This window comes from Sciurus vulgaris (genome assembly GCF_902686455.1).
Source record: "Sciurus vulgaris genome assembly, chromosome: 14".
NCBI classification, from domain to species: domain Eukaryota; kingdom Metazoa; phylum Chordata; class Mammalia; order Rodentia; family Sciuridae; genus Sciurus; species Sciurus vulgaris.
In genome coordinates, this window is record NC_136475.1 from 6980471 (window position 1) to 7184621 (window position 204151).

General features: G+C 49.3%; 3 protein-coding genes across 4 annotated transcripts; all 3 read right to left on the bottom strand.

Moving 5' to 3' along the window:
- Positions 1–7094: 7094 nt before the first annotated feature.
- On the bottom strand, positions 7095–54557 carry TMEM87B (transmembrane protein 87B). Of its 2 annotated transcripts, none has more exons than XM_079110666.1 (19): positions 54205–54557; positions 52272–52332; positions 49414–49505; positions 46517–46642; positions 45501–45551; positions 44017–44107; positions 41891–41952; positions 41474–41657; positions 37891–37990; positions 34638–34731; positions 30768–30841; positions 29190–29296; positions 29043–29101; positions 27781–27884; positions 25750–25823; positions 17083–17156; positions 14648–14700; positions 8145–8175; positions 7095–7668 (listed from the first exon to the last, which is right to left on the bottom strand). In XM_079110666.1, the coding sequence occupies exons 1-19, from the start codon at positions 54328–54330 to the stop codon at positions 7609–7611; spliced, it is 1623 nt and encodes a 540-aa protein (XP_078966792.1). In that variant the 5' UTR covers positions 54331–54557; the 3' UTR covers positions 7095–7608. The 2 variants fall into 2 exon arrangements, with proteins under 2 accessions (XP_078966792.1, XP_078966791.1); XM_079110665.1 differs by lacking the exon at positions 30768–30841 and adding an exon at positions 33113–33186 and having other exon boundaries at positions 54205–54556.
- Positions 54558–68051: 13494 nt separating this feature from the next.
- On the bottom strand, positions 68052–148563 carry MERTK (MER proto-oncogene, tyrosine kinase). The gene is made up of 19 exons (XM_079110649.1): positions 148528–148563; positions 147640–148042; positions 138686–138786; positions 136529–136702; positions 121642–121728; positions 116644–116759; positions 111680–111863; positions 105980–106131; positions 97394–97547; positions 94414–94567; positions 90413–90498; positions 86167–86262; positions 85261–85341; positions 84575–84667; positions 83221–83339; positions 77620–77729; positions 75874–76033; positions 75133–75269; positions 68052–69121 (listed from the first exon to the last, which is right to left on the bottom strand). Exons 2-19 carry the CDS (start codon positions 147924–147926, stop codon positions 68614–68616), a joined length of 2799 nt encoding a protein of 932 aa, XP_078966775.1. The 5' UTR covers positions 147927–148042; positions 148528–148563; the 3' UTR covers positions 68052–68613.
- Positions 148564–161937: 13374 nt separating this feature from the next.
- LOC306644109 (tyrosine-protein kinase Mer-like) lies at positions 161938–194675 on the bottom strand. The gene is made up of 4 exons (XM_079110685.1): positions 194340–194675; positions 173055–173457; positions 164081–164181; positions 161938–162104 (listed from the first exon to the last, which is right to left on the bottom strand). The coding sequence occupies exons 1-4, from the start codon at positions 194401–194403 to the stop codon at positions 162016–162018; spliced, it is 657 nt and encodes a 218-aa protein (XP_078966811.1). The 5' UTR covers positions 194404–194675; the 3' UTR covers positions 161938–162015.
- Positions 194676–204151: the final 9476 nt, after the last annotated feature.

Genomic DNA, 204151 nt, shown 5'->3' on the forward strand with positions numbered 1-204151 from the left:
GGGTTTGCTGCAGTTGCTACTTATTGTAGTAGTTGTTTGGGGACTTCGCTGAACTGTTTCGTGGTCTGTCGTTTCTGTAACATGTGCTCACTGAATTCTCTACTCAGTTATCCAGGGTCTGCCAACTAGGAACTCAGAGTTCTTCAAAAACTCTTGGGACCATTAAGTCTCCCAGTGTTTGCCAAGACGCTGTGTGTGGGGTGGAGCACACCTTCAGGATACATCCAGTTGGTGTGCAACTCGGCCTTGCCTTCGCTTCCTGCCTGTGGCCTTTGAGCATGCACAAACTGTGCACACACACGTGACCTTCAGAGTCCCAGAAACATGCTGGAACTTTGTGCACTTATTTCTTCAATGTGTCTGTGGTCATCTCATTTGAAATTTTTTCCTTAAAAGGTTTTTGAACCGTCTGTGGTTTGCTTTGTTATTTATTGCTTTAGGCACTTTGAAAACATGTGCCTATTAGTGTTTTTAACAAGTGTCCCCTGGAAAGAGGCTTTGGGCCCCCAAAAAGCTCTGACTTGGATCAAATAAAGGGGGTCTTCTAGAAAGTCATCAGACAAGTCAATCACAGATCACACATCCCTGATTCTCAAAGCTAAAATTCACAATATTCCAAATTCAGAACTTCTCGAGTGCCAACATGCTACAAGCAGGAAGTTCTACAATGAACCTCATGTGACAGGTTGCTGTCAAAACACAAATAAAAACAAGTGTACTAAAAATACTCTATGAAATTGCCTCAGTCTGTGTACAAGGTGTACATGAAACCTCAATGAACTGTTTTTAGACTTGGATCCTATCCCTGATAGATACATATGTAATGCAAATATTCCAACATAAAAAAATCCAAAATCTGGAACACTTCTGGTCCTGAGTGTTTTGAACATGGGATACACAAACTATAATGACAGTTCTTTAGGAATGAAGCTTTGAAAAATCTCCAGTTCCACTCAGACATAACAGAATACCACAGGGTTTGCTCTTCTTACTGAGATTTGGTCATTTTTCTTGAGTAAATGCTCTTTGGATTGCTATTAGATTGGTTAATTTCTAGTTTCGAAGAAGTTGATTTTGAAAGTTTTCCTTTTTTTTTTTTTTTGGTCCTGGGGATGACTAAACTCAGGGGCCCTTAACCACTGACCCACATCCCTGGCCTTTTAAAAACTATATTTAGGGCCAGGGCCTCATCAAGTTGTCGAGGCTGGCTCTGAACTCACAATCCTCCTCCCTTGGCCTTCAGAGCTGCTGGGATTACAGGCGTGTACCACCTCACGCGGCTACCAGTCCTTATTCTTATTAAATTTTGAGACAGGGTCTTGCTAAGCTTTTTTTGTTTTGTTTGAACGAAGGGGCAAACTTTCAGGTCTTTCTTTATTCTGCCATTTTCTCTGGTGTCTTCCCCACATTCTTGTTTAGTAGGCAATTTACTTGGTTGGATCAAGGTCCAATTTGGTTTCCTGTGGTGTGAACAGAACTCCTGGTTCCACCTGCCAGCCTGAGGTGGATGCAGCCCTCCCCACACGCACAGCTGAGGGAGACCGGGGACTTGGCGGATTCTATGTGCAGAGTCTGATGCTTACACCCTGAGTCTCTTTGGCTCAGGGTTAGTCCAGTGTGGACGGCTCTAACAAAACTACCACAGCCTGGCGGCGGGGCTGGGCGTCTTCAACAACAGACACACCTTTCTTGCAGTTCTGGAGGCCAGGAAGTTTGAGGTCAAGGTGTCTGGCTCAGGCCCGTTTTCTCCACGTGTCCTCATGTGGCAGAAGAAACAGGGAGTTTAGGAGCATCTCTTGAGGGCCCCGGCCTCACCTCCTGAGCACCGTTCACAGGCCCTGCATCCCGATGCCATCGCCGGAAGAGGGTTTCAACAGTGAGTTGTGGGGACGGCTAGCACCAGCCCAGTGTCCTTCTTCAGGAATTCCTCTTCTGCTCTCCAGCCGCTGTGCCACTTCCGATCTCTCCTCCAACTAGTGAAAGTGGGTTTTACGTCTGGGTTTAATCTCCTTGCAAACGGGCCTGTGCATGCATGCATCGTGCGCTCTCCAGGTGCCCTGGGTCTGGTCTGTCAAATGATCTCCAGTAGCTGTTACTCTGACTTTGTCTAGAGCAGTCATCGGTGGGAAGAGTTCGTCCAACAGAAAGTATCCTCCGTTACCAGAGACTGAAATCTGCAACTGCATTTTATAAAACTTTAAACTGTTTCAAAAGCAAGCATACAGTTAGTGAAAAAGGCAACCGGGGGCTAGGTTGTGGCTGGGGGCAGAGCGCCTGCCTGGCCTGTGTGAGGCCTGGTGGGTCCTCTGCACCACAAACGTCAAATAAAGGTACTGTGCCCTCCTACAACATATATATATATATATATATATAAATAAAACAGGCAACCTGTTATTTCCCTCTTGATATAAATATCTAACATAATTCCTTGGGTGCAAACACACAATGTCTTTATTTTTTTAAAAGATACCAAAATTTGTGGAATAGAATATTTCTACTTTCAGTATTTTCAGTAAGGATGCTAAAAAACAGAGGCTGTTGCTAGCTCTCTGGACTCCACTCTACGTCAAGAAGATCCCTACTTACTGAATCAAGAAGTAGAGCATCAGCATTATGACCACTTGCCTAGAGACAAGAGTCTGGAGGCTCGTGACAATGGAATCACATGAAATGACGCAGCAAGGGGAACCAGAGCACATATTGTACCTGTCTCAATGGTGCAGTTCAACTGCTCTATGGCACAGTTTCAAACTTCTTTTCTCGTGATGCTAGGGATTCAACCAGGACCTTCATGCGTAGCCAGACAAGAGTTCTACCACTGAGCTACACCCTCAGACCCTACCCATATTTTGTTTAACATTTTAAAAGTTATGTTTTTAAGATTTATTTTTTAAATCCCCAAATTTGTTTAATGGCATTTGATAAGAAAAAGTACATTTCTATTTTTTTAAATAAGGCAAGAATCAAGGACAAAATAGTTGAGATTAGGAATTCTAGAAGACATTACTTTGGCACCCCCTGCTGGACGGCTTCTGAATTTTTTCCCATATATAAACTAGTTCCTTCTCTGAAATAATTTTAAGGAAATATTGCCCAAATTATTTACATCTGAGTTATCAGGTCAGCCTATATTATACAGCCGAGATATTTGGCTGTCAGCCCTCTATCACTTACGGGAGCCTGTTCTGGGCCACCTGAGTAGATGCACCTTAGGACGCATCTGAACTTCATTCCGTTTGTCTCACTTGCATCTTCCATGTTCACTTCAGCTGGCTTAGCAGGGCCCGTGCCCCAGGTCCCTCAGAAATGGAACTCCCCCTTCCCTCAAGGCTTTGAAGGCAATCCTTTAAGGAGGATTCCTGCTGGGACTAGGCCACTCTTGCCACTGTCCCAGAAGGGTTACTCGGCCTCTCCTTGGGGGACAGTGGCTAAGCCTGGTGCTTTACAGTGTTCCCCACACACCCTGACTGCCTTGAGTTATTCCATGGCCTTTGCCTTCCTCCAGGGCTGCCCATCTTGGCCCCCCCAACACCAGGCTGGGAGAATGTCCCTGAAGAAATGTCCCCATGTTGCATCAGGTCACAGCAGGGTGGGGCTTGTTAACGGACTGAGCTGTGACCCGAAACCACACTGGCCTTTACCCTATAGCTGAGGTGAAGCACCATGTTTTACACCTTATCTTAGGAAGTCAGGAAAGCTCAAAGGCAGGAGAGAAGGTCTCAGGCCTGCTGCAGTCCACTGCTCCAAAACGAGGCGGTAGGGGCATTAATCCCACCTTCTGAGGAGGCAGGCAGGCTGCGGACACTACCCAGCTTGCTGGCAGTCTGATGTGGCCGTGCGACCAGGTTTTTCCAAGGGACATGGTCAGAAGCAATACTTACCACCTCCCGCTCCAGCCCCAGAACCTTCCATGCTCTCCTTCTGTGTTCTGCTGGCTGGGTGCAAATGGCGGCCTCTGGAGGGGTCGTGTGGGGTCGTGTGGAGGGCCCGCCTCCCACCTCTGCACCACCTGGGCTGGGATGTGAAGAAGGGATGGCTTCTTTTCACCTCAGTCTCCTGAAGGGCTGGGGCCACGTGGTGACCACTAGGGGCTGAACCTCAACAGCACTGACCACAAATGTCACTTTGGTGCATCACTGTTCAATCCTTTGTCTTTACATAGGTAACATGTATTTTTCTGTTATTATAAATTCTTTGCAATAATCTGATGACTGCACAGTGTCCCAAAAGGAGCCAATTAAACCATAGTTCAATAATTATACTATTATTCACACTTAAATTTGTCTCGTTTCATCCTGAATGCTACAGAAAAGACACTTGTGCAGAAGCCTTACGCTGCACTTCGAGTCATCCTTTAAACGTCACCGGAACTGGTGCTATCCAAACTTCGTGAAAAACTTCTCACAAAGACTGGACCAACTACCCTACCATCACCAGTGAGTGTGCACAGTTCCCCAGACTCTGATAGCGAAGGGATTTGACACATGTCTATAAAGAACAAACTTAGGGGCTGGGTGGTGGCTCAGTGGTAGAGCACTTGCCTTGCATGTGTGAGGCATGGGTTTGATTCTCAGCACCGCATATAAATAGATAAAATGAACATTGACAACTAAAAGAAAATTAAAAAAAAAAAAAAAAAAAAAAAAGAACATAGATTTAGGTTAATTTTTAGAAATTTCCCCAACTTTTTGTTTTGCATTTCTTTATCACTTGTGAGGTTCAACAGTTTTTCATGTTTAATCAAATATACCTCCTCTTTGAAGAATTTCATGTCCTGCCATCTACTCAGTCTGTATTTCCTGTAGATCATATAATCTACCACTCAGATATCATAAATAATCAATCATCCAAAACTTCAGAAAGCATTTTATTAAAAGAACCAATATTAAGGCACAAAAATACATCATTATTTCAAACAAAACTTTCAAATTATATCCTATATTCAAAGAAACGTCTTTCAAGTTATAGAATAATTTAAGTTTTTTAAATAAAAATACAACTTTTTAAACCCCAAACTTCCTCTCCAAATATATGAATAAAACTCTTTCCTAGTTCTAAAGAAGTTTCTTAATGCAGTATCAAGTTCCTGTGGTATAACATACACTTCCTTAAAAATCTAGTTTGTCACTTATATACATTGATATGTTCAGAACTTTGACTGTGTCCAGCTGCTGTCTTGTAGGCGTGATGCTGGGTATTGCTAACTGCATGCTGTTGCCATGAAACCCAAGTTCTGGAGAGACCTCAATCTAGCCTACCAGCTCTCGACTAGTTGCTACAGCCAGGGTGGCAGGCCCAGGCTGCTTTCAAAAAGAAGACATAAAAATCAAACGTATATGTACATTGTTGTACTTTCAGTCTTGATGTTACAGTAGTGCAAATCTAATGTACTGTAATACAGAAGGGACAGTACTCTCTACAGGATATGAAAGATTAGAAAAATTATTTTCTTTACAAGCAAAGTAAGGAAAATTATCTAGGCATAAAATGATCAACTACTTTTCCTTAGTTTTTGAAATAAGCTGACTACCCTTTAAAGGGGATATTTAATCTACTTCACACCATGCAAATTTCCTCTTGGGCACATTTCACATATCGTATCCAAGTGGGCCCTTGCCCTCAGACCTCGCCATTCACCAGGACAGTGCCCAAGCCTTTCTGGAAGTTAATCTCCAGCCTGGAGCCAGGAGGGAGGAATTGCGCAGCCCGGGGACACTCCTGTCGTCCTCCAGGTGCCCGGCGGCCCCTCCTGCCTCCCAGGAGTACAGACGACACCATCATGGCCAGGAGGGACAGACTTGTGCGTGCCCTTCAGCAGCAGCTGGCCCGAGGGCACCTGCCTTCTGGGGTGAGCGCAGAGGCTGCCTTCACCCCAGCCGGGCTGCGCAGCAGGCTCTTCTTCCCAGCAGGAGAAGTGTCCTTCAGAACAGCAGCGAGGCCAGGGGAGGCGGTTCCCCAGTGTCACCAGCCCGATTCCCACCCTCCTGCTCGCGGTGCCTCCTGGCTGCCAGACCAGGACTCTCCACTGCCGCCTGCTGAGCTGGGGTTGACCCATGGCACACCGTGGGTACCTTCAGTCTGAACCAACCGGCCAAGCGCGGAGTGCACCCCACCAGGGCAGACACACGTGCGGGGACACTCAGCGGGCAGCAACTCCAGGGGAAATGGAACCTGGAGTGGTTCCACGGCCCTCCCCTCAGGAAGGTGCCGGGGCAGGGCCTGGGACACCTGCCTCTACAGCAGTGCTCTCCTCCAGTCCCACCATGCACCGCAAACACCTTTCCAGGGACACTGCTCCCTGAGACAGACCCTTACCAATGCCTCCAAATGTGTAAACAAGAAACAGTTCAGAAAGCAGGCTTCTGAAAGGAAAATAAAAAGTTCTGTGGCTTCACAGTGAAAAAAAAATGAGAAGTTGTCTTAAGAGTTAGATTTTCAGGTTTTCTCCATGGGATTCTCTGAAGTCGCGCTCAGCTCCCAAGGCTAGACCTCGAGAAGAGGCAAGACGCCACCCTTCCACACGCACGCCAGCCCTGCGTCTTTGGTCACGTGGACAGCGGGACTTGCACAGTTTCATCACACTACATTCAGCGGCCTATCAGGTTAGAACACTCTAGTTTAAATAAAGACCTGAAAACAAAAGCTGCCAACCCGCACGTCAACAACAAGCCCAACAAAATAAGCAGAAAACATGGCCGAAGGTCCATGAATCCTTTACAAGACTAGCAGTGACGCACTCTGCAGTTAATGCGTCTTATCACGAAGCAGAGAACGCCAAGACTATGTGAGAGACAGATCTGGCTTCCACAAGTCTCAGCAGCAAAGGATCTCCCAGCCTGCTGGGCGGGAAGTGCTTTGGGGGCCCCAGGCGGCCAGGTGTCCACCACCTCCCCAGCAGATCCAGCAGCAGTACATGTACCCGTGGTGGAGGAGGGGGCAGTGGCCGAGTGAATCTTTGCAAGTGACTCTTAAGACTTTTCTCTTTGGGCACTTGTGTCCCCTGAGCTCAGAGAAGACCTAACTCCATGATCTGATGCTCACGGGGGCTATTTATATAAACGAGGGCACTGTGCAGACTAAAAAAAAAGGTAAAGTGAGACATAAAAACACGCCTATATTCCAACATTAAATCACTGCAGTATGAAAGTAAAAAAAAAAAAAAAAAAAAAATCATCACTGCATCTAGTAATTACAAATCCAAAAGATGGGGATAGGCTATGCTTCAGAAGAATCACATTATCTACCTCGAAGGTGAGCAGAAATGAGCAGAAAGAACAGGAGGAGAGTCCATCTAATTTAAAGATATCTGGAATTACCCTCCTTTCCAGAGAAGAGAAAGAGAACCAAGTCCACACAACTGGCACCGCCGCCAACGGGCGTCTGCACACACGTCTTCACTGAGCACTTCTCTCAGGTGCCTTCCAAACCCAGGCCACCCGCACCCCCTGGCATGGACGCGGAGCCCTCCACCACCCGGGGTCCTCGCTCTGACACACTGACTTCCAGGACAGCACGGCAAGCGCCTCTTAAGTCACACCATAACGAGGCTCTTCGCCCCTCTGTCAGAGTCCTTTACCGTTAACCGTGTTTTATTTACACACGTTCTGATCACATGATCTTTTCTGAAGAGAACATTTTTTCAGCTATTTCAGATCTGGTCATAATTTCCTAGAAGGAAAAGAAAAATTATGTGTCAAAATGCTGCTTCTAAAACCATAACAAAAGTTTTTAATCTTTTAAAAATCACAATTTAAGTTGTCAAGTTTGGGAAAGAATCAGATAGAGAAAGTAAAGGTATAATCCAGACACACTAATAATGCACCAATGACCTGTTGAAAGGTGGGAAAACCTCACCTCCCTGCCACCTAGAAACACGACAGCCCAGACGCTCCGGGAGGCAAGCGCGGCTCGTGCAGGGTTGTTGAGACCTGTGTCCTTCTTTCATGCCAACAAGCACTTATTCAGCTTCTGTTTGAAATGAGGACTTCACCCACAAGTCCTTTACGCCTTACCACACACCAATCTGCGGTGTCTGCTCAACTGATACCTATTTTAAAAGGTAACTTTCACGATTTCTTTCTGAAATACATTTCTATTTTGTGACAATAACAGCTCTAAGGAAATAAGCAAAAAACATATTTTACCTCATCTGAATCCACCAACACTGGAAGTGCTCTAAAATAGAAGAAAAAAAAGTGACGTTATTAAGAGTAGGCCAATGAATCTAGGAAAATAACAAGAACAGCCCGAGGTCCACAATTCCCACTCCAGACAGGCTCAGCCAAGACTGGGGAACACGCAGGTTCACTAGTGGACATGGAGAAGGATTTTCCGAACAGCACTGTTCTCAACAGCCCCAAGCTGGAAGCGGCCCACACGGATAAACTGGGGCACATTCAAACAAAGGAACGCCACGCCGCCAAGCAGATGCGGGAGCCGCTGAGGGATAAGCTTCAAAGATGGACAGACCCTACGGTGACAGACATCGGGACCACGGGACCTGCGGGACAGTGGGCTCCCTGGGTGGGAAGTCATGCTCCACTTTGCCCTCTGGATGCGGATTAGCAAATGTACATGAGTAAATGATTACAAATTTAGAGGGTGATAGCTTACTTTGGATAAAGCCCTTTTCAGAATGTGTGCTCCTTTAAGAACTGCTTTGTCAAAAGTCAACTGAATCATTTGAATACCCTAACTTCAGAAAGGAAACCCATACAAGATAAGAAATCCTGGAGCAATGTGGTGGAGGAGTATCAACAGCTAAAAACACACAAGTGGATCCTCCCCAGCAGGACTGACACCCAAACGTGGATTCACTTTTCACTTCTGTGCTGTTTTGCTCTCTGACTAGTTGGGTAGGCGTCAGAGTGGTGACCTGCCATCTGATGAGAAAACCCACATCGCGGGTGTCAGTGAGCTCTTAAGAGCCAAGAGTGAACACGCCAGGAAAGGCGGCAGAAGGGAGCCCTCCACACCTGCAGTGCGCAGGAGTCGCTGCCCTCACCGCGACCCAGCAGACATGCCAAGCCAATCAGAAGAGACAAAGCCACACCACACTGGCAAGAAAACCCGAGAGTGAGTAGCCTCAAAAGTGGGTGCGCCTCATTACATAAAACAGACACTACTCAAATTAAGGCCTCCATGAAACCCCAGCACATAATCCTGGGTGACTTCAACACACCTCTCGCTGTTAGATAGGTCATCCAGACAGAAACTCAGTAAAGACTCTAAGGATCTAAAAAATACTCTGCGTAAAATGCACTCACTTCACAGACATCCAGACTATTTCATCCAACAACAGTGTAAATCACTTTCCTTCTCAGGGGTTCATGGAAAATTCTCTAAAACAGACCATATTTTAGGCCACAAAGTAACTCTTAGCAAATACAAAAAACCTGATATAATTCCTTACATCTTATCTGATGATAACAGAATGAAATTAGAAATCAACTCCAAAAGAACCATATGGAAACTACATAAACACACAGATTGAATGATACACTTTTGAATGATGAAATTGGAGGAAAAAAAGTAAAAATTCTTGGACTCAAATGAGAACAGTGATAGAACATACCAGAATCTCTGGGACACTATGAAGGCAGTTCTAATAGGAAAGTCTGTGAGTGCCCACATAAGAAAATCAGAAAGCGCCCAAATAAATAACCTAAAGATGCATCTCAAAGTCCTTGAAAGGAAGAAGAAACCAATTCCAAAACCAGTAGAGGGAAGGAAATAAGATCAGAGCTGAAATCAATGAAATTGAGAATAAAAATGCAAAGGATCAATGAAACAAAGATAAACAAGAGTGTTAAGTTCTTAGCCAAACTAAGCAAAACAAGAAAAAAAGCACACACAAAAACAAACCCAAATTAATAAAATCAGAGATGAGGAAGAAATTGCTGCAGACATCACAGAAATTCGGCAGATCTTTAGAGACTCTTTTGAAAACTTTTACTCCAATAAATTTTAAAACCTAGAAGAAATGGATATATTTCTAGACACATGTGACCTGCCAAAATTCAATCAAGAGAACACATTGGACCAATCACAAGCAATGAGACAGAAAAAGTCTTCTAACAAATTAAAGCCGAGGACCACGGGGATTCTCAGTTGAATTCTACCAGGACTTTGAGGAAGAACTAATGCCGATCCTCCTCGAATTATTCCATAAAATGGAAAGGGATGAACACTTCCAAATCCACTGCGTGAAGCCAGGATCACCCTCATACCGAAACCAGGCAAGGGCACATCAAGGAAGGAGAGCCACAGGCCAACTTCCCTCGAGAACTGGAGGCAAAGACCCTTTGGAGCAGGCAGCGAATCCTGCCCCAGGGCCACGAAGGCCGCGGATCGCCACCCCGCCGTCTCCCGGGCGCGGAGTCTAACACACCAGGTCCACGAGCCGACTCACCGCGCACTCAGGAGTGAGGACTAAGAACTCGGTCAGCTCGACAGGGGCCGAGAAGCGACAGCCTTCCTCCCCACCCGAGACGAGGCCTGGCCGGAACTGGGCTGGAAGGGACCGGCCTCGGCCTCAGGGGCCGCAGCACGGCCCGCGCCGGCCGGGCCTGGGGGGAGCGGGCCGCGCCGTCCATGCTCCACGCGGAGCGGGCCGGGAGGCCCGGCGTCTCCAGAAGCCGACCGAGGCTAAGGCGGCCGCCCTGCCCAGCGCGAGGCCCGGCCAGGCGGCGAGGCCGGCTTCCCCGCAGGACCAACCCGCCGCCCAGGGGGCCGCTGCGGCAGCGCCCGGCTCACCCTGAGGGGTCGCACAAGGAGCCACCAATAATGACCTGGCTTTTAAAAATGAAGAAACAGAATAAAAATCGATGGCTTCCCTATACACCGATAATGACTCTGCTGAGGAGGACATCAGGAAAACGGTCCCAGCACCCGGAAAAACGAGATCCTAGGAATGAATCTCACCAAGGAGATGAAAGACTTCCACATGGAGAGTATCACTAATTAGCCCTCAGGACAGAAGGGCTCCGTGCTCACAGAATTGATGCTGCCAAAATGGCCACACCGCCAAAAATAAGAAGCAGAGTCAATACAATGCCACCAAAATACCAGTTTTCTTCACAGAACTAGACAAAAGCCCTAAAATTGGGCTGGAGAGATAGCTCAGCTGGTAGAGTGCTTGCCTCGAAAGCACAAGGCCCTGGGTTCCATCCCCAGTACCGAAAAAAAAAAAAAAAAAAAAAAAAAAAAAAAGTCCTAAAATTAATTTGGAAGAGTAAGAGACGGAATAGCCAAAGCAATTCTAAGCCAAAAAGCAACGCTAGAAGAAACAAAATACCTGACTTCAAATTATACTACAGAGCTATGGTGACAAAAACCGCATGGTATGGGCATCAAAACAGTCACAGACCAACAGTACAGACAGAGAAACCCACACAGAAACAATCATATGATTCTTGACAAAGGCGCCAAAAACACACTGCAGAAAAGACAGCCTTTTTTTTTTTTTTAAACAACAGGTGCTGGGAAAACTGATTATCCACATGTGGAAGAATGAGCCTAGCTCATTATCACACACCCTGCACATAATGGACCTAGGACTGGATGAGAAACTATACAACTCCTAGAAGAAAATGTAGGGTCAGCACTGACAGGTAGGCACAGGCAATGACTCAACAGGACCCCTAAAGCTCAGGAAATAATGCTGAGTTAATAAGTGGGGTGGCATCCAATTAAAAAGTTTCTACATGGCAAAGGAAACAAAGTGAAGAACCTACAGAGTGGGAGAAAGACTTTGCCAGCTGTTCTTCTGACAGGGGATTAATATCCAGAATATATAAAGGATTCAAAACATTTAACACCCCCCCAAATAACCTAATTAATAAATGGGCAAATGAACTAAATAGACACTTCTCAAAGGAAGAAATACAAATGGATGACAAAAATATGAAAAAATGTTCAACACCATTATCAATTAGGGAAATGCAAATCAAAACTACACTGAAATTTCATCTAACTCTATCAAGAACACAAAATATAAATGCTGGAAAGGATGTGGAGAAACAGGGACACTTATACACTGTTGATGGGACTATGAGTAATACAACCACTATAAAACCAGTATGACGGTTCCTCATAAGACTGGGAACGGAGCACTGCAGGACCCAGCCACACCGTTCCTCAGTACTTATTCTAAAGAATTAGTCTTCATACGGCAATATATGCACACCCATGTGTACAGTAGCACAATGCACAATAGCCAAGCTACAGAACCTGCCTAGGTGTCACTCAATGGATGAGTGGATAAAGAAAATGTAGTGTATATACACGATGGAGTTTTACTCAGCCAAAATTAAAGATGAAGTATGTCATCTGCTGGAAAATGGATAGAACTTGAGAATGTTAAGCAACGGAAGCCAAATCAGTCAAGGGTAGTTTGTTTTCTCTCATATGCGGAAACTAAAGGGGAAAAGGAAACATAAAGGTGCAAGGGATCTCATGAAACCTGAAGGAAGATCAATAAAGAAATGGGACCAGGGGAAGGAGGAGGAGAGGAAAGGGGACACACTGCAGAATAATACTGGCCAAATTATATTGTTCTATTGTGTGCATGCATGAATATGTAACAACGAACCCCATCATTATGTATTATAATGTGTCAATAAAAAGTATGGAAAAATAAAAGACCTATTGCTTTGCTTAGGAGAAACAGGATAGGTAAGAAGAAAAGACATGTATAAAAATGTTCCAGGGCTGGGGCTGGGGCTCAGTGGCAGAGCACTCGCCTAGCATGTGTGAGGCCCAGGGTTCGATGATCAGCACCACATAAAAATAAAATAAAGGTATTGTGTCCACCTACAACTAAAACAAAAATATTAAAAACAAAAAAAAGTTCCATCAGCTTAATCAAGCCTTGATGGTGGTAGAGCTTTGAGAACCAGAAGGAAGTCAACATGCTAAAGTTACAATGTGAAAGTCCTGAAGGGTGTGAAGAGCTCAAAAGGTCAACCAAGGTTTCTACAGTCAGCAAATCTACTCTTGGGAAAGGAAGGCAAACAATACGTTTTCACATAAATAAAACAGGATGTCTGCCAGCAAACCCATACTGTAAGAAATAAAAAAGACCCTCAGGAGAGGGCTCTGAGCTCATGTTTCATATGTTAGGAAGAAATACTAAATACATGGGTAAACATAAAAGAATATATACATGTTTTCTGTTAAAAAAAAAAAAGCATAACAGTGCATCGTTAGTTTTAGTTCCTATTTCGCACATGCGTCAATTTCAGTTACCACAGTTTAAATAACAGCAGTCCCTTCAAAGCAAAATGAGATGCCATTTCATAGCCATGAAAAGACAACATAAAAAGATGGACAATAACAAGTGCTGGCAAGGACAAAGACAAACTGTGACCCTCATATATTACTAAAAGGAATGTAAAATAATAGCAGCTTTGGAAAACAGCTTGCCATTTTCTCAAAATGTTAAACACTACATTATCATGATCCATCAATTTCACTTTAAGGCATCTGGCCAAAACAAATGAAAAAGGATGTACACACACACACACACACACACACACACATACACACACACACACACACAGAGTCATCATATTCTGAGTGATGTACACTGAAGAGAAAGTCTTAAAACTAGCAGAACAAAACCAAAAACTGAAACCACCACACAAAACCCATAAGACATATGGAGGAACAAGGAAAAGAATCAAAGGAGACTTTTTTCTGAAACTCTGAAACCCAGAAGAAATGCACGTGACAAAATTTGAAGTGTTGCAAGAAAAACACTATCAACCAAGAATTCTATACCTAGCAAAAATACTGTTAAGAAACAGTGAAACAAAGATTTATTCACACAGATTCATTTCCAGCACAGTGCATTGCAAGAAATAGGACATTCTTAGGTGAAAGGAGTATCAGACCAGACAGAACTGTTTAAGAGAGAGAGCTGGGACAGGGAGGTCAGAGCAGTATGAGGAGATGTTCCCAGGCTGGGTGCCTCTGTCTTTCCCGTGATAACTATGTGGAATTCATGTGCTGAACAGGACAAGGACAGAGAGGGACCTCAACAGCTCCAGGTTCCCCAGAGAGATCCTATGAATTCTATTTTTCCCATGCTCATTTTCCTCCAAAATATGATGCATGGTATTGTGGGTCATATGTGTTTATAAAAAGTTTTTATATGTTTGAACTTTTCCATAACAAAAAATTATATCAAAATAAAATGACGCTGACAACTGTAGATTAGAAAAAGCTGGAGTTTGTCCCAGGTCATTAGTATTACACATTCTGTTAAGTGAAAAAAGAGGGAGAGAGAGAGACTAAGTCAGGGCTTTGCTTTTGTTGATTTTTCTTAAGAAATAAACCAGTCAGATGGGCACAGTGGCTCAGGCCTGTAATTCCAGCAACTTGGCAGACTGAGGCTGAGGCAGGAGGATGAGAATTCAAACCCAGCCTCAGCAACTTAGTGAGGCCCTAAGCAACTGAGATTCTGTCTCTAAAAAAAAAAAAAAAAAAAAAATCAAAAACCTAAAAAACCAAAAAGTCAAAACAAACAAAACAACAGCCCTTCCCTGGCAACAGAAACATGGAGCTGAGGCCGAAAAAGCAAGTGCCAGCATGAGACCAGCCTGTTACACTGCAGCTGAAGTTGGGACTTTAACAGAATACTTACACATCTGTGAATGAAGAGGGAATATTTTCTTCCACCCACTTCAAATCTTCATCCTGTAGAAACAAATATTTATATTTAGCACTTGCTTAATATCATTTGAAAGAATTTTTTAGAAGAATATAAGTATTTAAGTTCGAATCCATGACATTCTTTTAGTTGCTATCTGTCCCAAGAAGTTGGTACATATGCCACACAGAAATTATGAGTGTGTTTATAAACAGGCAAATAAAATGCTGATTTCAGTTTTTTTTCACTTTTTGGATTCTGTCAGATGCATACATGTTATTTTTTGTCCTGAGAAACAACAATTGACACAGAAGATAGAAAACAGTTTCTTGAACACTGATTTGCACTGTTTGTGCTTCTCCACACTTCCTAATTTGTTGAAATTCTTATGAATTAGCTAGGTGCTGTGGTGCACATCTGTAATCCCAGCAACTAGGGAGGCTGAGATGGTATGACCTCAAGTATGAGGCCAGCCTCAGAAACACAGTGAGACCCTCAGCAACTTAGTGAGACCCTGTCTCAAAAAATAAAAAGGGCTGGGGATGTAACTCAGTGGCAGGGCACCTCTGGGTTAGAGCCTCAGTACTCCCCCCACAAAAAAGTTATGACAAGTTAATAATTTTTCAAGAGGAAAGGAGGATGTGCCAAATAATCTACCTTAGCAAAGCCAGGTGTCACTGTGCAGCGCTCACATCCCTAGAGGGACAAGAAAAGGAGCAGGAAGGCCAGCTGGGCTATCTACAACTTTTGTTCCCCAACAGGAACTTGCTCATAATCATTTCAGAGAAAAGGTATACTGAATATCTTGTTTTATAATATAAAACAAATCAAAGTTTTCTTTATTGTCTACCTGGCTACACAGAATGCTCTAGTTCTAGTATGAACTACACTTTGCTTACCAACAGAGACAAAGCAACTGAGCCAGGGTTAATAGGAATCCTGATCTCTGAGCAGGTCTTGAGTAGAGACAGATCAATGAGGGTAAAGTCCCCAGTCTCTGATCAAGACCTAACTGCACCTAACTTAAGAGAAATGAAAAACTATTTTCTTAACACATTTGCAAAGACTTCTTTTTCTTTTTGGTACTGGGGACTGAACCCAGGGGCACTCTACCATTGAACTAGCCCCAGCCCTTTCTAAATTTTATTTTGAGACAGCATCTCACTAAGTTGCCCATGCTGGTCTCAAACGTGTGTTCCTTCTGCCTCAGCCTCCCAACTTGCTGAGATTACAGGTGTGCACTACGGGGACTGGCTATATTTGCAAATGATGAATTTTAAAATACCCTGAGATACGTACTAGAATAGGGGAAAAACTAAGAAATTAAAATTGTAATACAGGTTGAGTATCCCTATCCAAAATGGTTGAGACTAAACATGTTTCAGACTTCAGACTTTTTCAGATTTTGTAATATTTGCATATGCATGATGAGACAGCTTAGGGTTGGGACCCAAGTCCAAACACAAGATTCATTTATGATTTGTATGCACTTTATGCACACAGCCCTAAAGTAACTTCACACAATATTTGTAACAATTTTGAGCATGAAATAAAGTTTCATGGTGTGAACTTTTCCATCTGTGTCAGAGTGGCTTTGGAGTATTTTGGATTTTGAATGTTTGATTACTGATGTTCAACCTATAGTTCTAACATCAGATAAAGGAAACTATAATATTTTTTGAATGCTTAAATTGCTATGAAACAAATAACACATTTTAAAGGATTATTACCAAATATGAAAATTAGAGAATTTACCAAATACAATATTTTCATACATCATCTGTCCTATTAGAACTTATATGCATATACAATTTTTTACATAGTATTATTTGTAGCATATAAAATTCTAGACAGCAGAGTAGAAGCTCAACAAGACATTTCCATTTTTCTTTATCTTCAGAATAATCACTTTTATGCACAAAATGTCCATATTCTATATCATACCATTTTATTCAAGCTTCCATAGTTCATTAAAAAAAAATCTATTGATTTTGGTAACTGTGGATAACACAAAGTCCTTTTCCCAATAGGTAACACATGCGATTAAAATGGATTCACGAATCAATTTAATATGCTGAAAACACAAGCTATAATTATAAAAAGCTTCTCTTTAATGCACATAATCAATCACTCATGGAATCTTATTGGAAAACAGATTCAGAATTGCAGGTCTGGGGTAGGCCTGAGAGTCTGCATTTCTAATAGCTCCAGGTGACACTCATGCTGCTGGCCCAAGGACACCACTTTTGAGAAGAATCCAAAACAGGGATATTATAGTTATGGGACTGAACTAGTATTGCCATATGGTAACAATTATTTTTATATCAAAAACCATGGTTGAAACTGTCCTGCCAATCAATGAATAACAGACTCTTACCAGTTCTGAAGTATTAATGACTGAGATTCTATTAAATACATACTATACTCACAAAATTATCTGAAGTAGCAGGTTTAGCTGTTCCATTGGAAACAGTTTTTGAGGCTCTTAATTTTATTCCTTCAGCTATGAAGAGAAACATAGAAATATGTAAATTATAAAATTCCTCACATTCATCACATTTAATAACCCATTAAGGAAAAGGACTTTTTTTTCCCTAAAGGAGATTTAATAGCGGAAACTCTGGGCAGAGCGCTAGCTTTACTATGCCATTTAAAGACCTAGACAGAGGTATGGAAAAGTCGTATTAAAATTGATATAATTGCATGTGTTCACGGGCTGCTCAGACACGTCAACACATGTACACAAGGTGCATGATCGGTCAGGTGACCAGCACGTTCATGCCCTCAGACAGCGACCGCAGCTTTGTGCTGGAAACACGTGTCCTCTCTTCTAGCGACTCTGAAACACACGGCCCTGGAGGCCAACTGCAGCCCCCTGGCGCTCCCCTGGCCGCCTGTGCTCTGCACCTATTGGCGGCCCTGCCTGCTCCCGCTCCCTCCCCTGCAGCCCCTGCAGCCGTTGGCCACTGGCCACCATGGAAGACCAGCATTTCTAGCTTGCTCCTATGGGCGAGGCCGCACGTCTTTGCGGATTTCTGTTCATTGTCCCCCAGGCAGAGGTTCTGACAACTGTTCATCAAAACAACCAGGTTTCCAAGCTGCTAGTTTGACACCGAGCTTCAGAGCTCAAACGAGCATACCGACATGTAATTCCTCAGCTTCAACTCATTTCAGTTCAAGGACTTTGAAATCTACAGGATTTACATCATCATATTCAAGATTAAAACATATATTTGGGTTATTTTTTACTTTGCTGATATATGAGTAAGGAAAGAGATATGGAATGTGCTTATGGTAGAAATAAGGAAGAAAAAGATTCTGTTCCTATTTGACAGAAGCTCTTCTTTGAGTCAGCAGTTTCAGGGTGGCAGGAGTCTAGAGCGTGGGTCCTAAACTAAACCGCCTCACTGGGAATCTGGTGCTTCTCATACAACCTTGGCCCAGCAATGACTCAGCATTCCCAACTCTAAAATGGGGGTTACACTGTCTCTGTCATAGAATTCTGGGGAGCATTAAACCACTTAGCACATAAAAAGTGCCTGACACAAAATCTATGCCCAGTAAGTATTCACATTTGTCATTACAATAATTTACAAATATTGCTTCTCCATAAACTAGGATAATTGGTACATCATCATGGGATCAACAGCATAAAATGATATAATAAACCAAGATGAAGTCCTGGAATCTAAAAATGCTCTATGGGACACTGGAAATCACAGTATTTCTCTAAGAGGTGCAATACACTCATTCCTAAAAACTGAAGTACAGTTCTGTAACAACACACAGATTTCAAGTGTACAGGCTAGAGGTTTGACGAACACATACCCTTGTGTAACTAGCATCCCAATCAAGAGCTTTAACACTCCCACATCATGGAAGGTCCTTCACCTTCCCTTTCAATCAATCCCATCCCATCAGAAGCAACCCTGTTGAGGCGATCACATGGCTTGCTTAGCCTCTCCTAGGATTCCACGTATGGACTACCATCTGAGGACCCTACGCTCTTTTGGATTTGGGTATGTCAAGAAACACAAAGTTCTTAGATTCACTCCTGTTGAGGACGCTGGGTACTTTCTGTTAGTGGACAGTATTGAACTTCTTCATCCGCTCACCTGCTGATGGACATCTGTTATTCCCAGTTTAGGGTGATGAGAGTACAGTGGCTGTCAAGGGTCTGTCCTGTGGACACCTGCTTCACTTCCTCTTGGCGTGGAACGGCTGGGCTGCCTGACAGCTCTGAGTCTGGCTTTGTGAGCAACGGCGGAGCTGCTTCTGAGCGCTCTTCTGGCCTGCTGTTTCTTTCAGAGGTGTGCAAGACGCCCAGCTGCCGGGTCTCTCCAGCAGACGGCGCGGGTCTGGTGTTTTCAGCCCTCTAAGGGATGTGTGGTGGCATCTCATTATGGCCTGAGCTGCTTCCCTGTGACAAGGACGTGCAGCACCTGTGACCATGCGTTTTGTCACTGCTGTCTTCTCTGGTGAAATGTCCATTCGAGTCTCCTGTCCCTGTTAATAGTGTGGGTTATCTCTACTGATCTGGAGGAATTCTTACATTACACCTGAAGTCCTCTGTCAGATACGTGTACTGAGAGAATTTTATCCCACACTATGGGTAGTCTTTCCATTTTCTTAAGTTTCTACTGATGAGCATAAAATTTTAATGTTTGATGAAGCCTATTTTACTGATTTTTAAAAATTTTATGGCTACTGTTTTTTGTGTACTAAGAAATTACCTCATCCAAGGTCATGGAGAGAGCTCTAGTTTTTATCTGGAAGAGTTACAATTTAAGGTTTTAGCCTTAAGTCTGTGCTCCACCTTGAATTAATTACAGGGAGATGTGTGCTAGCAATCTAGGTGGCTTTCCCATATGTTCAGACAGTTGTTCCAGAACCTTCTGTGGAAAAGACTACCCCTCTGGTACCCTCATCCAGTCAGCTGACCACCATGTGGGCTGACTTCTATCACTGGTTTCTTTCACTTAATGAGTTTTCAAGGTGTGTCCACGTCATGACTCAAGCAAGGTTTAAGCTCCTCCGGGCTTTTTGCTTTTCCATATGCATTTAAAATCAGCTTAACCTTTGTGTCTATTTTTTTGTCAGCTAGAATTATGACTCAGATTGTCCTCAACCTACTTCTTGGTTTGGGGAACTGACAGTTTAATATTGGGAGTTCCAATTCATAGATGTATATCTCTGTATTTCCTTTTTCTAAAATTTCTTTCTGCATTATTTTGTGGTCTTCATTGCAGAGATTCTTTACATTTTTTCAATAAACTTGTTCCTAAATATTTTACTTTTGAAGGATTACAATCTCCAATTTAACTTTCCTACTTTTAGTTAGTATACTGAAAAACACCTGGTGAGGTTCTGTCGTGGTCACTACTGTTCCACCCACCTTCTGCAGATAATGTAGGGTGTTCCACACGTACAAGCTCGTGGTCTGGACCTACGGAGTCCCCACGCCGCACACCTTTTAGGCTTGCGGGGCTGCTGACTGCTCTGCCCCTGTGCTGCGGGGCCCCCACGCGCACTGAACCATTCAGTCGTGGGAGGAAGGTACTCGCTCTTTCACCACCGAGTGTGACTGTGGCTGTGGTCTTTTCACGCCATCCCAAAAGTAATTTGTGAAGTTGGTTTTTATCAACGCTGCACCTAGTGAGCTACTTACATCATTTTCTTTCTTTTCTGGTGCTGGGGACTGAACCCAGAGGCACTTTATCACTGAGCTACATCCTGTGCTCATTTATTACTTTTTTATTTTGAGACAGGGTCTCACTAAGTTTGCTGAGGCCAGCCTTAAACTTGGCAACAATCCTCCTGCCTCGCCTCCTGAGGAGCTGGGATTACAGGTGAGCACCACCGTGCTTGGCTTCTCCGATCTTTTAATATGATGAATTACACAAAGTGGTTTTCAAAATGTTACAACAGGCTAATGACTCTGGGATAAAATTCCCTGATGACGACTGCCTTTCCATGCTTTGCTGGATTTTATTCATTAATACTTATAAAGGATTTTAATGTCTCCACTCACTGATATTGGTCTGTTATATTTTTTCTTTGTATGTCTTTGTTAGATTTTGGCATCTCAGTTGTGCTGGCTTTATGAAACAAATTGGAACGTATTCTCATCTCCTCTACATCCTACAGTTTGCATTAGATGGAAATATTTCTTCCTCAATGAACTATTTGAAAGATTCACTAGGGAAGCCACTTGGACCTGGTACTTTTTAGGAAGATTTTAAATTACAAATCAAATTTCTTTAATAGATAAGGGCTCTTTGAACTTAGTGGTGCAAGTTTAGGACTAAGATCAGGGCAGTTTTGGTGTGTGTACTTTTTCAAGGACTGTCTCCTTGGTCCAAGGTGCCCACCTGACCACCATGGAGCCGTTTGTGACACCACCATGCAGTCCCGACTGCTGGAGTCCCTCTCTGCACTGGGAGTTATGGTCCTCATCTCTCCTTCAGACTAGTCTGCAGTGAATTCCCTTCTGCTAAGCCCTTTGAGGACAATGATGGCTCTGTCGATTTTCTCTGCTTCTCTCACAACACAGGCACTTAACACCTCGTAATTCCCTTCCTTTTGATGAATTACTCCAGGTTTAATTTGTTCTTTTTTTCAGTTTTTAGACACATAAAGCACTACTTTTACACGATTCTTTTCTTTAGTAATAACTGCCATTAAAGCTACACATTCTCCTCTAGGGACTGTGCTAGTCCCACAAAGTTTGATGTGCTATTTTTATCAATTAATATGAAACATTCTATACTACCCCTGCAATTTCTTCTATCCGTTAGTTACTTAGGAACGTGCTACCAACTTCCCAATGTTTATTCTTTCTGGGTATTTACTGTCATTACTGCCTAATTTAACTCCATGGTGGTCACAGTTCACTCTCTACATGACAGTAATCTTTGAACTTTTTGTTTCTGCAGTACTGGGGATTGAATCCAGGTCCTCACACATGCTCGGCAAGCACTCTACTGCTGAATTAATCACCAGCCCTTCTGGAAATATTTTCAAGACTTTTAAAGTCATATGCATGGTCTATCTTGTTCGATGTGGACTTGAACAGGTCACTCAAGGTTGATGGCTTTGTGGCTTTGCTCAACTCATGTGCATCAGTACCGATATGTCCACCTGTGTTATTAGGACTGAAAATGGAATGTTCAAATAGCTAACTATGACCCGATCTGTCCATGCAGCTTCAAAATTCAGGAAGTAAAATTGATAGCACTGTTATGAGGTGTACATATATTTATGGCTTCTTGGTAAATTCAATGTTTTATTGTTAAGAAATGCTTTTGCAACAAAAACCCAGAAGAGCAGATGGCAACATCAAGTAAAAAGCTTCCATTCTAAAGACCCTCTTCATCACCCCTTTTCAGCAGGAAGCAGTTTTGAGATGTCGCTGCCCACTTTCCATAGAAATGGAAGCCAGAAATTAACAGTGGGAAAATGTAACAGGGGTTCACTTGATGCCTTGACTACATCCCTTGTCACTTTGAAACTGTATGTTTTTTTCTTTTTCCCAACCTTCTTTTCCCTAACTTTCTCCTCCCTGTTCTTCTCCCTCCTGATCTTTCCTCCGTAATCTCATTTTCTCGGAATCCCTCTTTAAAATGCTCCTGTCCCTCCTGACAGGCAGAATCACAGGCCCGGGGACAGGAGTCCCCTGTGTTTCTCCTTTGCTAGCAAAGCAGTAAAACATTTTCCTTTTTCTATAAAAAAAAAGAAAGAAAGAAGGAAAGAAAGAAATTATGCTTTTAGACTTTTATTTATTTAGATACTAGGGATTGAACCCAGGAGCACTAAGTGTCATCCCTAGTACTTATTTTGAGACAGGGCCTCACTAAGTTGCTGAGGATGCCCTCAAACTTGCACTACCTCTGCTTCAGCCTCCTGAGTTTACAGGAGTACACCACCATGCCCAGCTGAAAAGATCTTTTAAAAATCCTGGTGAAGACTGGGATTATGGCTCAGTGGTAGAGCGCATGCCTAGCATGCATGAGGCACTGAGTTTGATTCTCAGCACCACATATAAATCAACCTATCAATAAAATAAAGGCCCATCAGCAACTAAAAAAAAAAAAAATATATATATATATATATATATATTAAAAAAAAAAATCCTGGGGCTGGGGAGAGAGCTCAGTTGGTAAAGTGCTTGCCTTGTAAGCACAAGGCCCTGGGTTCGATCCCCAGCACCCAAAAAAAAGAAAAAAAAAAAAAAAGAAAAAAAAAAAAAAAAAAAATCCTGGTGATTCTGTCTTGCAGTTTACATCATCAAAACACAACCACACTAACTTTCTCAGGCCTGGTGTTTTCATGGTCTAGCTTTTTCCATCCTTTCCTTCCAACCATATATGTAATTTTTAAAGTATCTCCTATAGACATCATATAAGCTGAATTTCCCTTTTTTAAAAAGAACAGTTTAACAATCTCTGAACCTGAATATTCAGTCTACCTGCATTTAATGCAATTATTAAAACAGGTTTATATCAACCATACTGTAATTTGTTGTATGCTGGTCCATCTGTCTTTCCCTTCCCATCTCCTTTTGGGTTATGTTCTAATATTCTGTTCTACCTCTTCTGTTGGCTTCTTAGCTGTATCTCCATGTGCTTTTTTTGGGGGGGTGGGGGTGGGTACCAGGGATTAAACCACTTGACCACTGAGCCACATCCCCAGCTATATTCTTTATTTTATTTGGAGACAGGGTCTCACTGAGTTGCCTCACTTTTGCTGAGGTTGGCTTTGAGCTCGCGATCCTCCTGCCTCAGCCTCCCAAGCTACTGGATTTACAGGTGTGTGCCACCAAGTCGAGCTCTCTATGCTTTTTAACTAGGTGCTTTGATGATTCCAAAATGTTCCATTCTTGTCACAATCTACCCTGAACACAGAGCTGTGTAACACACTGTTGATTTCACTCACACCTGTAGTCCTTTATGCTACAGTCATACCTTTCACTTCCATATACCTTACAAACCCCACAATACTCCTTCACTATTTTTGCTACAAAAGGTCAACTGACTTTTTCTGTTTCTTTTACAGCTGGATTTCAAACTGATGGTGTTTCTCTTCAATCTAAAGAATTTCCTTTAGCATTTTTCTTAAGCCAGATCTGCTAATGAACAATTCTCGGAGCTTTAAATTACCTGAAAATACTCTCATCTCACTTTCATTTTTGAAAAATATTTTTGTGGATACAGAATTCTGGGTTGGCAATCTTTTTCTTTAACTATTTTAAAAATGTCAGTCCACTGTTTTCAAGACTTCCAGTCTGCTACCACTGGTCTCTTGGGTCTGACATGACTTCTTCCACGGGCTTCTTCGAAAAGCTACCTGTCTTGGTTTTCAGCAGTCTGACTCTGAGGTCCCTGAACACTAGTCTGAATCTCTTGTTAGAGCTTTGCTGATCCATGGGCTGATGTTATCAATCAATTCTGGAAATCATTTGGCCAATATTTTTACCCCCACCCCCTCTTCTGGACTTGCTGTGCGTATGCAGAATGTTCAAGAAGGCCATAGGTCACCGAAGCTACCTTCACTTTGTTTCTAGTCTTTTGCTCTGATTTTCAGTTTATAAGATGTCTTTTGATCTGTCTCCAAACGTTCACTCTTATTCTGTGTATCCAATCCAATGAGTTCACGTTACTGATTTTCAGTCGTAGGACTCGGGTCTTCCTTCTCCTCTGGCTGCCTCTGTCTTTCTCCCAGTTTCCATCTCTCTCCTGAACTCCCCTGGATCACTGACTAGGTGGCTTTACTTCAGCTCTGCTTCAGTTCTAGGTGAATCCCAGTGGTCCTGGATGTGGCCCTTCCAGGGATTTCCAGGGCGTCCAAGGTGTCCTTCTAGGCCCTTTCACTTGCTGAGACAGTGGGCAGCCCCTTATCTCTGCTCTGCTCCCCAGGCCTTCCTCTCGCCACTGGCGTCCTGCGGTCTTGCTCTGCACAGGCCAGTGCAAGCGTCAAAAGACTGTGTGTTCTGAGCTCCCAGCGGGGGCTGCTCCTTGGCAGATCTCTCCCCACGGTCTCCAGGCTCAGACAGCCCCACACTCCCCTCCCCACCCAGCTCAGCTCACTGAGCCCCACCACTGCAGCCTCGCGGAGGCCATGCACTAGGGCAAGAGCTCTGCAGAGTGCCCACCCCCGTTACCGAGTTTCTGCCTCCTCTTTTGTTGCTCTCCAGTGCTTTCAAGTACTTCCTTTGCTCATGCTTCGTCTGGAGCTTATTAGTTCAACAACAACACAAGTGTTTGTCCAGCAGTCTGCCTCATCATGACCGGAAGCTGGAACTTCAAGCACTGACTTTTAAGACCTTAATGGTGAATAAGCTTTCCAGGTTTCTGAATTTTCTTCACAGAAGGATCAAAAAAACATGAAAGAACTGTTTGCAAGTGACAGTAAGATAAGACAAGGTAAGGAAGGGGGACACGGGAGGCCTGTTGATTACACTATGATTGTTGCTGACTGGGTAGACGGTACATTTTCAAAGAATTTTAGACAATGAGAAAATCAAAATAAATTATGAAAAAGAATGTCACTTAGAAGAGAAACTAAAGTAAGAAGAAAGCAAAAGGAACAGATAAAATTACCCTCAGCAACTGAATTATATACTGATGCTGCCTTAACAAATGTTTTTAATTAGAGTAGTATGGTAAAATAAACCAGATTACAAAATGTGACATAGAAGTCAACAGAAAAATGAAAATGGTATTCAAACCATAATTAGAAAAGGTTTGGGCATAACTGGGAAATCACAGGTATGTGTGCCTTTCAAAGAGCAGAGGAGACGACCCACAGAAACTCAGCAACCACCGCAGGACCAGCAGCATTCAGGCCCTGAGCACAACATGCCCAGACGCCAGCGAGACCCACGGGCCCACCTCACGAGACCGACAGCTCCCCCCGGAACTCACTCGCTGACTTCTCCTCCTCTAGGGTTTCCCATCATACGGGTTCCTCTAGGTAACGTTTTACAAGCATTTTATAGAGGAATTTTAAACGATGCCTGTGGCCCTGCATCACATCAGGTAAAGATCTGATCCATCGCAATAAGTACAATGGTCGCTTAAAAAGAAAACATCACTCACTTAAATTTTCAGATGTTACCATGAATTCTTCAACTTCATCATCAGAATCATCTATTAAGGGCATGAATGCATATCTGTATTAAAAAGAAGGGATAGTTGACTACTGTGATCAAACCTGTTCAAGTTTCAGATTATATCTAAAAGTCATTACATATAAAAACCTACATTTTAAAAGTTTCTTTAATAGAAAATAAAAAATTAAATCATCATATTCTCGAGTCAGCAAGAACTACTGTGAAGCCCTGCTGGTGAAAGCAGAAGTGGCAGCCTTTCTGGAAAGCAGTTCTGCATCTATAAGCCTATGTGCTCAGGCAAGGGTATGTCCTGCTGTGCTGCTTTCTCCACCTGAGTTCTCTTCCTGCCCGTGATGTTCCAGCTTGTCCCCTGAGGAAGAGAAGGTCTGACTGGTGAAAATAAAGCCCCGGTGGATCCAAACACCCTGCTGATGGAGTGTTAATCGAGACTACCTTCCTCGAAGACCTTCTGGCAATTTAGTCCCATCTGCCTTTCATTCCACTAACGAGTTTATCAAGACAGATGTCCAACAGCACATTGAGAGTACTGTTGATAACGGCAAGAGTCTAGAAACAAACTGAGAACTGCTTATATAAACTGCTATATTCATACTCAGGAATGCCACAAAGCCTTTAAAAATAATGTGGTGAGCTGGGCATGGTGGTGCAGGCCTGTAATCCCAGTGGCTGGGGAGGTTGAGGCAGGAAGATCACAAGTTCAAGGCCAGCCTCAGGAACTCGGCAAGGCCCTAAGCAACTTAGAGAGACCCCGTCTCAAAAAGTAAAAAAGGCCAGGTGTGGTGGCACACACCTGTAATCCCAGTGGCTCGGGAGGCTGAGGCAGGAGGATTGTCAGTTCAAAGCCAGCCTCAGTAATTTAGTGAGGCCCTAAACAACTTAAAAAAAACCCTGTTTCTAAATAAAATATACAAAGGACTGGGGATGTGTTTCAGTGGCTAGGAACCTTTGGGTTTAATCCCCAGTACCAAAAAAAATTTTTTTTTAAAGTAGTGGGTCTACACATGACAACATGGAAAGATGAAACAGGAAGGTGTGCAACAGTGCCATGCATGTCTGACTACCATTTCTAGAAGGGAGAGAAACACACAGACCGGCACAAGCTTCTTCATTTTTTCCTTGAAGGACAGACAAGAATTCTAACAGTTCTTTCCTCAGCTCAAGGGTGGGCAGCAAGGTGGGCTTGCCATCACTACAGGCCAAGGCACGAGTTTCTGAATGTGGCACAGCCCTGCACTACCCTGGTCTGCCCTTCCTTTCCAGCTTTACTCCCCTACGAGGCAAGCACAGGTGGAGCACCCCAATCCAGCAATCTGAAAATGTTCTGAGCATCTTGTCAGTGCTCCAGAAAGCTTTGGATTTTGGAGCATTTTGGATTTCAGATATTCAGGTTAGGGATGTTCAACCAGTAAAGTTTATGCAAATGTTTAATAATTGAAAAAAATCCAAAATCTGAAATAATTATGTCCCGAGCATGTTGGATAAGAGACACTCAACCTTCCATCTGGGGCTGCAGCTCAGTGGTAGAGCACTTGCCTAGCACACATGAGGGCCTGAGTTCAAGCCCAAGCACCACCGTGTTAAAGAGAGAGAGAGAGAGAGAGAGAGAGAGAGAAGGGGGGGGGAGGGAGAGGGAGGGCGTGGGGGGGTTGTGCATGTGCGGGGAGACTGACTCTCAACCTCAGTTCTGACCTAACTGCCCAGTGCGCCTTCCACCACCCAGAAGATGCCCTCTTTCCCCAGCTCAGTCCTCCCCGCTGCTCCTTCCCAGGGCGCACCAGCAAGCCTCCGCCCAGGGTAGCCCTGGGCCTTCTCCCTGTGTGGTCTACGCACCTCTCACGTCACAGTCCTGCACTCGCCATGGTTGCTGCCCTACTTGACTGACTATACGCTGTTTAAAAGGCAAAGACTACCCACCCCCCCCAGTTTCTCTAAGTGTTTCTGACTCTAAAAGGTGGTCAGCAAATGCCTGCCAACTTAAACTCTGTATGCTAGGTACCTCTGATTATTTGCTGATGGTCTCCACAAAAACATTATTACAATAAGGATAAGTGAGAAAAGGAAGCTCCAAAATGCCTCATCCACCCAGAGTTCCATCCAATCCTACAATAAGAGCAATTCAAACATGAAAAGTTAATTTTCTGATAAACATACACATTTCCCATCCAAACAGTGCACCGTGACAGGGATTAATGACATCTCTCCAACAAGTCAGTCTTCCAAATAAATGAGGGCCTATTTTTTTAAGCCACCTATATTGTCTGAAATGTTTCTAAAGGGCTACTTATTCTTACGAACATGCCCTTCAATAAAATTTTAGGGTGAACCGAAAGATTTAGAAAATAAAAATCTAGGGCTGGGGAAGTAGCTCATTTGGTAGAATGCTTGCCTCGCATGCACAAGGCCTTGGGTTCAATTCCCAGCGCCATAAAAAAAGAAAGAAAAATCCTAAAAATACACTTAGAACTCTGAGTAGAAAGTACTGAGGGGAGGAGGAAGAGCTCCAGAAGCTCCGAGCTCTTTCTTCATTAAACTGTCCTCAAGCAGCAGCAGCTCAGGACTCGAGGGGCACTGTGTGATGATTTATGCAGAACTAGAGACTAGCTCCCCATCTCAAGAGACCCCCTAAAAGAGGGGCTTCCACGTTGCAAGTCAGACACCCAGATACCCCAAGGGAGCGGCTCCTGCAGTCACACTGGGCGTAGAGCACGGACACCGCCAAGCTTACGGAACCCAGTCCCACCAAGACACAAAGCGGGCTGGCGTGTAACTCCGTGCAGTGTGGGCTGAGCACGTGCCCCGCCCTGGGTTCCATCCCAGTACCACAAGGGAAAAAAGAAAAAAAGGTGAAGCCCACCCAACTGGTGGTATACAAGGAGAAAGTTCTCCTGCCTTTCTATTTATTTATTACTTTCTGTGCTTGGATTGAACCCACATGCTAGCAAACACTACCACTGAGCTACAGCTATAGCCCTTTCCTATTATTTTAAACTATACAGGAAGGGAATTTTTTCGAAATATATAAAAGGTTTAGAAAAAGGCATGATTGAAAAAGAAGATTTAGGAGAAACTTTTTTAAAACCTCTTTTAAAGTTTAAAAGAGGCAAAGTTTTGATAATTCTATACAATATAGGTCAAAGTAAGAGGAAATTTTCCATTAAAATTACCTCTATTTGTAAACAAACTAAATTCTTCATATTTCCACAAAATAAAATAGTATAATTAAAATTAATGGCTGTTTAACTAGGAAGGTTTACTTACTGACTGGCATTTTGCAATTCTAAATGTCTTGGTTGTCCACACCATAAACACTATAGAAGCTGAAACATACATTAAAAAGTCACCTTTGGAGCAAGGAACAGGAATGTTGAAATGCTTTATCATAATAAGAGAAAGTTAGTCACTCACCCAGCACAGCAAATATGAGCGTGTTTGTAAAGTGCCTGTATAAGGAGAACTTCACTGTGTTCTTCCTTAGCCTCAGGGTCTTCATCGTTTGTGCCAGACTTATAAAAATGTGACAAAAGTTAAGGGAAAACATCTTAAATAGTAATAAATACCTAAGAACCACAGTAAGAATCCTATACATTTCCAAAGTTAATACTGCTAACACCATTCCTAAATTGAAGCTTATAAAAACAGAAAATGTGATCACAGCCAACACTATATAATCCTGACACGTTACACAGAATCTGCTTTATAATTCCCCCCATCTGAGATGAATGAACACATTCAAGAGAAACCCGCTGGCAGGGAGACCTGGCTGGTGCAGCCCAAGTGGACCCTGCGCGCACTAGACCCGGGCAGACACGCCACACAAGGCCCCTGGGTGTGTCATCTGGCTCAAGTAGGTCTGCTCACTTCTTTCCTATTTGTTTTTCTAGTCTATTCTCCTTTGATTCTTTGCATAACCATAATTAGGATGTTGGGTCATCTACCAATTTCACTCCATAAATTAAAAACCATATGCAGAATGGATCAGAACTTGGGTAGGTGGAGACCTTCCTGGACATGGCTGCAGGGGGCGGGCCACTGTACAGAAGGACAAGGACATGCATCTGTGAGAGTCACAACGGTCAGGCAGAGGATGGTGAGGCCAGGAAGGAGGACCAGGAGTGGGGGCGGGGCTGGACATGGACCAGGGCTCTCCTTGAGGTCAGAGGTGAGAGAAGGCCCTTCTGGAGGGCTGTGCTGGCTCAGGCTACGGGTCAAAGTTCAGGGCCTTGGGAAGGAGAAGTTTAAAGTGTGGTCCAGACAGGATTTGGTGTAGACTGGCCAGTGGATACCCAGAGGTCTGCTAGTCACTCACGAGGCACAGAAAGGGCACCTGGAGGGTGGTGTGTGGCCTCCTGCAGGTAGGCATGCATCCTGGGTGGAGGGGCCTCTCTGCAGCAGACTCTTCCCAGAACACAAGAGATAAGGATTTCTGAGCCTGGCTCAGGTGACACTGCCTTTCTGAAGCAGGGCTTCCAGCCAGATCTCTATCTGGCTCGCTGGTTCTCTCCAGAGCAGTCCAACCAGAACGGCTGGTGAACTCAACACCACCAGGGGCAGAGCCGAGGAGGATGAGGCAAGTTTTGCTTTTATGCCTATTTTAAATTCTAAATAGTTTGGCAATCAAAAACTGACTTTTCATGAGAAAATGAGTTTGTAAAACTGCAAAACTGCTCTTCAGTCTTCCTGAAGGACGAGTGAGTACAGAGTAACACAGCCAGTCCATGGGGGCAGCGTCACAACTCACACAAATGCTTTTAGTCCTTAAATAACAAGATGAAAAGCCTGGCATTGTTTAATCATTTGGAAATGTTTTTTAAAAGCCAAGGAATAAAAACATCTAAAGCAAGCAGGAAGCTGCCTAGCCTTCACTTACCAACACACTGCTGTTCTGGGTACAGTTTAAGTCACTCCTCCCGGGATGGGGAAGCAGCAGCGAGAGCCACCGGGCCCGACCCCCAGTGAGGGTCCCGGCCTGCGCTAGGAAAGGATATCCACCAGCACAAGCCCGAGTCGAGAAGGGAGAGAGGCAGGCTGGCCAGAAGGACAAGGTCAGAATCACTCGCCTGCAGCAAAACAGCAAAACATAGCAGAGCAGAGAGCGGGAGCGCGCGTGAGAAAAGCGGTGGCTCTGGAGTCCGATTCTTACAGGAGGAGCTGCAGCAAGCCCCACAGATGCAGAGGAGCAAGGTCTCTGGTCACAGCACTCATGCTGCACCCACCACGTCCTGCCTCTCCCTTTCATCTGTGACTACTGGGGACACACGCTGGGTTAGTTTTCCCTTTTTTGTACACACAGCAGACTTCCTGCTTTAGTATTGGGAACCGCCAAACAGCAATCTGAAAGCACACTTCACGAACTGAGGACCCTGCAGAAAGGGACACTAGATTCTCTTTCTCCCATCATGCTACACTGACGCCAAGGTGATTCTGATTTCTGGACATCTTGTTTTCTTCCTCCTGGGACCAGGGATGGAGCCCGTGAGCACTCTTCTGCTACATCCCAGGTTTTTACTTCGACACGGCTTGAGGCAGAGACTGAGAAAGGCCTCAGTTAAGTGCCAGGCTGGCCTGGAACTTGTGATACTCCTGTCTCAGCCTCCCGAGCAGCATGCCTCCAAGCCCAGAGGGCGTTATTTCTGAACGAGGCCCCTCAGACTCTGCGGAGTCCGTGGACATAACTAATACAGGAGGCCTGCAACAGCCCTGCGCGGGCTCCACAGGGGGAGGCCATCTCCGATCCCAGTACTCAGATACGTTAAGAACCACCGGTGTGAAGAGTAGGGATAATAAGTTCCAAGTCTGTAGTTGTTCTTCCAACTTGGAAGTACACCGAGAATTCACAAAGAGGGAACTTGCAGACTAGACTGGCCAGGCTTAGAAATCACGCCATTAGGGGCTGAGATGCCTCGGGCAGGGCTAGCTCTGCCAGCACACCTGCAGAGGGGGGGCCTTTCCTGTGGAGAAGAGGCTCCGGCAAGGTCAAGCCCTCTGGCCCTTCCTGTGAGAAACACAGATGAGAAAACGAAAAGAATTCAAGGGAAACAATCAAAGGAAATTCAGTGGCAAACGGTGAAGGTATTAAGGAGTGGAAACAAGAAGACATGTGAGTAGGAAAGCCACAGATGAGGAGAGGGTCGCAGGATGAAGGGGAAGAAAGACCATGTCCCGGGTGTGCACAACCTGTGCTCTGCTCCACCAGCTCATGTTTTCTCCAGAATGCCTCCCATCCCCCAGCCTCTCCGCCCCCAGCCTGGGACTCAGGTCCCCGGAGGGCCACCCACTCCTGGCTTCCCTGGCCTGTGTGTTCTCCTTGGGTCGCGTCACGGCGTGACTTCGGATGTGACCTTCTGCTACCCACGGCTGTGATCTTTCACCCGTATCTGTGGCAGTGCTGGGGTGGAACTCAGGGCTTCCTGCCGCGAGGCCAGCGCTCCTCCAGGGCTGCCGACAGTCCGGGCTGGCATTCCCGACCCTGTTTTCCCACGAATGCCCTGGGCAGCCCACACCTCCTTCACTTTGGCTCCTCCTCCGAGCTCACCACCTGGAGAACGCGACACGGGCCCGGTGGTCCCAAGCACACACTGGTCTCTTTAGAACCGGTTTCTAGCAGCACGACTGCTGGACTCCGTCCCCTTCTGACCCGCGATGTGCCTTCCTGAGGACTGCAAGTGACTCCTGACTGGGCCTGTCTCCTCCTGGCCGCCTTGTGGCATCCCTGAGTCTTGCTGGTGGCTCATCGTGACGCCCCTGCCCTCCACTGCAGCTGCCCGAGGTGACTTGTGGCCCCACGCACCACGCCGCCCTTCCCTCTGCCCCACCTGTGTGCTTCCCACACGGGTCCTCAGCAGCGAGTCTCATGCTCTCAACCATCTGTCCCCCTCATTTCTCCTGGAAAGCCTTTCCCAGTTCTCCTCCTGCCAAGCCCCCGCTGGTCCTGCCAGTCTCAATTTAAACGCTACCGTCCCTGCCAAAGGCTTCCTTGGTCTTTATGCCAGAAATAATTTCTCTCCTCCCTGTTCACTCTAAAAGGGCCATGGCTGTTGCTCTGTTGCTGCTAGTTACACGTCTGTCCCCTCTTCAGGCTGTGAATTCTCTAAATGCAGGGAGTCTTCTTCACCCATGCAAGGCTCCTACGAAGCACTTACACACTGGCTGAACTAAATGGGAAATACGAAGACAGTCCTTATTTGGGGAGTTATTACTTCTTCACCTTCAACTAAACTTATATTGAGAGAACGATTCGTGGCTATACTTCATTCTATGATTATTACAAATTAAAAGTAATCTGATTTTAATGATACAACAAACTGTTTTAGAAGGACACAGTAAAGGATATGAACCACACAAAAATGGAGTCAATAACTGCTAAAATAATGTCACCCAAGACAACAGCTAAGTGGTTAGAACCCTAGAAGACAAAAACGGGGAAACCTGAGGGTAAGTTTCATTTCAGTGCAATTATCCTCTGATGGAGGAACATTCGGCTTATTTTATCACTGTACTATGTCACATAAAAGATTATCTCTCTTAAGAGAACTGTGTTTAGCATGTGGAAATTGTCTATTTGGAAGTAACGAATGTCAACTGATCATCAGCTCATTTGAAAACAGCAATGTAAAACTATCATGGGCTGGCAAACAAAAAGCGCGAAGTCCCAAGTCTCCTGGAGCCAGCTCTTTCAACCTCCTCCCTCACAACAAACCTACGGCCAGGGTGCTAACGAATCGAGCTCCTGACTCTCCTGACCCACTGTGAAGGAACAGAGAGGTAAAACAAGGAGGACGTGTTGCAGGCATGGACCAACTGAGACCACACCCTGACCAGTGGTATCTAGGACAGTCACTAAGATGTTATGAACGTGTTTAAGGAAATACAATGTATACACTCCATTTAGATGTGGAATATATACCTTCTCTTTTCTTCCTAGCAAAGAAAAATTTTCTGTGATTTATATAAATATAAATGTGGAGCTCATTATATGAAAAAATAAAAATAAATCCAGAAGAATAAAAGAGCAGGTGTATTTAACAGAGGTGGGTGTGTCACACATGACAGAAAGAGAAATGAGGTTTTGACATTTACTGGACATTTCCTGCTCCTGGGGTCAGCTCGTAGAGGTAAGCTTCGTGGTGACACACACTCACGCCTCTGTGCATGATGGTCTGACTCACACATCTAACCCAAAGGTCACTCTGGGTGGAATGACAAGGTAGGTACAGTCACCCTAATCACTTGGTCTAATCACTTGTCAAGGAAGGCCAAAGCTAGACACCTAGAGGTCTCACAGATGAAAGTGTGAACACGTCCCCGTCAGCAGCCCTGCTGTCCATGTCACCAGAGTCCTTTCTACGAACACTACCACTTCCTGGGTCCAACCTGGGGTCTGCTGAAACCCCAACAGCCACAAGACAGAGAAAACTCAAACCAATCAAACCAGTGAGACTCAGGAGACTGATGAAAGGTCACGTCTATGTGCCTGGCGGGGGTCATGAGCTTTCTGTTCACTTGACACATTTTAAAATCCAGAATGAAGGAAGACATGGATGTGTACAGACTGAATAATGACAGACAAACGTTCTTCATGGAGAATAACTGAATGATTCAGAGATGGAGCTAATTCTGGGGAGGACATTAGCTGGGATTGCTACAACCCACCATTTCATTTTAACAAGGACTCTTGTCTTCTTCAGGAAGTACCGAAAAGGGAAATATCTCATAGGAAAAAAGCTCTGCTGGGGTCTTTTTTTTTAGTTTTAAATAAATTCTGTCTTTAAATTAAAAAAAAAAAAATCATCTCAGGAGCTAAAACAAATTTCACAGCAACAATAAAAGGGGTGGCGGGAATCACACAGCTCTTACCCCGACGACCCGCATCACGCCCTCAACAGCAGCGAAGATGAAGTAAAGCAGGCCCAGTCCGATCACCCGGTGCATGACGGTTCCGAGACGAGGCCTGGAGCGAGGAGGAGGCAGGAGGAGGCAGGTGAGAGAGCACACACGCAGCAACCACACCCTCTAATCAACTCAGCCGGCTCTGGCTCCAGAGGCCCGGCTGACGCCCGGCAGAAACAGGCCTGGGCAATACAGTCCCTTCCTCTAGGACCCAAGACTGCACAGATGCCGGGGAAGCAACAGTTTGAGGCCACAAGAGGATTCTGTGCAAGTTGATGCAACACAGTAACTGTAATTGGGCACTATTTCTGCTGAGTGGACCACAAGGTTGGGGAAGTCTGGAAGGTAAGTGCCCACGTCCAACAGCCACTGGGAGAACTCTTTCTCCTACTGACACGGCTTACAAACCGTGGTGAGGAAGGTCCACCCGGAGGCAGTTCACAGACCTTCTGACTTGAGCAGAGCAAGAATGGAGCGGAGAGGGAGCACCAGGGCTTCCCCCGACCTCTGCCTCCTCCACTCGTAACAAGAGTGCTAACAGAATCTAGTTTGCGTTCTTCACACTGAAGAGTTAAAAATAATATTTCTGACTTGTAAAACATAAATGAACTGCAGAAATGCAAAGATGTGGAGTGTGTATCTTCTCAATAATATGAAAATAAAGAAAATTTCATGACATTTACAAATCAGCATTGATCGCAGCACATACATTTCAGAATACACAAAAACCCTCGAGTCTACTAGAAAAACTGATTTTGAAAAAAATAAGGTACTCATTTTAAAACAAAATCTAAATAAAGATTAAAGTCCATAGTTGATCTACAAAATTATTTACCTAATCTAGTTATAACCAGCTAACCAGAACACCCAAACCACTAGAACTCGTACTGCTCCGACTCTAGAGTTCAAGGGAACAATCCAACAGTGGAGGGACTTGTTCAGAAAGGGCCTGTGCCCCAACCCAACCCATGCTCCAGCTCCTTCTGCAGCAACAGCACACCTGTGTACCTGAGGTTCACAACCAGACCTACGCTGCACAGACGGCTCCCCCCTACGAGGGTGCTGTGCTGTTCCAGGTTGTCTACGTGCGGACCACAAAGCGGCCTCTTTGTTGAGAAGAAATCTCGATGAAGTCCAGTGGAGAACCTTTTTAACTCAAACCCTAGCTCACATGCACATGCAGGCCTTCAGTGCAGGTCACTGGGCACCTGCTAAGGCCTGCATGGGGGCTGAGTCAAGGACCCAAACCAGCAAAGCTCCTACTCCATGGAAGCCACCAGAGCGTGAGGGGACAGGCAATACATACTAAGTATGCACTGGGTAGCTCTGTAAAGAAGACGTGGGACAGGGACACACAGCATGCACTGGCAGTGGAGCAGAGGCCTGGGGGGAGCACTCGTGAGGCCAGCCAGGGTGCCCAGCTCTTGGGCCTGGCACAGATGGGAAGCTGGACCTATCGAGGCTGGGATGTTGTCAAGAAGGCCGCCCAAGGAGAAGTCAGGGGAACCTGGGGAGCCCGGGGTCTGAAGTCCAAACGCGGGCACGCCAAGGCAGTGCTCGAAGAGGGGTGAGGAAGGACCTGCCGCGATGGAGGCAGAACGCACGCTGCGCTCCTGGAGAGAGCGCAAAGGCAGGGCTTGCGCCCCAGGCTACCGGCTGCACACCCGACTGGCACTGACCAGGGCCACACAAACAGGCAGGGGAGGTCATGGTGACCTGACAAGAGAAGGCTGAGAGGAGCAGTGGGGCAGAACCTCGCCGGGGACGTTCAAGAGAACACAGGAGGCTGAGGTGGCACCTGCGACCAGGGATGAGGCAGAAGCAGGGGCCTGGGGGCTTGTAGGCCTTGCTTTGAAGAAGGGCACAATCAGTGGCAGGCTGACAGTGACCCGCCAGGGAGGAACGCTGAGAGGCAGGGGAGATGGGAGCTGCCACTGGGGCGGTCTGATGGCTGTGTGGGCACAGGGCAGGGACAGCCCGGGAGGAGGCCAGGACCTGAGGGCGACCACGCAGAGGCTCTCTCAGCGAGGAAGGAGCCCAGGGCAGTGTGAGGGAAGGCATGGTGGAGACTAGAAAGGGGGGAGGAGCCATTCTGCCAGGGGTTTGGGAGAACTGCCCCTGCAGTACAGAAAGTCACCAGGAAATGAGGGCCAGAGCTGTTCCCGGGCAGATGCTCACGCCTGTGAGCCTGATGCAGACGGAAAGCTGGGCCTTCCATGGTTTGGCTGCGAGGCGGTCAAGAAGGCCCTCCAGGACAATTGGGGGCAGCAGGGGGCCAGAACCAGGAACAAAGTGAGGACACCACAGGGGAAGGGTGCTAGGGCCGAAAGGTCAGAGGGCACGCAGGGGACAGAGAGTGAACAGGAGACAGGGGACAACAGTTGGAAAGGTGTTGCTCAAACTGAGCTCACAAACAGGGTGCAGTTGACCACCACAGGAAACCAGTGGCTGTAACAAGAGTAGCCAAGGGCAGGAGAGGCAGGCGTGAGCCCGGATCAGCGAGGGGACTAGCGGAAGTGCAGGAACTCCAGCTGGGGAGGCTTGGAGGAGGAAGAGAGCCTGCTTGCAAGACGGAGGGCGGGAGTCTGCAGTTCAGTCTCCAAGGAAGCCGGCGGGAGGCTGAAGATGAGCTTCTGGGAAGGAGAAAGTTTAGGGAAGCAAGAACAGGGGTCTGAAAAAGCAAGAGGGTGAAGAGGACAAGTTCTCCCACACTCACGGACCTGCGAGGACAGGCCTGCTGGGAGGGTCCTCAGGGGACACACGGGCTTCGTCAGTCATCCTGCTGACACGGTGTCTAACCAACTCTACAACACTCAAACGTGACTGCAAAAGCTTTGCTGTACTGGCTAGAAAACAAAATGGCTGGACCTATAAGAGACACTTTAGATTTTCCATTGTCCTTCGAGTTAACACTTGGTGAGCCTAACTATAAAGTTATTACAATTCAAATTCAGAATATTTATTTGGCAATAACATAAAGTACCTATTCCCGCAACCTTTTTATTTTTTGGCTGGGTATGGAACCTAAGACCCTGCCCATGCTAGGCAAAGGCTCTGCCAGAGTTCCAGCCACAGCCCAGGAAGTCTCTTAAAACCATTTTCTTGCAGATTTTCCCCTGGTGATTTGCATAAAGCCACTGAGGAGTTGCCAGTTCCACCAAGGTCATGATGCACCCGAGTCACCAGGTGAGAGACAAGGTGTTCCACCCCCAGTACTTACTTCACAATACCATAACCCAGGCTCACAATGATCACCAGGAGGCGGGCCAACGTCCTCTTAATGGCAGATATCAACTCCGCAAATATCAATAAACCTTGGGCTGCGGGGGAAAAAGAAAGTACTTCACCGTGTGCACATCTGAAGGCCTTCCACCCAAGACTCTAGGCGTGTGCTATGGACCACTACAGTCTGAGCAGAGCCACTAGCCAGATTTGGTTTGAAAGTTCTCTAAGCCACCTGATGTCTGAAACCCTCAGGGGTGGAGAGTTCACAGCCTCCTGAGGAAGCCGTCCAGATCTGATGGGCTCTGCTGGACAGCACTCTTCTGTCTCCCGAGCTGCCCTGGGGATACCCAGCTCCTTCCCGCTTCTTGTCCTGTGACTGAGCCATAACACGCCTGCAGCTTCTCTCTGGAGGATGCCTCCACCACTAGCTGTAACAGTGTATGTGTCGGCTAGCACAGTGAGGCCCTGGCTTCGGTCCCCAGCATCGTCACACACACCATTATGCTCCCACTGGGTGGCTGTGATATTGAAAGACACACCTTGGTCCCCACCTGCATGGGACTTGTACCCTGTCCAAGTAAAGAGACAGAGTTCAGCCTGTTTTCCGAATGCTGGATGTGACGCAGTAGCCCTGAGACTAGAGGAAGCCCAACCTAATCCACACTCAGGGGAGGCAGAAGTGGGCCCAGAAAAGCTCAGATAACAGTGATGAAGTGACATCTACAACAGGACTTGCAAGGTCAGGGACAGCATGTGGGAAAGGAAAGGGCAGAGCAGAGATAATGGCGTGCGCCCCGTGAGCAGCCTCCAGCAGGGCAAGGAACACGGAGGTTGAGGAGAGCCTGGCCACTAATCAGTGACCACCGTGTAGGTTCTGGGGCCTGTCAGGAGTCTGGACCTTGGCCGTGGTGGTGAACATGGGAGTAAGAGGGACGACCTCCACCCAAGGGCCGAGTCGGCCCTCGTCTGGTTTGGTAAACAAAGTTCTGCTGGAAGACTTGCTTGCATGTTTCTGTGGCAGAGCTGAGGAGCTCAAACACTCAGGCTGCAAAGCCCCAGGGATTCGCTTCTATGGCCACTCGGAAGCAATGGGCAGACTGCTGCAGCAAGAGGGCGGGTGCTGCCACCACGGCGGGGGACGAGTGGACTGTGGGCAAGGAAAGTGCTCCAGAGGCCATGCCAGACCCCTGGGGGAGAGGCGAGGGGGTCCTGGCGGTGAGGACGGAGAAGAGCGGGCAGACGTTTGCAAAGCAGCCAGCCGGGGCTCACGCCAGTCACGAAGCCACCGGATGCTTTCTGCTCTTGTGATCTCCAGCTGCCTTTCTGCACAAAGCCACAGGAGACCCTATCCAACATCTTAGGTAGCTCAGGAACCAGAGGGAGGAAGGAGGCAAGGAGGCCTGCTGGCAGCGAGAGAAAAACCTGGAAGAGCAGTGGGTTTGGGATCAGACGAGGCAGGTGCAAGGGCGGAAGGCACGCACTTCATCTCTGTAGAGACGAGAAGCCAGCAAGGCACTCAGGTGTGGGCAGGTGACGTGCTGCTCTATAGCTTGGGGATAGAGGTCCTGACGAGAGAGAAAGCTTTAGAAGAAACCAGGGAGGAGACCTCAGGAGAGACCAGAACGTGGGGAGAGGGTAAGGCACAAATGTGTGGAGACGGGTGCCTTCCAGCCCACCACAGCTGCTCCTTTTGAAGGAGTGCAAATACACCTTTCTGGAAAAGTCTGACCTGCAAGGCAGGTTCTCAGTCCCGACTCCGCGATGGCTCCTGCACCGATCTAAGGTTGCGGGAGCCCGTGGGGGGCAACCGCTCTCGCTGCCTGTGCTGTTTGCTTTTCATCAGCCTCGATCCTCAAATCCTTTTAAAAACCATGCACCTGTGTTTCTGCAATCTGTACTTCGATCCCACGTTCAAGATCTTACCCATTGAATTCCACTTTCCCATTCAGGATGTCATCTCTCTGCATCCCATCATTTATCTTCAGGTGAGTGATTACACTCCTGCAAGCCTCACATCATCACAAAATTGAACAGAATGTGACAAAACTGAACAGAATTGACTGATAGGCTACTGTCAGTCAATAAATAGACTAATAGGCGACTGTCTGCCTGACCTCTTCTGGTAACTCTTCTGGCAACCAGTTTTCAGCTCATGCTCCTGTCTTGTCTGTAAGAAATCACAAGAGACCCCCCCCCCCCAAATACCCTGGAGAAATCTAGCTATCTTAAGTTTATGACATTTTCTTAACTGCCAATCTAATTGCCCAGAAGAAAGAAATCAGCCTGACAGAACCCATTCTCGGAGGACCTGTGTTGGGCTCTAACAGCCACTGCTTCCTACCCCCTTAGTGGTTTTGCTAAATCGGTCCTTCCAGGATCAAGGTGAGCCGGACAGCTTACTTACAGAATTCCCTCCTGGGAACATCAGAAAGGATGCCAGCCCAGGCCTGATTTTCAGGCACCTCTGCTATGGGACAGGACTCGTGGAAGATGCTGACAGCAGAACAGGGCTTCTCTTCCAAGCCCCCTGGTGCCATGTCACAAGAGGACCTGCCATTCCCAAGGATCTCTTCCTAGATCTCTGCCTTCTGCTGCTCCTCACCCAGGTGCAGACCGCATAACAGCAAGGAGCTGAACTGCGTTCAGCAAAGCTTCACCGTAGGCAGCAGACCCACCCCCTCCTCATCACTGATCTAGAGCACACGTGCACACAACATGTGTGCACACAACGTGCGTGCACACCACTGACCCAGAAACGCTTCTACAGCAGCTATACTCCACCATGCACCCTGCATGCTTGCCCTTTCTTTATTCTTTTCTACAAGACCTTTGAAACTCCTTATTTTGGCAAATTTCAAATATTCCCCAACAGGGATTAAATCAGTAAGCAAGTTTCCACGAACCCATAGCTGAGCTTCGACACTTATCAATGTTACCACGAATGTTTCACCTGTGCTCCAACCCTCTTCTCCTGGAGCATACTTGATAAACAGCAGACATAACAATGTCCCTTGAAACTCTACCAGGATCACTTGTAGGTATCACTCGGAAGTACCTTTTAGAGCACAGGGTGCGGGTGGGGGGGGGCACCTAACACAAGCTGTCCCTGCCTTACACATCCCACTGTGTATGCGGTGACGGGCCACCAGAATCACGAGGCTCCTGCAGGAGTGAAGAGGTGGGAAGGCCTGGCACCTTGAGGCTGCTGACTCCACTCCCTATGGTCACACTGCCTTTGCTCTTTCTTTAGAGAAGGGAAAAGACTGATGGGAAAAGGGGGTCATGTTAAAAGGTGGGCCTCTTCTCAAGTCCTCCTGCCCAGAACTTGGTTGTTTTAATCTAAGCTGAACCTTAGGGAAAAGGAATCTTCCTTTTTCCAGGAGGGAAAGTTATCAAGAAGGAAAACAGAAAATGAAGAGGTGCGCTGGCCCAGACCAGGCACCACAGCGACCTCCTCTTCTTGGCTTCCCTCCTCTTTCCTCCTCCCAAGCCCCACACAGAGGGGGCTCCCACAACTCCGCTCACAGGTGTGGGGCAACGCTACATCGTATTAGAGGCACGAGACCCTCAAGACTTACTTGACAGTCCAGTGCTGTTGATGTTTTGGTATTCCGAATAAAAAACTGCTTTTTCCAGCATTCCTAGGAAAATCACAGCGGCTATCCAGAACTGGATTCTTAATATATCTTTCCAGTAACAGGCAGACCATGTCAGCCAGAGTATACCATACAATATATAAACAATACACATCACCATGTAAAACTGTAGGAAGAGAAACAATTTCAGTCAGTTAAACCTTCTGATGATGTGGAAGTTGACATTTCTACATTTGAGTATCCAATCATTCACCTTCTAGTCCCTTTGGAACCAAAAAAGAGGGTATGACAAAGCATTAGCTACCAATGATTGTTAATCCCCACACTCTTAAAATTTTTGTTTCCCAATGAGCACACAAAATTCATTTTTCAAAAGGAAAAAAGATGAAAAATACTCACGATCATTAGAGGCCAATCTGATGCAGAGATATATCCATGAGGCCCCATCATTGAAAGAGAAACTAGAGATGGTGACAGTAGGGACAGAGAAGAAATAAAAGAATTAGTTAGCATTCTTAAGTCTTAAAATATAATCAGGCACCAATTATAAAAATAGAAAATAATGGGGCTGGGGATATAGCTTAGTTGGTAGAGTGCTTGCCTTGCAAGCACAAGGCCCTGGGTTCAATCCCCAGTACCACAAAAAAAAAGAAAAGAAAAGAAAAATAGCCGGGCACAGTGATGCATGACTGTATCCCAGCGACTCAGGAGGCTGAGGCAAGAGGATCGAGAGTTCAAAGCCAGCCTCAGCAACTTAGCGAGGTCCTAAGCAACTCAGCAAGACCCTGTCGCTAAATAAAATATTTAAAAAGTGCTGCGGATATGGCTCTATGGGTAAATGCTCCTGGGTTCAATCCCCAGTACCAATCAATCAACCAATCAATCAACAAATAAACAAACATAAGCTCAGTTCCAAAAAGGCTTGGAGAACACAAACCATGCCAACGACTGCTCAATTTCACCTATACACACCTATACACACCGGATGCATGGATAATCAGTTAACTGTTTGATTATGTAATATCATCAAGCAAGACACCTCTAACTTGTACTAATCTGATCCCACACAGAAAGCAAGATCCCAAACCAGTCCCAAACCAGACCTGCGACTGGCTCCTCACAACGGCCGAACTCACTGAGGCCCGACCCCCTGAATGCAGCAGGGATGAGCAGCTGAACTCAAGCCACTCAAGCCGCTGGGCTGAATTCCGAAAGGAGATGAGCACAGTGCCATGCGCAGGGCGAGACACACAGGCTGGGCACGGTCCTGCTCCCAGCTGCAGGCCCAACACTGCCCACTGCTGCCCGGGAGAAGGCACGACACCCAGGAAGAGGTGAAGGGCTGGTGACATTCACTCCCCGCCATGTGACATTAAGATGGGGTGGTGGGCTGGGATGTGCCTCACAGCAAGGCCCTGGAGTCAGTGGAGTCCCCGGGCCGTCAAGGGCTGTTGGTACCGCTGCGATCCAGCAGACGCCACCTTGGAAGAGGACAGCCAAGGTGATTCCAGACCGTGAAAGCATTTGTTCCTGGAGAACAGCTCACTGTGAGCTTGCTCTTGTGGGGAACCAGCTGAGGAGGCCCTGCGGGTGGGGGCAGAGGCGGTGTCACAGACCGCAGAGGCCACAGCAGGCGGACATGTTACTTCTACTCCTAGGCTATGGACAGATCCTCTATTTATGTGTTTATATTTGGCAGTACTGGGCATTGAACCAGGGCCTCACGCAGGCTAGGAAAGCACTCTACCACTGAGCTACATCCCCCGCCTGGTTTGGGTTTTGACATGGGGTGTCACTAAGTTGCCCAGGCTGGGCTTGAACCCACAATTCTGCCTCAGCCTCCACGTTGGTGGGATTACACGTGTGTGCCACCATATCTCGCAAACAGATCCTTTAAAATAAAAGTGTTCAAATAAGAAACACTTAAAACCCCTGACAACTGTTAACGGTTGCATACCCATTTCCATGTTGAGATTTTTCTGATCTGACAGGATGGAAAAATTTATATTACACTATGAAGTTTGAATTTTTAAAATTTATCTGAAATAGCCAGGTGCAGTGGCTCATGCCTGTAATCCCAGTGGCTTGGGAGGCTGAAGCAGGAGGATCGTGAGTTCAAAGCCAGCTTCAGCAACTTAGCAAGGTCGTAAGCAAATCAGCAAGACACTGTCTCTAAATAAAATATAAAAAGGGGGCTGGGGATGTGGCTCAGTGGTGAGCATCCCGGATTCAATCCCCAATGCCACCAAAACAAAACAAAACAAAACACTGAAATATATACAATTATTTGTCAATTAAAGAAAAACTCATTTTATAAAAAGTATCTTCAGTTAACAATAAAATTTTCAATCCATTAAAAAATGTGCATTAAGATAAGCATAAAATTTTAAATCCTAAAAACGTATGACAAAAGACATCCCATTCCGAAATAAATATTTTAACAGGGAATGCAGATTTAGATCAGAGATTCCAAAGACCACAGAGAAGACAGACAGTGAAGAGGCACACATGCAGTTTAACGATACCATTCAAGTTCCAGCTGGCATCTGCTTTCTCCGTTTTAATAGAAACAATAAAGATGTGAAACCCATCTCTCTGTGTTCTGGCCACCACATCCTGAAATAGGGAACAAGACCCCTGATGTCACTCTTAACAAGCTACCGTGTAAGACAGGGCTGAACGATTGCTCAGCACACTTCAAAACACTTTCTGGTAACTGAATTGGGTCGCTTTTTAAAACACAGATACAATAGAGAAGGCTAGGCTGCCGGAGACTTTTTTTTTTTTTTTTTTTTTTTAAACCATGATACTCCCAGACTTAAAGGGGCGGGGGAAGAAAAAGGAAGATTTTATTCTAATATTATCAAGTATTGTTTGAATTAAATGTGTTCTTTAAAAATTGAGTTGAGGAAGGAGGAAGTCAGATAACATTGTCCGAAATGAGTCAGGCCAGGTACTGTCATCCCTCAGTGTCCACAGGACTGGTTCAGGACCCCCAACCAAGGGACACAAAATTCCATGGGACTATATGGCCCTTATAAAAAATGGCATGGTGTTTGCATATAATCTACGCATCTCCCTGTATGCTTAAAAATCACCTCTATGTTATTTGCAATACCTAATATAATGTAATGTATAATATAATGTAAGTGCTATGCAAATAGTTGTTCTGTATTGTTTAGGAAAAATGTCAAGAAAAAAGTCTGTCAGTGTTCGATACAGAATTCCTTTTTACAAATAGTTCTGATATGCCCTTGCTGTGAGGATCGACCATACCTAGACTAACGGATTCCAAGTTAAGCAGCCCCACAAGGAACAGCACCGCCCACTGTAGTAACTAGGGCCCTCCCGACGGCCCCACACAAGCGGACACCGTCCACCTTCCCAAGCAGTTCCCATCTCCTCCTACTGTGCTACACAAGGCAGTCTGTGTTGTCTGTCCTGCCCTCCGGAGCGACCGCCTCTTCCTGAGCAGGCTTCACTTCAGGATGGTTAAACGTGGAGTCAGGACTAAGCACACGGCTCTCCTAACTCCAACCTCAGTCTCCACCCCTAACTCGAGCTCGCCCTCTTGACTCCTTCCCGTCTGCAGATGTCTAGCAATTCCCCAGAACACCACCCCCACCAGGCTGCATTCACCGTCTCTCCGACTCTCCTCCTGGGAATCAGACTCAGGCCTTGCGCCGGCCGGGTGTGCACCCACCACTGAGCCACACGCCCAGCCCGGACATCTGAGCTTCCTGTCTCTAGGGCCTTAGTGGGGCAGTCTTGTACGATCACGAGTGGGATTTTACTTTTCAAGAAAAGAAAGGCTGCACAGAAGTTGACCTTAAATTACAACAGTAAAGAGATTTTTAGACAAAGATAGAGCAGCATGTGCTGATCACGCAGGCGCTTTCTTCTGATTTCAATAACACTGTCATTCTCCAACTGACTGTCCGTCACGTTTTCTGCTCGATCTCACTATGACTTGTACACATCTGATTTAAAGACAAGTAAGATGGCTCACCACTGATCCTTCCTGATTTGAAACATTTCTGACACCTGTTAGTTCTTTGTTCTGGAAAAAAGGAAAAAGAAGTAAAATGATCCCATTATATATTACTGCATGTCTACAGGGAAAAGTAATTTTAATAAATAAGGAAAATGTGTTAGAATAAAGATTTGAAAACCGAACATCAGAGAACAAACATCCTCGGAAAATGAGTAACAAAATTCTGCTTTTTACAAATCCTTCCTTAATGGTGTGGTTACTGCTTGATAGTGGTTACCACTGGGGGGTACTGGTTCAGGACCCTCACCGTCCACCCAGTGAACACCAAAATCCACGGCTGTGTGTGCCTTCGTATAAATGGCATGGTGCTTGCATGTAACCTACACACAAAAAGGGGGGTTCTGCAGACTAAAATACTGTGCTCTTGATCTGGGTATACAAAGGTGTGTTCAGCTCTTGAAAATTCACCCAGGTGTGTACTTATGTGAACTTCTATTTATTAAGCTCTTACATGCATTTCAAAAAGAAATTACTGCTTCCTTCAAAGATTTACTGCTCATCTTCACTTTGGAATTTCCAGAACAAAAACGCCCCGCCACCTCCTGGTCCAGGAAGACTACCATCGACATTTTGCCCTCTGACGCCCTGCGGGAGCGGGGCCTGAGGAGGAGCGGCGTTGTCCTGAAGGCTGCGGACAGGAGTGACTGGGCCTCAGTGCACCACTGATGTGATAGTGCGGAGGTCACTGGGGACCGTGATGGGGCTCCTCTCACAGAAGGACAGGGCAACAGACCGAGGACCGTGGAAAGAACGGGAGATAAGTTTCAAATGGCGGATCATAGCGGACTCTGGCAAGGATGTCGCTGCAAGGGCTGCAGAGCAATGACAACACCTTACTCTGTGAGACCACACACGATCCAAAACCAAGAATCAAGTACCCTCGTCACAATACTGACAGGACTTCGAGTTGATATTTGTATTTACTACAAATAAAGCAGACTCTGCTTTAACATAGCCAGACTGCCACTCACATTCAACGCAGGAAACACCTGTAAATCACTGCTGCAATCTAAGTTTTCATTTTTTGTTGTCCAGCAGTTGATGTTCTTCAAATAAGCACAAAAGTTTTCTTCCAGTTCGTGTTTCTGGGACATCTCCTACACAAGGTAAAATTCCATGTTATAATTTATTTCCATATTTCTTTTCCTGGAAGATAAATAACACTTAATATCTAAATACTACCAAGAGTTTATTCAGTTTGGAATACTTGGAAATATGCAGTAAAATAAAATGCCAAAGAGATGGAAATTTTGAACATAATTCTAAGTATAACTGAGATCCCTCATGACATTTTAGTCATTCCAATGTGTTCAGATACAACAGTACATGACATAAATGTAATCTGTTTCTGTACATAAGTACTGGGATTGAACCCGCAGCCCTGCATCTCAGGTGTTCTACTATTGAGCTATACCACCAGCCCTTTGTATTTTATTTTGAGACAGAGTCTTGCTAAATTGCCCAAGCTTGAACTTGCAACCCCCCTGCCTCCATCTCCTAAGTAGCTGGGATTATAGGTGCATGACACTGCACAGAACTATAATCATAATTTTTATTAGTACATTACAGTTGTACATATCAATGGAATTTTTTGTATAATAATAAGCTTGTAAGAAAAGTGATTAAGATACCACCACAAAGAAACAGTTCATAGAAAACTGGAGCATACTTTGTCCTGGGCCTCCTTCTACTTTATCCTATGTGTAAGAGACTTTACAAAGAAAACAGTATTAAATTACAAAGAAAGATAAACCAAACAGCTACTGAAGCAAAAGTATAACCCAAATGAACACACAGGAGATGCTTACACATCAACAGCCTGACTTCCCTGCATCCTGGAACAGATGCATCAATCAAGCTCCTGATAGCAGCTCCCAGTCATCAAAATCCTGGCCCTCACCTGGCACGGTGATACTCGCCTAAAATCCCAGGACTTGAGAGAGTGAGGCAGAAGCATTCAAAATATGAGGCCAGTCTCAAAAATTTAGTGAGCCCCTTAGCAACTTATCAAGACCTGTCTCAAATTAAAAAAAACATAAAAGGTCTGGGAATGTAGCTCAGTGGAAAACACTCCTGGGTTCAATCCCCAGTACCCAAAAAAAAAAAAAAAAAAAAAAAAGCTCTCAGAGACCAAGTATAGGCTCATTTGAGCAAATAAATTAAAGTAGTAACAGATTATAACCTATGACAGTGAAATTTAGTATGCACATTCTGATGACTGAGTTACTGACAGAAAAAGAGAGTAAAGGGAAGAGCTCATCTGTACAGAATGATAAAAATGTAGAAGAAAATACAAAATCAGAAAATCATGACTTAGCAATCATACAGTAATAACTGATTCATCAGGCAAGAATCTTGAAAAGATGCTCAAGTAAATGATAAATGTTTGATGAAAAGACAGGGTATTTACAGTGTCAAAATTATTTTCCCAGTCAGGTGCTTTGGTATATGCCTGTAATTCCAGTCACTTGTGAGGCTGAGACAGGAGGATCACAAGTTTGAAGTCAGCCTGGGAGGGGACCCTGTCTCAAAATCAAATTTAAAAAAGGGCTGGGAGAGTAGCTCAGTAGTAAAGCACCCCAGAACCACCAAACGAAAAATATATCCCTATAAATTGTTAATAACAAAGAGAAAGATAGTAACTTTACAGTGGAGAAGCCTGGCAGGTATGTCCTTAATCAACTGACCAAATAACAACATCAAAAGTGGACAAAGGATTCTGTGGCATTCTTGGCACAAGTATACAACCTGAATCTGGTAAAGTAGTAACAGAAATACGCAAACTGAGGGATATTTTGTAATTAAATACATTCATATGCTTCAAAAATAAAATGTCATTCTAGATTATCAGCAATTAAAAAACAAGGAAGGATGGTCACTGTGATCCTGGACTCAGCTTGTCCCTGCCTCTCCCCAATCCATCAAAGACAATCAATGACAGGAGTGAAATGCAAATAAGGTCTAATGCTACGTTAAGTGGCTCTGCATCCAAGTTACCTCTCCAAACTCAATCATCACACTGCGTGATCTGCATGAACACCTGTTCTAAGAAACTTACTCAAGAGTTTACTGGGAAGGGATAAAACATTTGGGGATAAAGTAAAAAAGGCAGTATTTGAGGAAAAGGACATTTTTTATTCCAAATGAAAAGAGACTACAAATAAACCATGGAAACCCATGCATTACCCAGGACAGAAGTCAATCAGACAAGGAAAACGAAAATGAAGCTGAAATGAAATGACTCTAGGCGACCATTGGGAGAGCCACTCAGGAGCCCTCCTCAGGGAGACCCAGGGCCCAGTACCCTCAGAGGGACAGCCGGGCATGGCGGCCTTCCTGAGCCGGCCTCTTCCTGCCCTGCCTCCCTCCCTCCGGCCTTCCCCACTTCCTTCCTCCTCCTCGCCTTCCTCCGGGATCGACTTGAACTCACTAAGCCCACTTTTCTCACAAAAGCTCTACGTTCCCTACAGGTAGTATTTTAAATGAAGCAGAACTTAAAATTTCTTTCTCAAATGTCGGCTGATTCTCATTTGTATGCAACCCACAGTCCCTCTACCAATGGCCCCGACGAGTCTAACTTCAGCTTTCGCTGACGGAAACCGGAGGTGTAGAATCACCTCAGAAAGCACACTCTGACCCGCTGCTTGAGCCCGACATTACCCTGGGGCACTTCTGAAATCACCCTCTCTTTCTGGCCTCGCTCTGATAAGCTAATAAATCTTTACACTTAAAATGTTTCCTTCATAGCTTTTTTGGAGATGCAAGCTTATTTAGGACGCAGAGACGCGTTTCAGGGGGAACGTGGGCCACCGCAGAGGGGCAGGACCTCCCAGCTCCCAGCTCTGCTTGCGGGGACAGCCCCACTTACCTCCAGCTCAGGGTACTCGCTGTGGCAGGTGTGGTACTTCAAAGTCCACTCTACAGTGAACTTCACGGGCTTCAGACACCTGAACGACTTAACTGTTTAGAAAAAGAGAGGTTCATTTTATATTAATAACACAGTCTTCCAGCCTTTGAGAATGCAATCTAAAATGGGCTACTTTAGAATAACAATGAGTGAGACATTACTTTCCCCAGGAAGTCACTGTGAAGTCACAGGCACATTCACTGGATTATCACAGCTAACAGAAAGCTGCTACCTCACTATCACTGCAACCACAGATGGAAGCTCCAAGGAAGAGTGCAGGACACGGCACAGCGAAGCCCCTGGTGCTCTGGTGGAGGGCGGCTTGCTCATGCCCAGGGAGACGCCCGCAGTTCTCAGAGCTGGGAACATGTGAGTTCCCGCCAACCACAGAGAGGCCTCGTTAAACACATCAAGAGTCAGGACAGGCACAGCAAGACCACACCTTACAAGTGACGCGAAGCCAGCTGTGGAGTAAAGGCTACTCCAGGTGCACCCTAAAGAAGCTTTAAACTGGAAAGGATTAAACGAACCCACAAGAAATTGAACAAAGGTGTTACAGGACTACGACCTCATGCAGCTCTCAAGAGTACAATGCACAGCACCCGCCACCTACATGAAGACCAGACATACAGTGCAGCATGGATGAGTCAGTCCTCAGGACAAAGACGAGGGACAAGCGAAGAAGCACATGACAGTGTTTCACAAGCTCGAGGTCAAGGACAGCATGGGCTGTTGAGGGGGGACGAGACAGAAAGGAACCCAGTGTACTGGAGGAAAGCAAAAGAATACTCAAACCCAAGCACCCAATGGAGAGATCTAGCGTGTGCGGAAACCCTGGCGGGAGAGATGGGTGTGGAGTCCGAAGAGCTGCGCGGCCTTCCCACACGGATGTCCGCCTGCTTCCGCAGCAGCGGTTAACCAGACGCCCTTTCTCCTAGGAATGACCCTGCGCCTTGGTGAACAACTCGCGTGTGGGCTGCTTCTGGGCTCTCCAGTCTGTTTCACTGCTCCACCTACATGGCTACTCCTCGTCCAGAACCACACTATGTGCCTACGGTTTTATGTAAGTTCTGAAATCGGATAATAAAAGTCCTTCAACCTTGTTCTTTTACAAAACTGTGCTGGCCATCCCAGGTCTTCTGTATTCTTATATAACTTTTAGAAACAGTTGCTTCCCGTAGAAGAGCCTCCATGGAATCTGGGATTAAACTGAGGGTATCATGCTAGCTAAGGCTTCTCATAGATGCCCTTCACCAGGCTGAAGAAGCTTCCTTCCAGCTCTTGTTTTCTGAGGACTTTCATCATGAATGGGTGTTGAATCTTTTCCTTCTTGTGGGGGCGGGTACTGGGGATTGAACTCAGGGGTACTTGACCACTGAGCCACACCCCAGCCCTATTTTGTATTTTATTTAGAGACAGGGTCTGAGTTGCGTAGGACCTCACTTTTGCTGAGGCTAGCTTTGAACTCGTGACCCTCCTGCGTCAGCCTCCCGGACACTGGGATTACAGGTGTGTGCCACAGTGCCTGACAAATTTTTCAAATGCTTTTTCTACATCTAAGGTAGACAGATGGTAAACTACATGGAGATATGTTCAACGCATGCTCCACATGACTGCATCTTGACCAGGGTAGCAGAAGAGGGGTCACCTGAGAGAGCCAGATGTCTGATATCCATACCAGCAAGAACACATCTAAGAGCGAAGACCATGCCGAGCTCTGCAGGTACTAAAACTGGGTCCTGTGAGAACACAGAACTGCCTACCATCCCTTCCCACACTCCTGGTGTCAGTGCATGAGCTAGACTGCCCACTGCGCACCTGTAACAAGGACCAGCTGCAGAGGGACGTGCGCTGAGGGCTCACTCCTTCCTGACATGCAGTGGTTGCAGAGGTTGCCTGAGCATGGCACTGGACAGGTGGAGGCTTCCTCCACATGGACCAGCCGCCTCACAGCAAGTCGTGGCCCAGGAGGGCCTCTCTCCCAGCAGTGCTGCTGGACGCAGCCACTGGGTGCCTGCTGAACCCCAGCAGTGTCCCCTCTGTCCTGCCCTTCAATTTCCTCCTCACATGCTATTGTCACCAGGATGACTATGAAACCAGAACTTCTCTAAACCACCTCTGCTCCCTGTCTGCTGGCTGGCCTCGATTCCCCAGGGAGAGATCCCAAGTTGTAGACTCGCCCCTAACACATGACCGAGGAAAGGGGCCTGGCTTCAGTTCCTGGAGAGGCCAGTCTGCTTTACTCTAAAAATATGCTTTGTCCCGACTCTAACTCTGGTACCGAACTCTCCTAGAATTAGACCACAGTGAATAGAATCTAATTTTACCCATTAAAAGTATCAAACACTGTTGGTACATCAGTATTTACACAGAAAACACAACACTTACTTAAGTCATAGAACCCTAATTGAAATGTCAGTGTCCAATAATTCCTATTTCACACTATATCATGTACACTTAAAAATTTCAGAACATTAAAAGCTTATCACAAGCACATTTCACATATTCACAAAAGGAATTTTATATCTTTTAAAATCTGGAACTCAGTCATGTATCCAGAAAACAAATATCTTTTTTGCTGAAGCCTACTTTATTAGCCCTTAATTACAATTTTAAAAGAATGATTCTTATTACATTTTCTGAAGGATTAGAAAAATTCACTCAGTAAATAATCAAGTCCTGACTGAAACAAAACTCTAAAATGTTATCATCACTAAAAACAATTGCTTAGCTTCCTATATTTACATTAGTTTACATTAAATCAATGAATTAATAATATAGATGATGTTTATATTAGTATATTATTTAATTATGCTTACCAGAAAACTTGATCTCAGTGGAATTAAACATAGTTTTCCTAAATATCAAAGGTCCTGATTTCTAAAATAAAAAACAAACATAAAAAGATCGGGTCACAATTTTTTTCTCTATTGTTTAGGTTCTCTGATCCTTGAACTCCTCTGACCAGAGAGAATCTCCCTTAAAATATAAGTCTGCTCACATCACTCACTTGCTTAAAATCCTGTCCAGAATATCTATTCTGCACTTGCCATGGGTAAAGATCAGAAGTGTCCAACTGGGGTGGGCCAGGGCATGACAGGTTGGCAGAGGGGGCACTGCACAGTTAGTGCTCCTGGGACACGCCGTGAAGGGCCTCTGCAACTGCACACTGCTGGCTTGGTTTCAAAGTGAATGTAGTTTTGATAAACCACCTCCCTCCCAGATGCTAGGTTTTTCACTGTGAAAAACCTAGAACTCCATCCATCTCTGCACCATCAGGGCCTGCTCACAGTGCTACTGCTTTGCTCCCCGCCTTTGCTGACCAAGGAAATACCTACTCATCCTTTGAGACTGGACAGGCATCTCGTCCAGAAAAAGGGGCTGGGTCAGTTCCCTCTCTGCTCCCATCCCAGCTGTGCTGCCATGTACATAATTATCCACTCATGAATCAGTTGTCCCTACGACTGCATGAGCTTAAGAGATGGGGCTGTGTCTAAAATTCATTTTTGCAATAGCAATGACCAGTCTAGTGCAAGGCACACTGTGGTGCTCACTTAAGCTATTTGCTAAACTTAATCAAAAGAACCATTTCTTGATGGATTTGCAGTACAAATCAAAGAAAGTCCCTCTCTTCCTGTTCTGAAGGGAGAGTTCTGACCATCTGAAATGGGGGGGGGAATCAGCCCACTTTTTGCAAAGATGGCTCTTAAAGGCCATTACTAGCCAGTAACACAAGAATAAAGTTAGCCTGACTAAGTTATGTGGCAGCCAAGAAACAAAACTTCTCTTCATGAACCCAAGTCACGATTCCCCTGTGGCCTTTGGATTCTCACCATCCAACACACAGGCAAATATCTTTACAGATATGCTCAAGCAGACCAACAGTGCGTGCAGTTGATTTGCTTCAGTTTATGACACTTAATTGCATTCACTATAGAAACAGCAAAAAAACATAAGTGTGTTTCACTAAATTTTGTTTCTTACTGTTCAGAGAAATTAAAAAGTGCAGATTACATAGAGCTGCCCGATATGGCATCAACTCAGAACCCTGGAAGAAATTTAGCTGCACTGGGTCTGAAAGAAACAGAAAAATACCCCTATTTGTTCCTCTGTGTAGCTTCTGTACATTTTTTTGCGGGGGGTGAGGAAATGAAAATGTAAATTTCATCTTTAGCGGGACGTCATTTCAATGCATGTGGAAAATACTCGTCACCAACAGCTGGATGAGTCACTGGACCCTAGAGAAGATAATGCTTCCTCCCGACTTCCTGTCTCTTTTGCAAGATTTTCCATGATTCCACCCCTGCTTTCCTCCCACATCATCTCCTCTAACTACATGCCAATTTCTCACAAAGCGTGTCCGGGTCGGGAAGCGCTTCCACCCACCCTTCCTAAGACCGCGTTCCCAGCCCGCCACTCCCGGCCCGCCCCGCCTCGGCCGCTCAGTCCCGGAACTGACAGCACTGCTGGGGAGACGCGCCACGGCGGCGGCGAACGGAGCGGCTGGGACGCCCCGCAGCAGCCTCTGCCGGGAGGGGTCGAGCCGCCACGGGGCGCGGGGGCGCGGGACCCCGGGCTCGGGTCTGAAGAACCCAGAACGCGGTGCTGCCGCAGCGCGGGCCCGCAGGTCCTCGCGGCCAGCGGGGGCGCTGGGCAGGGACGGCCGCCAGCACGGCCAGCCTGCCCTTCCCGAGCCCGGGCCGGGCGGCACGGGGCGGGCGCAGGCCGCGGGGGCCCCCACAGCCCACTTACGTCGTCGACCGTCTGGGTCCAGAGCCCGAGCTCCGGGACGGCGCGCACCGCCGCCGGGGCGCAGCACAGCAGGCAGAGGGCGGCGCGCAGCAGCGGGGCCGCGGCGGGAGGGCGGCGGGCGGCCATCTTGGCGCGGGGGCGCACCTGGCGCCCGGGACGCCCGCCACGCCCCGCGCCCGCACCTGCCGCAGCTCCGCCCCCGGCGGGCGGGCCCGCGGCGGGGAAGCGGGGCTCGGGCCGGGACGCGGGGAAGCGCGGTGCGAGCCCGGGGAGCGAGGCCCGGCCAGCGCGAGGACCGGGGCAGCTCGGAAGAGCGGGGAGGCGGGCTCAGGCCGGCCGGAGCGCACGGGCGGGGCGGGAGGCGGGCCGCAGCGCGGGGGCGGGAGGCGGCGTGGATGAGGCGTGGGGCGGGGCGGGAGCGTGGTGTGGGCGGGGCCGGGCGGGAGGAGGGCCGAAATGTGGGGGCGGGGCGGGGCCAGGCGGTGCAGCAGCGTGGAAGAGGCGAGGTGTGGGGCGGGGCGGGAGGAGGGCCGAAGTCTGGGGGCGGGGACCCGCGTGCGGGGTGGGGCGTGGGGTGTGGATAGGTGTGCTGGCGAGGCGCATTGGCGGGAACGGTCGTGGGGGCGCGGACAGGGCCGGAGCTTGGAGGCGGAGCCCAGCCTGGAGGCGGAGCCCTCCGGGGACTGCCCGCGGAGGACGGCTGTAGGCTGAAGCTCCGCTCCGTGGCTCAGTTTTTTGCACCCTGTACCCTGAACCCCTGCCTCTACGCCGACTCTCAGCTCTAGGCAAACAAACCCTTGTGGAAATTTCTATAGGAAGTACCGGCAAGTTGCTTTGAGGCCGGGGCCGGTTGCACACGAGGCAGTGTGTTGCGAGCACTGGTGTGGATAGCACAATCAGTAATTTTCAGAACAAAGTTGCAGGGTAGGGCTCACAGTACTGCCTTATTGTGCACCTTGCCTGGCATTTCTGTGAAAACGGAATACTTGCCTTGGCGTCAGTGAGAACTAGCTCATACATTACCAGATGTAAGTAATATCGTGCGGGATGATAGAATCCTGGACTACTATTGTCGTTTCCGTGAAGTGGCATCTGTTTGTTGTCAAGAAGCACTGACTGCCTTACGAGTCACCCAAATCCTTCTCAGTAATTTTGAGATTCAGAGTCATGCTCAGTAACTACCTGCCAAAAGACCTGAGCAAACTCAAGGCCCTTAAAGCATGACAGGGTGAGGCTGGAGAACGCGTTCAGCTCAGCAGTTCATGAACGTTCAGGAAAACTAGTTTCACATAAGGTAAGCAATAGTAAAGTTATACATAGAAAATTACTGTAAAAAATAATTTGGAGCAGAATACATCCCTTCAGAAAAATGAAAGCATGTCCAACCTTGCCCACCAAAGAACTGAAAACTATGACCTAATATGAGTTGAAAGACATTAAGAACATGATAGTGGTTGTGAGTAAGCAACAAAAATTAAGAGGTGAAAACTCGGGGAGAAAGGTGGCAGAACTCAGGAAAGCTATGCATTCGATTTTTAAATTTGTCTTCGTTGTCGATGGACCTTTATTTTATTCATTTACTTATGTGCAGTGCTGAGGGTGGAACCCAGAGCCGCAGCACATGTGAGGTAAACCATCTACCACCCAGCCACAACCCCAGTCCTATACATTTGACTTTGACTTTTACTATTTTGCTTTAATTTAGATTTAGGAGAAATTTTGAAAGATTATTACATAAAGCACCATTTAAATACTTCATTTAACTTTTTTCCTCTACATCAAAAATCTCTGATTTTAGTTTAGGCTTAAGACATACATGTATAGACCTGAAGACTGTATTTCTGATATTTCCTGTTCTTGCATAGCTTATAATAACATCCGTAAATATTTTCCTATTGTGTCAATCTTTTATTTATGATATCCTCATACAGAGAGCAATTATCTAAATTCCCCAGCACTGAAATTGTTTCTAGAACAATAGCCAATTCTCACCAGGAGGTGGCACTAGCAGATTGATGTAATTTTGTATAAAGTTGTATTTTCCCCCTTTAAATTTAGTTTTCAACTGCTAACTTCAAGTGGGGTTGCTATATGCATCTCTTATTTATTTATTTATTTTTAAAATTAATAAATTTTATTTCTCAAGCACTTTTAGGTTTAAAGCAAAATTGAGGGAAATGTACAGAGTTCTCATATCCTCTTTGTCCCTGCCCACCTCCTTCCCCCATTATCAATATCCCACACTACAGTGAAAACCTCTACTTTAAGCCATTAAAACACTAATTTATTTGAGCTGGTTGCAGGTTCAAAGCTAGCCTAAGCAACTTAGCAAGGCCCTAAGCAACTCAGTGAGACCCTGTCTTGAAATAAAATATAAAAAGACCTGGGGATGTGGCTTAGTGGTTCAGTGGGTTCAATCCCCAGTACCAAAAATAAAGAAATAAAACAATTTACTTGGAAAATCTTGTGCACCTTACTGGTGCTAGGTATTGCATGATTGCATAGATTGCTGGTAATAGACTCAGCAGGGATTTTACAATATTGAAGAGCAATGACTTTGTCATTTAGATTTATGTCTATTCTATAACTTCATTTCTGAGGAAGATTAGAACTAACACTATTTCAACAAATCAAGCAGCATTTGATATCTACTACATCCAGGGCATTGCTCAGGTAAGAGGATTCTGCCATGACTGGGGGGCGGGGGGACACACAGGACAGAGTTCATGTACACGGCGGGAAGAGTAAAGTGATCCAATGTGGATATTAGTGTTCTAGAAGCAATTTGGATATTTTTCTTAATCCTAATTTTTTAGAGACTTCCTTCATCAGAAGCAGCCCCTGAAATAAGGACTGGAGTGGAAGTAGTTTATTTGGAAGTGTAGAAAACACCAGAAGGGGGCTATGGGTGGGATGGTGTCCTCTCCCTGCCCCCCACATTCATGTGTTGACATCCTAATCCCCAGTACTTTCAAACAAGACTATTTGGAAATAAGTGCATTAAAGACTTGTGGTAGATGAAGTAATAGGGACCACGTTTACCCTCCTGACTAAAAGAACAACAATGAACCAGACCAAATACAAAAAAATAATAGTGTTCAGTCCCTGGACTTCAGGTAATGAAAGATGGTTATCCATCAGGAGGGAGAAATTCTTTATGAGTCCTATGAGTGCCCTGGCTTACTGGATTGAGAGAATTTCAGACCACAGCACAGGAAGAAGAATCCAGAGCCTTGAAGACTCTGAGAAGACAGAGCTGAGAGTTCAAGATGATTGCAAATTCCAGGTCAGCCTCAGCAATTTAGAGAGACCTTGTCTCAAAATAAATAATAAAAAGGACTGGGGATGTAGCTCAGTGGTAAGGGGCCCCTGGGTTCAATCTCCAGTTAAAAAATAAAGAAAGAGAGAGAGAGAGACAGAGAGAGAGAGAGAGAGAGAGAGAGAGAGAAGAAACTAACCAAAATCTTGGGGGAAAAAAATTAACACTTTTTTTTTTTAACACTCTCATCAAGTATTCAGGTAGTCTAAAACATATAATTGCATCCACAGAAGAGTGGAGTGATAAAAATACTTGAAGAATGGTTGAAATGTTCCCAAACTTACTGAAAAGTATAAAAACATAGATCCAAGATCAGTTGAAGTCAAATAAAGTAAACATGAATAAAACATTAAGGAACGTGATAAGCACATTGCACAAATCAGCAAAAAAATAAATGTTTAGGGATGGGAGGAAAGAACGTGTTAGGTACAAAGAAAACATAAAAACTAAGAATGACACCAATTTATTCTCTGAAATAATGTAAACGAGAAGACAGTGGCTGGGGTTGGGGGCGTGGATCTTTAAAGCGCTGACGGAAGCATGTCTTTCAGCCTCCAATTCTGTACCCAGAAGGATTATCTTTCAAAGCCAGAGGAGGCAGTGATGTCAGCAAGCTGCAGACCAGGATGCTCCAAGGTCTTGCTCCCCCACAGAACACTGAGCAGGACTGTCTGAGCCAGGTACTCTACAAAGTGTCAAAAGGTCACAGAAACCAAGAAACTGCTCACCCAGGGAACAGGCACCTTTAACATGGTTGGGGCTCTGGCTCTGTAATGATGTCCCTGGCCCTGCCCAGCCCCTGCCCTGGGGCGGCGGCAGTCTGTGTTTTTAAACTGCAGAAGTTGGGTGCTCAGTTCCTTCCCCCAAACCAGCAGGCGTGGAGCAGACCTTACATATGCCACCGGGTATGTGGGTCCTAGTCTGGCTGGGGTGCCTTAGGGACTATCATAGGTGCTCTTGTTTTTCCTAACTCAGGCAAAAAACTTCACGGTGATTGCAGACCCACACACCTGGGACAGAGGCACACGGACACTGTCAAAGGTCTGAGTGAGAAGCGATGTGATTCTTTGGGAAATTAGGACACCCAGAAGCAGCAGAGTAGGAGGAACCTAGAAAGCCTTGCACACATCCAGGGAAAATGCACTCTTAGGAAAGACTGAGGCCTTAAGCTTCTGGTCGCGCCTGGTCTCAGAGGGAGCCCCAGAGCCCCTGTCCAAGACTGAGGGAGGTGGTTGAGTTTCGTTTTTGCATTTTCTTTTTTCTTTCTTTTTTTTTTTTGCGACCAACATCAAGAGGGGAAGGTAAGAGGGGAAGGGGAAGGGGAAAATAAAGATTCACAGACACAGGTCTTGAAGATTAAGCCGAGTTCAGGTGGAGCTCTGCCATCTGATGGAGATGCAGATCTAAAGAGGTGTGCCCAGCCATCTTCATTTATATATGTCTCATTATCAGGTTAAAGACTATGCAACCATTATTCTTTGTGTCCAGGAACTTTACAGAAACTAGGACATCAATGTAGCTTTTCATAGTTGCAATTCACAGTTGCAAAGTGTAATATGAGGAGCTTTGTGTAGCTCTCAAGAAAGTCCATTGTTTAAAGTTACACTAAGGCGGGCAGGAACCACGGAGCTGGTGAGCCATGCGGCTGTCTAGCAGAAGAGTTCCTTCCTTCCCGGGAGCTGTGTGCCTGAGCTCAAGGTCGGAGCTGATAGGACTCCTGCACAGCCTCTTCATGCAGGGCACTGCCACAGCAGCTGAGCGTCCTGTGCCCTTGCACAGGAACATTCCCAGGCACAGGGCACGCCACAGCCATGAGGTCACCAGAGACCCCCAATCTCAGTCTCTGCTCTCCCATCCTCTGTCATCACTCTCCACACTTTTTGTTGTTGTTTATTTTCAGTTTTGTTTGTTTCTTTCCATCTCCTGGTATTCAAGGAAATCACTATCAAACAAGCACACCTAGTTTTCTGAGCGTTTTGTCACGAATGTTTGATTTCTGCCATTTTTTTCTGTATCTACTGAGATCCTCTCAGGCTTTCCCTTTGTGCTGTTAGTACATTGTAGTTAAGCCATTTGGATGATGAATGAAGATATAATTCACATACCGTAACGCTCATCCTTTCTTATGTGGCATAATACGCCCAACATAAAAATTACCCTTTTGGCCATTTTTAAGGGCATGGTTATGTGGCGTTAAGGATTCACACATTGTGTCACCACCATCACCACTGTCCTCCCCAGGACCTTTTCATCTTCCCTGATCAAAACTCAGGACCCACTAAACACTAGGTCCCCATTCCCCGCAGCTCCAGTCCCTGGCAACCATTCTGCTCTCTATGAATCTGATTGCTCTAGGAACTTCAAGTGAGTGGAATCATAGAGTGTTTATCCTGCTGTGAGTGGCTTCTTTCATTCAGCCTAATATCTTCAAGCTGCATCCATGTTGTAGCATATGTCAGAATTTCCTTCCTTTTTAAGGCTGAATAATATTCCAGTGTGTGTGTGTGTGTGTGTGTGTGTGTGTATCACTTTTTTTTTATTCAAACAAACGATAACTTCTTTCCACCTTTCAGCTTTTGGGAATAGTGCTGGTAGGAACATGGGTGTACGAGTTTCTGTTTTTAGCACAGTTTTTTATTTTTTTGGATACATATCTATAAGTGAATTGCTGAGTCCTGTAGTAACTTGGTTTAACTTTTTTTAAACATTTTTTTAGATGTTGATAGACCTTTATTTCATTCATTTATTTTTATGTGGTGCTGAGAATCCAACCGAGTACCTCGCACATGCGGGGCAAGCGCTCTACCACTGAGCCGCAACCCAAGCCCTGGTTTACCTTTTTGAGGAACTGCCAGACCATTTTACAAACCTGCCGCATCTTACAATCCCATCAGCAATCCTATTGATCTGCCATGGCTGCCATAACAAAATACCTTAGACCGGAGTTTAAACCACAGAATTTTGTTTTCTCCAAGTTCTGAGGGATGAAGGTCCCGGATCAATGTGGGAGCAAGGTTGGTGTCTGGTGAGGGCTGTGTGCTTGGGTTGCAGATGGCCACTTTCCCCTGAATGCTCACATGGCTTCCTCATGCACTCCTGGAGGAGAGCAAAGGGGAGCTCTCTGGTGTCTCTTCTTATAAAGACACTAATTAGACTGGGGCCCCAGCTATGATCTCATTTAACCTTAATTCCTTAAAGGGCCCCATCTAATAAATACAGCTGGGGGTTAGGCTTCAACGTATGGTGTCGGGGGCGACACGTTCAGTCCATAATGCCAGTGCATGAGGGGTCCAGTTACTCCATATTCTGGCCAACACTTCTTATTGCTTGACTCATAGAGCATATCACTTCTGCTGGGTGTTTCATTTGGTTTCGACTTGAATTTCCCCAATGACTAATGACACTGAGCATATTTCCATGTGCTTATTGGCCATTTGTATTCCCTCCTAGGAGATGTCTAGTCGAAAGATTTGCTCAGTTTTAAATTGGGTCATTACCCATATTGGGGCAGGGTGGTTGGGAAGAATGAAGGAGCTGTGGACTGTGCAGAGGGGCGTGAGCGGGAGGGAGGAGGGTGGAATGAGAAGGATGGTGGAATGAGACAGACATTATTACTCTATATGCACGACTGGTGTGACTGCACCATGTACAGCCAGAGGAATGGGAAGCTGTGCTCCATTTGTGTACAATGTGTCCACGTGCATTCTGCTGTCAGGTATAAATAACTAGAACAATTAAAAAATAAAAATACATTGGGTCATTACACCAAGAATTTTGGCACATGCCTGTAATCCCAGCAACTTGGGAGACGGAAGCAGGAGAAGTCTAACTTTGAGGTCAGCCTGGGCAGCTCAGCAAGACCCTGCCCCCAAAATAAAAGGGTTGGGATGTAGCCAAGTAGTAGAGCACCACTGGGTTCAGTCCTCAGTACCAAAAAAAAGTTTATTTGTCCTTTTATCAAATTGTAAGAGCTCTTTATATATTCAGGCAACACATCTCTCTCTTTTAAAACCTAGATTGATAGTCTCTGTCTTTTGATTGGTATGATTAATATTTTCACATTTAGTGGGTAAACAAGAAATTTAGTGAATATGGGGCTAATTTGTAAACTCTCTAACCTTGGAAAATAATCTGCAATCCACAAACAGATTGGGCAAAATCTGGAACTCTTGCTACCTCGAAATGCTTAAGCACAATGACCAACTAATCATTGTCTTTAATACTAAGCCTTGCTAAGTCAAAGCTGCCTTGTTGACAGTCAGATAAAAGCAATTGGAATTTTTCAAAAACAGAGACATCAGTACACTGCAGAAAAAAGTGCAGTCTCCAGAATAATCAAGGCTACTCACTAAACAAACAGCAATAACAACCACCTCTGGGAGAAGGGAGCATTAGAATCCAGAATGTCTGTAATATGTGATCAGAAACATCCAATTGCAACAAAGATATATGAAAAAATATAAGTAAACAAGAAAAGGCATTTTAAAAACCCCAGAAACTGTCTATGCAGTGGCCTAGCTGTTGGATTTAGCAAATAAATTATTATGAAAACACATCTATTTATAGAGAAAACCAAAACTTTTAGTTTTTTGTTTTTGTTTTTTTCTCAAATGGGGGATTGAACCCAGGGGCGCTGAACCACTGAGCCACATCCCCAGTCCTTTTTCATATTTTATTTAGAGACAGGGTCTCACTGAGTTGCTTAGAGTCTTGTTAAGTTGCTGAGGCTGCTTTGAATTCACAGTCCTCCTGCCTCAGCCTCCCAAACTGCTGGCATTCCAGGCATGAGCCACTTCGCCTGGAAAGACTTTTAGTTTTTAATAAAGGATAGCAACAAAGAAATAGAAGTTGTTAGAATAACCGGATAACCGGATGGAACTTCCAAAGTTGAAGAGGTACAGTAACTGAGATGGAAAACTCTCCAGGGGGGTTCAACAACAGACGTGAACCAGCAGAAGAAAATAATGGGCAAACCTGAAGTCAGATCACTGGAGACCATCTCATCTCAAGTGTAGAGTGAAAAAGAACTGGAGAGCCACACATTTTTATGTAAGTGAGAAGCAGCTTGCTTGTGGAAACGAGCCATCAGTAACAGTGGGTGTAGAGCAGAAGCTGGTCTTCCTGTAACTGCTCAGATGGTCACTGGTGTGGTTCAATTTGGTTTCCAAACCCCAAGTCTCATGGCCTGTTAATCGTGAGAGCTAAGAGGCAGGGTTTGCCAGCTCGCTTCAGGGAAGGCGGGCGATTCCTAGTGCTGAGGATTCTTAGAGTCCAAATGCCATCTGCAGGCCTGGCTGATCTGCTTCACTGTGGCATTGACAGACCTCAACAAAATGTGTCAGTCAGAGCATTATGAAGAACGCTCTAAGAAAATGACTCATTTGAAGCCATCTGTTCCCTCCTCTGCACTATCATCTAAGATAGCAAAGCCTATCTTGCCATTGTTTGCAAGGTCCCAATGCCTAGCACAGAGCTTTCCCCTCTGTGAACATTTATGAATGACTGATTTGATTGTATGTGACCTCATATGACTGTTGCTCAGAAACACTTTTTTTGTTAGAATTTATAATTGTGCAGTCCCAACAATTTAATTAAAAACGATCGTGTCCTTGCCTGTAATCCCAGTGACTCGGGAGACTGAGGCAGGAGAATCGCAGGTTCGAAACCAGCCTCAGCAACATAGTGAGGCCCTGAGCACCTTAGCAAGATGCTGGCTCAAAATGAAAAATAAAAAGGGCTGGGGATGTGGCTCAGTGGTTAAGCACCCCTGGGATGAATTCCTAGCATCGAAAACAAAAACAAAATCTACCATGTCCTTAAGGGTAGGAAAGGTTAATATGCATAATTCTCAAGTTTTTCTTTCATATATCTATACATGAAACTCCATTTTCATAAAGGATATTATGCATGAAAATATTCTAAAGTAGTGACCTGTGGGTTTTAGTTTCTTGATATAAGTGTTCCATTTAAATACCAATAAAGTAATTAGACACGCTTTCTTAAGGGAAACAGCATGGGTGTTTTGCTGCTGTTCTTACTTAGAGCTTTAAAGGCAAGAAAATAAAATCTAATTATATGAACATCTAACTGTGTGAGCATCACCAATGCCCTTAAAAGAAAACGACACTTCCTGTCTTCCCACTTATCACCTAAAGTAACTGAAGGTCTTTTGAGAAGTGAAGTTGCTGCTGCAGCTGGTTTATTCTGGGGCCACTTGTTTTCCCATGGACTCAGCAGAGTTCCACTCGTTTGAGCGTGGGCAAGGAGAAGTGACGGCTGTCTTGCTGGTTCATGAATGAGGACTGGTCTGGCCAGAGTCAGTCTGATCTGTTGGACGAGAGGCTGTGGTCTGGCCCACTTCCTGTGTGGGAACTTCTGCTTGGTTGGAGGTCATGGCGGCAAGGAAGCTCCCCTTGCTGGAGGACAGACACTCTGACCTACCTCATGGCCCCATATGCCATAGCCCACAGGGGAGGCAGGCACCTGGGCTCACATTGTCAGTCCCTAAACCCTGGAGGAGATGGCTGGTGAGGAAGGGCGTGGCCTGGGCCTGAGCCCAGCAGCTGTCAGGCGAGGGATGAGGACCAGCTCCTGCATTCTGAACTTCCCCAGCCGTGCGCATCACTGGCTAAGGCGACATTGTCCCTCTTTCTCTTTAAATTATCTATTTATGTTTGGTGCTGGGGATTCAACCCAGGACCTCACACATGCTCTGCCACTGAGCTACCTCAGCTCCTTTGGTTCTATTTTTGAGTGTGTTAGTGTTACTCTGGAGGGAGCTGGTGATACAATCAGGGAGGATATTTGTAAGTGACAAATGTTGGTGGGTGTGCAGGGCGTAAGGTGTGAGGCCCCCAAGACCTCCCCAGCAGGTGTGAAACTCCCGCTCCCAGCACAGGGCGAGGCAGGGCTGCTATTTTCTTTGGCGCATGCGTCAGAAAGCCTGGGCCCAAGGAAAGTCCAGTGAGCTGCCCAAGACCATTCAAGGAGACCTGGCAGGACTCGCACAGGGCCCAGCAAGGAAAGAAAAACGCCAGGTGTGGTGGTGCACACCTGTAATCCCAGCTACTTGGGAGGTTGAGGCAGGAGGAGGCAAGTTTGAGGCCAGCCTCAGCAACTTAGCAAGACCCTGTCTCATACTGCATAAAAAATGAAAAGGACCAAGGATGGAGCTCAGTCGTAAAGCACCCCAAGTTCAATCCCTAGTGCCAAATAAATTAAAAAATAATATTTTTTAAAAGAAAAAGAAAAAAAGAAGGAAAAAAGGAAGGAACATAGGAAAAGTTCTTCGCAGGAGTCCCAACCTATAGGTCACAAGTATTTCTGGCAAGTATTTCCTGGTCCTCTTGACCTCCCAGCCTCAGTCCCTGCTCAGCTGAAGACAATGTCCCAACTTGGTTCTTCCTGTTTCTTTCCTACTTTTTGCCCATAAGAGCCACTTATGAAAGTAATTTGAGTTTATACAACACAGACTGTAAAAGGCTATTTTCAGTTTATGCCCAGAAGGTAGTGCAAGGGTTGGCTGATGACCATGACCCAGGGAGCAGGGAACAGGTGCAGGGACAGCTCCTGCCCGCAGCTTGCGGGCCAGGACCTGCTCACCCACTACAGGCATGCTGATTGGACCAAGTGACCAGACACCTAGTCCTCCAGGTGCCACTCTCCAGCATGCCCCAGCTGGTTTCCTGCACAGGAGCAGCAAAAAAGACTTCTGACCCACCTTCACCTTTTCCCTCATTAAGGCTGACTACCATATTACTTAGCTGCATAATTAGATGGTAATGAAGCTGAGCAGGGTTCCATGAGGGGCCTCTTAATTCCAGAGCACCTCATGCATATTCAACCCCTGGTTATGACTATTCACCCCCAAAACAGGCAGGTGTGTCTCTACCTTTGAACTTGCCAGCACTCAGGTCCTGCTTTTACGGTGAACTTCCTGTGCTACTGAAATTGCTCATCCTGAATTTCTGTTCTGGGAAATGGTCAAGAACCAGAAAGGCTCAAGTAGAGTCTCCTTGGCTCTAGAGACCTCCTAGACTCCTGATCTGTGACAAATGGGTGGTTTGAAAATTCCTGCTTTCCAAATTTTCAAGCACTCAAGTGTGGCTAAGAACACTGTAGACCCCAGATTGCCAGTGAGATTTCAGAATGCCAAGCCGTGGGCCTCAGCGTCTTCCTCGCTCACCACACCACTTTCAACCAGTGCCCTGGCGCACTGCTGGGTGCTGGGCGAAGTGAATCTCTGTGCCATGTTCGTTGATGTCTCAGAGAAGAGGAAGAAAGAGGAAGAGGAGGAGGAGGAGGAAGAGGAGGAAGAAGAGGGGGAGGAAGAGGAGGAGGAGGAGGAGGGGAGGAGGAGGAGGAGGAGGAGAAGCAGTAGCAGCAGTTGGGCGCAGTGGTGCACACCTGTAATCCCAGTGGCTCAGGAGGCTGAGGCAGGAGGATCATGAGTTCAAAGCCAGCCTCGGCAAAAGTGAGGTGCTAAGCAACTCGGGGATGTGGCTCAGTGGTTGAGTGCTCCAGGGTTCCATCCCCAGTACAGAAAACAGCGACAGCCTCTTCCACTCTCACACTCTGGTACAGCAGAACTGGCCAGGCTCTCAGCCCCTCAGGTCACATGGAAAAACAGTCGACTGGACAGGGCTCGGGGGTGTTGTAGGGGGGGCAGGACATTTGAGGAACTATTCACTCAATATTTTTATATTATAAAACTAAAATTAGAAGTATAAAATACAAAGCATAATCATTCTGATATTAAATTTATGTGAAACTCCCAAATAATTTTTCCCCAAATTTTATCATTCTTTAGCTCACAGATGTGAACATTCCTTTCTCCATTAGGGTTTTGGGTTTAAACTAGTCACCCTGAATTCCTGACAAAGGCTTTAATGGAAAGTCCTTCAAATCCCTGCTAACACCAACAAAAAACTTTGCACAAGCATGTTTTATTTTAATTGATTTTTAATCTTTTTTTTTTTTTTTTTTGTGGTGCTAGTGTTCAAACCTGATGTTTTATTGATTTTTAAAATTACCGTTCAAGCTGGGCACAGTGGACAGGCCTGTGATCCTAGCCACACGGGAGGCTGAGGCAGAAGGATCACAAGTTCAAGGACAGCCTCAGCAATTTAGTGAGGCCCTAAGCAACTTAGTGGGACCCTGTCTCAAAATAAAAAAATAAAAAGGACTTGGGATGTGGCACAGTGGTAAAGCACCTCTGGGTTCAATCCCTGGTACCCCCAAAATAAAATAAATAAAATGACCATCGAAGTCTTCCACAGCATAAATCAGCTTTGTGGGACCTTGCTGTCTATCCCCCAGCTTCGCTGATAAAATGTGAGGCTGGCATTTCTTATGACAATGCAGATTGTTTTCAACCCCTTTGGAACGTTTCGTGGTCACAGAGGAGCAGAGTGGGAGCCAGGACGGGGGCTGCGGCAGCTGTACCCCTGGCCTGTGCAGACACCGGTCCCCAGGCGGCAGAGGGCCTGAGTGAGCCCGCTCAGGAGCAGGGAGCGGACAGTCCTGAGGCTGCCTGAGGGCACCTGATGGGTCCACTGCCTGATAGCGAGTTGGCCTCTTTTAGCCCCAGCCTGCCCGTCTGGGGCCACACTGACCAGCTGGGGTTATGATGGGGATTCGGTGACGGCTGCACTTGCCTGGCACACGGTAAGACGTCTACGTTTATTAAATAAATCTAAAAGGCCAGAGGCTCGGGAGTAACCCCCGCTCTGCCCCCAAAGCTCCATGTGTTAAGTCGTGTCCCCAGGCCTCCCGCAGGAGGCCATGGAACCTGTGTGAGATGGGCCTTAGGTCATGGGGCAGTGTCCCCAGAGGGGCCTGGGGGACCCCGAGCTGTCTCCCTGTCTGCCTCCTGGCTCACGGTGTGTGCTCCCACCATGGCCTCTACCACCCTCATCAGAGGCCCGACCAGTGCACAGCCCCACCTTGAATCTGAATCTGCAGCTCATGAGCTAAACAAAACCTTTTCTCTAAGTGAATTGCCTCAGGCATTTAGTAAGGTGCAGCTGCCTCAGATCCTAGAGTCAGGTGTTTTAAATTCTAGCTCCGCCACTCTCTAGACAGGGGCTCAAAGCAGGTCACTGAATCCCTCCAGGCCTTTGTACTCACAGGAAGTGCTTGAAACACGACAAGAGCTCGGCAAACAGTGGCTCTCGCCAAGTAGCAGTGGCAGGACAGGAAGTGGGGTGTGCTGAGCTCTAGAACCAGCCCTGTCCCCGGCAGGAAGTCATATCTCCCAGAGGAATGCCTCCTTACCTGTTGGGTTCCCTTCTTGTTTATTTAAAATCTTTCCAATCAGGTTGTTTTTTAACCCTTTATTATTCTGTGGACTCTTGGGGTGGATTTTCCAAGTCTCTCAGGTGCAATGTCAAGAACAGTCAGAGCGACTGCTGGGAGGCCAGCCATTAAGGAGACTCCTTCACAGAGGCACAGAGGCTGCTGGGGTCAGTGTCCCAACACATCCCTCCTCATTCATGTTTGATTAGGATGGTCTTATCAGAAGTTAATCAGTTATCAAACTTTATTAAATGCATCACTTGTATCAATTCACAGAGGCAATCCGATTTCTCACGAAGAACGGAAGCGAAGTCAAATATGGCATCTCATTTTACAGACATATTTACACTTAATAGTCATGAAAAGAACTTTAAAAAACAACTGACTCTGTACAAGTGTTATCATCAAGGACTAGCAGGGGGCTGAACTTTAAAGAGCTGCAAGATAAGTTGAAATAAGTCATCTTTTATTAAAATATAACATTCTCTCTTTTCACCATATACATATATATTTTTTCTCATTTAAATAAATATATATTATGTATTTTTATTTTGGGGGGTGCTGGGGACGGAACCCAGGGTCTCACCCATGCTAAGCACGCGCTTTGCCCCGGGGCCACATCCCCGACCCTGTTATGGACTTGGAGTGGAGATTTACTTGACGACATTCGTGTGGTGCTCTGGGGCCCTGGAGTTCACTGGGTAAAGGAAACGAATTGGAAAGGCCCTGGGCATCACTGGGTCCCTGATGTGGGACTGTCCCTTTGGTTCCGGCCCATCTCCACTCGGCTCGCTTCACATCAGGATTTCCGAGTCTCTCGAGGAGTCATCTGCGAACAACAGTTCATCTGGCGGTGGGCCCCCCAGGGGCAGCGTGCTACAGTGGGCCCAGGGGACCCCATTCCTTACGAGTCTGTCCTCCGGTGAGACACCATTCTTTCCTGCTGAGTCTGTGGCAGGGGGAGCGGAAGCCAGCTCATCCCAGTCCTCACTGCCCCCGTTCAGGATGTACCTTTCTTCCTGAGGGTTGTTCTCATGAACTTCTGCAGTGACCACACTGACGGCAGAGGCGCAGGAAGCGAAGATGGAGGCGGGATCGATGTGCATGTCCAGCTGAGCGAGAGGCGGTCCCTCGGCCACCGCCTCGCAGCCCTCCAGCAGCTGGGTGTTGATGTAGATGACATCTGCTTTGTCCTGCGCCTCCGGCAAACTCTCTAAGAGCTTCTCCAGCTGCAGCCTCAGCACTGAGAAGGTGGGTCGGTCCAGGGGGTCAGCGCTCCAGCAGGAGTACATTATTTCATACCTGAAGCAGTGGAACAGAGAATCATCTCCTGGCACAGCACCCAGACCCCTTGTGCCACTCCCCCACCGTCTTCATCAAACCCTCACCACATTTCGATCAGCATTCATTCTACTTTTTGTGGAAATTATTGAGATTCTACTTTTGGTGGCCTAATGTTTATTCAACTTTTGTAAATGTTCTATGGGTATCTGACAAGAAAGTGATTGTCTCCATGGATAAAGGATAAATGTGGCAATTACATATACCTTGCAAATAAGGGGCACTTAGGGTCCTTTTCTTTATCCAGGTGTTGGCCAACCAGGACTCCTGGACCAAATCTGGCCCACTGTCTGCTTTGTAAATAAAGTTTTATTGGAACTCAGCTGTGCACATTTGTTTGCCTGTAGTCTGACTACTTTTGCTACAAGGATAGAGTGGAGAGTGCACTCGAAAGGGCCCACAAAGCCAAAAACAGTTACTATTTGGCACTTTGCACAAAAAGCTTGCAGACCTTTGTGTGATACCATCAAACTGGGCTGTTGCCAAGAGAGCCCGGTGAGGTGGGGCCCTGGAGTGGCTAGAGCTAAAGCAGGAGTCAGGGAGGCACGTGAGGGGCACGTGAGGTGTGTGGCGGGCACCACTCCATCGAATCCTCCCAACAGCCTGGTCACCGTCCCTTTGAAAAAGAGAAGAGTAGACTCAGGGATGTTACTAAAGTGCCACGGCCATGTGGTGGCAGGGGACCAAATTCAGACTGCATAATGCTTACACCGAAGGGCTGTTCATGGCCCTTTCTGCTAAATCCTAAAGGGGATGGCCCTTTCTTGGGTCATTTCTTCATTCCCAGTGCCCAACAGTTACAACGAAGGGACATTTAAAGGAGCCCAGCAAAACAGAAAAATAACAACGCGGAATCACCAGGCTGAGAAAAAGCAGGCTCTACCATGATTTCATTCTGATCCTTTCCTGTTGTGAGAAATTGATATCAACATCAAGGGATAAGAAAATGTAACTCATCGGATGCAGGTGGGGGAGTAGAGGGACAGGAACGTTCAACTCCACCCTGTCCATCCCCGCCAACAGGTCCTCCTGCCTGTGGGCCACACAGCTCACCAACGGAGACTCCTGACAACCTCTTCTCACCTGTCTGCCTTCTGAGCCTTTATCAATGCTAGCACGTGCTTCCAGAAGGTAGAGACTCACAAAGCAGCGCCCACAGTGGGCCCTGAGCCCGGATGCAACGCACTGAGATAACCCCACGCACTTTCCCCACCCAGTCCCCATCCTCACGTTAGGCTCAGCAGTTCTTTACAGTCTCCCTGTTTTGCCCTCAGTGGATAGTCATTTAGACTTGGCAAACAATTTCTATTTGTGTTTTTGAGGTTTTCATGGTACAAATCAATGTGCACGCCTCTGGTTTTCCACAGAGCCTTTCCTGTTTGCAGCCTGAGATGAGCTTTGAGAAACTTGGTCCTCGGGCACAGAATGTCCTTTTCATTACTACAGCAGGGGCTGCTGCTGTTCATTCACTTTCAGTGATTCCATGTTTTAGGAGAAAGTGTCTAATCTATCGTCTCCCCCCACCTGGAAGAGCAGCGATATCATTTGAAACTTATTTTCCTTTTCTATTCAATACTCAATGAAACGTATAAAAACATAAATATGACTGTACAGACACAGTGAGCACGTGTGCAATCTCACTGTCCCCATAAAAGGGAGATTTCAGAGTGTGGACCAGGTGACGGACAGGATGACCAGCGCCCGTGAGTAAGAGGAGGCTGGGATGCTCAGTGATCTAGATTTTATGGACGGAAAAAGAAATGTTGGGTCATTGCCACTGGAAGTGGCTGTTTTTGTTCTTCTATTCACACTTTATAAGAGACGTGGCCACGTTGGTGGCCACATGCAGGTTGGCCAGTGGGTACAGAGTTCCAGCTGTGCAGGGGGAAGAGTGCCCAGGAGGTGGGAAACCCTGGGTCACCTGCAGCAGGAACATACTCCACGCCTGAGACATACGCTATGTGCTCAAGATGGACCCTGAGACGCATGTTTTGCTACAATTTTGAAGATGCCATCAGACTAATCTGCTAAACGCATGCATTTCTGAATGGACTCGTGTTTATTCAGGCTCTGAGGATGACTCTGGGCAGCGCTGGGAACCCGCCTTCCCTTTGCTCAGCCGGGCCCAGTACTGGCTCTGTGGCTCGGGCCCTGGAGACTCTCGGCCCTTTTCTCTTCTGGGCCTGGACTGTGTCAGTGGAAGTGGAGGGACAGGTGGGTCAGCAGGAGGAGGGCTTCTGGGAGGGCAGGTGGTGAGCGCTGGGTCCTTGGTACAGACGGGCAGCAGAGACCCTGGGTGCCTGGAGGTCAGCCGTGGGGATGGGCAGGCATGTGAGGAACTCAGTGACGGTGGCTGGGGAGCCTGGGGGGACCCTGATGGTGAGCCACCCTTTGAGGCAGAGCCAGCACTGCGGGGCGTGATGGCCTAGGGGCTGGGGCGACTCAGCCTTGACACCTCCCAGCTGCCCCACGGCGGGGACATGCCAAAGGGCAGCTGGGGCCTGCAGAGGAGAGTCTGGCTGAGGTTCCACCGACGTGGCCGCGCCCAGCCCCTGGGACACCAGCTGCCTGCTCCTACCACCGACCTTTCCTTTGTGTTGACAGCTCGAGTCCTTGGGCCACACATATCCGTGGACACAGCTTGCTCCCTGTTGGAGGCCGCTGCCCTGTAGGGCCCGCAGTGGTGGCTGGCCTCGCCCTAAGATGGCGCCGAGAAGCCCAGCTGCAAGTGCTTTCTATTGGCTGACTGATCTCCTCCGCGTCCGTGCTTAGCTCGTGATCAGTACATGTCCTCATTACCCACCATTAAGTCTCCACGAGCCAAACGCCTGACCCGTTAAGGTGATTGGCTGTTACATCCCATAAAGCTGCGTACTTTGCGCGGCCGAGAGAGCAAGCAAGGCAAGGAGGGCAGGCAGCAGCTGCGGGACGAGAAAAGAGGAGAGGTGGCCGCGGCGCGACGAGAGAGGAAGAAGAGAGAAGTGGCAGCTGCACGAGAGAAAAGGAGGAGAGAGAAAGCTGCTCGACAAGAGAAGAAAAAGAAGGCGGTGGCGGTGGAGGAGGAGGAAGAACCAGGCATTCGGCTCAGAAGCTCTCCCATAAAAATAAAGACCTTAAAACTTCATTTGAGAGCCGAGTCTTCATTGCACTCGCTGGACGAGACACTCCCTCAGCCAGCTATCCGCCACACAGGTACACGACCCCACTTAAAGGAAGAACCGGACAGGGTGAGGCTGTGCCCCAGGACCAGGGTGGAGCCGCCGCTCAGATCAAGAGGTGCCGGGTGCCAAGCCCAGCTTCCTAACCACCTGCCCGACACGGGTCAGATCCTGACAACTTGAGGTGACCCCGAAGGCAGTGGGGAACGTGGAAAGGTTAGGTCTAGAAGCATTCCGTGACCAGACCACAGATTCTCTACCTCTTTATTTATGGTGGGGGATCGAATCCAGGGCCCATGCATGGGAATCTAGAGATGTACCACTGAGCAGCTCCCCAGCCTCAGTTTAATTTTACAGTGGTCACTCTGGTTGCCGGCCAGCAATGTGTCGGGAGCCGGGGGTGAGGAGGAGGGAAAAGGGATGTGTACCACGTGCTCTCATCCTCTCATTTCTGCCAGGACGCCATCGTGATGCAGGACGGGAGCGGATGAGCTTAGGCCTTGTCCAGGCCTGGGTTCTATGGACAGTATCGGTGATGGGCACAGAGGAGGAGGGGTCTCTGAAGGACATCTGCAGGCTGACAGGATCCAGCAGGGCTCCCAAGTGTCATGCGGGAGGGAGTGGGACCAGTACCAATGCCATACCCCACAGTGCCAATGAGCCTGTGGGCGGGTCCTGAGGGCCACGGTGGGTCATGGCCAGCTCAGCTGGGGAGACGCCCCCAGAAGTCCAAGGAGGCATCCTAGAGCAGCGTCCTGGGAGTGGGGAGCAGGGCCTGCAGGACGTGGGGAGGGGTGGTCCCCTGAAGGGCAGGACTTGGGAGCAGTGTGATTGACAGCTCTGTGACGGACATCACTGTTTCAGAGTTGACTTAAAAAACCAAAGAGCAACTAACCACCAGAGCGAGTTCATCCTGCTGCACCCAGACGGTGATCCTGGATGAGAGGCTAGGATGCTCCCTCGGCTTTCAAAGGAAATGCCCCTGAAGGAAGTGCCCGCCTGGCTCCCCAGCCACACCGCGGTGCCGACCCTGCCACCCAAGGGCGGTGACGCGGCGGTCCCCTGAAGGAAGCGCCCGCCTGGCTCCCCAGCCACACCGCGGTGCCGACTCTGCCACCCAAGGGCGGTGACGCGGCGGTCCCACATCCTGGGCCTGCATGAGACGTCTCAAAGCCACGGTGTGGCCGCTCAGACCTTGCGAAGCCCCAGGCGAAGCACCCAAAGGTCAACTGCTTTGGGGAAGTGAAGACGGAAACCTGGGCAAAGCTCCTCAGTCAATGCCGCGCCCCTGACGGTGGCTGGTTTCCAGAAGCAAATATCTCATGACCATGAAACGCTGGAACGAATTCATCAGGACTTCGGGGTTTCCTAGGAGACTTCCAGTGTTCCTTTCTGTTCGGGGTTAGCTTTGACCACAGGGAGAACCACCATGCCCGCCAGCAGGGTTGGGGCTCCGATGGAAAGGTTCCTTCCCTTTGCCGGGACAGGCCTGGCAGGCTGCCTGCACATTCGCCTGGGCTCTCTGCCTCCATCCTGAGCAGCAGGGCCCGAGCTGGGGGCAGCTCCGGAGGCTGCAGGTGCTCTCTGCACCAGCACCCACCATGGTGTCCCACGGCAGAGACAGCACAGGGCCAGGCTGCTGACCTGCTAACTACAGAGAGAACGTCCCTCTCCAAGCCCACAGCTCTCACTGCCCAGGGCAGGCTCACTGCCATGAAGGTTCAAGTCACACAGGCAGCACTACAGGTCTTTATTTTGGACAGGGCAGCAAGGTGCTTGGGGGGACTGATCTGCAACGATGCCATTGAAACTGGCATTATGTGAGCGCTTCCTCCGTGCGCCTCCCACAAGGTGAACATTGCATGTGCTTCTTTTTTTCTGGTTGGGGGCTGGGCCATCAGGGGTGCTTTGCCCCTGAGTTACATCCCCAGCCCTTTTTATTTATTTTGAGAAGGGGTCTTGCTAAGTTGCTGAGGCTGGCCTTGAATTTGCCATCCTCCTGCCTCAGCCTCCCCTTACTGGGCCGTTACAACAGCTCTCTGAGGATCATCTAGCTAATGGTTCTTGTGGCTGATACAATGAGGCACAGAGAGGTTAATTCAGTTGCCATGGTCACACACATGGCTAGTTAGGAGGTAGCCCAGCCTGTCCTGGCCCAGGGCCAGGGTTTCTCCCTCAAAGGGCCTCCCCTTGAAACCAGACAGGGGCCTGTTGGGATGGGACAATGCACCGTGGCAGGAGCTGGGAGCACTCACACAGTGTCCGAGAGCACTCTGAAACACACATTTCTAGTCCTAGTTTGTACCAACAGCATCGCAATCTCCAGCCTAAGAAACTGCATTGTCAGAACATCCCCAAGCCATTCTGATGACCGGCCCCATCTCAAAGTCACTGGCTCAGATTTCTAAGTTTACTGACAAAGGATATGAAGGTAATGGGTGTGTCTGGCACGCTGTGTAGAAAGAGAAGGGTATCTGGCCCCGGGGAGTCCATCCAGAACCCCACGCGCTATGAAGGAAGCCTGTTTATAGATGGGATATATTTCTTGGAGGTGCCTTAGGAGTTTGGGGACACGTGCTGTTGCCCTGTTTGGACAGCGTCCGTCGGTTGAGGCTGAGACCTTCTGGAAGAGTGACCGCATCGCTGAGGATGCGCATGGACTACTTCCACCCCAGGAACAGCCACTGGCCGGGGAGGCCTGCAGCCGCCATGCCCTGCATGCCCACCTGCTAACAGCAGCCCCCACCGCTGTGTCCCCCCAGGCCTTTGCAGTCAGGTGGCCGCCCCTGCGGGATGCCACGGAGACCCACTCACAGCTCGTCCAGGCAGTCCTCGGGCTGCTTCAGCCGGTGGCCGTGGAGAAGATAGTCATACATCTCGTGGTTCTGGACACCAGGGTAGGGAGTCATTCCCCGTGTGGCTATTTCCCACATGGTCACGCCGAATGCCCACTGTGAACAAAGGGACAACAAGTCAGGACACGGAGTCCCCCCACAAAGGCTGAATGGACTTTTTCATCGGGAAAGGTCATTTCCTTAAAGCTCTGAGGATGGAGCACAAGGCCGGCAATTATGCCTGAGGCCCACGGTCTCCTGACCCTGCAAAATTGTGGGCTCGGAGTGACACAGCTCCTTGGCTTTATGAAAGCTGTGCTCGGACTCTACCATGGCAGACCGGCCTCGGCTCCCTTCTCCACCGCTCAGCGCTCTGCCCACCGTGGCTGTGGGCTGGTCTTTTCCCAGCCTTGCGTGCAGGGCATGATCACGTGGCACACTGGTTCCAAAGGGCCCCGCAGGAGCTCATTCCAGCTAATGTGAATATGAAATGTCTCCGCTGCAGGGAGGAAGTCGCTCTTTATAACAAAGCAGAGTGGGAATCAGTGAAGGTCCCACGCAAAGCACAGGCCACCAGACTCTACTGTTCTTCCTAAATTAAAGGAGCTGGCAAGAAATAAAGGGGAGGTCCCAGGGCGCTCCCAATCCTGCTTGTCAAGGGGAAAACACCGGCGACGTGTCCTCGTCTCTGCACGGGGCCTCGTCAAAGCTGTGCACCTACCACGTCACTTTTGCTCGTGTAGACTCGGTCAGCTAGGCTCTCCATGGCGATCCACTTCACGGGCATCTTGGCGATGCGGCCTTGGCGGTAGTAATCGCCACTGTAAATCTTCTTGGAGAGGCCAAAGTCCGCCACGCAGACTGTCATGTCATCTCGCAACCTGCAGAGAGCAAGGCCATGTCCTCAGCAACCTGGGAAGCAGAGCCTTTCACCCCAGCTCGACATCATAGGCTGTGAAAATCATCGTAAGTGACCAAAGAAGACACGGTGCCCCACGAGCCTGCTTGGGCCAAAGCAGAGCAAGAGAGGGACCAGAAACCTTACCATCTGACGTCACTCTGGCCTGTGTGGAGACAGGCCCAGCAAGGATACCTGTGCCCAGTGGCTGGAGACGCTGGAGGGGATAGGGCTCACAGCCTGGGCCCTGTGGTGGACTAGTTGTCCTGCCTGGTGTCCCCAAGCAGTGCTGGCCTGTGAGCTAAGCCAGCACGGGAGTTGGGGAAGTAAACCAAGTAAGAGATGCTGGACTGTTTTTGTTTGTTCGTTTGTTTTGGGTACTCTGGATTAAACCCAGGGGCGCTTAACCACAGAGCCACATTCCCAGTCCTTCTTATTTTTTATTTTGAGGCAGGGCCTTGGTAAGTTGCTGAGGCTGGCCTTGAACTTGCGATTCTCCTGCCTCAGCCTCCCCGGTCACTGGGACGACAGGAGTGTGCCACTGCACCTGGCTCCAGATGCCAGCCTTCTTGCTGAGATACTCAGGGGCGTGCTTGAGGGATTAGCTTGAGAAATTAAAGGGAAATGATTGCATTTATCACCCAAGCTATTAAAATGGGTCCTAGGGAAAAAGGAGGAGGAGGAGGAGGAGGAGGAGGCAGAGGGAAAGCGGGAACATGGGGAGCTGGGGAATGGGAGGAGGTGACTGGCTTGTCCCTGTTTGCCTGACACTGATTTTAAGATGGGACGTCCCACGTCCTGGAACAGCGCTCAGTCCAGGGCCAATGGGACAGCAGGGCACTCTAGCTGGTAGGAACATGAAGGACGTATTAAGAGAAAAACGAATTTCCACCATTCTCCCTTTATGGTAGGTAAGTGTTTAAACTGGATTTATGTATGACATGTCATAACTGCATCCTACTGTCACGTATAGCTGCTTAGAACAAATAAAAGAAAGTATTTGAATAAAAGACGGTGACAAAACCAACAGCGATCGTGTGGTCTGTGACCATCACTTGCAGAGGACGTCTGTCAGGCTGAAGCGAAGGGGTGACCCAAGGCCAAGTTCCTGCACAGAGCACCCCGTCCACTGTGAAGGCAAAGCTCCCGGGCTCGCGGTACGGACTTCCCCAGGAAGCAGCGGGACCCCGGGGATCCGACCTCTGTGACCCCTCACTGTCATTACGTCTCCTAAGTCGTGTGTCATCGTCGCAGTGTCACCTAAGTCAGGTGACTCACACGGGGCTCGGGTCCAAGGCTGGCTGATGACTGTGGGAAGGACTGGCCAGGTGACAGGGTGGAACAAACAGTGAACACAGGAGAAAGCTCTGGGGGCCAACAGACCTGGGAGCAGACGGTGAGACCCCCGGGAAAAACCCCGCCACAATGGGGGCCATCGAGATCCCACCCAGAGCAGGCCACTCCGTCCCTCCCAATCTCGCTCCTCCTGGGCAGCAGTAGGCCACTCCCCCCACCCTCAAGACCAAAGGCCGGAAGTCCAGGGCCCTCGGGACGACCCAGGACACTCACATGCAGTTTCGAGCAGCTAAATCCCGATGGAGAAAATTCTTGTTGCTCAGGTACTCCATCCCCAGGGCGATGTCCACCATGAACTTCAACAGGGTCTGCAGAGGAATGTGCTGCGGGCAGAGAAGACTGTCCTTTAGGAGGAAAACGGGGCACCCCAAAACCTTTTGGCAAATACCACATTCTCTTCTCTCTGGGTTTAGAGCTGTTTCTTTTCACAAGTTCTGAGGCCAGAGGCCACTCTCGGTACCCTAAGAGGCCAGGCAGACGACCTGGGAGGCAGGGTCTGGCCCCGGGGAGGACAGGTGTGTGTGTTGGTGGCCAGTCTAACGTTCTGGAGGCAAGAAGCCCTCTCAGAGGGGGCTGTTTCCAACTGTGTGCCCAGCCCTTCCGCCACCATTTGGCGTTGCTGGGTTTTGAGGGACACTTCTCTTCCTCTAGACAGCAGTGAGGCCGGTTGTCCCCGCTTGTCACGGACCAAAGTTCAAATACACATGCAGGAATTTTCACTTTGCTTCCCTAGCCCTGTTTTATGAAACTCAGACTAGATCGCGGCGTCAGGAAACCTGCCCCGGCAGCACTGGTTACAAGCATGGCGACCAACGAAGACATGCGTGCACTAATCAAATGTTCTCCTGCGGTCACTGCCCTCAAGGAAAGGGCACCCACACCTCCCGGATCCGCGAATGCTCCGTGCACGGTGTGCCCTCCCCAGGGCGGGGACGTGTCACGGCGGGCTCTCCTCGGAACGAGGATTTTCCACAGTGACACTCACAAAGGCTCTGAGCTTGCAATGACTCCCCGTTCCCAACCAAGCCTCACGTCAATTACACACTGCACACAAAACCTGCATTATTCCTGCCCTCGAGTAACGCAGTCATTAAAAAGTGCACACGAATCAGGCATGAAAGCTTTAGGCCTCTGCTCTGTATACTTGGGGCATCTGGTTTTCTGGATGCTGATTTAGAAGCAGACTTGGCTCCTAAGAAATATCAAATTCTGCTGTGATTCATGACAGGGTAACAAGTATTGATTTGTACCAATAATGATGATGCTATTCGTGGAGACCGTGACTGAAGTCATTCAGAGAATGCTTGCGCAGCACAATCAATAACTGAGTTCAGTAAGATTGCAGGTCCCGAGATATACAAAAATCAATCGTATTTTTATACCCTAGCACTGGATGATCTGAAATGAAATTAAGAAAATTTTACTTATAATAGAATCAGAATAAAGTATTTAGACATAACTTTTTAAAAGATGTATGAACTTCCATTCTGAAAACCACAACATGTTGAAAGAAATCAAAGATCTAAATTCACGGGCAGATACCCTGCATTCATAGATCATTCATAGATCAGAAGACATCATTGTGACAATGGTAATACTCCCAGTTGAGCTATCGATTTAGCATAAGCCCTGCCAGATACCAGTTGGCTTCTTTCTAGAAATTAACAAGCTGATCCTTAAGTTCATATGGAAACTCATGGAACCCAGAACAGCCAAAACCAGCCTGCATGAGAACCAAGTTAGAGGACTCACACATACTGACTTCAAACTTACTGCAAAGCAGCTATAACTGAGACAGCATGGTACGGGGACAAGGACAGAGGTATAGACCAATGGACTGGACTGGAGAGTCCAGGAACCACCAGACAGCTTTTACAAAGGACATCAAGGCCACGGACCCAGGGAAAGAACAAACAGTTCTGAGAATACTGAAGAGTCACATGCAAAAGAATGAAACTGGAGCTCTATTCCAAATCACACACAAAAATCAACTCCAATTATCAAAGATGGATCGGGGGCACAGTGGTGCACGCCTGTAATCTCAGTGGTTCTAGAGGCTGAGGCAGGAGGATCACAAGTCCAAAGCCAACCTAAGCAACTTAGCAAGACCTGGTCTCAAAATCAAACGTAAGAAAGGGCTGGGGATGTTGCTTAGTGGTTAAGCACCCCTGAGTTCAATGCCCAGTACCAAAAAAAAAAAAAAAAAAAGAAATCAACAGGAAGTGTCAGTAAGGATGTGGAGAAACTTGGAACCCTCCTTCATTGTTGGGCAGAGTGTGAACCGGGGCTGCCACTTTAAAAGAAAGCAATCTTGCAGTTTCTCAAAAAGTTAAACATTGAGTTTTACCTTTGACCTAATAATTCTACAGATAAGTATATACCTAAGAGAATTTAAAATATGTCAATACAAAAATTTGTACATAATTATTCTTAGAGTATTATTCATAAGGCCAAAGGGTGAACAGCTTGAATGTCTATCAGTAGATGAGCAGACAGAAATGTGGTGTGTCCATACAGTAGAATATTACTGGGCCATGAAAAGGAATGCAGTACAGGGAGATATGTGCTGCAACATGGAGGAACCTTGAAAACAGTATGTTAAGTGAAAGCAGCCAAGCACAAAAGCCTACTGCTTTATACAATCCCATCCACAGGCAACGTTCAAAACGTGCAAATAGACATAAAGCAGGTTAGTGGTGGCTTAGGCAGTGAGTGGGCCGGGGGGGAAGGCTGGAGGCCACAGCTAGAGTGGGGTGGTGTTTTTTTTTTTAAGATGATGAAAATGGTTTAAAGTTGGGTGTTTACTGTGAATATATTAATACATTATTCAACTCTGGTGACTATATTAAAAACCATGGAATTGAGAAAATTGTCCAGTATTTGAATTATATGTAAAGCTGTTAAACAAAACAAAACAAAATAAAACAAAACAAAAACAGCCCTGTTCCAGGAAAAGAGAGAGGAAGTGGGAGAGGAGAGGGGAGAAAAGAAGGGGTGGGCAGAGGGAGGGCTTCTCTCCTTTGTCTCTGGAGGCTGGAGGTGAGGATGAAACGTCTGGAGGAGTCGCTGCCGTCTTGTCACCACGAGAGCCAGCCACAGAGGAGAGGGAAAAAGGTGGAGCCGCTCCAGATGCGTGATGTCGAGGACAGAGGGGGGCGACCTCTCGAGAACCCCTATGGCCTTTATCGACGTCTTCTTGAGCTGCTGGTCATCCTCCCTGCTGCAGACCCAGTCACCCCAGCTGTCTTCCCTGCTTCGTGGCCCCTGCCCGCCCTCCCGCCGCTCTGCTCCTGCCTGGAGGGACAACCTGCTTTTCCCAGGGCACACGTGTGTCCTCGGCTCCCTCATTCTGCTCTCGCCTTGGGCTTCTCTTAGGTCTCCATTTACTCCTTCTGCTGCTGGCGGCTGAGTCATGCTTCATTCAGGGAAGGGTCCCTGAAGCTCGGGCGGGCCTCTCACCTCTCTTCCGGCTGCTGCCTTTGTAATGTCAGCCTCTCTGAGAACTGGGGACACCTCGTCATCCACCCATTGACCCTGAACAAACCGTCCGGGAGAGAGTGACCCGGAGGCCCAGCGCCAGGCCCTCTGGAGAAGCAGTTGACATGCCCCGAGACCCGGACTCGGGCCCCTCTAGCAGGAACAAAAGGTCTTTATTCCCAGGAAGCTGGCTGGGCAGGCTGAAGAGGAGAACCGAGCACAAGCTTGGTTTCCAGGCAGCCGTGAGCCACGTCTCGCTTCTTTATCAGCAGCTCCTTTGACAGTCACAGCACTTGCGGGCGACTCTGCGTCCTTGAAGATGTGGTTGCATGTTTGCAAAGACAAACTCTTCACGAGTCAGTAAAATGCTGGGCCCTTGCTTCCCCCACTTGTCCAGAAGAACAGAGGCCCCAGCAGAACTGCTGGCAGGCACGGGCCTGACGCTTCCGTGGGGGGGTCATGAAACTAGAACGGCTGAAACAACTCGGAAGAAGTAGAGAAACGGAGGAGGTGCGTCCTGCGATCTTCAGACTTAGAACGAAGCTACGGTAATTGACCAGTGGCTGGGACAAAGGAGGACAGAGAGTCTAAGGAGCAGACAGAGAACTCAGAGGGCGGCCAGCCCACCTTGACAAAGGCGCAGGAGCAGTTCAGTGGGTTAAGGACCCCGTCTGTTCACAGATGACGACCTTCACGAAAAACCCGCAGACCCTGAACTCAATCTCACACCTCACGAAAAACAGGTCACACCCTGAAATATGCCACGGAGACCACCAGATGTTTTAGAAGGAAACAGAGGAATCGGGCATGGTGGCCACGCTCATCATCCCAGCGGCCTGGGAGGCTGAGGCAGGAGGATCACGTGTTCAAAGCCAGCCTCAGCAGCTCAGCGAGACCCTGTCTCTAAATGAAATACAACACAGGGCTGGGGTTGTGGCTCAGGGGTCGAGTGCCCCCTCAAAAGAAGAAAACATAGGAGAAAATTTTCTTTTTTTAACCAGAGGTTTTTAGGCAGAATTCTTGGACTTGACAGCAAACACATGGAAAGTGGAAACAGGTGTTTCGAGCTGCACCCAGCAGGGTCCCGCTATCGATGACAGCCGAGGGACCAAGGGGCATTGCTGGAGAAAGCCCAGGTGCAGACTGCAAGGTGCTGGTCCCCCAGGGCCTGCAGTTATTGAGGGCAACACCAGCCCGAGCAACTGCTGTCCTCGTATAGGCTGGCTGCAGACAGAGGCCACTCCATGCTGTCCTTGCAGGCCTGCCCTGACCAGAACCAGGCAAGATGGCCGTCTTCTCTAATAGACAGAGAAGGCAAGCGAGGGAAGCAGGGGTGGAGGCTCAGCCACACAAAGAGTGTGACACACCGCAGACCTCCTGCTCACAGACACCGCTCTGTCCACAAGAAGCACCACAGTGGGTTTCCATTTCCCACCAGGAGGCCCAGACGCCATGTCTCTATCAGCTGATTCCCAAAGTCTACAACACTAAAAACAGGCCCTGAAGAGGCCAGCCTCTAGTCTGTGGCCTCTCTTCCTCAGGATCTATACTTGCTTCTACAGCCACATCCAGGATTGCCAGGGCTTCTCAGCCCTGATGGCTGGCAGGCAGATGCAGGGAATAAAATATCACAGATGTGCTTGGCGCTTGCAGCTGTTATGCTGTGCCCTGGACTCGCCAAATCTGAACGCTCCCTTTGAGTGTGTGGAGATGGCGTCTGAAGCCAGGGCCTCCCACATACTAGGCAAGTGCTCTGCCACTGAGTTACACCCCTGTTCCTTTTTAGATTTCTTTATTTTGACGTAGTCTCTTGCTAAGTTGCCCTGACTGGCCTCAAACTTTCCATCCTCCTGCCTCAGCCTCCCGAGCAGCTGGGATGACAGGTGTGAGCCACTACACTTGTGGACTGTCACTCATTTTAATAGATTAAGATGATCATAAAAGTGAGTTCACTAGGCACATGTCTCAGGCTGAAATGGTGACATCGAGAATGGCCCGGTAAGTTTATTTTAGGAGAGCTGTCTTCCATGGCCTTCCCAACATCAGCGATCTCTGCCGAGTGTACAGCCAGGGTGCAGGCTGGGAGCCAGACCCTCAGGGATCCAGAGTCAGCAAGAATGCGGCCCCCACTGCACCCAGCCAGCCTGCTCAGACGCTACCCGAGAGCAGGTCTGCCCTCGGGATGGACGCCACCGTCCAACCCCTGGGCTCCCACGGACCACTGAACAAAGGTCAAGGTCAAAGTCCTTTCATTTGTGCTTCTCATCATTTCTGGAACCTGAGGCTAGGGCTTTCCTGGCTCTGTCACAAAGGCGGGGTGACCCAAGCTGACCGTACCTTGGGTCCTGTTTCCAGACGGGAATACAGCAAGTAGGTGTGCAGATCGCCGTACTTCATGAAGGGCAGAATCACCATGGGCTTTGGGATGCCTTGAGAGCTCATTTCTATACACACACCTGAAATTTCAAACAGAAACAGAAGAGCCCTCATCACATGTGATCGAATCAGCCTTAGAGGGCCACCGGCCAGGAAACCATGTGCCACCAAGTTAGCAGTTAAAACCCAAAGCACCTAACTCTGGCTGTATTCTAGAGTCTGGGGCACACACAGGCTCTGCAGCTTTGAATTTTTTGTTTCTGATTAGGGTCACTGTTTGTGTTTCTGCTGGACTCCATCTAAGAGGTTAAGAGGCCGTGACCTCATTAGAGTCTGATGCTAAAACCAGTTTCATGGAATAGTGAGCTGATCATGTGAAGAAGTCCACGGAAATTCCATGCTTAAAACTATTCCAAGAATTTTGAGGGCCTGTAGTTCAAACACACATTCCTAAACTTTAATAGTTAAGGGAGAAGCTACAGCACCATTTAACCTGGAATTCTAGAACCAGAGCCAGTCACCTGAGCTTCCACTGCTGAAGCTCTTTGCCCCTGGTCTGGCAATCACAAAGTACAATTGTTCTCACAGTCTGGCTGCCAATAAACAACAACTGTTTCTTTGACCACATAATGTATCCAAGAGTTCCTGTATCTCTCTGCAGTGTCAACAGGATAAGACTCTGAAAGATCCCCCGAGAAGCTATCACGTGTGAAGTCAAAGAGAGAAAGAAGAGAGGGGATCGGGAGAGCCCACTATTTCCTGGTTGCCGCGCTCTCTCAGAAAGGTGTCGCATGGCGTACTTCATTCTGTCTTTTGCACTTTTTATCTACTGAGCTACAAAACCCGATGATGATAAACCACCTTCCATGGGAGTGCCAATGTACCATGATCATGAAGCAGTACTTCCAAACAGGTTCATAAACTCATTCTCAAAGATGATTTATGGAATTCACCTCCCTTATGGCTTTTCCTCATGGCATCTGATTCATGGATAACATTAGACCAATAAAGATTATGACATGACCAGCTTTGGTGTCTTGCCTTTGAGTAGCTGGGGGCTGTTCTGATCCAGTCTTCTGGAATTCTGTGGACACCCTTACCATCCCTGAGCCCCTCAGCGTCAAGAAACACTAGCCCATTTTCACAATTGGCCTCGGAACACAGAACCATACGGGGAAATCTTCTGGACTAAAAAGCCCGGCATTGTCCACCCCTCTGGGTCTGCAAAGTGCAAACCACAGCACCAGAGGACCTGCTCCTCAGTGCAGGATGGACCGGCCCGCCCAGCCCCCAGCCCCACGTCTCCTGGAAGTACCTAGAAGCCGGATGACGTTGGGGTGGTCAAAGTCCTTCATGCAGGCAGCCTCGCTGAGAAACTCCTCGATCTCCCGCTGAGAAAAGTTGTCCACTGCAGAAACAGAGGGGACGTCAGGCAGGGCGCATTGACCCAGGGAGGGAAGGGTGGGCGGTCGCAATTTGGTTCTCAAAAACTCAAACCAGGAAAAGACTGAAGTGTGGAGACAGTGAGCAGGTGAGCGGTTGCCAGGGGCCGCAGGGTTGAGGGGAGAGGGGAGTCACCCAGAGAAGCACGGGGCGTTTCAGAGCCAGAAACCACCCTGCACCATGCTGTCGTGGAGAACATGCATCCTTCACGCTCTGGTCAAAATCCACAGCCCTGTACAGCACCAAGTGTGGACCCTCTCGTGAACTTGGGACCTTAGTCCAGTTAGGCCACCAGATCACCACTGCCTCAGAAATTCATGCCTCAGCTTGACTGGATGAGGCAGAGGGGGCAGGAGGATTCCAGAGATGGCAAAAGGAACAAGTGCTGTTGCTTTGAGGGTAAAGACCACGTAATGCACGCATGCATGAAGAGCTCACTCCCTCGTGGTGACCAGAGTCCTATACTGCCCTACTGGCCCACTGTCTCTGCCCTGGGGAGCATCCCAGGTTGAAGTGACCGCCTGCCCCGAGGAGGGGGTCTAACCCTTGAAAACTCACGCTTCATGGTCTTCACTGCCACCTTCCGAGAGGCCCCGTCCGGCTGCTTCAGGCTGCCTTCCACCACAGACCCAAACTCTCCTGTAAAGCAAAGCAGTCCGCGTGGATGCCGCGTGAGACCTGTCCTGACCACGGAAAGGCCACACTGCTGACCTGCTGCTTTCACGTGGGGTGAGTGTGACGCATCCGCAGGCAGCAGGCACAGCCAGCCAGGGATGGATGCTGGACTGGTCATCCTGCTGCGGCCTGGGTGGCTTAGGCTTGGCTTAGATCATCCCTTCGCTGGGCATTATAACTGACCCAAGACGCTTATGGGAGAACATGGCCAGTGTTACTGAAGCTCACGAAGCACAGACTTTATTTTTGGTGCCAGGGAGGAAGCCAGGGCCTCACACATGCTAGGCAAGTGCTCGAGCCCCGAGCTGCACCTCCAGCCCAAAGCACAGGCTCTTCCTCTCATTAGCATCATCCTGAGAACCACTTAGCAAATTGAATATGTATTTCCACCTGTGTTTCTGTTCGGAAGGGGCCAAGAAGACCAGAGGAATAAAGCTGAAGCACATGGACACTGACCAATGATTTTCAACAAGAGGAGGGAATTCACAGTTTTCAAGCTCTGATGAATTCTAGAGCCTATGGGAGCCTTTTCATGTGCTAAAAAGCCACTATTTCCATTTTGAATTATAAAGTAGATCTATTTGTATTACAACTCAAAGTTACACAACATCTTGTTATTTGGCAGTGCCGGGAATTGAACCTCACACATCTTGGCAGGTGGTCGACTACTGAACTGCATGCCCACCCCTAAAAATGTCAACCTCTTTAACACACACACACTAAATAGAATTCCCCCAACTACTTACCTTCTTAACCCACGTTCTAAGAGAATTGCCTTAAACTGCTTACCTTCTCCCAGAATTTTCCCAAGGATCAGGAGATTCCTGTCAATCACAACATCCTCCAGTTTGTTCTGCAGCTCCTCGCTGACGCCCAAGCTGTGCACTGCAAGGGGAACAGGGAACGTGGGAGCGGCTTCCCTGTGCTTTCTCTCACTTACGTGTGATTAGCATTCTGTGTAAAGTCCTGTCTAGCAGTTACACATTTGTCATTTTGTATCCATTATTTCTTTTCCAAAAATTCCAGCAGTGAAACATCACACTTGGCTCCATGGTGATTAAAATGTGTAAGATGAATCCTTCAGGTGGGATTAATTATGACCAACTACACACAGATGAGCCCTGTTTCTCTGGCTTACACCTGTCATCCCTGAAGCTCGGGAGGCTGAGGCAGCCTCAGGATCCCAAGTTCAAAGATAGTCTTAGCAACTTAGAAACACCCCCAAGCAACTCAGTGAGCCCATCTTTAAAAAAATAAATAAAAAGGGCTGTGGGTGTGGCTCAGGGGTTAAGCCCTCTGGGCTCAATCCCTAGCACAAAAAAACAAAAAAAAAGAAAAGAAAAGAAAAAAGGAGGAGGACAAGGAGGAGGAGGAGGAGGAGGAGGAGGAGGACGAAGAGGAGGAGGAGGAGGACGAGGAGGAGGATGAAGAGGAGGACGAGGAGGAGGAGGACGAAGAGGAGGACGAGGAGGAGGAGGGCGAGGAGGAGGACGAGGAGGAGGATGAAGAGGAGGAGGAGGAGGAGGAGGACGAGGAGGAGGAGGACGAGGAGGAGGACGAGGAGGAGGAGGAGGACGAGGAGGAGGACGACGAGGAGGAGGAGGACTAGGAGGAGGAGGGCGAGGAGGAGGACGAAGAGGAGGATGAGGAGGAGGAGGACGAGGAGGAGGAGGAGGACGACGAGGAGGAGGAGGACGAGGAGGAGGATGAAGAGGAGGATGAGGAGGAGGAGGACGAGGAGGACAAGGAGGAGGACGACGAGGAGGAGGAGGACGAGGAGGAGGATGAAGAGGAGGATGAGGAGGAGGAGGACGAGGAGGAGGACGAGGAGGACGAGGAGGAGGACGAGGAGGACGAGGAGGAGGAGGAGGAGGAGGACGAGGACGAAGAGGAGGACGAGGAGGAGGAGGGCGAGGAGGAGGACGACGAGGAGGAGGAGGAGGAGGAGGAGGACGACGAGGAGGAGGAGGACGAGGAGGAGGAGGGCGAGGAGGAGGACGAGGAGGAGGATGAAGAGGAGGATGAGGAGGAGGAGGACGAGGAGGAGGACGAGGAGGACGAGGAGGAGGAGGAGGACGACGAGGAGGAGGAGGACGAGGAGTAGGAGGGCGAGGAGGAGGACGAGGAGGAGGATGAAGAGGAGGATGAGGAGGAGGAGGACGAGGAGGAGGACGAGGAGGACGAGGAGGAGGAGGGCGAGGAGGAGGACGAGGAGGAGGATGAAGAGGAGGAGGACGAGGAGGAGGAGGAGGAGGAGGACGACGACGAGGAGGAGGAGGACGAGGAGGAGGAGGGCGAGGAGGAGGACGAGGAGGAGGATGAAGAGGAGGATGAGGAGGAGGAGGACGAGGAGGAGGAGGAGGAGGACGACGAGGAGGAGGAGGACGAGGAGGAGGAGGGCGAGGAGGAGGACGAGGAGGAGGATGAAGAGGAGGATGAGGAGGAGGAGGACGAGGAGGAGGACGAGGAGGACGAGGAGGAGGAGGGCGAGGAGGAGGACGAGGAGGAGGATGAAGAGGAGGAGGACGAGGAGGAGGACGAGGAGGACGAGGAGGAGGACGACGAGGAGGAGGAGGACGAAGAGGAGGACGAGGAGGAGGAGGGCGAGGAGGAGGACGACGAGGAGGAGGAGGACGAGGAGGAGGATGAAGAGGAGGATGAGGAGGAGGAGGACGAGGAGGAGGACGACGAGGAGGAGGAGGACGAGGAGGAGGATGAAGAGGAGGATGAGGAGGAGGAGGACGAGGAGGAGGACGAGGAGGACAAGGAGGAGGACGACGAGGAGGAGGAGGACGAGGAGGAGGATGAAGAGGAGGATGAGGAGGAGGAGGACGAGGAGGAGGACGAGGAGGACGAGGAGGAGGACGAGGAGGACGAGGAGGAGGAGGAGGAGGAGGACGAGGACGAAGAGGAGGACGAGGAGGAGGAGGGCGAGGAGGAGGACGACGAGGAGGAGGAGGACGAGGAGGAGGATGAAGAGGAGGACGAGGAGGAGGACGAAGAGGAGGAGGAGGAGGAGGAGGACGAGGAGGAGGACGACGAGGAGGAGGAGGACGAGGAGGAGGAGGACGAGGAGGAGGAGGACGAGGAGGAGGACGACAACGAGGAGGAGGACGAGGAGGAGGAGGACGAGGACGAGGAGGAGGAGGAGGAGGAGGACAAGGAGGACGAGGAGGAGGACGAAGAGGAGGAGGAGGAGGATGAGGAGGAGGAGGAGGACGAGGAGGAGGAGGAGGAGGACGACAACGAGGAGGAGGACGAGGAGGAGGAGGAGGATGATGAGGAGGAGGAGGACGAGGAGGAGGAGGAGGAGGACGACAACGAGGAGGAGGACGAGGAGGAGGAGGAGGATGAGGAGGAGGAGGAGGACGAGGACGAGGAGGAGGAGGACAAGGAGGAGGAGGAGGAGGAGGATGAGGACGAGGAGGAGGAGGAGGAGGATGAGGACGAGGAGGAGGAGGAGGAGGACGAGGAGGACGAGGAGGAGGAGTAAGCCCTGTTTCTCTCCCCTCAAGCAGCAGTGGCGGCAGTCAGGAATCAGATCCGTGGAGAAGGTGCGCTCTTGACTTCAAAGAGTAAGGAAATGAGTCAACAGGTACTTGCTGGAGAATTGTTTATTATTATATCCCTAACGAGGCGTTTAAAAGAACCATAAGGAAATCCCTGCCACCCCCCATGCCACGGAAGGAGGCACACCAACCACAGGAGACGTCCTGAGAGTTGGCTACCGTCCCACACGTGGCCTCTGGGGCCTCAGGAGGGGACCGAGGAAGTGCTGACCCAAGTACTTTGGGGAAGGGCCGGGTGAGGGTGCTGCAGTCAGGTGTGCAACACCACGAGGTCCCCGGAACGGGCTTGTAGCGCTGAGTGTTGGGCAGGAGAGGAAAGGACCAGAAAAAGAAGCATCAATCGTTATTTGGCCAAGGGTCCAGTCTGAGCCACAGAGAAGGCAGAAGCAAGTCTTGAAAAAATAGATATGAATAATTAGGACACGTTAGCTCTTAGGAAAAAAGTTTACCCCAAGAGCTCTCCAAGGAAGGAAGATGAGGTTTTTAAAAATGCAAGGGTTGATACGTCTAAATAGAAGGCATACAGATCAGAAAAGTGAAGGGGTCACTAAGGCCCCCGTCACGCGGGCTGTAACTTCAGAGCGCGGCCTGGCTCCGTCTTTCTTACAAATCCTCTCTGGTTTGGTTGGGTTTGGGCAAACATCCAGAAGAACGAACTGGATAATATTTGCACATACTTTCTCTGCTGTGTCTGAAATTTTTCAAGAGCACAGTTATCTGTTTGTCCCCCTCTTCAAACCAGAGGCCCCACACTCTGATTCAGCAAAAGAGAGACCAGAGTTGCTACAGAGCATGTTGGCAAATCGTGCTGAGCTGGTTGCCAGGAAAACAGGAAATGAGGCTCAAGATTAGGTCCATTGCTCTGCTGTTCCCTTTAAATCCCTGACCTGTACCCCATCTCCACGATCCAGGAAGTTCCTCTTTCTGTGTCTCGTGGCATTATGAATCTTTTGCCCTGGTTTCTTTCTTTTCTTTTTTTGCACCAGGAATTGAACCCAGGGGTGATCTACCACTAAGCCACATTCCCGGCCCTTTTTATTTTGTATTTTGAGGCAGGGTCTTGCTAAGTCGCTGAGGCTGGCTTTGAACTCAAGATCCTCCTGCCTCAGCCTCCTGAGCTGCTGGGATTATAGGCGTGTGCTACTGCACCCGGCAAACCTTGTTTCTTTCGTTTCTTTTTCTTTTTTTTTTGCGGTGCTGGGGATTGAACCCAGGGCCTTATGCATACGAGGCAAGCACTCTACCAACTGAGCCATATCCCCAGCCCTAAACCTGGTTTCTTAACTGCAGCTTCAACCCCAGATTTCCAGCAAGATGTGCCCCACACTGCCTGACTGCATTTCCTACATTAAAAGTACCTGCTCTTCACCTTTTTTGGCTTTGGTTAGAATATGTCTGTTCGTCCTTCTTTCCTGCCTCTCCACTATTTTACCTTTTGCCAAAAAGGGAAGTGAAAGTCAACTTACAGGTGAGTTCGATGGCTCGTCGGCAGAAGGACTTCTTTGCTATGTAATTCACGACCAGTTCAGAATCCTCCTCTGTGAATGCGCTCCTGGAGGATGAAAACGAGGGCATTGCACGTAAAAACAGGGCTGCAGAGCCACGTGCTGAGTCCACAGGGAGGCCCTGAAGCCACCACCGGCCAGCGACAAAGCATTTCCCACTAGGAGAAGTGGGTTTCTCTCCTTAGATCCGTTTTAGGCTTACTTGGCATTATCATAATGACTGTCCAGGCGCCGCCAAGTGTGGAGAATGACTAGATTGCCAATTGCTAGACAATCCGAGCAACAAAATAAAATAGCACAGGATGACAAGCATAAGGTGAGTCTCTGCAAGTCCCTGCAGAGGACAGTAGGATTGACTGACCAAATGACCCAGGGGAGGAGATGAATCTCCTGGAAAGAACTCCAAGTATTTTTTGAACTCTGCACCCTTTGGGAAGCCAATTCCTCATCTAGTTAACTGAAGGCCGTGTGTAGTGACCTGCTTCCAAAGAACAGCGGAGGAAGAGAGCGAGAGGACTTTCACAGCAGACATACCTAGCAAACCCGACCGAGCAAACCCGACCTCAGCCAGGCAGGTGGACACGGACAGTGAGCAGCGGTTGAGGGTCCCCCTGGTCTGGTGTAAGGAAGATGGCACTTCACCCCTCCACACCCCATGGCCCCAGGCTAATCACGAGCAAACAAATCCCAAAGGGGGCACTCCACGAAACACCTGGCCAGTGTCCCCAAAAGCTGTTGAGATCTTCAAAGACTAGGAAATGGAGAAACTGCCCCAGCCCAGGGGAGCTGAGAGAGATGTGATAACTAAATGTCACGTGGGATCCCAGGACAGAAGAGGGACTAAAAACTGAGGAAATCTGAATACTACTAATAATACATTATTATTAGTTAATAATGATGCAGCAATACTGGATTATCAGTTATATTGAATGCACTTTGCTAACCTAAGCATTAATAACAGGTAAAATTAGACTAGGCGGGGGCATAGGAAGACCTCTGTAGGTCTTCTTCGTTTTTCTGTAAATTCAAAACTGTTCTAAGAAGTAAAGTCTATTAGGCTGGGGGATGGCCCCGTGGTAGAGGGCTTTGCCTGGCCTGCGTGAGGTCCTCAGTTGTATCTCCAGCACCGGGGGAAAAAAAAAAGTCTATTTAAAAAATCCACTTAGTCCATTTAAGACTAATCAGTAGGAAAGTATTATGAATTAATTAGTTTAAATTATAGAATGGCCAGGCACAGTGGTGCACATCTGTAATCTCAGTAAGTTGGGAGGTTGAAGCAGGAGAATCACAAATTTGAGGCCAGTCTAGGCAACTAAATGATACCCTGACTTAAAAAATAAAAAGGGCTGGGGACGGAGCTCAGTGACAGAGCACCCTGGGTTCAATCCACAGTATCGATCGATCAATAGATTGACAGGCTTAATTTCATCCTACCTCAGGCACATAAATCATTTTTAAAGAGGCAACACAGTTTTGAAAATAATACATGTTAATAAGATTCATATACACAGGAAAAGCAAGGCAACTGGAAGGAGATATGTCAAAATAGCAACTACAACCTGTGTGAGACCCGAGTCACAGATGGATGGGTTTCACTCTACTTCTGATTATTTTATACCGTCTGATTTTTTAAAAACTATAAGAATATTGATTTTATAAGAAGAAAAAAAAAGATGCTTTCATTAAAACAGGTACAGAAAAGTGCCTGTACAAAATGAACAAATGAATAGATTTCATGGGGAGGACTCGCGGGAATTGACTTTAGTAAACATAAAAATAACCTGTTATTAGCTTTTGCTGAGCTTAATGGTTCTTGGAAATAATTTGATTCCTAAATATTACAATAGCTTTGTAATCTTGGTAACGTACTTGCTGAATTTAGCAGCCCCAATTTTTTTGGTAAATTCTGTAACTTTCAACCCTAAACTTTCCTAGGTTATTGCAACCAAAGTTCAATCAGCTGATATCTAACATCCATTTTGGTGCTAGATTTAGGAGTCGGTGGAGGCCGAGTTGATAGGAACATTTCCAAATGAGCCTCCTTCTGCATTTCTCAGTTCTAGGACTACAAGCTGACTGAATAGAAAAGTCTCAATTCAAAATCATGGCAATTATAAGTGGAAATGGCCTTGGAGACCACTCAGAGACAGAAAACACCAAGGAAGCCTAGAAGAGGTAAAGGGCTTTTTTAAGTGACAGAATTAATCCTGGAACTCAGGTGTGATAACTTCAATCCAATGCTCTCCCCTGTATGCCAGGCTCCCACGTACCACAGGATCTTTGCATATGCTGCTCTTTCTGGCTGGAATGCTCTTCCTTTTCCCTCACCTAATGAATCCCTGTTCTTTCTTCAGATCTTGGGTAAGCTGCCAGTCACCTCTCCAGAGAGGCCTCGCCTGACTTTCTTAATGCAAATTCTCCTGGTAACATAGTCTTACTCTTTTATATATAATTCACTCCATCACATTTTGTATTTATTTGCCTGCCTGCTTGACCATGCCTGACTCCCTATAACCTGTGAGTGCCTGGGGCAGGGGCCTGTTCACCACTGGATCCTGCTCTACCACAGTGCCCAGTGCCTTGGGACAATTCAGGACATATTCCTGAGCAGGGGTGCTCTGTACTCGGTCACGATGAGTCTGGATGCCACACCAAGACCCTGTGATGTATTTTAGTTGGCTATCTGTGCAGGATTTCCATGCAATTTTGTCCACTTCTTTAAAACAGCCATTCTTAGAAACTGTATATCCGACTCCTAGGACTGGGGTCCCCATAAGAGAAGGAAGTCTTCAGCCCCTTCCCAAGTCCTTGGGAAGTCCCGGAGTGACTGGGATATTTAGCAGCACTCTGAAGGTGGAGCATCCAGAGAGGGACCACGGGTCCCCTCCAAATGTAGCCCCCGAACCCTCCCTCGCTCTGTCCCGACCCAAGCCACCAACAACTCTCCTCATACAGAACGCTTCCTCCTGACCTGACGGATAAACTGGATTTCACGGAACTCCAAATTCACTGCAGAACCCTGGAGAGGAAGACGGAGTTCCGGAAACAACACTCTCCACACCGCCCTCTTTTCAGAGGTTGCGTCAACACAGATTCTCATTTTTGTTGATATTAAACCAGTGTTTGTTATAAAAGCAAGATGAACAGAAAAGAAGAAAAAGCATCCGATGGTTAAAATATGAAAATTTCCTCTACTAGAAAAACAACTAATTGCTAAAGAAAATGTGCGAAATACAGCAAAAGAAGAAAAAAAGAAAGGAAAAGAAAGAAAGAATGAAGCCCTGCCACCCACAATGATACCAGCCGGGTCTGCCAGGCTTTGGTGAATCCCCCGTATACCTTTATCTACTTACACAAGTTTTGCATCCCTTATCTGAAATGACCAACTGGGACCAGAAGTGTTACAAATTTCAGATTTTTTTTCAGGTTTAGAATATTTACTATACATAATGAGGTATCCTGGGAATGGGACCCAGTTACAAACAGGAAACTCATTAATATTTCCTACACACCTTATACACATAGCCTGAAAATAATATATTTATGATAATTCTGTGCATGACAGAGTGCACAGAGTGGCATCAATTTGGGTGCTTGGAAGGTTCTGGATTTGGGAGCATTTCAGATTTTGGACTTGCAGAGCATGGATGCTCATTTTTAAAGAATCGGAGTCATTTTTAAGGGTACGGGGCAGGTCCTCATTTAACACTACCTAGCCCAAGAGGTGAAGGCCTTCCAGGGTGTCCTCTGTTCAGCCTTCTCCAGGCCGGCTCTGCTGCTGGCTCTGCTGCCGGCTGCCACAGTAGGAACCAGCCTCGGTGAGGAAGCACCTGCTCCAGGCCATGTAAGACAGAGCACCCACCCTGGGCAGCCTGAGGAGCAGGGCGGGCGGGACAGCTCTGTGACCTGGCCAACAACCTCATTAATACCACTGAGTCAAAGATCTCCACTGGGAAACTTACCCAAACTTTGTCTCCTGGAGTCTTTTTCTGACAGCCATAGAAATATACAAAAGCAGCCCAATCAATATAAATCCACAGAAGCAGCCGAGGACAAGGAGCAGGGGCTCAGTGTTGCCAGGCGCCGGAGTGGACGAGGGGGCATAATCCACTCCACCTGGAAAAACACCAGAAAGGTCAAGGCACCTAAGAAGTGTGGCCTGTGATCGGGAAGGACAAACAGTAAGAGCTTTCAGGAGGAGTCCGTCCTCGGTCTCCCGTGATCTACAGATGCAGGCAGCCCTCGCTTGTGCAGGCTGAGACCACACGGGGTGGTTTTTGTTTTTTGTTTTTGTTTTTGGTACTGGGGATTGAACCCAGGGGCGCTCAATCCAGCCACATCCCCAGCTCTTTCTGTATTTTATTTTGAGACAGGGTCTTGCCAAGTTGCTTGCTAACCTAGCCTTGCTAGGTTGCTGAGGCTGGCTTCCCACACGTGATCCTCCTGCCTCAGCCTCCCATCACTGGGATTACAGGTGTGCGCCACTGTGCAGGGCTGGGAGAGTCTCAGTTATCATCAGCACTAGCTACCTAATCATTCCACGGTGTATACATGTGTCAAGACATCACTGTGCACTCCATAAATGTAAACAATTTTTCACTTGTCAACTTAAAAAATAATAACCAATGGGAAACTCTTCATGTTGGCAGTAAGTGTACAGGAAAATGAAAAAATCAGTACAACTAGTATTTACTTGGTGTGCTATAATTTAAAACATTAAGAACCAAAGCATTGTTTCTTTGCAAAAAACAAAAACAAAAAAACCTGTGAGAAGCTAGGAGCCAGGCACAGGTGCACGCCTAATCCCAGCCACTCAGGAAGCTGAGGCAGGAGAATCACAAGTTCAAGGCCAGCCTTGATAGCTTAGAAAGACCCTGTCTTAAAATAAAAGGGTTGAAGGCTGGGATGTAGCTCAGTGGCAAAGCATCTGCCTTGCATACCCAAAGCCCTGGGTTCCTCCCCCAGTTCCAAAAAAGACAAAAAAAAATACATTTTGCATCTTGTGGAGAATTGTCATACCCCTTTCCAAGTTTGGATCAACTTCCAATGTTTTATTTTTTGTGCTTTCAGTGACACTAGGTCACTTTGAGAATTCTTACAATGCGAAGGTTTCTTTTCCCGCCCCGCCCCCGTGGAACCGCCCGGCCGTGCGCTGGACAAGTGCTCTGCCACTGGGCTGCACCCCCAGGCCCGAACGAAGGGTTTTTTGTTTGTTGGTCCGTTTTTGCTGGTGTCACTTTCTCTGGGATATGTTATCCTTTCCTCACAGCCACTGCATTATGTTCATAAGCTGACCTTCGCTGCTTTCCCTGGGCTGCTCGACAGGCGTCCACCGACCACCGCAGCATGGACACTCCTCGCTCTGCTGACACTCAGTTCAAATTTCTCCCCAACGCTTCCCTTCTCATTTCTGGGCTGTACTTTCACCTCTGTCCACCGGTTGCTTCCTTGCAGTCCTCTAGTTTTGTAAAATCATGCGTGCCTGTCACTGGGAGGCAGGAGGCAGCACAGCCACCGCCTTTGCAGGACACGCGGGAGCCCAACAGTGGATGGGGGTGGGGGGCAATTAGCAACTGCACTTGAAAGGAGCCATGTGATTGGTCAGGATCATCCCGCATGTCTGTTATGTACACGATGATTGGTGGACTGAAGTTCATGCCTTACGCAATTTCAGTTCAAACACGAGGGCAGCTACCCACGGGCACTGGTGGGCCCATGGTGCTATTTAGGCTGTGACAGTGACATTTCTGCGAGCTGGAGCTGCGCAGTGAGGACCACCCACCTGGCATGATGCAGTTGGAGGTGGAAATTCTGTGGCCTTAGGCGACGGTGTTGTAACCTGCGCTTTTAGAATGAGAATTTCCTTGTCTTTGAAACGTGGGCGGGAGACCCACCTCGTTTTCCCATCACCGCTGAGGTTCCCAGGTATTGAGGCTACTGGCTTCAGGAATGTGATAGGGTTCAATTCATCACTGAAAGGTGGGGCATGTTTGAGGGTCGCTGGGAACAGACAGGAACTCAATTACTGTGCTCTCCAGTCCTGCCACTGGGTACAAAGGGCGCGCTTGTCAAGAACTTGTAAATCTGTAAGCCATACAGATACGGACGCCTGAGCACGGATTTTATGACCATGGTTTACCATCAGGCAACCCAGGGCAGTCAGAGTCAGAACAGAGGTGGCTCCGCTGGTCTGTGGAAACCAGCACAGCACTTGGACTGCTTGGGCACCACTGTGGCACCTTGCCAAGGAATATTCCAGCAACCGGCAAAAGCCAGCACGCGTGGTTGGGCATTTAGCTCAGTCAGCCCAGGGCAGTGTGAGGACAGCTTCTGCAGACAGAGGTGGTGTTCTGTGCAGAGCAAACCCCATGCACATTACCCAAGGGCTGAGTGGGTAAAAAGAGGGCAGAGAACCGCTTACAACAGCAACGCCAAATAGCAGGAAGGATCAGCCCATGCAGCTCAGCCACGGACACCTCTCCTAGATGGCATTCAAGTCAACCAGATTTGGTGTTCCAAAGGGACAAACCACCTCATAAATTATCACTGCTGGTGGAAATGGCAGGAGGCCCCGGCGGAGTGGGGATTCTGTGAAGCATGTCCCCAGATTGAGGACCTCTATCTTTGCACATAAAATTTTTTGGGTACCAGGGATTGAGCCCAGGGGCGCTTAACTGCTGAGTCACATCCCCAGGCCTTTTATTGTTTATTTTGAGACAGGGTCTCACTAAGTTGCTGAGGCTGGCCTTAAACTTGTGATCCTCCTGCCTCAGCCTCCCGAGCTGTCTGGATTACAGGCACGCACCACTACACCTGACACAAACATGCTTTTTGGTCCTCGTCTTGGGTCTTTAACCAGCTGCCATCCCACGGGTTACTCTAGCAGTGCGTTTACCACCAGGACGGATACGGCCCATCAGGCAAGAAGGGCCCTGCTCTCACCGTGCACAGGGACAAATATTTTCACCGGGTCACTGAAAGGCCCAACTCCCCCTTTCGTGACGGCTGCGATCCTCACGGTGCAGGTGGCGTTGTGGACTTGAACGGAGATCTGAGCCCAGCTGCCATTCTGGCCGACTTCTTCAGTGAGTTCTTTCTGGGGACAGAGAAGAAAAAGGAAATGAAATTCAGAGGCAGCAGGGGCTCAGGGCTCTTTCTGTGGGAGGTCATCCCACCCACATCCTGGGGACAGTGGCCGTGTCTCCACTGGGCTCCTTCCTCGCTGGGGCCCTAGTGGTGGAGGGAACCAAACTGCAGGTAGGGCTGGGGGGGCAGCAAGCCCAGATGTAGGCAAACTAGGGTCACCAGGGTGCAGCACTTCAGGTGGTCCCTAAAGAAGCTTCCGGAAAGTATGAGCAGTGCCTCCAGGTGGCAAGAGCAAGGCTAAGTCATTGAGACCCCCCTGCCGGACCCCCACAGCACACTGCCCAGAGTCACACGGTCCCTTGACACTGCCCACCTGGTAACTGCCCTCGAGTCAGCACAAGCAGACTTCAGAGTTTTGAAACTGTAAGACTCTGGACTAAAATCTACAGACAAGAGGACACCAGTGCTACTTTTTTGTGTGTCTCAGTGTGACACATGCAAGTTTTGCTTAATTTTCAAAACTTTGGCTTTAGTTTTATTCATGTTGTTTTAAAGTCAGTGTCATGTGACCCTGGGCTATTAAAACACAGGGACAAAGTATGTCTACACGACCCTTTCCTCTGTTTCCCAGCCTCCAAGATCAGGACGTTCTCTGATGCAGGAAGACAGTTCTGCGAGGGGCTGCTTCTTCGAATGAAAACCCAAGGGTTGCGAAGGCCGAGAGGAAACTCTGGAACACATCTTAATCTCTGAGTTTTGGAAATTTGAGTTTGGAAAGAGAAGGAGAGAAATATCTGTTCATGTTGGGCACAGGTACTCCATCATCAATGAACAGCAGAGGCAGGGTTTGGAAGGAACTTTACTCCTGGTCAGTTGGTCTCATGCCCATCACTTCTAGAGATGGTGCAGGACAAAGTCAGCTCATCCCTTACAGATAGGCTGTGACCAAGCAGCCCTTGGGTCACCATCGGAGACCATTTCTCAATCTAAACAGGAAGTGACCATCGGAGTTTAGAAATGCTTCAACCAGCCAGGCATGGTGGTGCACACTTGTAATCCCAGGGACTTTGGAGGCTGGGACAGGAGGATCCCAAGTTTGAGGCCAGCCTCAGCAATTTAGGGAGACCCAAAGCAAGTTAGCAAGACCCTGTCTCAGAATAAAAATTAAAAAAAAAAAAAAAAAAGGTGCTGAGCATGTAGCTCAGTGGTAAAGCATCCCTGGATTAAATCCCCAGTACCCCCCGGGCCCCCCAAAAAAAGAAAAGAAAAAAATGCCTCTCTCATGAGAACCTGGCTGAGAGAAGAAAATATGATCTTCAAAAATGTGGGTTTTTCTATCGCTCTTGAGCGGGAACCTGCAAGATTGGCCGTACTTCTTGTTGTTGTTAATTAAGTCAACAAAATAATAATTAACAATTAGGAGATATATTCTGGCAATATCTTTTTTAGAAACAAAGCTTTTTTTCTGGCAAACCCAGTTTTGATGATGGGCTACTTTGCCCTTCTGTATTTAATTTGGGGGTAGGTGGACAGAAAATCACCAGCTAGAGAAACTCCAGGCCCACGCCCTGGAGCCTGCTGTGACTCAGGTCTGCCATGGACAAACAAATAGCACGTCTACGCCACAGTTATTGTCTAATAGCTCCTCAGGGCTCAAGATGGATGAGGAGCATGGGGTCTGCTCTGGCTATGTTGTTTTTTCCTATAAAGACTCAAATACAATACAAGGCCCGAGGAATTCTCTCAAAATAAGAGGAAATGCACAGTTGGGAAAAAACTAAATGCCCAGAATAGAAGTGGTAACAAAAACCCAATCATCCTTTTGGAAATATGCATAAATTCACATCCTTTGTGTCCATAAGGGGAGTTCTAGATCCCCGCCGCCCCCACCCGTATGTAAATGGATGTAATTTATCCATACTGGGTTTTTTATTTTGTTCCATTTTGGTACCAGGGATTGAACCCAGGGGTGCCACCACTGAGCCACATCCCCAGCCCTTTTTTATAGTTTATTTAGACACAAGGTCTCGGTAAGTTGCTGAGGCTGGCTTCAAACTCGCAATCCTCCTGCCTCAGCCTCCCAAGCCCTTGGGTGTGTGTGACTGTTTTGATGCCAAGTATGTAAAGAAAGATGTGTCCGTATCCATATCCCCAAATATTTATTTTAATTCTGGTTTTTGAAAGTTGTCAGAGAAATCCATTTCAGACCAGATCATGAAGGAACGAACATCTCAGCACCAACAGGGTGCAGAGCACATAACGTGAGGCCTTTCAGCTGACACAGGGGTCTGGTCACGGGGCACATTCTGTGGGCCAACTGTATATTTCTCGCTTAAGAGTTTCCATTTTTCACCAACCTAAGGATCATATTCCCAAGGCTGAGAGACTGAGGGCGTTTTCAGGTGTTGGAACTGGATTCATGACACGACCATAAAGTGAAGAGAAGTCATGATGAACTTTGCCAGTCGGTAAAGCGATCGCAGACCTTTGACAAGACAACTTCTTTTCTCTTGTGTGTGGCATTAAAGTTAGGCAGGGTGACCGCAGTGATTTACAGTTATCAGAAGGCTTTACTATCCCCAGGCTCCCTAAGAGTTCAAGGCCCCGTGACTCATAACTGGGTTTAAGAATATGGCCCATTTTATAGCCTCAAAGAACAGTAATGCTTAACACGGAAATTACCACCAGATTCTAAAAGTTACTGTCACCCAACGATCGCCAAGGTGACGTGTTCAAAGGGCTTCAGGCTCTCAGGCACCAGCCCCAAATCCCCAAATTGCACTCTCTAAAATGAGTCCTGTGCTTTTTGTGTGTGTGTGCGTGTGTGTGTGTGTGTGGTGCTGGGAATCGAACCCACGGCCTTGTGCTTGCAAGGCAAGCACTTTACCGACTGAGCTATCTCCCCAGCCCGAGTCCTGTGTTTTTGGCAGCACTGGAGATTGAGCCCAGGGTTGCTCTACCACTGAGCTATTTCCCCACCCTGTTTCAGTTCCTGAGTCTGGCCTCAAACTTGCCATTCTCCAGCCTCAGCCTCCTGCTGCTGGGACTGTAGGCATGCACCACCACACCCCGCATGCATCCTGTTCTTTCTTCTTCCCACTGAGGGGATGCACTGTGGAGCCTGAATAGGAGGCACAGCGTTGGGAAGAGGGTTGAAGGTCTCTGGAAAGAGCAGTGGGCTTGGAGAAGCTCTGGCTTTGGAGTCAGTCACACCTGTGTTCCTACAACAGCTCTGCCTATTCCAAACTTTGTGGCTCTGGGTGAGTTTTCAGTTTCCTCGACTGCAAACTGAGAATACCATCTTTCTTGAGGCAACTGAACCTGGTGTGCAGCCAACAATCAATGGTAGTGGTTGGTATCCACTGTGGTTAACGAGGTGCTTTTCTTGGGTCTTATTCTCTATAAATAGAAAGCCCTCTTCCAGGCTGACCCTGTGCTAGCTTTCAGGTCTTCCTGCAATTGCAGAAAATTATTGAGTGATTAGTTTCTCAAAACAAGAAGTTGACTGGACTTGTTCATGGACAGCACCTCCTCTGTGAGTTTCTCCTCCTGGCAAAATGCACCACCCTCAATGGATCCCTGGTTTCAGAAGAGGCCTGGACCCCTGCTGGCCTGTCTCATGAGAACGTGGCAGGTGCCTCACGCCTCGTGGCCAGCCCAGATGCTCTGCCCGCCTCTGGCTGAGAGAGGAGACAAGGAATGAAGGAGCGTGGGCAGGTGCCAACATGCAGGTTCCTCCAGGCGCCCTGGCAGTGCCGCATGCTCACGAGGAGGCAGAGTCCAAGGAATGGTTTCACACAGTGCAGCTTCTCTGGGTCTGTAAGGAAGTCACTTTCAAAGCCACAGTAATTTCTGCTGTAGGACTTCCTGCTAAGATCTCTGTCCTTTACAAACAGATTAAACCAGCATTAGAGTCATAATCCCTACCACATAAAAAAAGTGAGTCCTACCTAATGTGTGGGCAATCCTGGGTCAAAACTAACTTGCTACAGAACATTTGAGAGTTTTGAATTTGCCAGTACATACCCTGGGTCTTCAAGAGGGGACTTTACTATGCAATAGTTCATATACTTATTTGCTGCATGAATTCTCTCTTCATGTAGCGGAACAGGGATGGGGTGGGAAATACTAGTCCACATTTCATCAGAGGACACATTCACAGAATTTCTCCAGCTGGCTTGGACGGCGTGTCTGAGTCCACACATTGGGTCCAGAGTGCCTACAAAGTAAGTTCAAGGCCCCATGTGCAGACAGTTTGAAGATGAGCAAGACAGGGCTCCGACTTTAAACATGAACAGGTGCGTACTTGCTCCTTACCTCTGGATTTTGAGCTCTGTTTTGGAAGGCAAGGGGTATCAAGAAAAATAGAATTTAAAAAGATAGAAATCAGCCAGGCACAGTGGCGCATGCCCATAGTCCCAGAGGCTCAGGAGGCTGAGGCAGGAGGATAGCCAATTCAAAGCCAGTCTCAGCAACTTAGCCAGACTCTAAGCAACTTAGTGAGACCCTGTCTCAAAATAAAATTCAAAAAGAGGCTGGGAATGTGGCTCAGTGGTTAAGCACCCCGGAGTTCAATTCCCAGTACCAAAAAAAGGAAAAAGAAAAAGGTAGAAATTTTCATTGAGATGCAGTCAATATCCTACAGTGAAGACCAGAAGGTTCTTGATCACGACAACATGGTACACCTTTTGCATAAGTGCAAACCCACCCAAAGACCCTTCTGGAAAGTTCTGAGCCTGCACACACAAGGCCCACTCTCACTACAGTCAAAAGCAAGAAGTTTAAAAAATGCGCAATTCCCCAGCCTTGCATGGAGAAGCAGCTTCAGCAACAGTTCTCTAAAAATGGAAAGGAAAGGGCGGCTTTGAGAGGTGGAGCTGTGTGGGAGTGGGTCCCCCGAGGGAAGGCGCTCTGGAGGTGGATGACGGACGGCTCCTGGCAAACCTCCCTCTGCACGGGGGGGCTTGCCTCCCTGCCCCGACTTCTCCCGTTTCCCCGGCCTCCTGTTGCTCGTTATGCGCCAGAAGCTCATCTGCCTCAGAGCCTGTTCCCAAAGGAACATGAGCCACCAAGTCTTCTGTGGTCGCTAGACCACATGACGCACCAGTACAGGGTGGGTGCAACAGACGACCGTCCTGCTGGTGATCAGCCTCTGCAGGGAGGCGAGTGACGGGGAGGGTCACAGCCCTAACTGTGGCAGCATAGCTCTCACAGCGGAGGGGACCGGCCTGAGAGTGCACGCACAGCTGGGCGCTGGTAGCACTTGGTGCATTAGGCCACTGTCACTCCTAAAGCTCGCTTCAGAGAAGTGGCCTCGTCACGCCTGGAGGAGAGGAACAAAGAGGCCCTGCAGCTCTTTCGACCCGCTGGCTTGGCCTCGGGCCGCTCACGTGTCTGCGGGTGACCCCTGTCTTCTGCCAGCAGAGGAAGGGCATTCCTCGCCCACTGAACCACAAGCGCTGAGCTTCTCGACAGGCATGTGACTCCCCTGCCTGCCAGCCGGGAGATGCAGGTGATCGGAGGCAGCAGGCACAAGGGCCTGGGGAAAGGCCTGGAAAACAGTCCTTCTCTCCCTGCTGTGACGCCCACCAGGGTCAGCACCGCCGCCTAGGCAGAACGCGGACCCGAGCCCTTTCCCCTTCCCTCTACTTGCATCGCCTGCGGCTGCCAGAAGATCACTTCCTGACAGTCGGGAGAAACCCCAGGGCTCCTTGCGGAAAAGCAGTTCTGATACGCGATGGAGAGTGAGCTAGGAAGGACTGGGCACCTCTGTTTCCAGGGCTCTCTGCCAGGGCACGCGGAGCACAGCTGGACCAGACCAGCTGCTGCAGCGCTGCAGCTGTCCTGTCCCCCTCGTTTCCCTTGCCAGAGACGCTCTAGGTCGTCACCAAGTGCAGAGCATCCAGCGAACAACGGCAAGGCAGAACAGGCCCCTGGCGTCCACGGCTGACCCAGGCCTGGCACAGTCACCCCGAAGGACCGGAGAGACCAGTAATCGTGCCAGCCAGCTCACTGCACCACAGACGGTGAAGTAAAATCACCATGTGCCAAAAACATATGGCGTGTTGAAAGTTTCATATTGAAATCTTAAAAAACAAAAACAAAAAAAAAAAACAGTGGTTCGGGCGGCTGAGGCAGAAGGATCACAAGTTCAGGGCCAGCCTCAGCAATGAACTGAGCTCTAAACAACTTAGCAAGATCCTGTCTCAAAATAAAAAAATAAAAATAAAGGGCTGGGGAAGTGACTCAGTGGTGAGGCACCCAGGGTTCAATTCCTATACCCCCCCCCCCAAAAAAAAAGATTGGAACAAAGTCCAGACCATTATCCAAGGGCAGAGCTGTTCACCATTCACCCTGCCCCTCTCTTCTGCCAAAGCTGGAGCACGTCTGTGCAATGCCCTGCACACGTGTCATGAACATGCTAAGAGGAGTCTCTCACCAAGGTTAGGGACCAGGGTCCCGACCACACAAAGGGAGCTTTCCATGGTCATGGTAAAGAAGAGCCAGTCCCATTAGCGAGGGGCCCTGTCTGGAGGCTGCCCACCCAGCCACACCCAGGCTCCGTCCCCCAGCTGCCTCCCCTGCTGTCTTGGGCCCTGGGTTCCTCCGGCAGCAGGGGTCTTCAGGAAGGATGCTGGGGTCCGAGGGAGCCAGTCCTTTCACCTGATGCTCTTGGCCTCTGGTCTGCTCTTGTGGATGAAATGAGCACTCACGCTGGAGAGTCGTTACTGGGCTAATGGGCTCCTCCCAGCCTTGGGGTAGAAGGCAGGAGCCACCTGACATGCTGATGCACTTCCCCCTACTTTGCCTGGTACCGAGTGTGTCCCAGTATTCAAAGTAAACCTCCCTGACATTTGTGATATGCAGTCTCTGTAAGCCAGAAAACCTCCCAAGACAGGAAGGAGCTCCCAAGACAGGAAGCCAGCTGCTGAGCTCCCTGGCTACTCTTTTTAGAGGCTCTGGAATGTAGGCAGATTTGAAGGCTATTTATATCAACAAACTCAATTTTATTATCCATAAACAAAAAACTAACATGATCCACATCCATAATCCGTAGGCTTCATGTCCTACACCTGGGCTCAGGCCTCTGTGGCTCCCTGGCCACCCACAAGTTCTATCTGCCTCAGCCTGACGTCCACGCTGTGCATTCTGGGGTCACAGCTCCCCAGTCCAGCTCTGCCTCCTTCCATGCTGTCATAAAGGACACAGGTTCCGGGCTTCTCAGAGGGTCCTGAGCCCCTCAAGGCCACTGCACTGACAGCTCCTTCATGACATCTTTTCCCACCTGAAACCCACCACTTCCATCTGTCAAAAGCATCCCAAGCTGTGGAGGTTCATTCTGTCACCTTGAGGGGTTGTGGGGCGCCTGGCTCTATGGCTAGATATCATTTCTGGGTATGTCTGTGAGGATGTTTCCAGGTTAGACCAGCAGACTGAGTAGAGCAGAAGGCCCTCCCCAGTGAGTGGACACTGTCCTATACCCTGGAGGAAAGGGCACGGGAGGAGGAACCTGATGTGTGGTCTTCTCTAGCCGTAGCCCGAGGTCTGTGCCACTGGCTCCCCTGGTTCTCAGGCTTCCAGATCCCAACTCTAGCCCTGGCTCTCTGGGGCTCCAGCCTGCAGACAGCTCAGCTCTGGGACTGTGGGAGCCAGTTCCTCACAATAAATCTCATTCTGACCTCCAATCAAGTGCCACTTTGCTGGGAGGGACAGTCTACCATGGGCACCTTTGCACATCCTTGTGGGGCTTGAAAATCTGCAAGGCCTAGCCTCCCGGGTCCTGAGCCATCCTGGGATGGGTCACCCAGGCCACGAGGGAGGTCGGTGGCTGCAGCAGGGCTAGGGGCAGCTGCACCAAGGAGGGCTTGTTTGCTGCCCGCTACCCATGGCTCTCAGGGACCCTTGGCCCCAGGACCCTTGGCCACACGAGCCACCCCTGGGCCCATCATGTTGCCTTGAGGTCCGGTGCCACCTGGCTGGGGCAGCACTGCTTGCAGGGCCCTGAGTGCGACCTGCCCTGGTCCTCTGAGGCTTATCCTCTGAGGCTGAGGGTCTTCCCTGACAACCTTCCTCAGGGAAGAATCTACTGTAACTTCCAAGAGGCTCTGAGCTGCCCGACTGCTCAGGCCCACGGTGCCCTGTTATTTCCTGGGTGGCGCTCACTGTCCTCCTGATGGGAAGGCAGGTGACAACAGAGGAGGTGCCCCCGAACTATCTGCTGAACCCACGCCTGCCTGAGGAGTGCAGGAGGGGAGAGCCCCGCCGCTCCTCAGAACTTTCCAGAACTTTCCAGCCATTCAGTCACCTCTAACATTCAAGTCACCCCAGAGGTGCCCGGCCCCACACCATCGTGCCAGGTCTTCTCCCGGCAAAACTGAAGCTTCTGAAACAGTTGAATCAGCAGGTCAAAGGGGACGACGGGGGCACTCGGGCCTGACTTACGGAAGTCCCCGCGCTCTGCCACACGTGTGATATCCAGAAGCCCACCAGCTCCCCCGCCTGCCGCGCGATCGGAGGCGTGGTCCACCTGACGTCCACGTTTCCACTGGACTCGTTCAGGAGCACGGTGACGTTTAAAGGGGCCACTGACGGTGCTGCAAAGGAAAGGAAGCAAGATGAAGACGGCGAGGACTCGCTGGCCAGTCCACTCTCCGGCCTCCCAGGGTCGGGCCTGCACGGGTTCCATGGAAAGCACAGAGATGGGGACCAAGGACCGACTCCCATCTCCTGTCCAGATAAGGGCAGGAAATAGCCCTCTCGCTCCAGCCAGTACGTGGTTCAGGCCGCAGGGGCCTCAAGGCTCCCTCTGAAGCTAAGAAGGCCACAAGCACCAAGCGGGGAGGACAGAAGAGCGGGCAGGAGGGTGGGGCGCGCAGGGACCCCGATGGTGGCCTCCAGTAGACACCTGAGGGGCCCGGGGCGACTGCAGAGCAGTTCTGCGGCATCTACGGTGTCAGGGCAGGGAACTCTACTGAGGCCTGGATGCAGCTACTGCGCGACCTCCAGAGGCAGGTGGCTGGTCTGGACGGAGACCATCAGCCCGGCAGGGAGATGCTTGGGCATCCCTCAGCGTCTGCAAGCTGGTGCCTCCAGGACGCTCAAGTCCCGCCGAGGACACGTGGGACTGCAGAGGGACACCCACACGCTGCCGCCGGCCTGCAGTCACCTCTAGGTGGCTCAGGATGCCTTCAGCAGACACTCGTCACCCTGCATCACTCACGACGCCAAAGAGATCTGCGCCCAGTCGGCACAGTGGCAATTACTTTCTCAAGTGTCTTTGGTCCGTGGTTAGTTCAGTCTGAGGATGCTGAACCCGTGGACACGGGAGGCCAGCTGTGTGTGTGTGTGTGTGCGTGTGTGAGATGAGTGTGTGGGGGTGTATGTGCACATAAGGCAATTTAGGACGCCAGTCAAGACCCTCATTATAGTACTTGGGGAGTGAGGAACTTGACTGTTAAAACAGAAAACATGCTCTTTGACCAAGAATTTTATTTCCAGGAATTTAATCTATAGCTGGAGGTATATTCATTGCAGTATAATGGGAATAAATATCAGTCAATGATTATAATATAAATTTTGATACATTTTACAATGGCATACTAACTACCCTGCCACTGAAAAGAATTAGGTGTATTATGCGTATTGATATTAAAAAAAAATCCAACAGGGGGATTGCAAAGAAGTACATCTTGATTCATTTTAGAAATAAAAAGTGTTTATACAGAGAAGGAATTTAAAAATTGGAATAATATACACCAGACTATTGCCTGTAGTTGTATTTGGATGTCTTGGAAAGGAAAACAAGGCAAAATAAAAGAAGAAACCCACCGTGACCCTCCTCATTCCTGCTGATTCTGGTAGGGGTAGAGGGAAGGTAGAGGGAAGTGCTGCTTGGGAAACACCACTCGGCCATGCTCTGTCTACTGGGTCAGACACACACCTTGCAGTCTGCTACAGGATTTCTGGATGAGCATGTCTGCTTCCTCCTAAAACCCCTCAAAAGTGACAAAAGGAAACTCCAGGCAAGAAGTAGTCCATGGATGGTAGCCGGGCGCGGCGACACATGCCTTTCATGCCAGCAGCTCAGGAGGCTGAGGCAGGAGGATCACAGGTTCAAAGCCAGCCTCAGCAACTTAGTAAGGCCCTGAGGAACTTAGTGAGACCCTGTCTCAAAATAAAATAAAGGGGCTGGGTTTGTGGCTCAGTGGTAGAGTGCTCATCTAGCATGCATGAGACTGGGTTCAATCCTCAGCACCAAATAAAAATAAATAAATAAGTAAAGATATTGTGCCCATTTACAACTTAAAAAAAAAAAAAAACAAAAACGTAAAAAGGGCTGGGGATGTGGTTCAATGGTTAGGCACCCCTTGGTTCACTCCCTGGTACTAAAAAGAAAAAAACAAAGTCGTCAATGGTGGAAGAGAAATTGTGACATGTTTGAGAGCTGAAAAAGGCGTTACTCAGCAAGTCTATTCTCCCCAAAGAAGCTGGAGCCGCTCAGTGGCCGAGGGCACAGGTACTAAGCTGGGACAGGTCTGGGAAGATGGACGGAAAGTCTGATTAGGAGGCAGTTGCCTCTGGAGGTTCATCTACCCCTGCCCCCATCAGCCAAGTACTCCCTCAAGAAGCGGGGTTTACTCTGCGAACTGAAAAGCTGCTGGCCTCAGGGCACCAGCAGAGGGAAGGCTTGGTGAGGGGCAGATCGAACACTGGAGAAAAACGTGGAAGCCTGTACCCCAAAGAGGGGGTGTCCCCCCATGTGTCTCCCAGAACATCAGCAGATACGTTCATAGTCCTGGGGCAGGGGACGGAGGACGCCTCTTCTTGAGGAACTGAGTGGCTACAGAGGAAAAAACACCAATCTTGACACTCCAGGGTGTCTAAAACAAGCCCTTGGGTCACTGCCCAATCCAGGGATCAGAGAAGACCACAAGCCATGCTCACAGAGTCCCAGTGAAATTGCTCATCCCCCAAATCAAGTTCAGTACTGGTAGGAGTATCTAGCGTCATTGTAAAGTTGTCATTGTTGGTGATTCAATCAAAGATTAGCAGGCACAAAAAGAGATACTACCCATGGTCAAAGTATATATGGATCAACTGAAGTCACCCCAGAAACACACAGATCTTAGAACTAGAAAAGAAGGACAATAAAACAGTTATGATCATATTCTGTACGGTCTAAAAGTTAACTAGAGACATGAAACATATTTTAAGAAAGAGACAAAAATTTTGGCCATTATTTCTTCAAAAATGGCCATATTTGATGAAAACAAAAAAAAAAAAAAAAAAAAAAAAAAGAAAAACAACTTTGACCCACTTCAAGTGCAAGGAATGTTAATAAAATCATGCTTAATGCATAATCACACTAAATCACATAAAATCAGTGACTAAGGAGAAACAGGCAGAGTACACATTACATACAGGGGAACAAAATTAGGTTGATCACTAGATTTCATTCTGGAAACAATGCAAGTAAAAAGATAGGGGGACAACACTTTAGGGTCCCCTAAGGAACCAAACAAACATAACAACCAAGAAACGGGGAATGTAGAATTCTATTCTAATATCTTTCCAAAATGAAGGCCGGGTGAGGGTGTAGCTCAGTGGTAGAGCTCACACTTAGCACACACAGCCTTGGGTTCAATCCCACGTACAATACACACACACACACAAGCCAAAAAATATAAGATAAATATTTACTTCAAGGGTAAAATAATTCTCCAAAGACGTACAGCAGCTGAATCTCCCATCAGCAGATCTGCACCATAAGAAACGATGAAGAGTCCTTCCGGAAGGAAGACAATACAGAAGGTGAAATAGGGATCTACACCAAAAAATGAAGACCACCAGAAACGGTGACCACACGGGCTCATGTATGTTTTTCCTTCTTAGATCGCCCTGCCTAGATTAATGACTGAGCAAGAAAGAACAATGCAGGACGTTTATAACATGCTTAGAAATAAAACGGTATGGCAACAACGGCAAAAACAGGGAAAGAAGAAAAATAGAAGTATCCTGGCTCAGGCTCCTGAGCACGAAGTGGCATCAATCCCTAGAAGCTAAGCTGTGGTCCGTCGAACATGTAGCTGCAGATCCTAAAGGGAACACTGATCCCACTCCTCAGTGTACACCCAAAGAACTTAACACTGGCATACAACAGGGACACAGCCAATCCATGTTTACAGCAGCTCAATTCCAATAGCCAAGCTATGGGACCAACGTAGGTGCCCTTCAACAGATGAGTGTGTAAAGGAAAGGTGGTACAGATACACGATGGAATATTACTCAGCCATTGAGAAGAATGAAATTTTGGGAATTGCTGGCAAATGGGTGGATCTGAACACTATCATGCTAAGTGAAATAAGCCAACCGCCCCCCCCCCCCAAAAAAAAAAACAAAGACTGAATGCTCTCCCTGATATGTGGATGCTAACTCACAATAAAGGTGGTGGGAGGCGTTGCGGGGAGAAAAGAAGTTCACTGGATTAGACAAAGGGGAATGAAGGGGAGGGAGGGGGCTGGGAATAGGAAAGACAGTGGAAGGAATTGGACATCGCCTTCCTGTGTTCATATATGAACACCCCCAGTGAATCTCAACAGCATGTACATCCACAAGACTGGGGTCCTAATTAGAATAAGATACACTCCATGTTTGTACAAATATATCAGAATAGACTCTCTGTCATGTATAGCTAAAAAGAACAAATAAAAATAAAATCTGTTCCTAAAAACAACAGCAGCAGCAAAGAACAGAGAGAGTTATGGCCCAAAAACCAGCAAAAGAGATAAAATAGGAACATAAAAATATTTGACTAACCCCAAAGAAGGAAGAAAAAGGGGACAAATCACACAGAGAACAGAGAGAACGTGTACCCACTGCACTCGGATGGAATAAATGCCCGGATTTCAAGGCAGAGACTGAGTGGATGAGAAAGCAACGTGGGGGCCGGGGGTGCGGCTTGGCGGAAGACAGGTGCTCAGCACGCGTGAGGCCTGGGCTCAACCTCCCCTGCCCCAAGCAAGCTGCGTTCTGTATCTGTGCAGATAGATTTGTAAAAACAAAGTGTCCGCCACCTGTAGAAAGAGACGTTGATGCAACAGGTAGAAAAGCCCAGCAGGAACACAGGAGGGAACCACCATCAGCTCACTTGGCCCAGATGGCACGTGGAGGTCTACCCCACTGTCACAGCAACTCGGTCACCAAGACGCCACACTCAGGGCCCTAAAACAGGTCCCAGTACATGTAGAAGGAGCCGGGTCGTACAGATTGTGTTCTCTGTCCTCAGCTGAACTAAACTGGGTATCACTATTTCAGAGATCTTCTAGCATTTCCTTCCTTCCTCCCTCCCTCCCTCCCTCCCTCCCTCCCTCCCTCCCTTCCTTCCTCCCTCCCTCCCTCCCTCCCTCCCAGGATTGAACCCAGGGGCGCTTAACTACCGGGCCACCTCCCCAGCCCTTTTAAATTTTATTTAGAGACAGGGTCTCCCTAAGTTGCTTAGGGCCTTGTTGAGTTGCCGAGGCTAGCTTTGAACTCCCCATCCTCCTGCCTCAGTCTCCTGAGCTGCTGGGTAACAGGTGTGCTCCACCGTGCCCGGCTGTAGTGTTGATTTCTAATCTAGTTCAATCCCAGTCCTTAAACCCACGAAATTTCAGATCCAGACCTGTCTCTCCCCCTGTACTGGTTGCAACGCTGACCATACGGGGAGGGAAACAGGCAGGGCAGAGTCCGTGCGAGTGAGGACTCTGAACTGGGGACAAGGGAAACTGCATGATCCGAGGGCGACAGAGCTGCCATGGTCATGCCAATGTTCACAGAAAGGGAGAAAAATCTGAAATCAAAAGCCACACAGAGAAGAATCATTAAAGTGTGAAGAGGTAAACAAAATTTGCTTTGAGCCAGATAATTTAGATAGTACCTAGTGCACGTGGCTGGCCCTCACGCGGAAAGGCCTGGAACGTACCCGTGGGTTTTGGGCACCTCGTGGCTGCTCCTGAGTGCTAGCCAGACCCGTGCCACCCGCTGCTTGAGTTTAATGCTATGAGTAATAACTGTGTAAGCACGGAAAGTAACTCGAGTGAACACGGAAAGCCAGGCCCCTGGGAAAGGCCTGGGGAAATGGCCACGGTGCCTCCCAGGAATTACCTCCCTCGGTGGTGCTGGCCAGAACCCAAGGGCTGGCCGCAGACCAGCCTATCTCGTTCATGCAGGACACACCGATGCTGTAATTAGCCAGGGCCTGCAGCTGCTGGATCTGGTACAGATGCGGAGTAGCCGAGGTGTAGAAGGTCATGAGTGAGCCGTTACTCAGCGGGTCCATCTCCTTGACCTGAATGAAGAGAGGAGACGTGCACCAGCGTCAGCCAGGCAGTGGGGGGGCGCCATCCATCCTCAGAGTGTGGCCCTTCCTCAGCAACGGGGTGATGAGCCTCCTTTCAGGGACACACAACCTCTGCACCAGCATTGTGACCCTTGCTCACACTACCCTGCAACCCTCCGGGCGGTGGGAGGATGCCTGTCCCGAGGCATCTCCCTGCTGCAGCTAACATCGCAACTAAGTGTCACTATGTTACAATTACAGCTCACACTGTACTAGGGAATGAAATAAGGAAGTCCTCCCTCCTGTCCCAGGCCCACCTCAGCTATGATTGTTATTAACTTGTTATTGGGGATTGAACCCAGGGGTGCTTAACCCCTGAGCCACCTCCCCAGCCCTTGGTCTCACCAAGTTGCTTAGGACCTCGCTAAGTTGCTGAGGCTGGCTTTGAACTTGCCATCCTCCTTCCTCAGCCTCCCAACTCTCTGCATTCTAGGTGTGTGCCACCAGGCCCTCAATTCTTGATCTCGTCTTCCGGCTGTTTCATAGAATATGCAACACGGGCCAGACCCTGCGTCTGACGGGCAGCCTAAAACACTTACCCCCTGGCCCTTTACAGACAGTGCTTCCCAGATCCTCCTTTGGAAGATGGATTCCTTGGTTTCGTTTCTGTGAATTTATGTCCTTTCTATGATGTCACCTGAGAATCCCCACTCTTGTCTTGAAGATCAGTTCTGTAGTGTGCACCTTATTCTTACCCCTCTGTGCTCAAATAGAAACGCGATCCAGAAGCATACAGGTCATGTAAGTTTTATGGCATTGTTGAGGGGAGATACAGCAAAGGGTCGTTTACATTCCATCTAGAAGTTTTCTCCAAATCTCCTTTAAACACATATTTCCTCACCTCTTCCTCCCCACACTCCCAAAGTCTCCCCACATCCCTCTCCAAATCTCCACGTGCACCGGCAAGAGACCCAGCAAAAATCCAGGCCTAGGCCGAAGCCTACTTCCTTCCCCTCAAGTGTTCCTCCTATTGAGAATGGGTTAGAGAAGATTTTTTTTTTTTCTCCACTACCTGTGTTTTTTCCAAATTTCTACAAAACTTCTATTTATAAAATCTGAAAAGAGACCGATAGTATTGTGTAAAACCAAAAGCAATTTGGAAAAAAAAAAAAAAAAAAAAAAACTTCACAAAATGTACTGATGGCCCTTAATAAGGGGTGTGCATTCATGGGATGTGGACGCACGATGCCATCATTCCAGGATTCGGGTTGAAATGCAGGGCAGCAGGCTGTAAATAAGCATTCTGGAACTCCACTTCCCCAGTGGGCCAAGCCCACCTCTGACTCAGATCCTGTGTGTGGCAGGAAGGCACCCGTCGTCCCCAGGAGCCTGTGGTGGAGACCTTGTGCTTATCTGGGGTGGCTGCTGGCAGGAGTGACTGTTTCCTCGCGCTGGAACACGCACGCACTCCTTCCTGTGACCAGCCACTAGAATGAACCTGGCTCTGTCCCCACCCGGCTTCCAGAGCTACAGGTGGAGCGTCTCCAAGCACCATGTCCCTGGAAGGAGATGGGCTTCTGGAACGGTCCTTCTCAGTGGGCCCTGGGGGAACCCAGGGCCTGAACTGGCAAAAAGTATGTGCGAGAGTTAAAATTAGAAATGGAGCATGTGGCCCCGAAATGAGTGAAGAAAGGAACTAACGTCAGGACCCAAGGAAGCCAGAGGGTGTGCCCGCCAGCGCGGGGACCTGAACCTCGTCCAGAACATTCATTTGTTACCAAGTCAGAGTTTAAAACTGTAGCAGAGCACACGGCCATACTTGGTTGCTGTAAGGATGGGAGTCAATCTTAATCAGCAAAATATATAAGGGAAACTTCGGGAGCCATTCCCACTAATCCAGGACTGCTAGAGAAAATAAAGGGTGCTCGACTAAATATGAATTTCAAATAATTTTTAGAACAGGTGAATTGCAGACCACTGGTGTCCTATATTCATATTTGCCAAATCTAGTGGTCCTGATGCAAACAGAGAGGAGGACAGGAAGAGAGGTTGAGCTAGCTGGAGAGGAGGACAGGAAGGGAGGCTGAGCTAGCTGGTGGGACAAGGACAGAAAACCACGTCCAGCACCACTGGCCCCAGGATGACGCTTCCCACGCACAAAGACACAGGACAGACAGGACAGGGGAGCTTATATGTGATCATTCCCCACCTTTGGGGGGCCGGGTGTCATCGGTCCTTCCAGCCATCCTTCCCCACCTCACGTCTACCCAGAGACCCCCTCCCCAAGGTGTGGGGAGGGCCTCAGCCTCTGTGGAGTGAGCCGCCCTCGCGTGGGAAGGCAACCCAAAGAGCCCTTAAAAAGGGCTGGTCCCAGGTGGTCGGAATATGATGAACAACTGTAGACCAACAAATTAGATAACTCAGATGAAATGACCAAATTTCGAGAAACACACGGTCTATCAAAACTGACTCAAGAAGAAATAGAAATCGGAGCAGACCGATACCAAGTGAAAACATTGAGCTAATATTCAAAAACCTTGCCACAAAGAAAAGCCCAGGATCAGGTAGCTTTGCTGATGGACTCATTAGAAATTTTTAAAAAGAATAAAATATTTCTTTCACAAACTCCTCCAAGAAATTGGAGAATAAGGCATACCTCCCAACTCATTACGCCAGCAAGATGCTGATAACCAAAATCAAAAAGAGCTATCAAAGGAAACCACACATGATTCTCTTATGACTGTAGTACAATTAGATGGTGGTATGGTTGTGAACATCCTCAAAACATTCGATTGCATATTTAGATGGGTCACTGTTACAGAAAAGGAAAGGACCCTCCAAAATAAAGTGTCTTAAAAAAGGAGGCGGTCTGGGGATAAAGCTCAGTTGGCAGAGCGCTTGCCTCGCATGCATGAGGCGTTGGGTTTAATTCCTAGTAACACACACACACACACACACACACAGCCTACACCCACCCACAAAGCCATACACACACACACGCACACACACACAAGAGACTATCCCTGCTGATACCTCAATGGTACCTGGAAGGTTTATAAAAACAGGTGGACCAGAATTAAGCCAGATTAAGTCACAATGCTAAATTCTTGAAAATATTTAATATTTATAATTGTTTATAGTCTTATGTATAAGAGCTTCTCTGTGGTCACATCTCTTCTAACATTTGGTATTATCACATAGTTTTGGCAATAGAATGGATGTAAAATAGTATTTGTGTCATGTTGATTTAAGTTTTTTGGCTGATTTCTAATAATTTTTTCTTATGTTTCTTCTTCAGTACAAGCCTCATTTATATTCCCCACAATTTTTCAATTGAGTCAATCTTGCATTTCTTACTGATTTGCCTTTATTTTTAAAACCTTCTGATTATTACTTTACAATAATATCTTCTCCCACTTGTGACTTGTCTCTTTATTATTTTTTCACGTTTACTTTGTTGAGAAAGGTTCTTAAATTTTAATATGGTAAACGGATTGATATTTTTGGACAATGCTAATTGACTCTGGTTTAAAAAAAAAAAATGTTGCCTACTCTTCAACAAAGCCAATATATAGGAACCTAAATTTTCTACTGAAATTTTTAAAGCTTTGTTTTAATAATAAAAATTCTAAATTGACCTGAAAAAGAAGAATGAAGCCAGGTGTGGGGGGGGAGGCCATTTTTAGGGATGATGCATATTCTTATTCCTCAGAGAAGGAACAGCTGTTAGGTAAGAGTAGAAGGAACGGAAGGCAGAGACGTTGATTCTGTTTGCCATCAAAAACATCTGGCTGACACCGATCTTCAGGAGCCCCTTCTCTGCGCGGGCAGGACGGCTGGCCTACATCAGGTTGGGAGGCTTTTAAGTAATAAGACTGGGCATTCAGGAAACAGCACCGTCCCTGCCCTGCGGGTGACAAGCTGCTGCAGCTGACGCGCTGGGGCTAGGCCTGCTCCACGCAGGTGCCCCCAGACCGCAGAGCAGATGCCCCAGCTCCACTCTGGGGATCAGAGCTCCCGGGACTGCAGCTCCCCTCCCGCTGTTCAGGACGGGGAGGAGGCCCTCTGTGCTTCCAGTCAGGTGTCGGCCAAGTCCCTGGGCCCTTGTGGCCACTTGGTAAACACTAGTGTTAACGCCACTGTTTCCATTTTTATGAAAGGAATGCTGGCGAGCAGAGCTCACATCAGGACAAGGTACCATTTGGGGATGACCGGCCTCCATTTCTAACAGCACTCTTTCAGACCAATTGTAGGTAGTGGTTAAAAATGGCTCAAGAGTCCCCAAGGCCTGTAATCCCCAGGGTCCCCGGGGAGACACTGTCTGCTCCTGCAACAGATGACCTGTCTGCTACTGGCCCGTTGGCCCTTCCCAGCACCAGCCCAGGAGGAGTCCCAGTAGGGCGTGACTGGTCTCCTGAATGCTTGGTCACAGGCCAGTCCTCATTTAGGATTGCGTTTTTGTGATTAAAAATGAATTCTGGGCCAGGTGTGGTGGCGCACACCTGTGATCCCAGTGGCTCAGGAGACTGAGGCAGGAGCATCACAAGTTCAAAGCCAGCCTCGGTGACTTAACGAGGCCCTAAGCAACTTAGTGAGAGCCTTGGAAACAAGCCTCTTTTCCGGTTGGGTCCTGGACCAGGAAAGAGAAGGAAGCACACCGTGGACAAGGGTGGGGAGGTAGGCACTGTGGACCCGGCAGGGAAAGCCTGCAGAGCTGGGCTCGGGAGGCAGGGCCCGCGGGCGCCCTGCAGAGCACCCTGGGTTCCTTCCCGCCTCCCCCGAGGTTTACCTGGATGCTGCAATTCCTGAATGGGGAGTATCCGTCAAAACCCGGGACCCAGGAGATGAGGATGCTGTGAGCCGAGCTGTTGTGCACGCTGACTTCCGTGGGTGGGGAGGGAAGCGCTAGGTGAACACAAAGGCACAAGCAAGGTCAGGAGCCAGAGGCCAAAGCCTCCCGGCAATCGTCCTACACCACTCTGTGTCTTGAGGTCAGCACAGAGGACACCCGTTTCCAAGAGGAGCCGCCCTGGACTGGAGGCAATGTCTAGTCCGCAGACCGCCTTCCAGCCATGGGATGGCTCCATCTGGGCCTGAGAAGCAGGCCTCGGCCATTCTCCTCATCCCCAAGAAAACGAGCAGAGCTTGGTGTCCTGCACTACGTGCGTATTCTTGACCCTGCCTGTGTGCTTGGCTGGGTGCTGGTGCAATGAGAGCCGCAGCCCCGCCTGCGGACGCACAGCCCGGTGCGGGAGGCCACGTCCGCACCATGATGGTCTGGATATGAGGTATCCCAAGGAAAACGAGAGATTATTAGAGGTGTGACCTAATCGGTGGATTAATCCACAGACATGGGTTAACTGGGTGGTCACTGTAGCAGGTAGGTGTGGCTGGTGAAGGTGGGTCACATGTCTTTGGAACTTAGATTTTGTCCCTGGTGAGCAAAGCTGTCCCCTGGTTGCCGAGTTGGGAGCTGCCTTCCTCTGCCAACCCTTCTGCCATGATGCTCCACCTCACTCGGGCCCAGAGAGAAGGAGTCGGCCGCCTGTGGACGGAGACCTCCAAAACCCTGAGCCCCAGATAAACTCTCCCTCCCCAGGCTGTTCTTGATGGGGATTCTGGTCACCACAGTGCAAGAGCTGACTAAAACAACCACCAATAGGAGGGCCCTGTGTGTCGACCCAGAGGGAGCCATGGCCCGTGTGTGCGTGTGTGTGTGTGTGTGTGTAGAGGGAGAAGCTTTCCTCTAGGACACAGGGGAAAGGGTGACTGCTTCTGCTGGGGGAGGGGTTCGTGTCCAAGAACATTCCTGCAATGACCTGGGAGGCCTGGGGGATGAGGAGGCCATCATCTCAATTAGGGCACAAGGAGGCCATCTTGATTAGGAGACAAGGAGGCCATCTTAATTAGGAGACGAGGAGGCCATCTCAATTAGGAGACGAGGAGGCCATCTCAATTAGAGCATGAGGAGGCCATCTCAATTAGGAGACGAGGAGGCCATCTCAATTAGAGCATGAGGAGGCCATCTCAATTAGAGCATGAGGAGGCCATCTCAATTAGGAGACGAGGAGGCCATCTCAATTAGGAGATGAGGAGGCCATCTCAATTAGGAGACGAGGAGGCCATCTCAATTAGAGCATGAGGAGGCCATCTCAATTAGGAGACGAGGAGGCCATCTCAATTAGAGCATGAGGAGGCCATCTCAATTAGGAGACGAGGAGGCCATCTCAATTAGAGCATGAGGAGGCCATCTCAATTAGGAGATGAGGAGGCCATCTCAATTAGGAGACGAGGAGGCCATCTCAATTAGAGCATGAGGAGGCCATCTCAATTAGGAGATGAGGAGGCCATCTCAATTAGAGCATGAGGAGGCCATCTCAATTAGGAGACGAGGAGGCCATCTCGATTAGGAGACGAGGAGGCCATCTCAATTAGAGCATGAGGAGGCCATCTCAATTAGGAGACGAGGAGGCCATCTCAATTAGAGCATGAGGAGGCCATCTCAATTAGGAGACGAGGAGGCCATCTCAATTAGAGCATGAGGAGGCCATCTCAATTAGGAGACGAGGAGGCCATCATCTCAATTAGGGCACAAGGAGGCCATCTTGATTAGGAGACAAGGAGGCCATCTTAATTAGGAGACGAGGAGGCCATCTCAATTAGGAGACGAGGAGGCCATCTCAATTAGAGCATGAGGAGGCCATCTCAATTAGGAGACGAGGAGGCCATCTCAATTAGAGCATGAGGAGGCCATCTCAATTAGGAGACGAGGAGGCCATCTCAATTAGGAGATGAGGAGGCCATCTCAATTAGGAGACGAGGAGGCCATCTCAATTAGAGCATGAGGAGGCCATCTCAATTAGGAGATGAGGAGGCCATCTCAATTAGGAGACGAGGAGGCCATCTCGATTAGGAGACGAGGAGGCCATCTCAATTAGGAGACGAGGAGGCCATCTCAATTAGGAGACGAGGAGGCCATCTCGATTAGGAGACGAGGAGGATCTGAGGTTTGGGGCGTCTTCTCTTTTCGTGCTAAATTCAATTGTCAATAAAATCTAACATAACAAAGGCGATGACCCACATTCTGTGTGTTACCATAGGACATTTCCTGCCATTTGATCCTTGTTAGAACCCGATTAGAGAGGTGGCCTTACGATTCCTACGGACAGAGGAGGAAACTGCACAGAGAAGTTAAGAACTCGACATCACAGGGGGGTAATAAGCAATAGAAGACTTGAATTCAGAGCACGTGTCCCTGGCCAGGACGCGGGAGGCCCACTGCGAGGGACGTAGACAAACTGGCGGGCACGCCTGCGGGCCTGGGAGACCAGGCCACCACCTGCCCAGGTGTGGGCTGCGCACTATTACATCCCTGCTCCAAGCACAGTCTTCTGTATAAATGGGGACAGGAATGCCCTGCTCCAGGAGGCTGTAGCAGGCAAGACCAGCCACGTGAGGCCTGGGCTAGGTGTGGTGGGAGGACAGACAGGGACAGTGGAGGATGGGCTGGGCCCAGTGGTGGGGGAACCATCTGCCTTTTGTTGGACTCACTTCCCAAGATCATCTGTGGATATGCCCTAAAGGACCCACCTTCTCCAGATCAAAGTCTGACCATGTACAGCACAGCAACAACACTTTGGGAGGGTGCTGGGTGTTGAACCCAGGGGTGCTTTATTTTTTTGAGGCAAGGTCTCACTAAGTTGCTGAGGCTGGCCTTGAATTTGCAATCCTCCTGCCTCAGCCTCCCAAGAGCTGGAATGACAGGCACACACCACTGTGTCAGGCTGCAGAGCAATAACAATTTAGAAGAAGCAGTCTTGGTTGCTCTGACATAAATGTTAAAATAAATGAAAGCCAAAAACACAAGTTTGGGAAACAAGATGCTTTACAAATTCACACCCCCCTCACAGATTTCTGGAATTCCCAACATATCTTTTGAAACTGTAATAATGGGGTTTGTGAAAAAGGAAGTTGAACCCTTCCTCCAGCCATCACTTCTGGTTTGCTCATTTTTTAAACTTCCAGTGAACTTTTAGCAAATGCCCTTTCACAGCCTTCGTCAGATGACTTGCAGAGACTGATGTCAGCAAAGGGGGGACAGCTTCTGTGGCAGCTTTGCACCCTCCCTGTGTGCCCGACCTCCTGAGGGGCACCTGCTCAAACACACTGCTGCCTTCCTGCATCGTTTCCCTGAGGACAGGGTGGAAGGAACACGGTCCCCACGTCACCTCTCCAATATATCCGATATATCCAAACTATGGAATATGCAATTTATACAATACATAATAGAGACCATATAACATGGAATATCTTATACATTTTATGTAATTTATATCATATAATAATGTTTAATGTAATTAATAACAGGTTATATAGTAGTTTTACATTAAAAATTAATAAAACTTATGGTAACCTATATAACACTTCATGTTATATATTTATAACATGCTACATAGTATGTATATAATATGTAATAATATATTATATAATATACAATATTATCATAATATATAATATATATCCAAATGATGATCAAATGGTAAAGCATAAGGTGTGCCTGAACTCCTATGAGGGAGGAAGAAGAGGAGAGAGAGGCTGAGGAGTCAGCTTCAGGGATTCAGGGCTCCTTTCCTTTGGTTTTGGGTTTAACACCTTGAGTTACCAAGCCCTTGGGTTCTAAGGAGGAGGGAGGCAAAGGAGGAGGAGGATCAGGAGGAGGAACAGAAGCAGGAGCAGGAGGAGGAGCAGGAGGAGGAGGAGAAGAGGAGCAGGAGGAGGAGCAGGAGGATCAGGAGAAGGAGGAAGAGGAGGAGGGGCAGGAAGAGAAGGAAGAGCAGGAGGAGGAGAGGCAGGAGGAGGAGCAGGAGGAGAAGCAGGAGCAGGAGGAGGAGCAGGAGGATCAGGAGGAGGAGGGGCAGGAGGAGGAGGGACAGGAGGAGGAGGAGCACAAGAGGAGTAGGAGGAGGAGCAGGAGGAGGTAGAGGTGGAGGAGGGGCAGGAGGAGGAGCAGGAGGAGGAGCAGGAAGAGCAGGAGCACTGATCCACAGAGGACAGACTGTGACCTGCTCTCTCCTCCAGCTCCTCCCTCTAAGTCAGCAGCTGGGGACACTTGTGTCAGGCCCAAGTGGCTCAGGAAGGATGGAGCCCACTCCCGGGATTGACCTCCTCTAGGACTCTTCAAGGGTGGAACAAGCCCAGGGTGGAGGTGGAAGGAGAGCTACTATGCTCAGAGGTGAACATGCCAACTTATTTCCTTCTTGGATTAAGCAGGACCACAAGTTTATCAAAGACTTATGTGCCTGGCATTATTATTATTATTATTATATTATTATTATTCCTGGTATTATTATTTTAATTATTATTTGGTACTAGGGATTGAACCCAGGGGCACTTAACACTGAGCCACATCCCCAGCCCTTTTGTATTTTATTTTGATACAGGGTCTCGCTAAGTTGCTTAGGGCCTCGCTAAGTTGCTGAGGCTGACCTTGAATTTGCGATCCTCCTGCCTCAGCCTCCTGAGCTGCTGGGATGAGAGGCATGTCCCATAGCACCCAGTTGTGCCAGGTACTGGGTGAGCACTTTATTTGCACTAGGTCACTAAGTCTTGACAATATGTAGGTTCCGTAATCATTCCCATTCTTCAGAGCAGAGTGCTGAAGCCACAAAGGTGAGTGGCTTGTCCAAGGCTGTAAAGTCAGTGGGAGAACCAGCTCTGGAGCCCAGCAGGAGCCCACCCTGGGTGCCCCAGCCCTGTGGCACGCCAGGGCCCTGGCCCCGCTGCTCACCTTTGATGTTGACCTGCACGCCCTCGGACACTGTCAGCCCCTTGTCGTTGTGGGCCTCGCAACTGAAGACCGCCATCTCCGTCAGACCTGCAGAGGGAGGCATGGGTGAGGCCGGCAGCCAGGAACTGCAACGCTCCCACCAGAATCCGGCGGCTCAGCGTCTTCCTGCTCTTGGTTCCCCGCTTCAAGTCCAAAGCAGGGAGTTAATTGAAAAGGTCTGCAGATGCAGAAAACCAAACCTGGGATACAGGAAATCCCCAGGTACCTGGAGCAGGGCAGCCCGGGACCCCAAGGCAGCTACTTCATTCCTCCAGGTCCTGACGGGTGAGACATCAGGGTTAGGTCCTTAGGCCAAAGTAACTCCATTTTGAAAAACAGCACCTGCCCACCCAGGCATAACCTTCCGGCTAGGCCCACCCCAAAAGAGTCCCAATTACCAAAACTACAGCAAGGACGTCGAGTAACGGCCACAGGGCCAGACCGGTTATCTTTCAGCTACTCCACTGCACAAGACTATGCAGCCTAAAGTCTCTCCTGCGGGTTGCTGCACTGGCAGAGGGGCAGCCGGTCTCAGAGCCGGGTCTCTCGTGGATATTCGCGCAGTCACCCTAACAGTCGGTCACCAACGTTTCGACTTCCAGAATACCGCGAGGCGAGGCGAGACCGCTGGCCCAGCACCGAGCAGAGTGGGTTCCGAGGCGGGGTCAGCCCCTTCCGCTGCACGGCCTGGGTCACTACGCTGGGGACATTTCAGACCAGATGCAGCAGGACGAGAGCTGCAGGGTTTGGCACTTCAGATGCCTTGCTGTGAGGCAGCCTTTGCTCCTGGTCAAAACTGATCGGTTCCCAAGGACTTGCTAAATGGACTCGGGGGCTATGCCTGAAGGGAGGCCAAAGGGGGCAGAGGCCGTCACTCCAGAGGTGAGGCATCTGAGAACACTGATTTATTAATTTTACCATAGAAAGGTTCCCCTGACCTTGGCTTCTAATACCACCCTCCGGAAAAAGGAACCAGGGCTGCTTGGAGTTGGGGCTGGCTCTCGGAGGGGGCAGGAGCCAGGGTGAAACAAGACAGACCAGGCATGTGACGCACAAACACAGCCATGGCGTGTCCAAGAGATGAGCCAACGGAAAGAGTGCTTTCTAAAATGTATTTATTTATTTGTTATTGATTCTGGTACTGGGGATAGAACTCAGAGGTGCTCTGCCACTGAGCCACATCCCCAGCCCTTTTTAATTTTTTTTCTATTTTGAGACAGGTTCTCACTAAGTTACTCAGGGCCTCACTAAGTTGCTGAGACCGGCCTCAAACTTGCAATCCTCCTGCCTCAGCCTCCCAAGCTGCTGGGATCACAGGTGTGTGCCACGATAGCCAGCTGCCTGAAGGAGTTTCCAACCACCCAAACCGGAACAATTTGAGCAAGAAAATAAGGTAGCTTTGAATTATAACCCCAAGTATAAAATCGACATCCCCGGGTCCAGACTGATACCAATGATCGAGGAAGGACGGGAGGGCAGATCCACCTTCCAGGAAGATTCAGGCAGTCTGTGTGAACACTGCCCTCAGGGAGCCTCAAGCTGCCCACGGCGACTTGCCTCCAAAGGGGACCTCGGGGAAGGGAAGGAGGGGCGTGCAGAGCCTGAGAGGGCAGGAGCCGTGTCCGAGGCCAGAGAGTAGCCTGGGCACCTCCCCCGGGCTTCCTCCAGAAGCAGAGAGCCCACGTGCTCCCGAGGAAAGTCGCAGACAGGCCACGGGTCAAGAGCCACAGCCTCAGAACACCCGGCCAGCAAGCCTGGAACGTGGTGCCCTGAACGTGGGCCCTGAACGACTTCCTGGGGCAAGGAAAGGCCAGCAGGTAGTGACCAAGGACTCTCAGCCTCAGTCACTAGGGACGGGTCAGGAATGGCCTGTCAGTTCCAACAAATGTCCCACGCTGATGGCAGCGCCTGGGACAGGCAGGTGATGGTGGGACTGACCCGGGTTCCTCAGACTATCTCCCCGGCTTTTCAGTAAATCTAAGACTTTTCTAAAATTTGAGGGGTTATGTTTTTAAAAGACAGCTATGTACACTCTTGTGGTTGATCCTGAAAACTTCTTTATCTCTGGCACACAGAAGAGTCACGGGTAAAGAAAACGTGGTGTGCGTACACAGTGGAGTTTTATTCAGCCCTAAAGAAGAATGGAATTATGTCATTTGGAAGGTGTGTGGAAGGAGCCAAGCCAGAAGGCCCAGGGTCGTTCGTGTTCTCTCATCTGGGGAAAGCAGAGAGGAGAAGGAAAAGGAAGGTGTGGGGTGGGGGGTCTCATGAAACCACAGGGAGAGCAGCAGAGGAGGGATCAGGAATGGGGACTGGGGAGGGATATCAGCCAAATGATGTTGTTACTCTGTGTGGATGTATGACTATGTAACCACGAATCCCATCATATCTACAACTATAGAGCACCAATTTTAAAAAGCATGGAAAAATTCAGATGTGGGGGTGCATGCCTACAATTCCAGTGACAAGGGAGGCTGAAGCAGGAGGATCACAACTCTAAGGCCAGCCTCAGTAACTCAGTTTGACCTTAAGCAACTTAGCAATACCCTGTCTCAAAATACACAATAAAAAGGGCTGAGGTTGTGGTTCAGTGGTGAAGCACCCCTGGGTTCAATTCCCCAAACCAAAAAAGAACCGTGAAGAATAAATGTTGCCTTTCAGACTCTGAGGTTTGTATTCTGAAAATGTTCATGATTTAAGCGGTTACAAGAAATGTAATTTGAGGACCTTGAGTATCTTTTGTGTGTATGCCAGGGACTGAACCCTGGTCCCTGAACATGCTGAGCACGCCCCCTACCACCCACCCCACACAGCACCACTTGGACATCTTGACACTAACACAGCCCACTGAAAACACTCTTCTGAGGCTGGCCTCAAAGTTGCGATCCTCCTGCCTTAGCCTCCCGAGCTGCCGAGATTACAGGCATGCACCACTGTGCTCAGCTTCATCATCGAGCTTCCACTTCTCCCTGAGAATTTTATCCTGATAGCACACGTTTGAAAGTTTGATCAATAACCCTCTGATGCGTCTTGACGTTGAAAATACACTGAAATTGGAAGAAATCTTTTTCTTCTGCATGGATTCTACTTATTATTGGGATATAACTGCTTGAAACAATATAAGTAATTTCTAAACTTAAAAATGACAACTCCATTGGAAGGTGACTTCTTTGCTGGGTAACAGCTGGACTTTTGGTCCAGGAATGTCTTAACTCCCAGACAATGGGCCAGGGCACCCATTCTCAGACTGTGGTCCAGAGTAAAAACCATTTTCATGATAATAATATGTCGTGGGTTCTTTTCACTCTCATTGTCTCAGGAATGTAAGATGGAATCTTCCAGAAGAATCTTCCAGAGGCTGTATGTTGTGTGATGGCATCATAACTCCATTAGCCAAGAGAAATATGTGCTTGTGTGTCCTTGGGTTCTAAGATTTTTTCATTTTGATTTCTAATTCAGTAACTATAGTAAATGAAGCTCACAAAAACATAGGCTGTTGGGTTCTCAATGATTTCTTTTCTTTTGTACTGGAGAGTTAACCCAAGGCACTTAATCACTAGCCACAGCCCCAGCACCTTAAAAAAGAATTTTTTTTTTTTTTAAAATTCTGAGACAGGGTCTTGCTAAGTTGCTTAGAAGGGCTTTGCGAAGTTGCTGAGGCTGGCCTGGAACTTGCCGTCCTCCTGCCTCAGCCTCCGGACCCCCCGGGACTCCAGGGTGCACCACCACAGTGGGCTGGGTTTGCAGTGATTTTAAGACTGTGCAGGGGTCTTGAGACCCCAGCATTAGAGGACTGACACTCCACAGTGACCCCAAACAGGGGAGGGAGAGGAGAAAGGGCAGGAAGGTGGCAAGAGGCCTGACGTGGCATCTGGACGCGGCCCTGGCCAGGCACTGATCTCAGGAAAGGAGGCAGATGCAGCACGAGAGCAGACACGTGCTCCGTCTGAGCTTCCACGGGGAAGCTCACTGCCCCTCTGGTCACAGCCAGGCCTCTGACGCTGGGTGTCTCGCCAAGCGTCACTTCGGACCTTCCAGGTCCTGAGCTCCCAGAGGAGATGCCCAGCTCACCGCCCACGAACTTGCCAGCTCGGCTTCTGTCTGGGAGGCACGGGACTCACTCAGAAGACCCCGGGACTTGCTCAGAGGACCCCGGGACTCGCTCCTCCATTTTCAAGTTCTGGAGGAGATACCTGCAGGTCATGACCCATCACTCGCCTTCGATTATTATCAAAACTCTGGGGAAACGCTTGAGTATGAAGAACAAACTCCACAGTGGTCAGGAGCGGGAGGCGGGAGATCATCAGCAGCTGCCGATCCTGGAAAAGGGTGATGGGGCGCACCCCCACCCCCGGGGCCTGGGAGACTGGCCAACGCCAAAGGGGAAACTGGTGACCAGGGGGTCACGATTTGAGGTCAGGCGGGAAGGCATTTTGATTCTCTGCTTCTTTGCAAAGTGTCCACGAGGTCAGAAAAATGATTGGGGGTGAGCGTCCTGACACCCACCCTGGCTCAGAAGGGCCAACACCTGCAGCGGGTGTTGACAGCCACACCCGAGGACAGGCTGTGAGGAGCCAGAGAGACGCAGAACCCATCCAGACCAAGGCACCCTCTCCCCACAATGGACGCACCCTGAAGCCCAACACAGACCCCTGTTTGGGGGGCGGGGGGACTGGACTCTGGGCACTGGGCCACTGAGCTGTGGCCCGTCCCGCTCAATTGTTTTACTTAGACTTTTGGGTTTAATGACACAAGCCCCCGCCCCAAGCCTCACTGGTCAGTCTGGACAAACCAGCATGAGTGTGCACCAGGAAGAGGCCCCATCTCACTGGCCTGCTCCCTTCTGTGGATGGACGGTCATCACTAAGACTGGAATAGACCTGCTTGTCTTATCGCCAAACCCGGTGGTCCTCCAGGGAGAAAGTCACCACCCTGCTGAGTCTCTGAAGTCCCCACCCTCCCTCCACTCCCTCCTGAACGCCCAGGCCTCGGGGTCCCCAGGGCCTGCCTGAGCCAGTGCTCTGCTCCGGCCACCCCCAGGGACACCGTCCTCCTGGCCCAACTCCAGGATCAAGACTCATGCCCCCTGGCTTGGTCCTCTGATGGTTTGGAAAAAGATGGCTGGTGACACAGATCCGAAAGATGTGTTTAGGGAACACTCAGTAGACAGGGTGTCCCTCGAGGGAAGGACAGGGAAACACTGAGGAAGCAGCTCCTAGGAAGACAGGCCGAGGCTCTGGGGATTAAGCAATCCTGTAAAATAACTACAGGACGAGTCTACTCCTTCACGTTTGTTTTTCTGATCTCCATCTTTCCACCAAAGGAAGCAGCAAATGGAAGAGGACACTAGGGAGATACGTGGCTCGGCACCCAGGAACTCTACCCATCCTGCACGCACCACTTAGCAAGGGCTTGTGGAGAGCTCATGATCCACTGTTTTTCCAGGAGCTTAGGATATCCATGAATGAAACAAGGGTCCCTGATCTTACAGAACTCACATTTTCATGGAAGAAAACAGACAATAAACAATAACCTCAATAAGTCAGTTGCATGCTGTGTCAGAAGGTGGTAAGTACTATGGAGAATCAGAAGAAGATCAGAGGGTCCGGTGGGTGGGAAAGCAGGCTGTGACTGTAGATAGGGGGAGGGCTAGAGGCGGCTCTTGAGACATGAACTCTGGGGAAAGACCTGGGGTAAGGAAACTTGGGGAGTGGGCTAGGAGGCTCCTAGCAAAGGAAATAAGTAGGAGAGGCCTTCATTTTTCTCTCAGACTGGGGTGGGAAGCCTAGAGCTTTGAGCAGAGGGCTGACATGATCTGACTTGGGTTTTACGAGGACCTCTCCAGGAACTTCACAGAACAGATGTTAAGCAGCAGGTCTCTGAATAGCTCCATTTTTTTTTTCCTGATTATAAAATGGATATTAAAAATGCCTAACTAGCCAGGCACAGTGGCGCACACCTGTGATCCCAGTGACTTGGGAGGCTGAGGCAGGAGGATCCCCAGTTTGAAGCCAGCCTCAGCAAAAGCAAGGTGCAAAGCAACTCAGTGTGACCCTGTCTCTAAATAAAAAACAAAATAGGGCTGGGGATGGGGCTCAGTGGTTGAGTGCCCCCGAGTTCAATCCCAGGTATCAAAAAAAAAAAAAAAAAAAAAAAAACAACAACAAAAAAACCAAACCCTAAATACATTGTAGCTCGCTGTGAGATTCAGAGTAAATCTTCACAGAAAGCACCGTGAGACCGATGGGCCCATTTGCACAAATTCTAGTTATCGTAACTGTTAACTGTTATTACAAAGCATACTAAATAGCTATAACCAACTAACGAAAACAAAACTAGCTTAGCATCTTCTAGATGTGGATTTAAATATAAAACGAGTGTTCTACCAAATAAAAACCAGTAAGAGCAGCACAAGTCCGTCACTGTGAAGGAAAAGGCCACTGGAAAGGGACTGTCAGTAACTCCTGTATGGACCATGGCCTGAAAAACTGAAACAGGAAGCATGCCGATCATTCCTTGTTTTACTTTCTTTCTTTTTTCTGTACTGGGGATGGAACCCAAGGGCACTTAACCACTAGGCCCCATCCCCAGCCCTTTTTATTTTTTATTTAGAGACAGGGTCTTGCTGAGTTGGTTAGGGCCTCACTAAATTGCTGAAGCTGGCTTTGAACTCACACTCCTCCTGCCTCGGCCTCCCGAGCTGCGGGGACCACAGGTATGTGCCACCGCACGGCTCCTTTATTTTTCTCCTCAGTACCTGGGATGGAGCCCAGGGCCTTACACATGCCAGGCAAGTGCTGCCACGGAGCCCCAGCCCCAGCCTGTGGTCATTCCTGCAGGCTACCCCGGGGTCAGGGCTTTACATTCATCTCCCTGAGTCCTCATGGACATGATTAAGTGGCCACTGCTATCCCTGACCTACAGAAAGAAGATGAGTGGCAGCCCGCGGCCCACAGGTACAGGGTGGCGCCAGTTGACATGCCCTGGTCAGAGATCTGAAGCACCACGCTGTGACGTGCTCCACTGTCACCGATCATGAGATAAATCGAAGCCACTTATTTACTTATTTTTGGTAGTGGGTATTTCTGTTTGTTTTCGAGGTGCTGATCCAGGTCAGGCCCTGGAACATGCTAGGCAAGTACTTCTACCCCTGAGCAGCCCCCAAGTGCTTCTTTAGGGGGAAAACGAAACAAACAACTTTTTAGTTTGAACGTATTTCAGATTCACAGGAAGTTGCAAAAATAGCAGAATCCCCTGCATACCCTTCACCCAGTCCCTGCCCCCATGACAAGGTCTCACATCTTTCTTGTACAAAGATCGAGACCAGGTAAGACTTGGGCACAATGCTGTCCACTGACGTGCAGACCTCAGGAGATCCCCCCGTGTTAGTTAATTGACGTGCAGACCTCAGGAGATCCCCCCGTGTTAGTTAACTGACGTGCAGACCTCAGGAGATCCCCCGTGTTAGTTAACTGACGTGCAGACCTCAGGAGATCCCCCCGTGTTAGTTAACTGACGTGCAGACCTCAGGAGATCCCCCCGTGTTAGTTAACTGACGTGCAGACCTCAGGAGATCCCCCCGTGTTAGTTAACTGACGTGCAGACCTTAGGAGATCCCCCCCGTGTTAGTTAACTGACGTGCCCACTTTAGGAGATCTCCCTGGGTTAGTCCACGGGCATGCACACCTTAGGAGATCTTCCCATGTTTGTTTTGCTCTACTGGGGGAGGGGAAGGAAGTAGCTCTGGGAAGTTCTAATCCCAGGTACAGATTTCTGGCCAGAGAACTGTCTGTCGCCCACAGTGGCTCCCTCGTGCCACCTCCATGGGAACGTGCTAGCTCATCGCTGAGTCCCTGGGAAGAATTGGTCTGTTCTCCACCATGCCTGCTGTTAACTGGAGAGAGTGACCTCAGCAGCACGGAGAGCAACCTGGGCTTGGCTGGGTTTCCTCAGGGTGGTGTCCTTGAGACAAAGCTCTTTGGCGCTTGTCCCTTAAAGATGTCTCTTACATCACACAGGGGAGGTAATCTTGCAGGAGAGGGGAATAGCATATGACCTTCCTTTTCATAAATAAGCTTGCTCTATGGAACCTGCCAAGGTGGCTTCAACAGACAACTGGATAGAGAAAATGTGGTACCTATACACAATGGAATATGACTCAGAATGAAATCATGGCATTTGTCAGTAAATGGATGGAGCTGGAGAATATTGTACTAAGTGAAATAAGCCAACCCCCAAACAACCAAAGGCCAGATGCTAACACACAATGGGGATGGCGAGTCATTGGATCAGAATACGGGGGTGAAGGGAAGGGAGGGGGATGTGAGTAGGAAACACAGCGGGGTGAACCAGACATCACTTCCCTGTGCTTGGGTGAATACACGACCAGCGAAACTCCACAGCACGTGCAACCACGAGAGTGGGATCCTTATTAGGATAAGAGATACAATGTTACCTGCAGTGGGATCCTTATTAGGATAAGAGATACAATGTTACCTGCAGTCTGCGAAAGGCACTCTACTGCTGTACGTGTCTCAAAAGAACAAAGAACAAAACACACAAAGTGAGAAAGATAAAAACAAATAAGCTTGCTCCGGGGGAGTGCTCTCAGGAGAAGGGATGGGACAAGAACACCTGGACATTGGTGGCAGGATGGGCCAGGCCCCCTGTGGGCATCTTCAGCAGGTGTGGGGCAAAGGCAGCTCAAGACAGGGGCCTCTGACCCAGACCCCAGCAGGCACCCAGGGCAGGCGTTCAGGCATCCAATCAAAGCTTGGGCGAGATTAAAAAACTAAGTTTTTCTGCAGTTCTTGCACATTTTGCGTTACAGAATTCAAAGGCCTGGGAACAGTCAGCAAGCAGCTGGTTTGACAGAGTCCCTGAGCGCTGGCAGTCCTGAGGCCAGCGGCCTGTGCCACTCTGCTCTCCCTGACTTAGCTAAGCCCTTGGGTTCTGCACGTGGAATAACACCCAGGGCTGGGGGAGGGGCGCTCAGTGGTCCAGCACCTGCTGTGCAAGCACAAAGCCCTGGGTTCCCCTCCAGCACCAAAAAAATAAAACTCCCGCTCTATGCATTTCACAGAACCGGCGAAGGCTGGCAAGAGGGCCCAGTGCATTCGAGGCCCTGCCACAGGCCTCAGGAGTGGCCCCCTGCAGCCAGGCAGGAGACCCTGAGAGGTGAAGCCGGGTTTCAGAGGATCTTAGGCACCAGGTGGAACGCCAGGTTTTAAAGCTGCGGGTACTGGGAAGTCCAGCCGGAAATGATATGCTGCGTATTTGGGAAGAATTCCTCTGCTGCAGCGGAGAGTGACTCACTGTGTAGGTGGCTGGGGCGTGGGGCACGAGGACTTGCGACCCAGGACCGTGGTTAGGATGTGACAGCAAGTCTTGGTGCCGAGCCAGGAAAGTCTGAATCAAGGCCGCAGTGGCGGAGAAGCAGAGGGAGGGAGGGGCACAGCTGGCATCTGAGAAGAATGTGCAGATCTTGGGGACTGACTGGTGCCAGGAAAGAGGGAAGGACCTGGAGACCTTCAGGTGTCTGCCATGACTGCATAACCATGGCAACAAGCCTTCACGGCACAGCGCCAGTTACAACGTGTCTCCGCTGGCAAACGGGCATTTTTTGTTTTCAATACCAGGGATTGAACCAAGGGCGGCTTAATCACTGAGCCACATCCCCATCCTTTTTTGTATTTTATATATAGACAGGGTCTCACTGAGTTGCTCAGGGCCTTGCTAACTTGCTGAGGCTGGCTTTGAGTCGCTGGGATTACAGCGTGCGCCACCATGCCCGGCTCAAACAGGCATCTGATAAGCACTGTGGGATTCTGGGACAGCTGAACAGAGGTGCCCAGCGCTGGTCATCCCCTCCCCAAGGAGCCAAAGAGAAGGTGGACAGCTAGCTGCCTGCTCAGGAGATTTTGCATTGTGATGGGAATGGTCATAAAATAGAAGGGATGGAAATGCACTTTTAACATGCTATTCTGATGTCATTAATCTGAATCCTAGTAAAAGTATTCTTTTCCAAAAACAAAAGGAGAAAAAAGAAAAAATGTTTTTTATGGGTGCATCGTAATGATACAAAATAGTGGAATTCCTTGTGACATATTTATATTTGCACATAACATAATCTGGTGAATTTCCTTTCCTGTTACCTCCTCTTTCCCTCCCTCCCCTTTGCCCTCCCCCGTCCCCATCCTCTCCTGGAAAAAAAAAAAAAAAACAACAAAAAACAAAAAACCAACTCTTGCTGAGAAGTCAGCAGCTAGCTCTTCAACCGCTTCACAACAGGCAGAGTGCTTGGGCAACGGGGCTGCTGTGTTCATTTAGAAACTAGGTGCAAATGTTAACTCGGCGGTTTCAGTAAGAGTTCTTCATTTGGGACACAGCTTCTCTGCCCTGGAAATTCTAGAAAAGCTGGTGAATCCAGCTGTCTATGAAAGACTAGTGAGGACCTCCACTGTCCTTCTGCTGCCTGGCGCGGGGTGGCCCCCGAGGGGAGGGAGCTGCCGCCGGGAGTTCTCCTGCTGGCCATTGCTGCCCTCCCGGAAGCCCTGGACAAGCCCCTGAGGATATGAGCAGCAACAGTTCAGTTCCTGCTCCAAGAGGCTCCCAGCCCCTGGAAACAGATGGAGGGGTGAATCAGATGCAGACGTGCCCCACACCAGGGGGAAAGGGCTCAGAGCTGCAGGGGGTGCCTGGAGCATGGGTAGCACTGAACCCTGACACCCTGTTTCCCATAATAGATACTCACCATAGGGTCCTTAGGCATAGAGGACCTGTACAACAGCAACCATGGAGCTACTCAGCACAACAGCAACTAACAGCAGCTAATAGCAACAATAGCCACTAACAGCGAAATAGAACAACTGCAACAGTGCACTACAATGAAAGCTATGTGAAAGTGGCCTTGCTCTCGCTCGCTCGCTCTCACTCTCTCTCTCTCTCTCTCTCTCTCTCTCTCTCGCTTCTGGAAATTTCCATGTAGTATTTTTGGACCTTGGTTGACCATGGATAACAGAAACCATAGAAAGCAAAACCTCAGAGAAGGGGGAACTACTGCATTCTAAGAGTTATCAGACCTGCAAAAGGTAAGGGCCGTTACTGTTGCATGAACGTGAGGTGTGCTCCTCTAGGAAGGGCAAAGGGCGAGGTCTTTGGGGAGGGAGATTAAAATGAATCAGAACTGAAAATATGCCCACTTCTCCCTTCAACACTTTCAGAAATCTCTCCTAAACACAGCTGCCTTACCACAAAAAATGAAAAGTGTATGAGGCGAAGCCTCCATTAACTCAGTGTAACACATCTGAAAACATAATGCTGTGCCAGGAGCACACCTGTGGTCCCAGAGGCTCGGGAGGCGGGGGCGGGAGGATGGTGAGTTCAAAGCCAGCCTCAGCAACTTAGCAAGACCCTGTCTCTCAAGAAAAATAAAAAGGGCTAGGGATATGGCTCAGTGATCAAGTGCCCCTGTGTTCAATCCCTGTCTCCCCGCCATTAAAAAAAAAAAAAAAAAAAAAAAAAAAATATATATATATATATATATATGGGTTGGTGGGCACAAGACCAGAAATCTTTTCTAAAATAATCTAAAATCAGATGTCAGGAAAATAAATTAAAACCATAATAACGTACCACCTTGACATCGACAAGGATGCCTAGGATTAAGGTGACTGACCCTATCCAGGGTCACCAAATATGTGACAGGGAACAGCAGGAATTCCAGGTGAGGGGATGAGTCTACAGACTGGCCCACTGTGCTGTCTCTGAAAGGGCAACTGCCCTGCAGCCCTGCCAGGCTTAAGTCAACAGGACCTGGTGCATTCCTCAGCAAATTACAGCTGTCCGCGGAGACATGCAGGCCCCAGGCTCCGCCCGGCTGATAAGAACACCAGGTAGCCTGCGGGGGCCACCTCTGTGACCTTTATACAGACCAGCTTCCAGGACTCAGGGAGTCAGGACAATTAAAACCCAAGCCCTCCAACCATAACACCTGTAAGAACAAGCTCCAGGGACCAGGTGGCCCGGTGTCTCCTGGATGTGAGCACGTCGTCATAATAGGAAAACCTCCCCTCAGGGGTAGGACTGCGCACAGTCGGGTCTTGGAAGTCTGAGGCAATCCTGTTGTCAGTCAAAAGACAAGAGGTGGACCTGAGTGGAACTCTGGAAACCTCCCTGGGACCCCCCCAGTAAAACTGGAGGTCAAGCTGGATGTGGGGGTGCACGCCTGTAATTCCAGCAGCTTGGGAGGCTGAGGCGGGAGGATCCAGAGTTCAAAGCCAGCCTCAGCAACTTAGCAAGGCAATTCAGTGAGATTCTGTCTCAAAATAAAAAATAAAACGGGCTGGGGGTGTGGCTCAGTGGTTAAGTGCCCCTGGGCTCAATCCCAGAACCAAAATAATAAAACTGGAGGGCAGAGGGCCAGGGCAACCCTCTCCTCCCTGAGAGGACCCACTCTTTCCCTCAGGAGTGCCCCGTTTCCTTTTTTCCTATCCCTCCTAATAAACTCATGCCACCTATTATGTACAACACATTCGAAATCTTTCCAGGGACGGCAAGACCTGGTAAGAATGGACAAGCTAGGTCACTTTGGCTTTGTGACAGCTGGAGCCACTGAATCTCACCGCTGGGAACGGAACATGGTACAGTCGCTTCGGAAGTTCCGTTCAGCTTACACCTACCATGATCCAGCAATTCTGTCCCTAGGTGTTTGCTAAGAACAAGTGAAAACACAGGTCACCAAAAAGACGTGCACAGGAGTACGCACAGCTACAGCTTCCACCAAGCCAACACGTACAACGCTCTCGCGACAAATGGATAAACAAAACCCACACATGCCACAAGAGATCACTGTCAGCAATAAACAGCAACGCACAGGGAGTCACGGGCAGATGCCACCGGACGGCTGAGGCATCTCGGCCGAGCTGCTGGTTCCCTGGGTGCAGCAGCTTGCGGTCTACACAAAGCGCCGAAGGTTGACTTTGCCTGGATGGTACAGTGTCTCTTTGGGGGACTTCAGAGAAGTCACCCTGCGGCGGGCAGAGAGCCCGACTTTAAATTGATTTTCAACACAGAATTCTCTCAGTTACCAACTGCCTGGAGAAACTTAAGAAAACTCAGATGAAGTAGAGAAAACCCCAAGTTCCTCCTGCAGTCAGGGTTGGAAAACTGCCCCAGGGGCCACCCCTACGGGCTGGCATTCCCATGCTGACCGTCCACAGATGGAGGAGCCACTGAGCCCGCCGCAGCCTGACCCTGAGCAGAGGTGAAGGGCGGAGGCAAGCCCTCGTCCTGCTGAGCACCCGGGCACACATTCTCTAAGAAGACGGACCAGGAGACCAGACAAACATACGTGCTGACCACTGACTCTGACGGCTTCAGGCTCTCTGCCTTCTGTAGGGTGACTGCTCTTAAGTCCCCTAAAAAGGCACTTTATTTTCTTAAGTTTCTTCAGATTCTTTTCAGAGGAAGAATCTGAGAGCGTGAGTCAGTGAAAGGTCAGGAGAGTAATCAAGAAGGGAGTCCCTCAAGTTGTGTCAAGGGATGAAGGGCAGAGGGAAGGACAGCAGAGGCAGAGAGGAGACAGTGCAAAGGTCCTGAGGCAGAAAGGAATGTGACATGGGCGGGGAGAGGGAGGGGGCTGGGTGCAGCACTGGAGCCAGGCAGGAGGGGCTCCAGTGGAAGCCACTGCAGGGTTTTTAGCAGGTGGCTGACCTGGTCTGCTGCTAAGGAGGGAGGACAGGAGTAGGGACAGGCTGGGAGGAGTACAGAAGAGCTGGGGGGGACAGAGATCACAGCACCAGCAGTAGAGCCCAAGAAAAGGCAGATTCAGCGTTTTGGGCAAGCAGAGCTCACAGAACTGCTGATGTTGTGTCAATGGGACAAAAGAGGAAAGGGACACTATTTACTAAGAAGGGGAATTCAGGGCGGAACAGGGGCATGGGGGTTGCGTTTTAAGACGCCCACATACTCAGCAAGCAGAAATGCAGGGCCCGTGGGGGGCGGGGGTGCCTGAAGCTCAACTGGAGGGTGGGGCTGGAGACTCAAGTTCAAGGCCGACTTCAGCAGGCAGGATCCCTGAGCCAGGATCTGGCAGGGGCAGGAGAAGCGGCAGGGCCAGGGGGGAGCAGGCGCCTGACACACAGAACTGCCTCGTGGAGGAGGCGGCTCAAGCAGGGGGAGGAAAACAGACAGGTGTCCGAAAGCCCAGCGATGTCCGATGTCCAGTGTCCGAAGGTCCAGGACTCCCTCAGGCACCCAGCGGGGAGCAGAACTTCCGCTGCTGGGGAAAGGGGCGGGCAGGAGCAAGGGGACCATCTCTGTGAGGAGCCTTGTCCCGAGTGCGGGAACAAGGCTGAGACGCCTCATCTGCGGGGAAATCAAGCCGACCAAGGAGTGGCAGTTCAGCCCCATCCTGCGGACTCAGAACGTCCTGCTGCCGGCGGCGCGGCGACCACTTTCTAGCTATTGACCTCAACCAGGTCCTCACCTTGGTGGCTTCGCAGGTGCAATGCCTCCAGGGGCGGCAGGACCAAAGGGAGGCCAGCCAGGACCCTGCGCTGGCCTGGCCAGGCTCAAAGTCACCCATGTGGCCATAGGAGCACCCTGGCAGTGCACCGGCCCACCCGAGCCCAGCCCTGGAGCCTCACTGCGGTCCCTCCCGCCTTCCCATCTGCCTCGTCCCCCAACCTCGGCTGCCACACCTGCACCTCTCATCCCTCTGCCCTGCCTGCGTTGGTGAGCCACAAGGGTCACCAGACTTTGGATCCCCTCTGCCAGAGATCAAATAAACACATAAATTACAGAAAAAATAAATGAACAAATACCCGAGCTCCGCGCTTGGGCTTACCAGGCACCGTGAGGACCGAGGGGGATTTTTCGGGCTGTTCATTAATGCGGCTGCTGTTTTGAACCCAGAAAATGTTGACGGGCTCAGGGGGGCCCACGGCCTGACAGGTAAGGTTGAAGGCGGTGTTCCTGGTGACGTTCACGCTCTCGGGCTGCTTAGTGAAGTGAGGAAGTCCTGCAGGGAGAGTTCAGGCCACAACATGTTACCACCATCAGAAGCAGGGCCCGCAGGGACCCACTGACCCCTGCTTGGGATTGGAGGCCTACGTCCCAAGTTGAGGCTGAAGTGGCCTCCCTAAATTTGGATAAGAAAGCACAGAGGTTCATTCTTACCAGCCCACCTCTAGCTGGCTTTCTAGGACAATTCCCCAAAGGAACTAAAAAACGGGGACTCAGAACTGGTTTGACCAGGTGAGGGACAATTCTTAAGTCAGGTGTTGCTCTGATGCCTGGCACCAGTTGGCAGGTCTTCAGTACTTCTCACCAAACAAACACAGAGCGAAGATGCCATGTGACACACCCTGCCTGAGTGTCGAGGCCAACCTGTTGTGCGTGTGACTTTCAGATGGGTGATGATGGATTCTGAAATCCAGACAGTGGACAGCAGTAGGGCATGCTCTAGGCCCTGGTCTAGGGCTTCAGCACACACTCTGCAAAATCCAGACATTTGTGCAGGGCACAACCCTTTCCAGAGTTGTTGTGACCCTGAGATCTTCTACCATGATTCCACACTCAGGGCTACGAGGAAACTTGGAAAATATCTCTGAGAAAGCAGTCAGTACCTTTTTGGAGCATGGGTCCAAAATGTTAGCAGATCAAGCTAACTGTCCCAAGGCATTTAAGTGTGTTCTTTGGGGCTGGAATCTCACAGATCTGGTTCCAGCAGGAATGAGGTGCGACATTTGTGAAATAGGATTCTTTTTCCTGTTTCAAAATTTTCTAAACTTTGAACTGAATGTGTTTCTGTCCTGGGGATTTTTTTTTCTGGGATTCTAACAAGCAAAATGTCCTTTACATTTTTTTCCCCAGATTAGCAGCAAATCTAGGAGACCCCCCCACTCCACCTGCCTTTAGTTGGAGCACTAACAGTCCAGCCTGGAACAGACCCAGTGGCAGAGGTCCCAGAGGGGCCTCCCTCCTCGTCCACTTCCCCGTCTCCACCTCTCCCACACACAACCCCACTCCTCTGTCCCTCCTCCCTCTCGCAGGCCTCCCTCCTGCTGCACCAGTGGGTATCAAGTTCAGGTTCACAAAGGAATGGGTAGCAAAGCTTGTGGCTGAAAAGCCTGCTCTACAGCCTGTGATGAGGAGGCTCAGGAGAAAGTAGGAAAGACAGGGGACCTGAATGTTCTTCCCCAGGACAAAGGCAATACTGGCTGTTCCTTGTCTGGTGTCAGACAACCTCGTGTGATGTCATGAGATATGGCAGGGAATTTCTTCAAGCTGTGTGCCCAGGGAAACCTATGAGGGCCCAACGCCCCAAGAGCAGTCCAGGCTGAGCTGCTGACTCAGTCCAGAAAACCAATCACCCTCTGTGTTTGACCGAAGCACATGAGAGACAGGAAAGAATGCCAAGCAGCAGGCAAAGGGCCACTTGCCCAGGGAGGCGGTACCTGTGCCAGCTCTGAGGACTGATGACAATGGAAAAAGCCCTCAGAGTTTTTTGGGTTTTTTTTTTTTTTGGTACTGGGACTGAACCCAGGGGTGCTTAACCCCTGAGCCACATCCTCAGCCCTTTTTATTTTTCATTTAGAGAAAGGCTGTTGCTAAGTTGCTCAGGATCTTGCTAAGTTGCTGAGGCTGGCTTTGAACTTGCAATCCTCCTGCCTCAGCCTCCCGAGCTGCTGGGATTACAGGTGTGCACCACTGTGCCTGGCTGTCCTCAGCTTTTTAAAAATTATAAACAACTGCAGACAAGGAGGTTCACAGTCCCTTTTTGATTTCTCCTCCGTGCTAGTACAAAGCTCAGACTTTTAACTAGTGAATTAATTCCCCTATGATCTAAAGTCTAAAAAGAGGATCTTGTAAACTTCATTGCTGATGGATTTGGCACGACATATAGGATCAAAACTTGAGACTATTACACACCAAAATGTTCAATACACGTTCCTAAAACAAACAGCTGTTGGGCCACGGCCCCCCTGGCCTCTAGCCTTACCTTGTACCTCAATGTAGATGGGGTCCGACACGATCTCATCGTTGTTTATTTTCATCTTACAGATATACGACCCATTGTCTGAGCGCTGAACACTGGTAATACTGCAAAGAAAAATGCATTAAGACATTGTAGTCTTACAAATTTTTAAGCCCCTATTATGGAACAGGAAGTTCTTCAACTTCCCTGCCGTATGCTGTGATGGTTCATTTTATGTGTCCGCTGGGCAGGGCTGTGGTACCCGGCTGTTTGGTTAAACGCTACCAGAGGTGCCTGTGTTAATAAGGGAGTCCAGCTCTGCCCCACCCCCACCCTGAGCCTAGGTTACTGCAAAGATTTTTCCATAAATAATTCTACAGTCAGTGAGTTGCTGCCTGGACATCCAAGTCAGGGCTCCCCTGAGAAGGCGGGGCAGGGGGACAGGAGGGGGTGTCTGGGGTCTCCTTCCATCCCAGCTCAATCAGGAGGCTCAGTCTCCATGGGAGCTCTGCTGGGAAGGCTCCCAGCTGAGAAGAACAAACTCAGGCGACTCAACTACCCAGAGCAGTTACAGAAAGGACACGGGAAAGGGGAAGGGGATAACTCAAGAAAATGCCCAGAACCGAAGACGAGGGGTCTTTTCCCACCAGGCCCCTGGGAGGGGCAGCTTCGTGGGCAAGAAGAAACCTGGCAAGAGGTTTTTCACACCCTGAGATAAAGGGAAGATCATGGACGCTTCAGAAAGAGAAATCACAGGTCACTTATGAGTCAATCCATCCGCATCACGCTTCTCAAGAGCCACTCCGAATTCAAAGAAATACATCAGCGACTTCCAAATTACAACAGGAAATGATTTTCCTTGTTTGAATTCTGTATCCAGTCCAAATGACCTCAAAGTCAGGGGTAGCAAAGGGGTCTTTTCGGACATGTGTGTCCCAGGAAGTTAGTGGACAAGAGCTCCATGCCAGAGCCAGGAGGGAAAGCCAGGAAGAGGGGTACGGGGCCCAGGGCAACAGCAGCAGGGAAGCAGGAGAGGCAGGAGGTCCCCAGAACAGCACAAAGGAGGTGCAGTGGGCCCAGACCAGAGGGCATCCTCTCCAGACTGAAGCAGGAAGAAGGCAGGGAGCCCAGGACAGTGTCTCCCAGGAGGAAATCAGAGCTGAGGGTTCCACTGTGTCAGGGTGGCACACAGGACCTTCCTTTCCAGTTTAGGGAAGAATGAGCCATCAATATTGATAAGCTGCCCAGCGAGGAAACTGCCACATTCAGGGAAATCAAAAAGCTATTCAATAATAAAAAATGGAAACCACACACAAGAAAAGCTATTCAAGAAGCAAAATATAATTATAGCACAGTGCATGACTCAGCCAAAAAAACAGAAATTTCCACAGCCACCAAAAAATGTGACCCCTGGGTATTGATTTAACCACCGCTCTGAGTAACACCTGTATTAGATTAACACTCCATCCCGAGAACTGGCACACACACCAACAGATCTCCAAGGGAAGGGCAACCTCAGCTCCCCATGGGGACGGGGCTGGGGCTGGGGCCCAGGATGAGAAATTTTCAAGAGCCAGAAATGTTTTATTATGTGTACACCCTGCATTGAAAAAAAAAATGATGCAGAATCTCATCAGGCTTTGGTCAAATTAGGAGGCGTGAACCAGGGAGGTTGAGAGGGACGGCAGACTCGGCCTCCGTAACTGGCCTCATCTGTCTAGACAGGAACCACCTGGTCACACTGCAGCCGCCTGCAGCTGCAGGAGCCCCTCACCCAGGGCAGCCTGGCTGGTGGCCCCCAGGACCCTCTGCCAACTCACAGCGGTCCCCGGCCCTCGTCCCGCCACACTGGGCTGCTCTGCTAGGAAAAGGCTCCTAAGTAGCAGCTCAGCCCTGAAATCTCTTAAAGGAATGAAAAAGGGGAGTGGGGGGGACAGGTCACCCATATGTCCAGAGCTGTCAACGCTCCTAGGGGGAAAGCAAGGTGGTTCCCAGGGGCTGCAGGAGGGAAGGATGGGGAGCTCCGGCTCCAGGGGACAGAGTTTCAGTTCGGGAAGGTGGGAAAGCTCTGTGGTCGGATGGCGGCGCATCAGAGTGGGCAGCGGTGGACTGACACAGCCAGAAATGGGTGAAGCGTTCCAGTCATTCACCATGACAAAACACAAACCGAAACCATGTGATAACGAAGCGGAGGTGGCCGAGGCTGAGGGCAGATGCTGGGAGAAACAGCACAAGGAACTCTGGGCCGGGGCCTCAGGTGCAGAGTCAGTTGTGCCCGGCGGCCTCTGTGGTCACCTGCCCTGGTGGCTTGGCTCTGTTCTTATTTTCCAGGCTTCTGCTGATGCTCGTGTATGATTCCCCTTTCGCCGCCACCAAGAGCAACAAGATCTGTCAAGATGCATCAGTCAGAGACACAGCAGGCCAAGCGAGGGGGCCCTGGGCGCGGCTCCAGGAGGCTCAGGGTGCCAGGAGCTCGCTCAGACACGGGGGACCCCAAACTACCCGCCTGCATCTTTACAAAGAAACTGAGAAAGCAAAACGCTTCCAGTTCAGCCACGGGGACCATGGCAGAATTTAAAGAGCATGGGGAGGCCCTGGAGTGACAGGAAACACTCTCCCTTCGCCACGTGTCCCAACAGCTAGGTCTGCCCGCGTCCGGGAACCTGGGTCCTTGTTTGTGCTTGAGAGACTGAGGTGTCCTGGTCCTGCCGTCCAATGGCCCTATCCCCCTAGACCACAGGGCCTTCTATGTGCTATGCCAGACTGCAGGGCTGGTTATACTCCAAGACTACACTCTCCTTTGGAGACTCCAGGAAGAGGTCTTGGCCAAGCAGCATCCTGGGGCCTGGATGAGTGGCCATCTTACCCTCCCAGCTGGTACTGGACATCAACAAGGAGGGTAACTGGCCAGAGAGCCTAGGAGGAAGCTTGGCCAGTGACTCGAGTCTGCAAAGGATGGTAAGGGCTCTGGATAGGAGGTGGGGGGAGTTCACAGCTGGAGTGCACACTGACCAGGAGACAGAGGGGTGGGCTTTCAGGAGTAACCACCAAGCCATCCATTATAATGCAGTACCCACCTGGACTCCTGGCTCCTGCAAACAAAAGGTGCATTAACATAAAACAGACTCAGCTCGGGGGCACTGGGCAGGAAGTATCAGACTAGTTACTTCTTCCAGTGTGTATGCCCTCAACCTTGGCATTTGGACCATAACTTTTACTGCTTTCCCTTTTTAATTTATCTTTTGCATTATTCTACATTTACTTCTGTTTCACAGTTGCAAAATACAGAGGCACAGGGCAGCCATTAAAGTATTCTGAAAACTTAATAATCTAGAGAAATGTTCATCATATATTAATGAGTAAATGAATATGACAGATTATAAGAATATTAATAACAATGTGAATGAAAGAGGACATATAAAATCATCTATGTAATAAAAGACTAATTTATTTAAAAAATATTCAACTGATAAATGTTTGAAAAAGTTTTTTTGGCGTTGTGATATTATGGGCCACTATATAGATATATATATATATTTGATAGATTACTTTGATTTTTAAATTTTTTTATGTCACCCTATTTTTTATTGGTTCTTTTAGTTATACATGACAATAGAATCTGTTTTGATAAAATTACACGAGATGGGATATGTCTTATTCTAATTAGGACCCCATTCTTGTGGTTGGGCATGATGGTGGGATTCACTTAAGTATTTTGATGTGTACATGGGAGAATCATGTTAGGTTCATTCTACTGTCTTCCCCTTTCTTTCATTCCCCTTTCTAATCTATTGAACTCCTCTTTCACCTTTAATGTGGTTTCGCTTCCACATCAGTAAAGACATTGGATCTTTGGTTTTTTGGGATTGGCTTATTTCAGTTAGCATGATAGGCTCCAGATATTTCCATTTACTGGCAACTGTCAAAAAGTCATTCTTCTTGATGGCTGACTATATTCCATTGTGTGTATAGATACCACAGTTTCTTTATCCATTCATCTGTTGAAGGGCACCTAGGTTGGTTCCATAGCTTAGCTATTGTGAATTGAGCTGCTATAAACATGGATGTGGCTGAGTCACTGTAGGATGCTGATATTAACTCCTTTGGATATATACAAGGAGTGGGAAAACTGGTGGGTCCATTCCAAGTTTTTTGAGGAATCTCCATAGTGCTTTCCAGAGTGGTTGCACCAATTTTCAGTCCCACCAAGGATTTTCGAAATATACATGGTACCATTTTCAAAAAAATCACACACACACACACACACACACACACACACACACACACACAAGCTAAGCCCACGTAGTTCTGCAAATCTTTCAGGGGTACTCTCATGAAGGAATACCCAATCTCTAATCTTCCCAGAGAAGGTGAGATTCGTACTTAAATGCCCTTAAACTCCTGACTTTTCCATCTTTCTTCCCCTCCAGTTTCAATGAACGGAGGTTTGACTGCAGGTTGCGGTCACTCAGGGGCAGAAGCTCCCTCCCGCTGGTCCTCAGGCTGGACCCTCCTCCCTTACAGTGACACTTCCTGTCAGACCTGAAATCCAAGGGCAACTCCACCTCAGCACACTAGCAGGACCTCACCTGCCTGGCCCTTGCCGTGGGATCCCTCTTCCCGCCAGTCCATTTGCAACCACACCCAGGGACCAGTGAGGGGAGCCCTCCATATCTACCAGAATCAGACTCGGCTGAGCCAGGGGACACAGAGGCCTGACTCCCAGGAACTCGCAGTCATGGGAGACCGTTTCAGACAGCCTGGGAGTAGGTGGCCCTGTACAGAGGTGGCTCAGCCTGAGGACTTGCTGGTTCCCTGAGCAAATGGCTTCCCTAACTCCACCCTGTCCTGCTCCTCACAGAGAAGCCCCTCCGGTCCCAGCCCCTTCACCTGTGGGACTCTAAATACAGGGAAGGCGGGCTCGACCATCTTGCTGGAGGCCAGATCTGGTATGGCCTGATCACTCACAACCCCTTCCTTTTGAAAAGAGTACTGGCTCTTGTGTTTATTGATTAGGTAAGCTTTTGGTGATTAACTGATCTATCACCAGCACCGTCCTCCGACGGTGAATCCTTCCTCATCCGCGCGGATGTGGCTGAAACCCCCACGGACCAGCGCAGCCAAGGTTAAACAGGGACAGCCCTGACTTAGGATTTTTCTGACTGCAGGGTGAAAGCAATCCTCACTCAGTAGGCTCGGCACCTTGAAGTTTGGACCTCGATCTCCTCTCCAGGCTAGCAACAGTGGTGTGACTGATACTCCTGTGATCCTGGGCAGAGGCCAGGAGCTGCAGCGCCGGGTCGGCCACACCCAACTCCGCAGCGCTGCGTGGCTTGGCTGGGATGCCCAGGTCAGGTGTGTTCCCTGCATGTCTGACTTTCTCAATTTACGATGAATTTATGGGCATGTAACCCCATCATAAATCAAGGACCACGTATGTGTGCAGCACCCACCATCCTACCGGCCTCTCAAAACCTTTAACGGCTAGGAGCTTAAACGGTGAGTGTAGATACAAACTGGGGGCCCTCAGTCTGGAGACCTGATCACTTCCAAAATCCATGCACATTCCACCTACACCTACTGGCAGAACGGCTGCGCATGACAATGAGACCTCACAGGGAGCCGCCCCACGACCCAGCTCTGCATGCTGTTTCTCTGCAGGGTCCCCATGGCCACCCCAAGACACGGTCTACATTTTTGTGTCTTCCTACGATTTCAGGACCAGCTGGCTATCTCCTGACCATAGGCAAGTCACCCTTCAAATGGGGACTTCAGAGCTCTCAATGAAACGATAGCAAGTTTAGGGTCTTCGATGTCCTTCAATGCCAAGAAATTACACACATATTTATAATTTGATTAAGTCACTGTAATTGACTTCCTTGAATCACACTGGACAGCCCCTGTGGCACCTGAACACTGCCTTAATAAAAGGGAGTATCTCACAAAGATGGGTCTGATGTCCTGAGTGCTACCCAGTTCATTGTCTGCCATTCTACGACTTCTGACCAGGAAACCCGCTTTAAGACTTGGTTTTGAGGTAAATAAGATTACTCTCCTTTAGAATGAGTGCGTACATAATAAGCTGAATACAAGCAACAAAAAAATTCTAAGTTTCTCAAAATGTCACCCAGTTCCTTCTGAACACTAAAGGCACAAATAAACTAAGACCTTGACTGCAAAGCTTCAAAACTCTCCAGATGCTCTTCACCTGGCTCCTTAGAGCCAGCCCCAAGCTGCAGTCACATGGTCCACTGCAGCAGAAGGAAGGCTGGGAGATGTGGCAGCTGATCCAGGGACACAGAAGCCCATGGCTGACCACACCCAGAGAGACCACAGGGCTGTGCGCCGCCCCCCACCAATAACACCCAATGAGACCAATGTGTCCATTCTCTTTCTCTAAGCCTGTAAACAACACCTCCCTTATTTGTTATTAAAGGATGATTTTACTTTTCTCATCAGAAGTTGCATCTATATAATGGTCCTGCATCTGCATTCCACCCTCAACACACAAAAAAATGTCAGTCAAATGTCCTGCGTGGCTGGGAGCAATGGTGCACAGCTGGAAGGAGCTTGAGGCAGGAGGATGGCAAGTTCAAGGCCAGTCTCAGCAACTTAGTGAGACTCTAAGCAACTTAGAACCTGTCTGAAAATAAAAAAAAAAAAAAAAAAAAAAAAAGGCTGGGATGTGGCTCAGTGGTTAAGCGCCGTGGGTTCAATCCCTAGGGCCAAAAAAAGGACCCTGCCAGGGAAATGCAGAATCATGTTCTTGGCCTCGGGGCCTGGGGTTGACACAGGGAACAAGCGGCACCTGGGCAAAGAGGAGAGAGAAGTGCCTCTCTGTGCAAGTATTGCCAGACTGAACTGGCCGACGACTGAGCTCTGTGGTGACTGCAAGGTGGCTTTCTGGAAAGGAAACAGAAAATGATTCACCGAAAGCCATGACACAGTGCGGGAGAGTGCCAAGTGTCGGGCCAGGGAAAGTGGAAACAGCAGAGATCAAAGAGGGCTTCGCAGCCGGCGGAGGGATCCCAGGCACAGGCACGGGAGCGCACTTCCACCCCGCAGGCTGACCTCACCCGGCTTTCCACAGCCACAGGCCCCCAGTGCCATGACCGAATCGCAAAAGACCTGCGATGGAACAGAAACCCAAACCCCTCCAGTCAGAGAGGCGATCTGAAAGTAGAACAGTGATCACCAGTTTTGGGGTGGGGGGGGGGGGGGGATGGGGGGGGGTGGGGGGGGGGGGGGGGGGGGGACCCGGAGATGGACAGCAGGTTCCAAAACCTGAGTTAGGCTGGAGGAGGAAGATCTACCGCCCTGCAGCACAGTCAGGAGACCACAGGTCACAGTGACCTGGCATCTATTTTATTGATCTAGAAGAGAGAAGCTACAAGCCTGCGAACACAAAGATGACGAGGAGAAGGGACAGCTGATCAGCCTGATGGGATTGCTGGGCTGTGAGCATGTTAAATACCACACTGCATCTCATTAAGATGCCAAACGAAACTGGAATCCCAGCTACTCAGGCGGCTAAGGCAGGAAGATCCAAGTCGAAGGCCAGGCTGGGCAATTCAGTGAGACCCTGTTCCAAAATTTTTAAAAAGGGCCGGTGGCAGGCCGGTAATCCCAGTGGTTCAGGAGGCTGAGGCAGGAGGATCGCAGGTTGAAAGCTAGTCTCAGCAATTTAGCAAGGCCCTAAGCAACTCAGTGAGACCCTGTCTCTAAATAAAAAGTAAAAGGGCTGGGATGTGGCTCAATGGTTAAGCAACCCTGGGTTCAATCCTCAGTACGAAAAATGAATAAATAAGATTTAAAAAAGATAGCTCATGGTACAGCACCCCTGGGCTCAATCCTCAGTAACACACACACACCCACATGATGTAAAATTAGTACATGTTAATAAATAAAGCCAAGAAACAAAGGAGAAGTGGGGAGAAGCAAACCAACCATCGCAGGTTCAGAGGAAGGAGCGGACGGCACCAAGGCAGCTTGAGAAGAGGAGTAGCTAGCCGACAAAACAGGGCAGCGGCCCCATCCTGGGAGCATGGAGCTTCGGGATGCACCTTCCGCTCGGCTGGTCCTGTTCCCCTGCTCGTCCAGCTTGCTCTTGCTGAACAAAGGGGAAAACTGAGGCGGACAGGCAGCCAAAGACCTGTCTCATTCCCCAGGCTTTGGTCCTCCACCTTCTCTGCCGCCCCAGGCCCGAGGGCGACGGCTACATCAGGACCATGCCTCACAGCAGGCAGATCCTTGCCAGGACGTGGGAGGCAGGCCAACGCGGTAAATAAAAGAAGCAGGAGGACTGTACTGTTTTAAAGTCCCCACTAACGGTGACCTTGGTGCCTTCTCAAGCCCCTTGAAAACCACTTTTCCTTGGGTTGGGGGTGTAGAGCTCAGTGGCAGAGCCTGAGCTTACTATGCCCAGGGTCTGGGTTTGATCCCCAGCACTGCAAAGAAACAAGCACTATTTCAGCTGACTAGTAGAAGTTTTGTTTGTTTGTTTGTTGCTTAGGGCCTTGGGTACCGAGGATTGAACCCAGGTGGGCTTAACCTCTGAACCACATCCCCAGTCCTTTTTATTTTATTTATTTTATCTTGAGACAAAGTCTTGCTAAGTTGCTTAGGGTCTTGCTAAGTTGCTGAGGCTGGCCTCAGACTTGTGATCCTCTTGCCTTAGCCTCCCGAGTTGCTGGGATTATAGGCGTGCACCATGCTCCTGGCACTGGTGAGCCCTTGGTCTTAGCTGCACTGGACACTGACCTGTAGCTCAGGGGGCAAGCAGCCACCCTTCCCCACCCCCAATTATCCGCTGACTCACAATTCCAATGGGACTCAATTTAAAAGAAGTCAAGAATACAGATGGTCACCCATTTGAGAGCTTAAAGAAACATAAAAGCTGTTTTGCTTGGTTTGTTGTCTTAAATGAGGAGGCTTTGTTTCAATATGACATCTAAAAAGAAAAAGAGAAAGCCACATACCTGAAGGATGCAATTATAGACGTGACCTCGTCATCCGGGTAAAACTGGGTGATGGCATGATGCTCTCCAAGTTCCTTCCCGTCTTTCCACCAAGTAATGGCAGCGTCCTGGTAGATGTTAGGTACATTGATGGAGCAATTGAACTTGACATCTTTATGTTCAGAAAGGATTATGTGTCCAACCGTGTGATTAAAGGCCAGGGGAGGCAGCTTTGATGCAGCAGAGGTCACCTGGGGGACAGCTGTATTCCCTGGATGTGACCCTCCAGTCTGGGTTGGCGGAAACATCCGGGCAGGCTGGACCCTGCTGTGGTGGGTGGAGGTGAGTGGCACATGGTCAGCTGGCAGGTTTCCAGGCAAAGGTCCTGGGGACAGCTCGGTTTCTTTCCACACCTCAGCAATGGCTGAAAAACACAGCACCTAAGTGTTAGCCTTCAAAGTATGGGGATGATCCTCCACTTCCCAGGTCGGAAGAGGGAGAAGCAGAACATCCTCCGTGCCTTCAGCGAAGGGGCACAGAACTTGCTCAACACACACATCCATGTGCACTCCCGTTCCCAAGTCACCACTTGTTCACAAGCCCCCTTCTGAAGACGGATCATGAAATAAGACTGCCGGGCTTGGAATGGGGCTCCGTGATGGAGGCCTGGTTCAGCCTACACAAGGCCCTGGGTTCAGTCCCCAGCGGAGCAGCAGGGTGACAGGGAAAGGAAGGAAGAAAAAAGAAGGAAGAAAGAAAAAGAACCCCACCACCACCAAGAAAATCTTGCAGGGGATGCTGCTTGGTGGTAGAGAGCCAGCCTGGCATGCACAGGGCCCTGAGTTCAACCCCTAGTACCGCAAAGGAAAAAAAGATCTTTTAAAAGTGGCTCATTCAAGCCCTTCCCACCCAGCTCAGCAGGAAGGAGGCAGCGAGGAGAGCCACGATTCCTGTCCTGCTGTCTGCTCTGACTCAGACTGTGCTCTGAACTTCGCCAATAGTTTTGAAGACTGAGTGGTCCGACTTTGTACAAATTTGTACAATTTTTGTTACCAGAGTTGGAGCTTCCAGAAAATGCCTGCCTGCTGGAATGAGCCAGGAAATGTTTTTATTTCATCTGGCCCATAACTGTTTCTAAAAATATAGGCTCCCGTTAGCTGTACTTTTAGGGTATTTAAGGCATTTTGGGAGCGTGCATTCTATGCTGGTTGTTGTTCATTCAACTATGTCGCTGGCAAGTGGGTGGAGGAGACGTGGGCCCGCAGGCCATGCCACAGGTTGGTGACATGGGGTACACAGAGGGTCCATCCCTGCCAAGGGCTGTGCCTCCAACTCGCTCAGGACCTCACATCTGCTGAGTGCCCAAGTGTGCGTGCAGAGAGCAGCTGGTCTCAGCGCAGGGTCATGCCAGAGTTGGTGAATAAGAACAAGGGACCCCGTTAAACTTGAGTTTCAGATAAATAACAAATAACTGCTAGTGTAAGTATCAGCCAAGTGCTTAGCAGGCCAAGGGAGGACAGGAACAAGAGATGTGGAGGCAGAGAGGGGACTGGGGATTTCTCCCGTGTCCTCCCGCCCTCTCACTCTGGTGGCATGCATCCCTTGGCCTGGGCCATCGCTGAGCCAGGAGCCCTCTCAGTACAGCCTGGGAACTGCTCCCTCCCTGCTGGGGTCCACTCCTAGGAGGCAGGATGAACGCCAGTGTAAGAACCCAGGAAAACTGGGATCACAGTGGCACACACCTGTGATCCCAGTGACTGGGGAGGCTGAGGCAGGAGGATCACTGGGCCCCTGGGTCACCTTCTGATTATAAAGGTGACACGACTTGTTATAATGAATACCAACATGAACTGAAGAGTGTGCAGAACAAAACGGAGAGCTGTTCTGCAGTCCCAGCCCTGCAAAACAACCAACCTCTCTTTACAGACTGGGGTCTAACCCTCAGTTCTGGGGAAGTCCAGCCGCCACCTGCGCTAGCTGCTAGGCGAGTGGGGGAAGACCCGCCCTTGGGAGTCCCTGAAGTCCTGAGTGGCACCTCACCCCCAGGCACCCCTGAAGGACATCTCTGCCTTTCACTGGCCAGAATTTGGTTGAATGCTTCAACTGCCAATAATACTGATGGAGTGCCCTAGGTCCCATTTGCTGCGCTAGCCCAATAGGTAACGTAGGCGCCAACCCAGGCACAGAGCGGCAGAGGGTGGCAGGAGTTAAAAGCGGAGAGGGGACTTGGCTGGCAGGCGGACGGGAGGTGCAGTGGTTTCAAAGTGTCCCTCCAAAGTCTGTGTGTCAGAAACTGAGTCCTCAAACTCATCCCTCAATGGCATTTGGGGGTCCTCAGGAGGGGTGAGGCTCGGATGAGCCGGGGTGCCTGTCCCCAGGCATGGCACCAGTGAGAGAGGTGGGGCCAGCATCCTGCTGTCTCCTGGGTGAGGCCTCTGGCTGTCCAGCACCCCGTGGCCAGGGCAAAGGGCCTCCCTGGGGATGTGCTTGCCGTCTACAGGAAGCCCCTGCACCCCCGCCCTCCCAGGCGAAAGAGCCGGGCCCTGGATGGCTGGACCCCCATTTCACTTGTGCCAAGAGGTGGATGGCATCGCTGGCAGCTTCCCTGTTACCCAGGTTAGTGTAAGAAGGCAGCTGTCCTATGAGCACAGTGAGACTTCAGGTCAACGCGAAGGACTCTGGATTAGTCAAGAGCAGCGACGACCCCGCCGAAAGGAAAGGTCCCACCTTCAGTTACTTGACCTGGCGGACAGTCCCGAATTGTAAATTGCTAACTTGGCTTGAGACGATGTCCTCAGACCACTGTGGAGGAAAGGGACCCATGTGTCAGCACGTGCACAAGTGTGACAGGGCCCAGCATGGGGGCACCACGCTGGGGGGCAGAGGCAGGGCTGAGGGCACCAAGGGGAGGTGGTCGAGGCCACGCGTGCCCCAAGAGGTTCCAGCTGGTGTGCAGCTGGAGGCAAAGGCCCAGGCATGGTGGAGGAGGGTGAGGTGGCCTGTGAAATGTTGGCTGGACGCCATAGCACAGGCCTCTGATCCCAGTGACGCAGGAGGCTGAGGCAGGAGGATGGCAAGCTTGAGGCCAGCCTCAGCAACTTAGCAAGACTTGGTCTCAAAACACAATCAAAGGGGCTGGAGGTGTAGCTCAGTGGCTAAGACCTACCCCCCCTGAGGTTCAAACCCCAGTACTGAAAACAGAGAAGGGCAGACTCTTCCTGTGGATCACAGCGGCCACGGGGCTGCCAGATAAAAACCAGGACACTTCTCTCCAGTGAAATTCCAAATAAACAGTGATTATCTGGAGCCAGGGCACCAAGGGGTCATGGAAGACCACTGCGGCCACAGGTCAGTCTCTGGGGCTTGGAGCAGGAAGAGGAGAGGGTCTCGAGGTAAAGCGGGACCCTGGCACACCAGGTAAGTTATCCTGCCTCCCTGAGCCCTGGCTTGGAAGGTCTGAAGGGGCCTGGGCCTCCGAGCAAACACAAGGGGCTTCTCGGGTGGCACCCTGCTTCCGTATGGCCCTGACCCCCACTTGTCAATTTTGGTTTAAAAAAAAAAAAAAAGCAGCTGCGTCTCCCGGGACCCTGGGCATGCTCTTCCACAGTGTGAACCCCAGGAACTTCCGGAGCCACAGGCAGCCCGGCCTCCCCTTCAGCCAGGCCCCTGCTTTTCACCCCAGGTATTCGAAGTTCCTCCAAAGAAGCACTTCGACAAAGAAGCTTCCGAAAACCCCAGGCCCTTCTGTAGGGGGACACCAGGGAACCTGAACATTCCGGAATCTGTGACTTTTCACCAGCCTCTTCTGATGCTCCTGCCACACTCTCCAGCAGAGAACACTGGAATCTTCCAGGGCAAGGCTTTCAGCTCTCGACGCCTGGGTCCCAGCCAGAGCTTGAGTTTATCGGCTTAGGGAGCAGTTTGGGCACTGGGATTGAAAAATTCTCCTCTGGTGATTCTATGGCACAGCCAGGTTCAGACCTCTGCTCTAGAGAAGGGACACAAGGCGCCAAAAGCCCTCGGCCGGTCCTGGAGTCCTGGATTAGCCCAAGATCTCCGGCCAGAAGGCTCAGGTTGGACCGCGTGTCTTGGGAGGTGGGGATACGGCAGAGGTGAGGTGAGACTCAGACCCCAGAGTCGAGGAGCAAGGGTGGGCCCCAGCTCAGCCACGCAGAAGCCAGATGAGCTTGGGTAAGCCACTTGTCCACCCAAGACCGAGTGTCCTCATGGTACAGGGAGACAGATGACACCTTCTCCCAGACACAAGAGCCAGGCACCAGGCAGCTAAAACAGTGCTGTCACCGAATTGAAGCCAAGACCGTGGGCAGGTGTCGACAAACACCCATGCGTGGTACAGGGCTGGGCTGGGCCCCGGGGCAAGGCTGCCAGCGTGGACGACACCGGGCTCAGTCTTCATCCCCAAGGAACATGCAAATGTGCAAATGGGATCTGCAAACACTCCAAAGTAGAGCCAGCAGAGTAAGGCACGTGGAAAAGGATTCTAGACTCCAACGCACCTGCCAAGAGAGCATGCCCAGACTGTACTGACAGGTTTCCTATCCACATCGGAACCATGAGACAGAAAATGCTCTTGTGAGAAATTAAACCATTTCTTGCCAGGAGCAGCGGCACACACCTGTGATCCCAGCAGCTGCAGAGACCGAGGCAGGAGGATCTCGGTTCAAAACCAGCCTCAGCAACTTAGTGAGGCCCTAAGCAACTTAGCAAGACCCCGCCTCTAAATGAAATATAAAAGGGGCTGGGGATGTGGCTCAGCGGTTAGTACTCCTGCGTTCAATCCCCAGGACCCAAAACAAAACAAAACAAAAAACCCTTTTAAAAAATTAAACCATTTCTCTACTTGGTGATACATGAATAATTATAAATATGTTATAAACATTCTAAGTACATACAAGTGTTCTGCAAGACTTGCAGAAAACACTGTGCATGGAGACGGTCTGGCCTGTACAGACATGCGATGAGTGGAGCTATTATTTCCATAACGTGAAACATCTGATCCGTCTGGTTTCAGAGGTGCACTAGCCATGCCTGGACCAGCAACACCAAACATATGGAACCCGTTAGGCTGACTTAGCCCTCAACCCCTGGCAGTGAAATGTGAGCACACGGTTGTGTTTACTTAACCGGGGTGCGGGGGGTGGGGGGTGGGTGTCCCTTCACTTTCCCCTTGGCAGCCGGCCAGGTGTCAGGAGAGGCGTGGTGGCAACTCTGTCTGGCCAGGGTCTGGGGGCAGAGGTCTGGGGCTGGTTCTCCTTGGGGTCCAGAGGGAGCCTGAAGACTCAGCCCACACGTTTATCACCTCCATCCTGCTGCCCCCCAGGGTATCCTGCCCAGCGATGCCGGAATTCCTAGGACTAAAATGCCATTCTTTGTTTCAAGGAACATAATTATTTCCTTGTAAAATCCGACTATCTCTGGAAGACCAAGCCACCGAGTACAAGTCTGCTCCAGTCTTTCCTAAGGGATGGGTAGTAAAGAAACCCCCTCAAGAATACATTAGGTGCACTGTTCTCCAGTTTTTCCCCCACAAAGTATAACTTGAAATGCTGGGCGACATATAAGATAAACATTGCTTCAAACCCTGAGAGACGCAGAGACCAGAAAGTGGATATGGTGGCTGCCAAATCCTGGGGGGCTGTGAGTCAAAGGGAGTCGAGTTTCAGTTTTACAAGATGAGGGGAGCTCTGGAACGCGAGGGTGGCGACCGGGGGACATCTCGAGTGTACTTAGCACCCCTGGACCGTACCCTTAAACACGAGGAACATGGTAAAGTTGATGTCAGGCGGACGTTACCACAATTAAAAAAAAAACAAAAACAAAAACCCACACGTGGAAAAACACGAAGGGTGGAGAGAAAAAAGTGCACCAGCGAGTGACCTCGGGGTCCAGGAACAACGGGCCTGGGTTTTCTTTTTGCCCCACATACTCCAGCTTGGAGCCAGATGCCAGCAATCCGGAAATGCTATCAATCAAACAAGAGCAGAAGGGCAGCCTTTCAAAGGAACCGGGAAGGGGCAGCTAAGCCGGGCAAGGCAGCCACCAGAGCCCAGGGCCCCATCCCAGCCACACCAGCAGGAGTTACAAGTACAGAGCGCCACAGCCACACTGCCACCAGGGTCAGCCGGGGCCTGGAGGTCACCCCTGGGCCTGGAGGTCACCCCTGGCTGGAGTTAGTAAAGACCAGGTGGGGAGACTCAGCTTCTACCCCTGTCACCACAGGCAGGTGAAACCCCGTCCTCCACACCAGGTGGAATATGGGCTTCCTGGAGAGTCCAGGTCGGCTTCCACTGTGAACGTGAGGGGAGGCCTCCCCTCCACGTCAGCAGAGCAGCCTGAAGCACGCCTACCCACCTACCCAGGCAGCAGACCCTGACTCCAGCTGGAGCAGCCAGGGGACCAGGTGGAAGAGGATTTAAGCAAGATCCATGGCTTCTCGACATGATACCCAGGAGCCGAACTTCAACAACATTCTGATGGCAAATGAAAAGAATACCAGCTCCAAGATGACAGGATTATCTGGAAAAGCTTTTCATGAATGAATGAATGAATGAATGAATGAATGAATGAATGAATTCAAGGGTACTGGGAATTGAATCCAGGGATGTTCTACCAATGAGCTACATCCCCAGGCCCCCTGACAATTTTATTTTATTATTATTATTATTATTTTTTGGTACCAGGGATTGAACTCAGGGACACTTGACCACTGAGCCACATCCCCGGCCTTATTTTATTTAGAGACATGGTCTCACTGAGTTGCTTAGCTCCTCACTTTTTGCTGAGGCTGGCTTTGAACTCTCCATCCTCCTGCCTCAGCCTCCCGAGCTGCTGGGATTACAGGCGGGCACCACCGCGCCCGGCTCCCCCTGCCATTTTTATTTTGCAACAGTCTTGCTTTAAAATAGCCCAGGCTGGCCTTCAACTTGTAATCCTCCTGCGTCAGCCTCCTGGGTAACTGGGATTACAGGTGTGCACCACTAAGACCAACTAGAAAAAGCTTCTAATGATGCAATCATCAAAATATTTCCATGAGCAGTTATGAATATGCTTGAAACACATGAGAAAAATAGAAAGCCTTAGAAACGAAACAGCAAGTCTCAGTAAATAAATAGTCATATCATTGCAGTCTGGAGGAGAGAAGGAAGGGCAAATTGAAAGAGTACACAAAGAAACAAATCTAGCAAGACACAAACCTAGATTCAAAAATCTGCATGAATCTCCAATAGAATAAGGCCCACCAAATCCACGCCAAGATAAATCAGAGTCAAACTTCTGAAAACTGAAGACAAAGCATGTTAAAAGTACCAAGGGAGAAATAACGCCTGGCTACAGGGGCAAAGCAATTGAAAGACCATGGATTTCTCATCAGAAACCACAGAAGGACAGAAAAAGGAGTCTCGGTGGTTCTCAAGTGCTGAAATGAAAGAAGGTCAACTCCAATTCTATTGGTAAAGCAAGGCGGGGTAAAGGTATTCTGAGATGAAGGAAACCAAACAGTAGATCTGCTGTGAATAGCTAGAGGAGGTTCTCCAGACACAAAAGGAACAGCAGAAGAAGAAAGGCTGAACTATCAGGAGGGAGGAAAACACAGGAAGCCAAAATACAAATAAATGCAACAGACTCCCCTGAGTATTCTAGATTACATGTGATGGTTGAAGAAACAGTGTAACACAGATGCGGTTCTCTATATGAAGAGGCAATACTGAAGACAATTACATCACAAACAGGGAAGGTAGAGAGATTTGAAAGGACGAAAGGATTCTATATTTCACTTCAGGTGGTAAAATATCAACACCTAATATACCAATGATTACATTAAATGTAAAGGGAGGGGGATGTGAGTAGGAAACACAGCGGGGTGAACCAGACATCACTTCCCTGTGCTTGGGTGAATACATGACCAGCGAAACTCCACAGCACGTGCAACCACGAGAGTGGGATCCTTATTAGGATAAGATTACAATGTGACCTGCAGTCTGCGAAAGGCACTCTACTGCTGTACGTGTCTCAAAAGAACAAAGAACAAAACACACAAAGTGAGAAAGATAAAAACAAATAAGCTTGCTCCGGGGGAGTGCTCTCAGGAGAAGGGATGGGACAAGAACACCTGGACATTGGTGGCAGGATGGGCCAGGCCCCCTGTGGGCATCTTCAGCAGGTGTGGGCAAAGGCAGCTCAAGACAGGGGCCTCTGACCCAGACCCCAGCAGGCGCCCAGGGCAGGCGTTCAGGCATCCAATCAAAGCTTGGGCGAGATTAAAAAACTAAGTTTTTCTGCAATTCTTGCACATTTTGCGTTACAGAATTCAAAGGCCTGGGAACAGTCAGCAAGCAGCTGGCTTGACAGAGTCCCTGAGCGCTGGCAGTCCTGAGGCCAGCGGCCTGTGCCACTCTGCTCTCCCTGACTTAGCTAAGCCCTTGGGTTCTGCACGTGGAATAACACCCAGGGCTGGGGGAGGGGCGCTCAGTGGTCCAGCACCTGCTGTGCAAGCACAAAGCCCTGGGTTCCCCTCCAGCACCAAAAAAAAAAACTCCCGCTCTATGCATTTCACAGAACCGGCGAAGGCTGGCAAGAGGGCCCAGTGCATTCGAGGCCCTGCCACAGGCCTCAGGAGTGGCCCCCTGCAGCCAGGCCGGAGACCCTGAGAGGTGAAGCCGGGTTTCAGAGGATCTTAGGCACCAGGTGGAACACCAGGTTTTAAAGCTGCGGGTACTGGGAAGTCCAGCCGGAAATGATATGCTGCGTATTTGGGAAGAATTCCTCTGCTGCAGCGGAGAGTGACTCACTGTGTAGGTGGCTGGGGCGTGGGGCACGAGGACTTGCGACCCAGGACCGTGGTTAGGATGTGACAGCAAGTCTTGGTGCCGAGCCAGGAAAGTCTGAATCAAGGCCGCAGTGGCGGAGAAGCAGAGGGAGGGAGGGGCACAGCTGGCATCTGAGAAGAATGTGCAGATCTTGGGGACTGACTGGTGCCAGGAAAGAGGAAGGACCTGGAGACCTTCAGGTGTCTGCCATGACTGCATAACCATGGCAACAAGCCTTCACGGCACAGCGCCAGTTACAACGTGTCTCCGCTGGCAAACGGGCATTTTTTGTTTTCAATACCAGGGATTGAACCAAGGGGGGCTTAATCACTGAGCCACATCCCCATCCTTTTTTGTATTTTATAGAGACAGGGTCTCACTGAGTTGCTCAGGGCCTTGCTAACTTGCTGAGGCTGGCTTTGAGTCGCTGGGATTACAGCGTGCGCCACCATGCCCGGCTCAAACAGGCATCTGATAAGCACTGTGGGATTCTGGGACAGCTGAACAGAGGTGCCCAGCGCTGGTCATCCCCTCCCCAAGGAGCCAAAGAGAAGGTGGACAGCTAGCTGCCTGCTCAGGAGATTTTGCATTGTGATGGGAATGGTCATAAAATAGAAGGGATGGAAATGCACTTTTAACATGCTATTCTGATGTCATTAATCTGAATCCTAGTAAAAGTATTCTTTTCCAAAAACAAAAGGAGAAAAAAGAAAAAATGTTTTTTATGGGTGCATCGTAATGATACAAAATAGTGGAATTCCTTGTGACATATTTATATTTGCACATAACATAATCTGGTGAATTTCCTTTCCTGTTACCCCTCTTTCCCTCCCTCCCTTTGCCCTCCCCCGTCCCCATCATCTCCTGGAAAAAAACAAAACAAAACAAAACAAAAAACCAACTCTTGCTGAGAAGTCAGCAGCGCTCTTCAACCACTTCACAACAGGCAGAGTGCTTGGGCAACGGGCTGCTGTGTTCATTTAGAAACTAGGTGCAAATGTTAACTCGGCGGTTTCAGTAAGAGTTCTTCATTTGGGACACAGCTCTCTGCCCTGGAAATTCTAGAAAAGCTGGTGAATCCAGCTGTCTATGAAAGACTAGTGAGGACCTCCACTGTCCTTCTGCTGCCTGGCGCGGGGTGGCCCCCGAGGGGAGGGAGCTGCCGCCGGGAGTTCTCCTGCTGGCCATTGCTGCCCTCCCGGAAGCCCTGGACAAGCCCCTGAGGATATGAGCAGCAACAGTTCAGTTCCTGCTCCAAGAGGCTCCCAGCCCCTGGAAACAGATGGAGGGGTGAATCAGATGCAGACGTGCCCCACCCAGGGGGAAAGGGCTCAGAGCTGCAGGGGGTGCCTGGAGCATGGGTAGCACTGAACCCTGACACCCTGTTTCCCATAATAGATACTCACCATAGGGTCCTTAGGCATAGAGGACCTGTACAACAGCAACCATGGAGCTACTCAGCACAACAGCAACTAACAGCAGCTAATAGCAACAATAGCCACTAACAGCGAAATAGAACAACTGCAACAGTGCACTACAATGAAAGCTATGTGAAAGTGGCCTTGCTCTCGCTCGCTCGCTCTCACTCTCTCTCTCTCTCTCTCTCTCTCTCTCTCTCTCGCTTCTGGAAATTTCCATGTAGTATTTTTGGACCTGGTTGACCATGGATAACAGAAACCATAGAAAGCAAAAACCTCAGAGAAGGGGAACTACTGCATTCTAAGAGTTATCAGACCTGCAAAAGGTAAGGGCCGTTACTGTTGCATGAACGTGAGGGTGCTCCTCTAGGAAGGGCAAAGGGCGAGGTCTTTGGGGAGGGAGATTAAAATGAATCAGAACTGAAAATATGCCCACTTCTCCCTTCAACACTTTCAGAAATCTCTCCTAAACACAGCTGCCTTACCACAAAAAATGAAAAGTGTATGAGGCGAAGCCTCCATTAACTCAGTGTAACACATCTGAAAACATAATGCTGTGCCAGGAGCACACCTGTGGTCCCAGAGGCTCGGGAGGCGGGGGCGGGAGGATGGTGAGTTCAAAGCCAGCCTCAGCAACTTAGCAAGACCCTGTCTCTCAAGAAAAAATAAAAAGGGCTAGGGATATGGCTCAGTGATCAAGTGCCCCTGTGTTCAATCCCTGTCTCCCCGCCATTAAAAAAAAAAAAAAAAAAAAAAAAAAAATATATATATATATATATATATATGGGTTGGTGGGCACAAGACCAGAAATCTTTTCTAAAATAATCTAAAATCAGATGTCAGGAAAATAAATTAAAACCATAATAACGTACCACCTTGACATCGACAAGGATGCCTAGGATTAAGGTGACTGACCCTATCCAGGGTCACCAAATATGTGACAGGGAACAGCAGGAATTCCAGGTGAGGGGATGAGTCTACAGACTGGCCCACTGTGCTGTCTCTGAAAGGGCAACTGCCCTGCAGCCCTGCCAGGCTTAAGTCAACAGGACCTGGTGCATTCCTCAGCAAATTACAGCTGTCCGCGGAGACATGCAGGCCCCAGGCTCCGCCCGGCTGATAAGAACACCAGGTAGCCTGCGGGGGCCACCTCTGTGACCTTTATACAGACCAGCTTCCAGGACTCAGGGAGGTCAGGACAATTAAAACCCAAGCCCTCCAACCATAACACCTGTAAGAACAAGCTCCAGGGACCAGGTGGCCCGGTGTCCTCCTGGATGTGAGCACGTCGTCATAATAGGAAAACCTCCCCTCAGGGGTAGGACTGGCGCACAGTCGGGTCTTGGAAGTCTGAGGCAATCCTGTTGTCAGTCAAAAGACAAGAGGTGGACCTGAGTGGAACTCTGGAACCTCCCTGGGACCCCCCCAGTAAAACTGGAGGTCAAGCTGGATGTGGGGGTGCACGCCTGTAATTCCAGCAGCTTGGGAGGCTGAGGCGGGAGGATCCAGAGTTCAAAGCCAGCCTCAGCAACTTAGCAAGGCAATTCAGTGAGATTCTGTCTCAAAATAAAAAATAAAACGGGCTGGGGGTGTGGCTCAGTGGTTAAGTGCCCCTGGGCTCAATCCCAGAACCAAAAATAATAAAACTGGAGGGCAGAGGGCCAGGGCAACCCTCTCCTCCCTGAGAGGACCCACTCTTTCCCTCAGGAGTGCCCCGTTTCCTTTTTTCCTATCCCTCCTAATAAACTCATGCCACCTATTATGTACAACACATTCGAAATCTTTCCAGGGACGGCAAGACCTGGTAAGAATGGACAAGCTAGGTCACTTTGGCTTTGTGACAGCTGGAGCCACTGAATCTCACCGCTGGAACGGAACATGGTACAGTCGCTTCGGAAGTTCCGTTCAGCTTACACCTACCATGATCCAGCAATTCTGTCCCTAGGTGTTTGCTAAGAACAAGTGAAAACACAGGTCACCAAAAAGACGTGCACAGGAGTACGCACAGCTACAGCTTCCACCAAGCCAACACGTACAACGCTCTCGCGACAAATGGATAAACAAAACCCACACATGCCACAAGAGATCACTGTCAGCAATAAACAGCAACGCACAGGGAGTCACGGGCAGATGCCACCGGACGGCTGAGGCATCTCGGCCGAGCTGCTGGTTCCCTGGGTGCAGCAGCTTGCGGTCTACACAAGCGCCGAAGGTTGACTTTGCCTGGATGTACAGTGTCTCTTTGGGGGACTTCAGAGAAGTCACCCTGCGGCGGGCAGAGAGCCCGACTTTAAATTGATTTTCAACACAGAATTCTCTCAGTACCAACTGCCTGGAGAAACTTAAGAAAACTCAGATGAAGTAGAGAAAACCCCAAGTTCCTCCTGCAGTCAGGGTTGGAAAACTGCCCCAGGGGCCACCCCTACGGGCTGGCATTCCCATGCTGACCGTCCACAGATGGAGGAGCCACTGAGCCCGCCGCAGCCTGACCCTGAGCAGAGGTGAAGGGCGGAGGCAAGCCCTCGTCCTGCTGAGCACCCGGGCACACATTCTCTAAGAAGACGGACCAGGAGACCAGACAAACATACGTGCTGACCACTGACTCTGACGGCTTCAGGCTCTCTGCCTTCTGTAGGGTGACTGCTCTTAAGTCCCCTAAAAAGGCACTTTATTTTCTTAAGTTTCTTCAGATTCTTTTCAGAGGAAGAATCTGAGAGCGTGAGTCAGTGAAAGGTCAGGAGAGTAATCAAGAAGGGAGTCCCTCAAGTTGTGTCAAGGGATGAAGGGCAGAGGGAAGGACAGCAGAGGCAGAGAGGAGACAGTGCAAAGGTCCTGAGGCAGAAAGGAATGTGACATGGGCGGGGAGAGGAGGGGGCTGGGTGCAGCACTGGAGCCAGGCAGGAGGGGCTCCAGTGGAAGCCACTGCAGGGTTTTTAGCAGGTGGCTGACCTGGTCTGCTGCTAAGGGGGAGGACAGGAGTAGGGACAGGCTGGGAGGAGTACAGAAGAGCTGGGGGGGCAGAGATCACAGCACCAGCAGTAGAGCCCAAGAAAAGGCAGATCAGCGTTTTGGGCAAGCAGAGCTCACAGAATGCTGTATGTTGTGTCAATGGGACAAAGAGGAAAGGGACACTATTTACTAAGAAGGGGAATTCAGGGCGGAACAGGGGCATGGGGGTTGCGTTTTAAGACGCCCACATACTCAGCAAGCAGAAATGCAGGGCCCGTGGGGGGCGGGGGTGCCTGAAGCTCAACTGGAGGGTGGGGCTGGAGACTCAAGTTCAAGGCCGACTTCAGCAGGCAGGATCCCTGAGCCAGGATCTGGCAGGGGCAGGAGAAGCGGCAGGGCCAGGGGGGAGCGGCGCCTGACACACAGAACTGCCTCGTGGAGAGGCGGGCTCAAGCAGGGGGAGGAAAACAGACAGGTGTCCGAAAGCCCAGCGATGTCCGATGTCCAGTGTCCGAAGGTCCAGGACTCCCTCAGGCACCCAGCGGGGAGCAGAACTTCCGCTGCTGGGGAAAGGGGCGGGCAGGAGCAAGGGGACCATCTCTGTGAGGAGCCTTGTCCCGAGTGCGGGAACAGGCTGAGACGCCTCATCTGCGGGGAAATCAAGCCGACCAAGGAGTGGCAGTTCAGCCCCATCCTGCGGACTCAGAACGTCCTGCTGCCGGCGGCGCGGCGACCACTTTCTAGCTATGACCTCAACCAGGTCCTCACCTTGGTGGCTTCGCAGGTGCAATGCCTCAGGGGCGGCAGGACCAAAGGGAGGCCAGCCAGGACCCTGCGCTGGCCTGGCCAGGCTCAAAGTCACCCATGTGGCCATAGGAGCACCCTGGCAGTGCACCGGCCCACCCGAGCCCAGCCCTGGAGCCTCACTGCGGTCCCTCCCGCCTTCCCATCTGCCTCGTCCCCCAACTCGGCTGCACACTGCACCTCTCATCCCTCTGCCCTGCCTGCGTTGTGAGCCACAAGGGTCACCAGACTTTGGATCCCCTCTGCCAGAGATCAAATAAACACAAAATTACAGAAAAATAAATGAACAAATACCCCGAGCTCCGCCGCTTGGGCTTACCAGGCACCGTGAGGACCGAGGGGGATTTTTCGGGCTGTTCATTAATGCGGCTGCTGTTTGAACCCAGAAAATGTTGACGGGCTCAGGGGGGCCCACGGCCTGACAGGTAAGGTTGAAGGCGGTGTTCTGGTGACGTCACGCTCTCGGGCTGCTTAGTGAAGTGAGGAAGTCCTGCAGGGAGGAGTTCAGGCCACAACATGTTACCACATCAGAAGCAGGGCCCGCAGGGACCCACTGACCCCTGCTGGGATTGGGGCCTACGTCCCAAGTTGAGGCTGAAGTGCTCCCTAATTTGGATAAGAAAGCACAGAGGTTCATCTTACCAGCCCACCTCTAGCTGGCTTTCTAGGACAATTCCCCAAAGGAACTAAAAAACGGGGACTCAGAACTGGTTTGACCAGGTGAGGGACAATTCTTAAGTCAGGTGTTGCTCTGATGCCTGGCACCAGTTGGCAGGTCTTCAGTACTTCTCACCAAACAAACACAGAGCGAAGATGCCATGTGACACACCCTGCCTGAGTGTCGAGGGCCAACCTGTTGTGCGTGTGACTTTCAGATGGGTGATGATGGATTCTGAAATCCAGACAGTGGACAGCAGTAGTGGCATGCTCTAGGCCCTGGTCTAGGGCTTTCAGCACACACTCTGCAAAATCCAGACATTGTGGCAGGGCACAACCCTTTCCAGAGTTGTTGTGACCCTGAGATCTTCTACCATGATTCCACACTCAGGGCTACGAGGAAACTTGGAAATATCTCTGAGAAAGCAGTCAGTACCTTTTTGGAGCATGGGTCCAAAATGTTAGCAGATCAAGCTAACTGTCCCAAGGCATTTAAAGTGTGTTCTTTGGGCTGGAATCTCACAGATCTGGTTCCAGCCGGAATGAGGTGCGACATTTGTGAAATAGGATTTCTTTTTTCCTGTTTCAAAATTTTCTAAAACTTTGAACTGAATGTGTTTCTGTCCTGGGGATTTTTTTCTGGGATTCTAACAAGCAAAATGTCCTTTACATTTTTTTCCCCAGATTAGCAGCAAATCTAGGAGACCCCCCCACTCCACCTGCCTTTAGTTGGAGCACTAACAGTCCAGCCTGGAACAGACCCAGTGCAGAGGTCCCAGAGGGGCCTCCCTCCTCGTCCACTCCCCGTCTCCACCTCTCCCACACACAACCCCACTCCTCTGTCCCTCCTCCCTCTCGCAGGCCTCCCTCCTGCTGCACCAGTGGGTATCAAGTTCAGGTTCACAAAGGAATGGGTAGCAAAGCTTGTGGCTGAAAAGCCTGCTCTACAGCCTGTGATGAGGAGGCTCAGGAGAAAGTAGGAAAGACAGGGGACCTGAATGTTCTTCCCCAGGACAAAGGCAATACTGGCTGTTCCTGTCTGGTGTCAGACAACCTCGTGTGGATGTCATGAGATATGGCAGGGAATTTCTTCAAGCTGTGTGCCCAGGGAAACCTATGAGGGCCCAACGCCCCAAGAGCAGTCCAGGTGGCTGCTGACTCAGTCCAGAAAACCAATCACCCTCTGTGTTTGACCGAAGCACATGAGAGACAGGAAAGAATGCCAAGCAGCAGGCAAAGGGCCACTTGCCCAGGGAGGCGGTACCTGTGCCAGCTCTGAGGACTGATGACAATGGAAAAAGCCCTCAGAGTTTTTTGGGTTTTTTTTTTTTTTTGGTACTGGGGACTGAACCCAGGGGTGCTTAACCCCTGAGCCACATCCTCAGCCCTTTTTATTTTTCATTTAGAGAAAGGCTGTTGCTAAGTTGCTCAGGATCTTGCTAAGTTGCTGAGGCTGGCTTTGAACTTGCAATCCTCCTGCCTCAGCCTCCCGAGCTGCTGGGATTACAGGTGTGCACCACTGTGCCTGGCTGTCCTCAGCTTTTTAAAAATTATAAACAACTGCAGACAAGGAGGTTCACAGTCCCTTTTGATTTCTCCTCCAGTGCTAGTACAAAGCTCAGACTTTTAACTAGTGAATTAATTCCCCTATGATCTAAAGTCTAAAAAGAGGATCTTGTAAAACTTCATTGCTGATGGATTTGCAAGACATATAGGATCAAAACTTGAGACTATTACACACAAAATGTTCAATACACGTCCTAAAACAAACAGCTGTTGGGCCACGGCCCCCCTGGCCTCTAGCCTTACCTTGTACCTCAATGTAGATGGGGTCCGACACGATCTCATCGTTGTTTATTTTCATCTTACAGATATACGACCCATTGTCTGAGCGCTGAACACTGGTAATACTGCAAAGAAAAATGCATTAAGACATTTGTAGTCTTACAAATTTTTAAGCCCCTATTATGGAACAGGAAGTTCTTCAACTTCCCTGCCGTATGCTGTGATGGTTCATTTTATGTGTCCGCTGGGCCAGGCTGTGGTACCCGGCTGTTTGGTTAAACGCTACCAGAGGTGCCTGTGTTAATAAGGGAGTCCAGCTCTGCCCCCACCCCACCCTGAGCCTAGGTTACTGCAAAGATTTTTCCATAAATAATTCTACAGTCAGTGAGTTGCTGCCTGGACATCCAAGTCAGGGCTCCCCTGAGAAGGCGGGGCAGGGGACAGGAGGGGGTGTCTGGGGTCTCCTTCCATCCCAGCTCAATCAGGAGGCTCAGTCTCCATGGGAGCTCTGCTGGGAAGGCTCCCAGCTGAGAAGAACAAACTCAGGCGACTCAACTACCCAGAGCAGTTACAGAAAGGACACGGGAAGGGGAAGGGGATAACTCAAGAAAATGCCCAGAACCGAAGACGAGGGTCTTTTCCCAACCAGGCCCCTGGGAGGGCAGCTTCGTGGGCAAGAAGAAACCTGGCAAGAGGTTTTTCACACCCTGAGATAAAGGGAAGATCATGGACGCTTTCAGAAAGAGAAATCACAGGTCACTTATGAGTCCATCCATCCGCATCACGCTTCTCAAGAGCCACTCCGAATTCAAAGAAATACATCAGCGACTTCAAAATTACAACAGGAAATGATTTTCCTTGTTTGAATTCTGTATCCAGTCAAATGACCTCAAAGTCAGGGTAGCAAAGGGGTCTTTTCGGACATGTGTGTCCCAGGAAGTTAGTGGACAAGAGCTCCATGCCAGAGCCAGGAGGGAAAGCCAGGAAGAGGGGTACGGGGCCCAGGGCAACAGCAGCAGGGAAGCAGGAGGAGCAGGTCCCCAGAACAGCACAAAGGAGGTGCAGTGGGCCCAGACCAGAGGGCATCCTCTCCAGACTGAAGCAGGAGAAGGCAGGGAGCCAGGACAGTGTCTCCCAGGAGGAAATCAGAGCTGAGGGTTCCACTGTGTCAGGGTGGCACACAGGACCTTCCTTTCCAGTTTAGGGAAGAATGAGCCATCAATATTGAATAAGCTGCCCAGCGAGGAAACTGCCACATTCAGGGAAATCAAAAAGCTATTCAATAATAAAAAATGGAAACCACACACAAGAAAAGCTATTCAAGAAGCAAAATATAATTATAGCACAGTGCATGACTCAGCCAAAAACAGAATTTCCACAGCCACCAAAAAATGTGACCCCTGGGTATTGATTTAACCACAGCTCTGAGTAACACTGTATTAGATTAACACTCCATCCCGAGAACTGGCACACACACCAACAGATCTCCAAGGGAAGGGCAACCTCAGCTCCCCATGGGGACGGGGCTGGGGGCTGGGGCCCAGGAGAGAAATTTTCAAGAGCCAGAATGTTTTATTATGTGTACACCCTGCATTGAAAAAAAAAATGATGCAGAAATCTCATCAGGCTTTGGTCAAATTAGGAGGCGTGAACCAGGGAGGTTGAGAGGGACGGCAGACTCGGCCTCCGTAGACTGGCCTCATCTGTCTAGACAGGAACCACCTGGTCACACTGCAGCGCCTGCAGCTGCAGGAGCCCCTCACCCAGGGCAGCCTGGCTGGTGGCCCCAGGACCCTCTGCCAACTCACAGCGGTCCCCGGCCCTCGTCCCGCCACACTGGGCTGCTCTGCTAGGAAAAGGCTCCTAAGTAGCAGCTCTCAGCCCTGAAATCTCTTAAAGGAATGAAAAAGGGGAGTGGGGGGGGACAGGTCACCCATATGTCCAGAGCTGTCAACGCTCCTAGGGGGAAAGCAAGGTGGTTCCCAGGGGCTGCAGGAGGGAAGGATGGGGAGCTCCGGCTCCAGGGGACAGAGTTTCAGTTCGGGAAGGTGGGAAAGCTCTGTGGTCGGATGGCGGCGCATCAGAGTGGGCAGCGGTGGACTGACACAGCCAGAAAGGGGTGAAGCGTTCCAGTCATTCACCATGACAAAACACAAAACCGAAAACAATGTGATAACGAAGCAGGAGGTGGCCGAGGCTGAGGGCAGATGCTGGGAAACAGCACAAGGAACTCTGGGCCGGGGCCTCAGGTGCAGAGTCAGTGTGCCCGGCGGCCTCTGTGGTCACCTGCCACTGGTGGCTTGGCTCTGTTCTTATTTTCCAGGCTTCTGCTGATTGCTCGTGTATGATTCCCCTTTCGCCGCCACCAAGAGCAACAAGATCTGTCAAGATGCATCAGTCAGAGACACAGCAGGCCAAGCGAGGGGGCCCTGGGCGCGGCTCCAGGAGGCTCAGGGTGCCAGGAGCTCGCTCAGACACGGGGGACCCCAAACTACCCGCCTGCATCTTTACAAAGAAACTGAGAAAGCAAAACGCTTCCAGTTCAGCCACGGGGACCATGGCAGAATTTAAAGAGCATGGGGAGGCCCTGGAGTGACAGGAAACACTCTCCCTTCGCCACGTGTCCCAACAGCTAGGTCTGCCCGCGTCCGGGAACCTGGGTCCTTGTTTGTGCTTGAGAGACTGAGGTGTCCTGGTCCTGCCGTCCAATGGCCCTATCCCCCTAGACCACAGGGCCTTCTATGTGCTATGCCAGACTGCAGGGCTGGTTATACTCCAAGACTACACTCTCCTTTGGAGACTCCAGGAAGAGGTCTTGGCCAAGCAGCATCCTGGGGCCTGGATGAGTGGCCATCTTACCCTCCCAGCTGGTACTGGACATCAACAAGGAGGGTAACTGGCCAGAGAGCCTAGGAGGAAGCTTGGCCAGTGACTCGAGTCTGCAAAGGAGGCTGGTAAGGGCTCTGGATAGGAGGTGGGGGGAGTTCACAGCTGGAGTGCACACTGACCAGGAGAGGACAGAGGGGTGGGCTTTCAGGAGTAACCACCAAGCTATCCATTATAATGCAGTACCCCACCTGGACTCCTGGCTCCTGCAAACAAAAGGTGAAGCATTAACATAAAACAGACTCAGCTCGGGGGCACTGGGCAGGAAGTATCAGACTAGTTACTTCTTCCAGTGTGTATGCCCTCAACCTTGGCATTTGGACCATAACTTTTACTGCTTTCCCTTTTTAATTTATCTTTTGCATTATTCTACATTTACTTCTGTTTCACAGTTGCAAAATACAGAGGCACAGGGCAGCCATTAAAGTATTCTGAAAACTTAATAATCTAGAGAAATGTTCATCATATATTAATGAGTAAAATGAATATGACAGATTATAAGAATATATTAATAACAATGTGAATGAAAGAGGACATATAAAATCATCTATGTAATAAAAGACTAATTTATTTAAAAAATATTCAACTGATAAATGTTTGAAAAAGTTTTTTTGGCGTTGTGATATTATGGGCCACTATATAGATATATATATATATTTATGATAGATTACTTTGATTTTTAAATTTTTTTATGTCACCCTATTTTTTATTGGTTCTTTTTAGTTATACATGACAATAGAATCTGTTTTGATAAAATTACACGAGATGGGATATGTCTTATTCTAATTAGGACCCCATTCTTGTGGTTGGGCATGATGGTGGGATTCACTTAAGTATTTTGATGTGTGTACATGGGAGAATCATGTTAGGTTCATTCTACTGTCTTCCCCTTTCTTTCATTCCCCTTTATCTAATCTATTGAACTCCTCTTTCACCTTTAATGTGGTTTCGCTTCCACACATCAGTAAAGACATTGGATCTTTGGTTTTTTGGGATTGGCTTATTTCAGTTAGCATGATAGGCTCCAGATATTTCCATTTACTGGCAACTGTCAAAAAGTCATTCTTCTTGATGGCTGACTATATTCCATTGTGTGTATAGATACCACAGTTTCTTTATCCATTCATCTGTTGAAGGGCACCTAGGTTGGTTCCATAGCTTAGCTATTGTGAATTGAGCTGCTATAAACATGGATGTGGCTGAGTCACTGTAGGATGCTGATATTAACTCCTTTGGATATATACAAGGAGTGGGAAAACTGGTGGGTCCATTCCAAGTTTTTTGAGGAATCTCCATAGTGCTTTCCAGAGTGGTTGCACCAATTTTCAGTCCCACCAAGGATTTTCGAAATATACATGGTACCATTTTCAAAAAAATCACACACACACACACACACACACACACACACACACACACACAAGCTAAGCCCACGTAGTTCTGCAAATCTTTCAGGGGTACTCTCATGAAGGAATACCCAATCTCTAATCTTCCCAGAGAAGGTGAGATTCGTACTTAAATGCCCTTAAACTCCTGACTTTTCCATCTTTCTTCCCCTCCAGTTTCAATGAACGGAGGTTTGACTGCAGGTTGCGGTCACTCAGGGGCAGAAGCTCCCTCCCGCTGGTCCTCAGGCTGGACCCTCCTCCCTTACAGTGACACTTCCTGTCAGACCTGAAATCCAAGGGCAACTCCACCTCAGCACACTAGCAGGACCTCACCTGCCTGGCCCTTGCCGTGGGATCCCTCTTCCCGCCAGTCCATTTGCAACCACACCCAGGGACCAGTGAGGGGAGCCCTCCATATCTACCAGAATCAGACTCGGCTGAGCCAGGGGACACAGAGGCCTGACTCCCAGGAACTCGCAGTCATGGGAGACCGTTTCAGACAGCCTGGGAGTAGGTGGCCCTGTACAGAGGTGGCTCAGCCTGAGGACTTGCTGGTTCCCTGAGCAAATGGCTTCCCTAACTCCACCCTGTCCTGCTCCTCACAGAGAAGCCCCTCCGGTCCCAGCCCCTTCACCTGTGGGACTCTAAATACAGGGAAGGCGGGCTCGACCATCTTGCTGGAGGCCAGATCTGGTATGGCCTGATCACTCACAACCCCTTCCTTTTGAAAAGAGTACTGGCTCTTGTGTTTATTGATTAGGTAAGCTTTTGGTGATTAACTGATCTATCACCAGCACCGTCCTCCGACGGTGAATCCTTCCTCATCCGCGCGGATGTGGCTGAAACCCCCACGGACCAGCGCAGCCAAGGTTAAACAGGGACAGCCCTGACTTAGGATTTTTCTGACTGCAGGGTGAAAGCAATCCTCACTCAGTAGGCTCGGCACCTTGAAGTTTGGACCTCGATCTCCTCTCCAGGCTAGCAACAGTGGTGTGACTGATACTCCTGTGATCCTGGGCAGAGGCCAGGAGCTGCAGCGCCGGGTCGGCCACACCCAACTCCGCAGCGCTGCGTGGCTTGGCTGGGATGCCCAGGTCAGGTGTGTTCCCTGCATGTCTGACTAATTTACGATGAATTTATGGGCATGTAACCCCATCATAAATCAAGGACCACGTATGTGTGCAGCACCCACCATCCTACCGGCCTCTCAAAACCTTTAACGGCTAGGAGCTTAAACGGTGAGTGTAGATACAAACTGGGGGCCCTCAGTCTGGAGACCTGATCACTTCCAAAATCCATGCACATTCCACCTACACCTACTGGCAGAACGGCTACGCATGACAATGAGACCTCACAGGGAGCCGCCCCACGACCCAGCTCTGCATGCTGTTTCTCTGCAGGGTCCCCATGGCCACCCCAAGACACGGTCTACATTTTTGTGTCTTCCTACGATTTCAGGACCAGCTGGCTATCTCCTGACCATAGGCAAGTCACCCTTCAAATGGGGACTTCAGAGCTCTCAATGAAACGATAGCAAGTTTAGGGTCTTCGATGTCCTTCAATGCCAAGAAATTACACACATATTTATAATTTGATTAAGTCACTGTAATTGACTTCCTTGAATCACACTGGACAGCCCCTGTGGCACCTGAACACTGCCTTAATAAAATGGGAGTATCTCACAAAGATGGGTCTGATGTCCTGAGTGCTACCCAGTTCATTGTCTGCCATTCTACGACTTCTGACCAGGAAACCCGCTTTAAGACTTGGTTTTGAGGTAAATAAGATTACTCTCCTTTAGAATGAGTGCGTACATAATAAGCTGAATACAAGCAACAAAAAAAATTCTAAGTTTCTCAAAATGTCACCCAGTTCCTTCTGAACACTAAAGGCACAAATAAACTAAGACCTTGACTGCAAAGCTTCAAAACTCTCCAGATGCTCTTCACCTGGCTCCTTAGAGCCAGCCCCAAGCTGCAGTCACATGGTCCACTGCAGCAGAAGGAAGGCTGGGAGATGTGGCAGCTGATCCAGGGACACAGAAGCCCATGGCTGACCACACCCAGAGAGACCACAGGGCTGTGCGCCGCCCCCCACCAATAACACCCAATGAGACCAATGTGTCCATTCTCTTTCTCTAAGCCTGTAAACAACACCTCCCTTATTTGTTATTAAAGGATGATTTTACTTTTCTCATCAGAAGTTGCATCTATATAATGGTCCTGCATCTGCATTCCACCCTCAACACACAAAAAAATGTCAGTCAAATGTCCTGCGTGGCTGGGAGCAATGGTGCACAGCTGGAAGGAGCTTGAGGCAGGAGGATGGCAAGTTCAAGGCCAGTCTCAGCAACTTAGTGAGACTCTAAGCAACTTAGAACCTGTCTGAAAATTAAAAAAAAAAAAAAAAAAAAAAAAAGGCTGGGATGTGGCTCAGTGGTTAAGCGCCGTGGGTTCAATCCCTAGGGCCAAAAAAAAGGACCCTGCCAGGGAAATGCAGAATCATGTTCTTGGCCTCGGGGCCTGGGGTTGACACAGGGAACAAGCCCGGCACCTGGGCAAAGAGGAGAGAGAAGTGCCTCTCTGTGCAAGTATTGCCAGACTGAACTGGCCGACGACTGAGCTCTGTGGTGACTGCAAGGTGGCTTTCTGGAAAGGAAACAGAAAATGATTCACCGAAAGCCATGACACAGTGCGGGAGAGTGCCAAGTGTCGGGCCAGGGAAAGTGGAAACAGCAGAGATCAAAGAGGGCTTCGCAGCCGGCGGAGGGATCCCAGGCACAGGCACGGGAGCGCACTTCCACCCCGCAGGCTGACCTCACCCGGCTTTCCACAGCCACAGGCCCCCAGTGCCATGACCGAATCGCAAAAGACCTGCGATGGAACAGAAAACCCAAACCCCTCCAGTCAGAGAGGCGATCTGAAAGTAGAACAGTGATCACCAGTTTTGGGGTGGGGTGGGGTGGGATGGGGTGGGGTGGGGTGGGGGGGGGGGGGACCCGGAGATGGACAGCAGGTTCCAAAACCTGAGTTAGGCTGGAGGAGGAAGATCTACCGCCCTGCAGCACAGTCAGGAGACCACAGGTCACAGTGACCTGGCATCTATTTTATGATGATCTAGAAGAGAGAAGCTACAAGCCTGCGAACACAAAGAAATGACGAGGAGAAGGGACAGCTGATCAGCCTGATGGGATTGCTGGGCTGTGAGCATGTTAAATACCACACTGCATCTCATTAAGATGCCAAACGAAACTGGAATCCCAGCTACTCAGGCGGCTAAGGCAGGAAGATCCAAGTCGAAGGCCAGGCTGGGCAATTCAGTGAGACCCTGTTCCAAAATTTTTAAAAAGGGCCGGTGGCAGGCCGGTAATCCCAGTGGTTCAGGAGGCTGAGGCAGGAGGATCGCAGGTTGAAAGCTAGTCTCAGCAATTTAGCAAGGCCCTAAGCAACTCAGTGAGACCCTGTCTCTAAATAAAAAGTAAAAAGGGCTGGGATGTGGCTCAATGGTTAAGCAACCCTGGGTTCAATCCTCAGTACGAAAAATGAATAAATAAGATTTAAAAAAGATAGCTCATGGTACAGCACCCCTGGGCTCAATCCTCAGTAACACACACACACCCACATGATGTAAAATTAGTACATGTTAATAAATAAAGCCAAGAAACAAAGGAGAAGTGGGGAGAAGCAAACCAACCATCGCAGGTTCAGAGGAAGGAGCGGACGGCACCAAGGCAGCTTGAGAAGAGGAGTAGCTAGCCGACAAAACAGGGCAGCGGCCCCATCCTGGGAGCATGGAGCTTCGGGATGCACCTTCCGCTCGGCTGGTCCTGTTCCCCTGCTCGTCCAGCTTGCTCTTGCTGAACAAAGGGGAAAACTGAGGCGGACAGGCAGCCAAAGACCTGTCTCATTCCCCAGGCTTTGGTCCTCCACCTTCTCTGCCGCCCCAGGCCCGAGGGCGACGGCTACATCAGGACCATGCCTCACAGCAGGCAGATCCTTGCCAGGACGTGGGAGGCAGGCCAACACGGTAAATAAAAGAAGCAGGAGGACTGTACTGTTTTAAAGTCCCCACTAACGGTGACCTTGGTGCCTTCTCAAGCCCCTTGAAAACCACTTTTCCTTGGGTTGGGGGTGTAGAGCTCAGTGGCAGAGCCTGAGCTTACTATGCCCAGGGTCTGGGTTTGATCCCCAGCACTGCAAAGAAACAAGCACTATTTCAGCTGACTAGTAGAAGTTTTGTTTGTTTGTTTGTTGCTTAGGGCCTTGGGTACCGAGGATTGAACCCAGGTGGGCTTAACCTCTGAACCACATCCCCAGTCCTTTTTATTTTATTTTATTTTATCTTGAGACAAAGTCTTGCTAAGTTGCTTAGGGTCTTGCTAAGTTGCTGAGGCTGGCCTCAGACTTGTGATCCTCTTGCCTTAGCCTCCCGAGTTGCTGGGATTATAGGCGTGCACCATGCTCCTGGCACTGGTGAGCCCTTGGTCTTAGCTGCACTGGACACTGACCTGTAGCTCAGGGGGCAAGCAGCCACCCTTCCCCACCCCCAATTATCTGCTGACTCACAATTCCAATGGGACTCAATTTAAAAGAAGTCAAGAATACAGATGGTCACCCATTTGAGATAGCTTAAAGAAACATAAAAGCTGTTTTGCTTGGTTTGTTGTCTTAAATGAGGAGGCTTTGTTTCAATATGACATCTAAAAAGAAAAAGAGAAAGCCACATACCTGAAGGATGCAATTATAGACGTGACCTCGTCATCCGGGTAAAACTGGGTGATGGCATGATGCTCTCCAAGTTCCTTCCCGTCTTTCCACCAAGTAATGGCAGCGTCCTGGTAGATGTTAGGTACATTGATGGAGCAATTGAACTTGACATCTTTATGTTCAGAAAGGATTATGTGTCCAACCGTGTGATTAAAGGCCAGGGGAGGCAGCTTTGATGCAGCAGAGGTCACCTGGGGGACAGCTGTATTCCCTGGATGTGACCCTCCAGTCTGGGTTGGCGGAAACATCCGGGCAGGCTGGACCCTGCTGTGGTGGGTGGAGGTGAGTGGCACATGGTCAGCTGGCAGGTTTCCAGGCAAAGGTCCTGGGGACAGCTCGGTTTCTTTCCACACCTCAGCAATGGCTGAAAAAACACAGCACCTAAGTGTTAGCCTTCAAAGTATGGGGATGATCCTCCACTTCCCAGGTCGGAAGAGGGAGAAGCAGAACATCCTCCGTGCCTTCAGCGAAGGGGCACAGAACTTGCTCAACACACACATCCATGTGCACTCCCGTTCCCAAGTCATCCACTTGTTCACAAGCCCCCTTCTGAAGACGGATCATGAAATAAGACTGCCGGGCTTGGAATGGGGCTCCGTGATGGAGGCCTGGTTCAGCCTACACAAGGCCCTGGGTTCAGTCCCCAGCGGAGCAGCAGGGGTGACAGGGAAAGGAAGGAAGAAAAAAGAAGGAAGAAAGAAAAAGAACCCCACCACCACCAAGAAAATCTTGCAGGGGATGCTGCTTGGTGGTAGAGAGCCAGCCTGGCATGCACAGGGCCCTGAGTTCAACCCCTAGTACCGCAAAGGAAAAAAAGATCTTTTAAAAGTGGCTCATTCAAGCCCTTCCCACCCAGCTCAGCAGGAAGGAGGCAGCGAGGAGAGCCACGATTCACTGTCCTGCTGTCTGCTCTGACTCAGACTGTGCTCTGAACTTCGCCAATAGTTTTGAAGACTGAGTGGTCCGACTTTGTACAAATTTGTACAATTTTTGTGTTACCAGAGTTGGAGCTTCCAGAAAATGCCTGCCTGCTGGAATGAGCCAGGAAATGTTTTTATTTCATCTGGCCCATAACTGTTTCTAAAAATATAGGCTCCCGTTAGCTGTACTTTTAGGGTATTTAAGGCATTTTGGGAGCGTGCATTCTATGCTGGTTGTTGTTCATTCAACTATGTCGCTGGCAAGTGGGTGGAGGAGACGTGGGCCCGCAGGCCATGCCACAGGTTGGTGACATGGGGTACACAGAGGGTCCATCCCTGCCAAGGGCTGTGCCTCCAACTCGCTCAGGACCTCACATCTGCTGAGTGCCCAAGTGTGCGTGCAGAGAGCAGCTGGTCTCAGCGCAGGGTCATGCCAGAGTTGGTGAATAAGAACAAGGGACCCCAGTTAAACTTGAGTTTCAGATAAATAACAAATAACTGCTAGTGTAAGTATCAGCCAAGTGCTTAGCAGGCCAAGGGAGGACAGGAACAAGAGATGTGGAGGCAGAGAGGGGACTGGGGATTTCTCCCGTGTCCTCCCGCCCTCTCACTCTGGTGGCATGCATCCCTTGGCCTGGGCCATCGCTGAGCCAGGAGCCCTCTCAGTACAGCCTGGGAACTGCTCCCTCCCTGCTGGGGTCCACTCCTAGGAGGCAGGATGAACGCCAGTGTAAGAACCCAGGAAAACTGGGATCACAGTGGCACACACCTGTGATCCCAGTGACTGGGGAGGCTGAGGCAGGAGGATCACTGGGCCCCTGGGTCACCTTCTGATTATAAAGGTGACACGACTTGTTATAATGAATACCAACATGAACTGAAGAGTGTGCAGAACAAAACGGAGAGCTGTTCTGCAGTCCCAGCCCTGCAAAACAACCAACCTCTCTTTACAGACTGGGGTCTAACCCTCAGTTCTGGGGAAGTCCAGCCGCCACCTGCGCTAGCTGCTAGGCGAGTGGGGGAAGACCCGCCCTTGGGAGTCCCTGAAGTCCTGAGTGGCACCTCACCCCCAGGCACCCCTGAAGGACATCTCTGCCTTTCACTGGCCAGAATTTGGTTGAATGCTTCAACTGCCAATAATACTGATGGAGTGCCCTAGGTCCCAATTTGCTGCGCTAGCCCAATAGGTAACGTAGGCGCCAACCCAGGCACAGAGCGGCAGAGGGTGGCAGGAGTTAAAAGCGGAGAGGGGACTTGGCTGGCAGGCGGACGGGAGGTGCAGTGGTTTCAAAGTGTCCCTCCAAAGTCTGTGTGTCAGAAACTGAGTCCTCAAACTCATCCCTCAATGGCATTTGGGGGTCCTCAGGAGGGGGTGAGGCTCGGATGAGCCGGGGTGCCTGTCCCCAGGCATGGCACCAGTGAGAGAGGTGGGGCCAGCATCCTGCTGTCTCCTGGGTGAGGCCTCTGGCTGTCCAGCACCCCCGTGGCCAGGGCAAAGGGCCTCCCTGGGGATGTGCTTGCCGTCTACAGGAAGCCCCTGCACCCCCGCCCTCCCAGGCGAAAGAGCCGGGCCCTGGATGGCTGGACCCCCATTTCACTTGTGCCAAGAGGTGGATGGCATCGCTGGCAGCTTCCCTGTTACCCAGGTTAGTGTAAGAAGGCAGCTGTCCTATGAGCACAGTGAGACTTCAGGTCAACGCGAAGGACTCTGGATTAGTCAAGAGCAGCAGCGACCCCGCCGAAAGGAAAGGTCCCACCTTCAGTTACTTGACCTGGCGGACAGTCCCGAATTGTAAATTGCTAACTTGGCTTGAGACGATGTCCTCAGACCACTGTGGAGGAAAGGGACCCATGTGTCAGCACGTGCACAAGTGTGACAGGGCCCAGCATGGGGGCACCACGCTGGGGGGCAGAGGCAGGGCTGAGGGCACCAAGGGGAGGTGGTCGAGACCACGCGTGCCCCAAGAGGTTCCAGCTGGTGTGCAGCCGGAGGCAAAGGCCCAGGCATGGTGGAGGAGGGTGAGGTGGCCTGTGAAATGTTGGCTGGACGCCATAGCACAGGCCTCTGATCCCAGTGACGCAGGAGGCTGAGGCAGGAGGATGGCAAGCTTGAGGCCAGCCTCAGCAACTTAGCAAGACTTGGTCTCAAAACACAATCAAAGGGGCTGGAGGTGTAGCTCAGTGGCTAAGACCTACCCCCGCCTGAGGTTCAAACCCCAGTACTGAAAACAGAGAAGGGCAGACTCTTCCTGTGGATCACAGCGGCCACGGGGCTGCCAGATAAAAACCAGGACACTTCTCTCCAGTGAAATTCCAAATAAACAGTGATTATCTGGAGCCAGGGCACCAAGGGGTCATGGAAGACCACTGCGGCCACAGGTCAGTCTCTGGGGCTTGGAGCAGGAAGAGGAGAGGGTCTCGAGGTAAAGCGGGACCCTGGCACACCAGGTAAGTTATCCTGCCTCCCTGAGCCCTGGCTTGGAAGGTCTGAAGGGGCCTGGGCCTCCGAGCAAACACAAGGGGCTTCTCGGGTGGCACCCTGCTTCCGTATGGCCCTGACCCCCACTTGTCAATTTTGGTTTAAAAAAAAAAAAAAGCAGCTGCGTCTCCCGGGACCCTGGGCATGCTCTTCCACAGTGTGAACCCCAGGAACTTCCGGAGCCACAGGCAGCCCGGCCTCCCCTTCAGCCAGGCCCCTGCTTTTCACCCCAGGTATTCGAAGTTCCTCCAAAGAAGCACTTCGACAAAGAAGCTTCCGAAAACCCCAGGCCCCTTCTGTAGGGGGACACCAGGGAACCTGAACATTCCGGAATCTGTGACTTTTCACCAGCCTCTTCTGATGCTCCTGCCACACTCTCCAGCGGAGAGAACACTGGAATCTTCCAGGGCAAGGCTTTCAGCTCTCGACGCCTGGGTCCCAGCCAGAGCTTGAGTTTATCGGCTTAGGGAGCAGTTTGGGCACTGGGATTGAAAAATTCTCCTCTGGTGATTCTATGGCACAGCCAGGTTCAGACCTCTGCTCTAGAGAAGGGACACAAGGCGCCAAAAGCCCTCGGCCGGTCCTGGAGTCCTGGATTAGCCCAAGATCTCCGGCCAGAAGGCTCAGGTTGGACCGCGTGTCTTGGGAGGTGGGGATACGGCAGAGGTGAGGTGAGACTCAGACCCCAGAGTCGAGGAGCAAGGGTGGGCCCCAGCTCAGCCACGCAGAAGCCAGATGAGCTTGGGTAAGCCACTTGTCCACCCAAGACCGAGTGTCCTCATGGTACAGGGAGACAGATGACACCTTCTCCCAGACTCAAGAGCCAGGCACCAGGCAGCTAAAACAGTGCTGTCACCGAATTGAAGCCAAGACCGTGGGCAGGTGTCGACAAACACCCATGCGTGGTACAGGGCTGGGCTGGGCCCCGGGGCAAGGCTGCCAGCGTGGACGACACCGGGCTCAGTCTTCATCCCCAAGGAACATGCAAATGTGCAAATGGGATCTGCAAACACTCCAAAGTAGAGCCAGCAGAGTAAGGCACGTGGAAAAGGATTCTAGACTCCAACGCACCTGCCAAGAGAGCATGCCCAGACTGTACTGACAGGTTTCCTATCCACATCGGAACCATGAGACAGAAAATGCTCTTGTGAGAAATTAAACCATTTCTTGCCAGGAGCAGCGGCACACACCTGTGATCCCAGCAGCTGCAGAGACCGAGGCAGGAGGATCTCGGTTCAAAACCAGCCTCAGCAACTTAGTGAGGCCCTAAGCAACTTAGCAAGACCCCGCCTCTAAATGAAATATAAAAGGGGCTGGGCATGTGGCTCAGCGGTTAGTACTCCTGCGTTCAATCCCCAGGACCCAAAACAAAACAAAACAAAAAACCCTTTTAAAAAATTAAACCATTTCTCTACTTGGTGATACATGAATAATTATAAATATGTTATAAACATTCTTAAGTACATACAAGTGTTCTGCAAGACTTGCAGAAAACACTGTGCATGGAGACGGTCTGGCCTGTACAGACATGCGATGAGTGGAGCTATTATTTCCATAACGTGAAACATCTGATCCGTCTGGTTTCAGAGGTGCACTAGCCATGCCTGGACCAGCAACACCAAACATATGGAACCCGTTAGGCTGACTTAGCCCTCAACCCCTGGCAGTGAAATGTGAGCACACGGTTGTGTTTACTTAACCGGGGTGCGGGGGGTGGGGGGTGGGTGTCCCTTCACTTTCCCCTTGGCAGCCGGCCAGGTGTCAGGAGAGGCGTGGTGGCAACTCTGTCTGGCCAGGGTCTGGGGGCAGAGGTCTGGGGCTGGTTCTCCTTGGGGTCCAGAGGGAGCCTGAAGACTCAGCCCACACGTTTATCACCTCCATTCTGCTGCCCCCCAGGGTATCCTGCCCAGCGATGCCGGAATTCCTAGGACTAAAATGCCATTCTTTGTTTCAAGGAACATAATTATTTCCTTGTAAAATCCGACTATCTCTGGAAGACCAAGCCACCGAGTACAAGTCTGCTCCAGTCTTTCCTAAGGGATGGGTAGTAAAGAAACCCCCTCAAGAATACATTAGGTGCACTGTTCTCCAGTTTTTCCCCCACAAAGTATAACTTGAAATGCTGGGCGACATATAAGATAAACATTGCTTCAAACCCTGAGAGACGCAGAGACCAGAAAGTGGATATGGTGGCTGCCAAATCCTGGGGGGCTGTGAGTCAAAGGGAGTCGAGTTTCAGTTTTACAAGATGAGGGGAGCTCTGGAACGCGAGGGTGGCGACCGGGGGACATCTCGAGTGTACTTAGCACCCCTGGACCGTACCCTTAAACACGAGGAACATGGTAAAGTTGATGTCAGGCGGACGTTACCACAATTAAAAAAAAACAAAAACAAAAACCCACACGTGGAAAAAACACGAAGGGTGGAGAGAAAAAAGTGCACCAGCGAGTGACCTCGGGGTCCAGGAACAACGGGCCTGGGTTTTCTTTTTGCCCCACATACTCCAGCTTGGAGCCAGATGCCAGCAATCCGGAAATGCTATCAATCAAACAAGAGCAGAAGGGCAGCCTTTCAAAGGAACCGGGAAGGGGCAGCTAAGCCGGGCAAGGCAGCCACCAGAGCCCAGGGCCCCATCCCAGCCACACCAGCAGGAGTTACAAGTACAGAGCGCCACAGCCACACTGCCACCAGGGTCAGCCGGGGCCTGGAGGTCACCCTGGGCCTGGAGGTCACCCCTGGCTGGAGTTAGTAAAGACCAGGTGGGGAGACTCAGCTTCTACCCCTGTCACCACAGGCAGGTGAAACCCCGTCCTCCACACCAGGTGGAATATGGGCTTCCTGGAGAGTCCAGGTCGGCTTCCACTGTGAACGTGAGGGGAGGCCTCCCCTCCACGTCAGCAGAGCAGCCTGAAGCACGCCTACCCACCTACCCAGGCAGCAGACCCTGACTCCAGCTGGAGCAGCCAGGGGACCAGGTGGAAGAGGATTTAAGCAAGATCCATGGCTTCTCGACATGATACCCAGGAGCCGAACTTCAACAACATTCTGATGGCAAATGAAAAGAATACCAGCTCCAAGATGACAGGATTATCTGGAAAAGCTTTTCATGAATGAATGAATGAATGAATGAATGAATGAATGAATGAATGAATGAATTCAAGGGTACTGGGAATTGAATCCAGGGATGTTCTACCAATGAGCTACATCCCCAGGCCCCCTGACAATTTTATTTTATTATTATTATTATTATTTTTTGGTACCAGGGATTGAACTCAGGGACACTTGACCACTGAGCCACATCCCCGGCCTTATTTTATTTAGAGACATGGTCTCACTGAGTTGCTTAGCTCCTCACTTTTTGCTGAGGCTGGCTTTGAACTCTCCATCCTCCTGCCTCAGCCTCCCGAGCTGCTGGGATTACAGGCGGGCACCACCGCGCCCGGCTCCCCCTGCCATTTTTATTTTGCAACAGTCTTGCTTTAAAATAGCCCAGGCTGGCCTTCAACTTGTAATCCTCCTGCGTCAGCCTCCTGGGTAACTGGGATTACAGGTGTGCACCACTAAGACCAACTAGAAAAAGCTTCTAATGATGCAATCATCAAAATATTTCCATGAGCAGTTATGAATATGCTTGAAACACATGAGAAAAATAGAAAGCCTTAGAAACGAAACAGCAAGTCTCAGTAAATAAATAGTCATATCATTGCAGTCTGGAGGAAGAGAAGGAAGGGCAAATTGAAAGAGTACACAAAGAAACAAATCTAGCAAGACACAAACCTAGATTCAAAAATCTGCATGAATCTCCAATAGAATAAGGCCCACCAAATCCACGCCAAGATAAATCAGAGTCAAACTTCTGAAAACTGAAGACAAAGCATGTTAAAAGTACCAAGGGAGAAATAACGCCTGGCTACAGGGGCAAAGCAATTGAAAGACCATGGATTTCTCATCAGAAACCACAGAAGGACAGAAAAAGGAGTCTCGGTGGTTCTCAAGTGCTGAAATGAAAGAAGGTCAACTCCAATTCTATTGGTAAAGCAGGGCGGGGTAAAGGTATTCTGAGATGAAGGAAACCAAACAGTAGATCTGCTGTGAATAGCTAGAGGAGGTTCTCCAGACACAAAAGGAACAGCAGAAGAAGAAAGGCTGAACTATCAGGAGGGAGGAAAACACAGGAAGCCAAAATACAAATAAATGCAACAGACTCCTCCTGAGTATTCTAGATTACATGTGATGGTTGAAGAAACAGTGTAACACAGATGCGGTTCTCTATATGAAGAGGCAATACTGAAGACAATTACATCACAAACAGGGAAGGTAGAGAGATTTGAAAGGACGAAAGGATTCTATATTTCACTTCAGGTGGTAAAATATCAACACCTAATATACCAATGATTACATTAAATGTAAATGGCCTAAATTTATCTATTAAAAAGACAGGTTGACAGTGGATTTAAAAACATACTATCTGCTGTTTATAAGAAAATCACTCCATAAAATGGTAGGTTGAAATTAAAAAGATAGAAGATGTATCATGTAAACATTAATCAAGATAAAGAGGAATAGTTACATAAATATCATATAAAATAGATTTCAAAGCAAAGCAAATTATCAGAGGCAGAGTGTGTAATCAAATGATGAGTTAATCCACAAAAAAGACATAATAATCTTTAATAATTATGAACCTAAGCAAAGAACTGCAAATTATGTGAAGCAAAAACTGATAATACTGAAAGAAGCAAATAAATCAACAACTGTAGTTACAGGTGGCACCGCATTTCTCTCTCTCAAATGACAGATCAAGTAGGTAGAAAATAATCAAGGACATAGAAGAACTCAACATCATGGCTAAGGAAGATAATCTACATTTGTAGAACAATCCACCCAACAACAGACCATGCATTCCCTCCAGACAACAGGGGGACAAAACAAAGCAAGCAATATCTTGGACCACAAAGTAAATCTCAACAGATTGAAATCATGTACTTGGTGTTCCCTGGTCACAATGGACATAATCAGAAACCAGAGACAGAAGGTAACTAGAAACTGCCCAAATATTTTTGAACTAAATGTTTAAATAATCAATAGGTCAGAGAAGAAGTCTCAGAGGAAATTCTAAAAAATACACTGAACCGAATGAAAATACAACATACAAAATTAGCAGGACACAGCTAAAGCAACGTGAAGGGGACTAAATAAAAATGACAGGAAAAAGGGAAAGTCCGCAGTCTCTGAGCTGGGGACATAGAAATGCGAAACAACCAAACAAGCGGAAGGAAGGAAGTTATTAACCGTCAGAAATGAAATGGAAAAGGGTAGCAATGAAATGAAGAGCTGATTGCTTTAAACGATCATGACACTGACGAATCTATAGCGAGAAGACACAGACAACCAGAATCAGGAGGAAAAGGGGACATCGCCAGACTCTGAGGGCTGCAGAAGGGTAAGGAAGGACTGGGTTCCGCTCAGTGACACAGCGCTTGCTCAGCAGGTCCCAGGCCCAGGCTCCATCCCGGACGTCCCAAAGGAAGGGGAAAAAAAAAAGGATGATAAGCAAACACGATGAGTAACTCTACACACAAATCCAAAGACAGGGACATGGGCTAAGTCCTCCACAAACACAAACTGCCACGACGTAGCCAACAGGAAACAGGAGAGCTGAAGAGCCCTGTAACTAAGTTACTACTAAGTTCTAGGGCTACTCCATGGGATAAGGAAATGGAATTCATGAGTTTAAAAATTCCCTCCAGAATCCAATCTGCAAGGCCAGCTGGATCCGCTGGAGAATCACACCCAAGGCTTCCAGAAGACGCGCCACCAGTTCCACATGAGCTCTTCCAGAAACTAGAAGAGTGGCAGGCACTCCACCAAGATCGGGGCTTCTGGTGGTGGGGCTTTCCGTGAGGTGAAAGCGACACATATTCAGTAGAAACCTATCCTCTCGCCAGGCCCGGGCCGTCAGCCCCACGCTGCTCTGCATGCTGGCAGCCCGCCAGGGTCAGGTTGTCACACGCACTTTCACTTTTTGCTTTCTTCCGAGGTGCTGGGGATTCGAACCTGGGCCCGTGCTCACACGCATTTTCAACTTACCATGTTTCCAACTTAATGACTTTGTCACAACCTAGACGGAGAGTTGAAGAACCTCTGAATGGTTCATCTCTTCCACTGAGAAACAGGCCCAGGACCCAGCAGCCCCATCACGCATGCGCACACACACTCCGTCAGCCTCTTGCCTACACAGCCATCTCCAATCCCACGAAGGGAAAGCCTGGTCCCTGCTTCACAGGGGAGGGCTCTGTGGCTCACAGGTGCCAGTGACCTGCCCTGGTCTGCGTAGCTGGGAAGGAGTGAAGGGGACTTCTCCTGCCACCCCCACTTCCCTGACATGCACACATAGGCCCCAGCTGCTCAGCCTCCTTGCAGCTGCACAGGACGGGTCCACGGTGGAAGGACAGAGGTGAGGCCCCAGGGGGAAGGACAGAGGTGAGGGCCCAGGGGGAAGGACAGAGGTGAGGTCCATGGTGGAAGGACAGAGGTGAGGCCCAGGGGGAAGGACAGAGGTGAGGCCCCAGGGGGAAGGACAGAGGCGAGGCCCCAGGGTGGGAAGCAGAGGCGAGGCCCAGGGGGAAGGACAGAGGTGAGGGCCCAGGGGGAAGGACAGAGGTGAGGCCCAGGGGGAAGGACAGAGGTGAGGCCCCAGGGGGAAGGACAGAGGTGAGGCCCAGGGGGAAGGACAGAGGTGAGGCCCAGGGGGAAGGACAGAGGTGAGGCCCCAGGGGGAAGGACAGAGGTGAGGCCCCAGGGGGAAGGACAGAGGTGAGGCCCAGGGGGAAGGACAGAGGTGAGGCCCAGGGGGAAGGACAGAGGTGAGGCCCCAGGGGGAAGGACAGAGGTGAGGCCCCAGGGGGAAGGACAGAGGTGAGGCCCAGGGGGAAGGACAGAGGTGAGGCCCAGGGGGAAGGACAGAGGTGAGGCCCCAGGGGGAAGGACAGAGGTGAGGCCCAGGGGGAAGGACAGAGGTGAGGCCCAGGGGGAAGGACAGAGGTGAGGCCCCAGGGGGAAGGACAGAGGTGAGGCCCAGGGGGAAGGACAGAGGTGAGGCCCAGGGGGAAGGACAGAGGTGAGGCCCAGGGGGAAGGACAGAGGTGAGGCCCCAGGGGGAAGGACAGAGGTGAGGCCCAGGGGGAAGGACAGAGGTGAGGCCCCAGGGGGAAGGACAGAGGTGAGGCCCAGGGGGAAGGACAGAGGTGAGGCCCAGGGGGAAGGACAGAGATGAGGCCCCAGGGGGACGGACAGCTACACACCAGCTGTGACCTGCCCCAGAGCATCCCCAGGAGACATCTCAGCTCAGATGTTCCCAGCAACAACCTGTTGGCAACAGGAGGCGGAAGTCACACAACCTGCACCTGGGCGTTCCCGGCCCTGAAGACCTGCTCCCTGAAGACCTGCCCCACCTCAGGGAGACCAGCAGGGAGACGGGTCATCTTGATTCAGGTCGTCCAACTGCACACTTAAAATCTCTGCATTTCATTACAAGTGAAACCTCTGGACAGGAAAGATTAAGAGGAACGTTTCTGTGGACGCTGCTGGTAATAAAAATCAACGGGGAGCAAACTGAAGCTCGGACTAAGAAGAGACTGGATGGATGAAGTTACAGGATCGCCACATTGTTGCCTGTGAAGATAAACGACCCAGGGCTACGCTTTTCAAGCCTGATGAATCTAGTGAACTCAACATGGATCAAAAAAGCAAACGGAAGAAGAAAGCTCCCTTTTTACGTAAAACTTTATCATGTGCATGTTGCAATCTGCTGCAAGCATCCTGCGCTGATACCCCTTTCCCTTTTTTGCTACAAATGGGACCCATCTGAACCCACTAAATGTAAGCAAAGTCCACAGCATGGAGCATCACAGAGAGCTGTCACCTTCCTGATGAAAAGAACAGTCAGCTGGTAGGAGATGGTTTGTCCTTTGTCCTTCTGGCTTCCTTCTGCTTGGAAGGCAGATGAAATGCCTGGAGAGGAAGCAGTCATCTTGAGACAATGAATCCCAAAACCATCGCTAAGACAGCAGAGTAAAGAGCCAGTTCTTTGACTCCATCATGGAGTCACTCATGAGTCTCAACTGGGCCTCACACTGCTTGTTATTTGAGAAAATACCCTCCTCTTGGGGAAGCTACCAAAGAGGGGTGTTCTGTTATAGGAAGCTACTGCATACTCTAAGTGACATGGTATAGGATGATACTATGGACTGTTCTCAACACCCACATGGGGTCAAAGGATAAAGAAATGCACAGGAATTTGCAGGCATGGTGGTGCACGCCTGTAATCCCAGCAACTCAGGAGGCCGAGGCAGGAGGATGGCAAGTTCAAAGCCAGCCTCGGCAACTCAGCGAGGCCCTGTCTCTGAAAACATAAAAAATAAAAATAAATGAATGAAAATAAAAAGGGCTGGGCATGTGCCTCAGGGGTAGGGCACTCCTGGGTTCAATCCCTGGTACCACCCCTCCCTACGGAAAGAAAGGTTCAGGAATTAGGACACCGATGTGGTGTGGGCTGACGGGATGACGCTGCAGGGGGACAGTGGAGACGTCAGCGATATTGCTAATGTCTGAGTGGCGGTTACACATGGGAATTCTAGTACCTGTTGGACCCATTGGTGTATCAACAATATATATATATATATATATATTTTCAATTGGGCATTAACCCAGGGGCACTTAACCAGAGTCACATCCACAGACCTTTTTATTTTATTTTTTAAATTTTGAGACAACACTACATTGCTGAGGCTGGCTCTGAACTTGCCATCCTCCTGCCTCAGCCTCCAGGGTCTCTGGGATCATAGGTGGGCACCACTGTGCCCAGCTACCACAAATATTTTATAACGAGATCTGAATACAAAGAATAAAGAGTAGGTGAGAAAGAAAAAATTACGATGGCAAAAATGAGAATTAAGTCTTGATATTTACTGGCCGGCCCAACTGCTTAGAACAGCAGTGCCCCACCTGGGGTGGCTTAGGTGAGCAGCCACACGGTCCTCCCTCCTGTGGGTCCTGAACCCAGGAGGGCACCTGGCTGGAGGAGCCACCCGCCGGTTCCTCTGGTTCAGGGCCTGTGCCCTCCCTGGGGAAGCAGAGCTGCGTTAGTCTCACACTTGGAGGCCAGGCTTTGAAGCAGGCCCTCCCCTGCCTCCCCAGAAATCAGACATCAGGCAGGATGTGACACCCTCACAGACTGAGTCCACAGGTTCTCAGTGGGGCTTAGGCTTCTGTGTTTTGGGTTTTTGTTTTGGTTTTGTTTTTTTTTTGGTACTGGGGGTTGAACCCACTGAGCTATATCCTCAGCCCTTTTTATCTTCTATTTTGAAACAGGGTCTTGCTAAGTTGTCGAAGATCTTGTGGATTTGCTGAAGCTGGTCTTAAACTTTAAATTCTCCTGCCTCAACCTCCCTAGTGGCTGGGATTCAAGTGTGCACCACTGTACTTGGCAGCTTCTGGGTTTTACAAAAGATTCACAGGTGGGTCCAAAGCACCCCTCCTGTTGAGAACCCAACCCTAACCCTAACCCCTAGCATAGCTGTCTCTGTGCTTATCCTCCCAGCCAAAGAACTTAGGAGGGATACATGCTACAATTTGTACCACAAAACAGATTTTTAAATTTTCGAATATAAAATTACATAACATTGAATGCACGGACTTTTAAAAATGAGCTAGGCCTGGGGGTGCACACCTGTAATCCCAGCGACTCAGGAGGCTGAGGCAGGAGGATCACAAATTCAAAGCCAGCCTCAGCAACTTAGCAAGGCCCTGTCTCAAAATAAAACAAAAAGGGCTGGGGACGTGGCCCAGTGGTTAAGCATCCCTGAGTTCAATCCCTGGTACCAAAAAACAAAAAAAAAAGACATCATTCTCCCTATACATAAATATTCTGCTGCTCCCCCTGGGGGACACGGCCCACCCCATCCAGGAAGACTTAGTCCTGCCTCCCAGAACCCCAGAGTCCAGACTCCCAGCAGACTGGACAGGAAGGGGCCATAATTTGGGGACATCCACTATTCTCAAAAAGACACCTCTGTATTTCTAGTCTATTCTATTGCTCTATTCAGAGCTGGTGGGGACACTTCCTTGTGGGCGTGGGCAGCCCAGGTGGCAGGGAATGATAGCTGCCAAGAGAAAGAAGCCACTGGCATGACACATCTCTCAAGACACGCTCTGCTCAGCCTCTGTCCCCATTTCTAGGCTGATGCCCAAGGTTGCTCACATCCAGTATCAGGGATGGGGCTCAGGCACGGTGTCAGAACCTCACTGTGAGAAAGCGTCCCCTCCTTTCCCCTTCAGGAGGAGTCATTACCCAGACGGGACCCCAGAATCATGGATCTGCCCTCCCATTGGACAAACTCGGAATTTTGGAAAGATGAGGCACCACCCCAGGTGCAGGTCATCCTCAAAACCGGGGTGAGAACTTCATCTTTCGTCTCCCACATTGATTTTTTTTAAAACTAATGCTACATCTAATGAGCTTCCTTTTTCCCCTCTTTGCTCCCAAACTTTCAAAGAACACCGCTTTCATCTCCACATCTCCAGATGACGTGCCAGAATTGTAAAAAAGGCTTGGAGGCCGGCCTCACTTCCTGCGTGGGGCAGCCTGCCACTCACAGTACTGGGGGAAATCCAGCCTTTTAATGCAAACAACGCTGGGGAGGCCATGAATATTCATCACCTCCCGGAGAGTTCTAGAAGTGGCCACACTCTCAGAAGGCAGCTTTCAGCAAGTTTGGGTCCCAACCTAATATTCTCTGGGAAGACAGCCTGTTCTTACTTGTGGAAATGATTGTTTTCAAAACCATAATGAAGCCCATCTATTATTAGTAGCTTCAAGGAGAAGCCCCCAAGGCTTAAAATAGTTAAGTAACCCCTTCTCCAAAACAAACAAGGCTTTCCTTTGTGCAACTAATGAGAAGCCAGACCACAGCGGAGGCAAGTCCTAAGATGTTTGCGGTCCCTGAAGGCTGAGGTAACCAGAGTCCCCAAGAAAAAGCAGTTCACAGAACAGGGATCTGTCAGAGTGCATTTGCCTGGTTAAGTGCCAATCCGAGACCCAAGGGCTGAGGACGGGCCCCTCCTGGGCAGGGCCAGCAGGGCACTAACCCTGTACTGACCAGATCTTGCCAGGACCTTGGCTCACGGCCGATGCAAGTGAAAACTATCTAGAAGATCCTGAGTGAGGACAAAAAGAAATGTACTGAGTGCCACCAAAATCCATGCAGGGGCTTACGGAATAAGATGGATTTTCTCCAAGCTTGAGTCCGCCCAGTGGCCTCAGCTCTGGGTATAAAACTTCTCAGCATGACCTCGGTCCAAACATGGAGCCAATAGCTCTGTTCCCCTTCCTCTGTCCCCTTGCCCCTCCCCCACCCTGCCAAATCCACATTACCATTAAGCCAAAGAAACTGATGGTAAGACAAGGTGACCAGGAAGGAGGAGTGACATCCTTCAGCGCTGAGCGCAGGCTTCTCAATGCAATGTTCAGGGTAAAGTCACCTTTTGTCTTTTATCACTTTAAAACACTGCAGCCTGAGAAGGAGACTGGCAGCACAGCTCAGGGCTTCTCTCAGGCCATATCCACTGGATCCTGCTGCCCCACAGGGGAAATGGTGCGTGCCCAAGGAGACAGGGTTGCCGCCTGCTCCGGGTGCTCTTGGGGACAAGCTGCGGGCCCTGACCGTGGTTAACAACCTCCCACACAGTACAAGAGCCTCGGTCCAGATGAGAAAACTAAAGCCTAGGAGGGAGAAAGGGCTGGGCTGGGCTGGGCTGGTGGGTACCCTCGGGGCGCCTGCCCTCCCTCAGGGACCCACATTCCTAAAGGAATTCTCCACCCCTGCCACACACACTTGCAGCATTTGAGTTGGAGGCTGGTGACAAGGAAGGAGGATTGAGAGGAATAGGTTACCCCCAGGCAAGGGTCAGCGAGTGCCCCAGAGAGGAGAGAAGTCCCTGGGTGTCTCCAATACCCGGTCAGCTCCAGGCAGGAAGTCCGGGAAACGGGTGTACCTGGGGCTCCCCGCCAGCGCACATCCTGCAAGCCCACCCTGCACGCACACGCACACAGGCCAGAGCGGACTCTAAGAAACAGGGTCCTCTGCCCTCTGCTCGTCTTCCCGCCAAGACACAGCTGGAAGTCTTCTGGGAAACCTAGTTGGAACTGGTGGAAAGAAAAGGAAGGTCCTGGAATGCCCAGGCTCAAAAGGTCCACAGAGAACAAAACCAAACAACCACACCCCCTCCGAGTGGAGCTGTGGGAAAAGTTGGGCAGGAACTGAACCTCACTTGTATACCTTTCTGAGAGGCACGTGACGGGAAGCTATTCCTGCCATGTCAAGTCTAAGCTCAGAAGGGAAGGGGTGGGGGTGGGGACAGCCAGTGGCACTGGAGAACGGCCTGGTCCAGGGTGGGCTCTGCTAATTGCCAGGAAACAATTCCTAAAGAGCTACAGCATCAGCAACACCCCTTCACCAAAGCACTGTGGACAGTGGAGGGTGGCCCCGGTGGTGACCTCATAGTTCAAGATTTAATTGAGGATACATTACAGTGAGAAAAGAACCCTTCAGCTGGGCATAGTGGCACACACCTATAATCCCTGTGGCTCTAGAGGCTGAGGCAGGAGGATTGAAAGTTAGAGGCCAGCCTCAGCAATTTAGGGAGGTCCGTGGCAACTCAGTGAGACCCTGTCTCAAAACAAATAACACAAAGGGCTGGGGATGGAGCTCTGTGTTTAAGTGCCCCTGGATTCAATCCTTGGTTTAAAAACAAAACAAAAATCCACATTCTGCTCAACACCTTTTGTGTACCAAAAGCATGACCACTAATTTGAATTTAGAAATGGAGAGGGAAGCTATGGCTAACCTTTTTTGAGCACTTACTATGTACCCTTAGCTCAATTCATCCTTCTGGACAGCATGAAATAGATCCCACTGCACCAAAAATAAACTGGAGGTCCTAAGGGTCAGCTGGTTCCCCAGGGCCCACTGAGGCCAGCCCTGCCAATGTTTTTATTCCAGTCCCGAGACGCACATAAGGAGAAGCTTCTTTTTCGGTGTTTATAATAATTAAACTCCTCTGCAGAGACGCAAACCAACTCAGAGCCATGTGCTGTGGATTAAGATGAAACTAGTGATCATGGGTCAGAATCAAGGCACTCAGGGCAAACTGCCCCTGGCCAAGGAGCGCTAAAACTCCTTTCTCTCCCTCTCTCTCTCTCTCTCTCTCTCCCTCTCTCTCTCTCTCTCTCTCTCTCCCTCTCTCTCTCTCTCTCTCTCTCTCACACACACACACACACACACACCAGTTTTTGACGTACTTTCCTAGGTGGAATAGTTAACAGACAAATACCTTTGGGGCTTATGTTATGTAGTCTGAAAATCCACCTTCTCTTTATTTCCTGACTTCTCCTGTAATGACATCACGTTGATGCTTTGGGGGGCAGGGTAGGTAAAATAAAGGTCTCTATGAATGACCTAAAAGCTCTAGGGCAAGAGATTCAGTGATTTTGTTTCTGGAAAAGTCAGCAGGAAGAGACCAGGAAGAAGCACATAACAAGACTCTCATCCAGCCCCGCCCCAGCCCCCCAAACTCACTGACCGCCTGGTGGCCCTGCACCACGCTGGCAGAGAAGGGTGTGTGCTCCTGCCCTTTGGAACTTACCTCGTAGTGGGGGACAGTGGAGGAAAAGCCAGTCAAGAGAAGAGTAAATAGCAACAAATCAGGTACTGATTACTGTTACCAGCAAGTTAAATTTAGTTGGGGGCGGTAGGTAACTATGGCTGGGGAGAATGTTCTCAGGTGCACATCTGAGCTGAAATCCAAAGGACCGGAAGGAGCCGGCACGCTGAGCCTCTGGGGGGAGTTTCCAGCCAGAGCACAGCACTGCTAAGCTACCCAAGCGCCACAGTGAAGGCAGGCACCCTCACAGGTGGCCAGCCAGCAGGGACAGGGGAAATGACTAGAAATGAGTCAAAGTCTTTGCAAACCTGGTAAGGAAAGGGAAGCTATTAAGGATGTTTAACAAGGGGGTAAAACAAGCAGATTCATTTTCAAAACTCCCATTCTGGCCATGACATGCGCAGTGCTTAGGACAGATAGGTGACCGAGGTCACCTCTCAGCTTCTCTACCTGGCAGCCTGTGCCCAGCTCACTGGCATCCAGAGTCAACCTCTTCGTCACCAGCAAGCACTGACTGCTGGTTCCTACTACCGACAACACCACTCACTGGCCATTCTCCAGGGACTATCTAGAAATTATTTCAAAAAATAAGATTTACAAGCATAATCATTATCAATTTAAAAAACAACTGCGTTCCACTCCGCACTTTAAGAAAATGGGTCAGAGTAAATATTTAAAATTCAAGCACTCATGAACATAATGCCCTGCCGGGCTGGGGATGTAGCTCAGTGCTACGGAGAGGACCTGCCTAACATGAGCCCACCCGGGGTTCCCTCCCCAGCACCGGAAAGAAAAGGAAGGTAGGAAGGAAGGGTGGGAGGGAGGAAAGAGAAAGAATGAAAGAAAGAAAGGAAGAAAGAAAAAAAAGAAAGAAAGGAGGAAAGAAAGAAAGAAATGAAAAGAAAAGAAAAGAGAAAGAAAAGGTCTGCTTACTTCCAAAAAGCATTTGAGGCCACTGCCATGAAGCCCCTCAGCAACACCATAACCTGAAGTTGTCACTGGGAAAATGTTTACAGATAATTAGAATACCCGCTACAGTATCAACTTGGGAGAGAAAAGTTGCCAGTTCCTTAAACAATTGTCAAAGCCCAATCTGCTCTAAGGGTTCTGAGCAGCTCCCTCCTGGGCCTGGTCCTCATAACACCTCCAACTTGTCTCCAGTCTCCTTTCTCCTCCTCTCTCCTCTCCAGGGCCCTCCCCGAGAGCCACCCTGTGTGCGGCTTTGCTGCTCACTGGCGCCCCCACCAGAAAGTAAGCAGAAAGGAAGTGCTGGAAGGAGTGGAAATGCCCAGGGTTGGGCAGTTTTAAGTTCTGCATTGGGCAGGTTCTCGTAGAGTGGTGTTTATGTCTGTGTTTAGGGGTGGGGGGGACAGTTTCTGGGTTAAAGTGATGCTTAAATTTTAATTATTTATCTATTACTGTGCAGTGTACACTCTGCCCACATTCACACCCTGTTTTTCTCCTGTTGGGGCAGCAAACCACTCAGGCCCCACGTATGCAATAGGAAAATCTTAAAACTAGACAGTCTAATTTCCATCTCTAATCCCTTCCTAGGACACTCTTCCCTTGGTTCTATCAGCCCTCGATAGTCCCATCCTGGAGCTGGGGTATAGCTCGGTGGTGGAGAAGTTGCGGAGCATATTGGAGGCCCTGATTTCCATCCCCAGCACCTCAAAAAAGAATAAATAAACAAATAAATAAATCCCAACCCTTATGCTTTTCACAAGGTAAGCTGGATCACTCAGAAATCTCACAGGTAAACTTCAAGATTAAAAAAAAAAAAATCAGAGGTGGGGAGATAGCTCAGTCGGTAGAGTGCTTGCCTTGCATGCACAAGGCCCTGGGTTCGATCCCCAGCACAAAAATCAGAAGAGAAATTTGAAAACCTTTTTGTTCTTCCTGCCAGGTGGATTTTAAAAGGCCTGTGATTACCTGCCTAAAACTGATTGCAGGACACAAAAAAATCTTCATTACAGCTTTTTAAAAATTTAGGAAAGAGTAACATCCAGGGGCTGAGGTTGTGACTCAGTGGTAGAGTGCTTGCATAGCAAGTGTGAGGCACTGAGTTCGATTCTCAGCATCACATAAAACTAAGTGAATAAAATAAAGGTCCACCAACATCTAAAAATATATATATTTTAAAAAGAATAACATCCAATTTTTAAAATATCTAACACAAAAACTACTGTTTCTATTACATTTCCCATAATGCCTACCACATTCACTACCTCCAGGACTGTTTATGACCAGTCCTGGCTGGCCTCAAAATAGGCCAGATTTGTAGCAGATTATGAGCAAATGGATGTGGCAGAAATGCTGAGGAATTTTTGAGGATTTGGTGGGGGGAGGGGGTGGAGAACAGAAGGGCTTCAGTTCTTTGCTTGGTTCTGGCTCTTGATGTTTGTTTCAAATTGCTAAGTTGCCTTGTATTAGGAAAAGCTTATGTAATTGAACGTGCATAAGGAGAATGTGTTAAGAATTTTTCATTTAATCTGGGCCCAGTGGCACATGCCTGTGACCCTGCTGGTTTAGGAGGCTGAGGCAGGAGGATTGCAGGTTCAAAGCCAGCCCCTAAACAACTGTCTTAAAAAAAAAAAAAATATATATATATATATATATATATATATATATATATATGTATACACACACACACACACACACACACACATATATATAAAAATATAGCTGGGGATGAGGCTCAGTGATTAAGCACCCCTAGGTTCAATTAAAAAAATAGAAAAGAAATTTTAATTTAAGCAACTGAGACTTGAAAGGAAAAAACTAAGTTGCTTGATTGTAAATGGAAACTTTCCAGGTATTCTTTTTTTTTTTTAATTCATATTTATTGTAAACAAATGGGATGCATCTTCTTTCTCTGTTTGTACATGAAGTAGAGGCACACCGTTATTGTTATCATACATTTATCTAGGGTAATAGTTTTTGATTCATTCTGTTATTTTTTTCTCCCCCCACCCCTCCCACCCCTCTTATCTCTCTACACAGTCCCTCCTTCCTCCATTCTTGCCCCCCTCCCATCCCCCATTATGTGTCATCATCCGCTTATCAGCGAGATCATTTGTCCTTTAGTTTTTTTGAGATTGGCCCAGGTATTCTTAAAAAGCATCTTTGAGAATAGTAGGTGAATGTTAGTCAACCATCTTCAAAATTAAGAGACAAAAACCTCAAACGGAATGGAAATAAAACTTTCTAGGGAAGGGAAATCCCCAGGATGTGTTAGCTCAGTTCTCCTCCACCCCTCCCCATTTCTTTTTCTTTTGGGTAAAGCCTGGTAAATTTCTCCCAGCTTCCTGGGAAGAGCATCAGAGATCGTACTTTAAATCTGTCAGTCACGTACCCTCCAAAGCAGCGGTCGGCACAGAATGGAACCTGCCTTGCCTGGGCCCACTTACCGATGCAGTGCCTTTCTGAAGAGCCCGAGACCCTGGGCAGAATCGAGATGACCCGAGACGCAGCCCAAGCACAGTGGATTCCGCTCTGCGGTAACGGGGTGAAAAGCATGCCCCGCTCCAGGCCGCCACAAGCGCAGGGCCGCCCTGCAAAGGCGGGCCAGCACGGCACCTAAGGGCCCAGTGGAAGCCGCCCCAACTCCGTCTTCGCCCGCCCGACGCCCAGGCTCGGCGGATCGCGACCTCCGGGTGCGGCTAAGCCAACTCTGACAGCCAGCTCGCTCGCAGGGCGCGGGTCCCCGGTAGACCCGGTCCGTAGCTTCCACAAAGCCCGCCAGACTCTCCTGGCCCAACTACGCAACGCGGTCTAGGGGAAAGTTCTTGGCTGGGTCCAGACCAGACCTGCGCCCCACGCCAAAAATGTGCGGAGACGAGGCTCGCCCAGCCGAACTCGATTCCCTCCTCCGCGCAGAAGGGGCGCGTGCACCGCCCCCCTAGGACCCCAGACCGGTTCCACTAGGACCAGCACTCGCGACCGAGCCTGGAAGCCCTTGGGGACACCCCGATGGCTCGCCAGAGGGACTGCGGTCAGCGAGGAGGTGGCTTTGCCCGCTCCCCGTGGGCTGCGGGATGCTGGCAAACTTGCCCCGCAGCCCGAGCGCCGCGTCGACGCACTGCCGACCCGCGCGCCCGCCTGGCCCGGGCGCCGAGCTCTCACCTCCACTCCAGAGCGCGGGGAGGAAGAGCCCCAGCAGCGGCCGCAGCAGCGGGGCCAGCCCCATCCTGGGGCCAAGGGTCTGGAAGTTCTCTCCGGACCGATGGGCAGATGGATTCCCCGAACTTTCTTCCCCAGCCAGGGCGCCAGCGCAGCGCCCCAGTCCCGGCGGCCCGGGCAGCAGGCGCCGAGTGGCCGATTGGAGCAGCCGACCCGAGGCGCCGAAGGCTGGAAGGGGCGGACCCGAGCAGGTTGGGGTGGAGAGGGGGCGGGCAGGGGAACGCGCCGCCGGGGAAAGGAGGGCGCGAGCGGCAGACGGGGCGGAGAGGGGCGGGCCTGGGGCCGAGCCCCCAGGAGGGGCGGTGCCGGCGGGGGCGGATCTCGGCTTAGTCCAGGCAGGTCGCCGAGCCCGGGGGGGCGGGGGAGGGGCGGAAGGGAAGGAAAGGGAGGGGGCTGGAGCAGGGGCGGCCGCCCGAGGCGGGGCGCCGGCGGAGGCGGAGAGGAAGAGGAGGGGGCTGGAAGAAGCCCGGGGAGTTGAGGGAAATAAAAGGCAGGGCGGGCGGGAGGCGGGCGGGAGAGGGGCGCTGGGTGGCTGCAGGCCCGGCTTCCCACGTGTGCGACCGGAGGGAGTCGAGGGGACGAGTGGAGGCGCCTGAGGCAGCCCCATCAGGAGGGCCCAGCCACTCGTGGACCCCGACGCTCCGCAATCCAGGCTTTGCAGACCCCAGAAACCCCAGCAGCCGCCCCCGAAGCGGCGGCCACGGTGGCAGCGCTCCCTGCTGAGCCTCGCCTGCATTCCGGCCCCAGCCCAGCGGCTCCTGGGTGCCCCCTCGGTGAGCGGGTGGCCTCGATGTCCGGGAGCTCGCGGCCTCTAAAGGAGGCGTCGGGGAAGAGCCCTTCGCAGCGCCGCAGGAACGAGTCTAAAGAAGTGACGCTCGTGGAGCTGAGAGTCCCTGAAAAAGTGCAGCGGCCGTCGTCTCGGCGAAGGGCGAAGGTCCGCGAGCGCCGCGGCAGGGAACGAGGTGACGGAGATGGGAACCTCCTTGCTCACCGTGACCGTACTCACGTTACGTAATACTTTCTTAAAACAAACACACGTAGAGTGTATGCGTTTGCGATCCTTTGGCAGGCAGGTCGGGTCACCCTTAAAACTCCCCAATACTCTGCAGTTCCTGCTTTCTCTGGGCACGAAAGTCCGGTGAGTGGCCCACGGGCCCTGAGCCACCTGGTCCACTTTCCTCTCTGGCTTCGTGTTTCTCCACGTCCATCGACGCTGGCCTCTCTCCGAGCAGTTCTTCACCTCCTGGCCACAGGCCACTTCCTGTAGAGTTGGAAGTAAGGACACACGCAGCACAGATGGGTTCAGATCTTTGCACAGGGGGCAAAGCCAGTGCGCTGTCCGCTCGCGGGGTCCCTAGTCATTGGGATGACACCCGACCGCGGGGCCAGACCACAGGACATGCCGGTGTCTCTGCATAGCTCTAGAGCCATGCAGTTTTACAGACTTCTCAGGAGCCTGCCACTCGTCCTTGGCTGAGGGGGAGACAGAGGGAAGGTGTGCAAGGTCCTGCACCGAAGCTGGGAGGAGGGGAAATGGCCTTGCAGTGCAGCCAGCCGGGTCGCACTGTGGCCAGACCTGGCCTCCATAGCCTTCGAGGGGACCACCAAGATCCCCCTGCACTCCAGCTGAGTTCTTCTGTAATTTCCTTGCGTCGTGTACACCAGGCACTCCTTCAGCTAAAGGCATTTTTTTAAATTATTTTTTTATTTTTTATTTTTTAGAGATGGTGTCTCCTGTGTTACCCAGGCTGGCCTTGAACTCTGGGCTCCAGAGATCTTGCTGCCTGAGCCTGCCAAGTCGCTGGGACTACATGTGTATGCACCAACTCAAATCTTACTTTCTTAATGAGGCCTTCTTTGTACAATGCTATTCTGTCGTTATGTGATGTGCCACCCCAAACATAGTAGGAGTAAAGCTCACTCACTTTGTGAGATTCGTGGATTCTGTGGATCAAAGATGTGGACAGAGCACAGAGATGTGCTCTCTGGATTCTTAGGCTCAAATGGTTGGTACCTAGAATTATCTAACACAGGGGTCATCAAACTAGAGTCTGTAGCCTGTTCTTGCAGGTCAGTATGTCAGTGTTTTTGGAATACAGTTGGTTTTGTTTTTTTTTTTTTGTTTGTTTGTTTGTTTGTTTGTTTGTTTTTGGTACCACGGATTGAACTCAGGGGCACTTAACCCCTGAGCCACATCCGCTGCCCTTTTTTATATTTTATTTTGAAACAGGGTCTCCCTGAGTTGTTTAGGGCCTCACTAAGTTGCTGAGGCTGGCTTTGAATTTGCTGTCCTCCTGCCTCAACCTCCCCAGCCACTGGGATTACAGGTGTGCACCATGGTGACCAGCAGGACCCCAGTCATCCCTGTGCATGTCATCTATGTCTGCTGTGCTGCAGTAGCAGAGCCAAGCAGGCGTGAGCTTACATAGCTCACAGAGCTTTGTGGTGTGGCCTTTTCACAGCCGGCCAACCCCTGAGCTAAGGTCAGTCCATGTGCATAGTGCCCACTGCACTGGATGATGGGAGGTCTAAATAAGGCCAGGGTGGCAGCTGCGGCCCCCAGAGCAAGCATCCAGTGAGCAAGGTGGAAGCTGCGTGACCTCATGCCACAGAACTCCATGTCACCACACTCTTAGGGGGCAGCAGTCACATGCCTACCCTCGTAGGGAGGACCCCTGGACCCCAACTCCTCTTCAGAGATGTGTCCAAGAATTTGCAGCTATGTTGTAAAACCTTCACAAATGCCAAAACTGAACTAAAATGTGGGGTGTCAGCTCTGGGTCTTCATTTCTCAGTTGCCATACGTCCATAGGAATCTGTGCTCCAAGGCCATCGTGTCCTAGAGCCTCTTAGACCTGCATGTCACAAGCAGGAGCGCTGCTGTTCGTGAGCTCTGGAAACGCGGACGGCGAGGGCCTGTAGCAGCTTCCATCGGGGGTAGGGAAGATGACCCCTGCCGATTCAAGTCTGAAATAAAGTGGCATTGTGACCACATCATGCCTCAAGCGTGCTCAGCATATCAGTGACAGGACTCAGGACTTCCCATCCAAGGCCAGGGGAGCATGCCAGACCACACGTGAAGCCTCTCCTACCCCGCTCCAAAGCACGTCCTGCTCTTCTTTGTCCTCCTACCCTCTGTCCTCTGCCCCCTCAGTCTTGTCCCCAGTCATGCTTGTAATTTATATATATATTGTTTTCCTTTCTTATTTGTTCTAAGTAGTTTCTTTTCCCCCACAGAGTCCACTGTTTATTGAAGATATTTAGGAAAAAAGTTGCATCAGTATGGAACATGTACCGACCTTTTATCTTGTCACTCTTCCCTAAATAACAGTATAACAACTATTTACATAGCATTTATATAGTATTAGGTCCCATTAGTAATCTAGAGGTATATTAAAGTAGATGGGAGGATGTACATAGGTTATCTGAAGGTACTTCACCATTTTATATCAGACTTGAGAATCCATGAATTTTGATATCCATCGCATCTTGCACCCAATCTTCTAAGGATATTGAGGGATAACTGTACACATTCTCACAGAGTAAGTTGCGGGGTTTTTCTACAAAATTTTACTCTAACATACTTCTGCCTAAAAATGGGTCTTGAGGACATTTTACGTCACTGCCCACCTCCTTTTTAAAGGTTGCATGATATTCCATTGCATAGATATGTCAAATCTTATTTAATGACTCCCTATTGATGTACTTGTAAGACATTTGCATCTTTTACCTTCTTAAATAATGCTGAAGTAAATAGGTTTATATTTGTCTATTTGTATTAAGAAGGAAATATTTCTCTTAGCTATATATCTAGAAATAGAATTGCTGAATACAGACATCTATGCTAAAACCAAAAACTGTATAGATACCTGGCCCATTGAGTTTTTTAGAAAGAATTTATCATTTACCCTATTCACAGTCATGTAGGACACCCATTTATCCATACCTTCTCCAACTAACTTTTGTTTTTATTTTTTTAACATTAATGTGTTATATATACACAATGTAATAATATTCAATCATAAGAATAATAATATTATGGCATTTGCAGATAAATGAATGGAACTAGAGAATTGCATGCTAAGTGAAATAAGCCAATCCCAAAAAAACCAAAGGCCGAATGTTTTCCCTGACAAGTGGATGATGATACATAATTGGGCGGGGGTGGGGGGGGCGGGTGAGAGTAGAATGGAGGAACTTTAGATTACTTAGAGGGAAATGAGAGGGAGGAGGGGTGGGGTATGACAGATGGTGGAATGAGACAGACATCATTACCCTATGTACATGTATGATTACACGAATGGTATGAATCTACATCATGCACAACTGTAAAAATGAAAAGTTGTACCCCATTTGTGTACAATGAATCAAAATGCAGTCTGTAAAATAAAAAAAGGTAAAATTTAAAAAATATTAAAGAGCAATTTTATGTATAGCAGCACTTTTGACTTGAATTTATCCCATTTTTACCATTCCTAAGCAACTTATAAGTTTGACAGTTTATTTTTTATTTACTCTAGAATTATTTAGACAGTTGTTTTAAAATGAGTGTTTTTTTTTTTAACTCTTGTTGGGAACTTGTAATTTTATTATATTGTGATCAGATAATATGACTGCCATAATTTCTACCTTTTAGGAACCTTTTTGTTGTTTAACTTACATTTCATTTTTTGAGATCATGTCTGAGTGAAAACAGATCTAGGGATAAATGAGTTAAAAAAGAAAAGTATATATCCATTAAATCCAGTTTATTAATGTTCTAATTAGTTATACATGATAGTAGAATGCATTTTGACACATCATATGTAAATGGAGTATAACTTCTCATTCTGGTTGTACATGATGTGGAATCACACCAGTTGTGTAGTCTTATATGCACATGGGGTAATAATGTCTGATTCATTCTATTGTCCTTCCTACCCCCATATCTTCGCCTCTCCTCCCCTCCTTTTGCTCCCCTCTGTCTAATCCATAGTACCTCTATTCTTCCCTAGCCCCACCTGCTTATTGTGAATTAGCATCCACATATTAGAGAAAACATTCGGCTTTTGGTTTTGGGAAATTGGCTTATTTCACTTAACATGATATTCTCCAGCTCCATCCATTTACCAGCAAATGCCATACTTTCATTCTTCTTTAAGGATGAGTAATACTCCATTGTGTATATGTACCACATTTTCTTTACCCATTCATCTGTTGAAGGGCACCTATGTTGGTTCCATATTTTAGCTATGGTGAATTGAGCTGCTATAAACATTGATGTGACTGCATTACTGTAGTATGCTCATTTTAAGTCCTTTAAGTATAAACTGAGGAGTGAAATAGCTGGGTCAAATGGAGGTCCCATTCCAGGTTTTCTGAGGAAACTCGATACTGCTTTCCAGCCAGCAATGTACGAGTGTATCTTTTTCTCCACATTCTTGCCAACATTTATTGTTGCTTGTATTCTTTTTTTTTTTTTGGGGGGGGGGGGTGGCGGTGCTGGGGATCGAACCCAGTGCCTTGTGCTTACAAGGCAAGCACTCTACTGACTGAGCTATCTCCTCAGCCCCTTGCTTGTATTCTTGATGATTGTCATTCTGACTGCAGTGAGTTGAAATCTCAGTGCAGTTCTTCTGATCTGCGTTTCTCTAATTGCTGGAGAGGTTGAACATTTTTTCATCTATTTGTTGATGGATGGTATTTTTTCTTCTGTGAAGTGTCTGCTCAGTTCCTCAGCATGGCCTATAATTTACTCCTTCTTCCAGTCTGCCATGGGGATGCCCAAGTCACAGCCAGCCTCTCCGCTTCCACTTTTACACGGTACAGACTGACAACCTGACCTTCGGACTCCTGGATTGGCTCAGGAGACACTAAGAATAAACGCTATGCCCTGCAATGGCTTTATTCCAGCTTCAGTGCTAGAGAACCACTTGGTCACTTATCTCTGCCCAGAAATGGACTGAGCACCTGCTCAATTCCAGGTACAAGACAGACGCCTGAGATGTGTCATTGAGACAATACAGGGCTCCTCCACCAGGAAGCCTCTGTCTCATGGACCCTGGTGTCTGTCACAAGCCTGGACAACCTGGCTCGCACACTCAGCATCTGTGCATGGGTCCTCCAATAACTGCACTCTGGCCTTCCTTTGGTGAATCATGTCCCCTGACTTACTCCCTCCTACCCCTGAGCCTGGAGCGAGGGTTCTCCCTGCCACCTCGAGGCCGTTCTGTCCCTCTTCTTGTAAGCCTCTGACTTCACATCTGTCGTTAGTCTACCAGCCTGGCTTGCTGCAGGCGTCTCCCTCTTGCTCCCACGTTGCAGACACTTCCTTCATGAGCCTGTCGTGATTCCTGGTGGTTTCAGGACCAGTTGAGTGATTTCCAACGCCACAGCCTCTGTGCCCTTCACCTCTCGTCCTCTCATCAGTGTGCTGAGTGACATGTTGGAAATGGAAAGACAAGTTCTTGAAGTTTTCTGGGGAACTGGGATTGGTGCCAAGGAGTCAACTCAGCCGGGCGCAGTGGTCACGCGTGTCATCCCAGTAGCTCAGGAGGCTGAGGCAGGAGGATCGCAAGTACGAGGCTAGCCTCAGCAACTTGGCGAGCGCCTAAGACTCTGTCTCCAAATAAAAGATAAAGAAGCCTGGGGATGTAGCTAGTGGTTCAATCCCTGGTACAAAAAAAAAAAAAAGAGTCAACACCAAAATCATGAGGGAAGTGTCTTGCAGTTTCCTGGATAACGTAGATGGTGCTTGGAAGAGACGCATTCAGTGTGCTAAGGAACATACTGAGAGCACAGGTGCATGGCTCTTGAGGACTCAGGGGTCCATAACAGTCCATTTAGAATATTGAATTGAACACAAATATCCAACAGCAGTATCCTATGAAGGCTCCATGGCTAAAGAGTCACCAAATCCAAAATCTATAGTTTGTCATAAGAAAAGGACACAATATAGCAAACAGCTATAAAGTGAGATTGTGCATCACCATCAAGGGCTATTCATGGTAAGGGGACTACCGAGGTCAGATGCAGGACCCTTGTCCTCCCTTCTGTAAGGAATATGGCTTGACACATTTTTTATTTTTTAATGTTAAAACAGTTCTTTGCTAAATTGCTAAGGGCCTCTCTAAATTACTGAGGTTGGCCTCGAACTTGTGATCCTCCCGCCTCTGCCTCCTCAGGATTATAGGCGTGCACTACCATGCCCCACTTCTGTTGAAGATTTTCATATTTTGGTGGACACACAGGCATATTCCCAAGGCATAATCAGCTCTATCCACATAGCTCTCCGAGGATCTCACTGAGACCAGGTGCAAAGTATCTATCTGTTTTCAATGAACAATGCCAGCGAGCTAGTGCAGATCTCCCTGAACCTCCTCAGACCCATGATTAAAAAGCAACATTATTAATCAGCGTGCTTCACGCCCTTGGCCAGGGATCAGTGCCACGCAGGAATTTGAGCACAGCAGCTCAGGCTAATTCCAGGCCTGCTAGAATTAATCTCACAGAACAATAACTTTTGTAGTTGTCATAAGATGAAATGGTTCAAGTGAAAACTCTTAGCACAGTGAACCTGATGGTGGAATCGAGCCTTCCTTTTGTGTTTTACTCCCTTGTAAGACAATCCATCCAGGAGTAGAGAAACTCACCAGAGCCCAGTGTAGTGTCCTATGCCTGTAATCCCAGTGGCTGGGGAGGCTGAGGCAGGAAGATCACAAATTCAAAGCCAGCCTCAGCAATTTAGTGAGGCCCTAGGCAACTTAGCACGACCCCTACTCAAAATAACATAACAAGGGCTGGGGATGTGGCTCAGTGCCCCTGGATTCAATCCTGGTACAAAACAAAAATAAAACAACAACAACAAAAACCCAACTTACTGGAAATAAGATTATTTGATGGTAGTTTGTAAAGATGCCCTCAATGTATTGAACTATGTGTAGAAAACAATTATTGAACTTTTGTAGTTTCTTGGGGAAATGAGATTGTGGATGTGAGAGAATCCTCTTAGTGTCCTGCAAAATCAATGTGAAATGCAAGGACCTAAGCACCACAGTGTGTAGGGAGATGATGTGTGTCCTCACCATGCTGGAACACACAGCCCAAGTCCCATTGTCCCAGATTTAGAATCGTTCTAGGACTGACCGTTTGGGTATGATACTTTATTCTGCATCCTCAATCGTTCACTGGAAGGCCGAGTTCCTGCAGAGTTTGTGATGAGGGCGCATACTTGACAACTCACGTCCGGTGCTGAAAGACAGCCTGGACGTGGCAGTATCCAGCTGGGGTAACCTGCATGTGGGCGAGGTGGGAACTGTGTCTGTTTTTTGTTTTCGTTTTTGTACAGGAGGTTGAACTCAGAGGCACTCTACCACCAAGCCATATCCCCAGTCCTTTTTTATATTTTATTTAGAGACAGGGTCTCACTGTTCCTAAACAGAGGCTGGATTTGAACTCAAGATCCTCCTGACTCAGCCTTCTGAGCCGCTGGAATTACAGGTGTGCCCCAGCACATCCAGCTTCAGATTGTGTCTTTGAAAGACTGGGATCATTACAGCCAGATGGACCACCCCGTGGGAAGGATAAACACTGGAGCGAGAGACTTTGGGGGTGGGAGGGAATAAACAGCAGACCGAGGAACAGGGTCTAGTGCTGGCAGCTTTGGGAAACCTGAGAGGGTGTAGGTAAGATTTTCTTTACCCAGACTGTTGCTGAACAACACCTAGGGTGTGCACGTATCTGGACACCTGAGTTCACTGGGCACTGAGATGGTGCTGAGGAGAATCTCGAGTCAGCATAAAACAGTGCAGGCATACCAGTGTCCAGAAATAAAGACGGGGAGGGGTCGGGAGGATGAATGCTGGGGACTCATTCGGGATGCTAGCGAATACGCCAGAAGCACAGAAGTCTGGATTCCATGGTTTATTTGAAAAGTGAACTTTTAGTTTATTGGGGAACTGCATTCGATGCTGATAGGCGCTCCATTTAGTTTCCTGAGCAAGATGCTAGTATTCCAGGTTTTGCCTTCCTGGCTCCAGGGGAATGGAGATGGGGCATGCAAAAAAGACTCTTCTCCTCGCCACAGCCATCTCCAAAGCAGATTTCTCATTGCAGACTGTCGGAGGGAATGGAGATGGTTCCCATAAGAGATTCCATTTGCTAAACCATATGTGGAAATTAGAGGTCTGGCTCGGGTAGCTCCTTGGGAATGGCGATCTGGGATCTGCTAGGTGGCAGATAACACATTGCTAGTAATTTTTGGGGGGTGGGTACTGGGGATTGAACTCAGGGGCACTCAACCACTGAGCCCCAGCCCCAGCCCTTCTTATATTTTATTTAGAGACAGAGTCTCACTGAGTTGCTCAAGGTCTCACTACATTGCCGAGGCTGGCCTCTAACTTGTGATCCTCCTGCCTCAGCCACCCGAGCTGCTGGAGTTGTAGGTGTGTGCTACTGCACCCAGCAACAATACTCTTTTATTTATTTATTTATTTATTTTTCTATGTAACAATTTTGTATTTATTTTTTTTCTCTTTTTTTTATTGTAAACAAATGGGATACATGTTGTTTCTCTGTTTATACATGGCGTAAAGGCATACCATTTGTGTAATCATAAATTTACATAGAGTAATGTTGTTTGATTCATTCTGTTATTTTTTCCCTTCCCCCCACCCCTCCCACCCCTCTTTACCCTCTATACAGTACTTCCTTCCTCCATACTTGCCCCCCTCCCTAACCCTAACTCTAACCCTAACACTAACCCTTCCCTCCCCCCC

What these genes read in the sequence shown, in the direction of transcription:
- TMEM87B (XM_079110666.1), bottom strand. Translation starts at nt 54,330, where the DNA reads ATGGCCGCCCGCCGCCCTCCCGCCGCGGCCCCGCTGCTGCGCGCCGCC. An exon ending in CAAATCAGGAAGGATCAGTG is followed by an intron (nt 44,108 to 45,500) that starts GTGAGCCATCTT and finishes TCCCTATTTCAG; the next exon opens with GATGTGGTGGCCAGAACACA. An exon ending in CTGGGTTATGGTATTGTGAA is followed by an intron (nt 34,732 to 37,890) that starts GTAAGTACTGGG and finishes TCCTCGCTCCAG; the next exon opens with GCCTCGTCTCGGAACCGTCA.
- LOC306644109 (XM_079110685.1), bottom strand. Translation starts at nt 194,403, where the DNA reads ATGGGGCTGGCCCCGCTGCTGCGGCCGCTGCTGGGGCTCTTCCTCCCC. An exon ending in CCCCGCGCTCTGGAGTGGAG is followed by an intron (nt 173,458 to 194,339) that starts GTGAGAGCTCGG and finishes GTGTTTTTTCAG; the next exon opens with CCATTGCTGAGGTGTGGAAA. An exon ending in CATCTACATTGAGGTACAAG is followed by an intron (nt 162,105 to 164,080) that starts GTAAGGCTAGAG and finishes TCCTCCCTGCAG; the next exon opens with GACTTCCTCACTTCACTAAG.
- MERTK (XM_079110649.1), bottom strand. Translation starts at nt 147,926, where the DNA reads ATGTTTCCGCCAACCCAGACTGGAGGGTCACATCCAGGGAATACAGCT. An exon ending in TCAGGAATTGCAGCATCCAG is followed by an intron (nt 111,864 to 116,643) that starts GTAAACCTCGGG and finishes CTCTTCATTCAG; the next exon opens with GTCAAGGAGATGGACCCGCT. An exon ending in GGCAGTGAAGACCATGAAGC is followed by an intron (nt 84,668 to 85,260) that starts GTGAGTTTTCAA and finishes CTGTTTCTGCAG; the next exon opens with TGGACAACTTTTCTCAGCGG.